Here is a 286,803-nt window from a genome sequence, read left to right on the forward strand (position 1 = left end):
TTTGATATATAGTGATCTATCTGGGATTAAAGATATATACAGGATGGGCAAAAGTAGATTTATAGTTGTGAGTACATTAAACAGTTTATTATTGTATTATTTATTAATTATTGCATTATTTATTTGTATTATAATTGTAAACCAACTTTTGCTCACTTCTGTCTGGTCCTGGTTACCAAGGGATGGTCATAAGATCCTCTCATCACAGCATTTTCCCCTGTGCCCCAACTGCATAATTGGTCTTTCTTCCCATTGAGCTCTTAGGCATTACCAAATTAGAGTTTCTTGGTGCCAGAAAGGTAAACACTTTACTAAAGGCCACAAAAAGGTTTCTCATAAACTTGGAACTGAACCTACCACCTGCTTTCTCTTGCTCTTCATGCCAGTGGGTCAAGAGGCAAAGTAAGAAATTGATGTATTAAGGGTGTGATCAGCCTAAATTATCAGAAGAAGTTATAATTTCTGCTATTGATATATTACAGATGCAGAAAGGAGTATTTCTGGAACTTCCACATTGCTTTCATATCCAGTAATAATAATTATTGACCAACAGCAGCACCCACAGTCCAGGAAAGCAACTAAGGGCTTCAACACCACCAAGCAAGCAACTCAGACCAGACAACAACCTGGCTAAAGTGGAAACTGTAGAATTAATAGCTGGGGAGGAGTAAAATTATGACAAATATGAATTACAATCCCACTACTACATTAGGGTCTGGAGTATATTTAAGTAACTATTTTACCTTAAAGTTTAATGTCTAAGTGGCAGAAAGAGGCCAAATTTAGAGGGAAACTTAGTGACAGATTGGAGAAACATGAAGTCATCTTGTTTCCAAAAAATGGAGACTCCTTATAAGTGTATGCAAGTCAGATATGATTTATTACATAAAATAGTTGAGTGGAATGCAGGGTGGTCTCCATTATGTCTCATTTATGGAATATTTCAGAATCTTGATATCACCTCCCTTGTTATGGTTATAGCTGAGTGGCTCCACAACTACACATATGAAATTTGACAGCACTTTGTCTCTAACTCACACTGCACACTTTTTATCTCCTAACTTGGAGCTTCCTTATCATGTTATAAATGGAAAGCTACAGGACCCAGACATGTAGGAAATTTAACAATCTAAGGGGAAAATATTTGTCCACTCAGAAAAGAGAGTTGGATACAAATTATTCCTTTTCTCTCCTAACAAAGAGGCTGTCTTGATATGAAGCTTATGTGGTTTATAGGAGGAGAGTCCCTTGGGATTGATCAATCAGTCACATTTAGCAGTGAACTACTAAATAACACAGCCTTGTATTAGATCTCCCTCTTTTCTTTATTCTCTCCCTTTGTCTTTTATGCTTACACCGTTGAACCTCCTCTCCCTAATAAAGAAATAACATAGAGTATAAGATTTTCTACTTCTTTCAGTTTCATGAGGAACCCAGGCTCGGACATATGGAACGTGCTTTTAGCCCATTTCCACAGACAGTACATAGAAGGTGTTCCTATTTTTCCAGAAGATGGAGAGCTTTGGAACTTTTCACAGGGCTAGACCAATGAAAAGTTTATTCTTCAAAAAATTTAGAAAAATATTCAATGGAATTATATCTGATATGATACCAAAAAGAAATCTCTAACCCACTTCTAACACTTGTCCTAGTTTTACGGTTACTTTTCTTTCCTGTGTTGAAAGAAAAATAAGACAGAGAAGCAGAGAAAGATTCAGAAGATGATAAAAGATGAGAAGAAGACCATTCTTTGTGAGTAGTACAAAGTAATTCTACAGGTGTTGATGGTGTGTCATGAGGGCCATCCTTTTCTCCCTGAGCCGTCTGGTTAAGTGAGCACTTGTACCAATTCAGACAAGTCTCAGACTAGATCATCATCATCATCATCCTCACAACAACAAGAAAACGCCATTAAGCTAATGTAGAAACAAAAGAGTTTCTGTCAGAAAGGTTTAATAAAATACAAATTTCGGTGTAGGTAAAGTTACTGCTATTATAACTGTTTTCAGTCTAGAGATTTTTTTTTACAACATAGAGATTCTAAACTTTTCTCTATGGCCTTTCCACAGAGGCAATATGAAATTACAGAGGATTCATGGATTTTAGGAGATTCGTGTCTCCATCCTGTATCCTCTACTTCCTGCGTGATTTACAAGCATGTTCCTTTATTCCTCACAGCCTTGAGTTCTTCATAAATAGAATAAGAATAATGATTCCCATACATATCCTGCACAATGATGTTGTGAAGATCAATAAGATCATGTTGTGAAAGCACTTTATTAACTATAAAAAACAAAATAAATATTAGATGCCATTAACATTTTTCTCAATTATCCAATTAGGGCATTTTCCTGGTTAAAGTGATGATGATTCCACATTTTACTTGGCTAAGCAAATTACAAATATATAATTGCTTCCTTGAGCTACGGTTAATTAGCTTGAAGTAAATCCTTTATCTTCTGCAGGTTTTCAGACTGAAAAATCTTTTCACATGACCACCATGGGGACTTTAGGATCACAAAGCCATATGGGACACATCTAACTCATTAAGAATAGATGTATGCAGTTAGTTATGGGCTACTTCTTAAAATATCAAATTCTTAAATAATAATAAACTCTTGCCCAGAGAAGAACTATAACTGATTTTGAACTAAGAAAACTGTAAAAATAAATTTTGACAAAATAATTTTTGTTTCTCTGTATTTCTGTCTTGACTAGCTTCAAAATATGAGTGAAGGTGGAGTGGAGATTGACCGAAAGAAATGGTGTGGGAACGCTGCACCCTCACCAGGGTATTTTCTTTAATCACCTAGAAAGTAATTTTTACTACCTTTCCACAAGAATTTAAAATAAAATTAATATTTTACTAAAACATATACTTAAAAAACTTTTCATATATAGCTTATGACTTCTACTCCCCAGTTATAGATATAAGGAGCTCTGAAGTCACCATTTTAAACTAACAATAAGTAAAAAGATGAAAGAAAAATAACAACTTTTCTTACATCCATGGGAAGAGAGGACACAGGGAAAACTACATCCCCCACAAAATGGAAGGATGGACAGGTGTATACAGGGAGCTATAACTTACCAGAATAGAGGCTCATGAATGGACACTGCCTGGAAACTAAGGCCAGGGTGCGAAAACCTGACCTGTAGTTGATGAATTGCTAGAGGCTTTGACAACTCTGAACTGTTTCAGTGCAGACCACTCTGAGAGTTAAAAATTCCAGGGGACACAGTCTTAGGAAGCCATCACAATGTCATCAGACTTATGTCCCAGAGCTCAACTAGGTTCTCATAGTAAATAGCAGAAAAATTCTTTAGAGTTTCCAGCAGGGGCAAGAGAAAAGAAACCATTTTGAAATATGCCAGAACACTCTATCTTTCTTAACAGCTCTCAGATGGACTTAATAAACAGAGCTTAACCTTGCAGGTTATCAAAGTCTAATTAATCTAGGGAAGGAAATACCTAAACTCAAGCCCACTCTTGCTATTGTGCCCCATCTAAGGTAGAGAAAGAAACTGAGAGACACTTGTAAAGTTCACGGCTCAGAGGCATAGGCTCACTAAAAGACTGAGAACTAATCATAAAACTATAAAACACTTCCTTTTCCTCCACATCTTACCATACATTACTCAAGGCCTATTTATAGCAGCTGACAGCACTTCTTTTACTTGGTACACAATGTGAAGCTATTTAGAAACAATTACAAGACATACCCCCCCCCAAAAAAAAAATAGATAAAGCTAGCATCAGAACCATACATGGCAAGGACTGTGGAATTGTCAGACTGTCTCTAACAACCACAACAGAGAAATGCCAAAACAGATCCAAAATGTAAACTCAGAGATGGAAATCCAAAGAAATAACCAGAAAGATATGACAGACTAAAGAAAAAAACAAACAAACAAACCACTGTAACAGAAATAAAGAATCACAATCATAGGCTTGTTAGTATAGAAGATTAGACTTGGTTGAGGAAAGTCGCTGAGGGAATACATCAATAAAATCTTTAAAAATGAAAAAGTAAAAAGAACAAAAACTGAAAAAAGAGCAGGATATGATACGTAGTATATGCATACGTAGGAATAAGGAGAAGGAAGAGAGAAAGAGAAGAAATATTTGAAAAAATAAAGACTGAGAATTCCTCCCCAAATTAGTCAAACAACAAACCACAGATCTAAGAAGCTGAGAGATTATTAAGCATAATAAATGTCAAAAAAATATCTATAGTTCAGCATGTCATTTTTAAATTACAGAAATAAAAAATTTCTGAAAGGTGCTCAAAATGGGGGACAGGGGATTTTACTTATAGAAAAAAAGGGAAGATAAAAAATACATCTGACTTTGCCTCTGAAACTATGTAAAAAAGAATACAGTAGAGTAAAATATTAATAGCACCAAAAGAACAAAACCAGCAGCTTAAACTTAGCCTACTAATAAGACAAAAATAGGAAATAAAAAGTATACAGATTAAGAAGGAAGACATAAAACTGTTTGCAGATGACAGTTTAAAACAGTGGTAGTCAACCAGGTCCCTACCACCCACTAGTGGGCATTCCAGCTTTCCTGGTGGGCGGTAGCGGAGCAACCAAAGTATAAATAAAAAGATAGGGTTAACTATAGTAAGTTGTTTTATAAAAATTTATTCTGCCAAACTTAGCGAAAATCCAACATGACATCCTTGGTAAGTAATTATTATTATATGCTTTAACTTGCTGTAACTCTGCTTTATAAATTTTATAAAGTAAAGTTACTTCCCCACTTTATAAATCACCATTACTGCGGAACTGGTGGGCGCTTAGAAAATTTTACTATACAATTTGAAATATACTTTTTTAGATACAACATCAAAAGCATGATCTATGAAAGAAGTAATTTATAAACTGGACTTTATGATAATTAACACATCTGCTCTGTGAAACACAACATCAAGGACTAGGAAAATTTTCGAAAGACACATCTGATAATGGGCTGTTATATACATACAAAGAACTCAAAACTCAATAAAGAACCTGATTAAAATGTAGGCCAAAGACCTTAAGAGGTAGCTCACCAAAGAAGATGCACAGTTGGCAAATAACTATTTAAAAAGATGCTCTGTATCATGTTGGCAGAGAAATGCAAATAAAACAACATCAAATCCAACTACACACTTGAAAAATGCCAAAAATCTAGAAATCTTACAACACTAAATGTTGGAGAGGATATGGAATAATAGAAACTTTCATTTATTGCTGGTGGGAATGTCACTCTGACTAACAGTTTGGTGGTGTCTTACAAAATGAAATATACCTTTATCAAATGATCCATCAATTATGTTCCCTACTATCTATGCAGAAGCATTGAAAAATTATTTCTACACAAAACCTGTACATGAATGTTCATATTAACTTCATTCATATTTTCCAAAACTCATAGAAAACAAAAATGCCTTCAGTAAGTAAATAGAAAAATAACCTGTGATACAGACAATAAAATATTATTCAGTGCTAAAAAGAAATGAGCAACCAAGCATAAAAAGACATGCAAGAACCTTAAATACATATTAACAAGTGAAAGAAATCAATCTGAAAAGACTATATATACTGTATGATCCAAGTATATGACATTCTGAAAAAGGAAAAAATGAAGAAACAATAACAATATCAGTGGATACCAGGTTTATGGAGATAAACAGATGAATAGGCAAAACACAGAGAACTTTTAGGGCAGAGAGAATATTTTGTGATATTATAATGGTAGTGGTATGTCACTAATCATTTTTTTCAAATCCATAGAATGTACCACACTAAAAGTCAAATTGTCTTCTGTCACCTTCTATCTGGTTTTCTTTGTGCCCCTCCTTTCTCCCTACCCCCTCCCTCTCCTTCCTCATCTCAATTTTTTTTTATATGGGAGTGAGCATTGTAAACTTGAAAATTGGAGTGTTGAGACTGAGATTGTCATAACCCAAGGAGGCTTGAATATATATGTGTGTATGTTCTTTTGCTAATCCCTTCACCTTCTTTTACTAATACCTTCACCTTCTTTCATTTGTCTCTCCACCCCCTCCCTCTGACAGCTGTCAGTCTGTTCCATGTGTCCATGCTTCTGTTTCTATTTTGTTCATCAGTTTAGCTTGTTTATTAGATTCCTCACATAAATGAGGTCATATGGTACTTGTCTTTCTCTGACTGGACTATTTGACTTAGCATAATAATCTTTATGTCCATTGATGCTGCAACAAAAGGTAAGATTTCTTTCTTTTTAATGGCCAAGTAGTATTCCTCCATGTAAATGTACCACAGCTTTTTTACCCACTAATCTACTGATAGGCATTTGGGCTGTTTACAGGTCTTGGCTATTGTAAATAATGCTTCAATGAACATAGGGGTGTATATATTCTTTTGAATTAGTGTTTTGTGTTTCTTTGAATTTATTCCCAGAGGTGGGATTACTGGGTCAAAAGGCAGTTCCATTTTAATATTTTGAGGAAACAACATACTGTTTTACACAGTGTCTACACTAGTCTGCATTCTCACCAATAGTACACAAGTATTTCCTTTACTCCATGTTCTCACTAACACATGTTGTTTGATGATTTTTTTTTATGATAGGCATTCTGACAGGTGTGAGCTGATATTACATTGCAGTTATAATTTGCATTTCTTTGATAATTAGTGATATGGAATATTTTTTCACTACCATCAATTCTCATTTTGCCATTACTAAGATTAGTGAAGACACCAGTCCTTTCTGTAACTATTGGCCAGAATAGTCTTTACAAAATAGTAATTTTATTATACTTGTTCAACTGCACCCCCCCCCCACAACATGGTTTCACACTCTCAAGCTAAAGACCAAAATACTTAAGATATTTAAGATGCTATGCATGATCTGGACACTGTTGACATCCTCCATCTAAGTTTTGACATTGTTTTTCTTTCTTTCTTTCTTTTTTAAGTGAGAGAAGCAGAAATGGTGAGACAGATTCTCCTGGCAAACCTCATCTGGGGCCAATGCTCGAATCAACTGAATTATCTTCAGAGCCTGAGGTGGACAGTCAAACCAACATAGCTATCCTCAGGGCTGACACTTGAACCAACTGAGCCACTGGCTATGAGAGGGGAAAGGAGAGAGAAGAGGAGTATAGGGGGAAAGAGAAGCAGATGGTTGTTTCTCATGTGTGCCCTGACCACGGATCAAACCAAGGATGTCCACACTCCAGATTGACACTCTAGCCACTGAGTCAACAAGCCAGGGCCTATTTTTTCTTCACTTTTTGTGTTCTTGCCACACTGACCACTTCTCTCTTGTCCGTGAGGACAATAATCTGCCTCACAAAATCTTTTTCACATGCTGTTTCTCCTTTCAAGAATGCAGATCAACCTCATTTCCACCCTTCTTTGACAAGTTAACTGGTATGCTAATTCAAAATTAAAATTTTTTTTTTATTATTATTATTATTTATTCATTTTAGAGAGGAGAGAGAGAGGGAGAGAGAGAGAGAGACAGAGAGAGAGGGAGAGAGACAGGGGGGAGGAGCTGGAAGCATCAACTCCCATATGTGCCTTGACCAGGCAAGCCCAGGGTTTTGAACCGGCGACCTCAGCGTTTCTAGGTCGACGCTTTATCCACTGCGCCACCACAGGTCAGGCCAAAATTAAAATTAACTGTAGCAGAGTTAGGGAATTTGTCTATGAATTCCCACACTAGTGAAATTTAATTTCATAAGACTATTTTCTTTGTATAAATATTTGAAACAATTCTAACCATATCATAATAACTCAAAATAAGAATGAAGGGGAATCTGTTTTCAGTAATGATAGGATAGATTATATCAGTCTATTGAACTTGTAGATAACAATCTAAACATTGGACACAACTAACACAAAACAATAGAAGGAACTGAGGCCTGACCAGGCAGTGGTGCAACAGAGCATTGGCTTGGGACACTGAGGCTTCAGGTTTGAAATTCCGAGGTTGGTAGCTTGAGTACAAGGTTGTTGGTTTTAGTGTGGTTTCATAGACATGACCACATGGTTGCTGGCTTAAGCCCAAAGGTCGCTGGCTTGAGCCCAAGGTTGCTGGCTTTATCAAGGAGTCATTGGCTCAGCTGGAGCCCCAAATCAAGGCACATATGAGAAATCAATCAATGAACAACTAAGGTACTGAAACTATGAGTAGATGCTTCCCATCTCTATCTCTTCCTGTCTGCTGCTGTCTATCCTTCTCTCTCTCACTCGCAAAAATAAAAAGTAAAAAATAAAAAGAAGGTACTGAGGAGTGACAAAACAAATGAGACAATTTTATAGGTGAGTTTATCCTTTAAAGAAAGCAAATATGCTGGGTGAACTTTGTATTAATGCAGTTTCTGCCTGAGGCAATGCTCCAGTTTGCATACCATCCAACAGTTAGAGTCAAATCAAAGCATAAACCAGCATTTGTAGAGAAAAGGACAGTGTGTTAGACTACTGGAGTGGCTGAAGAGTGAAGAGAGGAATTCTGGAGACAAAATTTTTACAGAGAGAGAATACAAAATCTGCATATTATTCTACCCAAGTCCTTGACCTCTATGCTACATATGTTAGGACAGAATCCAGAGAGCCCAAATGAAAGCCGTAACTGGAAGGCTGAAAGAACTAAGAACACAATTCACTTGCTGACAAAGACAGGGAAAAAGAGTTGAACTTTGACTCCAGTCAAGTGAACTGACTGCTACAACAAAACGTCATGTTCCCTTGGAAGATAAGGACATATAGTATCTCCAAATATATTAGAAAAATGTCCAGTATACTATGAAAATTATCAGACATATAAATAAATGAAAAAATATGATCAATACAAACAGATCTCAAGATGGTTCAAATGTTGGAAATAGTGAAAAGAAATTTTAAAGCAGATAATATATTATTAATATGTTCAACCACTTAAAAATACAGTTGTAATTAATGAAAAGATACAAATATTGGCAGAGAAATAAAAACTGAAAAGAAAGAACTAAATGGAAATCATAGACCTAACATTACAATATCTGAAATAAAATATTCACAGCATGAATTTAACAGCAGATTTTTTTTTTTTTTGTATTTTTCTGAAGCTGGAAACGGGTAGAGACAGTCAGACAGACTCCCGCATGCGCCGGACCGGGATCCACCCGGCACGCCCACCAGGGGCGACGCTCTGCCCACCAGGGGGCGATGCTCTGCCCCTCCGGGGCATCGCTCTGCCGCGACCAGAGCCACTCTAGCGCCTGGGGCAGAGGCCAAGGAGCCATCCCCAGCGCTCGGGCCATCTTTTGCTCCAATGGAGCCTTGGCTGTGGAAGGGGAGAGAGAGACAGAGAGGAAGGAGAGGGGGGGGGTGGAGAAGCAAATGGGCGCTTCTCCTATGTGCCCTGGCCGGGAATCGAACCCGGGTTTAACAGCAGATTTAAGGTAGCAGAATAGTGTATAAGTAAATTTTGAAATTAATCAATAGTAAATTTCAAGTCTGAAGAACAAGGAGAAAAAAAATAAAAAAAATTAAACAGAATCTCAGTTATCTCTAAGACAATATCAAATAGTCTAACACATATATAAGTGAAATCTCATTTAAAAAAGGTAAAGCAGGCCTGGCCGGTTGGCTCAGCGGTAGAGTATTGGCCTGGCGTGTGGACGTCCCGGGTTCAATTCCCAGCCAGGGTACATAGGATAAGCACCCATTTGCTTCTCCACCCTATCCCCACTCCTTTTTCTCTATCTCTCTCTTCCCCTCCCAGAGCCAAGGCTCCACTGAAGCAAAGTTGGCCCAGGCGCTGAGGATGGCTCCACTGCTTCTGCCTCAGGCGCTAGAATGGCTCCAATTGCAGCAGAGCAATGCCCAGATGGGCAAAGCATCGCCTCATGGTGGGTATGCTGGGTGGATCCCGGTCGGGCGCATGTGGGGGTCTGTCTGTCTGCCTCACCCGGCTTCTCACTTCGGAAAAAAAAAAAAGAGGTAAAAGCAAATTGGATAGAAAATATTTTAAAATAATGATAGCTGCAATTTTTCTAAATTTGCTAAAAAATACAATTTATAAATCCAAGATAAACTAAAAAAAGTCAATTAAACTCAATGATGGAAGATACAATGAAAGCAAATATATGTGTGTCACAGTCAAACTATTATAAATCGACCCTGGCCAGTTGGCTGAGCATCATCAACCCAGCATATGAAAGTCCCAGGTTCAATTCCCAGTTAAGGCACAGTGGAGAAGTGAATATTTGCTTCTTTAACCCTCCACCCTCACCTCTCTTGCTTCCTTTCCCACAGCCATGGCTAAAATGGTTTGAGCAAAGTTGACCCTGGGTGCTGATTAGCTCAAAAGAAATAGAAATCTAAGAGAAAACTGGTTGATCTAAATCCAACCACAGCAATATATATATTAAAACAAAATGGATAAAACACTCTATTTAAAAGTCAAACTGGATATAAATGCAAGACACAGTTACATATTACCTATAAGAGATATTTAAAAATAAAGATACAATTAGGTTAAAAATGAAAGGATAATAAAGATATGTATAAATAATACTCAAAATGATAAGCATTAACACACTGGAATGATTGCTTCAATATCAGACAAAACTGACTTCAAGAAAAGAAGTATTTCCACAGATAGATTTAATCATTATAAAAGGTCAATTTATTAAGAAAACAATTCTATCTTGATGCAGTGTACAGAATTGGAGAGATCAGCCACAAGATTGGATGTGGAATAAAATTTTTCATCCTCTTTCTTGGCTTCTGCTAATGGTTCTAGCTGAGGACAGTCCTTAGAGGTCAAGTATATGATTGATATTCATTCTATGAGTAGGGAGATGAAAAGATGAAAAGTCAGTGTTGTGGCAGTTTCTTTTTCTGTTATGTCTACATAGAAAAATTCTGTATGCCTCAAAACATGTTATATCTGCAAAACAGATTATTTGTGCATTATTTGCTTATTTGTTCTTTGCTCCATTAAACCTTTAGAAAAGTTTTTTTCCTTTAAAAAATAAAAAAAGAAAACATAATTATCCTGAATGACTAAGCATCTAATAATAGTGCTTCAAAATATATGAAGAAAAATGAACAGAACTAAGGAAATATATATAAATCCATAATTATTGCTGGAGATTTAAAACATACTCTGAGCAACTGATAGAAAACCTAGACGAAAATAAATCAATAAATTTATATAAGTTCTAAACAACATCTTCAAATACATTGGCTCAATTGACATTTATGAAACAATTCACCTAATAGTAGTGAATAAACATTATTTTCAAGTACACATAAAACATTGAACAAAAGAGAGGTCATTTACCTGATCATAAAGCAATATTCAATATAATTAAAAACTGAAATATTTTAGAGTATGATCTTTGACTACAATTATTAAAAAGTAGTAACAAATTATCAAGCAAATCTCCAAGTATTAGAAAATTTGACAACTCAATTCTAGATAACCAATACATTAAACAGTAAGTCATATGGAAAATTATAAAACATTTTGAGCTGAATTATAATGAAAATATAGCATATTTTAACTTGTGAGATATACTGAAACAGTGTCTAGAGAGCCATTTTAACTTTAAATGCTTATATCAGAAAATAATAAAGGTAACAAATCAGTAGCCTAAGATGTTATTTTATGAATAGTGTAAATATATAAATAAATAAACCAAAAGAAAGTAGAAAGATGTAATAATGGCAATAAATCATATAGGAAAAATGCAAGTGATTAAGGTAGAAGGAGTTGTTTCTTTGCAAAGGATTATATAACAAACTCTTAAACGAAAAAAATGATGGAAAAGAGAACACATAAATTACCAATATCAGAAATAAAATAGGGGATGTCATCATTAATCTTAAAATACTAAAAATTAGCAATGGAATATTATGAATAATTCTCTACTAACAAATTTAATAACATATTACATGGACAGATTTCTTTTTTTTTTTATAATTTTATTTTTTTAATGGGGCGACATCAATAAATCAGGTTACATATATTCAAAGATCAACAAGTCCAGGTTATTTTGTCTTTCAATTATGTTGCATACCCATCACCCAAAGTCAGATTGTCCTCTGTCACCTTCTTTTTTTTTTTTTTTAATAATTTTATTTTTTTAATGGGGTGACATCAATAAATCAGGATACATATATTCAAAGATAACAAGTCCAGGTTATCTTGTCGGTCAATTATGTTGCATACCCATCACCCAAAGTCAGATTGTCCTCTGTCACCTTCTATCTTGTTTTCTTTGTGCCCCTCCCCCTCCCCCTTTCCCTCTCCCATTCCCCCCTCCCCCCCCCCCCCGTAACCACCACACTCTTATCAATGTCTCTTAGTTTCACTTTTATGTCCCACCTACGTATGGAATAATGCAGTTCCTGGTTTTTTCTGATTTACTTATTTCGCTTCGTATCATGTTATCAAGATCCCACCATTTTGCTGTAAATGTTCCAATGTCATCATTTCTTATGGCTGAGTAGTATTCCATAGTGTATATGTGCCACATCTTCTTTATCCAGTCATCTATTGACGGGCTTTTTGGTTGTTTCCATGTCCTGGCCACTGTGAACAATGCTGCAATAAACATGGGGCTGCATGTGTCTTTACGTATCAATGTTTCTGAGTTTTGGGGGTATATACCCAGTAGAGGGATTGCTGGGTCATAAGGTAGTTCTATTTTCAGTTTTTTGAGGAACCACCATACTTTCTTCCATAATGCAGATTTCTTGATAAACTTAATTTACCAGAAATGGCATTATACAAAATGGAAAATCTGCAAAACCTATTGAATATTGAACTCACTACCAAAGGCCTTCACACAAAGAAACCTTAGGCCCATATAGCTTCCAAGTGTTTATTCTAATAAACATTTCTGCAAGAAATAACAACAAGCTTATACAATCTTTTTCAGGTATTAGAGAAGGAGAAACCATTTTCAAATCACTTTATAAAGCATGGAACAGTCTGATACCAAAGCCTGATAAAGATATTATAATAAGCTCATAGACCAATACTTGCATTAACATAGTAGCAAAGATTCTTGATAAAATACTGTGAAATTAAACCTGGCAATACGTAAGAAGAATCACACATTATGATTCTTGTGTGCCTCTGTCTTACCAAATACATTGTACTTATTGACAAAATATCAAATGATCATCTCCTCCCTTCCAAGATTAGGAACAAAGCAATGATATCCACCTTTATTACTTCTATTTACCACTGCACTGGGTGTTCTAGTCAGTGTAATAAGGCAAGAAAATAAACAAAAGGCAGAAAGATTGGAAAACTGTATTCATAGATAACACGATTGCTATTAAAAAAGGCACACTGGACTTCCACTCAAAATGGCGGGGTAGGTAAATGCCGTACTTGTTTCTTCCTACAACCACATCATAATTACAACTAAATTACAGAACAACCATCATTCAGAACCACCTGAAACTTGCCTAATGGAAGTCCTATAACTAAGGAATTAAAGAAGAAGCCACACTGAGATTGGGAGGAGGGGCAGAAATGCAGAACAGATTACTCACACACTTACATGCAGTGGATAAAAATTGGGAGATATATATTGCTTGCAGAGGTACCCTCTGAGGAGTAAGGGGTCCTAGCTCCAAAAGAGGCCTCCCATTCCAGGGTTCTAGTGCCAGAAAGAGAAGTCCCCATAATTTATGGCTGTAAAAACCAGCAGGGACTGAGGTTGTAAAAGACTGCTGAAGTTTCAGGCAGTTCTTCTTAAAGGGCTCACACATGGACTCACCTGGATGAATGCCATCTGAGCTCTAGTACTGGGGCATAGCTTGAAAGACACCAGGGACATACAGGGAGAAACTAAATTGTCTGGCATCAGAGTGAGACCAGGAGGTAGCTTTCTCCCAGACAGAGTGCTGGCAAAGGTCATCATTTCTTTGATGAGCCCTCGCCTCACAGAGTCAACAGGCAGGCGCCATATCTAAGACTCCATCAACCTGGCTCACACCATTTGCCCTGCCCTGGTGATTCCCTGAGGCCTCGTCCCATCCAATTTTTAGATCCACACAAGCTGTTTCCAGTGCCTTTTCCATACAAGTCGCCTGTCATGACTCATGTGTCAGACATTCCTAAAATCTCTGAAATAAGCATCATCTGGCTCAGCATGCCCTGTACCTCTTCCTAAGTGACCCCACACCTGGCACTAGCAGCATCCAGCCTTGGTTCATAGCCTGGCCTTGCCTGGGTACCTCCAAGCCCAACACAAGTAGCTGCCATCTGCAGCTCACTATGTAGCTCATGCCAGATGGCCCCAGGCCAAACACAGTGGTGGCTGACCTTGGCTGCACCTCCCAGGAAGCCCCAGAGCAGGCACATACAGTGGACAGCTTCAGACCATGTTGAACCATCACCACCCAACCACTCTACAAGTGAGACACAGAAGGGGCAGTCTCAGTAAGCATCAGAACCCTGTTGAATTAAATCCTGCTCCGTGGAGTAGGCCCCTGCAAAGTTAATTCTCCATGGTGGTAGTAGATCAGTTTTTGGTGATTGCAGCCAGTCCTTGCAGCTAACCAACCTAGAGGTAAATACATTCTACCGGAGTGCAAACAACGATCAAGGCTCAAGGATGAGAGGAGGGTATACACAAAAGGAGTGCCCACTTGGGTGATCATGGAGGCTGTGCCACTAGAACCTACAGGACACCTACATAAGCCAAGCCTGGAAGATGCTCTACCTTATACATACAAACACAGGAAGCCTGCCAAAGTGAGGAGACAAAGAAACATCTCAAATGAAATAACAAAACAAAACTCCAGAAATAAAGAATTAAACAAAAAGGGCATGAGCCATCTACTAGATTCAGAGTTCCAAACACTGATTATAAGGATTTAATGAGACCCTCAACAGCATAAAAAAGATGAGTCGGAAATGAAAAATACACTAACTGAAATGAAAGCTAATTTACAGGGCAACAACAGTAGTAGAATAGATGAAGCTGAGAATCAAATCAGTAATTTGAAATATAAGGAAGAAAAAAAATACCCAATCAGAACAGCAAAAAAAAAAAAAAATTCAAAAAAATAAAGATAGTGTAAGGAACCTCTGTGCCAACTTCAAGTATACCAACATTCACATCATGGGGGTGCTGGAAAGAGAAGACAGTGAACTAGAAATTAAAAACTTATTTGAAAAAATAATGACAGAAAACTTCCCTAACTTGGTGAAAGAAATAGACATACAAGTCTGGGAAATAGAGTCCCAAACAAGATGAACCCAAAGAGTCCCACACCAAGACACATCATCATTAACATGAATCATAAAAGCAGCAAAAAGAAAAAGCTGTTAGTTAGGCTATCAGTTGATTTCTCAATAGAAATTTTGCAGGCCAGAATGGATTGGCAAAATAGATTCAGAGTGACAAAAAACAAGGAACTACAACCAAGATTACTCTACGCAGCAAAGCTATTATTTAGAGTCAAAGGAAAGATAAAGCTTCCCAGACAAGAAAAAGCTAAAGAAGTTCATCATCACCAAACCAGTATTATATGAAATGTTAAAAGGCCTTTAAGAAGAAGAAGAAAAAAGATAAAAAGTATGAAAAATAAAATGGCAAAAAAATGTTTCTATCAACAACTGAATCTAAAATAAAAATAAATAGGCAGAACAGAAACAGACTCATAGAAAGAATATTTTGACAGTTACCAAATGGGAGGGGTGTTGGGGGATGAGTGAAAAAGGTGAAGTAATTAAAAAGTACAAATTGGTTATTACAGAATAGTCTTGGGGATGTAGTTTACAGCATAAGGAATATGGTCAATAATATTCTAATAAATATAGGTGCAAGATTTACTGGCATGATCACTTTTTAAATAAATATACATTACATAATTGAGCTGTACACCTGAAATTAATATAATACTGTATGTCAACTGTAACTGAAAAATAAAGATGATTAAAACTGGAGAAAAGGCCTGACCAGGCAATGGTGCAGTGGATAGAGTGTCAAACTGGGACATGGAGGACCCAGGTTCAAAACCCCAAGGCTGTCAGCTTGAGTGTGGGCTCATCTGGTTGAGCAAGGCTCACCTACTTGAGCCCATGGTCACTGGCATGAGCAAGGGGTTACTAGGTATGTTGTAGCCCACTCCCACCCAGTTAAGGCACATATGAGAAAGCAATCAATGAACAACTAAGGTGCTGCAAAAAAGAACTGATGCTTCTCATCTCTCTCCCTTTCTGTCTATCTCTATCTTCCTCTCTTTCTGTTTCTGTCACACACACACACACACACAAAATGGAGAAAAGTGCATGCCAAGGATTTTACAATGCAACAATTAAAGTTGATAATCTATTTAGTAAGATTGGCAGATATAAAATATAATTAATTATATTTCTATAATAGTCACAATTAATAAATACATATTTTAAAGCAATTTCAGTTATGATATTGTCAAGTCTCAAAAATAATTAGGGATAAATTTAACATGAGACATTGAAAAATGAGCAAATTTAAAGAGACCTAAATAAAAGGAAAAAGATAACCGTAATCATGGATGAAAAGATTCCATATGTTCCTCCTTTCCATGTTGGTTTATACAATTATACAGTAATGCCCATCCTTATAGCAGCAGACATTTTAAACTGACATTGATAAGGTTATTCTAAAATTTATACAAAAATGTATAGTACTTGGAATAACAAAAATAACTAAAAAAAGATGAAATTTGTAGAAATTAAACGAGCTGATATCAAACATCACTATAAAGCTACAGATGGTTACGAGAGGGAAATGGGCTGAAGGAAAGTAGAAGAGGGTAGAAGGGATATGAATGGTGATGGAAAGAAGCTTGATTTGGGATGGTGAACACGTAATATAATACATATATCGATGATGTATTATGAAATTGGACATCTGAAAGCTATACGATTTGATTAACCAATGTCACCCCAATAAATTAAATTAAAAATAAAAATTTACATATAGATATATATCTATAACTAATGATACATGTTTTTTTAAAAGATAAATTAATCAAGACCATGTGGTATTAGCATAAAGATATACAGATAGCTTAGTGGAACAGAATAGCAAGCATGGAAATAGATTTCCAGTTATACAATTATTTTCAATTACAGCATTAAAACAATTCAATAGAGAAAGAACATCTTTACAGCAAATGGTGTTGTAATTACTATTTCTGCAAAGAAGGAGAATGAACCTCAGCCTCTGCCTAAAATCACACAAAACATTGTTTCAAAATGGATAATAAAACTCAACCTAAAAGCAAGTAAAAAATGAAAAAAGCTTCTAGAAGAAAACAATATTTTTTTTTTACTTCAGAATAGCTGACTTTCATAGATAAGACACAGAAATTGGTAGCCATAGAAGAAAAAATCATGAATTAGACTATTTAAAGTAGACTTTCTGTTCATAAAAGATTAATTTAAAATTAATGGGAAATATATATATATATATATATATATATATATATATATATATATATATATATATATATATATATATCTCCATTTACTTGAATGGCTAAAATTAAAATGCCTGACAACACAAAGTATCATCAAGAATGTAAAGTAGTAAGAACATTCATACACTGCTTGAAGGTATATTTTCTCAAAGAAGCTTGCACAAAGCATTCATAGAAGACTCATTCTTATAAGTGAAAAACTGGACACAACCCAAAAGTTTATGAAGAGCATAGTTTTTTTTAAGTTTGTGGTTATTCTGTCAATAGAAGAATATTATGCAAAGATTGAAAAGAAACATCCTAGTGACACATTTCACAATCTGGAAGTATCTCACAGATATTATTCTGAGTAAAAGAAGACAGACACAAAAAAGAACATACTGCATTATTCGATATACACAGTTTTAGAGAAGGGAAACTTTGTCTTATAGTTTAAAAATTAAAGGTTGCTTCTGGTGGTTGGGGCAAAAAAGAGACAGAATTGTTTGAGAATGGGCATAAGGAAACATTCTGGAGTGATAGCAATGTTCTACATCTTGATTAGGGTGGTGATTATACAGGTATATATATGAGTGTGCACATATGTTTATATGCATACCTATAATGTCATCCATGGACCTACATAACATATACATTTTAATTTATAAAAATTGTATCAAAATAAATTTATTTTTTATACAAAGATAAAACACATTTTTCAGAGAAGATAGTAGTCATAAAATTGACTACTGACTTCTCATCAGAGAGAAGTATTTAACATGTTAAAACAAACTGAAAGAGTCTACCTTGAATTATCTAGTCAGTAAAAATATCCTTCAAAATAAAGACATTCTCAGATAAACACAATCTGAGAGAATTTGTTTGCAGCTGACCTACACTATTAAAAACTTTACAAAATGCTAAATGAAATTAGTCAAGCTAAAAAAAAATACCAGATGGAACTCTAGATCAGAGGGAAGAACTGAAAAACACCAGAACAGATAAATATCTGAGTAAATATAAAAAGACTCTTTTATGAGTATATTATTTTTATATGTAGTTTTAAATTTAAAACAAAATTAATTAGCTTAACCAGGAGGTGCTGCAGTGGATAGAGTGTTAGCGTGGGATGCTGAGGACCCAGGTTTGAAACCCTGAGGCCACCAGCTTGAGTTAGGCTTGAATGCACCAGCTTGAATGCAGGGTTGCCGGCTTGAGAGTGGGATTATAAACATATCCCATGGTCGCTAGCTTGAGCCCAAAGGTCACTGGCTTGAGCAAGGGGTCACTGGCTCAGCTGGAGTCCCCCAGTCAAGGCACATATGAGAAAGCAATTAATGAACAACTAAGGCTCCAGAACTATGAGTTGATGCTCCTCATTTCTCTCCCTTCCTGTCTGTCTGTACTTGTCTGTCCCTCTCTCTCTCTCTCTCCCTCAATATCTCACTAATAAATAAATAAAAATATTAACTATATAAAATAACAGTATATTGTGCCATATAAAGTATGAGGAAGTAAAATATATGACAACTGGAGTATAAAGAGAGTGTGTTGGGGGGTGGTGGAATTATATTAGGATTCCATAAAGTAATATCACATAATATTATTTAAAAATAAACTATGAATACCTAAAGATACTAACTGTAATCTCTAGAACAACAACTAAAATATAACAAAATTGTTTGGGTAAAAAGTAAATTCAAGGTATAAAAAGAAATGCTAAAAATGTTACTTACTGCTCACTCAAAAAAAGGCAGAAAACAGAGACTAGAGGAACAAAGAATAAATGGGATAAATGGAAAAAATATATCAATAATTACATTAAATGAAAATGAACTAAACATTTCAAATAAAAGGCAAAGATTGTCAAACTGGCTTTCAAAAAGGCCCTACTATATGCTTTTTACAACAAACACATTTTATTTTATTTTTTTTTTTTTTCATTTTTCTGAAGCTGGAAACAGGGAGAGACAGTAAGACAGACTCCCGCATGTGCCCGACCGGGATCCACCCGGCACGCCCACCATGGGGCGATGCTCTGCCCCTCCGGGGGGTCGCTCTGACGCGACCAGAGCCACTCTAGCGCCTGGGGCAGAGGCCAAGGAGCCATCCCCAGCGCCCGGGCCATCTTTGCTCCAATGGAGCCTTGGCTGCGGGAGGGGAAGAGAGAGACAGAGAGGAAAGCGCGGCGGAGGGGTGGAGAAGCAAATGGGCGCTTCTCCTGTGTGCCCTGGCCGGGAATCGAACCCGGGTCCTCCGCACGCTAGGCCGACGCTCTACCTCTGAGCCAACCAGCCAGGGCCAACAAACACATTTTAAATGTAGAGTACAGGCAGGTTGAAAATAATAGAGTAAAATACGTTATACAACACTAAACATAAGAAAGCTGATGTGGCTATATCAATATCAGGCAAAAGAGGCCTTACTTTAGAGACAGCATTACTAGAGATAAAGAGAAACATATTATAATGGGAAAAAAAAAACCCAGTAAAGAAGGCATAATAATTTCAAATTATTCACCTAATAAGAAAGAGGCAGAAGACTTATTTCCTTTGGATGCTAACATGATTGAAGGCAATGCTGGGAACTTCCATAGCTATAATATTAATGAGTAAGGACTGCATCTTAGATTGAAGCCAAGACTTAGAGAGCAAAGGCAAGAGATAGTAGGAATCTGGCCCTGGCCGGTTGGCTCAGTGGTAGAGCGTCAGCCTGGCGGGCAGAAGTCCCGGGTTCGATTCCCGGCCAGGGCACACAAGAGAAGCACCCATTTGCTTCTCCACCCCTCCCCCTCTCCTTCCTCTCTGTTTCTCTCTTCCCCTCCCCCAGCGAGGCTCCATTGGAGCAAAGATGGCCAGGGCGCTGGGGATGGCTCCTTGGCCTCTGCCCCAGGCGCTAGAGTGGCTCTGGTCGCGACAGAGCGACACCCCGGAGGGGCAGAGCATCGCCCCCTGGTGGGCATGCCGGGTGGATCCCGGTTGGACGCATGCGGGAGTCTGACTGTCTCTCCCATTTCCAGCTTCAGAAAAATACAAAAAAAAAAAAAAAAAAAAAAGAGAGAGAGAGAGAGAGAGAGATAGTAGGAATCTATGCATCTACATCCTTGCTTACACAATGAAATCATTCATCATATCTCACTGGGTTCTGCTTTACCTTCACATGTCCAGGTATAAGTGTTAGATGAACATGATAACCACTACGCTACGGAAACACCTCTATGTCCAGGTATAAGTGAATCAATGTATGTCTTTATTCGTTAAACCAATCCTAGGAAAAATTTCTAGTATTTATAATCAAAGGCACCACATTCAAAACAGTAAAAATAAATTTAGAATTGCTAAATTAAATAAAATAAATATAATCCTGCAAAGGATTATATAAATTAGAAAATTAGTTCCCAACAGCAAGATACTAAGAAATCTGAGAGTCTCTGAGTCACTACTACACAAAGCTAATCCTGGGGAAGCATTGAGCTTTTTCTGGGGCTCTCAGGGTCATGTAGATATATAGGGAAATTTTGGAATTTTGTGATCATCAAATATGACAGTTGATTTATTCCTTTTGAATATTTTAATTAAAACTAAACCAGCATTTTGAGTGAAATAGATATATTTAAAACCTTATTTATTCTTCAAAGCTCTGAGTCCTGGTCTCTAGGAGTAAACTTCTCCCACCATGGCCCGGTGGAATTATGTAATTCTCTTTCCCACACCCCGGCTTCTCTTCTATTTTTGCATCTTTTACTCTGCATTGTAATTATTTTTATCCTCATTTATCAACTCAAGCAATCCATATGCGACTGGAAGATAAGGCTCATGTTTCTCACATCTTCAGATTTACCATATCTGGTTTTCTGCCTGCTTAAGTGAGTGTATATGAAATAAATTGAATTGATTCAGATCAGATGAAATTAAGTTAAATCAAATGTATATATTTGTGCTAGTTAGATTTTTAAAAAATCTGCTGTTAGGGTTTCTTGGACCTAAATGTGTATGTATCCAGTAAAGTATTTTTTAAATGATATGCAATAAAGACCTCTTAAGTAAAGTGAGTCCATTTTAAGGACATATACATCAGTAAGTGATGAAAATGTGCAGAGGAACCTGAAATGTCTGTTTCTCGGTTTCTTGGAAACCCTGGGTATGGAGTTATCTATTGACATCTATCAGAAGCAGGAGTCCATGACCTGCACTTGAGTAATCTGCCATCAATATGCATTTACTACTTCTGATGAGAAAATGGAGACATTTTTAAAAATTAAAGCACTAACATGGTATTTAAAAGACTCATGTGCTCAGCACTCAGACTTGACAACTGATAATGTCATATTTGCTTCAAATCTTTTTTCCTAAAAGAAATAAAACACTACGTGTAAAGTTGAAGCCCTTTCGGTTCAGTCTCGGTTCTATTTCTTTTCATCCTTTCCAGAAGAAGCCACTAATTTGAATTTAAAGTGTACCCTTTTTGATGTTTTTATTCATGCATATACAGTAGTCTCCCCTTCCCTGAAGAGGATGCAGACCAGCACCCCACGCCAGTGGATACCTGAAACCTTAGAAAGTACCGAACCATATATATGCTATGTTTTTTCCTATACGTAAATATGATAAAATTTAACCTACAAGTTAGGTATCATAAGACATTAATAACAATAACTAATAATAAAATATAACAATTATAACTATATATTGAACTGTAAAAATTATGGAAATGTCTTCCTCTCTAAATTTTTTTTTAAGATTTTATTTATTCATTTTAGAGAGCAGGGAGAGAGAGAAGGTGGGAGGAGCAGGAAGCATCAACTCCTATATGTGCTTTGACTGGGCAAGCCCAGGATTTCCAACTGGCAATCTCAGCATTTCAGGTTGACACTTTATCTACTGCACCACCACAGGTCAGGCTTTAAAATATCTTATTGTGCTTTCCTCACCCTTCTTCACAAAGTTTTGCTTCACAATTTCAGATAGACGTTTCATTTTTACCTTAGATCTTAGCAACCCCAACATGCTATAAATTGAGAACTTTTACCTTTTCACTTAAAGGGAGCGCTCTGTGTCTTCTCTGGCATATCTGAATTGCCAGCATCACTACTCTTGTGTTTGGGGCCATTATTAAGAAAAATAGAGGTTACTTTAACATAAACACTGAAATATCACTGTCATGGATCTGATAACAAAGCGGGCTACTAACTGACTAACAGACTGGAAGCGAAAGCAGCCTGGACACGCTGGAAAAAGAATGAGTCACATCCGTTGGGACAGAGCGGGCCACGCAAGACTTCATCATGCTGCTATTCAGAACATGCAAGTTAAAACTTAAGAATTGTTTGTTTCTGAAAATTTCTATTTAATATTTTCGGCAGATAAGAGGAGGCAACTGTATATATATGTATCTGCATAATACATTTTTTGTGTGTATTTACATAATTCATAGATTTTTCCTGTGTTTTAACATTTTGAAGAGATTATATTTTGTCAATTTCTAATGTATTTGAACTTAGTGTTATTATCCTAATTTGTATTATCTCTTTATCATGCTTTCTTTTGCTTTCTCCATTTTCTGCCTTCTATTGGACCAATATTATTGTCTTTTCATCTGTACTATTGATATTTCCATCTGTATCAGTCTACTACTTTAAAAGTTACATACTTATATTATTTCAGTGGCTTCTGTTATATTTCAATATACCTAAAATATTAAGTTTAATTATTCTAAAACTAAACTGAATATTCCTCTTTTCTTAAAGATGTCTGCTTTAACAACATCTCCAATATTCCATGTTATTATTTTAATTTCTACACACAAAATATTATGTAAAATATTACACATAATACTTATGTTTACTTATTAATATATTTATTTAATTCTTATGCTCATATTTGCTTTCTGCATGCTATTCTTTCTGGGTTCACATTTTTTCTTATTGAACTATATTTTCTACTTACAAATTTCATGGAGAGTTCTTTCACATACACATTTTTTCTCTGAAATGTCTTTATTACCTCCACAGGTTTGAATTATGGTTTAGCTGGGACTATAATTTCATAGTGGAAATTTTATTTTTTTCCCTCAGCACTTTAGTAACAATATTCCAAAAGTCAGTTAGCCTCTTTTATTCCCTGATAAGTTCACTGACAGTCAAAACTGCTTATTTTTGTATCATAAATTTGTTCTTTTTATAGGTTTGATATTTTTCTTTTAATCTCTTTAAGTACTCTAAAAACATGAGCACACTAATTTTAAAGTTTCTTATTTTTTTCACTCCTATGCTTTCCATACCTACATTTCCCGTTTGTACGTATGTAGTCTGCCTTTCCACATTAGGAAATGGATGTAAGAGCATCTTGATTGTCAACTCCCAAGGGAGTCTTGGACACAGTCTGTGTACTAGAAGTTCTCAGGCAGTTTTATAGTTCTGTCTGTCTGCCTAGGACATTGGGTAGTCTGGTTTTAATTTTTATATCAGTTTTTCTACATGGGGTTCTTCCAAATAGTTCCGGTGGTATAAATTGGGGCTGCACATAGGTATAGCACTAAAATACCAATCTCTTATTAGTGATTTGGTTCATGTTTATTGCTTCAGGAACCATTACTTAGACAGCAGCGATTTTAGAGATTTTAGGATTCCAAATATACCCAGAGCAGCACTTATTTGGATTCTGATTTATACTAAGAGCCTAGCTATAGTCCTCACTGTATTTGGGGATCTTACTTTCCCAGAAGCAACATGGCTTCAGCTCTTTCTCATTGCTATGGATCTGTGATTACTTTTTCAATTGTGGCATCTGGATGCTTTCCTTTCTTGCTTTATAGCTTGTCTGATTGTTTTTAATTTGTTTAAAATATGTACGCTAGTATTACTATGTATTCAGAGTAAGATCAAGAGTGTGTGCTCGATTAAGTCTGCCCTTCAGACCAGAAGTTTGGCTCTTTTATTCCCTCAGTTTCTGTGTCTTTTGGATTGTCTGCCTGTTCAATAACCATGGCTTCTGTGAGCAGGTATTTTATGCTAGACCACATTATATTATATATTAGCAGCCAGTTTATGAATTTTCTGCTTTTGGGCCAGTCTGAATTAGTAAACTCACACAAAGGACAACCTAAGTCAGCTTCTGTTAGTCAAGGCAGTTGGCTGGAACTTAAAAAGATATTAGGCCTGGAAGCTACTGTTATTGATGTATTTGATATATTCTGTAATATAAGTCTGAAAGTGATGATATAAAAAATAGATTGGCTATCCCTTAAAAAATAAGAGTTAGTTTCACGTAACAGATATGCAGAATTATCTTTTGAAAGATTGAACACATCAATGAATGAATGGCCTGTTTTCATATAGGCTCTTTGTTCATTTGATTTGAGCAAATGCTTCTCTGTTCCTCAATTTCCTTAGCTTTCAAATAGTGAGAATAAAATAGACTCAACCTCCCTCACAGGTTGTTATAACAGCATCACAAGGAGATGGATTATGTGGAAATATTTCAAAACATTAAAATGTTACATAAATGTGATTTACTACTTGTTGCTATTGTCATAACATAACAGAAAATCATATTTTGATTCACAAGGCCATTTATGTAGTGTTATTATAATCTGTGATTTGTAATGAAAAAATAATGCTTATTAATCATCAAGCCATTCTTGATTATATTTTATTATTACACCATGTCAATGGTGCCAACAATATAATCAATCATTGAAGAGTCATGTTGATTTGAAATGTTGAGAAGGCAGAAGGCAGCCTGATTTGTGAAGAAAACCTGTCTTTGGTTCCAGAATGCTAATTCTGCTACCTGAGAGCTATTTAATCTTGAGCAAGTAAATTTTTTTCTTACTCTTGGATATCTAATTTTTTTTAAATGAGAGTAATTATAGCAGATTATTGTTGTCCGCCGGGCGACTAAATGGCAGCATGTATGTGAGGGAGAAAAGGTCACCTTAGTACCCCTCATCTCCCTCTCTCTCCAGCCACGCCTCTACTGCTGCCCAATACAATACTTGACAGCAAATTCCAAGGTCAGAGAGATTGAAAAGAAGTATGTAGTTGCAAGAAAATGTTTTATACTTTTAAAGAAAAACACCACATAAGCAAAACTGTTTATAAAGTACACAACTATTGCCTGTTTCATGCAATTTTATCATTATAAAGCAATCAGAAATGTGCTTCAAATATGGCTGCTGGTTAATTGAACTTGATGGCCAGTCATTATTACCTGTTTCATGCAATTAATATAAATCCCTGAATGAATTTGAAAGCTGATAACTAGCCTAGGATTTTTCAGATAAAAGTATATGTAACAAAAAAATGTAATATGTTATGGGTACACTGTTGATTATGATTCTGTTATACTCCAGAGGAAAATCTGTGTCATTTTTATTCTCTCTCTTTTAACTCTAAAAGATAATGTGTTGGAAGCAGTCCAAGTGCTCATCAGTAGAAGAATGGATAAAAAATCTTTGCTACATTTATACAGTGGAATATTACTTTGCCATAAAAAAGAAGGAAAGTTTACCTTTTACGACAACATTGGAAAGCATTATGTTAAGTGAAAGAACTATAAGTACCATATGATTTTATTTATATGTGGAATCTAATGAACAAAATAAACTAACAAAATAAAACCACACTCATAGATACAGAAAACAGATTGAGAGCTGTCAGAGGGGAGGGGTATTGGGTTCTTGGTGGAAAAAAATAAAGAAATTAAGCAAAAAACAAAAATTCATAGACACAGACAACAGTATGGCCATCAATGCAGAGATAATTTGCCCAAGAATGGGGAATACAAGAGGGAAAGAGGGGTGAAAGGAGGGAGAAGAGAGAGATAGAAAAGACTTGACTTGGGGTGGGGACCACACAGTACGATAGACAAATGATATATTATAGAATTGTACACTTGAAACCTATATAATTTATTAACCCATGTCACCCCAATAAATTCAATAAAAAATTTAAAAACAACATGTTTCACAAATATAACTAACATTATATGTCTTTAATATACTTTTGAAAATTAGGAAATAGTTAATTTCAAAACTGAAGTTCTCTCTTTGCCTTTTATGTGTAACCTTTCTCTGTTCTGCTCTGAGTTATTGCTGAGTTAACAATAACTGATTAATTAATTGATTTATAGCTCTGAATTAAAAGGTGAAATTCCTGAATAAAATATGTTGAAGTCTCTTCCTGATGGCAAGCAGTTTGATAAAATGTAATAATAAGCAGACTTCCTTTGAAATATTTAGATTTAAAACTTTTCTTTGTTTTTCTCAAGGGCAGGTTTTATCTTCAGACTATGTGACTTATATTGAATATGGGAACTGTCATATTTAAAAACATCTTTAATTGTAGACCTAGGATAGCTCTCATAAGAAAGAAGTGTTTCCTCTTCATTATCTTGGGCTAATTATCTCTGCATTGATGGCCTGACTGCTGTTATTCATCAAGTGGGGAATATAAGTAGAAGGGAACAGTTGAGGAGAATAGTCCTAGACAAGGTCTTTTTTTCCCCACTGTCTAGGAGTTATTGGTCCTAAAAGGCCAAACAATTCTCAAGAGCTTGCACTTTGATTAGTAGACACAGGACTTCTGACTCTTCACTTTACAAAGTATTTGTGTTAGTTATGTTTATTTTATATATACATGAGAGATACTCCAACTGTCTTAAGGGGAAAAATAAATAAAATTTTTGGTTCACATGATTGAAAAGTCCATAGATAGAAAAGGCTTTAGGGCCTGACCAGACAGTGGCATAGTGGATAGAGGCTGGCCTGGAATGCAGAAGACCCAGGTTCAAAACCCTGAGGTTGCGGGATCGAGTGTGGGCTCATCTGACTTGAGCACAGGCTCACCCACTTGAGCACAGGGTTGCTGGCTTGAGCTCAAAGGTTACTGGTGTGAAGTCAAAGGTCACTGGGTTGAGCCCAAGGTCACTGGCTTGAGCAAGGAGTCACTCACTCTGCTCCCAAAGTAAAAAGGGTGTAAGCAACTCTTATTCTCTCAGTAAACCCATCAAAAGATGATTTCCCCTTCTGGAAATTCCAATAGTATTCTCAGTTCAATTTCTTCATACTGATTTGGACCATATACATTTTATAAACTAATTATTGTAGCCAGATAAAAACTTCTAATTGTGTGGGATTATATCACATTCCCACTCTGGATCTAATTCTACACATAAAACAAGAATTGAGAGAAAAAAGGACTGAATGCCCTAAAAAATCAGAATGTATTCCCGTGAAAAGATGGAATAGTTACATGGTTGCTAAAAAGTAAAATAAAATGAATTGGTCATGCATTTGTAAAGCATGTGAAATTTGTATTGAGCCTCAAGTAATAAAGAAATGTTGATAAGCTAAACATGTAGTTGTAGAAGGTAGAGTAGTGGGCACTGGAGGCAAAGATACAGGCAGCCAAAGGGAAGGTTAAAGAGTATAATAGTTCGGAGAAATGGCAGTAGGTTGCTGTGGCTAAATCTCATGGCAACCACCTTCATACAACATCATTTCTGGCAAGGGCACTAGAGACACTAGGCATTCCAAAGATAAAGCATTTAATAATTATACTGCACAAATTTGTGAAATGGAAAAGTTAATGTTCAATAGTAGTTGAGAATGGTTTGATCATTACTTCAAAATGGCTTATAAGGTGCCTCCCATGTATGAGACCTTGGAAAGTATAGAGAAACTAAGCTTTCAAGAAACAATAATCACACTGTCAAGGAGCTGCTAATAGGACACTCTAAGACAGGGGTCGGGAACCTATGGCTCACGAGCTAGATATGGCTCTTTTCATGGCTGCATCTGGCTCACAGACAAATCTTTAATAAAAAAAATAATAACGTTAAAAGTATAAAACATTCTCATGTATTACAATTCATTCATTTCCTACCGCTCATGTTCATGGTTGCGGATGGCTGGAGCCAATCACAGCTGTCCTCCGGGACAACACCAAGTTTTTATTGGATAATGCATAACGTACACGGGTCATTCTATGGCTTTCATGGAATTACATTTTAAAATATGTAGTGTTCATAGTATACTATTCAGCCATAAGAAATGATGTCATAGGATCACTTACAACAAAATGGTGGGATCTTGATAACATTATACTGAGAGAAATAAGTAAATCGAAAAAAAAAACAAAAAAAAAAAAAAAAAACAAGAACTGCAGGATTCCACACATTGGTGGGACATAAAAATGAGATTAAGAGACATGGACAAGAGTGTGGTGGTTACAGGGGGCAGGAGGAGGGAAGAAGGGAGAGGGGGAGGGGGAGAGGCACAGAGAGAACTAGATAGAAGGTGACAGAGGACAATCTGGCTTTGGGTGATGGGTATGCAAAATAATTGAATGACAAGATAACCTGGACATGTCTTCTTTGAATATATGTACCCTGATTTATTGATGTCACCCCATTAAAATTAATAAAAATTTATTTATTAAAAAAATATGTGGTGTTTATGGCTCTCTCAGCCAAAAAGTTTCCCACCCTTGCTCTAAGAGATGTAAACTAATTATGTGCAGGGAAGGAAATAAAGAACTTGGTTCTTATTCCTCACACTTCTATCAATATGGGTCAAAACAGAGCCTCAAAATTATTTGTTCTTCAGGCAAGACCTCTGAACCTCTCTAAACCTAACACTCATAGCCTTACTACCTTTTTCTTCCTAGAGAACATTGGGACAAATCCCATATGATCTGTCTCTGTTTGCATCAGTTGTGACCACAAAACACTTATGACTCACTCCTCATCCCAACAAAACTAAACTTTACTTCTCATAGGTCTCTTTATATCCCCTTCTCCAACTAGATGCAATCTCTTATCCATCTTTCTTCTGGGAACCATCAAACTAATTTCATCATAGGTGACACATGAATTAAAGATCCCAGAACACCTCCATCTAGTGCATTATAATCCAAACATGGTTCTGTTCTTGCTCATTCCTGACCTCATTCCTTCCCCCTCTCCAAGCACCACACCACTTCACCAAGCAGAATTTCTGAGTTTTGTCATCACTTCTTTTCAAGTTAACCTTTTATTCTTAGTCTAGTGAAAGTTGATTTGCTCCTGAAGATAGGTTTTGACTTTTTATAATAGTGCTGGGCACAGAGCAGATGATCAGTTAATATTGTTGAATGAATCAATGAGTGAAAGAACAAAAGAAATGAGAGATTTAATAGGAAAGAAAATATTTTTCTACTGGTATTATCAGAAAAATAGGAATTTAAATAATCCTTGAGAGTAGACGTGTGAGGTAATTAGAAGGGTTTTTCCCAGACAGTAACACCTTAAACAAGGTCATATCAATGGAAGAGTATTCAGGAAACAACAGTAAGTCTTTGAATTATATTGGACTATTGAGTACGTACATAGGAGCAGAGAAAAGTAAGTTCCCGAAGATAAGGTCAGGCCAGGAAATGGACTGCCCAAATTCAGGGTAAAACAAACAAAAACAAATTTTAAATTGTAGGAGTTTCATTCTTTTGCATGTGGCTTTCCAGTTTTCCCAACACCATTTGTTGAAGAGGCTTTCTTTTCTCCATTTTGTGTTGTTGCCCCCCTTATCAAAGATTATTTGACCATATATATGTGGTTTTATTTCTGGGCTTTCTATTCTGTTCCATTGGTCTGAGTGTCTATTTTTCTGCCAATACCATACAGTTTTGATTATTGAGGCCCTATAATATAGTTTAAAGTCAGGTATTGTAATGCCCCCAGCTTCATTCTTTTTCCTTAGGATTGCTTTGGCTATTCGGGGTTTTTTATAGTTCCATATAAATCTTATGATTTTTTGTTCCATTTCTTTAAAAAATGTCATAGGAATTTTGATGGGAATTGCATTAAATTTATATATTACTTTGGGTAATATGGCCATTTTAATTATGTTCATTGCAGCACTGTTCACAGTGGCCAAGACATGGAAACAACCAAAAAACCCTTCAATAGAAGACTGGATAAAGAAGATGTGGCACATATACACTATGGAATACTACTCAGCCATAAGAAACGATGACATCAGATCATTTACAGCAAAATGGTGGGACCTTGATAACATTATACGGAGTGAAATAAGTAAATCAGAAAAAAACAAGAACTACATGATTCCATACATTGGTGGAACATAAAAACGAGACTAAGAGACATGGACAAGAGAGTGGTGGTTACCAGGGGTGGGGGAGGGAGGACGCAGGAGGGAGGGAGGGAGGGAGAGAGTTAGGGGGAGGGGGAGGGGCACAGAGAAAACTAGACAGAGGGTGACGGAGGACAATCTGACTCTGGGTGAGGGGTATGCAACATAATTTAATGACAAGATAACCTAGACATGTTTTCTTTGAATATATATACCCTGAATTATTAATGCCATCCCATTAACATTAATAAAAATTTATAAAAAAAAATTGTAGGAGTTGAAATCCAGAGTCTCTGAGAAAGATTGATTTGGTGATGGTGTACACAGTGTTTGGAGAGAGGAGAATAAAGTCATTAAGGAACACTCAAAAGTTGCTATGAGAGATGACGTCAGAGTAATGGCGGGGTAGGAAGCGATACCGATAAATCTCCCCCAAAACTCAACAAGATCTTCAACCAGAAACAGAAAAACCTATACTTGAAGCCTCCAGATGATTCACAATACACCCGAAGGTATGGTCGAGTGAAAAATTGGCTAAATATATAACCAAACCCCGAAGGAAATAAGGAGTAAGAAATGCTCCGCCTTCCTCACTAACCTAAACAGGGCGGCTTTCTCTGGTAACTGTGAATATAGAAACTGAGGCGGGCAAAGGGGGTGAATAGATTCAGGCCGCGGCACAAACGGCCGAACCAGGCTGTGGCACGGAGATCCAAGCCGAGGAAAAACTGATCCTGTGGCAACCTGGATCAGTTAGTTACAAGCTAACACTCGCGCCAAACCCAAACAAAGAAAGACAAGCGGGGCAGCCATTTTACCCGTTCTCCTGGTCTGTGCGCAGTTAGTGGGCGAGAGATTTCTTCCTAAGCCCCTGGAGTGGGTACCCGTGTTACCCCACAGAGAGGCAGAGTCAGAGGCCTTTCTGTGGGCTGAAAGCAGAATCTCTGGGCAGCCCCAGTGCCCTGGGAAAGCCGCGCACTGGAGAGAGCGAGAACTAATTCCAACGGTGGAAATTTTCCGTGCTGGTGGGGGTTTCACTCAGAGGGAAACATGGCTGGCCTCATATCCTGGTCTGCGTGCGCAGATAGGGAGTGAGAGATTTCTCCGAGTGCCTCAGCAGTGCGTGCCCATGTTATTGCACAGAGGGGCAGAGTCAGGGGCCTTTGTGTGGGCCAAAGCGGAATCTCGGGCTGCCCCAGCGCCTTGCAAAAGCCGTGCATGGGGACAGAGCGAGAGCCAATTCCAACGCTGCAACTTTTCCATGCGGTTGGGGGTTTCACTCAGAGCGTAAGACTGCTGGCCGGATATCCTGGTCTGCGCGTGCAGACAGTGAGTGAGAGTTTCCTCCAAGCGCCCCGGAAGTGGGCGCCCGCCTGTGTTACTGGACAGAGTGGCAAAGCCAGAGGTCTTTGAGTGGGTGGAAAACCCGCCTGATTATGCTAGCAGCAATGACTGACTGAGCCTTACCCAGAGCCCTGTGCTGAGTGGAAATAGAGTGGGGAGTTGCCAGCTCTTTGAGCCTCTTACTATCCAGGCAGAGGCAGCAGCAACCCCATAGCTGGATTATCAGGCTACTAATTGAGGAAGGAAAGACTAGGAGAAAGGCTCCAGGAACACGGACTCTCTCACTGTCACAGCCTATAAATGCTAATGAGCCTCGACTGCCAACGAGACTAAAGCACAATACATGACATTGCCATAGACACTTATCAACTGCAAAACTCTACCTGAGTGTGCCAAAGGGGCAGAACCCGGGGTACAGAGTCACTGACCAGAAAGAGGGAGAGAAAAGAAAAAGCAAGAAGATAACCTCTCAAAATCAAGAATAATCTGCAGACTTTATAACCTATCCCATTTTATTATATTTGTTCATTTGTTTCTCTTATCTTCATTCTTGATACTTTTTTTCCTCCTCCAATTTGGCCGATTAACTCTCTGCTGGTCTTACTCTCTCTTCTCCTTGAACTACACTACCCATAAGTGTTACATCTCCCATTATCTTTTCTCTCCTCTTCCTTTCTCTCTATGAGGGTTGCACTCCAAAACCCTTAACTCTCTCTCTCTCTCTCTCTCCTTTCTTTTTTCTTCTTTTAGTGGTTCCCTCTTTTTTTCTCTCTCTTTCTTTTCTCCCTCTATATTAGTTTCTTCCTTTCTCCTTTACATCTCCTCTCATTAAAACCTCAATAACAAACAAATTATCTTATCTGGGACTCAAACTTATGTTTATGGCATTTTGGGGGGCTTTTACTTCACCTTTTTAACTCATTAGCAGTGCTCCCATCCCTGGCTCTCCATTTTATCTAGTTCTTATTCCACTAAATACAATAGTAATTTTTTAATTTGTCCCCCCATTTTTCTGTTTTCCTCTTATTCCTCTCATCATAACTCTTAGACAACCAACACTTAAAAGCAAATCATTTTATTCTTGACCCAAATTTTTTCCTTATTTTCTTTTTGTGGGTCCATACCCCCTTTTTTTTTCTTTTTTTTTTTTTTTTTGCCCCTTTATTACTTTTCCCCAATTCAGGCCCTCCATCACAGGCATTGTTTGTTATAATTCAAAGTTCACCACAAGATTTTCTCAAGAAAGAGGGGAGAGGAGAGGAGAGGAAAAAAGGAGGGGGGGAATAATTTCCTTTTTTTAAAAATTTTATTTTATTTTATTTTTCTTTATTTCATTATTAATTTTTTTTAAAAAAAAACAACTCTTTTCGATTTATTTTTTTATTTTTTTTAACTTTTTATTCTTTATTAAATCTCATTAATACTATCAACAAAACCACCCTCAGATGCCATTAAGGAAGAGAAAATCTAATATCATGGATACAAAAGAAAGAGAGGTAACACAGTTAGATGAGGAAAAATCTATGGAGAAAAAATTTAATATATTGGAAACCTTGGAGCTAAATGACAGAGAATTCAAGATAGAAATCCTAAAAATCCTCCAAGATATACAAGAAAACACAGAAAGGCAATTTAGGAAGCTCAGAAAACAACTCAATGAACACAAAGAATATATGTCCAAGGAAATTGAAACTATAAAAACAAATCAAACAGAGATGAAAAACTCAATTCACGAGCTGAAAAACGAAGTAACAAGCTTAGCTAATAGAACAGGTCAGATAGAAGAGAGGATTAGTGAAATAGAAGACAAGCAACTTGAGGCACAACAGAGAGAAGAAGAAAGAGAATCAAAAATTAAAAAAAATGAGATAGCCCTACAAGAATTATCTGACTCCATCAAAAAGAATAACATAAGAATAATAGGTATATCAGAGGGAGAAGAGAGAGAAAATGGAATGGAGAACATACTCAAACAAATAATAGATGAGAACTTCCCAAGCCTGTGGAAAGAACTAAAGCCTCAAGTTCAAGAAGCAAACAGAACTCCGAGTTTTCTTAACCCCAACAAACCTACTCCAAGGCATATCATAATGAAATTGACACAAACCAACAGCAAAGAAAAAATTCTCAAGGCAGCCAGGGAAAAGAAGAATACAACATATAAAGGAAGGCCCATTAGATTATCATCAGATTTCTCAGCAGAAACTCTACAAGCTAGAAGAGAGTGGACCCCAATATTTAAAGTCCTGAAAGAGAGGAACTTTCAGCCACGAATACTATACCCATCAAAGCTATCCTTCAAATATGAAGGAGAAATAAAAACATTCACAGATACAGAAAAGATGAGGGAATTTATCATCAGAAAACCCCCACTCCAGGAATTACTAAAGGGGGTTCTCCAATCAGATACAAAGAACAAAAAAAAAAAACAGAGCCACAAGTAAAAGCTCCAAGAAGAACACAATAAAACCAAATTTAAACTGTGACAACAACAAAAACAAAGAGGGGGAGAAGATGGAGATTAACAGTAGCAAAGGACGATGGAGTGCAAAAGTACTCACAAAATAGTTCGCTACAATGAACAGGGTAGGGACCCTTTTCATTACTCAAAGGTAACCACCATTGAAAAAACCACCACAGAAGCACATGAGATAAAAAAGATAGCAACAGAGGAAAGATGTATGGAATACAACCAAATAAAAACAAAACATAGAAAAACAAAAGAGAAGGATTAAACAAGACACAAAACTAACAGAAAGCAAGATATAAAATGGCAATAGGGAACTCACATGTATCAATAATTACACTAAATGTAAATGGATTAAACTCACCAATAAAAAGGCACAGAGTAGCAGAATGGATTAAAAAAGAAAATCCAACTATATGCTGCCTACAGGAAACTCATCTAAGTAACAAGGATAAAAACAAATTCAAAGTGAAAGGCTGGAAAACAATACTCCAAGCAAATAACATCCAAAAAAAAAAAGCAGGTGTAGCAATACTCATATAGGATAATGCTGACTACAAGACAGGAAAAGTACTCAGAGACAAAAATGGCCATTTCATAATGGCTAAGGGGACACTGAATCAAGAAGACATAACAATTCTTAATATATATGCACCAAACCAAGGAGCACCAAAATATATAAGACAACTACTTATTGATCTTAAAACAAAAACTGACAAAAATACAATCATACTTGGAGACCTCAATACACCGCTGATGGCTCTAGATCGGTCATCCAAACAGAGAATCAACAAAGATATAGTGGCCTTAAACAAAACACTAGAGCACCTGGATATGATAGACATCTACAGGACATTTCATCCCAAAGTGACTGAGTATACATTTTTCTCCAGTGTACATGGATCATTCTCAAGAATTGACCATATGTTGGGCCACAAAAACAACATCAGAAAATTCAGAAAAATTGAAGTTGTACCAAGCATATTTTCTGATCATAAAGCCTTGAAACTAGAATTCAACTGCAAAAAAGAGGAAAAAAATCCCACAAAAATGTGGAAACTAAACAACATACTTTTAAAAAATGAATGGGTCAAAGAAGAAATAAGTGCAGAGATCAAAAGATATATACAGACTAATGAAAATGACAATACGACATATCAGAATCTATGGGATGCAGCAAAAGCAGTGATAAGAGGGAAATTCATATCACTTCAGGCATATATGAACAATCAAGAGAGAGCCCAAGTGAATCACTTAACTTCCCACCTTAAGGAACTAGAAAAAGAAGAACAAAGACAACCCAAAACCAGCCGAAGAAAGGAGATAATAAAAATCAGAGCAGAAATAAATGAATTAGAGAACAGAAAAACTATAGAAAAAATTAATAGAACAAGGAGCTGGTTCTTTGAAAAGATCAACAAAATTGACAAACCCTTGGCAAGACTTACCAAGGAAAAAAGAGAAAGAACTCATATAAACAAAATCCAAAATGAAAGAGGAGAAATCACCACGGACACCGTAGATATACAAAGAATTATTGTAGAATACTATGAAAAACTTTATGCCACTAAATTCAACAACCTAGAAGAAATGGATAAATTCCTAGAACAATACAACCTTCCTAGACTGAGTCAAGAAGAAGCAGAAAGCCTAAACAGACCTATCAGTAGAGAAGAAATAGAAAAAACCATTAAAAACCTCCCCAAAAATAAAAGTCCAGGCCCTGACGGCTATACCAGTGAATTTTATCAAACATTCAAAGAAGACTTGGTTCCTATTCTACTCAAAGTCTTCCAAAAAATGGAAGAAGAAGCAATACTTCCAAACACATTTTATGAAGCCAACATAACCCTCATACCAAAACCAGGCAAGGATGGCACAAAGAAAGAAAACTACAGACCAATATCTCTAATGAATACAGATGCTAAAATACTAAACAAAATACTAGCAAATCGAATACAACAACATATTAAAAAAATAATACATCATGATCAAGTGGGATTCATCCCAGAATCTCAAGGATGGTTCAACATACGTAAAACGGTTAACGTAATACACCATATCAACAAAACAAAGAACAAAAACCACATGATCTTATCAATAGACGCAGAAAAGGCTTTCGATAAAATACAACACAATTTTATGTTTAAGACTCTCAACAAAATGGGTATAGAAGGAAAATATCTCAACATGATAAAGGCCATATATGATAAACCATCAGCTAACATCATATTAAATGGCACTGAACTGAAGGCTTTCCCCCTTAAATCAGGAACAAGACAGGGTTGTCCACTCTCTCCACTCTTATTTAATGTGGTACTAGAGGTTCTAGCCAGAGCAATCAGACAAGACAAAGAAATAAAAGGCATCCATATCGGAAAAGAAGAAGTAAAGGTATCATTTTTTGCAGATGATATGATCCTATACATCGAAAACCCCAAAGAATCCACAAAAAGACTACTAGAAACAATAAGCCAATACAGTAAGGTCGCAGGATACAAAATTAACATACAGAAGTCAATAGCCTTTCTATCTGCCAACAATGAAACAATTGAGAACGAACTCAAAAGAATAATCCCCTTCACGATTGCAACAAAAAAAAATAAAATACTTAGGAATAAACATAACAAAGAATGTAAAGGACTTATATAATGAAAACTATAAACCATTGTTAAGGGAAATCGAAAAAGATATAATGAGATGGAAGAATATACCTTGTTCTTGGCTAGGAAGAATAAATATAATCAAGATGGCTATATTACCCAAAGCAATATACAAATTTAATGCAATTCCCATCAAACTTCCAATGATGTTTTTAAAGAAATAGAGCAAAAAATCCTCAGATTTATATGGAACTATAAAAAGCCCCAAATAGCCAAAGCAATCCTAAAGAAAAAGAATGAAGCTGGGGGCATTACAATACCTGACTTCAAACTCTATTATAGGGCCACGATAATCAAAACAGCATGGTATTGGCAGAAAAATAGACACTCAGACCAATGGAACAGAATAGAAAGTCCAGAAATAAAACCACATATATATAGTCAAATAATTTTTGATAAAGGGGCCAACAACACACAATGGAGAAAAGAAAGCCTCTTCAATAAATGGTGCTGGGAAAACTGGAAAGCCACATGCAAAAGAATGAAACTGGACTACTACAGTCTCTCCCCCTGTACAAAAATTAACTCAAAATGGATCAAAGATCTAAACATAAGACCTGAAACAATGAAGTACATAGAAGAAGACATAGGTACTCAACTCATGGACCTGGGTTTTAAAGAGCATTTTATGAATTTGACTCCAATGGCAAGAGAAGTGAAGGCAAAAATTAATGAATGGGACTACATCAGACAAAGAAGTTTTTGCTCAGCAAGAGAAACTGATAACAAAATAAACAGAAAGCCAACTAAATGGGAAATGATATTTTCAAACAACAGCTCAGATAAGGGCCTAATATCCAAAATATACAAAGAACTCATAAAACTCAACAACAAACAAACGAACAATCCAATAAAAAAATGGGAAGAGGATATGAACAGACACTTCTCCCAGGAAGAAATACAAATGGCCAACAGATATATGAAAAGATGCTCATCTTCTTTAGCTATTAGAGAAATGCAAATCAAAACGGCAATGAGATACCACCTCACACCTGTTCGATTAGCTATTATTAGCAAGAGAGGTAATAACAAATGTTGGAGAGGCTGTGGAGAAAAAGGAACCCTCATACACTGTTGGTGGGAATGTAAAGTAGTACAACCATTATGGAAGAAAGTATGGTGGTTCCTCAAAAAACTGCAAATAGAACTACCTTATGACCCAGCAATCCCTCTACTGGGTATATTTCCCAAAAACTCAGAAACATTGATACGTAAAGACACATGCAGCCCCATGTTTATTGCAGCATTGTTCACAGTGGCCAGGACATGGAAACAACCAAAAATCCGTCAATAGATGACTGGATAAAGAAGATGTGGCACATATACACTATGGAATACTACTCAGCCATAAGAAATGATGACATCGGAACATTTACAGCAAAATGGTGGGATCTTGATAACATGATACGAAGCGAAATAAGTAAATCAGAAAAAACCAGGAACTGCATTATTCCATACGTAGGTGGGACATAAAAGTGAAACTAAGAGACATTGATAAGAGTGTGGTGGTTACGGGGGGGAGGGGGGAATAGGAGAGGGAAAGGAGGAGGGGGAGGGGCACAAAGAAAACAAGATAGAAGGTGACAGAGGACAGTCTGACTTTGGGTGATGGGTATGCAACATAATTGACCGACAAGATAACCTGGACTTGTTATCTTTGAATATATGTATCCTGATTTATTGATGTCACCCCATTAAAAAAATAAAATTATTAAAAAAAAAAAAGAAGGTGACAGAGGACAATCTGACTTTGGGTGATGGGTATGCAACATAATTGAAAGACAAAATAACCTGGACTTGTTTTATTAAAGATATGTCTGCAAGCCAGATGCAGCCATCAAAAGAGCCACATCTGGCTCGTGAGCCATAGGTTACCAATCTCTGTGCTAAGGGCTCAAATTAGAGACTTGGTATGGAGTTTTCTGTCCATTGCACCTTATGGAATATCAGGTGTAAGAGACCTATAGAAATTTATAATTCAGATAACAGAAGTATTATGACAAATACAAGTACATAGGAAGGAGCACCTAACTCTGCCTGGGAAAGTTCCTTATTCCTGATAATATTAGAGCCGAACATAAAACACTGAGGGAGCTCTTAGGTGGAGGGGGAGAAGAGTGGGTATTTCAAGCAGAAGTAACAATAGCAAAGGCATATAAGGCATAAAAGTAATGACATATTTGAAAAATAGAGTAATTATTGCTTATGTAGCTTAAAGTCTTAGAATTCTTAACAAGAAGAGTAGAGAAGGTTTTTGGAAGACTTTTTGGAAGTAGGATCAACAAGAGTTGGCAAGCAATTGACTTGGGATGAGTGAGAGGACATATCTCTGAGGTTTGTTTTATACTTTGTGCAGTTCCACTAGCATCTTCTGCAGTTATGAAGAACTCATGAGTTGTACCATGAAAAACAAAGGAGAGTCTAGCTTCGTTATTATTACACTAACTCCAAGAATGTAAGAAAGGCACATAGTAATTTTTTAATAGTATTGATGGGGAAACTATAGCACAAATAATGCTTTACTCGGTCCTATAACAAAAGAATTATAGTTTGGATTAGAACTCAGATATCTTAACTCCAGAGATTTTCTATTTATACACAATCTGACTCCAAAACCAGGCTTTATTTATTTATTTATTTATTTATTTATTTATTTATTTATTTATTTATTTATTTGGCAGGATAAATATATGGGTATATTTCATAACAGGAAGGTTGCTTGGGGTTTATATGGGTAAATAAAAGCATACAACTGTTTAGAAGATAAAAAGTAACTTTTTTAAATATAAAAAAATAGTGAGCCTGGAAATTGAGATTAAAATTGGTTGAGAGAAATTGAAAACACCAGAGCTCACCTATGAACAGAGTTTGTGTGAACTTATCTTTTCACAGCTACTGTCTCCTAACAGTGACAGAAAATGGTAAGGGAGAACAGAAGTTAGCTGTTACCTCTGCAAGTGAGAAATGCATGTTACAAAGTCTAGTTCTAAACAGAGAAAAGCATTGTTTATGATTCCTTGAGTGGAAGTATTGTACCTTTTAAATGTTCTTCCTACGTCCTTAGATCTAGATATTGGTGTGTATATGTGAGGAGGAGCAAAGGTTATTAAAGCATTACTTAGTGAATCAAGGAAGAATAGAATTGTAACAACCTACAGAATTTCTAGTTCAACTCTGTTTTGAGAGCTCAGAAGTCTGAGATACAGAGGAGGAATGACTTGATTATTAAATTTATAATGATAGCAGTTCAGAGCTACTACAAAAGCCTAGGTGACTCCAGAGAAAGCAATTACGTGTTCATCCTTTCTTTCACAGTGGCTACTTTTTAGAATAAATAGTCACTTCCAATCTCTTTAGTGGTGAGCTCCAAATAAAATTTCTATTTCAATACTCAAACCCCAGACCAGGAATGTGGTTATCCAACTCCATTTATCTCATCCATCTGCAGTTCTCAGGGTCTGTTGGCCTCATTTTAGTATAACAGAATGAGGAGAGTGGGGCGCAGGGAGAAAATAAGAAGAGAAAAACACAGAGACAGAAATACCCAGATGATGTAATTCTTTGCAATTCCATAATCTTTCACGAGAAAAAAGATATGTTCTAGCCAGAACAAGACAGTTGACTATCTTCTGAGTTGTGCTATCAATAGGGCAAATTAGTTTACCAGGTTAAAGATGAAGTTAGGAAGGTTAAGGACCAGTCATTTTCCTTTTCTGGACTTCAGTTTATTCAACTGAAAAATACAGTTATCCCTCTATATCTTGAGAGAGGCTGGTTCCAGGACCCCAACAGATAGCAAAATCCACAGATGTTCAAGCCTCTCACATAAAATGGTGTAGTATTTGTATATAATCTACATAGTCTCCCCATATACTTTATTTTATTTTTTTACATCTAATTTTAATTCAGGAATGTAAATCTCTTTTTAATTAAAGTATAGTTGACATACAATATTATATTAGTTTAAGGTGTACAACATAGTGAGATTTCACATTTATATACCTTACAAAGTGATCAAAAAGTCCACTATTCATCTGTCTTCATAAAAGTTTATTGTGATATTATTGACTGTACTCCCTATGTTGTACTTTACATTTCTGTGACATATTTATGTTATAACTGGAAGTTTGTACCTCTTAATCCCCTTTACCTTTTTGCCCATACCCTCACAGCCCAACCCTCTGGCAACTATCAGATTTTCTGTACCTATAAGTCTGTTTGTTTTGTTCATTTATTTAGTTTTTAGATCCACACATAAGTGAAATGATACAGTATTTGCCTTTCTCTGACTTACTTCATTTAACATAATATCCTTTTGGTCTACCCATGTTGTCACAAATGGCAAGATTTTATTCTTTTTTTATGGCTGAGTAATATTACTGTGTGTGTGTGAAGTATATATATATATATTTCTTATTTATCCATTCATCAATTGATGAAAACCTAGATTGCTTCCATTTCTTGAATGTTGTAAAGAATGCTGCAGTGAACATAGGGATACATATATCTTTATACTGGTGCTTTGTTTTCTCAGATACCTGCCCAGAAGTGGAATTGCTGGGTCCTTCTTTGTCTCTTGTTATAGCCTTTGTTTTGTCTGATACAAGTATTGCTATCCCAGTTTCTTTTTTTTTAATTTGAATTTTCATGAAATATTTTCCCATCCCCTTACTTTCAGTATGTGTGTGTCTTTTAGTCTGGAGTCTCATGTAGGCAGCATATGTAAGAGTCTTACTTTTTTATCCATTCAGTCATCCTATGTTTTTTTAAATTTATATTTAAAGAAATTATTGATAGGTATGTACTTATTGCCATTTTAATTACTTTTATACTAGATTTATAAGTGGTAGATCTACTCTCTTTAGTATATGTTTGCCTTTATTAGTGAGATTTTCTTTCCTTCATATATTTTCCTATTTCTAGTTTTGGCCCTTTCTTTTCCACTAAAGAATTCCCTTTAACATTTCTTATAATGCTGGTTTAATGGTGATGAACTCTTTTAGCTTTTGCTTGTTTGGAAAATCTTGATCTTTCCTTCAATTCTGAATGATAACCTTGCTGGGTAGAGTATTCTTGAATGTAGGGTTTTTTTCCCCCTTTCATCTTGTTCAACATATTGTGCAACTCCTTTATGGCCTGCAAAATCTTTATTGAAAGTCAGCTAATAGTCTTATAGGCATTCCCTTGTGTGTAACTTAATCATTTTTCTCTTGCAGCTTTTAAAATTCTCTCTTTATCTTTAACTTTTAACAATTTAATTATAATGTGTCCTGATGTGTGTCTTTTTAGACTCATGTTGTTTGGAACTCTGTGCTTTCTGGACTTGGATGACTGTTCCTTTTGACAGAGTAGGAAAGTTTTCAGCCATTATTGCTTCAAATAGTGTTTTAATCTCCTTCTCTCTCTTTCTTCTCCTCCTGGAACCCCTGTGATTTGAATGTTAGTAAGCTTCATGTGTCCCAGTGGTTCCTTATGCTATCCTCATTCTTTTAAATTCTTTTTGTTGTTGTTGTCCTTCCAATTCAATGATTCCCACTATTCTGTCTTCTTGAATGCTGATTCATTGTCCTGCATCATCTGATCTGCTGCTGACTCCCTTCAGTGTATTTTTCATTTCAGTTGTTAATAGTCTTTCAGTTCTGGTAGATCCTTTATTATAATTTTTATCTCTTTGTTGAAGACCTCACTGGGTTTATCCACTTGTCTGCAGAGTTTAATGCGCACCTTTATGACTATTATTTTTAACTCTTTATCTAGCAGACAGCTCACCTCAGTTTCATTTAGTTACTTTTCTAGGGTTTTGTCCTTTTTGTTGTTATATGGAACTTATTTCTTTCTCTCCTCATTTAGTTGTCTGTTTTTAGTATTAGTTCAGCTAAATCCCTAGTTTTAAAAGGTACTCTGTGTGCCCAGTGGTGGAATCACTCTTGTCACCAGAGCCAGATGCTTCAAAAGTTCCTTGAGTGGACTAATGTGGCTTCTTGTTGTGGCTGAGTCACAATTTCTATGGACACACTGAAGGCAAAACTGGTCCTTGGCCCATTGGCTGTGAGGCTTGGCTACAACTGTTGTGGGCTCACTGGTATGTAGGGAAGTCTTTTGGTGTGGCTGGCTATGAGGTCTAGCCACACTGTTGCAGACACTTCTGTGTGCTGCTGCTGACTAAGGCTTCCCAATGGGTGTGCAAGGCAGGAGCAGCTGAGGAGGGGTAATTACCTGGGTAGGTCCTCAGGGAAACACCAGGGTGTGGTGAACAGTGTTACCAGCATTAGTGGAGAGTGTCAGAAAAGGCACCTATTGGTGTGGGATCAACTAGGTTAAAGAAAGGAAAATACATTGATGCCTGCCAACAGCTCTGATTCAGGAGAAAGTTTCAACAGATACCTGTCTCTCTAGCACACATGCTAAAATTAGTCAATGTATCATCTCTACATATGACCTATGTGCTTTTCTAAATGTTGCCTCTATGCCAGGACTCAGAAAGAGTGCAAGCTGGGTTTCCCCAAACCCTTGGCTCTCCCAGATATAAGTGCCGTTGGTTTCAAAGACAGGTGTTATTTAGGCTCCTCTTCCTGGTACAGGTCCCCCAGACTAGAGTTTGTACCCTTTGCTCTTCAGGGACAACCTCTGCAGTTGTGACATCCCTCTCACTTGTGAGTCACCACATGAGGAGTGTGAAGGGAGATAAGGTAGGACCTGACTAGACTTATTCTCTACTCTTCCTATCTATTTCAATGTAGCTTTTTCTTTTTATCTGTAGATGTAGAATATTTGTTGTGGTAGCCTTCAGGTCATTCTTAGAAATGTAGTAGTTTTGGTGTCTATAAGAAAAGTGAGCTCAGGATCCTTCTATTCTTTCATCTTGAACTAAAAGCCAGGAACCTTGCTTTTGAATGCCCATTTAGCTTGTACATGCAATATTATTCTTTGTGGTTGGTGCACTACTTCTACAACAAACACATCTCTGAATCATTGAGTCCTTCCATATACTTTAAATCATTTCTAGATTTCTTATAATATCTAATACAGTATAAATGCCATGTAAATAATTACTATACTATATTGTTTAGGACATAATTTTTAAAAGTCTGTACATGCTCAGTACAGACATAACTATCATAAGCTTAAAGACATCATCAATTTAACTTTTCTTTCCTCTGAATTTTTTCTACCACAGTTAATTGAATATGTGGATGAAGAACCTGCAGATATGGAGGGCCTACTATAAGTGGTTGTCTATGTTACAGTGCTGGCTTTAAAATATGTTCACAAATTATTTGATTCTCCATTCAAAAAGTAGAGATGAACTCACTTTATCGTGAGTTTGGACCAAGCTCAGGAATGTGTTTTTATAACAAATACAATATTGCACAAGTGATGATATGTCATTTTGGAGACTGGATCATAGAGGACATGGAAGCTTCCACTTTGCTTTGTCTCTCTGTTATCTCTGTCTCTCTGTCTCTGTCTGTCTCTCTCTGAGGTCTCTTGCTCTAGGAAAAGCCAGCTAATATATTATAAGAATACTCAAGCAGCCCATGGGGAGCTGCCTATAGGCCCAGTCAAGTCTTCAGATGACTGCAACCTTGGCCAACAGTTTGATAGCAACCCCATGAGTAAATATAAGCAAGAACTAATCCTGACCTATGGTGGCACAATGGATAGAGCAATGACCTAGAATGTTGAGGTTACCAGTTCAAAACCTCTAGCTTACCCAGTCAAGGCACATATGAAAAGCAACTACTATGAATGGATGCTTCTGACTCCCCATTCCCCTTTCTCTCTCTCTCTTTCCTCACTCTAAAACAAAACAAAAACTATCTAGCTAAGTCTCTTCCAAATTTCTGACCCACAGAAAATATGCAGTATTCAAGCTTGTTTTAAGCTGCTATGAGGTAATTTGTTACATGAAAATACAAAACAAATACTTTTTTCCTTCTTATTCTTTCAGAGTATGATTGTTTTTTGTAGTTTTTAGCCTTTGGAGTTATATGAAATTGTATTGTCTATTCCTTAATTTTAGGTTATAAAAGATTGTAGTTAGACCCCAATATGCTCTAGAAATTACCCCAGCAATCAGCAGGTAAAGGAATTTCTCTCGGAACTCATCTTTTTCTCCAGCTTTCTTTTATAAAATAATAATAATAATACCACTGCCAAGCACGTAATTTATAGATTTGAGAATTTTACATTTATTATATAATTTATCCTTACAACAATCCAAGGAAGTAGGTATTATATTATTCCCATAGATAAAGAAATTGAGATCTTGAGAACAACAATATCTGGTTGAAAGTCACATAGTAAATAAAAGAACTAGTACTCCAATTTAGGTCTTCTTACTTCAATTTATTTTTTTTTTCCTATATTAAAAGCTTTTATAATAGAAATGACCATACAAATTTATTCCCCAAACCCTGTAACTTACTTTATACTTTTTTGCTGCCTAGTCTAATATTTGAGAATTTTTGCATATCTTTCTTCTCTCTTTTACAATACTGAGGTTTGTAAATGAGTGAATGGGTTTGTTTATTTTCATTTTTATCCTTCTGAATCTTCTTAAAAGCCATCTAATTATCTTTGCCTGCAGTCAAGTGGTTAAACCTTTAACACTTTATCATATTTTAGATGAATTATCTCATTACATAAATGTAATAAATAGTGGAGTTCTAACCTCCTTTGGCTATCCAATTGAATAACTACATTGATTATTTTTATAATTTTATTATCTGCATTTTTGTCATTTTAAAGTATTTTTATAATAAGATATAAAAAAGGATTTGACAATGAGTTTTAAGTTTTACACTTCACAAAAAGTATTGTTTTTAATTTCAAAATTTATTTTTACTGTTTCCCTCCAAATTTACAATATGTAATCTTTGATTATTTATTGAAGCATTTGCAAATATTTCTAAAGGTACTTAAGGCAATTATTCTTTACAAGAGTACACATCTGAATCATTTTCAGAGATTTAGTAGTCTGAAGTACACCCTAAATATGTGCAATATTTTCAAAGATGATGTCTAATTCTGATTAAGAACAACTTATGCAAGTTGTTTCAGAATAATGGTACTAAATCATAAATTAATGACAGGTATGTGGCACAGTTTTTGACAATAGAAAATCTATAACTTGTTATGAATATCGTTATGTCTTAAGTGAAAAATAAGTAAATATCATATTTGATCATAGTTCATTTGTTTTTTCTTCCACTAAAGCAATGAACTATTGAAATTCCCCTCACTTAGAGTAGAATGAAAATAGTTCACGATCTGAGTTCAGTTTATTTGGAATCTTTCTGCTTTTTTTTCATGAGCCCATTTCAAAGAGCCAGACTTTCCATTTAAATATTATCATACTAAGTATTTTGAGTTGTCCAAGGAAAAAACTTTATAAAATATTCTCTAAAGAATTTTGAGTGTATCAATATTCTCCTTGCTACATTAGGAAATAAAATTTTTATTTTGGTCAACATTTGAATTTATTAACACAGATCATGGTTCTTTAAGCACTGATCTTGACTAACCCAAAAAGAGTTTTCCAAATGATACCGCACAATATTAAAGTCATATAAAAATTCAAATATTTAATACAAACATAGAATTCAAATAATAAAGAGAGTAAATGCATAGATAGCAACAAACTTCATAATCCCCACAGCTGTACTTGTCTCATTCTTCATCTGAGTTTTAGCATGTTCAGTTTAAATTACTTATTTAGCTCTTCAGATAAATGGATCAAGTGATACTTTCTAATGACTGTGTTACATGCTCTCTTGTGCTCTAAATGTATTTAATTCTCCTGAGGCTCCTTGGATATTCAAAAATGAAATGGCTCATTGGCAGACAGTTTGAGCCTCACTTTCTTAGAGAACTAACCAAAGCCACTAAATGGAAGTTAACCAAATATAGAAAATTTCTAACTTTTAGAATGCTTCCTCTTAACCAGAAGCTGTAATTATTATTATACATTCTTTCAACCACTTTTACTGGGGGGGGGGGCATTTATATACAAGGTCTACTCTTTTTTGTCTACTTTCTCCCTTACCACAACTACTTAACTTGACACTTTGGCAAACTGAGGTGGGTTGTTGGCAGCAAGGTCCTTCTAGACCTTTATTATCAAAGTATGTGACTTATCTTTGTTTGAAGGTCTTTTGCCTCTTCAAGCAATCTCAGTATTTCACATTTAGAAAAAAGACAGTATGTCTATATCAAGTACTATTATATTTTTCTCTTCCAAGCAATACAGGAAGATTGCATTTTCCAGCTTTCTCTATGTCTAGATTCATAGTCATAGGTAATTTTGGCCAATGAATTAATTGCAAGTGAGAGTAATAAGTGTAATGTTTAGGCTGGAGCATAAAATAACAGGAAACCACACATGTCAGATGGCAAATTTAGAAAAAATTAAGTCCCTATGCTGAACATGTAGCATAAATAAGAAATAAATGTCATTATATGAAGTTACTGAAATATTGGGGTTTTTTGTTAGTACAAGATAGCTTATCTGATTCTGATTAATACATATAATGGTTACAAAAATCTTAAGATATCAGATATCAGTGTTTAATGTTTCATATTTTAAAAATACACTCTAATAAGCACTCTTCTATACACCTGTCTCCTTGCCGAGGCATCTCCAAGGGCTAAATATGCCCTATATGTTTATTTATTGCCTTTAAGCACCTGATTAAACGGATGATTCGTAGTCCTCCTTGGCTGGAGAAGATCAGAGCCTACAATGGTAAAAGAGGAGTTAAAGAGAAATAAAAATTAATGATGCTTAAACTTTTTGTGTATTAGAATCACTTGGGGAGTTTATTTCTAGTGCAAATGTGCCCCACTCTAGAGATTCTCATTTAGTTAATCTTTCACTGGGCCAATAAATATGCATTCAGTGTAAACCCAAAATGGTTCAGATGTGGATGCATAGTGGAATACACTTTGAGAATACACTAGAATACACTAGTCTCTAATAAGGCCCTTTTCCCTCTAATAACCTGAATAATAATGTTTTTAATAATCCCTTTGAGGAGTATGAATGTTCATGTATGTCCTCATGCCTCCTGACCATCCAGAGTTCGATCGTACAAAAATTTTTATTTTAAAAATGTATAAGGCAACATTTTTAAAAAAGACAAATGTATGTTCTTCTTGTTTCCATAAATTGGTTATTAAACAAACATGATTTTAAGTTAATAAAAGTGTAACTGAAACTAATTTTTTTGAAAAAAAAATTCACTCCCAAGGGTCAGTGAGCATGAAAAAAACTCACTACTCAAAGGGTTAATAATGTGGAAAGGTTTGAAAGAATTCTCAAAGGTAGAGTTTGACTCTTTAAGTACATTATCTAAATTATCAAGAATATAATGTTAAAATGCAGACTCCTAGACAATCCCCAGTACCTACTAAATCAGCCCCTTTCCAGGATGGTTTGCCCTGGGATGTTCATTGCAAGACACCCTTCAAATGTTTCTTAGTTTGAAACCATTGCCGAAGGGATTGTTTGTCCTTCTGTGCATATAGTTAAGATTAGTTCAATTTATTTTTCATGACTTTCACATGAACATTAGTTCAAGAACATTAGTTTCCTCAACTACTTCAAATCTTCACACTAGAAGTAGGTATATTATTACTAGAGCTTTTACTATTATAAGAGGAGATAACTGAAACTCACAGTGTGAATCACAGCTGCTGAAAGATTAAATTTGTTTTCCCAGGTAAGTGGTGAATATATTTTTATTTTCCTTTAAGACAAATACAAATGATATATTTTGGGATAAAAATTATAGCATGAATATAGAGCCCAAAACACAACAACAACAACAAAAAGAATTCTACTTTTAAAACACTTAAGCAAATGTTATAATATTTTAAAAATTGAATTATATAAAATGATAATATAACAGGGCCAGATAACACATCAGATAACTGATATGGTATTTAATTAGCTGTGTGTGGGTTTACATTAACTGCCATTTTGATTTAAATGCATAATTGTTCAGATTAAATAGTTCTAATGAGGTAGCTTTCTAATAGAAACACTTCCACTTGAATTTTACACAAATAATTCTAGAATTGGCCCTGGTTTAGGTATAATATGCTTAGTATGAAGCCCAACCCTTTCACTATTTGGCTGAGTGTTATCAGAAAAAACACAACTTGGTTAATATGTTCCTGTTCTGTACTGCTTTTGTGCATTTTGCTAGAGTAAAAAAAAAAAAAAGCAATGTATATAAAATCAATTTCTAAGTCAAATTATTATACAAAGCTAAGTTTATGCAACCATGAAAGTGAATTTTACTTTGGGTATAGTACTGGCCAACACTTATTAAGCAATTATGATGTGCCAGGTACTGTGCTAAGCATTTACATGCATTATATTTTTAATGCCCCCAAACCCCAGTGAGATTATTAATATTATTCTCATTCTAGTTAGCAGAAGATTGAGGTCCAGAAAGTCCATGGTCAAACAGTTTAGAAGCAGAAGTCATGTTCATCACTACTTGAATTAAAACTCGTGATCCTAAATAGGTAGTATTCTTATGTAAATAATATCCATTTAACTTATAACTATGTCTTTTCAGTTATGAATATACATGACCCGAAATAAAATTTTATTTATTATTGTTTGCCTCACTGAAATACATGGCACTGAATATACCATTCATTTGTAGAATATTGGGTCAGAGACTAATAACTAACATAACCTCCTAGAGTTTCTCCATACAATAAAAGCATGGTATTATCTTTCTGATTCTTATCTAACTAATGGATAAAACCATGACTTTATACTACTAACACTGCACTTATATTGAGAACACTGCAATTATCTCACTGCTTATTCATGAGAAGAGTTCCTGTTTCATATTCATACCTCTGTCAATAGTCCTTTCATTTATTTTTCTTCACTAAAATATAATTTAGGAATAAGACTAATTCTGAGTAAAACCATTCTCTTCTTTCTTAGGATATAAAGTAGCTTTCATTACCAACTCTTAACAGATTTGGAAAGAAACTTCTGTCTTACAGGTAAAGATTCTGGAACATGCATCAAGGATAGATGAATCTTTTTAAGAAGGAATACAACATTATAAAACATAGGTTGTGCACAGTCATTTCCTGCTGATCATTTGGGTAGTGTGGCCTGTCATTTCTCATTAGAAGTCCCATGAAGAGTCACATTTACTCTGGAGGTCATTATTTCATCATTTTGTTTTTAAATAGTTAAATAGCTTCTTATTTCAATGGGAAAGGAACCAGCTTCTCTTTCCAAGAGACTGGAAGAGGCTGACACTCATTGGGTCATGACTCACTGGAATCCTAGGCTAATATATTGACTGCCCAGGTCTGCAATGTTCTTTAGCTCTTTTTCTTCTGTTTCTTTTCAGGAGGAGTAGATTGTGCTTCTACTTTTCTTACAGTAGAGCCACCAGATAGGAAACCTCTACAGAGTAGAGGGAGCACACTATTTTCCAGCTTTTTCTCCTCTGATGCTGTGTTGCTGTGTTAGGTCAGATCAGCCTTATTCTGAGGGTTCAGTGTTTTCAATTTAGAAAAGGGATAAATATCTCCCCTTATTTTCTTCACTTGTCCAGTTTCAATATTGCCAGGGATACTTGAATCTGCAATCTGCATTTGGACTTAAATTCTTTGGGTAAATATTCTAGATCTCAAAATACAAACTAGTGGCCTTCAGGTGGGATATGTGATCTTGTATTTTGGTTAGTTCTTTGCTTTCTTTTCTCTTATTTTTTAAGATAATTTTTTAAGTCATTCTATAATAGAGAGTACATAAAAATCTGAATTTTTGGATTCTTCTTAAAAACTGAAGTATCTTCCAACAGTGTGCCTAAGTCAATGAAAAAATCAAGATGGAGTTTAGTAGCCTGACCAGGCAGTGGCGTAGTGGATAGAGCATTGGACTGGGATGCAGAGGACCCAAATTAGAAACCCCAAGGTCACCGGCTTGAGTGTGGGCTCATTCGGCTTGAGCATGGGCTCACCAGTTTGGGCGCAGGGTGACTGGCTTGAGCGTGGGATCATAGACATAAACCCATAGTTGCTGGCTTGAGCCCAAAGGTTGCTGGCTTTAGCAAGGGGTCACTTGCTCTGCTGTAGCCCCCTGGTTAAGGCACATATGAGAAAGCAATCAGTAAACAACTAAGGTGCTGCAACAAAGAATTGATGCTTCTCATCCCTCTCCCTTCCTGTCTGTCTGTTCCTATCTGTCCCTCTCTCTGACTCTTTCTCTGTCAAAAAAATAAAAATAAAATAAAATAAAATAAAATAAATGATGGAGCTTAGTAGAGGCTGCTCCCTCTTTAAAGAAATAAATACTCTTCAATTACCTACAGACCCAATCATCTCTATCATCTCTCTGACTGGGAGGTCAAATGCCATGTGCCTCTTGTGATTGTGCTAAAATATTTAGAGTGAAGAGGTATGCACCTATATCTATGTTCATATAGACAGTGCCCCTATACACATGACGAGCATGCATATTATGCTTTATATACCTTCCTTTTTTTCTTTTCTGACCTTCTGATATTTGCAGGCACTTAAGTTAATGATCCTTTTTCAGAATCCTGAATAAGATGGGATTCATAAACAAAACTCTACACTAAACCCCTAATAATACTGAACTTTTCTGCTGTCAGTTCAAAAAAATATAACAAAATTTTTGTGTTACCATCTATTTCATTTGAAACATTTTCTCACTTTTTTTTTTTTGGTCCTTTCTTACGTATCTCCTAATGTACATATCATAGAAAGAAGCTAAAGAGACATCTCAGCTTTCCTAATACCTAAGCCAAAACTTGATTTCCTGAAATGGAATATTCTTCTGATATAAATTTGAAAGCCATAAAAAGTAGAGAAGAGAGAGAGAGAAGAGTGAAATTTTGTTAGTACAAATGAAATCACATAAAAATATAACTTTATTGATGCTAACAACTTTAGGCAGTTTAGGGAACACTAGTTTACAGTGAGTCGGAGAACACCGTGGAGCCCTGTGTGGGTCACTTTGGTTCTCCCGAGGAAAATGTGCTGTAGGTTTCTTGTTGAGTTTAGTCCTATAGCTTCCACTGAAACTCCTTTCCATGTTGTTCCCTTGGGATATACACACCCCGTAAGTGTCATAGCTCAAGTACACCTGATTGACTCATAACATGAGGTTGATTAACACACACAAAGAAAACATTTAAATTCTTCACTGAGTTTTAAAGCTTTGGGCAAGATAGATCAGCCTTTAGGTGACTTGCACATACTGACCTGCTAGGGGCCAAGAAGAGTGTGCTCTTCTGAGGCCATTAGAGGCAAAAATTCTGGATGCAGGTCCTTCTGGTCTTTTGTTTCCTAGAAATAAATAGTTTTTAAAAATCAATAAAAGGGACACCACCTGTTAGTCCATTAGATGATAAAAAGATCAATTATTCCCATAAGTTCATGATACAAAGAGGGCTGGTAGAGACTGCAGCCACCACCCACCCCATAGTAATTATAGGATATAAAAGTCGTTGTTATTAGATAAATCCGTGAAATGGTGAAGAGCAAGGGCCGAGATCTGGGGAGCAGGGGTTTCCAATCTGGTACCATTCTGTATCCATTGAGTTTCTGACTCTTGGGGAGTAGGCTTACAGAGGTGTGTCTCCCACTGGGGCTGGGTATGGATCTCTGCCCGGCTCTTGCTCCTAAGGTGACTCTCTCCTTCACAGTAGGTGACGCAGCAGCGACAGGCTGCAGAAGGCTTCCCTCTGTGCTTGGACATCATGCCTGAGGCTGCAGAGGCACTTGCAGCCCTCCCTAAACTCTGAAGTTCTGGGGGCTCTTTCAAACGACTTCTCCTCCTTTGAACATGGTCCAGACTGATGTCAGACTGAGAAGAACAGCTCTCATTCCAGCCGGAGCTGGCACTCAGACTTCGTAGGGGAAGAGCCAACCGCAACGCCTTCCAGAATTTAGAGCCGGATTGTTTGGATTTTTCCCCTTTCCAGCTCACAAAAGACACAGACTCTTTCAGCTGCAGGATGCCTGGGTGTGGATGCTCAAGGGGACGATATTCAACCACAATGAGCTTGGTAGCAATGGAGTTCTGGCACATGACACCCAATTTAAATTCCAGCATGCTGATGCTCTTTTCTGTTACATAGTCTGGGCTCAGGACAACAATCATCCTTCGGCTCCTCTGAATGAAGTCAAAAACTGCTTCCACTGTATCTACAGAAAAAATGAAAAGATAGGACAATGCCTAGTAAAAACTTATATAAGTTTCAGCTCATCATTGTCTTTCCTACAAAAGATAGGCAATGAATAGACCTTCAAAGATGAGAGATTAACCACCTCTGAAATTAGCCACTGATTTCAGCTCTATTGGTAAATTATTTCTTGGTTTAAAATATTCTTTCCTATCATTTTTATCTGGTGGTACTAGATTGATACCCTAAAATATTTAAAATATTTGGCAACAATTGTGATCTTTGTTTGCCAAATTGTGATTTGGCAAAAATTGTGTATTTTCTTCTGATTTCTAGATTAAATACCTTCAAGATTTTTATCTTATTACCCATATGATATGGTATCAAGTCTCTTCTCTACTTTTATCATTTTTCTCTGTGTAGTACTCAGTTTATATATGTGTGTCTTAAGAATAGTATTCTGAAGAGGACTGAACACAGCACTCCAGGCATAGTCTGATCAGCAATGAGCAATAGGTAATTACCATCTTCTACGATGTATATAGCTATACTTTTTGAACCTTAAAATTTTTGGATACAACATCAAACAGTTTATACATAGTATTGACCTTGTTGCCAATCCAAATTCCTTATCCTTTTTTCAATTTGTGTGTGGGTGTGTTTGGGTATGTGTGTGAAGATATGGTTTAGCAATAAATTAAAGGGGAAACAACACTGACAATGGGTAAGAATAAGTCAGTCAATCAAGACTTTTGGCAAAGCATTCAATTCTAATAGTTACTGGGGTGGATTTGGAGGGATTCCAATGGGGAAGGTTTTGACATAAATGTAGGGCTTAACTCGTCATTAGATGTAAGAGCTTAAACAATGTTACTTTCTGAAGGAAAATAATTCCAAGTGTATAAATCACAGCTATTGGCAATCTGAAAACAGGTGCTGCATTCACACCATGAGGTGCTTTGGGGGTAAGGGGTGAAATAGTGACCCAGAGTCTTGTCATCCTGTGAAGACAAGCTGAAAGTTTACTATGAAATTGGTCATTATGAATGTGTCAGGAATAAAGGAGTAAGGTTCCATAAAAGATTTGTTCTTTCTAATTAGTGAATTAAACATGGTTTGGAAGGGAAATTGGGAGGACAACGTTTAAGAACTTTTAACTGTTTTGAAGAGAACAGAGTGTTTTCTTGTTTCGATCTTAAAAGAGAAATCTAAATGCTCACTGATCTTCGAAGCCCATCTATCTGCGCATGCAAGCATGTTTTGTAAACTCCTTTGTTTTGTCTAGTCTTGCTCAGAATTTTATTAGCAGCCTTTCACAAAACTGAGAATGTGAGAGTAGGAAGTTGACTGCTTCTCCCATCTCATGGTAAATACAATATACCTTTGAAATAACATGGACAGTTTTTCATTACAAGAAACTTGCACAATCAAATTGTGTGTGTTTCACTTTAAAATAGCCACTGGAGAGACCACTGTTGAAAACAAAACAGTATCCTACGTCTTCTAAAAAAAAAAAAAAAGCCAGTAGCTTTTTAAAAAATTATTAGCCTTTTATTCTAAAAGTTGGGGATTTGCATTTGAAAGAGGACTGTGCTAAATAAACAAATGTGGAATTCCAGACTTTGAGGGATGAATGTATAAGATGTTTCTCTGGTGGAGGTAAGGCTACCTACCCCTATGGGATCTTCATAAAGTACTTTGAAGGAAGTTTTATCGTTTATGGCATATTTTAATGTCTTACATATTGTCAAAACTTCATACCTGAGGATGCAAATTATTATTATTTTAATGCTGAAGATTATTTGGAGAGGGAGTTGTAAATTAGATCTTTATTCTGTTTGGCTCAAAAGCATTAGTTGTGGCTACAGAATCTGTTACTAAATTAATTTTCAACTCACATTTCCTGGTCTAGAACTCTTCAAGGCAGAATACTTTTGCCTTTAAAATTCATAGCCTCTCTGAAATGCCCCTACAGCTAAATTAGGGCTGCAATATTTTTCTCTGGCCAGGTTATTCGTGTATAAAAAAGTAGAGAACCTCTTTCTGCTTGTCTCTGTTTCTTAAGACTTAAAGTGTAGTAAAGAAATAAACTCGGGACATCTAATTTGGATATTAGATCTGAATTCAAATATTGGTTTCTCCCATTATCTACTTTTGTCTTAATATCTTTAAGTCTGAATTTATCCATCTATAAATTACATATAATGAGAGCAAATTTTGTTGTTAAACAAATTAGACATACCCAAATGTACAAGTCTAGCAATCACAAATTAAAATATGGACTAATGTTGGTTGAATCTGAATCACTCTTTGATGGTAACTTTAGAGAATCACCTTAGTATGTGAGTTTGTGAGAGTCAAAAGTTTTGAAAATTCTGTCTTTTCAGTTTAAAATACACGTGGATAAAAAATATTACTGAAACTCTTAATCTCTTAGCTTATTGCTAAAATTACTTCATATCCCTTGGGTAGAGACAGAGAAATAAGATAGACTAGTTGTTGAATATGTCTCTTTTATCATACTGTGACTTTACCTGTGTCAAAGACTTAGGCACATCCATGAATAACTGAAGAAAGTATCTTGAGAGTTTTAACAAGCTCATTAATAGCCAGATAACCACAATGACAAAATTACTGATGAAAATGTTGTTATTGAAACTAAATAGTCATCATTATGTTCTAGGAGTTCACTTAATATGTCCAGGGTTGGAAGAAACTTCAGATTCATCACCACTTATCCAGTGTGGAAAGCCCATATACAAAATCTTAGTAAGATTCATCATATCTCTGCCTGTACACCTCTAGTAATGAGAACCTAATATCTTCAAAGACAGTAAATGTATTATTGTTCAACTCTGTTTTAGAGTTATTTACTGAGCAGAAATGTGTTTCAATATACTCCTCACTCATTGATTCTAAGTCTCCTCTCCAAGAACGGTTGTGAAAGTGAAAAATTCTTCAGTAGAAAATTTTGATTAATCAGTTCACTTATAGGAATTCAATAAAAATAGAATAAATAAAAAATTTTAAGCAAGATTTTTTTTTTCTGTCACCATGAACTTATTAACTCAAAATAAAATGAATTTCCAAATGCTTATCTTATTTATTTCAAATTTGTGATAGAAATGTATTTGATTCATTTTTGAAAATTAACATATATTAACTAAAAGCAGGGTATTAATTAATTGATCTCATTCCAAAACAACTGCTATTGGGTTGCATTAAAGCCTTTAAAAGATAAGAGCTTCCTATAAGCTACCCAAGTAGCAAGTTGAACAAAAATGAACAGACTTTGTTTTTGTTTTGAAAGAATCTCTCAAGCGCTGGTCGGATAGTTCAGTTGGTTGGAACTTCATCCTGGAGCACAGAGGTTGCTAAATTAATTCCCTAGTCTGAGCACATACAGAAGCAGCTTGATGTTCCTGTCTCTCTCTCCCTGCCTCTTTCAAAAAACAAACAAACAAATGAAAACCATACAATGAAGAAGATAAAAATAAAAAGATATCTCCTTCTCTTCATCCCCTTTTTTGCCTTTCTCTCCCTGCCTCTCTGGCTTTCTATACACACACACACAAACACACACACACACACACAAACACACACAAACACACACACACACAAACACACACAAACACACACACCTTTGTTGACTAGAGGAACCTATCTTTTTCTGAAGTAATTTTTAATTCATATGTAAAGAAAATGTTCTTGAGATGAAGTTCCTACTTTTCTCAGATTTCCCTCAGACAAAGAAACTTAGCTAGTATAACATAACATTTTTTATGTGTATCATTTTTATTCTCATTTCTTATGCCCACACATGAGAATAAAGACATAAAACACATGCACAAAATGAAATTCAAAGCTGAAAATAAATGGTTTATTTTGAAAATAAATTTACAAATCAAATAAAAAATGGAAAATACAAAAGCCTATGAATAAAATAAAAAAGACAATCTTAAAATATTAAAACCTATGGAAGAAAATGTAAAATTAACAAATGAAGTGACACTTCTGTTCCCTAATACAATGGAGTGCTTTTTAATTAGAATCCTAGGTAATCATCTAAGTTACAATACAGAAGAGAATTAAATAAATTTTATATAATTGTGTAATTAGACATTCTATATAGCATAGTTCTTTACTAACTTTTGTGCAGGTCTTTACATTGTATATCTCAAACAATTAAGGTTGTTAATTTTTAACCTAAGAGAGATGCTTTTTTTGTTTGTTTGTTTTCTTTTTTAATATATAAGAGCAATTTCTTCCTGCTCTCTAAATTATGTTGTGTTGTCTCCCTCATATATTCTGTATTAGGCATCTTCTGGGACATAAAACAAACAAAAAGCCTTGAAAACAAGTTCTTATAAAATGAGACAAATGTAAATTGAAATGCTTTAGATTTTAGCATTTGGAAAAATTCAATACCAAAGGCAAGAATATAAATAGGCAAAAAAATACCAAGAAGTTTCTGGGGGCTTCCAACAGCATTTGAGATAAATATAGAAACCAAAAGTGCAAAAAAGAAAAGCAGTGTTGGCAAGAGAACAGAGCCCTGGTGATGGGACATTGCCCATTCACCTAAAGCTTATGCAAGAATTTGATATACAAAGCTTATCTGGAGTCTAGTCTCCTCTGGTCTTGTGAGTGAAGAACTGTTAGGAGGAGTAACTGTGGTTTGTAACAAGAAAAAACATTAACAAGGCTTAAAATGTTAGATCCAAGAGTGACTTCTAGAACAGTTTTATAGTAAAAGACTCAGGCTTTCATTCAATTAAAAAATCAATAACTCCACTATAAAAGTGATTTATTATGTACTTTAATACTCCTGAAGGATTTTTAAATTTAAGATGGTTTTAGAATTGCTTGACAACATTCATACTACTTAAATAAGGGTTTCCTTAAAATATTAATCGCGTTTCATGGGCTACTCAGGCTGATTTATAGGCATTTTATTTTCTCTCCTTTATTATTCAACAATCTGAATAGAGGTTTATTTCTCAAGTTGAACACTGTGATTCACATAACTTAGTTTTTAAGTGTGTGTGCCCAAAACATAGTAATAGATGACCAGTTAATGCTATTGGCTACTGCTTAGCAGGGACAACAGAAGCTCTGTACACAAGAGATTCCACTGCACCCAGATCAACTGCAGCAGCAGTAAGTTTTCTATACTCATTTAGGGAAGGTAACAACAGCTACCACTCTGTGAGCTGTGGATTCACAAATAATATTAGTGTATAGAAAAAACTGATTCTGAAGCATTACAGTCAAAACATAACTTAAATACTGAACAAGATTTCCAGTGGCTTGTTATATTGTGCTAATGACTATTTAAAGTCATATGCATGTGTTTGTGTATGTATGTGTGTGTAAACACACAAATATAATTCATGTATGTATATATGTATATATACACATATAATTCATGTATATTTAAATGTAATATAGATACATATATATAGTTTGTGTGTGTGTATATGTATACACATACACACATATATATATAAGATAGATATTTATCAGTCTGTAAACTCTGGACTTAGTTTTCACTTTTCCAAATTTTAAGAACAATGAAAGTTTACTAAAAGCAAACTAAAACAAGTTCCATTCATGGTGACTTTTCAGCTGACTTGTTTTGAGAAAGTTTATTAATTGTATCTGTGAATAAAGTAGGAAAAATACTAAGGGTTCAGTTAATTTTCGTAGAATATTAATGCTAAGAGCAGCTTTTCAGGTCACTGAGTTTAACTTCCACATTTTATAATGGGGAAACAGAAATAAGTGAGGATAAGTCACTTTCCTAATATTCACATTAGTAAGGCTGAGATGAAAAGACAAGTGGCCAAACACCCTGGTTTGCTCTTTTCTCACAAGCCAAAAAATGCCCTAAAAGCATTTTGCTATTATTTTACTCTATTAGCACCATTAGGAGAAGCTGCCTATCAGAGTGAACTAAGTGTGGAACCACCTGCAAACTCAAGAGTAACTGATAGAGGCAAGTTACAGTAGACAAGAAAGTTGGAATGATACATATGGGTTGACCTACAGATATTCAGAAGTTTACTATAATAAACAATTATCTTTTCAAAGTTGACAAATATGATTATCAACTACCTGAGATAGGGGGCACAGTCCTTTATATCAGTTCTAAGGAACATTTTTAGCTATACTCTTTTATATTTTCTAAGTGAGTGGCAGTCTTGCTGAGACAGTGTATGATACAGAAGAATGGCGAAAGAGCTCATTATCTTCAGCTGAAGTCAATATAGACCCTGATTATCTTTTTAACAGATGAGTTATAATAAAAGAAAAAGAAAACTATACATACTTGGAAACTCATAATGACCCTGCTAACAGATGACTTATCTTTAAGGGGTCTTTTACTACATAGCCAAAGGCTGCCCTATAGTGCTAAAACGAGAGAAAGAGAAAGAGAAAGAAAAGAGAGAAAAAGAGAAAGACAAAGAGACATGTAAAAACAGGGATGGAAAACACAGAGGACAAAATTTGCATCAACTAAGTCTTTGCCTGCAAAGAATATAGTGACATCAGACACTAGTGACAGACGGGTGGCACAATCATTCTAAATCTTAGCATTGCCTGAGGAAACAGGACTACCAGTTATATAGTCATCCTGAATTCATCCCATCCATAGCATTGTTTTCTGTCCATGAAACAATAAATGCGGTACAAAGAAGGAGAAACTCTTTCTTCTTGGAGTACCCTTGGATCTGTTTGACTCTTTCATTGCCCCTTTCATACATTTTTCAAGGATGAATAAGAGAGACCCTGCTCGCCCCTTCTAGACCACCTGGCACTTTTCTTCACTGGCATGGCCACCTGCAGCTGTTTCCAGAACCTGCCCTGTGGATACTTGGATTTCTCCCCTTTCCATTTAATGACCGTGAGCACCGTCTTAGCCCTCTTCAGCTCTTTCACCTTCGTCTCCTTCACAGCTTTGTATTGTACTAAAATGACGTTGATGTTTCCCCGAGAGGCCATGTTTTCTAGGCCAGCCTTGAGCTCCAGGAGGGCTTGGGTTCCCTGGAGCACGTAGTTGGGGCTTAGGATAACCAGGAGGCGTCTGCTTTTCTGAATGAAGCTCAAGGTCTCATCTGTGACAACTGGGAAAGAAAACACCATGGGGATTAGTGTTGACCAATAAACCCCCCAAAGCGGGGAGTTTGAGGAGCAAGGGTTGGGGACTTAGGGTACCAGCATGAGAGCTGAGGTGACACTTTTGACCAAGAACACTGAACAACTTAATCCTTAGATCCTTTCACTCCGTTCTCTTGGTGCCACGCTCCTGAGGAAGAACAGAAACTATATGCACATATGCCAACCACAAAATAATTCCACACAGGACTGAAGCCAAAATGTGCTCTCATGACCTTGGTCTTCAAAAGCATTAGTTGGGACGTTAAAGGATAAAAGGGTTGTATTAACATAAATTTCTTCAAGCCCTGTAGCATATTGTGCCCCATCCAAAGCAGTTCCTGAGCCCTTTCTCCCCAAAGAAACCATTTACCAACTTTCAAGGGCCAGTTGAGCGTTCAATAATACATACAATGTAGAATCAAAGTCATAGAAATTCATTTTTCGCAAACACAGAACAGTAAGAGCAGGAATCTTCCTTTTTTTTTTTTTTTCAGTCCCTCTCTGTTGCCAGACACCTCCCCACTAAAATGTCATTCGAATAGGACCTAAAAAACATCTAACCAATCTGAATGGCATTTTGGCTGGTGTCACGTTCTCAGCTTAGCTTTCTATTTCTCTGCTCAGGAGACTCAATTAATGCTCGGATCTTTCTGCTTATACTCTTATCGTTACGAGGAAGCCACGTGTTTCGGCAGCTGCTAACTCATCTGTCTGCCTTCACTACTAGGCAAATGCTTTCTTCAGGTCAGAAAAAGAAGAAAGATCAAGGGAAATGAAAATGCACTTTAATTTTATTCTGTTGTCAAGGACTTTGATTTGTTCCTGTCACTAAATTCTTGGGAATTATCTGTCTTGAGGTTGCTTATCAAAGACTCTAAAACCCTTTACCTGGAGTTCAGGTAGGAAACAACTCCAGGGAATGAACTAGTGTTGTGGAAAGCTATCCCATGACTCACCATACTTTCCTAAACTGACACTTTATCCCTTAATCTTCATAGATACAGAGACAGTGGGGGGAAATTTGCAATTAAAATAGTATGTGCAGCCTGGAAGAGAATCCAGGAATAAGTAATTTTCTACTGCAGTGTTGTTGGAGGCTGACCATGTGTGAGTATGAAAAGACCCAGAGGTGAAGAGAACCCAGTAAGAACAGCAGGGTGAATGCAAAACAAGGATTAATTAAACCACGATTTCCTGTCAATATTATACTGGAGGAAGTATCCACTGCAGAACACAAGCAAGATGAACTTTTGGGTGATGACTGTACAGATAAGTGATTCAGCTAATTCAACATGAGATTAAACAATGAAGTCTATTCTATATTAGACTTAAATTGAGGCAATCCACAATTATTCATATAACATTTAAAAAGCATATGAAGTGATTAGTGATTAATGCAAACTGTATTTTAGGGAAAGATTAGTTAGTTGTGTTGAAGGTTAGAGACATCACAAACATTTCAACATTACAAAGATTAACAATGGGTTTAGTAACGTTATTATGTACAGTGTGTCCATAAAGTCATGGTGCACTTTTGACCGGTCACAGGAAAGCAACAAAAGACAATAGGAAAACTCTCCCAGTTTCATATCTATTCAGTGCAGTTCAATGTGGGCTCATGCACAGATTTTTTAGGGATCCTTAGGTAGCTATCCCGTATAGCCTCTACAGACTCGTCACTGACTGATGGCCTACCAGAATGGGGTTTCTCCACCAAACTGCCGGTTTCCTTCAACTGCTTATCCCACCGAGTAATGTTATTCCTATGTGGTGGCACTTCATTATAAACGTGCCGATATTCATGTTGCACTTTGGTCATGGATTCGAATTTAGTGAGCCACAGAAGACACTGAACTTTCCTCTGTACCATCCACATCTCGACTGGCATGGTCGTGGGCTGCTCCGCTGTATACATGGTGTTATGTCATCATCTGCGCATGCGCACATGCTGCTACATCATCCTACAGAAACTGGGAGGGTTTTCCTTTTATTTGGTGCAGATTTCACATTTCCATCATCTTTTATTGCTTTCCTGTGACTGGTCAAAAGAGCACCATGACTTTACAGATACACTGTATTTACAAAACAGACTCAAATGGACCATCACCTTATATGTTACTGTGTAACCCTAACAATACAGATATATTTTTATGTGAAAACATTCAGCAATTTAAGCTTCTTTCTTTTTAACCTATTAGAATACACTGGACTTGTAAAATTTTAAACTGTATCTCAAATGCATAAGTTGATAGAAAGGAAGAAACCCAACAGAAAGGAGAATTTGAGTAATGGTGATTTATGAGGAAACAAAAGTGAGGAAAAGAAAGTTAACAACTGCTAAAGGAAAATATCCTGATTATTATCAGTGAATAATATAAAGAAAAATTTCATGCACTCTCTTCTGCAACTCATTTTTAGTAAAATTGAGTAAGCCTCAATCTTGATAAAACTATTTTTTTTAATCAGTCTTTATAGAAAAAATTTGGGGCAAATTAATGTAGGTTATTCATTAAACCTTCTAAAAATCTAAATGTGAGTAAAAAGGATTTTTAAAGGTATGGAATTTTAGAGAGCTCTAATCCACTGTGTATCAAACTTTTCTGAAATTTGAGTCTTTAAAGCTTACAAGGAAAACTATTTTATATCATAAACTGCATTTGAATAGTCTACATCTAAATGTAAGTTTATTCCTGGAGCGTCTCTATTACATCAAGTAATGGGGCATTAACTGTGCAAAGATGCCAACACAGAGCTGTACCATGATTCTTACCCATGGTCCAAAGCTAATTATCCCTTTGCCTTGCATGGTAGTGTCACTGTGTATTCATCTGAAATACCTACTTCCCCCAGGCAGACTGTCTCGGTCAAAGATGCACAGCTTGTATCCAAATTCATTCTCCAAAACTCCACGCAGTGTCAGTAATACAAATTCTTCTTCTTCAGCATTCCTTGCATAGGATACGTAAATATCATATTCTTTCCCATCTAGAAAAAAAAAAGGAACACAGATCCAATAAAAATTAGAAAAGTTTCTCAATAGTATTGCATGTTTTTCTTGAGTCAAACTTTTGTGAATTAAACATTCTCATTTTTTAAAATATATGTATGAATGATCAGATTTCTGTGTGATTTCCTACTTGTGACAGGTCTCCAGGCAAAATATCTCATTTAAGAGGTAATTGAAAATTTTATCTGATATGTCTTCTACCCTCATCTCACTGAGTCCAGTTTCTATGGTGGACAATAAGTAAAGTTTGGTTTATTCAACTATGAATTAACTGAATCAGGAAGCAAATACCTAATCACAGGTACTGGCAATTAATACTATGCAGAAAATTTCTACTATTCTAGTATGTCACTCACTAGTATATCACAATTATAAACTAAGCAGGCTTTTTAGAAATGGTCTAATAATTTTAACCTGAAAATAACTATACTTAAAAATATAATTTAATATATAAATAAAAATATAACAGTCTGTATAAATCAATTTTTCCCCAAGTTGCCCAATTACAAAAATCACCTCTCATTGAAAACATAGGTTCTGTGTCTCTTCCACAAACCTACTGAAGAAGAATCCTTATGGGATGGATCTAAGAATCTGTAAATTTAAAGGTTCTATTTGTGTCACCAGGAAATTACACACTAGAACAGAGCTTCTTAAACTTCAATCAGTGTATGAACAGCACAGGGATACGGTTAAAACATAGATTCTAAATCAGAATAAGGGTTTGGTCCCATGTGCTTCTGATGCTCTTTATGCATGGGTCACTCCTGAGTACAAAGAATGTGGACCTGCACCATCCAAGTATAGCAGTCACAGCCCTATTGAGCACTTGAAATGTAGTTAATCTGAAGTGAGATGTGCTGTAAGTGTAAGACACAATACATACTGGATTTTGAAGATTTTTACTACCAAAAATAAGACTGAAATATCTCTGTAACAATATTAATTATAGGCTAAAGTGTTACTATTTTTGAACATATTAAGTTAAAAAGATATGCCCTGATCAGGCAATGTTGGCAGGTGTCCCCAAACTACTGCCCACGGGCCACAATGTGGCCCCCTGAGGCCATTTATCCAGCCCCCACTGCACTTCTGGAAGGGGCACCTGTTTCATTGGTGGTCAGTGAGAGGACCACTGTATTTGGCAGCCCTCCAATGGTCTGAGGGACAGTGAACTGGCCCCCTGTGTAAAAAGTTTGGAGACCCCTGGGAGTGTTTAGATTGGGGTGTGGAGGACCCAGGTACAAAACCCCGAGATCACCAACTTGAGCACAGGCTCATCTGGTTTGAACAAGTCTCACCTGCTTGAGCCCAAGGTTGCTGGCTTGAGCCCAAGGTTGCTGACTTGAGCAAGGGGTCACTCACTCTGCTGTAGCCCTCTGGGCAAAGCATATATGAGAAAGCAATCAATGAACAACTAAGGTGCTGCAACGAAGAATTGATGCTTCTCATCTCTTTCCCTTCTTGTCTGTCTGTCTCTATCTGTCCCTCTCTCTGTCTCTGTCATACACACAAAAAGAGATATGCTATTAAAATGTTCACTTTTCTTTTTACTTTTCCTAATGTGATGAGTAAAATATCAAATTATTTATATATTTGTGGCTTGAATTACCTTCCTACTTGGACAGTGCCAATCCAGACTAAATCCCATATTGAAAAAAGAAATAATGTGCATTAGAACGATTTTCAATAGTAAAGGCTGAAACAAGAAGTAGTCTGATTAAATCTTCCAATAAATCTACCGTAGATTTTATCGAGCCAACATGTTTTCTAAAGATGACAGTAGAAGAGATTTACATCAAAGTTTCCTTACCTAAAATAGTTTCGTCTGTTCCAAAATGAGCTCGGTAGAATAGGACCATCTCCAGCCAGTAAACGTGGTACACGACTATGAGGATCACCACCAGCAGGACTGTGACTCCAAAACCACACGCCAGCTCCACTGTGTATCTTGGAGCTACCACTGGAGTAAACAACAAGGAAACAATTGATTTCCACATGGTGATCAGAATGACCAATCATGCTTCAAATAGCCAAATAAGCCAACCAGCTGAGCCGTGCACCTGATTTATACGTATGAACAAGCAGAGATAGTATAGTAGGGGTAAGGCACTATGTTTTAATACTAGATGTGTAATATTTATCTTTTTTTGTTTTCAGTAATGGGCATAAAAGGCATTTTTAGCTATTAGATGATTTCAGTAGACTTTGATGATAAATAAATTAGAACAGAATCTTAGTATTGGGAAGGATTTAGAAGGTTTCTAATTGAATTTACTATCTGATACCTGATTCTCCTCAAAAATATTTTTGAAAAGTATTTCATCTTCTGTTTTTCATTCCTTTGGGATAGAATCTACCTGGATTACCCCTGGATGTTGGTAGAGTTTTAATGATTGAAGCAAAATCTTATTATATTTCCTTCCATTAGTCTTAATTTTACTTTCTAGTCCAATGCCATATGGAAGAAATTTAATTCCATTTCCTTTATATTTAGACATAAGTCTCAAAATTGTTATTTTCACTGGGCAGAAACAGAAGATATCCACCAAATGCTCAGTGTGTGTGGCTGACAGTTATCTCTTAGGTATATAGTTCTAGGATACATATTCCAAAAACTGCCTTGCAATAACCAGGTATGGGCAGATTTTCTTATATTGTAATTTGTGTATGAGCTTGCTTTTCTATGCTCTTTCAGTCCTCACTAAACTAGATATTTACTGTCTTCTAGGTAGAATCTATGTCTCTTTATGTATTCTACTCCTAGAACACCTAGGATCTGAATGAGCATTTCCAGATATAACTGTGTATACTTCTGGGATATTTTAAAAAAATCTAATACTACACTATGTACCAGCAACTTCATTTGGCTGCTTTATTAGCTTATGATAAGAAGCTTAAGAGTTTAAAGAAGAAAGAGAATATCTACTGGATCAGAAGCAGAAGTGGCTTAAATTATATATTAGTTGATCTGACAAGTCGACATCTGTTATTTGCTAGTAGTGTTTGAGGTTACAATGCTGGATAAGAAGGAGAAGGGCTTTGCCCACTTAGGGCTAATATCCCAACGTGGAAAAATAAATAAACAAATAAATAAATAAATAAATAAATAAGAGAGTTAGTTTTAGATAGTGATAAGTGCTATGAAGGAAATACATCAGGGTAATGTCACAGAGGTGCCTGAGGGGTGTGGTTGAGGAGGAGAAGTATATTAGGTAGGGTGGTGACATTATGAGATTAGGCATCTTTGAGCACTTGAACTTTAAAAGTGGTGTCTGCTGAGACAAGGTATAGTAGAATTTTGTAGACAGGTGAAATTATTAAAGCTCCCTGATTCCAAATTCCAGAGATCTTTCTATAACACTACTGTGAAGTTCAGTTACTTTTTTTTTTTTTTTTTTTGTATTTTACCGAAGCTGGAAACAGGGAGAGACAGTCAGACAGACTGCCGCATGTGCCCGACCGGGATCCACCCGGCACGCCCACCAGGGGGCGACGCTCTGCCCACCAGGGGGCGACGCTCTGCCCCTCTGGGGCATCGCTCCATCGCGACCAGAGCCACTCCAGTGCCTGGGGCAGAGGCCAAGGAGCCATCCCCAGCGCCCGGGCCATCTTTGCTCCAATGGAGCCTCGATGCAGGAGGGGAAGAGAGAGACAGAGAGGAAGGAGAGGGGGAGGGGTGGAGAAGCAGATGGGCGCCTCTCCTGTGTGCCCTGGCAGGGAATCGAACCCTGGATCCCCGCACGCCAGGCCGACGCTCCACCACTGAGCCAACCAGCCAGGGCTGGTTCAGTTACTTTTAAAAGTCCCTTTTAAAATAGGTACCTATCCTAAGGGGAAAGTGGTAAGCAGCCTGGAGCCTAGCCTTAAGTTCTTTATAGGGTAAATCACAGTTTTGAGTTCATTATCCTAAACTCAGGGTATGAACCCTGCTGCACATATAGCCTGGCATTCAGCAGTGCAGAATTATTATCAAGTACTTTTGTACTTGTTCCATGAGTAATGGTGCTTTAAAATAAGAAAACTCCATTGTAAAATGACAGACACTATGTCAGTGCTGTTGGTGAGGAATTACTAAACTCAGTGAAAATTGCTGTGTCCTTGGTGTTTCCAAGTACATGTTACATTAACAGCACAAGGGGGTAATTCTCATCATCATCTTCATTATTTCTGCAGTTATTTTGGCTTCATCCTGGTAGACATTTCACAACAGGGAGGAAAAAGAGAGGTCAGTGGATGTATTGTATTTACCTGAAATGGATTTTTAAAAATATCAATAGATATCTTCCTTAATGATCAAAAGATCAATTACCCTTATTAATTTCCCTCAGCCACATTCATTTTATCACTGCCCATTTTACTTCTCGTGGGAATTTTTAATTCTTTGTGTGTCATACAATTATAAGTGTCATATTTATAGATTGCATTTTGTGGGGCCATCTTGATGATATCAGGAAGTTCTTAATGCTATTTAATGAAATGAACTCAAGATTAATCCACAAGCCCAATTACTAAGTGGCTTACATTAAATGCAGAAAGTGTTCTAAAAAAGCAAGCTTTCATATAAAGCTTTGCTGGCTTGTAGGGACAGGGTGACCCTCAGCCCACATTTCCCATCTGCCCCAGCTGGAATGTCTGATGTTTTGGCATAAAGATTTTACTCTGATGCAATCCAAGACTGAAGAGTTTCCAATCAGGAAGGGGCAATGCATTTTGATTAACTGGACTCCTGAACTGTTTCTCTCTTTGATCTCCCTGATATGTGTCAGGATGTAGCCACATTTAGCCACTTGCTCTGCTGTTACTCCCTGGAATCAGAACTCTTTTCGCATTTCTACAGTAATAACTAGCTTTAAAGCCCAAATTTTCAGCTAACCACTCTTGGTGAAACCAATTCAGCACCTTAACTGGAGTCTTCTTTCCTAATTCAAGTTATGGGTCTACATGCATGTTTCTCCTTAAATAACTGCTCTTCTCATCACTGTCATTATTGTAGTTGGGGCCTTGCTATCCATGGAGTATCCCAACAAAAATGCCAGCTGCTTGGACTTCCAAGTATTCCTTCCCTATTCTTTGTTAAATTGCTGGGACTTCTCAATAATCTTTGGTGCTGTGGTGATGACCATATTCCTGAATTACAAAGATTTAAATGACAGTGATCCAGAAACCTATGACTGAACTGACCTGCAAACCCGACTTGTTTGCTATTACAGTATTTTAAAATTTGTACATTTTGGACCTTAGCTTCTTACCTTAGAGGAATAATTGATACTGTAATACTTCATAGTATCTAAAATAGTGTAGGAGTGTGATCTGTGAGAGCAAGGGCACAAAAAAGGTAAGCGCCACGATCACCCTGGTTAATCAACTGAAGATACTTTTGGGACAGAAGCACAGACAGGGGAAACCAAAGGTACATTAAGTCACACTGAGCTAAGGAAACAGAAAGAAGAGTTCAGGATTGTTGACATACTGGCTTGGGTATTAAAGAAAAGAAAATTGTGTAGAAATGGAGCTTTAGAAATCCACAAATGTTTGGAAATAGTATACACTTCTTTGCATTTTAGGGCGACATCATCACAAGGTTAGGCAAAGAATAGTTACCAGTGAAAGAAGAGGATGAAGGAAGAAACAACTGCTAGAGAGCTGGGAACTGAGTAATTCTAAGAGCACACGCAGGTCTGGGACCTGCTGGAGTTAAGACCACTCAGAATTAAGAAACTAAGCTCATCAAGTGTTAAGTAGGAACCCCAGTTGGGCTGACGACTTAAAATTGGCCCAATTCTGTCTTAGAGAAAAGGCTATTTTAGACCCACTGTAGCAATGATAATGCTTTAAAATAATACACAAGTTATTATGTAAGTAAGTTAACTAACTGCTGGGACAAAACTTAACATTCACAAAATTCAGACACTCAATAATGTAATCCATAATGTCCAAAATGAGTAAAAAAAAACAACAACTATGCAAAAAAGGAAAAAAAAAGACCCACAATCAGAAAATAAATTAGCCAATATAAACAGAACCAGAGTTGACAAAGATGATAAAATTAGCAGTTAGGGCTTTAAAATCAAAGGAAGCACTTATAGCCTCCCCACCCCAGAATCCCCCTGGTTTGCCTGTTTACCATGGCCAACAAGGAAGCAGCCTTTGATGACGAAGAAGTATATGTCTTCAGTGAAATGCACAAAATATGGACAAAGAATACTCCTTGTCTTTATGGTTTGGTGATGATTCATGCTTTAGAGAGGCCCAGTCTAACTGCACAAGGGCTTCCAGAGATAACCAGACCAGAAAGAAAAGATCTCAGTATTCATTGACTGGTTTTGGGGACACACATATTGGATGAACAAAACCACTTAGTGATATCCAGTGTGCATGCTCAGTTTGATGCTTCTCACTTCAACAGTAAGGAAGAAGAATTTGGAGGTTCTGGCTCTGTCAGTGGAAAATTGAAATTGAAATCAAGATCAACCATGACAGAGAAATAAGGGCACATTATATGCCCCAGAACCCTTGCATCATTGCAATAAAGACTCCATCTAGTTTTGTTCTTGTTTTTGACTGTAGAAAATATCCTTCTAAACCAGATTCTTCTAAAGAGTGTAACCCAGGCTTGCATCTCTCTGGATATCAGAAGAAAGGCTATGGGCTTTCTTGAAACCCAAATCTCAGTGGACAGTTACTTGGTGCTTCAAAAACACACTTTCTTCCTATGGAATTAACGCTGTTCCAAAGGGAGGAAAGTTGTGGCTGCAAAGACCGTCCTTACAGGGTGTACATACAGCAGTAGTAGAAGATGCTTCTGGCATCTGCTCCTTTGAGTCATTAGGTCAATTGCTGATAATCAGAAACTTTATGGGATGATAGGGGATACCTGCTCAAATAATACTTTCAAACCAAGCCATTCAGTTGATGCTCACACTATTGAGGTGAACTTCCTTCCTTTCAGTCCTTAGAGTGAGTTCATTCTTGCCACAGGGTCAGCTGATAAGACTGTTGCCTTGTGGGATCCAAGAAATCTAAAACTCTAAGTTGCATTCCTCTGAAACACCTAAGGATGAAATATTCCAGGTTCAGTGGTCACCTCACACTGAGACAATTTTGGCTTCCAGAAGTACTGATAGCAGATTGAATGTCTGGGATTTAAGTAAAATTGGAAAGGAACAATCCCCAGAAGATGAAGAAGATGGACCACTGGAGTTGTTCTTCATTCATACTGATCACACTGCCAAGATATCTGATTTCTCGTGGAATCTCAATGAACTGTGCGTGGCCTGTTCTGTGTCAGAAGGCAATACCATGCAAGTGTGGCAAATGGCAGAGAATACTTATAATGATGAAGACCCCAAATGAAATGTGGATCCAGAAGGACAGATGTCTTAGATGAGTCCACACTTCTTATGTTTTTAGATTCCCTCAACAATGCCATTAGCCCAAACCATAACTGTTTTCTAAATATTAATGGGTAGGCTTGATTCAGAAAAGCCACAGGCTTATTTTAAATTTTCTTCAGGACTTTTTTTTTTTTTTTTTTTTTTTTTTTTTTTTTTTAGTAAAAACGATCTAAAGTAGCTACTGAAAAGGGAATGTTGTATGTGGTTATTTTTTCTTCTTATGCTTTATCCCCACTTTTTTTTAGACTCAAGTAAAGGTCAGGAGTAATTAAAGAACAGACACAAGTGAGGTAGGTGGCTTAGCCCTGAAGTGTAAGTACAGCAAGACGTAATTTTTATTCAGGAATTAGGGGAGACACCAGTCCTGTAAATTCCTACTCAAACATCTTCACACCTAACTTTCCAGGAGGCACATAATCCTATGCCAGTGGTTCTCCTTCCAGTGGCTTTAGGCGACCCCTGTGTTTTGGTCATTCGACATCCGCCGGGGTCATGACCCACAGGCTGAGAACCACTGTCCTATGTGGACCAGTCTTCTCTCAGTTTCTTGCAGAAAGTCAAAACTACATGTACATATACACTATATATTTTTTCTTGTTAGTGTATTTCTTGAACTGCGTACATATGATTATTCCTTTCTGTAAAGTAGTTTTTAAAAAGACACTTGGGAATACCAAGTTATAAAGGTGTATGTGTTTAACCTGACAGGTAGACTGTCAAGTTGAGAAGAGTGAATGTATAAGAGTGCTTTTTTTTTTTTTTCCTTCAGGAGTTAGTCCTTGACCACTAGTTTGATACCATCTCTACTTTGGGTGACCTGCTTTACCAGTAGGCATGTTATTCTCTGTGACTAACTGTATAAGTGCTGATAATGAAATAAATTGCTTTTCTGCATAAAAAATAAAGAATGAGTATTTTAAATGTTTGTTGATTTTTTAAAAAAAGAGCACTACAAGAGCAAATAGGAAATATCATTATAGGTATTTTGATAAAGAAATGAAAATTTAAAAACCGAAAAACAGAATTTTCAATTTAAAGACACTGCAGATTAGACATAAAAAATGAAAGGATCAGTGAACACTGAAAACTATCCTAAATGAAACACAGAGGGGAAAAAGGATGAAATAAAATTAATGAGAACCTCAGCGACCTGTGGAACAACATCAAGCATGAGTACTCTATCTTAGTTTCAATTGTAGCACTAGAAGAAAGGAATGAATGAGTGAATGAATAAATTAAAGGATGAGCAAAACCTTTGAAGAAAGAATGGCTAGTTTTTTTGTTTTTTGTTTTTTATCAAGTGAGAGGCAGGAAGGTGGAAAGACAGACTCCTGTATGCACCCTCACTGGGATCCACATGGCAACCTCCATCTGGGGCTGATGTTCTGCCCATCTGGGGCCACTGCTCCATTGCTTAGCAACCAAGCTATTTTAGCACCTGAGGTGAGTCCATGGAGCCATCCTCAGTGCCTGGAGGCACCTTGCTCATTCAATCCATGGCTGTGTGTGTGTGGGGGGGGAGAGAGAGAGAGAGAGAGGCAGGCAGAGAGAGAGAGGCAGAGAGAGAGAGAGAGAGATGGAGAAGCAGGTAGTCACTTTTTCTGTGTGCCTGACTGAGAATCAAACTTGGGTCTTCCACAAGCCAGGCTGATGCTCTATTGCTGAGCCAGCCAACCTGGGCCAATTTTTTTCCTAGTTAAAGTAAATAAATAAATAAATAAATGTACCAAACCAAGTAGTTTAAAGAACCCTAAATAAGGTACATACAAATAAAAACACTTCAAAGTATATCATAATGTAATTTGGAAAATCAACTGTCACTTCACTTCCTGCTGCCATTCATACTAAACCATCTAGAGTGCCTTTCTGTGAGAGCTACTCAGCTAGCTTCGGTGCATAGACTTCTACATCACTCCTAGAGTCAACACTTTTAAGTAATTGCACTGATCTTATCTACCTGACAATAAGTTAAAATTTATGTCAGTCTCCACAATTGCCTCCTAAAACACATGCCTCTAAAGACAAAATATTCCATAGTAAGGGAATCTGGAGTCAAATATATAAATATTTGAAAAAATCCTGCCTACTGTATTCTAACCCCCTGCAGATATTCATACCAAATGGTGATAAGCTAAAGATGCTAAAGTGCACTGAACTAAAGTAATTTGATTGATTTTTGTTTAACTTAAACTTAAGTAATACTTACTTGACTATACAAACCTTTGTCAAATAATACCTATGAAAATCTTGTGGAAAAAATACTAAGAAGAACTAACATTTATTACACATTAAATGTATATGTTTAAATGCCAGTAACTGTGCCAAGTACTTTAAAACAAACTTATGAGGTAGTACTATTTTAGCAATTTCAAATAGAAAATGAAGCTGAGAGATGTGAAGTGCCTCTTTCAAGGTCACAAAATTAAGATGCATAACAGCCAAGATTTGAACATAGGCCACCTGAGTCTGGAGCCTTACTAGTGTTCTTATGGACTTTAGAAAACACTGTCCTGTAACAGGTAGTTGAGTATTTTCTCTTTACATTTCTTTCTTTCTTTCTTTCTTTCTTTCTTTCTTTCTTTCTTTCTTTCTTTCTTTCTTTCTTTCTTTCTTTCTTTCTTTCTTTCTTTCTCTTTCTTTCTTTCTTTCTTTCTTTCTTTCTTTCTTTCTTTCTTTCTTTCTTTCTTTCTTTCTTTCTTTTTTTTGTGAGAAAGAAAGACAGACAGACATGAAGGGAGAGAGATAAGCATCAACTCATAGTTGCGGCACCTTAATTGTTCATTGATTGCTTTCTCATATGTGCCTTAAGTGGGGGACTCCAGCTAAACCAGTGACCCCCTTGCTCAAGTTAGAGACCTTGGGCTCAAGCCAGTGACCTTGGGTTTCAAGCCAGAAATTTTTGGGCTCAAGCCAGCAACCATGGGATCATATCTATGATCCTGTGCTCAAGCCAGATGACTCCCCACACTCAAGCTGGTAACCTTGAGGTTTCAAATCTGGGTCCTCAGTGTTCCAGGCCAATGCTCTATCCACTGCACCACTGCCTGGTTGGGATCTTTACATGGATTTCTGAGGAACAGAGGCAATTAACTCTCTAAAACCAATCTTGAAACTTTCTTTTAATATATTTTTAAAATTATTGACTTAAATTTTTTTTAAAGATTTTAATTGATTTGAAAAAGAGAGAGAGAGAGAAGGGGGTGTGGAAGAGTAGGAAGCATCAACTCATAGTATGTGCCTTGACCAGGCAGCCCAGGGTTTCAAACCAGTGACTTCAGAATTCCAGGTCAATGTTTTATCCACTGCACCACCACAGGTCATGCTTATTGACCTTTTAGAGTGAGGACAGGAAACAGAAACATTGACTTGTTGTTCCACTTATTTATGCAGTCATTGGTTGAGTTTTGTATGTCCTCTGACCAGGGATTGAACCTGCAGCCTTAGTATACTGGGATGATGCTCTAACCCAGTGTTTTTCAACACTGATGTTGCATCAGGGTGGTTATCACTTTCATGGACTAGCATGAAATTAAGAGACAGGCATGGGTTCATGGATCAGTGGTTAAAAAACACTGCTCTAACCAACTGAGCTAGTGGCCAGAACCCAATCTTAAGACTTCTTCAGAAGTATATACACTTTCAGCCTTTGCTCTTTACTTTCTAAATTGTAATTAAAATGTTAAAGTCTTCATTGGCTTTTTAAAAGGTTAAAATCCCATTGAAAAAGGTAACAATTATGAATTAACTTATTTTTAAACTTTTAATATAAATATTATAGGCACCTTTTACACCAGGATCTGAAATAATTATGAATGACTTGGCAGTGTGTGTGATAAATCATCATTATCTATCTCCAGATTATTGAAACACATTCTTAAAGGAATGAATTGGTTGGTATTCTCAGAGAACCCAAAATAATTTTAGGTGTGGTCTGATTCAGGAACAACAGCTAACACAAGAAAGCTTCAGAATTTTCATTTATTGTAGAAAAATATAGCAATATCAATAGAAATAATTTTATATCACTTTAAGTCATAGTTTAAATAATTTTTGTTTTCACAATTGTGGCTAATTGTATATTATAACCCTGCTTTAATATGATACATAGTGTTTATAGTAATGATTTTAAAATTATATTTTTGACAAATATTTTACATATGACTTTACTTGCATTCTATTAGATGGTTGCTATTTATAATGTTTCAGTATTATAAATAATGCTAAGGATATTGATGAGTACATAATTCTCTTTCTGTTATTTTTAGGAAAAATTCCAAAATATTAAGTCATATGATATGATTTTTTTTTTTCTAAAGTGAGAAGCAGGGAGGCGGAGAGACAGACTCCTGCATGCACCTGACTAGAATCCACCTGGCATGCCCACCAGGGGGGCAATGCTCTGCTCCTCTGGGGCATTGCTTCGCTGCAATCAGAGCCATTCTAGCACCTGAGGCAGAGGTCATGGAGCCATCCTCAGCACCGGGCCAACTTTGCTCCAATGGAGCCTTAGCTGTGGGAGGGGAAGAGAGAGACAGAAAGGAGTGGGAGAAGGGTGGAGAAGCAGATGGGCACTTTTCCTGTGTGCCCTGGCCAGAAATTGAGCCCAGGACTTCCACACGCCAGGCTGATGCTCTACCACTTAGCAAACCTGTCAGGGATGGTATGATCATTTTTATGACTTGAACTCTGTCAGCAGTAATGATTTCAAAAAGATTCTTTATGTGACTCTGTTTTATCTTTGGTATTTTTTTCTTTTTTCTGTATTTTTCTTTTTTCTTTTTTTTTTTGTATTTTTCCAAAGCTGGAAAAGGGGAGAGACAGTCAGACAGACTCCCACATGCGCCCGACCGGGATCCAACCGGCACGCCCACCAGGGGCGACGCTCTGCCCACCAGGGGGCGATGCTCTGCCCCTCTGGGGCGTCGCTCTGTTGCAACCAGAGCCACTCTAGTGCCTGGGGCAGAGGCCAAGGAGCCATCCCCAGCGCCCGGGCCATCTTTGCTCCAATGGAGCCTCACTGCGGGAGGGGAAGAGAGAGACAGAGAGGAAGGAGAGGGGGAGGGGTGGAGAAGCAGATGGGCGCCTCTCCTGTGTGCCCAGGCCGGGAATCGAACCCAGGACCCCTGCACACCAGGCCGACGCTCTACCACTGAGCCAACCGGCCAGGGCCTTTTTTTTTCTATATATAGTGAAAGGTGGGAAAGCAGGGACAGACTCCCACATGTCCCCCAACTGGGATTCACCCAGCATGCCCACCAGGGGGCAATTCTCTGCCCATTTGGGGCCCTTGCTCCATTGCAACCAGAGCCATTTTTTTAACGCCTGAGGCAGAGGCCACGGAGTTATCCTCAGCACCCAGGGTCAACTTGCTCCATAGAGCTATGGCTGCAGGAGGGGAGGAGAAGAGAGAGAGTGAGAGAGAGAGAGAGAGAGAGAGAGATAGGGAGAGGGAGAAGTGGGAGAAGGAAGAGTGGCAAAGCAGATGGGTGCTTCTATGTGCCCTTGGTGGGAATCAAACCTGGGACATTCACATGTGGGGCCGATGCTCTACCACTGAGCCAACTGGCCAGGGCCATTTTTCTTTTGTAGTTTTATATATACTCTTTGTTTTTCATTTTTATGACTATATAGTTATGTAATGATGCCTCATTATCATAACCATGAAGTTTTTAGCCAAATTTAGGTACTAATTATTAAAACTATTATGAGTATATTTGCATAGGCAAAAACTTTTCCTCAAGATTTTTCTTTCAACTTAGATTCATTACTATGTGGTAGATGTTGTGCTCAAGGATGGAACACATGTTCTCAATTTCTCCTTTTTTCCTTAGTCACCACAGTGTTTCATCCACTGAGGGCATGCATCCATTACCTTTCTGTTTCACCTTGGCTGGCTGGTCAACCTCTCCTTTGGCATTTTTAGCATGACAGACATAATTCCGTTTGAGATCTTCAGCAGTAACTTTCTTAATGATCAGAATCTGAATTTTTGTTTCATGTTCCAATATAGTGGGATGTGTACTACAAATAGGAGAAAGGAAATTAGAGCATTAGTGAGATTCAAGGGCCAATATGAAAAAAAAGATCATTGTCAATTATAAATGTGACACAAATATTATGTGAATTAAGAAAGACAAAGAGGAAGATAGAAAAAAATACATGCCTACTGCAAGACAAGAAACTAACACAATTCTCTGTGGCACAAATACATATAGGCCCAGATTCCAGACATGATAAAGAGAAGAACAGAACCATACTGATAGGATTTTATCTCTCTATCAACACATATAGTGGCCTTTTCATTCATGTAGAGTAAGCATTCCATCTACTTTTTTTTTTTTTTTTTTTAAGTGAGAGGAGGGGAGATAGTGAGACAGACTCTCCTGGCTACCTCCATCTGGGGTGGATGCTCAAATCTGCTGAGCTATCCTCAGTGCCCGGAGCCAATGCTAGAACCAATCGAGCCAATGGCTGCAGGAGGGGAAGAGGTAGAGAAGGGGGAGAGGGAGAGGAGCAGATGGTTGCTTTTTTTGTGTGTTCTGACCAGGAATCGAACCCAGAATGTCCCTATGCCAGGCAGACACTCCATCCACGTGCCAGCCGGCCAGGATCTCCATCTACTTCTCAAGTAGGTATCATCAGTGTGTGATCATCAGATGCATTTGGGCCTCAGACTGCAAGTCTAGTAATCCTGCTTTGTGATACAGCCACGAACGACTTGAAAATCTTGATTTTTGTTAATGATAGGCAAGAATTAAAATTTTTATTCTCATTACTTAGTACACATCAGAGTGCATTAGATTGAGGGACAGGGTTAGTCACCCCCCTTGCCTGCATCAATGATACCTTTCATTAATCTTCAAGTCAATACTGGTGTCTTCTGGCTTTTTTCCATCAATAGTCCACCAAATCTCATTGTGAGAGCCCTTAAGGAAAGTAAAAAAGACTTCACAAGGAATGAGTAGCTCCTCTCCTGAAAAAAAAAAAAAATAAATCAAGTTAACCCTTTAGTTTGTAGCTTTTGCATGGCTATATGTACCTAAAATCCTACTTTTCACTAATTTTCTAGTGGGCTACCATAAGGTAATGTAGCATACTGCAAACCAAAGAAACCAAGAAAAGGACAGCATCTTTATATAAAATTACTAGTATGGTCATCTTGTGATACAATCTATGTATGTTTTAAAACGAGAACATTGGTTCAAAAAGGCTCTAATAACATCTTTTTTTTAGCCCTAAATCTCCAAGGACTACTCTTCTTTTGTTATATCTCTCAGAAGCAAAGGATGACTAAGAAAAGGTTCTCCAGCTCTTTGGTTCTTGGCCCAGAGAAAATGGGACAGTACCATTCTTGAGAGGATTGGTGGGACAGACCACATCTGGAAATGCTCCAGTTATCCAGGTGTGGTCAGAACATTTAAAGACTGTACAAATAGAAATTCTACATTATCTTCAGAGATGGAATATGAGGTTGGGAGATGTCTAGGCAGAAAATGATAGTAATAATAACAAAAGCATGCTCACTAAAAATTTTGTATAATTTATTGTGCTAAATATTTATACCTATTCATATTCTGAATTAATTTTAACAAAATACCATGAGGCATTTTTTAGATTCATGTTTTGCAGATGTGAAAACTAAAGCTTAAAGATGCAAAATGCCATTTCTCAATCAAATTGTTAATAAATGGCAGACCAAGACTTGACCTAGAATGACCTTCCATTCAGGCTTGCCCAGGATGGTTCTGTTTTATCCTTGCTTTTCTAGTTATTAATATCAACTGCTTTCACTCTCAAAAAGTTTCCAGGTTGAGATGACAAATTATATTGTCATCTTATTTTGAACTCAGGTTTGTCTCCCTTAGTGATCATGCTCTGTCTTCTCTTCCATGCATGGTTCTTAGGCTTTCCTCTCCAGTTTTCTCTATCAACGTATTGCAGGAAAAAGTGAGCATGGATTCAGGCAAGCTTTTGTAACCACAATGTGCTAAGTAGATGAAACATATCTAGATGATTAATAAGCATTTACCGTGATAGCAGATGAGTGTTCTTATTGCTATATAAAGCCACTAATAAGAAATTTGGCCCATTTGGGGTTGGCAGACCCTTTAGGGTATTCTTTATGTTTTTATAAGGCAGACCACTACTTGAAACTTTATCTTAATTTGGAAGGGCATTATTGCTCTCTAGCTATGTTGATCACTGCCTATACTACCTTCAGTACATTTTAAACAAATGTTTTCTTATAGCTCTCATTGGGATTGCTGTGAATTTTTTATAAAAGATATAATACAGAAAATGTTAAAATTTTCTATGGTTTTCAGCCAAACTGTGGGAGGCTATGAGTCAGAAGAATAATAAATTATACCTTATTTGGTCAGTTACAAGTGATTTTTTTCTTGAATGAAAACCAAAAGAGACCCAGACAGTCATAGCAAACATTTCATAGTATTCTACATCAGGGTGTATTAGTTCTATCAGTTGTTAACTATTGTATTCACAGTCCTGACTCCACCTCCAACCCTGACACTTTGTAGTAGAACAGAAGCTTGAAGGATGCCTTGTGCTCATGTTGCAACCTTGACAAACAAAAGCTCTGTGCAAGCTACAGTTTGCATCGAAGAGAAATCACTAATCAGAAGACACCCTCTCACAGAGGAAGTAGGAAGCTGCAGCTGCTGAGAGAGAAGCAGAGAATCCCTGAGTTCTCCAGGAGATCCATGAGGTAGCTAATACCCAGAGCTGCTTTGGTTTCTGACACCATCAGTTTCAATTCATGTTTTTTGTTTGTTTGCTTATTTGTTTTTTACAATAGCTCTCTATTCTCCTGTGTTAACTCTTGTGGCATTTTATTCCTTATAATTAAGAGAATCAAACAGAAACTCACAGGCACAGCTATAAATACCTGGTTCTTTCTCATAGACCACAAGATCATTGGGTGAATGGATCCGGGGGGGTGATGCATCTTTTGGAGAGCCTAGAAGAGAGTAAAGAACAAAGGGAGATGATGTTAAGTCATGTACTCTTTTTCCTTTGTAAGTCATTTCGAATTTCTCCTCTGTGAAGCCTTTCTCAACTTCCTGGCATAGTTTGTCACCTCTTCTTGAGAAGGCCCACAATCCAATATATAGGCAATTATATTTTATTCATATAAAACAAGCCAAGAAACAAACATAATATATCTACTATCTTGTATATATTAAAATAGAATGTTTAACCATTGTTTTTGCTTTCCAAAGCTTACATGAAATAGATTTCTCATACTACATCATAATTAATTGCTCATATGTCTTGCTCAATTGTTTCTTTTCTACATATTCTCCTCATCATACTCAGAGTGTATAGTATAAGTTGAATAAATATTAAATGAAGAGATAAGTCAATGGAAAATTCAAAATCACAATTATGAGTTCAGCATATTACGTATACCTGATGTCTAGTTATCAGCTGAAGGTTCATTCATAGGATTGATGTTCTGTATAACATTCTGTGTTTCTAAATTGACTAAAAAATATCCTGAAAGAGCTTTATATTACATTATGTTTAATAGTAGAGGCTTCGTCCCTGACTGGGTTGGTCAGTGCATAGAGCATAGCCCTGGTGTGCCAAGGTAGCAGGTTTGATTCCCAGTCAGGCCACATACAAGAAGCAATCAATGAGTGCACAACTAAATAAAAAAAGTAAGTGGAACAGCGAGTTGATGACTCTCTCTCTCTCTCTCCCTTCTTCTATCTCTCTCCCTCTCAAATCAATGGAAATATTTTTAAAAATAAAATAAATAAAGAAGAATAGAGGCTTCAAAGATTTAATGCCTAGGGTGTTCTAACCTGAACTTGGCCATATACTAACCATACAGCTCTGATTTTTTACTAAATCTTTGAAAAGCAAATTTTTCTCAACTCTAAAATGAGTAATTAAACTGAGTTAACAGGTTCATTATAATGATTAAATCAAGTAATGCATATTAAAGCATCCATTGCATTTAAGTGCATATATATATTAGGAAAAACTGCTAAAATGAATATAAGGTTAGATTATTCATTTGACTTTTTAAGTCCATTCATGTTACTTTCTAAATTTAGTCGCTCTTCCTTCTGAATTAGTCCCTAACTCAACTCTATTCAGAAAGTAAGCAGAGTAAGAGGAAAAGTGATTACAAAAATGTTTAATTTAAATTTTATTTGCACTATGTTAAAGCTCTTTTAAAGAAATACATATGCTGAATCTGGTGTCATACTGGTAGAAAAAGCCTTAAAACAAGTCAGAAACCTGGGATTTAGAATTATTTTCTTCTACTAATTCATGAAATGTCTCTAACTAAATAGGTTACTTTCCATCTATTAAAAGACTGGATTTGATTTCTTTTTGAAAAAAATTGTGCAGATACCTTATGCCAATGATTTAAAGATTTTTTTTTTAAATGATAATAAATTGCCTTGCCTGACCAGGCAGTGGCACAGTGGATAGAGCGTTGGACTGGGATGCAGAGGACCCGGGTTCGAGACCCTGAGGTCACCAGCTTGAGTGCGGGCTCATCTGGTTTGAGCAAAAGCTCACCAGCTTGGACCCAAGGTCGCTGGCTCGAGCAAGGGGTTGCTCCGTCTGCTGAAGGCCCGCAGTCAAGGCACATATGAGAAAGCAATCAATGAACAACTAAGGTCTCGCAATGAAAAACAGAAGATTGATGCTTCTCATCTCTCTGTGTTCCTGTCTATCTGTCCCTATCTATCCCTCTCTCTGACTCTCTCTCTGTCCCTGTAAAAAAAAAAAAAAAAAAAATTAAAAATAAATAAATAAATAAAAATTGCCTTTAATAAAAAAAAAAAAAAAAAAAAAAAGATGAGGTTTGACATAGGTGTCTACTGACTCTGTTTAGACATCATCCTTCTCATTTCCCGTTTCTCATCCCCTCTTCTCTCAGTGCAAACCAGTGGCCAAACACTGCCAGAAAATACCTTCATCATTAACTACAACAGCAGTCATAGAAATACATAGTTTACTTAATCCGATTAAAGCACTTTTTTGGACAATAATATTAACTACTATTTATTGAGTCTTTACTGCTTGTCTGGAACTACATTAGTATAATAGGTATATTATCTCTAATATTCTTAGCTACCCTGAATGTTAGGTAGTCTAAGTTTCAGAGTTCAGATAAGAACACTGAGACTTTGATCAAAATCATACTGCTAGTAAACGGCAATAGTAGAATTTGAACACAGATCTGTCTGGCACTCCTTTTACTGCTGAGACTGCCTTTACTTCACTCATTCACCTATGCATCCAATAGGCCAATAGTTACTGAATGGTCACTATACGGAGGGAAGTGCTGGAAGCGCTAGGAATAATGCAAGAAACAAACAAAAACCGTAAGTTTTTTCTTACAGGTTTTATACACTTGTTTGTACTAGATTAACAGATGAAACAAGTGTATTGCATTTTTGTCATGCACACTTATGACAAATCATGCTTACCTACCACCTTTACAGTCAGAGTCCTGGTGAGATGGAATACACGCCCATTTTCTGGATATGTAACAACACACGTGTAATTTCCATTATTTGATATCAGGGCTAAGTAAAAAGTCAGGTTCATGCCTTGAGTTACCACATTATGAAAGCCTTCTATTTTTTGACAGTCCTAGAAGAGTGAAAGGAAAGATGTTTACTAATTAGAAACATACATAGAAAATATACAAGCACATGCACACATCTAATTTTGCATAGAACATACAAACATCTATGCTTGGATACACCTTCTACGGAACTATTTCACTCAAGCGTTCAATGATATTTCTGCAAAGAGCAAATACATGAACTTTTATTACCTTTTATGCAACTGAACTGAGATATAAATTCAAAAGCACCAGCTTCCTGTCTTAGAATCCAGTGTTCAAACTTTGGGAATCTCATGTTAACAGTGAAGAAAGGTTAAAGTATTGAAAAACAACTAAAGCAACTTAAACAATTGTGTGCTCTGTTATTTTATTTATTTACTTACTTACTTATTTTTGTTACAGAGACAGAGAGAGAGAGACAGAGAGAGGGACAGATAGGGACAGAGAGACAGGAAGGGAGAGAGATGAGAAGCATCAATTCTTCATTGGGTCTCCTTAGTCATTCATTGATTGCTTTCTCATATGTGCCTTAACTGGGGGCCTAGAGCAGAGCAAGTGATCCCTTTCTCAAGCCGGGCTCAAGCCAGTGACCTTGGGCTTCAAAACAGTGACCTTTGGGCTTGAGCCAGCGACCATGGGGTCGCTGATGAGCCCATGCTCAAACTGATGAGTCCATGCTCAAGCCAGTTGAGCCTGTGCTCAAGCCAGATGAACCCATGCTCAAGCCAGTGACCTTGGGGTTTCGAACCTGGGTCCTCTGAATCCCAGTCCAACACTTTATCAACTGTGCCACCACCTGGTCAGGCCGTGCTCTGTTATTTATATAAAATTTTGTTTTTCATTTTTCTACATTTCTTCACTGTTTATATTAATTCATATATCTAGTCACCCTGCTTGACAAACTAGGCCCCAATTCAGATCTCTGATCTGGCATTCTTTCTCACTCTGTTGAATCATTGTATCAGTCATTTCCAAACTTTTTGGTATTTTTCTTCTACTTATTCTATGTATTGAAATTTGGTATCACAGACTTCAGAATCTAAAAATAAAATATATTTTTATGAGTCTTACTAAAACTTGAGTTTATTTCTGCCCCAACTTACATATTAATATTTAAAAATTTTGTGATTGAAATCCTTCATTCAATCTAATTAAAATTCTGTTTGAAACTCTTAGCACCACTAACTGCTCATATTGTTATATTTTTTGTTTTGGAAAATAATTGATACAATCATCTATGACCAACATACATTGAATATTTACTTTTAGAAAAATTTTGTGATTTTCTATGACAAAAAGGATTAGGTAACTAAATTCCTTTCATCAAAACCCTGTGAACCCTGGCCACCTGACTCAGTGGTAGAGCGTTGGCCTGGTGTGTGGAAGTCCTGGGTTTGATTCCCAGCCAGGGCACACAGGGGAAGCATCCATCTACTTCTCCACCCTTCCCCTTTTCCTTTCTCTCTTTATCTCTCTTCGTCTCCCACAGGCAAGGCTCTATTGGAGCAAAGTTGGCCCAGGTGCTGAGGATGGCTTGTGGCCTCCACCCCAGTAGCTGGAATGGCTCTGGTTGCAATGGAGCAATGCCCTAGATGGGCAGAACATTGCTTCCTGGTGGGCATGCTAAGTTGATCCAGGTTGGGTGCATGCAGGAGTCTGTCTCTCTGACTCCCCACTTCTCACTTCAAAAAAAATACAAAAAAAAAAAAAATTCTGTGAGTCTATTACTGGCTTGAACTTTCAATTTCCTGTATCATATATTTAAATTCAATTCTTATACACTTAAGGTTTTCTTACTTCAAATCTTGGAGCTTATGTTTTGAAATATGACAGTTACACTAAGTAGTCCATTTTGTAATTCTTTGTAACAGGAAATATGTCTTTTAAGAATAGCACTAAACATTTGATTCACGGCGATGATCACAACGGATCTATATGCTGTATGCTCATTTAAGTTATTTTCTAAAGACATTTTTCCTGTTTGATATAAGTGCTTCTAGACACTTGTCACATCAGCCAAAGATTTCTATATTCTTTGGTTATCACAAAGTATAAGGCCACAAAGTCCTGTACTCATAATGAATTTATGTCAGATTTGGTTTAAATTGAGTTTAGACTATCTATAGATCTCTATTTGAGTTTTTTGACTCTTTTTGGGTAAAGAGTTCAAAGCTATTTTCATCTGTCATTTATTAGGTTAGATGTTCTTAAACCCCTGTTAAGTAGACAGATCAGACTAAATATGAACTAGTTTTACAAGTGGAAAAAATATGAGACAGAAAGATAAAGAAATATTCCAGGTAACACAGAGCTGATCTAAAACTCAGTTTTCCAGATAGCTGAATAAAAGTCTTTAACTAGCTTCGTAACTAAGAATAAACACCTCTGCTCCACAGTTAGGTCAGGCTGGAAAAATTATACTGAAACATGCATGTACACATGCCACATTATCTCATCTGATCCCTATGCCAAACTCAGCAAGTTTGGAATGCTCTTATGCCCATTTTATAGATGAGGACACAAAGGCTTGGAAAGGCTAAGTAATTGCCAATGTCAAAGAACTACGCAGTTCAAGAGCTGAAATCTGAACCTAGATCTAGCTGTTCTGAGGTCCTTGCTTTTAATCTCAATTGACACTGTCTCCTTACCTTAAACTGTTTCTACACATATGCCATACCGGAGGCCAGCTCTGGTGTTAATACTGTGACATGGTTCTCTCTCTTATCTGAGGCTAATTCCTCCAAATCAGTAGTAAACTGAAAAATCATACTTTTCAGGTTAAGAAGTTAGCTATCAACTGAACGTGTCACTAGTACTTCCAAAGAATATACTGAAAAGAACTTTTTTTGACTTAGCAAGCATCATTAATGTAAAAAGGTATTTAAAGCACATCATTTTAGGATTTATAATAGGTGCTACAAATGTAAAAAAGTGCTTCTGACTAAAACTCAAAATATTTTCATTCATTCATTTATTCATTCATCCACCATTGAGTATTAATCAATAAACCATGTTCCAGGCACTGTTTGAGGTTTGAGAGCACAACATAGAATAAAAGAATGTGCCAGCCCTCATAAACTTTCTATTAATAGAGAAATGAGATCAGACACAACTAAATAGCAAGGAAAATGGAACATAAGTAGGTGTGTGTTAACCTCTTCCTAATTTCCCCTTTCTCTTCATTTTATTCCAAACCCATGAGGGAGAATTCAAAACTAGTCTGGATATGTGTGGCAGTGGTGTAAGTCAGCTTTCTCTTGGGGTTTTCTCTTCTTTCCATGAAGTTGGATAAGAATGTAGGCTAGGACAGGTTTCTCACCGAGGTGCTCTGTTTAGAAAACTATTTCTAATTGAGGAATATTTCACAAAAGCACTGGTAAAGTTTGGGGTTTAATCTGCTATTAAGAAAAAGTTGACAACCTGACCAGGAGGTAGTGCACTGGATAGAGCATTGGATTGGAACACAGAGGACCCAGATTCAAAACCCTGAGGTCACCATCTTGAGTGCGGGTTCACCAGCTTGAGCACGGGTTCACCAGCTTGAGCGCAGGGTCTCAGGCTTGAGCGTGGGATCAGGATCATAGACATGACCCCATGGTCATTGTCTTGAAGCCCAAGGTAGCTGGCTTGAGCCCAAGTTCGCCAGTTTGAGCAAAGGGCCACTCGCTCTGCTGTAGCCCCCCAGTCAAGTCAAATATAAGAAAGCAGTCAATGAACAACTAAGGTGTTGCAGTGAAGAATTGATATTTCTCATCTCTCTCCCTTTCTGCCTGTCTGTTCCTATCTGTCCCTGACTCTATCTCTCTGTCTCTGTCACAAAAAAAGAAAAAAAAAAGACCATGTAAGATGTTAAATAATCTAGATTTAACCTAAAGATATAAAAAAAAATCATTTCAAAACTATTAGACCTACATAGCTTGCAAGAAAATGAAAGAACTATTTTACATGCTAAATATGCATGTGTGTGCTGGGGGTAGCATCAGGGCATTGTTTAACCACTCGCTTTCCCCTGTAGTGTGATGAGCTATCTCTGTTTCTTATAAGCAGATACATCTCTAGACCTTTTGGCACATACACCTGAAAACAGAGAATATTTCAAATATAATAAACTATTCCTAAAAATAAAGTCTGTAAATTTTCTTATAACTTCAAAATCATTTCTTTGGAATCCAGACCCCCCCCCCCCCAAATAGGAACAAAGATCTAGATACCCAAAGAACAAAATAAACGTGTTTCCAAATACAAGAAATAAGTTAACAGTAAGTGGATTTCCCCTATGAAGCAAACACTTGTCTGACTGGAAGACAAATCATCCATTTAGTTGATCCATCAGTTCCTCATTCTGAATTCAAAAGGGAGAAGTTAAGCAGGAGAGCAACTTTTCAACTGCATAATGGTAGTCATGGCAACCGATCATGACATATAGGTAAAGAACTGCAGACAAAATGACTTTGAGATCCTTGAGAGGAAACACACCATGTGGTGAGGTGTGGGGTGTGCGTGGGGGGATGTCTTAGTAACTAAGGGGAGGAATTTCTGTCCCACACACCATTGAAGAACTGTGTGGGGGCACAAAGGAACGGAAAGGCCATAATTCCTAACATAGGCCATAATCTTATAGGAATGTAGTCTCATGGAATTGCAGCAAATACTATGAAAGCTATATCAGGGTCTGCAAATGTGGGAAGATCAAGCAAAAACATTTAGAAAAACTTCATGGAGAAGAAAGCTTTGAGCTGGATCTTAAAGGATAAGCAGAGTATTAACAGCTATTGATTAGGAGGGGAGCCATGGGAGAGGGGCACTCCAGAGTCAGGAAAAAGTTGTGAATAATTTCCCTGAATTCTCATAGCATTTTTCCCTCTGTTAGTATTTTACTAATTTTATATATTCTCTATTTTGAAATTTTTGAAATTACAGAGTACATTTAATATTATTTGTATGGTTTCAGGTGTATAGGACAGTGCTTAGACAAGCATATACTTTAAAAGGTGTTACCCCCAATATTTCCGGTACCCAACTGGATGCGTACATAGTTATTACAGTATTATTGACTACAATACCTATGCTGTACTTAACTAACTTGATTATAATAATCTCTTTCCATGTTTATCTCTTCCTCTAGAAACTTACTCCTATGGAAGAAAGTGGAGGTGTGTGTGGTGAATGAGTACTGTACTTGCATGGCCAGCAGCTTGCCAAATACTTGGCAAATGGTAAATGCTCAACATGTTTGTGTACTATGATAAAAAATATGAATGAGATAAGCAAAGACAGAGACATGAAGTTAAAAGTCCATGCAGTATCATAAGAAAATTACTATATAAAAGATAAGAAGTGGTATGGGTGAGTTGTAGCAAGAGTGGGGAAAGTGGAAGTAAGGATACGAAGAGTTTAACTGAGTTATAAGCTTAGAACAGTTGGGAATATCTATTGACATTTTTGCACCAAAGTTTATGTTGGTATAATATACATCATACTTGTTTACAAAGTCTCATAAGAGCTCTATACACCAGTCACTTCCAATAAACAAAACTAAAGCCATTCAATGTTTAAACAATAAGTATTTACAAAATCCCTTCTACATGGTAGGCATGGTGTTAGGAGCTGGAATACAATAACCATTAAATACAGAAATCTCCCTTATTCTTATGGAATTTTCTAGTCCAATCTAATTCATTCAATTATCTAATCAATTCCTAAGTACAAAACTTATTGGCTCAGTTTTGTGCTGTGTGCTTGATATTCAAGGGAAACAAAAAGGGAGGTCAGTATCAAGGATAGAAGAGAGAAGTGAAGTGCAATCATACTGACAAAAATGAGCTATAAATTAAGTACTATCAAAACAGAGAGTGGGTGACTCAGTCAGCTTAATTCAGCCTCAAAACTTCACAGATATTTGTACTGGGTTTAAGTTCAGAGGATAGATCTAGGGTCCTCAGAAGTCCTGAATCTATATGCAAAATTCTGTATGTATACATGCATATATAGAATTAAACATGTATAGTTTTTAAAGAATATAGGGTACATATTTCATACTAAAGATTAAAAATCATGATAGGAAAACTGTACAGAAAAAAGAGCTAAAGGACCAATCAGACTAAGTTGTCAGAGTAAAATAAAACACGCATTTTAAAAATAAAGTCTATTATATAGACCTTGGACTAACTTATATAATGTATGCTATGCCAGTAAAAAGGCTCAGGGGTAGAGTGTTGGCCCGGTATGTGGAAGTCCCAGGTTCAATTCCCAGCCAGGCACACAGGAGAAGCAACCATCTGCTTCTCCACCCTTCCCTTCTCCTATCTTTCTGTCTCTCTCTTCCCCTCCTGCAGCCAAGGCTCCTTTGGAGCAGAGTTGACCCAGGCATTGAGGATGGCTCCAGGGCCTCCGCCTCCAGTGCTAGAATAGATACGATTGCGGAAGAGCATTGCCCCAGAGGGGCCGAGCATTGCTCCCTTGTGGGCATGCCGGGTGGATCCCGGTCGGGTGCATGCAGGAGAGTCTGTCTTTCCTCCTCTCCTTAGCCCCCCCCCCCCAATTTTCACTTCAGAAAAATACAAAAAAAAAAAAAAAAAGAAATGTGCTTTTCTGATGGCACTTTGTCAGAAAAAGCAAAGATTTTCCTATTTCCTGAGAGAGATTTATAAACAGTCTCTGACCAATTCTGATCAATTTTACACTGAGAATTAGAGGTGGAGGTAATATACCAATTTTAATGATTATACTAAGTACAAGGACAATCACCTTTTGGCAGACAGTGGTTTAGAGCATTTCTGTATCTAGTATAAATGCAATATCCAAAGCACTCAATAAAATGATTCCTCTGATTATCAGGTAAAAAGGAAAAATTTTCCTTTGTTTTTATAGTATCTCTGGGGGGGGGGGAGATCAAATACCCAATTACAAAAATGAGAAAGAAATAATCTAGGACAGGGGTAGTCAACCTTTTTATACCTACCGCCCACTTTTGTATCTCTGTTAGTGGTAAAATTTTCTAACTGCCCACCGGTTCCACAGTAATGGTGATTTATAAAGTAGGGAAGTAACTTTACTTTATAAAATTTATAAAGCAGAGTTATAGCAAGTTAAAGCATATAATAATAATTACTTACCAAGTACTTTATGTCAGATTTTCGCTAAGTTTGGCAGAATAAATCTTTATAAAACAACTTACTATAGTTAAATCTATCTTTTTATTTATACTTTGGTTGCTCTGCTACCGCCCACCATGAAAGCTGGAACGCCCACTAGTGGGTGGTAGGGACCAGATTGACTACCACTGATTCTAGTACAATGAAAGTTAGGATGGCTTACCATATTTTAAAACCACGTCTCGGGCCCTGGTCAGTTGGCTCAGTGGTAGAGCGTTGGCCTGGCGTGCGGAAGTCCCGGGTTCAATTCCCGGCCAGGGCACACAGGAGAGGCGCCCATCTGCTTCTCCACCCTTGCCCCTCTCCTTCCTCTCTGTCTCACTCTTCCCCTCCTGCAGCCGAGGCTCCATTGAAGCAAAAGATGGCCCGGGCACTGGGGATGGCTCCTTGGCCTCTGCCCCAGGTGCTAGAGTGGCTCTGGTCACTACAGAGCGACGCCCCGGATGGGCAGAGCATCACCCCCTGGTGGGCGTGCCGGGTGGATCCCGGTTGGGCGCATGCGGGAGTCTGTCTGACTGCCTCCCCTTTCCAGCTTCAGAAAAATACAAAAAAAAAAAAAAAAAAAAAAAACCACGTCTCTGAATAAATATAATAATAATAGTAAAAACAACAAGATCTCACTTACCTGTGTCTTTACTGCTATTTATTCCCATAGTCCCCATGTAAATACAGAGATAACTCTGATTTACATATGTCATGTTCCAGAAGTTCTTTCATAAGATGGCTATTTGAAATTCAGTAAATCACTAACAAACCATGGTTAACTCTCTAGCCTAATTACAAAACCTGCCTCATTGGACAAACATTTACTGAACATTGATTTAATTCACAGGATTGTTGAATTTGTGCACTATGAATTCTGGACCCTGAATGAGAAAAAGCCTGTCATATACATGAGAGGAAGAAAGAAGAGAAGACATGCCAGGGAGGAAAATTCAATCCTGCCCCTTTGGCCTTGCAGTTCTGAAACACACACTCTTGATTTCCTGTTCCCTCCCATCTCAGTTTTTCTAAGCCTCTTCTGATTTCCCAGGGCCCTCTATCCACAGGTTTTCTTATGTTCCACAGTTGAGCCTACAAACCAACTTGTGTTCAAAGATTCCTCCACCATAAGCTCTAGAAGCAAAGACTGGACCACTCCTTCTGTATCATTTCTGGAGGGTAAAGGCTTGAAACCAAACAGAATCAGCCTGAAATTCCAGATTTTCCCATTACGAACTACATTGTTTTTGAGTATACAATATACCACAACGTAAAAGTAGAGAGTCATGATACAGATTGCATAGGATTGAGTCATGGCTCCTAGCACTGTGATCTTAGGGAAAATCTCTCAATCATTCTATATTTTTGATTTCTTAACTATAAAATGGAGAACACAAGATAATGTACCTCATGTTGAAAAGATTAAGTGATATTAATGCACAGGAAGAATCCTTGTGCTCAATAAATGTTAGCTCAAATGTTTAACATCTCTGCTTCTTAATCTGTAAAAGGACGCTATCTACCTTGAAGGATGGTGCTGAATATTACATATAACCTATAGAGTACCGAGCACAATGGATTTTACAAGTAAAATGCAGGAATTGTTGGTTTCCTTTTTTTTTTCCAATTTATCAGTTTTCATCTTTCTGCAACAGGAAGCAAATTGCTGAAACTAATTAATGTGTCTTTTACCTCTTACATAGTTATTTGTATTGCAAGAAGACACTATTTCTATAATGGCAAGCTACAGAATTCAGCTGATAACAACTGAAAGAGAAGGACTCTAGGAGGCAAGATACCTAAGTGGATGCAAGGAGTTACTGCAGACGGTAGAAAATAGAAAGCAATGTCAGCATTGCTTTATAGCAATAAGAGAATGCAGCAACCAAGAACGCTGATTTTGTAGCCAAATGGGAGAACATTGAGGATTGATGGTTTCAGTCAGTTGCCCAAATATAGAGAAATAAAAGCAATATACCACACTACAAGGTCAAAAAGAGTGACCTTTCACAGAATGGAAAGGATGGCTTGTTGTCTATTTCTATTTAGTCACCTGCACATTGTTGGGTATCTACTGCGGTGATGGTTTGGCCACTGTGACTTCTGTCTTCTCTCATTTTTTTGAGCTTTCTTTCATTCACCCCATGAACATTTTCACCAGATTTGGATCTTAGTCCTTCAGGGCTCCAACTATCATATAGATGTATACAATTCTCTGACTCAAACTTTGATTTTATTTCTAAGTTCCAGATTCATACACATGTAGCCACTACCTACTGGTCACTACCACCTAGATGTCTCACAGACACCTCTAACTCAATATGACATTATCTAAATCCTTCACTTGATCCCCAAACCTGCTCTGCCTCTGCTATTTCATACTTTGGTTAATAAAACTGACATTCATCCAACCAGAAAACATAGAAATCTAGGAATCACTGAAAATAAAGAGATGGATATGGCATAATTTGTCCCTCAAGAAATAGTCGATTTGATAGAATAGAGGCATGTAAATTTCTCCTTGTTCTTAAAACCAACAATAAATTCTCTTTAGCCCTTTTATGGAACTTAGAATTCTGCTTTTCAATAAGAATAGAAATTCTTCTGGCCCTGGCCGGTTGGCTCAGTGGTAGAACGTCGGCCTGGCGTGCAGAAGTCCCGGGTTCGATTCCCGGCCAGGGCACACAGGAGAAGCGCCCATCTGCTTCTCCACCCCTCCCCCTCTCCTTCCTCTCTGTCTCTCTCTTTCCCTCCCGCAGCGAGGCTCCATTGGAGCAAAGATGGCCTGGGCGCTGGGGATGGCTCCTCAGCCTCTGCCCCAGGCACTAGAGTGGCTCTGGTCACAACAGAGCAACGCCCCAGAGGGGCAGAGCATCGCCCCCTGGTGGGCATGCCAGGTGGATCCTGGTCAGGTGCATGTGGGAGTCTGTCTCTCCCAGTTTCCAGCTTCAGAAAAATACAAAAAAATAAAAATAAATTAAAAAAAAGAAATTCTTCTTATTTATAAATTTGTCAACTAACTTGTGAGATCCCTTGGAAATATGTATGGCAGAACATATCTCATTTATTATCAGGTTCCCCCTAACCCCTAACATAGAATACAGTTGACCTATAACATTTATGTGTTGAACGTATACATGCGTGAATGACTATGAAACAATAAAGAAAGTGAAAAGTGATATAAAAGCAGGCATAAATAAATAGCTGTGGGATTATATAAGGCAAAAATTATTTTTAGCTGGAGAGAACATGAAACATTTCATGAGACAGTCAATTTTGATCTGTTGTAAAGAAAAAAGAGAACATTCCAGGAAGAGGTACTACATGGAGACAAAGAAGAAGAGAAAATAATAGAATATGTAAGAAAATTAACTTTTTCAGACCATTGAGTATTTGAAGTATAGAAAAAATGAATAGAATGATAGATAAGAGAACTTGATAAATTGATGAATACATTTTAAAAAATTGGAAGATAAACTTATTGATATAAAATTGCTTACTCTTTAAATCATTTCTTAGGCTTTTCACTATGAAAAATTACAGTCATAGGTAGATTTTACAATGACCCTCTGTACCCATACCTAACCTCTAAAGTACTAATTTAGGCTATAGCTTATTTCATCTACACCCACTCACTGCAGCCCCAAGATTATTTTGAATCAAATCACAGACATCGCATAATTTCATTGGTAAATAGTTCTGTGTATCTCTAAATGATAAGATCCTTTCTACAAGCATAACTGTAGTGCTGTTATCACAATTTAAAACAGTAATAATAATTCATTGTTATCATTAATATTCTGTTCGGATTTCCCTGATTTTCTCATGACTTGTTTTATAGTTTGTTTGAACAAAACATGATCTAAGGTTTTTACATTGCAATTGATCTTAAATCTCTCTCTCTTTTTTCTCTTTTATTCTTTCCCTCCCTCCCTTTTTCTTAATCATTTTATTATAAAATAAAATATGTTTAAAAAAAACACTTAAAATATATGTACAGGTTAATGAATTATTATAAAGCAAATACTTCTGTTACCACTACTCAGGTCCAGGAATAGAATGTTGCCAGTCACCTCCCACATACCCTGTCAACGCCAGCTCTTTAACCCTTGCCAAGGTAGTAGTCACTACCTATACTTTCATAGTAGAATCACTTCCTTGTTTTTGACCATAATTTTATCACTTACATGTGCATCTTTAGACAATACAATCACATGCATTTTTGTATTTGTCCTCTATGTTTCTTTTGATCAATCTATTCCCACACCATGCCTTTGTTTTTCTTACAATTTATCTGTTGAATAACCCAAGGCATTTGGCATACAGAGTTTTCTTCCACAGTTTGGATTTTGCTGACTGCAAACTTGTGGGGCAGATCAATACACTCCTCTGTTCTCCATATTTCCTGCAAACTGTCAGCAGTCACCAAAAGTTCAACCCACTTGGCACAACTATAATTGACACTGTCCTTTCATCAGAAAGAACAGGTCTGGCTGTAACCCGTCGTGTGAGGGTAGCTGTTATTGATGCTTAATGCTTAGGTTCATTAAGTCACTGGGGGTTACACAGTGATTATGTACTTTTATAAAAATATACCGGTACTTTTCTGCACCGTTTCATAACTCAGCGTACATTTCTTACAGAAAAGGCAGAATACTTGATTTTTCTTTTATTTACCAGTTTTTTTCCTTTTTAAATTAAATTTTTTATTTAGAAATTGAATTTAATGAGGTGACACTGGTCAATAAGAGTACCTTGCCCTGGCCGGTTGGCTCAGCGGTAGAGCGTCGGCCTGGCGTGCGGGGGACCCGGGTTCGATTCCCGGCCAGGGCACATAGGAGAAGCGCCCATTTGCTTCTCCACCCCCCTCCCTTCCTCTCTGTCTCTCTCTTCCCCTCCAGCAGCCAAGGCTCCATTGGAGCAAAGATGGCCCGGGCACTGGGGATGGCTCCTTGGCCTCTGCCCCAGGCGCTAGAGTGGCTCTGGTCGAGGCAGAGCGACGCCCCGGAGGGGCAGAGCATCGCCCCCTGGTGGGCAGAGCGTCGCCCCTGGTGGGCGTGCCAGGTGGATCCCGGTCGGGCGCATGCGGGAGTCTGTCTGACTGTCTCTCCCCGTTTCCAGCTTCAGAAAAATACCAAAAAAAAAAAAAAAAAAAAAAAAGTACCTAGGTTTCAGGTAAACATCTAAATAGCATTTACACTGTTTATTGCATTGTGTGCCCATCACCTAAAGTCAAGTCATTCAGAATAAATACTTAATTTTTCTCTTTTATTTACCAGTTTTCAAGATAAGAAATAGATTTTCTATCATCATCCAAATGTATCCAATTAAATATTTTAAAATAACATTATGAATTTATGGATTTAAACTTAATTAATTGGATTTGGCCCATTACAATTAAAATCCTTATTGAAATTCAAATTGTTCTATTTTTGCCAATGGAAAACACTTAAAGTTGGTTTCTAAGTGATTTCATTAATGACTTAAACAGTTAGTGAGAAATGCTAAAATTTTCAACCCTAATTATGTAATTGTTTATTTTGTTTTTTACTACTGTTAACTTTTGTTTCATGCATTTTAAAAACCTATTATTCAGCACATATATTTACATATATTTTTATTATTTTTATGCTTTCCTGATGAATTTATCCTTTTATTATTCTAAAAAGTTATCTTCTCTGTATCTATAATATTCATCGACTAAAAATCTACTTTATATAATTTTGGTATATACATTCTACCATTTTTTTATTTATTGTTTAATGTTGATTTAAAAAATATTTTCTTTCTTCCACTTTCAGTTAATCTTTTTTATTATTATTATTAAATGAGAGTCAGGGAGGCAGAGAGACAGACTCCCACATGTGCCCTGACCGGGATTCACCTGGCAAGCCCACTCACTGCGGGGCATGGCTTGCCCATCTGGAGGCGTTGCTTCATTGTTTGGCAACCATGCCATTCCAGTGCCTGAGGTGAGGCCATGTTGTCATCCTCAGCACTTGGGGCTAACTTGCTCAAATGAGTCATGGCTACAGGAGGAGAGGAGAAAGAGAGAGAGAAGGGGGAGGAGTGGAGAAGCAGATGGTCACTTTTCCTGTGTGCCCTGACCAGAAAAAATCAAACCTAGGACTTCCACACATCAGGACAATGCTCTACCACTGAGCCAACCAGCTAGGGTCTCCATTTTCTGTTAATCCTAAGGCATTATCTATGGTGTTCATTTGCTCTTATGCTCCTCCTAGTTTAGCTTAATTTATAAAATGATTTTCTTCTAAGTTCTTACTGAGTTTTATAATTTCTGGACTTTTGTAATTCTCTTTTTTGTTGTTTTTTTGTTTTTTGTTTTTTTAGCAAGAGAGAGACAGAGAGAGAAAAAGATAGGGACAGACAGACAGGAAGGGAGAGATGAGAAGTATCAGTTCTTCATTGCGGCACCTTAGCTGTTCATTGATTGCTTTCTCATATGTGCCTTGACCGAGGGGCTACAGCCAAGCCAGTGACTCCTTGCTCAAGCGAGCAACCATGGGTTCAAGCCAGTGACCTTGGACTTCAAGCCAGCAACCTTTGGACTCAAGCCAGTGACCACGGGGTCATGTCTATGATCCTGCGTTCAAGCCGGCAACCTCAGGGTTTTGAACGTGGGTCCTTTGTGTCCCACGATGATGCTCTATCCCATGTGCCACTGCCTGGTCAGGCTGAACTATCATAATTCTAATTTATTTATGTTATTCTTTCTTATTTTGTATCATTTCTTAATATTTTGCAGCCCATTTTTGAAATAGTGGGTTAAAATATGTCCTTCTAATCTACTTTCTTCCCCCCCTTTTTCTTATAATTTTGAATGAGGGTTTTACTCTGATTCTTTTACTGCTCATTTTTATGTGAGATGATTTTCTTTCCTGAGTTTTAAAATCTAGCAATATTTTCCAACTTCTCAGAGATTCCTGTTCAAAAGTATGGTCTTGAGATTTCCTAATTGTTCTGCTGCTACTCTGTTCTGCTCTTCCTGTCCTCGTCTCTTCCTTTATACAGCGTGGGCAAAAGTAGGTTTACAATTGTTCATATGAAAAATCAGACAATAATTAATGTTTAATAATACAAGAATAAGCCCTGTGTTTTGCATACTCACAACTGTAAACCTATTTTTGTCCTATCCTGTATTATCCAGATCTTGTTTCTTATTTTTTTGTTTGTTTGTTTTTTGAGAGAGAGGTAGAGAGAGAGAGAGAGAGAGAGAGAAACATCAAACTGCTCCTGTATGTGCCCTGACTGAGGAATTGAACCAGAAACTTTAGCGTTCTGGGACAATACTCCAGAGCTACCTGGCCAAGGCTTAACTTTTATGGATTTTTTAAAGAGAGAGAGAAAGGAAGGGAGAGAGATGGAAAGAGGAAGAATAACATTTGTTGTTGACTTGGTCACGCATTTTTTGGTTGCTTTCCATGTGTGTCCTGACCAGGGACCGAACCAGCAACCATGTTTCAGGACAACACTCAGCCAACTGACCTAACTGACTAGGGCCTGATCTTGTTTACTTTGATTCCACTCCGGCCATTTCTCTTCACTGGAGGTGGTTGTTTTTCAGAGTTCTAAATTACTAGGACAATTCTCAACCCTTCAGAATTTCTTACTATAAGCATCTTGGACTCACCTTTCCCAGTTTCAGCTGCTATTATTAAAATGGTTCAACATACTTTCCAGTGTGTACCCATTAGCTTTCTATTCTCAAGTCTGCCAGATACCACATTACTTCCATTTACTCCTTTTTCCCTTTAGACACTAATTTTATAGGGTCATGTTGTGGATTGTCTCATTTGTTTTACTGAAGGCGATGCTTGCGGATGACGTGGCACTGACACTGAGTTTTGGTTAGATGTTGTCCAGGAGTTTCTGGCACTGGCTTATGTGGATATTTGAAGTGATTAAAAAATTATACTGCTGTCACATGTGCCACCTTCCAACACTATCATTTTTTATAAAACACTTCCCAAATCCCTAAGATGTGGGTAAGACCACAGATGGACTGTGCCTACAAATAAGGTCAAACATGAAAATACGTACAAGTAATAAAATACAGTACTGACTGGTCAAGGAGTGAAATTCACTGGATGAATTAGCAGCTTCTGACTTCACTGAGCAGAGAGTGGAAGTGGGAAACATTTTAAATTTTTTTTAAATGTTTAAATGTTTAAAAATTGTATTTTATAGGAAGTTAACAGAAATAAGGTAGTTTTAGTAGTCCAGTGAATGCAATTTAAGAAATGATGGGTCAAGGCAATGTGTTCTCCAGTACCTCCTTTAAAATGTTGCAAGGTGACAAAGCAGTAAAAGATTAACATAAAGCCACTACAGAAGACATTAAAAATCTCAGTTTCTACATTAACTCAACAAATAATCATTGCCATTTTAGAGAGGGTAAAATGTCCTTGAGTTTGCTTACCATATACCAAGTGATGGTTGGTTGGACACTGGGAGGAAAAAATCCATCTGTATTTGGACAAATGATCGTCTGAATACCATATTCTATGTACAGTTTATGAACGGGGACTTTGATGGGAGAATTGAAGCAGCTATCCTTTTGGACAACTTCCAGAGGAAATGCAACTTTGCTGCAATATGTGGTGTTCCTGAAAAGACAAATAGCAATGAATGGGAAGTTTCATTTTCATTTGCTTTAATGCAGTAAATACATTTAAAAAGCTAAGTGAAGTAATCCTATGCATTGAGACTTTATATGTGTGCAAGTTAATATAAAAATTAAATATGTTATGGAGGTATTTCCCATATCAAATGACATCACAGAATAAAAACAGACACAGTTTACTACTATGGATATACTATAATATTTATAGTTTTAGAAATGCTCCTAAACATATATGTGTATTTGTGTGTAGGTATATGTATGTATTTATGTATTAATACATATATGTATATTTAATTTTACCCTTAATACATACTCAATAATACTCAGTGCTGGTAAGGCAAAGGTGACAATACCATATTAACTCATAGCTGATAATAATATAAACGTTTAGAAAATATAAGGTCTACTGGAAAGTTCCGTCCATTTCTATCACAAGTTTCGACACGTAAGCACATGTTTATTTGGCGCATGTGTGCCTCTCTATTTTTATCACTTAATGTATACATACTGACGTAGCAAATTAACTAAAACAAAGTTGATTCACATTAGTCTTATGTGGGAAGCGATAGTGTACCCATGGCTACTGGTAAAGTTTATTTACGCCACTGTAATTTTTACGAATTTCAACAAGGAAGAAATGCTACAGAAGCATGTCTGTTGCATCCACCATATTCCCTGGACTTAGCACCCTCCGACTATCAATTGTTTTTGTCCTTACAAAATTTTTTGAAAGGCAAAAAATTCAAAAATGAAGAAGATATCAAACAAGCACTGGTTCAATTTTTCGCATCAAAAGATAAAACATTTTTCAAAAATGGGATATACAAATTGCCCTCACACTGGCAAGAAATCATTAATAATAATGGCAATTATATTATCTAATAAAGTTTATTGACAGTAAGAAAAATTTGTATTTTGTTTTATTCCAAAAACAGACAGAACTTTCCAGTAGACCTATAGATATGTTTCTAAAATCATTTAGAAAGGTTTAGTTTTTTTGCCTTAGTAATCTTATTTCTGGAAAATATTTTTACATGATAAAATAATGGAAAATTGATAATAAGGAGAACACATGATCAAAAAAGTCCATTCAGTACTACACCAGCAAGAAAAACATTGGAAATGATAAAAAAAAAAGTACATTAAAAATACTGTAATGAAAATAATGATAAAACCATTCAAGGATGGTATATATATCTATAAAATATAACAAGCATGAAGGAAAAAGCTATCAAACACAGAATTTGTTAGGATGGTTAGAGAACCATATTTATATTTTTAATGTTTGTTCAGTTTGTTTTGTCTGCCTGGAGAGCTCTTCTTATCCCATCACCCCACCTTTCACAAGGAGATCTTACATATAATTCTCTATGCATCCCAAACTAGGTCTCTAATTCTCTGAGCACCTCGGATATTCCCTGTGTTCCTTTGCTGTTATGTTCCTCTTAGTTTATCATAGTTTAAAGAAGAACATGGCCATGCATGTTTTCTTATATTCATTGCATCTAGTAGAGTATCTAAATTTTCAGTAGAAGTTGAATAGATATTTGTTAAAATGAATAAGATAGATGTAAACTTGTGTGTACATACAGAAAAACAATAAAGGTAACAAATAATAAAAATAACTGATTTTTGGCCCTGGCTGGTTGGCTCAGTGGTAGAGTATCTAGCCAGCGTGTGGATGTCCTGGGTTCAATTCCACCCAGGGCACACAGAAGAAGAGCCCACCTGCTCTCTACCCTTCCCCCTCCCTTTCTTTCTCTCTCTTCCCTTCCCACAACCAAGGCTCCATTTGAGCAAAGTTGGCCCGGGTGCTGAGGATGGCTCCATAGCCTCTGCCTCAGGCCTTAGAATGGCATTGGTTGCAATTGATCAACACCCCAGATGGGCAGAGCATAACCTTCTAGTGGGCATGCTGGTGGATCCTGGTCACACGAATGTGGGAGTCTGTCTCTCTGCCTCCCCACTTCTCACTTCAGAAAAATACAAAAATAACCACAACAATAAAAAACAAACCCTGATTTTTAGGGTGGTGAGTAAACGGATCCACCCTTTTAATAATTTTTTCTATTAAGGTCTCAAATGCATATTAGATCCTCAGTGACCCATGAATTAAGACTAAATACAATGGAAAGTATTCCCTCACCAAGATGGGAGGAGATACTGTTTAAAGACTGTTTATAACAATGGTAATAAAATGGAAAGGGAGAGTGGCAGGCATAATCTCTGCAAACAAATAACAAAATGTCTAACCAGGTAAAAGTATTCTTTAGGTGGAAGTTATATAAGGTAAATTTCAGCTTAATAAGGTATATTCTCTGCTTAAAAAAAAAAGGCAGTGAACAGTGATTGGGCTCTTTTTAAGCTCCAAAAGTCAAATCTGTATGTTATCTTAATAGGAGTATTAAAGCAAGAATACAAGCAGTAAAATCCTAGACGTTGAATCTTAACCTGATGGCCTCAACATCCCATCATTTTAGTGGTTCAGTTTGTCATCTCAGTTTACAAATCACTTCAGGACAATAAGAAGCTTCTGATGCCCCTACCAGACAGGTTTAGTTTTAGATTTTCTTTAGAGACATAGAAAATAGGCAGAAATGTAAACTGAAGAGACAACTGAAAATTAACAAATAACATGAAAGGTATACTTAGGCTATAACAGCCATGAGGCCCTTCTCCTGTAATGTCAGAAAAGGTTTGAAAAGTTTGGGGAAAAGCTCAGGACAAGTACTTGGTCACTGAGGAAAAGGAAAAAGAGATACTGAAGCACTAGAATGCACAGTAGAGACCCAGGTCATCCAGAAAGTTACAGAGGACCCCTTCCCAGGTGTTTTCCAATGCCTATGTGGGAATGTTAACAGATTAACAAATTGTCAAAGGTGAAAAGGAGCTCAAAGTGCACTGATGCTGACTTGCTTGTGTAGACACAGATACAGTAGTTCTCAGGCATGAACTGACTCGGCTGTGGTCACCAGCTAAGTGTTGGCAGAGCTGGGACGGTAGCCTAGATTTTCTGTCTTCTCATCCAGCGTCCTTTCTGCTATAATCTTTTTTAACCTCTCCTAGAGAAAAAGGATGAGGATATAAATAATGGACCCCTGGCTATTTCAGGCTGCTTGGAAGCCCACCCACCAAATTAGAGTGCACTTCAATAAAATTAAACAGTCATATGAAAGGCTTGGAAGGGCCTTAAGAGGTTTAGAGGGACTCCCAAGGCCACAGTGATCAAAACGTGTTTCTGTGATAGAGAAGAGGTATTTCTTCACTTATTTATCACAAAATTTAAATGTCAAGGCATAGCCCTAATTCATGATCAGAGAATAGTTAACAGCCAAGGGTGACATGGGGCATTCAGAAGAAGGTCTGGGATTATCTACTGTTATGTTGTGTTATTCTAAATTATAGTATTGTTATGTTAACCAGCCCTGTTTTTATAGGCCAACAAATAGTGTCTTTCCAAATTCATACGTTGAAGACCTAACTCGAAGTACCTCAGAATATGACTGTGTTTGGAGCAAAGCCTTGAAAAAGATAATTAAGGTAAAATGAGGTCATATGGGTCGGCCCTAATCAGCATGACTGATGTTCTTACAAGAAGAGGAGAAGACGGGAAGACACAGAGGGAGACCATGTGAACATGTGGAGAGAGCACAGCCAGCTACAAAGCAAGGGGAGGTGAATGAAGAAAACCCTACCAACACCTTGACCTTGGAATCTGAGCCTCCAGAACTGTGAGAAAACAAAATTTTTGTTGTTTAAATCACCAAGTCTGTGTGGTATTATGTTATGGCAGCCCTAGCAAACCATGAACTTATTAAATATATAGTAGGAAACAATGTTTAAAAAAATCCATTACACATATGAGAGTTTAAAGAAATAAAGCTAGAAACAAAAAGGAACCTTTGAAAAAAAAAGTAGCCAACCAACTAAGCTTTAAAACGATTATTATTTAGAAGAGCTTCAGGTTTTATGTTTTTTTTCCCCAAACCAAAAGAAAAAAACATTAATTGATTGTAAAATAAAAATAGGTATGTTGAGTAAAATAGAGTAAAGTGCAAAATCTGCACAAACTTTAAAAAAAAAAAAAAGTGAATTTGAAAGAAATTTTGTATAATGGTAGTCTTTCAATTATATTCTTAGATTCCCAGGGATACAGTGCCCATCGGCTTCTTAGGGGAATTTTGGTAGGAAAGTTTGAAAAACATTGTTCTAAGGATATTTGATGCCTCTTTCTTCTGTAAAAGGCATCTGAAGGCCTTATTCTGTGCCAGGCATGTTGAGAGCTGACAATAACAGATACGAATGGGTTCTACTCTTTGCCCTGTTTGAGGAATGAATGCTTCCAGCTCGGAGAGAGTATTGGCAGGTTCCAGTATCAGGAAAGGGGACAAACAGAGAAGGCTCTACTTTTAGACAACCTTGACACAAGTCAGGGTTTGAAAAGGAATCACCTATGACGAACGTTCTCAGGAGCACAACCATTTTCCCCTCGCATATCTTTCAGCCAAGCTTAGCTAAGGCACTGAAGTGACGTGTGAACTCTTTCTAGATGCTTCCTTCACCTCCCCAGCTCCATCGCACCCGCACCATTTGATACAGGCCCGGGGACTAAACGGAAAAGAGAATGTTCCCACCCAATCTCAGGCTACCTTAACATGCAGGTGTAGTTGCCCGTGTCATTGAGGAGGGTGGGCCGGAACCAGAGCACATCTTTCTCCTTACTAATGCGGTTCTCAGGGAGGCGGAAGTTGATGGGCTCCTCCAGGTCCCGGTCCTGCCTAGTCCAATACCAGATCAGAGTGAGGCCAGCTGAATGGGCTGTGCTGTAGTTATACTTCAAGAAGTGTTCAAAGAGCGGGCACTTGATGCGAGCGGGCTCGTCTTCAAACACTTGGATCTGCCTCATGGTGTCTAGTCCCCAGTCATCGCAGCGTTCTGCAACGATCAAAAAGAAAGAAAAGGCAGGTGAGCCACCTCACGTGAAAGGCCTCCAGGAAACACACTTTCTCCTCAGGACATCGCCTTCTCTGTCATCTCCAATCGCTTCTATTTAATAACTGTATAGAATAGATACCTGTGGTGTGAAGAAATGACTTCCCCCTCATTCCTTTATCATTTTCTGACAATTTGATTTTATAGCTTGATCCTGTTGAACCTTATAAAGCATGGGGGAATATCTCACCTGAAAAAGAAGTCAAGTGGGACCTCAATGGAACACGGACCAGCTGTTACATCACACCCCTTTCTCATCTGGAAACTCAGACATGCCATTGTATACAAGAAGGATCATTTATTCATTAACTTTAGTGTTTAATAATATCTACCATGCCCCCTTGGCTTAGTTAAGTTCTAGAAAGCACAATCCTGAGCAAGAGCATTTGTGGTTCCTTATAGTCTTGTGGGCATGATAAACAAAAACAGAATTTAAGTGAGCACAATTTTACAACTGTGCTAAGTGATAAGAAGTACATGGTATTATAAAAGAATATATATTTTTAATAACTGAATATTTGTGCTAGTGCAGTTCAGACATCAAACAGACAAAATGTTACACAAATGGGAAAACAAACAAATAAACAAACACAGAAGCTATGAGCCCTTTGACTCCTGTGGGGACAGAGGAGGTACTCCTCAGGGCTCCTGATTTTGGGGCTAGATTTGTGCTGTCCAATTGTAATATAATGTGAGAGCCATATATCTAATTTCAGATACCCAAGTTGCCACATTAAAAAAGTTTTAAAAAGCAGGTAAAATTATGTTGTATATTTTGTTAAACTTGATATAGCCAAAACACCCTAAATATCATATATGAATGAGTTGTTTTCCATTTCCATTCTTTCTTTTGCACTGAATTTTCACAATCCAATGTGTTTTACACATACAGCGCATCTCGGGTCATGTGCGTCCCCTGGATACCATGTTAGACTGCAGGACTTCAGACCTCAAGAAGCCAAAAGGTTTCAGTGACACTCACTGGGGAACAAAGGTTCTGCAGTTTCAATGACTCAGAGTCAAAGAAGTTATAATGCCTTTCATAATAGTATATATAAATAATAAAAACTAATCACTGTGCATACAGAAAAAAATGATAATAAATGACTTTTTTAAAGTATGATAAATGAATGGAGGGTTCTAGATGTCACCATATGGAGGCAAGAACAGAGAGGCCAGGGGTGATGAAGTACTAAAAGGCCCAAAGCAATCACCTCAAAAGAGTCTTCTTTTTTCCTTGCAACCCTTACCACGTACATACACATGCATACGTATGTGTGTGCATTTTTAACTATGTAATATTCTCTACATTTCAGCAGATATTAAAATTTTTCATCTGAAGTACAATTAGAAAGAACATACTTAATGTCATATTTTAAGTAATGATATTTTAAAATAAAATTGTTATACCACTTTTTAAATTATAACCAATGAAATAGTGATTGGCCATATACCAATATCTACCAAAAAAATGTAAACAAGCTTTCTTTTAAACACTGGTAATTCTATACTTTTCCTTTTTCACCCTAAACTTGTATTAATTCCACTATTTTCACACATAATATTATTTTACTTAAATATATTTTTGTTTTATAGTTTTTTAAACTTTTTCATCATCTTACTTTTCTGTGTAATTTGTGTCTTGAGAAGTTGAATTGTCTTATTATTGTAGTATACACAATTTAAATAATATATATTCTCAACTTTATAAGTAATTATTAATATAAAATGTAAAATTATATTAAAAATCATCCCAATAATAATCTTGATGGGCTATTTTTGAATGAGAGGGATTAGGCATTAGTTGAAAGTGTTATACGTAACTGTAAACATTGAGGAAATTTGTTGATACCCAAGACCAAAAGGAGTTTACTTTTTTCTACCAAGGTTATTCAGTTCTTTCAAGTCCTTTGGAGTTTTATGCCCCATTTCCATGTTTATAATCAAAAATTATTTTTAACCCTTTGAGTAGTGAATGTTTATGCTCACTGACCACCAGGAGTGAGGTTTTGGTTTGTTTTTTCCCAAAAAAATGAAATTAGTTCCAGTTACCATTTTATTAACTTAAAATCATGTTTGTTTGATAACCAATTTATGGAAACAAAAGAACATACATTGCCTTTTTTTTAATGTTGCCTTACACATTTTTAAAAAATAAATCAATCATACTCTGGATGGTCAGGAGGCTTGAGGACGTACATGAACGTTTGTACTATTCAAAGAGTTAATGACCTCACACTTGACATCTAAACCAGACATAATTTACCCTCCTCTCTCTAGCCACATATGTTGCAATTTGATACTATGAGTATTCTAATCAAGAAGGGGAGTCTATGTTTCTGCACCTTGGATCTGGTCTGTTCTTGTGACTTACGCTGACCAAGAAAATGCAGCAAAAGTGATTTTGTGTCAAATTCCAAGCCTAGGGCCTACAGTAGTCTTTGCTTTTTCTCTTGGAATCCTGCTACCACCATGAGAACAAGCCCAGTGCTATAGACTAAATGTCTGTATGTTTGTATTCTCCCAAAATTCATATGTTGAAGCCCTAATGTGATGGTTTTTGTAGGTGGGGACTTTGGAGAGTAATGAGACTATGAAGGTGGATCCCCCAGGATGAGATTACTGTCCTTTTGAGAAGAGTTAGTGTTCCTTCTCCCTCTCCTTCTCTCTCCCTCTTTTTCCACTCTTCTTCCATCCCTCTTTGCCATACGAGGACAGAAGGAGAAGGAAGCCCTTTGCAAACTTGGGGAAAGGTTCTCATCACAGACCTAATCCTTCAAAGCCTCCTGAACTATAACCGATGTTTGTTGTTTACCACCAAATCGTAGTATTCTTTTACAGCAGTCAGAACTAAGATACCCAACAAAGCTTAGAGTAAATAAGAAACCACTTGCAGTAGAGCTGAAGCACCCTAGCTGGTGGCTGGCCCACCTCCACCAGCCCGCTGTCTGGCCCACCTCCACCAGCCCGCTGTCTGGCCTTTCACAGCTGACCAAAGAGGAAAGAGCAAACCCCACCTGGATCACCCAGGCCAAGCTTCTGGTAGCGGAACTGCCCAGGCAACCCACAGACTCATGAGAAAAATACACTAGTAATGAATAAAATGAAGTTTGTCACTAAAATTTATGGTTGCTTGTAAGGCAACATTTTGAGCACAGCAGATAACAGAGAAAGCAACTAAATTAGTGGCTACTTTATTTCATAAAAGCAAAGGATTTGAAGCTTTATGACTTACAAGGATTTGTAAGTAACAAATCTCTAAATAAATACTAGGTCTGGGAATTTTTTTTTTTCTTTTTCTTAAGCTGGAAACGGGGAGAGACAGTCAGACAGACTCCCGCATGCGCCCGACCGGGATCCACCCGGCACGCCCACCAGAGGTGACGCTCTGCCCACCAGGGGGCGATGCTCTGCCCCTCCAGGGCATCGCTCTGCTGTGACCAGAGCCACTCTAGTGCCTGGGGCGGAGGCCAAGGAGCCTTCCCCAGCGCCCGGGCCATCTTTGCTCCAATGGAGCCTTGGCTGCGGGAGGGGAAGAGAGAGACAGAGAGGAAGGAGGCGGTGGGGGTGGAGAAGCAAATGGTCGCTTCTCCTATGTGCCCTGGCCGGGAATCGAACCCGGGTCCCCCGCACGCCAGGCCGACGCTCTACCGCTGAGCCAAATTTAACTGACTTTTCTAAGACTCAACAAATTGCTGTTATTTATAATTGCTATACTTTCATTTAGAAACTGCTTTTAAAAGCCAATATACAGAGAAAGAATTGTGATATCAAAATGTTATTCACATCAATACATACCTGATCATAAAATAATTTTATAAAACATCTACCCTATCACATTCTTCAAATTATTTCCAATAAAGCTGCGAAGTTGCAGAATTAGCTCATTCAATTTATAGAAAATTACAAACATAGTTTTTCAAATGACTATGTCAGGCTGCATACATGCATCCAATTTCACTTCTTTCTGAAATTCCACAAAAACTAAAACAATTTTTCAAGACATAACCCCGAGTAACAGCAAGGATGAGAGAAAAGGTAAAAACAATATCAAAATGAACACAAGATAATCAGTCCATTTAAAATGAAAAACCCTAAACCATCAGGGAAAAGCTGGAGAACAAACGAAACTGCAATGCAAGATACAGAAAAGACCCAAGAGGAACAGTCAGCAGCAAGATAAAAAATTACTAGTGCCGTTCACTAGTATTTCTGGGTTCTCTTGCTAGGCATATTGTAAGATTAAACTTGAATGCAAGTCTGAAGTAAGGATAAGCCATTTTAATGGCCAGAGTATATTTCACCATGTTCCCTTCCTTTCTACCTTGGCAAATGTGAAAGTACAGAAAGTGAGACTTTCTTAGCTTAGATCCCTTGATATGGGTGGAATATAGAGAAGAGCTTTGTTATGCTAAGTCATAGAAAATGGGGATTTGCTTTTATCAATATGAATAATCTAGTCTATCCTGGTTAATGCAATGTTACCTCAAAAATGAGGACATGGCAGAGGGTGGTGAGAAAAGAACAATCAGATCAGAGCTATGTCAAACGTGACAGCTTTTGCTCTAACCGCACTCTCCTAGCACCCAATGACGTTCCACTCAGCTTCAAGGATGAGAGCAGTGAGACCTTACCCACCAGGCAAAAGAAATCTGACTACCTTCAGAAAAACATTTAAGGCTTTTTTGTTTGTTTTTAAACCTTTTTTATTTATTGATTTTGAGAAAGAGAGAGAGGAAGAAGGAGAGAGAGCCAGACAGGAGCATCAATCCGCTCCTGTATGTGCCCTGACTGGGGACTGAACCTGCAACCTCTGCTCTTCCAGATGATAATCCAACCAGCCGAGCTATCCAGCCAGTGCTTAACCTCTTTAAGTTCTTTTTTTTTTAAAAGATTTTATTGATTCATTTTAGTGAGTAGAGAGAAAGAGAGAGAGAAGAGAGCGAGAGAAGAAGGGAGGAGCAGGAAGCATCAACTCCCACATGTGCCTTGAGCAGGCAAGCTCAGGGTTTCGAACCGGCGACCTCAGCATTCCCAGTTGATACTTTATCCACAGTGCCACCACAGGTCAGGCCAGGGCTTAACACTCTTTTTTGTTTGTTTGTTTTTTGTTTTTGTTTGTTTGTTTGTTTGTTTTTTCTGAAGCTGGAAATGGGGAGAGACAGTCAGACAGACTCCCGCATGCGCCCGACCGGGATCCACCCGGCACACCCACCAGGGGCGACGCTCTGCCCACCAGGGGGCGATGCTCTGCCCCTCCGGGGTGTCGCTCTGCCGCGACCAGAGCCACTCTAGCACCTGGGGCAGAGGCCAAGGAGCCATCCCCAGCGCCCGGGCCATCTTTGCTCCAATGGAGCCTTGGCTGCGGGAGGGGAAGAGAAAGACAGAGAGGAAGGAGGGGGGGTGGAGAAGCAAATGGGCGCTTCTCCTATGTGCCCTGGCCGGGAATCGAACCCGGGTCCCCGCACGCCAGGCTGCCGAGCCAACCGGCCAGAGCCTTAACACTCTTAATAGCAGTGGTTTGTTAACAAATTGCACAGCCACACCAACAGAAAAGCTCAATGTCAACAAGCCTCACCATCACATTTAGAATTTTATTTTTTCTTAATATTAAATTTTACTTTTCAATTACAATTTATATTCAGTATTATTTTAAATTAGTTTCAGGTGTATAGCATAGTGGTTAGACAATCATGTCCTTTACAGAATGGTCCCCCCAATATTTCTAGTGCCCACCTGGCACCATACAGAAGTTACTACAATATTATTGACTACATTCCCTAGGCTGTACTTTACATCCCCATGACTGCTTTGTAACTATCAAGGTGTAGCTCTTAACCCCTTCGCCTTCTTCAGATACTCTCCAACCCCCCTTACACCTGGCAACCACCAGTCTGTTTTCTGTATCTATGAATCTGTTTCTATGTTTTTTGTTCCTTTACTTTGTTCGGTAAATTCCATATATAAATTAAATTATATGGTATTTGTCTTTCTCTGTCTGACTTGTTTCACTCAGCAGAATACTCTCTAGGTTACTCCTTGCTGTCTCAGACGGTACGATTTCATACTTTCTATGGATGAATAATATTTCATTGTATATATGTCATACTAATTTTTAACCCATTCATCTATTGATGGGCTCTTAGGCTGCTTCTGTGTCTTGGTTATTGTAAATGATGCTGCATTGAACAAAGGGGTTCATTTATTTTTTTCAAGTTCGTGTTTTCAGACCCTTTGGATATATACCCAGAAGTAGAACTGCTGGGTCACAATGCAGTTCCATTTTTAATTTTTTTAAGGAACCTCCATACTGTTCTTTATAGTGGCTGCACTAATTCACAATCCTATCAATACTGCATGAGGGTTCCTTCTACTCCACATCCTGACTAAAACTTGTTTGTTGATTTACTATGACAGCCATTCTGATAGGTATGAGGTAATATCTTGTGGTTTTAATTAGAATTTTTCTGTTCTGACTAGGAGTGGCACAATGGATAGAGCATCAGACTAGGATGCTTGAGGACCCAAGTTCGAAAACCCAAGGTTCCTGGCTTGAGTGTGGACTCACAAGTTTGAGCACAGGGTTGCTGGCTTGGGTGTGGGATCCTCAACATGACCCCATGGTCGCTGATTTGAAGCCTAAAGTCACTAGCTTGAGCCCAAGGTCACTGGCTTGAGCCAGGGGTCACTGGTTTGTCTGGAGCCCCTTCCCCCCATAAAGGCACATATGAGAAGCCATCAATGAACAACTAAGGTACCACAACTATGTATGAGTTGATGCTCCTTATCTCTCTTCTTTCTTGTCTGTCTATCCCTGTCTGTTCCTCTCCCTCACTAAAGAGAGAGAGAGAGAGAGAAAGACAGAGAGAGAATTGTATTTGTCTGATAATTAGTGATGTTGAACATCTTTTCAGGTCTACTTCTCATCTGTATGTCCTCTTTGGAGGTGTCTGTTCAGGTCCTTTGCCCCATTTTAAATGGATTGTTCATTTTTTTGGCATTGAATTCTATGAGTTCCTTATAAATTTTAGAAATTATCCTTTTATCAGATGTATCATTGGCAAATATCTATCCCCACTCAGTAGGTTGTCTTTTCATTTTGATGGTGGTTTTCTTACAGTGCAAACCTTTTTCAGTTTGAAGTAGTCCCATTTGTTTATTTTGTGTGTGTGTGTTCTTTGTCTGAGGAGACATATCAGAAAAAAAATGTCAGAGTTTACTGCCTATATTTTCTTCTAGATATTTTATGTTTTTGAGTCTTACATTTAAGTATTTAAAATTCATTTTGAATTTATTCTTGTATATGGTGTAAAAAGGTGATCTAGTTCATTTTTTTCATTTGTATCAGCCAATTTTCCCAACACTATTTATTGAATAGACTTTTACTCCATTGTATGCTTTTGCCTCCTTTATCACATATTAATTGACCATATAAGGGTGAGTTTGTTCCTGGGCTCTCTATTCTATTCTGTTGATCTATGTGTCTATTTTTATGTCAGCACCATGCTGTTTGAGAAATATAACCTTGTAGTATAGTCTGATATCAGGTAACCTTATAACCTCCAACAAACTTATCCTTCATTCTCAATAGTGCTGTAGTTTTTCTGGGTCTTTTGTGGTTCCATATAAATTTTTGGTTTATTTGTTCTAGTTCTATGAAAAACACCATTGGTATTTTAGTAGGAATTACATTGAATTTATAGATTGCCTTCAGTAGAATGAACATTTTAACAATGTTTATTCTTCTTATCCAAGAGCATGGCATATATTTCCATTCATTTGTATCTTTTTCAGTTTCTTTTGTCATTGTCTTATAATTTTCTGAATACAAGTTTTACCTCATTGGTTAAATTTATTTCTAGGTATCTTTTATTGCAATTATAAATGGAATTATTTTCTTATTTTTTTCTAGTAGTTTATTACTGGTGTGTAAAAGTGCAACCAATTTCTGAATACTTATTTGGTATCCTGCTAAATTTCTGAGTTCATTTATCAGTTTTAGCAGGGGTTTTTTTTTGGTAAAATCTTCAGAATTCTCTATATATAGATAGTATCATGTCATCTGTAGTTTTACTTCTTATTTTTAATTTAGATTCCTTCTCTATCTTTTTCTTGTCTGAATTCTGTGGCGAGGGCTTCCAGTACTATGTTGAATAAGAGTGATGAAACTGAATATTCCTGTCTTGATTCTGATCTTAAGAGAAACACTTACAGTTTTTTTCTCATTGATGATAATGTTAGCTGTGGGTTTTTCAGTTATGGTCTTTCTTATATTGAGATATGTTCCTTCTATTCTCATTTTGTTGGGAGTTTTTATCATAAGTGAGTGCTGGTTTTTATCAAATGTTTTTTTCTGTATTTATTGATGTAATCATCAGATTTTATTCTTCTTTATGTATATGTGGTGTATTATGTTAATTGATTCATAATTATTGAATCATCCTGCATCCCAAGCATAAATCCCACTTGAAAATGGTATATAATCTTTTAAATGTGTTACTAAATTTTTTTGCTAATATTTTGTTAAGGATTTTTGCATTTATGTTCATCAGAAATACTGGCTTATAATTTTCTTTCTTTGTAGTGTCTTTATTTGGATTTGAAATCAGGATAATGTTGGCCCCATAAAATGAGCTTAGGAATCATCCCTTCTCTTGAAATTTTTGGAATAGCTCAAGAAGAATAGGTATTACTTCTTTTTTGAATGTTTGGTAAAATTCACTTGCAAAGCCATCCACTCTAAGAATTTTGTTTGTTGTGAGTCTTTTTTATTATTGCTTTGATTTCATTGGTTGTAATTAGTATGTTCAGATTTTCAGTTTCTTCTTAATTCAGTGTTGGTAGTTCACATTTACAGTCTTTAATCAGCTTTTAAATCAGTTTTTATAAATGAATAGCCATCCCGAGAACACATCTGAGAAAAATCTCAACCACAAAAAGTAACATCCAAATGAACAATTCAAAAGAAACCTTTTAAATTGAGAAAACAAAAATTATTTTTTTAAAAAAAAAAGCCTTTGAAAAGCGACCATCATTAACATCCTCTGAGAAATAAAGAAACTGCTGCATTCTCAAAACAAAATATGGATGACAGAACAAAGAAATGTTCAGAGAAAAAAGGCTCATTAAAATTAAAGATATGATTGCAGAATGTTAAATTTTAATAAGTGGCTTATTTTAAAGTTTAAGCTGAAACTTTTCTTAAAAAGTAGAGTAAAAGAAAAAAGAAATAGAAAAAAAGACAAGAAAATTAGAAAATCAGTCTAGAAGTGTCACCATCACAATAATGGGAGCCTTCCAAAGAAAAGAAATATATATATATATATAAAACCAGAACAAAAAACAAACAAAAAAAGAATAAAAAAGAAAATATCTCTTAGTTAACTAATTCAAAGGAATCTCAGAACAAAAATACATAACTTTCTAAATTAAGAAGACCTATCAATTCCCAAAATACAGTGGATGAAAACACACTTACATCACAAAAATATGTTTTAAAACTAGACAAATAAAAGATTATACAAACCACTGGAGCATAAAAAAAAGAGGGAAATAGTTATATACCAAAAGACCAGAAACCAGAATGCCTTTAGAACTCTCAAAAACTGGAAACTAGACTATAATGAAGCAATTCAGCTAAATGAAAAATATTTCAAATCTTGTATCTAAACCCAATGAAACAATCAAGTGTGAAGGTACCATTTTAAAACACATAAAGACAAAGTAATTTTATATTCCATATGCTCTTTATCAGGATGCTTTTGGAGGAGGTATACCATCAAAATGAGAAAAATATATCAAGAAAGTAAAACCATAGAGTTAAGGAGTAGAGACACAACTTGAGAGAGGGGAAAGGGTCATTGAGTAATAGTGAAGGAGACGCCAGGATAACAGCTGTGCTGTAGGGCTTGGTGACGATCAGTGCAAGTAGGAGGGAACGGAAAACTCCAAATAACAGGAAATAACTCTAACTGATAGATTGTCTGATTAGATTAGCTCTGTAGAAAATTATCCTGAAAGATAATTAAAAATTATAGAAACTGTTACCAAAAGATACAGATTAAAAGAAGCATATGAAAGCAAGACTATTAATAACTTCAAAAAATAAGAAAGGTAACATAATTACAGTTAATTAGTATGTTTTCATATATTAATTAAGTGATTATTAATTCAACCAAATATTGTAATAGTATTACAAAGAGAGGAATGGGTAGGGAAAGCAGAGGAAATAGCAGTTTAAGAGAGGCAATCCTCATTTATTATAAAGTGAAAAAGTCTTGCCTGAATGAAAAATAAAAACTTACACCAATTAGTTAATAAAATATAGATTGGAAATATTAGAACATATAAAATAGTAAAAAAATGGTTGCCTATGAGGAAGACAATGAGTAAGAATAAGGAAAGTTAAGGCAAAAGGAATACAATTATGTTGGTATTTTAATAAACTAATCTTAAAAAAATCTGTGCATAATTTGCTTTAAAAATAATTAAAATATTACTAAGTAAAAAAAGGAAAGATGGAAGAAAGGAAAAAAGGTAGGAAAGAAACATCCAGTATTTTATACAATTGGCAAAGCCATTTTCAGTGTCAAACCATTCTAATTATACCTACCTTTTATTTTTTTAATTGAGAGGAAGGGAGATAGAAAGATAGACTCCCACATGAGCTATTTTTAGCACTTCAGCTCAGAACAACTGAGCTATCCTCAGTGCCTGGGGCTAAGGCTCGAACCAATAGAGCCACTGGTTGCAGGAGGGAAAGATTGAGAGAAGGAGGAGAGGGAGGGGGAGAGAAGCAGATGGGTGCTTCTCTTGTGTGCCCTGACTGGGAATTGAACTCAGACATGCACATGCCAGGCCAATGCTCTATCCACTGAGCCAAACTGCCAGGGCCATCATACCTACTTTCTGTTAGAAAAAAAAAAAACAGTTTAATTTTTAATTCCGAATATTGGATTAATGCATATTGGCATGAAAGCTACTCACTATTGAATTATCATGTATAGTTTAAAAGAGAAGGAGAGATACAGTTGGACAGTTGATGGAGTCTAGATGCAATAAAATGCTACTGCCTTCCATATTTCATTTAAAAATATATATTGTTTATGCAGATCCTAAAGGCATCACTCTCAAGAGCTCTAAAGTATTTGTTCAAATTTAGATAATGGTAGAGGCAACACTATTAAATGAAAATTATTATCCTTCCTGCAATCCAACTATATAATATATCTTAACTCAGATCACCCCAAGTTAGGCCAGTAGACCACAGTTCTGATGTCATGACTCACTCTTAACAGGAACACTGGTAAATTGAAGAGAAAGAGGAAGCCTTTCTGGAGGTTAATGTTACCTTAATTAAAGGAGACTTTCTGACACTAATATTACAAATTGTAATTTTGTTTGACCTTGGAGGTCTTTATAGCACTGGGCAATGATTAATAGAAAGATACATTAGAAATGACATGTGCATTTATTTTTTAAAGTAGGAGAATGCTAATTATAAAACAGAAGATAGAAAAAGAGAGCTAGCATGATATCCCAACCACAAGTATGTACTCAGACTAACTTAGGAAGAAGTATGAAATTGGGTTTTGGCAATCACTAGGGCAGACTGTGGCAGAGACTGGCTAAATGTTCATTAATCCTGTTTTCTCTTCCTTGGCTTATATGAAAACTACATATCCTGAGCAATTGGGTTGGGGCCATGTAATTTAGTTCTGGCCAATAAATATGGCCAGAAATGTTGTACAATGTCTACTTCAAGCATAATCTTTGGTGCTTTCTCTTTCCCTTATATGGAGACCTTGAAGGGCAGAAGTTTTTGAAAAGGGGAGCATCAAAAGATGAAAGGAGCCTGGGTCCCTACCATTGCTCAGAGCAGAGATGCTCAGGAATTCTATCTCACTTTCAAAGAGTTGTAATTGAGTGAAAAATAAACCTTTATCGTGTTAAGCCACTGTGATCTATTGTAGAAGATATTTGTTATAGCAACTAGTAATGCCTATCTCGACTAATAAAGGAATGCAGAAGTTTTCTTTCAAAAAATAACTTAAGAAGTCAAAAACAGACACTTTTAAAAATGACATTTGTTAAAGGCCTTTGCATACTTAATTTAAAATACAGATCAATAACCAAGAGTTTTGGCTAACACCATAGACTTAACATCTTTTCAACCAAATTAAATGGAATACAGTTTAAAGATGAACAGAAATGACTACACCTGCTACGTCTTCCCTTTTCAGAATATTCATGAATACATCTACAAAGTGGATCAGACTCCTTTATAATAGGGATAGAAAGCATACATATTAGTATTCATAAACATTAGCAAATGGTATTATTTTGAGCTTCTCTTCAGGGTACTTGCCCATTAGAAATTAGTTCTATGAGTTTTTAAGTTTCTCTAGACAGCCACCTGAGGGCATTTTGTCAGAGCTTTTTAAATTATTCAATGAACAAATAAATATAAAATCTATAGCACCAGGCTGGAGTGTCATGCAATACCAAATTAATGATATGACTCTCTGCAGGCACCAGCGGAAGAAAAGACTGGGGAGAGGCTGTTATGCAAACAGATTTGTCTCTAATAATTGCAAAGGGGCAATGAATTGTTAGCACAGTGGATTACTTTTTGGTTTAAAATGCCCCTTCTTATCCAGTTTACTCTCCAGTAGAAGTTCTCTTTAAATTGGCCCCTCGATGTAGGGAATCACAAAATCATCATTTCTCTCAGCCAGAGGATTTCTTAAGGCTGAGGTTTCGGGCATAAAGGGCTAATGGAAATGTGCAAAGCCTTGCAAAGCCAAGTCACTGGAAAATCCAACCCACGCTCCTGACAGCAATTAGCATTTACATAGCAGGGTATACATTTTAACTAATTAATCTCACAACACCCTCTTGGGCTTTCATGCCCATTCCCACATTACATGCCAGAAAACAGAGACAGAGAGATTAATTGACTTACTTTTGGCTAAGTGGTGGCACAAATAAAAGCTGTCTGAACACAGATCTAGAATGCTTGTTGCACATCTATGCTCACACATTCAAATCAAGATCTTCCCCCTGTATTTGTATTTATTAAATATTCACAGAGAGCCTGCAGGGAGCAAGGCACTGTGCTGGGTGCTGAGCAGACTCCTAGATATAAACGCTCAGGAAGCTCGGGTACAGAAGCAAAAAGAAAAAGGTTTAAATACAGAAAAGCCTAATGTGCAATTAATTTCTATTACGTTATTACTTGCCCTGTGCCATATATACTTGTCACATCATCTTGGAAAAAAATACTGTCCCTCTCAGACTCATTTTCTGCAGGTATAACATGCCTATTTCCTACTGTTGTGTAAGAACTAAAGGACTAGACCTATGAAAGGGGCTCAATACGTATTAGCTATATCTGCCTGATAAATCTGAACGGGTCCTTGACCATCAAGAAGTTAACAATCTTGGGGAAAAAAAGGGCATAGACACAAAATTAACTAAGTGAAAATGTCCGATGGAATGATCCAACAGTTAGAACAGGATTCCAGAAGGATTATATTGTATTATATTAATATTATATGTTAACATAATTGTATTATATTAATATTATATGTTATCATAACAGGGTTCCCCAAACTTTTTACACAGGGGGCCAGTTCACTGTCCCTCAGACCAGTGGAGGGCCGGACTATAAAAAAAACTATGAACAAATCCCTATGCACACTGCACATATCTTATTTTAAAGTACAAAAAACAAAATGGGAACAAATACAATTTTTAAAATAAAGAACAAGTAAATTTAAATCAACAAATGACCAGTATTTCAATGGGAACTATGGGCCTGTTTTTGGCTAATGAGATGGTCACTGCCCGGTTCCATATTTGTCACTACTAGCCGTAACAAGTGATGCAAGTGTGCGGTGCCGCCACATACAGTGCTCCTCTCACTGACCACCAATAAAAGAGGTGCCCCTTCTGGAAGTGCGGCAGGGGCCAGATAAATGGCCTCAGGGGGCCGCATGCGGCCCACAGGCTATAGTTTGGGGACCACTGTGTTATGCTATGCTACATTATATTGTATATTATATTATACTATGTTATATAATACTTATTATATTATATTTAGGGTGGTAGACAGTGGTCCTTAGGCTGGTTTGAGATCACAACCAGTCCCTTTTAATGGTTCATTCTGGAACCCCATGTGAATAAGGCCACTTCAAAACCTGTTTCATCAGCGCACATTCTAGTTGTTCTAAGCTGAGAGCAGAGACTAAGCCTAACGGAGTGGCTGGTTTTACATCCATTCTTATGTTTTGATTAATTTTGTTTTTCTAGTGGCACACATGGTTCCTCGGGAAATGTTAGCCTGAAACTGTGATCCAGAGAGAAACTACGATGTGAGCAAATTGGTTAGGCTGGCCAGCAATTTTGAATGAATGGCCTGAAGACAAAGAGTAAATCAACAAGTTAAGTGTGAGCAAGTTTCTGAAGCAAAATATAGGAATGCCAGACACTAAAACATTAGCAGGAATTCTAACAAAGGAGCAGAGAGCATTAGGGTTGGGGATAACATACATAATTCAAAGAGGTTTTGACATGCCCTGGACTTATGAATTCATTTAAAAACTATGTACTGAACATTCTCTGTGTCAAGTACTTAAGTAGGTGCTCAGGGAGCATTTGCGAGCAAAACACAGGCCTCATGGAGCTCACCTTCCAACACAGAGAGATGACAATAAACAATCAACACGCTAAACATATTGGAAGGTCATAAGTCAGTGGGACAAAGCAAAACACAGAACCTGTTATAGGGTTCAGGGAAGAGGGATTGGGGGAGATGGGAGAGTTTGGAGTATGCAGTTTCAATAAAGGTAGTCAGGGTAAGTCCCTCAACTGTTATAAACCTCAGTTTTCACATGCAAAAAATAAAGCTTGTAGAAGTACAGAGCAGTAATCAAAATGAACGAGCCTAGGGAATCAAGTACCATAGAAACTGTGAAGGTCTGGGCACATGTTAGTTACAAGTAAACCGTGAACTGTCATTTTCTATGGGACCCTTGGAAAATTATTTCTTCTCCCCAGATCTATGGCAGAGACACAAGACATGTCCCATTGACCATGTCCCCACGCTCCCCTTTTTCTTTTTTTTTCTTTTTTTTTAAATTTATTTATTCATTTTAGAGAGGAGAGGGAGAGAGAGAGAGAGAAGAGACAGAGAGAGAGAAGGGGGGAGGAGCTGGAAGCATCAACTCCCATACGTGCCTTGACCAGGTGAGCCCAGGGTTTTGAACCGGCGACCTCAGCATTTCCAGGTCGATGCTTTGTCCACTGTGCCACCACAGGTCAGGCATTCCCCTTTTTCTAGAGAGTGGGAATCTTCAGTTGGGCACACATCGCCATTCAGAATGAAGACTACATTTCCCAGCCTTCCTCTCACTTGTCCGTGGTTAGCTGAGTTCTGGCCTATCCACTATGTTTGAAATCATTATGTGGTCGATTCCAGGAACCTTCCTTGAGAGACCCTGGCATGTTCCTATGTTTTCCATGCTGCTGCTACCTCTCATGTCTTCCGTCATGCTACGGCACAGGCGGATAAGACAGGTGAAGCTACACCATGGATCTAAAGAATGAAGGCCACCCCTAAAGAAGGTGGAATGTGAAAGTGAAGAAAGTATGGAGCTGCCTGAACAGCACTGAACTTTATACCTCTGGATTTTACACGAGAAATAACTTTTTTACAGCCTTGCTACTCAAAGTGTGGTCCACCACCTGTTAGCATCAGCAGCACCCCTGGGGAGCTTGTCAGGACTATAGACTTTCCAGCCCCACCCAGACCTCTTGAATCAGGATCTACAATTTTACAAAATCGCTAGGGGATTCCAATGCAAATTCACACTGTAGAAATATTAGTTTAAACCTTTAAAACTGGTTATTTTGAATTTTCTTTTTTTTTTTTTTGTTTTGTATTTTTTTTTTTTTGTATTTTTTCTGAAGCTGGAAACGGGGAGAGACAGTCAGACAGACTCCCGCATGCGCCCGACCGGGATCCACCCAGCACGCCCACCAAGGGCAACGCTCTGCCCGCCAGGGGGTGATGCTCTGCCCCTCCGGGGCATCGCTCTGCCGTGACCAGAGCCACTCTAGCGCCTGGGGCAGAGGCCAAGGAGCCATCCCCAGCGCCCGGGCCATCTTTGCTCCAATGGAGCCTTGGCTGCGGGAGGGGAAGAGAGATACAGAGAGGAAGGGTGGGGGGTGGAGAAGCAAATGGGCGCTTCTCCTATGTGCCCTGGCCGGGAATCGAACCCGAGTCCCCCGCACGCCAGGCCGACGCTCTACCGCTGAGCCAACCGGCCAGGGCGAATTTTCTTATTCATAGCTGATCATCATCCTACCTGATAACAATGTCCTTATTTCATCTGTTAAAAGTCAGTTGTTGAATTATTTCTGAGGTTTCATCCACCCCATGAATCTATCTTTTTTTATTAATATTTACATTTAAAAACATATTCTTGTTTTGTTCCTCAGTAGAGAAAATATATTTAAAAGATCTGGATATTTTTCTAGCAGTGTCCTGTTAATAAATCACCAGTTTTCAAAAATATCTACACAGTACATTTCCTAAAGTATGATTTAAATGGAGAGCCATACAAATAAAGGTTTAGAAACCTTTATTTAGGAACTTGGTAGATTTCAACTAAGCTGCCAAAAGGAGAGAAGTTAGGGGTGGGGGAGGAAAGCTGGGGTGGCTGGGAGCATCCGTCAGACAGCCTCCTGCTGCTTGTACTGTTCAACAAGACTGAGTTAATAACTTGACAGATGGCTTTCCTGGACCAGATCATCAGACATACCTTACTCCCACCAAAAAAGGAAGTTTTCTTGATTGAGTAATTTGAAGAAAATAAGAAACAGCCCTAAGTGGTTCAGAGGATTTGTCAGATAAGGAAAGAATGCCAGATCCAGAGAACGGGTTGGGGGAAGGGGTAGCCAGAAGCTACAGCTCCCGTTTTGCAGGGATTGTTAAAGTCTGTTGCAGAAACAAATTTCATTTCCAGTAGTGTACCACTCCTCCCTTCCACACTGAGAATGTATCTTTATATAATCTTAAAGACTGCTATTTTATATCATTAGAAGTGATATGCCTGACTAGTTAAAAAAATAAAAATAAAGAAATGATGTGGAGAAAGTCATTACCAGGAAAATGTGAAAACGAGGAAATAAAAAGGGTGAGGTGAAAAAGGAAAACGAATCCTAACATGAAAACAACCACAACTATAAAGTTTAAATTCAGACCATATGCCATTGGGGGGTGATACTTAAAGTTATAAAATTAAACTATCTAAAGGATGACTTAAAGTTGGGGTCCTTTAGAGTCTGATTAGGATTCTGGGACCAGAATTCTAGGATCTCTGAACATTTCATTCAACAATTGCCACATAGAGGTTCCTTTCTTAGTGTGTGAACATGAGTGCTATTTTCTACAAAGTCTCCCCTATGGCAGAGGACTCAAGAAAAACGCTGGGTTTCCTAGAGAATTTTATGATTCCCAGGTCTAGAGAGGCTTCTGAGGGTCTGCAGGATCTTCCTGGGTCCCCATCAAATCATTTCACAACTGACTGGTTATTGGAGAGCCAACAAGAAGACCGTTAATCATCACATGTTAATGTCCAAGAAAGATCCAACAGACACCCTTCTGAGCATAATAAGGAAGAACACAGAGTAACATTATCCAGTAGCCACCTAGAAAAGGCTCTGTTTCCTTACCATAGTGGCAGCAGGAATACACGGGTTAAAGAAGGGATTCTGGGTGTGCTACCTCTTTACCATGCTTCCATTATTTTCTTCTCTCATTTTTTTTAAATCACTGTAATGAGCTTCCTGGTACAGCTGAAGGGAATGATTTTCTTTGCAGGGCTGTTGTAACAATAAATAAGTTGGCTTATGTCAAGTGTGGCACAGTACACTGGGGAAACGCTAAGCAGCTATTAGCTGCTTTTTATGTTTTATTTCTTTTCCCTAAGCAATCTTTTCTAATCCATGATTAAGATGTAAAGATCCAATTACTAATTCTCATATAATAACAAAGCAGCCTTTGTTCTCTTTATTTTCATTATTACATAATATTTATTCAGGGTCCTAGGAGTGCTAAAGGGCTGTAAACAACATGTAGACAAAAACCTGGTCTCCGCCTCTGAATTTTCACTCAAGAAAAAGAGGTCAGCACTGAAGGTAAAGGTATTTTCTATATTGTCAGAGATTCCCAGGACATATGAGTCTTAGATGTGGTCGTGACCTCTGGTTCCAGTAGGATAGCTTGTAACACCCCAACTCCACAGATGAGGGGAATAACACTAAGAAAAGATAAAGGAAAGGTCTGATAGATGAGCCAACAATATCGGGATGAGCAAAAGTAGGTTAAATAACCAGCCGTCATTAGCTAAAAGGTGAATCACAAGTAAGGATACAAAATAACAGTAAGTAGACAAATAACAAAACTAAATAATATAATAATTAATAAATAAATAATAATACAAGAATACACTCCATGTTTCACGTACCCACAAGTATAAACCTACTTTTGCCCTACCCTGCACATGACAGAGATCAGGAAGGACCAAATCAAGACTCTTGTATCCCGAAATCCCTTTCCATAAGGAGTTCACTGTAGCTAGGCCTTGAAGTCTGACAATCCTAGTTCAAATCTTTGTTCTGACACTTCTTAGCCATATGAGTATGTGCAAGTAAATTAAAATATTCCTGTGTCTCAGAGAAGGCTGGTTTGAAGATGAAATGAGACCATGCTTTTAAAGTGTTTAGCAGAAAGCTGTTCAGTAGTCTTTGCTATTATTGTTATATTCCTCTGTGTCTTAATTCCAAACTAAGGGTGGCTAATTTCAAAATGAATTTGGCCCAACAAATATTGATAACATTTAATCTATGGGATCTCACCTCTAACAAAGTACTATAGTTGAGGGTGTTAGATTTCAAGCACTTTTAAAAACATTTAAAACACTCATCTCATTTTACAATAAGGAACCTACATCCATAGATCTAATTTGATGAATGTTACAGAGCTCATGATAGACAAGCATAGAGTCACTTCTTTTCAATCCAAATGTCAGGTACTTCCTGACATCATCACAGCAAAATACATATCCAAGTACACATCTGCACAAACATTCACAGTTGATACTGGAAACGTAACTACTGCAATAGTTTATTTCTTCTCAAAACAGAGGTTGAAATGGACACACACACACACAAAAAGCAAAAACAAGTAAACAAAAAACAAACCCAGGAAGAATGGAACAGATAACATAATAATGGCCATAGAAGATAACTTTGATTTATTCAGAGTGATTAAGCCATATAATTATCCTTTCCTCCCTCTGATTTTACAGGTGAAGAAGCTAATATGGGTCTTTCCTTGAGGCTGACAGTAAGATAGGTGGTGATGCTGTCCACAGGTGTATCAGCTGGAAAGAAGGATCCTATATCTCAGTGTCCTCATATGTAACAGTACATCAAGCAAAATATGAAGCTAATAAAAGTACCTGTCCCATAGAACTATTGAAAGTGGTAAAAAGCATTATAAACAAAAATACTACATGTTCAGGGACATAGCAAGAACAGTTACACTTATTACATTGATTTTTAGAAATGAGAAAATTAAGACCTAAAAAGATAGCAAGGAATTCTATCTTTGTGAGGCTTTTTGTTTTATTTTGTTTTGCATTTTACCAGAGCTGGGGACAAAAAATTCAAAATTAAGATTTGAGTCCTAAAAGGTAGAAAGCTGTCTAAAAATGAACTGACTTAATCAGCATGAAGGAAATTTAAAGCCTTCCAAGTATTCAGTGATTCTCTACACCTTCCATCTTCACATCTCACTGCCCAGCTGGAGGGCGAGGGAGGCTAGTTTAGTGAAAGTTCATCAGAGGCCTTAGACTTGCAATTAGAAGCCATGTGATTCCCCCGTGTCAAAATTTTCAGCCATCTTCTATGCACAACTACAAAGTCAAAGGGAAGAGCACCAGTGAGCCTTGCCAGCAACCTCCAAGAAATTCTCAGGAAATTGCCTGGAGTGTTGGGTGTTTGAGATCTTCATTAGCTGCCAGAGGAAGAGATGCAAGCTACAATCCTGTCTCTGCATTTAAGAGAGGCATCACCTGTGAAATGCCAATACAGTCTCATTCAATTTTAATAATGTGTCAAACATGTAGATGTTTCTTGAAGGCTAGCAGCGAGAAGCAGAAAACAAAAGATTCCCAGAGAAAATTGGCTGAAGCAAGCATCAGAAGCTGAGCACATAAGAATCGGGCATTGGGTATGTCTGGCAGTGAATGCTGCAAGAGGAGCCTCATGAATCATCCAGTTCCATGACACGTTATAAAGAGAAGACTTTGAGACCAGAAGAAATGCCTGAATCAAAGACTAGCTTAGTACCAGAGGCAGGGTGAAACCTTCCAGATTCTTAGTTATTAGCTCCGTATCACACATGACTTCTGCTTATAAAGCCAACTGCAAAACAAGAGTTTACACTACAATTACATCAGATTTTGGTTTTCTTTTCTCCTGATTTGTCAGAGGTTGAATTTTTATACCTATATTTACATTCGGCTTTTGGATTTACTATTTTCTTTAGGTTGAGAATATTTGCCTCTTATATGATTATTGTTGAAGAGAAAGTGGAAGCTATGAGCCAACTTTTCTGAACTCTGGAGCCCTAAAACATAGAAAGCAAACAGGAGAAGGAACTTTCCATATATGAAGCAAAAGCAAATTCTAAAGAAATTAAAGTAGAATCACCTATAATATCACTTATATTGTCAGTCCTCTTTCATGTGGTACACACATTCCCTCTCTATTCACACTCACCAGAGGCTATTGCCCAATGTTCTGCCACTGAAAGAAAAAAAAAGCAAAATAATGACCATAAAGTAGAAAAAAAAAAAGAGAAATAGGTTCAAGGTCAGTAAAAGGGTCTGCATTTGTACCAGGAGGGCTTTTAGGAGCTTCATGGTACAACTATAACTCTCCGCGTACTATATTGAGAGAGAGAGAGAGAGAGAGAGAGAGAGAGAGAGAGAGAGAGAGAGTCCAGTACACTCATCTTGGGCTACTTTCAGCCTTCCAATGCCAAGGTTCTCTGCCTTGTGGGGACATGATAATGAAGGTGGCTGATTATAAACATGTTTTGTGTCCATACTCTTTTAGGCAGAAAAATGTTCCAAAATAATCACTTATGAAACATTGCCTTCTTCCCCTTACCACATAGCATCAAGGAGTACAAATCCATAATTGTAACAGAATCCACAATAAGTTACATTTTACATTTATTATATTCTTTGATCACAGAAGTAGGGGTCTGAGAGAGAGTCTCAGAGAGTGACCTGGGAAGCTCACAGTCCTATCAGGCAGCACAGCACCTTCTGATTCCAGAACCAGTCCTCTCTCCCCCACCCTCTCGTGGTCTCCGGCATCATACTCTAGTCTTTGACTTCCGGTTTGGAGACATTACAATTCCTTCCCTTAGATACTCTACTCATTGATTCTTTATGTTAACAAACATATCAAACTGTGTTCTTTCCTTTTGTCTTATAGAAAACTAGGTACTGAGCCTTGAATATAGGAATTCACATTCAAACAGATATCTTTAAACTTCTTTGCCACTAAGGTACATCTTGTAGTATTTTCTGTGGCGAATAACTACACAAGGTCAGAACACCCAATTTCTTGCCTTAACTCTGCCAATGTAAGCATCACTGTTATTATTATCACTACCACCACTACTACCTAATATGGCATGCTTTCCATATGCCAAGTATTGAGTGTTTTACATTTATTATCTCTTTTAATTCTTAGAACAGTTCTTTCCAATGGTTTGATTACTGTCCCAATTTAAGAAATGGGGAGCGAGCATGAGCCACAGATAAGTTAAAGAACATCCACATGATTACACATTATTAAATAACTTGAACAAGGAGGCCATTAGAGTGATGTGTGTCTAATAATTAAGCAGCCTACCTAAGTACACCAACACCTGAGCCTGTAATGCCTCAAGGTCACAAAAATTAAAACCTAAGGAAACCAGTCACAAACAGCCAACTAGGCTTTCTCAACTAATGCAACCGCTTAAGCCACAGCCAATCAAATAATTTCCTTGCATCGCTTCCCTCTCTTTATAAAAGTGTTGCCCTTAATTACTGCCCATGGAGTGCTCCTCACCACCTCCAGTTTGGTGATTCCCGATTCCAATCAATTTTTGCTCAAATATACTCTTAAAATGTTAAATACACCTGAGTTTATCTTTAACAACAGCAAGTAAGCAAGAGAGAAGGTTTCTAACACAGATCTGATTCATTCCAAAGTCTAAAATTTAAAACTGACTGTGACTAACTTTTTTCTTGGGTTCAGTTTTCTCATATATAAGAAGATAAAACCAGAGGATCTCTAACCCCTTCCATCCCTATATATGATGGGTTATAACTTTATAAACATTTTTCAGCCTGAATTATCAAAATGTAAAACAAATAGAGTGTTTTATGGTGGGCACCCATTCACAGAAACTGGAACAAACTGAGGGAGTCTCTCTAATGAGCAGCATAAAACACTTGATTAGTGGTTCCCAGCTTTAGAAGGCACCTGTCACAGCAAAGAGGCAGTGGGACAGATCACATCTGCTGAATTAGAGAGTGTCATTATCTAGTCCTGTTTCCAATGGAGATATTGAAGCTTTCTTCATGCTCAACTTTCCCTCACAACACCTACTTTTAAAAAGCAAAGGAGTTAGAAATGTAGTCTGTCCTCCAAGGCAGGTGGGTCCCCTGGGTGTTAGCCGCCTCTGTCTTATTAAGTATAGTCAGGCATGACTCAGCCCCTACATCAATTATCTGGGAGGGAGAACATTTCACGCTGGTAGAAAATCACCTTAAGCAGAACAATAGAAGGCTTTAAAGTAGACAATTAGAGCTGGTTTGCTTATGGAAAATCAAATCACCCCTTTCTTATCCTAGACAAAAAAGCATAATCACAGCCAATACGGAAGCAAGACTGCATATGTTTAGAACACATCAGATCATTATGTCACCTCCAGTTACAATTATCAGCTGCTCAGACACCTCTTTTGTCCGAGTCACAAAGCAGGTGAATGGTGAGGTTATGTCATGACCTATACAGTCAAGAACCTTCAGTGAGAATCATAGTTTATAACAGGCTCCAAAGAAAGAAGGGCAAGAGGGTAAAGCTACAAGGAAGACATGGTCTCAAAGATCTCACTATCTAGACAGCGTGGACAGACAGGCAAACAATCACAATGCAAAGCAAAATTAAATAAATGCTAACAAGAAAAAGCATGTCATAAGAGGGCAGAAAGAGCTCTTTATTCTGGAAGGCTGTGTGTCTGTATGTTGGGGGTAAAGGGGAAAACCCAATGAAGCTTTCACAAAGGAGATGGTATCTGATTTAAGCCTGAAAAATGAACAGTGTACTGACATTTACAAGAGAAGGAGTCTCAGCTGATGGAACATTGTAAGTAAAGGCAGAGAGGGTGAGGAAGTCTTGACCAGTCCATAAGTCAGCTGGGACTGGACTTCAGGGTGTGGGATGATTTAGTAGAGTGAGAGAATGAGAGACTAAAGTAGTTTAGGGTAAGAAATTCACTGTGACCTGGTAAGAACTGGCAGGCACTGATGGTACTTGAAGAATGAATAATGCATAGCCAGGATACCTATGGAAGAAATGAAGGCTGGATTGGGAAATACGACTGTGCCCTGAGGCTATCTGATGGGTCACACATACTTACAATTCTGCTCTGTTAAGAATGTGATTTCTTTATCCATTTGTCATGTCTTCTTTTATTTAAACAAATCACAAATAAAGACAATGACAGAAACCTAGGAGGGGGAAGAAGGAAGAGCTAGTAAAGCTAATGGCTTCTGAGGGCGTCCTTTTGCTCTACAGTTGCCAGAGCACAGGGCTGGGGTTTATCAAGATGAGAAAGACGTTGTCCAGTGCCTGTTCCTTCTCTATCCTTGTGAGGCCAGGGGCCGCTGCCATCGTGGGCATTCACATGCAGGTTTCCATTAGATTCAGGCAGATGGTAAAAAAACAATGGCACCAAAAAATGGTGGGCCATTTCTTTAATCTACTTTCATACCGGCTAACGAGCAAACACAAAGGGTTCCAAAACCAGGAGAATCTTCTCTGTTTTTTCCTAGAATCAAAGGCCCCCCACCAGTATTAGTCACCTCTGGTTTCCCATTTACACACCTTCTCCCTTCTCCTCTCTGCACAAACTGGCTTCTCCTTCTGCACCCTGCCATCTTGGCTTCCTTCTTCCTTCTCCTTCTTCTCTTTTTCCTTTTAAAACTTTGGTGTGAAACCCCTCCTCCAGCAAACATTAGCATAACAATGTCCCTTCTCAAGCAGAAAGGTAATCTGAGATTTCCAATCAACTACCCTGCTCTGAGGGCAAGCACCCACGTGGCTGCCCAACACATTTTAACAATAAAAGCAAACTCAAAAAACACAAATTTTACAAACTCATTTGCCCAACAATCCCCCAGTCCCCATCATCATAACTGATAACACACAGGGCTGTAGCTGGAGGTAGCCCTTTGTTATAGTTTCTGGAACCTAATTATCTAGAACTTTATTGCTTCTCTCCTGTGGAGCCTTTCCTCAAAGTATTTTAATAACCAGAAGCCTCAATGAACAGCAATGCTGTCATATAGCACACTGTCTATACATTCATTAGGGCATTCATAACACTGTTCTATGTGGTATAGATGTTTCAAGACCTGGATTCTCTTTCTAAATACCTAAAGGCTCCTTGTTAGTAAGACAGTTGTCTGTTCATCTTCATGGCCCCACTGTATCTGAAAAAGTCAAATGGTTTTATCAACATTTGAGTGGAGAAGAGAATAGTGATAGATTCAATAATGGGCCTGGAGACAGCTTTTCAAATAACTAGAATAATTAAATGTTAGCAAAGATAAGCCACAGATAAGAGAAAATTATTTAAACATAACATCTGATAAAGGACTTACACACAGATATAAAGAACTTTCAAAAGTCAATGAAAAAATAAGCTATTGAAAAGGAGACAAAAGATTTAAGAGATGTTTTGTCAAAAAAGATAAACAGATAGTAAATAAACATCTAAAATATAACCAAAATCAATAGTCATTAGATAAATGCAAATTAAAAATCACACAAGATACTCTTACATACTTACTAGAATGGGTATATTTTTAAAAATGGAAAATACCAAGTGTTGGCAAGGATATGCAGCAGCTGGAACTCATTCATTGCTGATGAGTGCCCAAAGTGCAACCACTGGACAATAGTTTGACATTTGCTATTAAGTTAAACATACACTTACCATACAACCTAGCAATATTAGTTCTCGGTATTTACCCAAGAGAAATAAGAATTCATGTCAGACAAAAGTCTATACCTAGATGTTTATAGCAGCCTTGTTTAAAATGTCAAAACATTGAAACAACCAAAATGAACTTCAATCAGTAAATGAATCAACAAACTATGTTTTATCTATACAGTGGAAAACTACTTGGTAACAAGGAATGAACTTTTGATACACCTGATAATATGGCTGTATCTCAAATGCATTAATGTTAGTGAAAGAAGCACAGTTTCACATGATTCCATCTAAGTGACATTCCTGAAAAAACAGAATTATAGGAACAGAGAACAGATTAGTAATTGCTAAGGATTTGGAGTAGGAAAAGGCTGACTGAGCAGCGACAGCCTGGAGGGGGGGGGATAGGGCATAATGTAACTTCTTATCCTCTCAGTTGTTGTTATATGACTTGCAGCTGCCACATTTCATAAACTTGGTATACCAAAACCAAATTTTACTAAATGCAAATAGACTAAATATAAAAAAGAAAAAGAAAATTTAAATGGTCAAGGGTTGTATGGATGAAAAATCAACTCAAATAATTTCAGCCCCATAGATAGGAATGTGTCTCTTGTTATAACCACTAAGAGGGAGGAAGCATTTGGTTATAGATCCACTCCGCAATGCCTTTTCCCACTCATCTCCACAAGGTCAAGTCCTCTCTAAGACATACCTTGGACACCAGCCCTCTAGATACAGATGGCTGCTCTCAGTTTAAAACAATTTCCTCACTTGTAAACCATAATAGCAGTTTCTCTGGGCCTCCCTTGTGACATTCACTACCTTCCTTGCATAATTATTTGAGGTTATGGCTGATCCTCTGCCAGATTCTGAGCTCAAAGAGAAGGCTTGGGTCCTGACAGCACAGCACATACTCACAGTTTGATGAGTATTTATTTCCATGGGGTGGAATGAGGAAGCTCACTGTAAAAACAGATCAGTAACTGCAGAGAGATAAAACTTTTTGCTTCCTCAGATTTCCCTGATATACCCTCATGCTCTCTATGCAAAATAATCTCATAGTTGATGTAAAGAATAAATTTTTATATATTTATTATACCCATTCAGAAGTACAAAGCCTTCTGCTAGGTACTAAAAATACAGACGCATGTCTGTTCCCATAGAGTTTTCATTCCAGAGAAGGTGATAGACATTAAATAATTAGTTAACTAGGTAGTTAAATAAGTAATGACTCAATTAATAACTAATTGGAACAGGTACCATGGAAAAGAAGTAGAAGGTAACAAGAAAGTGTATCTAACAGGGATGCTATTGAGCCTGGGTCCTTGAAGGAATGGAGCAATGTTTAAGAACTGACTTTCAAGCTGAGCATTGAAAGATAAAGGTGTGAGGCTCAAAGGTGAGAAGAGTATGTGAAGATCTTAGAATAGAAAGGAAACACTGTATGTGAATGTATGAAAGGATCTCAAGAAGCTTAATTAACAGAATCAAGAAAGAGGAAGACAAAGAAGTTGAAGCAACAGGTAGAAACCCGAACCTATGGCGATATAGGTCACTGCAAGGGATTGAAATTTTATTCTAAGAATAATGGGAAATACTTCCAGAATTTTCAACAAAGGAGATACATAATTTAATTTGCCATTTCAAATAGATAATGTTAGTTGCCATGTGAAGATAGATTGGAGGGAGTAAGAGTGGAGGAGAAATGGCCAGTTATATAACTACTGCAGAAAAGTCCCAGGGTGAGATGGTGTGGTTTGGAAGGGTGATAGTTAATATGAAAAGGAGTGGACAGCCCTGGCCGGTTGGCTCAGCGGTAGAGTGTTGGCCTAGCATGTGGAGGACCCGGGTTCGATTCCCAGCCAGGGCACACAGGAGAAGCGCCCATTTGCTTCTCCACCCCTCCGCCGCGCTTTCCTCTCTGTCTCTCTCTTCCCCTCCCGCAGCCAAGGCTCCATTGGAGCAAAGATGGCCCGGGCGCTGGGGATGGCTCTGTGGCCTCTGCCTCAGGCGCTAGAGTGGCTCTGGTCGCAACATGGCGACGCCCAGGATGGGCAGAGCATTGCCCCTGGTGGGCGTGCCGGGTGGATCCCGGTCGGGCGCATGCGGGAGTCTGTCTGACTATCTCTCCCTGTTTCCAGCTTCAGAAAAATGAAAAAAAAAAAAAAAAAAAAAAAAAGGAGTGGACAGTGCCACACAAAAGAAGACTTCTGATGGACTGATGAAAAGGGCAAAGAAAAAGAAAGGCAACTTGATTCAGAGGCTCTGGCACCTCAAACTTACAACTGCAGTTAAGGAATCCATGAGGATTAGAAACAGAAGAAGTAAACAATTATACAGATGAAGAAACACAGATTCTGAAAGGTTAAGTAACTTGCACACAGTCATCCAGCAAATCAGCAACAGAACTGAACCCACAGTATCAATATTTTTTATGTTCCTTGTGTTATTTCTCATTTATACTTTTTAGAACCCAAATTCAACCTCTGTTCTTCATTTTTAAAGCAAATAAAGCAGTGGTCCCATCCATGGGTTATGGTGAATAACAGGGACCCCAAAACATTTAAACCAAAAGCAGAAGATATTGTAAGTAGCATAAAGATAGAAACAGGATCTATTTTGTTCATCAATGTGTTCAAAAGCCTGGCTCATTAAAATATCTCAATAAATCACTGCTCAGAATGAACACATTTTCTTTTGCAATTATAATATATAGAAAATAATTCAAATCTCAACTAATTTAGTCATCAAAGTCAAACTAAATGACAGAGAATCATGAGATCACAGACTAGTTTCCCAGAAATTGCTTTTGAAGAATATGTGATAAGTAAATAAAGTTCTGGAGCAAGTGCAGACCCTTTTGGGCAAAAGTTTATTGCATTTGGAAAAGATTGTTATGAGATAACATTCACCTCTGAAAGCAAAAATCTCAATCTTAATCTCATAACACAGAGAACCAGCTAGTGCTTGTCTATACACCAAGCATATGGTGTCAGTGCTCAGGCTCGTTAGACAGTGTCTGCTTGCTTACTTGCTTTGCTGGTCACAGATAAACTCTGAAGCTTATTATCTTATTACGTTTCCATAACAACCCTGGGAGGTATTTAGGGCCATCATTATCATCTTATAATGATAAGGACAGAGAGTCACATGGAGCCAAAATTTGACTTGAGTCCAGGTTTTTCTGTTTTTCATTTGTTTGTTTGTTTCTACATTATACATATATTATAAATTATTGAGGGAATTTTCTAACCTAGGACCTTTTCTGAACTCCCATATCACTGAGATTTAAATTTATTACACGAACAAAAATGAAATGCTCACATGTTCTTTGCATGAAACAGGATAAAGGGGCTGAATCCTGGGAAGACCTCTGGTTTCACCATTATCTTTTTTTTTTTTTTTTTTTTTTTTATGTGATGTGTTTTACCTTAAGGAACCATTCTAGAAAGTGACTAATGTATCATACCCAACCTGACACTCATCTGCTACCAAATCTCTGCTTCCTGATCTGTGGAATGGGAATAATAATATACTTTATTGCTATACTGAAAACTGAATAATACAAACATTTTTTAAACTCTAAAACACTATATGATGTTATTTAGCACTATAATGATTAATTGATACAAGATTTATTTGCTACCTACTCTAAGCCCAGTACTACATATGTATATCACACAAAGAAATGAAGGAATGTTGACAGATGAAGTAGTACTGTTTCCTTCAAAAATGTAAATAAAATAAACCAGAAACTATAATCAACAGACACGTTTAGTTGAACTAATAAACTAGGTGAAAATTAGGGGACATTGGTACTTTTGCGATGAGTATCCAATATTGGCAAACTTTGAAGCAGAGAAGTTAGGACTCACTAATGTTAACCTCTAAAATTTATGTGGTTCATTTTTATCTCCTCAACATTGCATATCTAACAAATATCAGCTATAGTTATAGTGTATGAAATTCAATAGTAATATATTTTTCTTCACAAACCTCCAAATTTAATAGTCTATCAAGACTGTGCATAAAACTGTAATTAAGAAGGGATTAAAGTGGGACAAATATAAGATTACAGAAAATGATTTGACTTTGGGTGATGGGCACATGACACAATCAACAGTTCAAATGCTAAAGAAATGTTTACCTGAAACATATGTACTCTTATTGATCAATGTCATCCCATTAAATTTAATTTCCTAAATAAAATTAAAAAAAGATTTGGGCATATTCCACCAAAGGTTTTCTACATATATATATATATACACACATGTTCCTATATACGCAGGGCTGTATGGTAAACCAGCTAGGGGCTGGGAGTAGGGGGTTGATTTGTACCATCTGCTTATCAATTTCCATGGGGTAAATACTCTCACCCTGGCCAATTTCAAACTACCAATGATTTAAAAACTGGCTCACCAAATTCTTGAAAATTGAACAACTAGCTACTATAAACCAGAAGATCTAGTTTCAGCTAATGACTCACACTCATAAAGATATCAGACTAATCCTGCTGTATGCACCTGTGTTTAAACAGAAATATCTATTATAAACTCACTTCCATATCAACAAATATAAATGTATATTAAATTTGATGGATCAGTAGTATTCTGCTTTATTGATACAACATTATTTAAGCATACTCTATAAATGGATATTTACATTGTTTTCAATGTTACTTATTTCAACAGTTGTAAATATAATTATGAATATATCTTTATGCATTTCTTTGATTATTTCCTTAAGATGTATGTGTGCAAGTTTCATTACAAATCCCAAGGGAGGTACTTTGGTGTTTCTAAAACAAATAGCCATGGCTCCTTCCATAACACCTACTCTAGGTACACTCTTACTCATAGGGTATGAGAATGCCAGACCTGAACATTCAGTCACTGAGTCTGGACCAATGTTAGGTAAGATTGTTCTCCTTAATCACTGCTAATCCAATGGGTAAAAATGACAACTCATTGTTGGTTTAATTCGCATGTATCTTCTTACCCATGAACTTGAGCTTCCTTTTAGAATAATCAATTTGTTTTATCTTTTCTAACTTCTCTTTCTAAAGTATACTTTATGTTGAAAGAATTTCTTTTGTGTGCAAGAGCTCCTTGTATTCTGATATTAACCCTTTGTTATATACACATATTTTCTTAATTTTTCACTTATTTTTCAACATATAATATTTTGATGCTATGCTGATTTGGTATTCAAATATATCAAACTTCCTTTATTTTTTTAAAATTTTATTGAATTTATTGGGGTGACATTAACAAACGGGATTTATTCTGGGGCTGCAAGGTTGGTACAATGTCTATAAATTAATAACTATGGTATGCCACATAAACAAAATGAAAGATAATCACATGACCATAACAATAGATAAAAAAAGAAAACATTTGATAAAATCTAGCACCCATTTATGATAAAAATTCTCAGTAAAGTGGGACTAGAGGGAACATACCTCAACACAATAAAGGCCATATATGGCAAGCCCACAGCCAACATCATACTCAACTAGCAAAAACTAAAAGTGTTTCCTTTAAGGTCAGGAACAAGACAGAGATGTCCACTTTCATCAATTTTATTCAAAAATGTACTGGAAGACCTAGCCACAATAATCAGAAAAGAAGAAGAAATAAAAGGCATCCAAGTTGCAAAGAAAAAAGTAAAAGTAAAACTGTTCACTATTTGCAGATGACATGATACTATATATAGAGAACCCTAAAGATTCCATCAAAAAACTACTAAAACTGATAAATTCAGTAAAGTAGCAAGATACAATTAAAATATATATATTTATAAATCAACTGCATTTCTATACACCAATAATGAACTATCAGCAAGGAAAACTAAGAAAACAACCCCATTACAATTACATAAAATAAAATTCTATGAATAAATATAAGGATGTAAAAGACCTGTACCTGGAAAATTATAAGACACTAAACAAAGAAACTGAAGAAGGTACAAAAAAGTGGAAGCATAGACTGTGTTTTGGATAGGAAGAATTAATCTAATTAAATGTTCATATTACCCAAAGCCATTTATAAATTTATCACTATTCCTATCAATATACCAATGAGGTTTTTCACAAAATTAGAACAAATACTTCAAATATGTATGTGGAACAACAGAAACCAAAAATAGCCACAGCAATCTTTAGAAAGAACAAAATGGGAGAAATCACAATACCTCATATCACACTATACTACAAGGCAACAGTAATCAAAACAGCATGGTACTATTATAAAAACAGACATATAGATCAAAGTAATCTAAAAGAGAGGCCAGAAATAAACCCACACCATTATGGTCAATTAATATTTGACAAAAGAGGCAAGAACATACAATAAAGATAGCCTATTCAATAGTGCTCATAAAATGGAACAGGTATGTGCAAAAAAATAAAACCTTCTTACACTATATACAAGAATAAACTCAAAATGAATTAAGACTTTAATGTTAGACTCAAAACCATAAAAATCCTAGAAGAAAACATAGGCAGTAAATTCTCAAACATTTTTCATAGCAGTATTTTTTCTGATATATATCCTTGGGAAAGGGAAACAATAGAAAAAATAAAAAAATGGGACTATATCAAACTAAAAGGTTTCTGCACAACAAAGGAAACCATCAACAAAATGGAAAGAAAATCCTCTGAATGTAGAATATATTTGCCAATGATACATTAGATAAGGTTTATAAATTTATAAAGAACTTATACAGCCTGACCAGACGGTGGCTCATGGCACTGGGACATGGAGGACCCCGGTTCGAGACCTCGAGGTCACCAACTGAAGCGCTGGCTCATCTGGTTTGAGCAAGGCTCACCAGTTTGAGCCCAAGGTTGCTGGCTTGAGCAAGGGGTCACTTGGTCTGCTGTAGCCCCCACCCCCACCCTGGTCAAGGCACATACGAGAAAGCAATCAATGAATAACTGAGGTGCTGCAATGAAGAATTGATGCTTCTTATATCTCTCTCTTCCTGTGTATCTGTCTCTATCTGTTCCTCTTTCTGTCTCTGTCACAGAAAAGGGGGGGGGGAGAACTTAGACAACTCAACACCAAAAAAACTAACAATCCAATTTTTAAAATGGGCAAAAGGAGCTGAATAGACACTTCTCCAAAAAAGGACATATAGATGGCCAATATAAATATCAAAAGATGTTCAATGTCACTAATCATCAGAATAATGCAAATAAAAACCACAATCAGATATCACTTCATACCTGTAAGAAGGACTATCAGCAATAATTTAACAAACAAGTGTTAGTGAAGATGTAGAGAAAAGGGAACCCTCCTGCACTGCCGGTGGGAATGCAGACTGGGGCGGCCACAGTGGAAAACAGTATGAAGGGTCCTCAAGAAATTAAAAATGGAACCGCCTGATTACCCAGCAATTCCACTTCTGGGAATCTAACCTAAGAAACCTGAAACACAAGTTCAAACTTCCTTAAAGGATGCCTACTTTTTATGATGTATCTAAAAAGGCCTTCTCTATCCTCCCAACATTATAATAATGTTTACATATATTTTCTTCTAATACAACTTAGGGTTTAATTTATTTTTTACATTTAAAAATTCAATTCAACCAAAAATTGTTTAGGGATAAGCCATAAAATAAAATAAAATATAATTTTATTATTTTTTAAATTATCCAAATGTTCTAGCATTTAAAAGTACCTTTTCCCAATAACTTGTGATGCTACCTTGGGCAGCTGCCAGCTCCAGAGCTGTCTTCCTTTCTTTTCTGAATTCCACTTTTACTTCAGTTTTGTTCTCTAAGGATTTCTTCTCAACACAGCAATTCATATTAAATGACACTTACTGTTTAAGTCTTAATTTCTAGCTGCTTTACAGCAAAAGTGTCGATTAAGGGACCTTGTCCAACATACTGAAAGAAACTGAAATCTTCTCCAGTCTATTTCCCACATGGAAGCCAGCAAGAACATTTAATAAACACAATGTCAGGGTCCTGGCTCAATCCTTTCAATGACATTTTGTTACAGTGAAGGAAATGTAACACCCTTAATAGGCACTGGACCCTGCCTACCTCTTCCTCCTCATCTCATGCCTCCTCCTCCCTATTGATTGCAGGTCCAACAACACTGGCAGCTGGTCATTAGAGCTCAGGGACTTCAACATTCTGTCTACTTTCCTTATATACAGGTGGCTCTTTCTCATCCTTCAATGGGATTATTGTCCAACTACTTTCCATAAATACTTTCCATAAATACAATGACCTATAGATAATCTTCACAAAATGTGTTTATTTACTTCTTTTATTTGATTGAATCATATCATATGATTCAATTATATGTCCCCAATCTTTTATTCCTCAAACTTCCATAAGACTGTAAATTCCATAAGGGAAGAGATTATTTCTGTATTGTTTACCAATAAATACAGGCAAGCTCAGTGTCTAGCATATATCCTATAAATAAATGACTGCAAAGTGGCTTACTCGTTTTTACATTTCCTGTGGTACAAGGATTAGAACATAACAGGAGCCCAGAAATTATCTGCTGAGCTGGGTTTCAGATCTCATCGTAAAGAACCAGCTTCCATAAATGTGGAAGTTACATAGATCTTTAACCTGTTTTCTCTCAATCATAACGGCACATTCTCAAACTAAAGGAAAACATGTATCATCCTTCTGTGGAAAACGGATGGCATACTTTAAAATGGATAACTAGCCTCTGAAAACACTGACTTCCCTGGACTGAAGAGGATCTTGCATTAATCCTGAACAACTATGGGATTTTCAATTCTGGAGAGTCTGTAGTAAGGAAAGTAACATACCTATCTGTGGAGTGGTGATATGCCCCAGCCTGATCTTATGTGCAGTTGCTGAATCCAGGTGACAGTTATTCTAGCTGTTTTGTTGCCACATTCATACAACACAAAAGTGACAGCTTCTGGGAAAGATAAAACATTCCAACTTCATCCGGAATAAAATGGAACTTGGAGTGAAACCACCATCAAATTTCAAAATATGTCCCCAATCACTCCCAAAGTCTGGCAGAGAAAATAAAAACAAACACCTGGTATTTTTAGACTGAAAATAATTGTCTAGGTCTATACTCTGTTAGATACCAAAATAAATAACTCTGAGTCCCAAGTAAACATCATCTACTAAGTTCTTTAACACCTAGCAGGAGGGACAGAGCCTGCTATTGCTGGGTAGAATGACAGACAGGAAGTTACAGTCAGTATCTCTAAGTTAGCCACATAGAAAGCCAAATGACTAATGCCAAAACAACCTTGCAGTATACTGAAGTTAACAGCTTCCCACTCCACTCAAACACACTGCATCTGTACCGAACCATCTTTCCTCTATCCATCTGTCATCTTGTTCAAAACTGATTTCCTTTAAAAAATTTTGAATGATCCTGAAAAAAATGTATGTAACCTGAAGAGATGCCAATGAAGTACAACGTATATGTTTCGGAAGCTTAAAGGAATTCAACTTGAAGTACTATTTGCGACCTGAAAAATCACAACCTATGTTCTATTTTGTTGTTGTTGTTTTTTTTTAATTTGTTGAATGTTTCTTTTCAAACATCTGTGTTCCGTATCATCAATTAGTGACAAACAGCTTTGTCAGACATATTTAAAAAGTGAAGAGTTTTAATTATGAAGACATCACTGGCAACATGATATAGTGCGTATAGCATGCATTTTATAGTCAAACAAGCATACAAGTTTTATCACTTCATAGTTATAATAAGACATTAGATTAATTTAACTATTTAATTTACTTTCTTGCTGGTAAAGACATTAAAATACCTACACCTCTATCTTATGGGGATGTTCAGAAATGTATACACACACATATCAAAAATATATACTATATAGATCCTAGTTCAATTAATGTTATATCCCTTACATTCCTCTCTTCTATTACACTCATACACACACAAACACACTCCACTATATAGTTATTATCAATTTACAAAGAATTAGAGTAAGAGATTTAAAGCCATGCTTAGTTTAGCATGATCTTCCTTTAGTAATTAAAAAAATTCAATACTGCCTAATGCTTCATGGCTATTATTGCAGTCATCAATTATCACTGCATTGTAGATGAGAGGAAGGACCTTTTTAATAACAGGATATTTAGAGCAATAAAGGTGAGATCATTGAAGAATTTTCTCTAACAAAGAAACCAGGAACAAAGATCTTATATTCACTTTCTTTCTGAAATGCCCCCTAGTATCTCACTAAGAACAGTGCATGCAGTGGGAGGGACTCTTCCATTTACTAATTACTCTATTCACATTTCCATGATTTCAATTATTCTCCAGACAAAGATATATCCTCTTCCTAGATCTGAATACAAGCTAGGTTTCCACTGAGCCTTGAGCAATACTTTGCTACTAGGAAAGACATTTTATACTTAACATCAATTGCGAACAACTGCAAGTGGTTTCTGCGTTAGACCTTAGGGATGCAAGGTGCTAAAGGAGGATTCAGTCCTACATTATTGTCTGTGATCTCTTCTTCCTTCCTCATCGAGACAATGCATAGCTCTATTGCCTCCACCATCTCTGCCTGACACTTCCTACAGAATGGAAGTGTCCAGGTTGACAAAGCAACATCCTTGCGGTATCCTTGCAGATATTGATGACTCTCATGACTGGAGGGGCATTAGATGCAAGGAAACCTCTATAATATTTAAGGCTTCTATTTGCTCTCATCATTTTAATACCTAAAAAGGATGGGAAACCAGAATGTCAAAAGATACTAGAAAAATAAATAAACTGTTCAAAAAAAAATAGCATCCACTGCAAAGCTCAGGAAAATGGGAGATGGGGGAGGGTATTTAAGTGTAGTACTATAAAAAATGTTATTTTATGATCTGAAACTGTAGATACCTCAGTTTGCATATATTTCGACAAGTCCCTCTGTGAAGAGTCTGTCTGTATCTCTTTCTCTTTATATATCTCTTTCACTTCTATCTGTATCCCTTTCTTCTCTTTCTCCTTTTCCTGTCCTCATCTCTCCCCTCTTTGCTCCTTCTCTTTATTTTCCTTTACCTTGAGTGAACAGTAAAAAATGATAAGAGGCATTTAGAATCAAGCTGTAGATGTCAAAAGTCTTGCATTAGGGAAATGCAATTTTCCCTAGGGAACCAGAAAGATCAAAAGTCCAAAGCAAATTATAAAAAAAAAATGAGAATAAAATTAATGCCTTCTCTCTAAAAAGCAAAAATTAGTTCATTAAGCAAATTTTAGGGTAGTCTGAACTCCCAAAGAATCTAAAGAAAAACAGAGTTAACTCAGGTTCATCAATTTAAGCTATTTGGTGCCTGACCTGTGGTGGCGCAGAGGATAAAGTGTTAACCTGGAATGCTGAGGTCACCAGTTCAAAACCTTGGACTTGTCTGGTCAAGGAACATATGGGAGTTGATGCTTCCTACTCCTCCTCCCTTCCCTCTCTCTCTCTCTCTCTCTCTCTCTCTCAAAATGAATAAATAAAATCTTTTTTTTAAAAAAGCTATTTGGTGTAATGTGTTTAAAAGCAATTGTACACGTCCATGGTGAACAATAAAAAGTATCTCCCTAGAGTTAAAATGGGTCAAACAAAGCTGTAGTAAATTATGGTTAATAATGACTGTGGTCCATGTGGGAACAAAAATTTGTATATCTGTATTTTTTTTTTCTGAAGCTGGAAATGGGGAGAGACAGTCAGACAGACTCCCGCATGCGCCCGACCGGGATCCACCAGGCACATCCACCAGGGGCGATGCTCTGTCCACCAGGGGGCGATGCTCTGCCCCTCCGGGGCGTCGCTCCGCTGCAACCAGAGCCACTCTAGCGCCTGGGGCAGAGGCCAAGGAGCCATCCCCAGTGCCCGGGCCATCCTTGCTCCAATGAAGCCTCGGCTGCGGGAGGGGAAGAGAGAGACAGAGAGGAAGGGGGGGGTGGAGAAGCAAATGGGCGCCTCTCCTATGTGCCCTGGCCGGGAATCAAACCCGGGTCCCCCGCACGCCAGGCCGACGCTCTACCGCTGAGCCAACCAGCCAGGGCCTATATATCTGTATTTTTTTAATAGCCATAGTCATCTTATATTTCAACCATAACTGTACTACAACTTTAAGTGATTAGAAATATAATAAAACCGATGATATTACATTAGTAAAAAGCTGTATTTATGTAGAAAAACCATGAGTGACTGATGGGTGTGCTCTCTTTTTGTTTTTCTCCTTTTGAGTGCCTGCACTTACAGTGTAGATACCACCGATACAAAGGGAGAAACAATAGTTAGCAAATGCTCTTCCCTGGGCTTTCTCATGGGTGTGGCAAGCCCAAAATTTAAAAGGAACACAGTGTTCTTTCTGTTATAGACATTAACAGAAAAATTCAAACATCAGTATCTTTGTGTACATATAAAAATGCACACTCTTGCTCACCTTAAGAGGCACTTCAAAAAAGACAAAAGTATCTCAGAAGGAAAAAAGGACAATGGGCTGAATGACTGGCAAAGAGCCTTGAACTATTACTTCAGGGCTGACAAACACTGTAGGAAGGTGATAGTTATTTTCCAATAATGTACAACTATACCAAGTGTTTTGATTCAGGTAGCAGAAGGAGAAACGAAATTCATAAAAGCAACAAAACACAGCCAAGACTAGGCTATTGAGGGTATGATTATTTTATCTCCTTTCTCTCATTTTCTCAGCCCTCTTCTATGTTTTTTATTGTTTCTACTGCCTCTAGAACAGAAAAAGACAAAAGAAAGCAATTCCGTAGAGCTTTTATACATATGGATGGAAAGTTCTTAAATTGTTGACTGAGGTCCCCAGATTATTGATATAATGTATCAATTTTCTCTTTGTCCATCAAAAATAATGAGTAGCAGCACCCAGTGGATTTTCAAGTAAAAGAATTATTGCAGGCCCTAGCTGTCTGGCTCAGTGGTAGAGCGTTGGCCTGGTATGTGGAAGTCCTGGGTTTGATTCCCAGCCAATGCACACAGGAGAGGTGCCCATCTGCTTCTCCACCCTTCCCCTTCTTCTTTCTCTCTCTCTCACCCTCTCTCAGCCAAGGCTCAATTGGAGCAAAGTTTGCCTGGGCGCTGAGGATGGCTCCATAGCCTCTGCCTCAGGCATTAGAATAGTTCTGGTTGCAACAGAGCAACACCCCAGATGGGCAGAGCATCGCCCCTGGTGGGCATGCAACATGGTCCCGGTCAGGCACATGAGGGATTCTATCTCTGCCTCCCTGCTTCATAAAAACACAAAAGAAAAAAGAAAAAAAAGGAATTATTGTATTGTTATGCTGAGGGTGTATATATATTTTATTTACTAAAGAAGTTATCAACTAAATAGAAAAAAAATTTAAAACAATGAAATAAATGAGTGATAACTGGCTTGATGTGAGTCACTGATAATCAAGATGGTGATCTGGTCTATAAAGCTGATCTCGATAAAGCAGAAAACTGAAGAGACAAAGATGATTTAAAGGTCAAAATAAATTCCTATAAACCAGACATTGTCACCTATAATCATATACAACCATGTATTCCCTACAAAAAACACTGGTTTCTCTTAACTAAAAGAGCCATGTAAAGGATAAATCAGGTCATTTTTTCAAACACAGGATTATCTCTGTGATAACAAAAAGCTTTTCTGGAGAGTTTATATTTGCAAAGTCACCATCAGGCCAATAAATTGCAATACACAGATCTCTTTAATCAGGCTATTGAATATTGACCCTTGGAAAGTATAAGTATAAATAAACATCAGTTTGTTTCAAGATACAAATGCAATTCAAAAAAGAAAATAAAGCTCCCAAAAGTCAGCATTTAAAAAACAAAAGGGTGAAATGTTATAATTCTGATGACCTTTAGGTCTAAGAATAAAATGAAGTATATTCTTCAAACACACTCCAAATGTTCAGACCAAATTGCCTAGAAATGAAGGGTGTTCAGGATGACCAGCCATGAGCAGAGACAGGACTGAATGTCACAAGTACATCCAAGTATAGAGTTTTTCAAAAGGCGTATTCAGGTAATACGAGGCCACTGGGCCTGGCAACAAATCAAATCCTATTAAAAGCTGAAAGAACCATTACATAGCATTAAAGATATTATACATTCTTACAAAAGTAAGACAAAATTAAAAATAAAAATGAATTAACCAACTATATCTAAAATACATTAAACATAAATATTTTCTTTCCCTGAAGGGATTCCTGTCCTCCACAATCTGTTATCAACTTACTTTCCAGCTTGGCTTCTAAATTGCCTTCTCACTATCCCCTCAGTGGCACTGCACTATTCTGTTCCCAAGTAAGAGATGTATTTTCTCCTAGGAAAGAACAATTGTTCTTTCATTGAGATGTCTTCCCCGACACCTCCCTCCAGAACTAGTAACATTGTCTGCTCTCTCATAGTATTCTGTTCTGTGTTTATTTTTCCTTCTTTTCTCAGACTTTACTGTAAGATGTTTGTAATAAGAACCTTCCCTTATTTGCCCGAGACATTAGAATACAAAACAGTCATACAGGTGATCTTTATTTAGAATGAGGTGAAATCTATAAGATAAACACTTGTCATTAGAAACCACTTAAATAGGAAGAGCATACGCTGTGTGTGTCCATGATACATAGTAACATACCATCTTTAATGAGAGAGAAAGCAGGTGGAACTGGTTGGGGCTTTGCTGTTGCTTGGTTTGGTTTATAGATAAAGACGCGGTGACACAGAGTTGATTAACTGACTTCTTTACTATCATTAAAAAACTCACAAAGTGTAATGGCAGAACTTAAATGTCTCTTGCTTCCTTGTGGAATGTACTTAGTTATTTATTCATTTTGCATAATATAATTCATTCATAATAAGCCAAAAGATTATTTCCATCCTCTGCAAATTCCTTACAAAAAAAATAGAAATTGGGGATTTTGTATCCGTTAGCAGGACAAAGTCCTAAAGGAAGACAACATAGTATAAAGAAAAGAACTCCCTTTTGGAGTCAAGGAAGAATTCAAAACCCAGCTCTATCAGGCACGCCTCCCTGAGCATTGTTCACAAAAGCCATCTCCCTGGCTCTTCATTTCCTGAACTATAAAATGGGTGTAAGATTCTCTAGCTCCCACCTCCACGGTGTTTTCTGTAAAGTTCATGATAATGTGTGTGAAATCTAGCCCTACACCTGGCACACAGTCAACAGTTCGTTCACTTTTAAATAAGAAGCTATATGCAAAGGTGTGTGAGCACACGCATTTGGAGAAGAAAAATGCATTGCTATCAGTTTTTCGTGGTCTGTGTAGCATTGTAAAAATTTATCATATTATATGTGGTGTCATTCTCACTATCTTTCCAACTTGGAATCACAAGTTCTAAATATTTATTTCTATGCTAAAGGTAGCTTTAGCAGTTTGACTTTGTAACATGCTGTCAATGAAATACCAAAAGAGAAGTGTGTGACAAGTCAAAGTTTGCTTTTGGAATTCTTACAAAGAAGAACTTCTTAGAGTTTAGTATTGGAAATATTTAATACGCTAAAAAGCAAAAATCAGAATATTGAGTTTTAGGTATATATCACAATTATTTTCCCCTTAAAATAAAAACATATTAAGGAGGTGGTGGGTGAGTTACTCCTTACCTATAAAGCACAGAAAGCTATTACTGAGTGATTCTTTAACAGTAAGCAAAACTGGTGACCCTCACAGATCTGAATCTTCTTCCTACACTGCTTTTATGCTAGTAGAGTCCAAGGGAGGTGTATTTAGTAAATATAGCATGCATTCTAGGAACTGAGGAATGAGTTGAAGGCACCATTATGCTGAGTATGAGCGTGGGACTTTGGTTAATTCACTTAACCACTGATTCTTTTTTTCTTATAAAAAAAAATAGAAAGTTAAAACAGCCTAACTACTCAATCGTCTGGGTGTGAGAGTCAAATGACCCAGACTATGTAAAACACAAAAGGAGTTCATTAGCCCTCTAACTACCACTTTATAATTATATTATCACTATTATAATTATCCAAACTCTAGTTCCTTAAAAGAAAGTAAATGCTTACTTTTGATTATTTGCTTTTATTACCAGCTGAGATAAAAATGATACTCTCGGCCCTGGCCGGTTGGCTCAGTGGTAGAGCGTCGGCCTGGCGTGCAGGGGTCCCGAGTTCGATTCCGGCCAGGGCACACAGGAGAAGCTCCCATCTGCTTCTCCACCCCTCCCCCTCTCCTTCCTCTCTGTCTCTCTCTTCCTCTCCCGCAGCCGAGGCTCCATTGGAGCAAAGATGGCCCGGGCGCTGCGGATGGCTCCTTGGCCTCTGCCCCAGGCGCTAGAGTGGCTCTGGTCGTGGCAGAGCGACGCCCCGGAGGGGCAGAGCATCGCCCCCTGGTGGGCAGAGCGTCACCCCTGGTGGGCGGGCCAGGTGGATCCCGGTCAGGCGCATGCGGGAGTCTGTCTGACTGTCTCTCCCCGTTTCCAGCTTCAGAAAAATACAAAACAAACAAAAAAAATGATACTCCCACATTCCTGAGCAAATAAAGGAATCACAATACTGCTACGAGAAAAACTATGTTTTGAAGTCAGAATTGCGTTGCTTAATGTCCAATTGAAACACACAGCATAAAACTAAAGTTTTCATGTTGTTAATGGTTCTTTTTTTATAAATTTGGAGCTTCCCTGAAGAGGAGAAACCACATGGAAGGGTTCAGAACAAAACAAAATTCTTGCTAACATCACAAACATTTACAGTACTCAGGCTATTTCCCCTTTGTTCCTCAGATCGATCCTACTGTTCCATAAAGATGGTTACCCAACACAAGGAAAGCCTCATGCAAAGACCAAGTCGGCCAGCACACACGTCATTGCAAGAGGCAGTACTTAGATGTATGAGAGGCTGGTTGATCCTCCAGCATGTGCAGTCATCCTTTTCTTCCTCCTTGGTATCCCAGAGCCAGTTTCCCCTTTTATTTTTGCCAACAACACTTCCTTTTCTCACTCTCTCTCCAACTGGGAAGCACATCACTGACACAGACAACAATACACCTTTTCATAAGGAAGCAAATGAATATGCGCCAGATGGGCTGAGGGGGATTACAACATGTTTCCTGCTCCCATGGTGACTCAATGGAGCTGGTATGAGAACTTATCTTATTCAAGAAGTCAGCTATTCCCCAGCAGAATTATGAGTCACAGTTTCCGGGTAGAAAGCTCACTTTCCGACAGAATTTGGGATGGGGGTGGGGCGCTCCTTGGATGAGTTACAATAAAGGTCATTCAGATAAGCAACACTGCCAGGACCACGGGGGAGGTGCCAGCAGCCACCAATTTCTGGGACTTCACTGTTCTCCTGGCAAGAGTAACACAGTCACCTCTCCCTTCAAGGTGAGGCAGCACATAAAACCATGCTGATTAATTCCTGGTATGAATCCAAACAAGATGTTCCATTATAATTTTGGCCACTTTGTCCAAAAATTATAGATGTGAAAGGACAATATATATATACATACACACACATATATATATACACACACACACACACATACAGTGTGTCCGTAAAGTCATGGTGCACTTTTGACTGGTCACAGGAAAGCAACAAAAGACGATAGAAATGTGAAAGCTGCACCAAATAAAAGGAAAACCCTCCCAGTTTCTGTAGCATGATGTGACAGCGTGTGTGCATGCGCAGATGATGACATAGCAGCATGTATACAGCTGAGCAGCCCACGGCCATGCCAGTCGAGATGTGGATGGTACAGAGGAAAGTTCAGTGTGTTCTGTGGCTCGCTAAATTCGAATCCGTGACCAAAGTACAACGTGAATATCGGTGTGTTTATAACAAAGCACCACCACATAGGAATAACATTACTCAAGTGGGATAAGCAGTTGAAGGAAACCAGCAGTTTGGTGGAGAAACCCCATTCTGGTAGGCCATCAGTCAGTGATGAGTCTGTAGAGGCTATACGGTATAGCTACCTAAGGAGCCCTAAAAAATCTGTGCGTGAGCCCACATCGAACTGCACTGAATAGGTCTGAAATTGGAAGGGTTTTCCTTTTATTTGGTGCAGATTTCACATTTCTGTCGTCTTTTCTTGCTTTCCTGTGACCGGTCAGAAGTGCATCATGACTTTACAGACACACTGTATATATGGAGAAAGAGGAAGAATGAGGAGGAGGAGGAGGAGGAGGAGGAGAGAGGAAGGGAGGGAGGGAGGGAGGGAGGGAGGGAGGGAGGGAAGGAGGGAGGAAGGGGAAAGTAGGATGGAGAGGGAGAAGGAAGGAGAGGAAGAAGGACGCAAGAGAGAGAGAACAGAAAGAGTTAATGCAAAATCAAGAAATAATGAGTGTTATAAAATAAACTAAAGCAGGATAGAAGGATAGACAGTGATTGATGACGCTATTTTAGTTAAGATAGTTAAGGAAAGTCTCTGTAAGTAGATAATGTTCAGGTATATAGTTAAATCAAAAAGACAAACTATAATCAAGGGTTATATTCAGAATATTTAAAAATCAGGATGTCATGGCACTAACCAGTCAAATGGGGCACTCAGTCAAGCAGGACAGATGTTAGTCTGAAGAGCCAGTACTGTATCACACCTGAATATTGGCTATAATAATAACATGTGCTTTTCCTCCATGAAGACTTCAGGGGGGGCAATAAGATTGGAAGTTATCTCTACTTTTCTCAGCTTTAAACTATACTCTGTCCTAGTTATAACCCTCCTTTGGTGCTAGTTTTGGTTTCCAATAAAATGTTTTAAGTGGCATGAAAGAAACCGAGAAAAAACACCGAGAAAAAATCATCAGGATGGCAGTAAGGGAATGGCAGCAGAGGAATGGTGGAGTGAGAGATCCCCTTTACTTCTCCTCTTGGAATTTCAAAATTTTGAACAGCTATAACCCAATGAAGGAAGCCCTGCTGGGCGCACAAGCACACCTGAAAGATCCACACATCAACACTACTAAAGGTAAGCAGGGAGTGGGGAAGGGGGAGAAAGATAAGGATGCAACCCTACAGCCAAGAACCGGCAGGGCACTGGGGAAGGGAGGAACCTGGTGTGTATGGTGTCCTCCTTCTGGGAGTAGCAGAGAGATTCAATGGGCACTTTCAGGAACAAAAAACTAGAGTGGTGGCTAAGTGTGGGGACAAGGCAGGAGATGCAATTCTAGGACATGGCTGGTTCGACTGCAGTCTGTTCCCGGCCTGCATTTTGGATAGAGAAAGAAAAACACAGAGTTCTGCAACCTCACAGCATCCTAGAAGTCACCTCCCTTCTCCCTTGATGTTGGGGTGCAGGGTGTATCAAAGGCATACCTAGAACTAACTCCACAGAACCACTGTTTCCTATGAGAACTAGTAATACTCTTTGGTCCCTGGTCTGTTGAGGGACAGTGCAGAATGCATGGAGGTTTGAGGTCACCATTGATGGGAGAGAGAACAAAAAGATGACAAGGTCCCCTCATCCCACCCAATCCTCAACATTACAGCTCCATAGAGAGAAGCCAGCATTATGGTGGTGGTCAGCCTGGGGATTTCACAGAACTAAAACTTGCAATTTAGTGCCACCTACTGGGAAATAATAGAAAAACCTCTTGGACATAAACTACTTAGAAAGAGCCACTCACAAATTCCTAGACAGAGAAAGAGTCCATCTAATACCATGAATAACCAAGAAAGAAATGAATACCATGAATAACCAAGAAGGAAATGCAGTTCAAAAAAATTTTTTTTCTAGAAAACAATCTTAAACAGATGAAAACTTGGGATAAAAATGACAGAATTCAAAATTGAAGTTCTGAAAATACTGTGAGATGCAAGAAAATACTGATAGGCAATTTAATGCACCCAGAAAACAGATTAATGAACAAAACAAACACTTTACCAAAGAGACTGAAATCTTATAAAGGAACAAATCAGAAGTTCTGTAGATGAAGAACTCAATAAATGAAATGAAGAATGAGCTAACAAGCATAGCTAATAGAACTGGCCAGATAGAGGAAAGAATAAGTGATATCGAAGATAGGCATATAGACATGATGCAGAGCAAGGGAGAGAGAGAGAGAGAGAGAGAGAGAGAGAGAGTCAAGAATAAACAGAAATGATAGAGCTCTTCAAGAATTATCTGACTCCATTAGAAAGAGCAATTAAGAATAATAAGAGTATCAGAAGAAGAAGAGAGGGAGAAGAAAGCAGAGAGCCTATTCAAACAAGTAATAAATGAGAACTTCCCAAACCTATGAAAAGGGTTAGATTTTCAAATTCAAGAATCAAACAGACACTCAGTTACTTCAACCCAGAGGTCTTTTTCAAGGCACATTGTATTCAAATGGTCAAAAATTAAGGACATACTCCATTGACAGGTCTAGATAGATCATCCAAATAGAGAATCAATAGAAAAATATCAGCTTTAAATAATACATTAGACCAAATGGTCATAATTGACATTTACAGAACTTTTCATCTCAGAAAATTAGATTATACATTCTTTTCTAGTTTACATGGAACATTCTCAAAGATAAAACAGATGTTGGGCCAGAAAATCAGCCTCAACAAATTTAAGAATATTGAAATTATACCAAGCATATTATCTGACCATAATGATCTGAAATTAGAATTCAACTGCAAAAACCTATAGAAATGTGAATATTAAACAACATACTATTAAAAATTGACTGGATCAATGAAGAAATAAAAGCAGAGATCAAAAGATATAAACAAACGAGAATGACAACACGACATATCAAAACTTCTGGGATGCAGCAAAAGCAGCAATAAGAAGGAAGTTTATATCAGTATAGCCTTACAAGAAATAAAAGAGATCCCAAGTAAACAACCTAATATTACATCTTAACAAGAAAAAGAAGAAATGCAACCCAAAGTCAGAAGAAGAAAGAAAACAATAAAAATTAGAGCAGAACTGAATGAAATAGCCTGACGAGGCAGTAGCACAGTGGATAGAGCATTGGACTGGGATACGGAGGACCCAGGTTTGAGACTCTGAGGTCGCCAGCTTGAGCATGGGCTCATCTGGTTTGAGCAAAGCTCACCAGCTTGGACCCAAGGTCGCTGGCTTGAGCAAAGGGTTACTCTGTCTGCTGTAGCCCCACAGTCAAGGCACATATGAGAAAGCAATCAGTGAACAACTGAAGAGCTACAACGAAAAACTGATAATTGATGCTTCTCAACTCTCTGCATTCCTGTCTGTCTGTTCCTATCTATCCCTCTCTCTGACTCTCTCTCTCTGTCTCTGTAAAAAAAAAACAAAAAAAAAAAAAAAAAACTGAATGAAATAGAGAACAAAAGAGCTATAGAAAAAAATTAATATAACAAAGAACTTGTTCTTTGAAAAGATTAATAAAGTTGACAAACCCCTGGCTAGATTCACTAAGATAAATACAGAAATGACTCATAAAAAATCAGAAATGAAAGAGAAGATGTTACCGCAAATATCAACGCTATACAGAAGATCATACTGGAATACTATAAAAGACTATATGCCATCAAATTCAATAACCTAGAAGATATGAATAAGTTCCTAGAACTATATACAATCTTCTGAGACTAAGTCATGAAAAAGTAAAAAAGCTAATAGACTGATAAAGAGTGAGGAAATTTAAACTATCAAAAAACTCATAGAAAATGAAAGTCCAGGACCAGATGGCTTCAATAGTGAATTCTACCAAACATTTAAAGAAGATCTGGTACCTATCCTTCTCAAAGTCTTCCAAAAGATAGGAGAAGATGCAATACTTTCTAACACATTCGATGAGGCCAATATAACCCTGATATCAAAATCAGGCAAGTACAGCACAACAAAAAGAAAGATACAGACCAATATCTCTGATAAATATTGATGCAAAATCCTAAGCAAAATACTAGCAAATCAAAAACAATACATTAAAAAAATAAAACATCACGATCAAGTGGAGTTTATTCCAGGAGCACAAGGATGGTTCAACATATGGAAATTGATAAATGTAATACACCACATCAACAACACAAAGGACAAAAATCATATTAGCCTATCAATAGATGCTGAAAAGGCAAACATCTATTTATGATTTTTAAAAAAACTTCAATAAAATGGGTATAGAAAGTACCTCAAAGCCCTGGCTGGTTGGCTCAGTGGATAGAGTGTTGGCCAGGCATATGCACATCCCAGGTTCTATTCCCGATCAGGGCACACCAGAGAAAGCAACCATCTACTTCTCTCTCCCACCACCCCCTTCACTCTCTCTTCCCCTCCAGTGGCAGCCAGTGGCTCTGTTGGTTTGAGGGTCAGCCGGGTGCTGAGGATAGCTCAGTTAGTACAAAGGGGCAGCCTCAGGTGCACTGATTCGAGCATCAGTCCCAGATGGGGGTTGCCAGGTGGATCCCAGTAGGGGTGCATGTGAGAGTCTGTCTCATTGTCTCCCCTCCTCTTATAAAAAAAGGAAGTACCTCAACATAATAAATGCCATATATGACCAACCCTCAGCCAATATCCTACTGAATGGTGACAAACTTGAAAGTTCTTCCTCTAAAATTAAGAACAATACAAGGATCCCCACTCTTTCAACTCTTGTTCAGCATAGTACAGGAGGTCCTAACCAGAACAATCAGACAAGAGAAAGAAATAAAAGGCATCAATATCAGGAAAGAAGTAAAGGTATCACTTTTTTCAGATGACATGATCCTATATCTAGAAAATCCCACTCTACTAGAAAACTATTAGAAACAATAAACACAGTAAAGTCACAGGATACAAAATCAATATTAAAAAGTCTACTGCTTTCCTATATGCCAAAAATGAAACCTCAGAAAATAAAATAAAATAAATCATTTCATTTACAATAGCAATAAAAAAGTAAAATGTCTAGGAATAAACTTAACAAAGGGTGTGAAGGACTTTTCTATTAAGAACTACAAAGCATTATATAAAAAGACTTTAAAAGACACAATAAAATGGAAAGATACTCATTGTGGATGACTGGAAGAATCAACATACTAAAAATAGCCATATTACCCAAAGCATTACACATATTTAATCCAATCACCATTAAAATCCTAATGCCTTTTTTTAAAGAAATAAAACAACAAAAAAAATCAGATTTATATGAAACCACAAAAGACGCTGAATAGCCAAAGCAATCCTGAGAAAAAAGAGCAAAGCTGGAGATATCATACTACCTCTAGAGTATTTATTGGCAGAAAAGCAGACACACAGACCAATGGAACCAAATCAAAACCCCAGAAATAAAACGACATGAATATGGGCAAATAATTTTTGACAAAGGAGCCAAAAACACACAATGGAGAACAGCAAGCCTCTTCAGTAAGTGGTGCTGGGAAAATTGGAAAGCCACATGCAAAAGAATGAAACTTGACTAACATTTGTCCCCATGCACAAAAATTAATTCAAAATGGACCAAAGACCTAAATATAAGATTTGTAACAATAAATCACAAAGAAGAAAACATAGCTACTAAGCGTAGCCATAGAGAACATTTTATGAATTTTACCACAAATTCAAGGGAAGTAAAAGCAAAAACAAATGAATGGGACTATATCAACTAAAAAGCTTCTGCACAGCAAAAACAAACAAACAAAAAACAACCAAAAACCCAACAACAAAACAAAAAGGCAGCCAACCAAATGGGAGACGATACATATTTGCAAACAACAGCTCCGACAAGGGGTTAATATCCAAAATCTATACAGAACTCATAAAACTAAATAACAAAAAACTTAATTAAAAAGTAGAGAAAGGACCTGAGCAGACAGACAAACAAATGGCCAACAAATATATGAAAAGATGTTCATCTTCACTAGCTGTTAGAGAAATACAAATCAAAACTACAATGAGATATCACCTCACACATAATAGATTGGCTATTATCAACAAGACAGGTAATAACAAGTGTTGGAGAGGGTGGGGAGAAAAAGGAACCCTCATTCACTGCTAGTGGGAATATAAACTGGTTCAGCTGCTATGGAAAAGAGTATGAAGGTTCCTCAAAAAATTGAAAGTAGAGTTACTGTAACACTCAGAAATCCCTCTACTGGGTATCTACCTGAAAAACTTTAAAGCATTTGTATGCAAAGATTTATGCACCCCTGCCCTCATCACAGGATTATTCACGATGGCCAAGACATGGAAACAGCCAAGGTGTCCCTCAATAGAGGATTAGATAAAGATGTGGTGCATACATGCTATGGAATACTACTCAGCTCTAAGAAAATATAAAATACTGCTATTTATGACAACATGGATGGACCTCCAGAACATTATACTGAGCAAAATAAGTAAATCAGAAAAAAAGACTAAGAACTATATGATTTCATTCATATGTGGGACATAAAACTAAGACTCATAGACATGGACAAAAGAGGATTGGTTACCAGAGGGAAGAGAGTGGTGGGGGAAGGGAGGAAAGGTGGCTAAATGTACAGTGACAGAAAACAGTTTGACTTTGGGTGATGGGCCCAAGATGCAATGAATAATTCACATACTATGGAGATGTACATGTAAAACCTATGCGTTCCTATGGACCAATGTCACCCCACTAACTAAAAAAGAAATGAAACTCTAACACATGTTACAACAGATAAAACTTGAGGAAATGAGCCAAAAAGAGAAATATTGCATGATTCTACTTGTATGAGTGGACTACTACTCATATAAAGCTATAGTTACCTAGATACTTCACCAGAGAAGTCCAACTCAGAGAAATAGGAAGTGGATGGTGGTGCCAGGGGCTGGCGAAAGGGGAAGAGGTTGGTGGTGTTTAATGAGTACAGAGTTATAGTTATTAAATTTGCAAAGATGAAAAACTTCCAGAGATTGGCTGGACAACAATGCAAATATACTTAACACTACTAAACTATAAAAGTGGTTAAGATAGTATATTTTATTATGTGTTTTTTATCACTATTAAAATGTTTATGATGTTTTTGAACAAAAACATAAAAATCCCCACAAAATCCTAATCCAGCAAATTTTGTGGAAGTATGTTATTAGTCCAAAATCTTGGTAAAGAAAAACTGATGACTGACCTTAAAATTTATGAATATGTATAATTATTAAATTGGCCAACATGCCATTTTTTATGATCTTATGTAAATTTATGATTGATTTTCTAAATCATATGGATGCACTTTTTAAAGAGTCCATAAAATGTGTTTTGCTTTTCTTATGAGTTCAATTTATTATATACAATTTATATTAAAAAGTACAGTGGCTTAGGGAAAAAAATTGTGTCTCATTAAGTTAATATTACTCTTTTGAAAATTATTTGTAATTTAAATGGGCAAAGTCAAGTTTTTAGTGTACAAGTCACTGGCTTAATATTTCATTTCTCCAGTGGATTCATTTTTTCCCCTGTATGTAGAGGCAGAATATAAAACTTCATCTCAAGAATGGTTATCTCTTTTGCTTGTTGGTTAATCTGACAAAATCTACATCTTCTTACTATCAGTTATTTTTTGGCCTAAAATCTAATAAAATATATAAGAGTTTAGAAAAAAAAAAAAAGAATGGTAGTAGGACTCGAATCCATGTGAAGAACAGTTGAAGGCATCTGGTAAGGAGCATGGTCATGGTTATATGACCATTGTTTTAATATTTGGGAAGGCCTCTCATATAGAAAAGGAAATAAAACAATGATATTCAAAGTATGGCCATGGTCTTCAGGGGGATCATAGATGAAAATCTTATTATTTTTTTAAATTAAGATACATCGGTTCCTTGCATTAAAATTAGAAAACCATTGGACTATGTATTTTCTATTTGAATCAAGAAATTGAACCAAAGAAATGTATGAAAACGACATCGAGACAAATTTTAGTTTTATGTGCTAAAATCTTTCTAAGAATGAGATCAGTCCAAAGATATATGGGTTGCAATTATATAATCACTAGTTATAGGTCCCTGAAAATGGTTCTGAACGGCAATTCTAGAGATGAGAGATTTGAAAAGATAAACTTTCAAGTCCCTTGTAACTCTGATTTCATATAATGCAAGTCCATGATGATTGAATTTAGTTATTCAGACTCAATAAAGGCTTTGTCTGGCTCCTCTCGTGAAGGAAGACCCAAAGAAAGAATGAACCTAATGACATCTTTCTGTCCTATATAGAAGCAGTGTGACAGAAACCTGTCATTATTTATTTGTTTTTATAAGGTCTCAGTGGACCGTTACCATCAATTCCTTATTTATCACTGGCTCAAATTTAGAAAACAGTTGTGCTACCATCACTGTCATTTCTTTCCCCACAGGACCTGAGGTAAGAAAAAGAAGCAGGACTCCAGCTGGCTTAGATGTGAGGGCAATGGAAAACTTTTATTTTTACACACCGGACCACTACCCTAAGTGCACTGTGCCCTGTGAAAACTAGAAATATCAATGATTCTTCAGACCATCAAAATTCTATGATTCTTACCCTGGCCGAGTAGCCCAGTTGGTTAGAATGTCATCCTGATATACCAAGGTTGCAGGTTTGACCTCCAGTCAGGGCACATACAAGAACCAACTAGTGAATGCATAAATAAGTGGGACAGCAAAGCAATTTTCTCTCTCTCTCTTCCCCTTCCTCTCTCTTTCTGAAATCAATGAATACATTTTTTAAAAATTTCTAAGATTCTGTCAAATTTACGATTCTGTGTTACTACAGAAGACAATGCAAATAAACATCATTATGTTCTCTTAACTCATTCTCAGAAAGACTTGAGACACTAAGATAGGCATGACTTGCATTTCAAATAGATTGTCAAAAGCCATTCACTTACCCGAGGCATCACTTTGCAGGATCCCATAGAAGTACAGACTCATTACACACCACAGAAGTCTCATCTTGTCCACCTAAATACAAAAGTAAGGGAGAGTACTCATTATTGTCAGAGCTTAGATAATATTTAGTGCATATGCATGCTGACTGTTGACTAGGAACTATTCTAACAACTTTGCAATATTTGCAAATTAAATTGTCAGATACAACCGATAAGCTTTTTTAAAATCCTTATATTACAGATAAGAAAACTGGAAACTGGGACAAGTAAGATAATGAAGACCTTTTGGGTAGAAAGTGGTAGAGTAATGATCGAACTTCAGCAACCTGGCTCTAGAACCATTTCTCAATCACTAAACTATAACTGCCCTTAGAAAACACTCTAGATTTTTTTCATTAGAGTTACATTCTGGCCAATAAGTTTGCTCTTCTTACCCTTCTTTGCATTCCCTTGGTCTGTTTCCAATTGAAAATATTTTATAATCCAGGTATTTTTCCTTTTTGGTGATGAACAGAAAATCTAGAAATCCTGAATTCAGACTTAGTCGACAGTCCACCACACTCTGAATGAGGGTAAAGGGAAGTATATGAAACTCATGCCCTGTTGTGACTACTCTCATCCTCTCACTGGAAAACACAAATGATGAGGCCGAACCCAATTTCTGGGATCTTTAGCCTTTCAATTGATAACCAGCCGAAACAGGTCAACTAGAAGAACTATGCCCTTATTTTTCGTTGTGTGATCTTTAATGCAGAAGGCTGGGAGATCTAACAACTCTGTGAAATATTTATTTCCCTACTGCCCTAGACATATCTGGCCTCTGATAAAAACCTTTCTAGGGTTATGAATACTGAAATCTTTACTTTGCTGAGAAATTCCATGCTCAAGATCCTCACTTTCTGTTCTGAACACAACAGCCTATATAAAAGTGTTTACAGAGGTCTTGGAAACTTGTTCAGATATATTTCTATATATCTGAAGTAACAGAGATGGGATTTATATCTATATTTGGCTAACTATAAGCCTAGTATTATCCCAAACAATAGCCTACAAAACAAATTTCATAACCACAGCAACCCACCAGTCTTACACATTCAAAGAGTTATTTGATAAATAGAGTAATCATCTAACAGCATTTAAAATGGGACAATTTTAAGAGTGTTACCCCAAAACAAAAGGTATAAACTGGTACTGTACAAGCAATCCAGAGAGGGTGGTCACTTTAATGGCAATGCAGGGCTCCAGCACTTATCACCTCCCTTGACCACACATCATCAAAAAATCTCTGGTTCATCTTGTGTTTTTTCCATTAGCATGACTGTACACAAATCACACTTGAGTTGATTATATTTTAAAGAACTATTTTATCTCAAAGATTAAATGTCTCTTTTTAATCACTATTATTCCCTTCTCATTTTTATATCATTACCTCAGGGAATTCTTCTTTCCATCAGTCATTCATTTATTCAATAAAACATGGATTAAAGACTTTCTGTTTATGTCTTTATGATATATCTGTAGAGGCCTCTGGTAAGTTAGATGTAGGCCCTCCTCTAAGGGCACTTCTCCCTGGGAGAAGAGATAAACCACATGAAAACCACTTCAATGTCATCAACTATGAACAACACACATGCGGAAGCACTATGGGATATGTACAGATTTATCAGACAGAAGTTACAGGAGTTCTAGCACTCTAGGCAGAGTTCAGTAGAGACTTAAAATGTGTACAAAGAGTAACTTCAATATAATCAGAGAGGAACAGATAAGTGTTATTGAAGATTAACAAAAGACAGAGATGACTTGGCTAAGGCAATCAAAGAAGCCTAAACGCAAGAGGTAGCTTTTGAACTAGCAAGAGCTGGTTTGAAAAAATTTAAAATGAGGAAGAAGGAAAGTGTGAGGAAAATAAGCTCAACAGAGAATAATGTTCAAAGATAGGGAAAGCATGGACCATAAATAGGAAACAATCTATATAAATAATTCAGTCTGGCTCAAGTGGAAGGTATTAGAGAAAAGAACTACAGAAGATTTTGTTAGAAAGCAAGGAGAGTTAGGATTACAATATAACAAGGCCTTGAGGAGCAGGTGAAGAACTTGGGATTTAATTTTAACAGCAAATGGGGAATCATTGAAGGTTTCTGATTAGAGGAACGATATTATCATCAAGTTCTTCCTTAGGGAGATCATTCTTCCAGGCACGTCTTAGATGGATTGCCATTAAACTGTCTCAAAATCATTTTGGCTCCTGAGTCTGTCATCATGGTAATTATTCTCCTCCTAGCTTTGTGTCATCTATAAACTTGCTCAGCATGCCACCTCTGTCCTCATCCAAGTCATTAATAAAATTAATTAATAATTCTGCATTAATCCTTGTCAGTGGAGAGCAACTAGATATTTCATTTCAGATTCAGGGCACAGTACCTTCAGCCCTAATACTATTCCTAAAGCAACACTTAGAAGACATTCTAATTAGTGTGATTGAGGACCTTAATTGATATTCTCAAGAGTAACTGGATGATGCCAGAGGCAGCCAGGAGTCAGGTCACCCACGTAAAGCTAATCTAAAGATAACTTATGGGCAAAGACAAATCCAGGGTCAGTCATACCTTGTGATAAATTAGAATAAAGCAGACTGAGAAGAAATGTGAGGGTGCAGGCTGGTTTGGACTGACTAAAGGTAACAAGGTTAGTGGGAGACAGTTGGCTGAGACCTATTCAAGGAGGCAGGTTCATCTAACATCATCTTGCATTCTGTCTCAGAATTGTATTACTGTGACTCATAATATACTTTGGTTCTTTTTCTGGGGACAAGGGGGTGCTGGGTATCTGCAGAGATGGAGAACTTGTCAGAAAGCACAGGAGCTGGCCCAATGTCATATGTTTCTCATGGTCTGAAATACAATCTAGTTTTAGATTACTATCATGGGGTTTAACAGACTCTGCCCTTGTTTCAAATGATTGGGGCTTTTATATAGTAAATTTCCAGTCAGCCTTTCCTGCACTATCCATTTTATTTACTACATGATCATTTTCATTCTTCCTGTCTGAGATATTGGTGCTTCTCTCATATTTAATGCCATTGTTTCCCGATATAGCAACTTGGATGCTTGTATCACCTAGTGAGAAGTTTCAAATATGTACTTAGGTCTACCTAATAAACATTAATGTTAATAATGATCGTCAACATGCACTTAAAACTTTAACATGGACCCCTGCATAGGAATCCTTCTATTTTTCTACATTCTCTAGGCTCAATCAACTTCAGGATCTCCTAACCTCTGAGTTTGCCCTGAACATTGTATTCTCTCACTGGGCCAACAGGTAACACAGCCTAAACTAGATTTGCTTCCCACAAGGATGGTAATTTTTCTAACTAACCATTTGCTCAGGTTTCCTTCTGCAGGGCAGCATTTCAATAGGGCCACAGGACTGCTTTCTCCTTCAGTTTCCTGTTTCCACATATAGCTTCATACTCAGATCACATCTAGTCTTTTAAGTCCATCAGCTTGGTCGGGGCTTGGACCTTCAACCTGGTGATTGTCAGCACTCCTTTGCAAGAGCCTGCCTCTTGTGCCTTGTTGGGTCTTGCTCCAAACTGAATAAGCTTCCTGTAACCAAGAAGCAGCTATTGTCCGCTTCAATCCTAGTCATCAGCTACCCTTTGCTCTGACCTGTCTACTGGAAACTTGGCCACTAAACCCAGGGCACTGATCCTAGATGGTCACCCCCATATAGGCCAGCCTGCAGCCACATCACATACATGAGTCCTGTTCCCATCCTTCTTTGTCACTTCTCTAACTCACTGAGAAAGTTGGAGCAGGTCTTGTACACCTATGACAAACAAATCTTTAAAGGACATAGGTCAAATTATTCATTACCCCATTTTAGAAAAAAAGGAGTTAGCATGTATTTAAAAATCAGAGTTATTTTCATCAGCAATGTTTTTTCTGGTTTCTAGTTTTCTGACCTATAAAAGGATCCTTCTGTAGAATATTTCTGAATTCAGTAGTTATCAACAAAAACTTTTCAGGAAAGTAACATAAAAGGCTCTGATTCTGGGTGAAACAAAGTAAGTAAATTTTACCCTGTTTTTCTCAATGAATGCAGCTATAAACCTGGACAGAATGTGTGGAGCAACTATTTGAGGGCTCTAAAAATTAAATAATGGCTCATTATTTTCAAGTACATATAAGCCACATTATGCACCCTAAATCACACTTTAACAAATATCAAAGAATTAAGTCTGTCTTCTAGCTACACAATTAAACTATAAATCACTAAAAGAAAAATAACAGGGTAATCTCCAAACATTTAGGAATTAAGAAATATACTTCAAAATAATCCATGGGTCTCACCAGCTTGAGCACGGGCTCATCCGGTTTGAGCAAAAGCTCACCAGCTTGGACCCAAGGTCGCTGGCTCCAGCAAGGGGTTACTCAGCCTGCTGAAGGCCCGCGGTCAAGGCACATATGAGAAAGCAATCAATGAACAACTAAGGTGTCGCAATGCGCAATGAAAAACTAATGATTGATGCTTCTCATCTCCGTTCCTGTCTATCTGTCCCTGTCTATCCCTCTCTCTGACTCTCTCTCTGTCTCTGTAAAAAAATAATAATAATAATAATAATAATAATCCATGGGTCAAAGAGAAAGACTCAGGGGAATTAGAAGATATTTTAAACTTAACAAAAATGAAAAAAAAATCAAAATAGGTGGGATACAGTTGAAGCATGCCTGCAGGATAATCTGCAGCATTCCAGGCCTACATGAGAAAAAAAAATTTCAAATTTATAACTAATCTTCCATCTTGAGAACTTGAAAAGAGAAGAACAAATTAAATCAACCAAACAAAATGAAGAAAATAATGAAGAGATTAAAATTTTTAAGACAGAAAAATCTAAAGAAATATATAATAAAACCAAGAGTTGTTACTTTGAAATGATAAAATTGCTAAACCTCTGGGTAAGTGAACCAAGAAGGAAAAAAGGCACATATCAATAACATCAGTGATGAAAGATGATACTTCACTACTAGTTACACAGGCATTAAAACGCTAATAAGGCAATGCTCAAAACCTCAGGCATATAAATTCCACAGTTTACATGAAATGGACTAACATCTTAAAAACCACAAACTACCAAAGCTCTCCCAAAATAATATAGATAAATATATTGTCTCTATTATTATTAAAAGAAATTAAATTTGCACTTAGAAACATCCAAAAAATAAATTCCCAAGCTCCAGAAAGTTTCACTGGTAAATTCAATCAAACAGTTAAAAAGTAAATAACATCAATTCTACATAATCTCTTCCAGGAAATAGAAGATGACAAAACAGTTACCAATTCACTTTATAAGACATTATTCTGATTCTAAAACCTGCCACAAACAGCACAAGAAATCCAGCTTTCCCACAACCAAGCAGTTTATTACAGAAGGCAAGGCTGAAGGCTGGTTTCAGTATTTAAAAAGTCTAAGCAAGAAAAACTACATGATCATGTCAATTGAGAAGAGCATCTGACAAAATTCCACATCCATTCATAATAAAACTCTCAGCAAACTAACAACAGAAGGAAACTTCTTCAAACTGGTAAAAAGCATTGGAAACAAATCTACAGCTAACATCACATCACATGTTAAAAGACTGAATGCTTTTCCAGTAAGATCAGAAGCAAGGCAAAGATATTCATCCTTAGTATTATGCAACATCATTCTCAAAGTCTTAATTGGTGCAATAAAGCTATTCACAGATGACAAAATTTTTAACATAAAAAAACTTAAGGAATCTATTAAAAAATAGAAAGAAATAAGTAAAATTCCAGAATATGTAATCAACACATGAAAATCAAACATATCACTATGTATTAGCAATAAAAAAATAGGAAGCACTTCTTTATAGGATTCGTTACAACAACTAAAACAAAAATAAAATGCTTAGCTAAAAGTCTAACCAAACTTGTACAAGATCTGTATGCTGATAGTTATAAAATGTTGCTAAAAGAAATCAGAGAGGAGCTAAATGTGTAAATGGCAATATGTGGTTGGCAGAATGACCCTATGCCTTAGATCTGTTATGTTACTTGACTTAGCAAAAGAAACTTTATAAATATAATTAAAGTTATAAACCTTAAAATAGGGACAACATTCTGGATTATTCAAGTGAGCCCAACCTATCACATAAGCCCTTAAATAAGCAGGTAACTTCCTCTGGTTCAAGTCAGAGAGGTGCAGCAGAGGGATAAATCAGAGGAAAGCAAAGCAAGTCAAGAACTCAAAAGGCCTTTAAAGACAAATGTAGCAACATGTCAGGGAATGAAGGTGGCCTTAGAGAGCTGAGAGAGACTTCCAGCTGGCAGTCAGCAGGAAACCTCAGGCCCACAACCACAGGAAAAAAAATCTGCCAACAATTTAGGAAGTGTAATCTTCTCCAGCATTACCAGAAAGAAACAGACACTTTTTTGACTTTAGCCTTGTCAGACCCTAAGCAAAGACCAAAAAAACTACACTGTACCTAGATTTCTGACTCAGAGAAACTGTGATATAACAAGTGGCTGTTGTTCTAAGGACATTAAATTCTGGTAATTTATTACAGTAGTAACAAACAATAATACAATGGACATAATACATTCATGAACTGAAAGGCACCACATAGACAAGACATTATTTTTTCCCATAAATTGACAGGTTTAATGAAATTCCAGTTCAAATCCTAGCAAGATCTATTTGTAGATACAGTATAGACAAGCTGATGATGTAATTTGTATGGAAGTAGAAGTACCTTAAATATTAAAAACCATTTTGAAAAAAAATAATGCTGTTGAAATCACACTATAAACAACCCATTTTAAAATATCAAAAATGTTGTCCTGGCCAATTGGCTCAATGGTAGAGCATCAGCCTGCTGTGTGGAAGTCCTGAGTTCAATTCCTGGCCAGGGCACACAGGAGAAGCATCCATCTTCTTCTCCACCCTCCCCCTCTCCTTTCTATTTCTCTCTTCCCCTCCCGCAGCCAGGGCTCCACTGGAGCAAAGTTAGTTCCATGGCCTCCGCCTCAGGTGCTAGAATGGCTTCTGTTGCAACAGAGCAATGCCCCAGATGGGCAGAGCATCACCCCCTCGTGGGTATGCTGGGTGGATCCTGGTCGGGCGCATGCAGGAGTCTGTCTCTCTGCCTCCCTGCTTCTCACTTCAGAAAAATACAAAAAAAAAATGTAAAAAATGTCAGAGACACTTTGCAAAATAGAGTGATTTCACATTCCATGGTTTCAGTTACTGACAGTCAACCACAGTCCAAAAATATTAAGTGAGAAATTCCAGAAATAAACAATTCATAATCTTAAATTGTACACCATATTCTGTGTAGCTTAAGGAAGTAACCTCTCACAGTCCCACTTCATCCTGCCCACAGTGTGAACCTGTTTTTGCCCAGAGTATCCTGCCCTTTAGTCACTTAATAGCCCCGCCTTGCTTATCAGATCCAATGCAGTGCTTGTTTTCAGGTCACTCTGATTTTACTTTAGAATAGCCTCAAGCACAAGAGTAGTGATGCTGTAAATTGTTGAAGCTGTAAAGTGCTTTCTTCAAGTGAAAATGTATGTACCTTTAAGAAAAAAACACATGTTTAGGGTTTGGTACCAATCACCATTTCAGGCATCCACCGGGGGTCTCGGAATATATCCCTCTTGGAAATGGAGAGACAAATTAACACATGAAAAGATCTTCAATCAGCCGAAAGGAAAATGCAAGTTAAATTCTCAGAATTGGACAGCACAACACACCTTTCTGAATAACTAAAGTAAGAAACACTGACAGAACCAGGTGCTAAAGAGAATACAGAGCAACCGGAACTCCCCTGCTGCTGGGACTACAGAATGGCACAGCCTCTCCAGAAAACAATTTGGCAGTTTCTTATAAAGGAAAACATATTCTTACCATACATCTAGCAATCCCACTCCTAGGTCCTTATTCAAGACATGCAGAAACTTATGTACACACAAAAACCTATACACAAGTGTTTCCAGCAACTCTATTTGCCCAAACCTGGAAACAACTCAAACATGCTTCAACAGGCAAATAGATAAACAAACTCTTTATTGGTATATCCAAAAGACAGACTACTTTTCAGCAATACAAAGCAATGAGCTGTTGATAACAACAACTTGGATAAATCTCAAAAGCATTATGCTAAGTGAAAACGCCTGTCTCAATAGGTTACCGACAGTATAATTCTACTTAAATGACATTCCCAAAAGACAAAACTAGAGTGGCAGACAAGAAGTCAGGGACTAGGCTGTGACTGTAAAGGGAGTTATTTAGGGCATAGACCAGCTCCATATCCTGATTGCTGCAATGATTAAATAAGTCTATAGATGAGTTATTTATAGAACTATACTTCAAAAAACATCCATTTCACTGGATGTTAATTAAAAATACATTTTTTTTAAGTAGCATAATTTTTTCTTTTTCAAAATCTCCACAAAATGCCTGACCAAGTGGTGGTGCAGTGGATAGAGCATCAGTCTGGGACACTGAAGACCCAGGTTTGAAACCTGGAGGTCACCAGCTTGAGTGCAGGCTCATCAAACTAGAGTGCCGGCTCATCAACTTGAGCATGAAATCATAGACATGGAACCCATGGTCACTGGCTTGAGCCCAAAAGTCACAAGCTTGAAGTCCAAGGTCACTGGCTTGAGCAAGGGGTCACTGATTTGGCTGGAGCCTCCCGATTAGGCACATATGAGAAGCAATCAATGAACAACAAAGGTGCCCCAACTATGACTTAATGCTTCTCATCTCTCTCCCTTCTTGTCTGTCTGTCCCTCTCTTTCTCTTTAAAAAAAAGCCCCAGAAATGATCTATGAACTCTTTTAGACAGTATAAATAAATGAAAGCTGTTTGAACTTAAAATTTTTCAGCATTTACTTTAAAAATAACACAGTCCTGTCATTAAGTATTGATTTTTCCAGAACAGTCTAGGAGTTGAGGCATATAGAGAAATCAATGAACTGTCCCAACTTTCAGCATATCAAGCAAATGTTACTAACCTTGACACAACAGCAGTCAGAGTTCACACCAGAAAACATTAGCTATTGCCTTCTGTAAGGCGAGGAGCCGCCATCGTGGCCATTCACATGCAGGTTCCCATTGGATTCAGGCAGATGGTAAAGAAATGGCGGAGTCAGAGGATGGTGAGCCATCCTGTTTATTGGTGTCTCACCAAGACAGGCAAACCACAAGAGAAGACAAGGGAAAAGGAGAAAACCAGCCTTTCCCATGAAGGGCAAGGGATCAGGGTGGTAGCAGGAACCAAGCGAGCAAGCTCCTCATCTGCCCCACTTTATAGTGTAGAAACCAAAAACCTTTAATCCAATATACAAATAAGGAAGTCTCTGATACAAAGTCACTTATCTGAGGCCTAATGGGATTCCTCATGAGAGTGCACCACCCCACATCATGCAATCAGTCAAGGGTGTGGGGAAAAGCCTAGTCTTAAAACTAAGCCTTAGGCTATAACCATCTGGCCTGCTTACAGCCTGTCCCCCACACCCAATGCAAACTATAAGTGAGCAAACATATATATCATATTTAAAAACTTATTTGACCAACACCTCCCCCTTTCTTTCTAAACAGCTTCAAAGTCTTTGAAACTCTGAAAGGACATATATAACACAATATACCACCTGACATCTTTAGAAGCTTGGAATAGGATGTGAACAGATTGATTTCCTTTTTTTCTTTAATATTCTGAATAGCAACATTCTCTGTGGGGTGAGGGAAGAAATATCATTAAGCTCATCTTTAAAGAGAACTAGAACCAGGTTTTCAGTGAGATGAAGGTAAAAGAGAAATGAAGTTGGAGTTCCAAGTTTAACTGTTTGATCTTGGACAGTCTGAGAGAAGAGGAGAAAATTCACAACAACCACTTATAACCTGGACACTGTGTTGATGAGTAATTTAAGACTGACATGCTAGGTTAGTTTATGGATACTTCTCAATGAGGACAAGAAGAGTATTACAGTGCACTCCTTCCCTAGTGGGTAGACAGTTTGATGATTAAGTAGTCTGTACTTAGAGATACTGAGGTAGGAGTTTTACATGAGGGTGATAGAGACTAATACCTACCTACCTCATCAGTTGTTTGGGAGGAGTGTACTTGATAATTCCTGTAGAGTGATTAGCACTGTCTAGGAACATCATAAGTATCTCTCAGTAAATGTTGGTTATCATTAACTCTTATTAAATGATAGAATATATGTGAAACATCTGAGAAACTGTGGAACAGCAGACAAATGTGAGCTACACATTACTATTCACAAAGAACAGCTGGAGTTATTTGCTCTGAGTTGACTATTGGTCATTGGGCAAAACTTGCCATGCCCTTTGTATAGTATGTCAAGTTTAATGCTCTGTTCCCCAAATATTTCAGAGATGACTGTCATGTTTCTAATTCAGGCCTCTGTAATTTACAGAAAAGCCAAGATTGTCATAATATGCTCTACAATAAAACTTTTTTAAATTTTATTTTTCTTCTTGTTTGTTTATTTTTAAAGGAAAGAGAGGAGAGAGACAGAGAGAGAGACAGAAAAGGAGAGATTAGGAACATCAACTCATAATTGCATCACATCAGTTGTTCATTCATTGCTTCTCATACATGCCTTGACCAAGGAGGGGGAGCTTCAGCCAAGCCAGTGACCCCATGCTTAAGCCTCTGATTCTGCACTCAAGCTGGTGAGCCTGTGCTCAAGCCAGATGAGCCTATGCTCAAGCCAGCAACCTCAGGGTTTCAAACTTGGGTCCTCAGCATCCCAGATGAATGCTTTATCCACTGCACCACTGCCTGGTCAGGCTAAAATTTATTTTTCAATTACAATTCATATAGAGTATTATATTAGTTTCAGGTGTACAACATAGTAATTAGACATTTAAATTCCTCACGAAGTGCTCACCCTGATAAGTTTAGTACCCAAGTACCTATCTGACACAATGAAACTTGAACATGAAGAAATCATGGTCCACAAGGCTTTCCTTCCCTAGTTCTCAAATACTTCATTTTTTTTTATTATTATTAAAAGAGAGGTGGGGAGGAAGACAGACTCCTGCATGCACGCCAACCAGGGAATCTATCCAGCAAACCCCTACTGGACAATGCTTTGCCCATCTGGGGCCATACTCCATTGCTCGGCAACTGAGCTATTTTAACACCTGAGCTGGAGGCCCCCAAGCCATCCTGGGCACCCTCAGCCAACTTGCTTGAACCAATTGAGCCATGGCTGCAGGAGGGAGGGAGAGAGACAGAGAGAGAGAAGGAGAGGGGGAGGGGTGGAAAAGCAGATGGTTGCTTCTCTTGTGTGCCCTGACTGGGAATCAAACCCAGGACTTCCACACGTGGGGCTGACGCTCTACCACTGAGCCAACTAGTAAGGGCTTTTTCAATTTTTAATGGAAGTGAAAACTTCTGCTCTGACTATCTCACACTGCTATTGTCAAGAGTCAAATGGTGTGACACATGGGAAGAGACATTGTAATTATAAAGTGCTATACAAATACAAAGTGTTATGACATTGGTTTTATTATAAAATCATCTGGGTTATTTTTGTTCTAAATTTGGAAGATTCAGTCCTGGCCAGTTTGCTCAGTGATAGAGCATCTGCCTGGTGTGTGGATGTCCTAGCTTCTATTCCTGGTCAGGGCACACAGGAGAAATATTCATATCCCCTTCATTTCTCTCTCTCTCTCTCTCTCTCTCTCTCTCTCTCTCTCTCTCTCTTTTGCTCCTGCAGCCATGGTTCAATTGGAGTGAATTGGCCCCAGGCACTGAGGATGGCTCCATGGCCTCTGCCGCAGGCACTAAGAAGAGTTCAGTTGCTGAGGAATGGAGCAACAACTCAGATAGGCAGACCACTGCCCCCTAGTGGGCTTGCCAGGTGTATCCTAGTCAGGGCACATGCTGGAGTCTCTCTCTGTCTCTCCTACTCTCACTGAAGAAAGAAAAGAACAACAACAAAAAAAGGAACAGAGGGGAGGGGTGGGGGTGGAAAAGGAAGAGAAAGTAAGGGAGGGGAGGGAAGGGAAGGGAAGGGAAGGGAAAGGAAGGGAAAGGAAGGGAAAGGAAGGGAAAGGAAGGGAAAGGAAGGGAAAGGAAGGGAAAGGAAGGAAGAATCCAAAAGAGTGGAGCTCTTAAAATCAAAAGGAAAATTGTTATAAATTATAACAATTTAATTGCTGGATTCCCTTTGGCAATATTTACCAGTAGGGGCAAGAGTGGGGCTTCTAAGGTCTGGTAATGTTCTATTGCTTGGTTTGATGATGGTTGTATGATAATGCATTTGTAAAAATTCATCAATCTGTACACTTAATATTTATATACCAATGGTTACTATGTTGTGCTGGTATAAAATATATAAAATACATTTGCTTGATAGATGCTTAAGGGTGATTTAAAATAACAGGGAAAGGTTAGGAAAAGGCACTGAATAACATTACATGCAAACTTTTAAATAAAGAAAGCAGGCTAAAATTCAACACAAAATGTTACAGGGAGTCGTCTCAGGGAACTTTAGCTGGGGTGGGAGAGGGGAGAATATTTATGATGACTATACCTAACATTTCTTCTAATTCACACAACATATATTTAACAAGCTCTGGACAGCCTAAGGAAAAGGGAGGAAAGGAAAATGCCCCTCTCCTTATGGAGCTGGAGGTCCTGCGACGAGACAGCCCAGCAGCTCCCAGCAGCACAGGTATATGAGAGTATAAAGGGGGAAGTTGTTGGTTGGGAGAATGTGGTGGACCATGAAGTTCAAGTAGGCAATTAGGTGGTATTCTAGCTCACCACAGACAAAAACAGTCATGTCACCTTCAAAACTAAGATCTAGTCACCTTTAGTTTAGGAAATGCATCACTTTTTCCAGCTTAGAAAAGCTTCTTAGCCATCTGGGGTTTTCTCCCCTTAAATTTCATATAACGACATCAACACTAATAACCTCTCTAATTCAAAAGGATGGTCTGACACAGTCCTGTCTGTGAGACTCTCAGGAGAAAGATGCCACCTACACACTGTTAGAGAGGCCACAGGCAACAAAGCTGAGGTTGAGTTGTCATGGATTTCTCCATAAAAACTATATGCTCTAGCTTCTGCATCTACAAAATCAAATTTTTTTTCAAATCAAGGAGTGTTTATTGAGTCTTTTTTTTTCTTTCATACACTTTAATAGAAGCTGCAGTATACAGACAAAAACACAACAGCTCTTATGATCAGTTTGGGAGCAAAATCAGACTTATAAAACACAATGAAAAAGGAAAAAAGGTAAAGAAAAATAACAAGAAATGATCCAAGTACAATACAATCATGGTAAAGTGCATGATGAAAACTATCATATTCCATAGTGAGCACTCTGCCAAAAAACCAAGTGGCCAAATTGATTTTGAAAAGGAACATGTTACATTAGCCTTTTAAATGCTCTGGTAATCTACCAAGTAAATATGGTGGTTGACTTGTTTTAACATTGCATTAACCATATTTTTCGGCCACGAACCCCTCTTTTATGCATTAAACTTCTTAGGGTTCCATTGGGTATACTGATAGAGTGAAAGCTGTAATTAGAGAAGGGGAAACCCGGGCTCTCATTCCCAGATCAATCCTCAATTCATACGATGCAGATGCTTTTCAAAATCTCCCAACTCTCCTTGAAACCACACTGGCTTCCAGGGAAAGGAAATGAATGCTAACTTCCCCACAGCTCCGCCTCCCCTCTGCAGCTCTTCCTGGTTCTCTTATCTTGCCTCTGGCTAGAAGTCAAGGATGCCTTTTCTGAAAACTCTGTGGGTAGGTATGTTATTTCCCTTAAAGCCCTGAGACATTTCTGTACTGCTGTTTTATTTAGGTTTTTCCCTTTTCACATCTCCTTTTGGACTAGGACTCCAAGTGTGTGTCCACAGTAGACAGCCGGATGCTTTCGTACAATAAACACTTGCAATGATAGGGCAACTGCTCAGCAATAGAAACAAACATCTCCCCTAGGGCACAGTCCACCTCTGTTTAGTTTGCTGCTGGTCACTCTTGAACTGTATGCCCTTGGATAATTTACTTAATCCCTGTGCACCCTGATATTTTTATCAATAAAATACGATATCAAATATTTACTTCATGAGCTGCTTTAAAGATCAAATTTGATAAAGAATGAAGATGCAAATATGAGGTGTTGATGCTTTCTTTTATACAAGTATGCTCATGCACCATAGATCCTTTAGCAGGGCTAACCGTCCTCCATGAATGCAGTCTCCTCCAGGGGTGAGTTTATATGGACGTGACTTCTCATCAAGATCCACTGCCTAAAAGGTGAACCTGTCTTCAGAAATGGGACTGGAATGGATCTAAGCCATGTTTGGTCTCACAACACAGTCAGTTGTCCTTTTACAAGAGTCCGTCCCCGGGTCATCTCCCCGCTTCTATCAGAAAAAATAAAATTATTAGCTTGCTAGGAATCATCTATCAGACGAGCACTTCTGCCCTCCAGTTCAGGGGCCTGGAAGCTTCAGTACCTTCAGCTACTCAAAGAGACCCTTCAGCCCCCACGGGCTCCTCATTCTCAATGACACAGCAAACAAGGAGGGGTGCAGGGGAGAGGAAAATGAGTCTGGGTCCTAGTACTGATTTTTGCATGAATTGGCTGTGTGGCTTTGCTTGTGCACTTTACTATCCTGGTGCCTCTGTTTCCATAACTAGTTTTATTAAGAAGAGTGAAAGTCAGAGTTAAATTAGAATGTTTACGTAAGTCTTAACCATGTACCAGACCAACCCTGTGCCAAATGTGAGAAAGCACAGCAGCTTCAGGGCAGCCTCTCCCTTCGGACTTTCTGTCTGTTGGAAAACACTGCCCAGTAGGTATCCTCCCATCCCCATCCTCACCCCCAGCCCCAATCTTGTCCCTGAAATGCAAAGATAATATTCCAAGTCCTCCTGGGAACACATAAGCCAAAACTAGAGAGCTTTAAAGAAAATAGCATCTCTCCGAAGCTAAAGCGTTAATGAAAATCCCCTTATGAACTAACACTGAGGAGGTCTGTGTGAGTCTGTTTCCCTGTTGAGAAAATTCTATGGCTTCTTTCACTGATTTTTGGACACTAAGATCATCCTGACAGATGGCAATGGGCGCCCACCCATCCCATAGTCTGGGATGTGACTTCAGTCCACCAAATCACTCTGGATGGAGAGACAGAGTGGGGGTTCTGGCCACAGTCCCTTACATATGCATTTGACATTTGGTGACTTTATTGCAAGTAAAGTAAAAGCAAGCAATTGCCCTTTCAACAGAATGAGAATGAGCTGGAATTTTATAGCTATTATGTACTGATCCATAAAGTACTAAAGACTCAAGTGACCCTAATTTCAACAAGTACGCCTTATTTTCACAGAGTTCCCTCATAGAGAGGTGCACAAGCAATGTTATATGAGCTTTAAAAATGCTTTGACAAGAAAATTAAGCAAGAGGGCAAAGCATACTAAAGATATATGTGTATTGACAGAGTACAAGTGGGGCATTTTGTGGCTGCACCATGTACTTTTTTCCCAATGCAAAGCTAATGAACAGTAACTGAGTACCTACCATGTGGACTCTCTATGCTAAACGCTAAAGGATAAAACAGATTTTAACATGGCCCAAGCATTCAGGAACTCACAACTTCTAGGTGGGATCTTCAGCATGCATGTTGCTAAATATAACCTTGTACTTACATTCCTGTTTTTTAGTTCAATGTTCCAATTCCTACTTCTGCCACTTAGTACCTTTAGTATACTGGGCAAGTTACTTTAATCTGTCTGTGCCTTAGTTTCTGCAACTGTAAAATGGGAGAATAACAATACCTACTTCATGTTTGTTGACAGAACTACACGAGTTAACATATATAAAACACCTAAGAATATTTGCTATTATTATTTCTTAAACTGTTGTATAGCCAGTAGTTGTGGCCACCATCAAAGCCACCTGGCCAATGCAGGTTCAGGTTTGATTCCGACGAATCATAAAGAAACTGCGGAGCCAAAAACTGGTAGTCCATTTTCCTTTATTCTAGACTCGCACTCGGCAAGTGAGTAAAAACACACAGCAGGAAAACACTTCCCTTTCCACTCAGGGTTCCCAAAGCCACTGACTCATTTGAGTTTTCCTAGAATCAAATGCTTCCACCTCACCAGTTCATCCACCTCTGTTCTCCACCTCCTTCTACACAAATTGCCTTCTCCTTCACCATTCCGCCATTTTGGCTGCGTCCTCCACATGGCCTCCCTGCCCTGTGACATCATGGGCTCTTCCTCTCTACAAGAACGTGGTCATTCTCTCCAAAATGGCCTCTAGCTCCTCCTTTTAAAACTTTTTGGTGAAAGTCCCTCCCCCAACACATATTAGCATAACCAAGCCCCTTCCCAAGGAAGAAGGGCAATTAGCTGTATCATGTGAGAGCATCACCATGTGAGAGCAGTGGCCATCTTTAACAAAGTGAGTATAAATTAACTTATCTGCCTGACAACTGTATAAAGCAGTTTAGCTGTATTTGTTCATGCGATTATTAAGTATACAAATTAGTCCAAGTAGCATGCTCTAAGGAAGGACTCATTAGCATTTTAATATGGAGGAAGGGACTGTGAGCGGGAGGGGGTGTGAGGGAGGGGGGATGGAACTCCTTAAACAAGATGGCATCACGGCAGGACTCTGAAGACAGGTAACACTCCAAAACGTATCCGTGCATAAGTAAAAAACATATTGAAGGCAAAATTAAAATAAAACAAGCTTTTTTTCCACTGAGCATAGAACAGGAAGAAAAAGTTGTTGAAAAATTCTAATTAGATGAGTATTATCTTGCAGTCATGAAATCCTTAAAGCCATGGACCAAGAACAGCAATTAGAAATAAGAATTTTATTCTGCACATCATTTCAAGGGCACACACTCCTTGAAACTGTTAATGATATCAATGCATGGTGACCACATTCTGCCCTAGGTAGCAGTACCAGCGGTTATAGGAGTCAACAGGATATTACCCAAGCAATTCGGCCATAAAAAAAAGCATGTTTGATTATGCTGACACCGCCAGTTTAAGAATGGAAGGCTTTCTCATTAGCACAAAAATACACTTAAAACTCTTAGCCATTCACAAAGTTGTTGTGGTGTTGTTGTTTTTTTCCAGAGGACTGCCAACAGTTTGGTTTTTAATATCAATCTCATTTTACTGAAAGAGCAGTGATTTCCCCAAAGTAGCACAGATAATAAATGGTGTGGTGGAACCAGTACTCAAACTCTGAGATCTTGACACCAAATCTCAGGATCTTTCTGCTACGTGCTCCCTCTCTCTGTCTTGCTATCATTATTTTAAACATTTGTATTAGAGACAGGGGGCCCAGAAACACTATTTTCAGGAAATACTATTTACAAAAAAGTAGTGATTTCTCCAAAGTGGCACAGATAATAAATCGTGAAACCAGTGTTCACTCTCAGACATCCTGACACCAAATCTCATGATATTTCTGTTTTATGCATCCTCTCTGCTCTTGTCATTACTTTAAACCAGTGGTAGTCAACCTGGTCCCTACCACCCACTAGTGAGCGTTCCAGCTTTCATGGTGGGCGGTAGCGGAGCAACCAAAGTATAAATAAAAAGATAGATTTAACTATAGTAAGTTGTTTTATAAAGATTTATTCTGCCAAACTTAGTGAAAATATGACATAAAGTACTTGGTAAGTAATTATTATTATATGCTTTAACTTGCTGTAACTCTGCTTTATAAATTTTATAAAGTAAAGTTACTTCCCTACTTTATAAATCACCATTACTGTGGAATTGGTGGGCGGTTAGAAAATTTTACTACTAACAGAGATACAAAAGTGGGCGGTAGGTATAAAAAGGTTGACTACCCCTGTTTTAAATGTTTGTGGTAGAGATGGGGGGGGGGCAGAAACACTATTTTCCACTGGAGTCTGAATGTCTGTCTTCTGATGTAAACAATCTCAGCATCCGTCATGTCCTAAAGAAAATTCCGTATTGCTTCATGCCATTGATCTGTAACTGTCACCAACAACAGAACCTGAATGCCTGCAGTGGCTCTGAGAATTTTAAATAAGAAGTCAATGAGAGATGCTGGTAAGTGGTTCTGTAATTGTCTAGGGGCGAATAAAACCTTGGTAGAATAATAATCATATCAAAATGCTGGCTACATGAATGATCCTGCAGTGAATTACAACAGGGTACTTCAACTCCAAAGCCTCGGGTGGCATATTTGCATAATTAATCTTACTCTGCAATAACCCCACAGGGTCAGCAAGATCGGCATTCTGCAGCCAAAATTACTCTCTTATTATCTCTGTCCCCTTCCATGTTTCTTTGGATTCAGGAAAATAACATAAGATGTTGATACAGACAGGGTTTACAGGATCTCCAAGTTACAAAAAAATTCTCACATAAATCCTGTTTGGTAGACAGATGATGAATTCAACACATCTGTCTAAATGAAAGGCTCTAGATTGCTTTTTTAAAATTTGATTCTTGGATTAACTTAGGCCCTCTGAAGGTCACATATTGATCCATGTTGTCCAGCATGGACTTCATAGAATAATTTTTTAAAAATTATAATGTGGTACTGGGCACTCATTTTAGAGAGACGTTGGCTTATTAATATTAGCTGAAAATGAGGTTAAATGTTATCTTTTTTCAACAGGATTTCTCAGGGTCTTTAGAATGCTAATGCACACCGTGATACTAAATTACTTAGGAATCATTTACAGCGTCCCTCCAACTTAATTGACTTTATGAATCTCTGTTTAAAATATTTCTAAGCACTAGGATTCTTGGCAGAGTTTAGAAATGCTGACTAAAGTTCTTTCAGAAAAAAAAAGGGGTTTCATCTGTAAAAAGGTACCGGCAACTGACCAAGCTCTGAGACATTCCTGTAAATGCTCTCATGGGGCATATTAGAAAAAACTCCTAGTGAGATGAGGATCATGAATTCTTAATTGGGGAAAAAAAAGTGGGAAATTCAAATCAATTTTCTAATTTACTAAGCCATCCCAGTGGCAAGCTGATGTAGAAACAATAGCATAATGGCTAGCTAAAATGAGACATAAGATATGCAGCTGAATTTAAGTATAGTAGTAATGTTATGCTCGGCCAGTATAGCTAACTGGAGTTGATGATGATTTCCCTTCTAGCGTTTTGCATACGTAAAGCCTGTTGCCAAATCAGAACATTGGACACCACTGAGAAGGAGGAAGAAGACAGGAGGAAACTATGTATCTCTCCAGTTATAAAAGGAGTCAGTACAGATGAGGAAGCCTGGCAAATGACCCTTTTCTTTCTGTGACCTTAATAAATGCTAGAAAAATTAAAAGTGCTATTATTTTAATTAGTCTGCTCTTCTCTGAAAAAGAGAAAGAGGAGAAAATGCATGGATTCATTAAGCTGACCTGAAAACCAGTCATAGTTTGAGTTTTGTTTGTTGGGTTTGTGTTTTTTTTGCATGTCAATAACCTTTCTATCTATTGATGCTTGAAAAACAGACTGAAATCTTATTCTCCAAAAGCCAAAAGAAAACTAAAAAGGGTTGTCCCATGATAAACAAGAAGGCTGTAAAATAAAAGCCTTAGGACAGTTTTCAGGGCCATGAGGACACCTGTAACGGCTGACGGATGACAAAGACCAAATCAATTCTCCCACACAGCTCATCTTAGTTGTTTCCCTAATGTCCTTCATGTAGCATTCAGGATCTGATGGAAAAAATCCCATAGCCAACCCTTTGTGCTCCATTCCTCATGTAAACTGGACTGCGACCCCTGGTGCACGTACAGATGGTACAATAAATCACGCCCGTGCCTCCCTTCCCCGTTAATTATGCCTCTGCCTGGACTGGCCTGCATGCCCCTCTTCACATGTACATACACCGCCTGTCCTCTAAGACCTGCTTTAAAACCACTTCCTTCGTGATACCTCCCTTCTTCCCTTGGCCAGATGGAATGTGTCCCCTCTTCTTACCACTTTCCCTTATGATCCAAGTAATGTAACTTTTTTACCCGGGATTTCAATTAAGTGTGTATGTCTTCTCTCTTGAGACCCACGAGGACAGGGACTGCCTTCGCTAGACGTTGTCTTGCAAAGCCAGGTATGAAGCCTGGTACACGGAAAGGGCTCGATACTGTGCACTGAGTGACTGCCGTCGTCACAATGGCGTCACAGACCATCTGGCCCATGGCAGGGTGTTCCTAGTCTAGGAATACACCACTCTTTCCATTGTTTTCCCCACTTCTGGTCTATTGATCATCTTCAGGGAGGTGTTTTCTCACTGAAATCCGTCAGTTTACATGAATACCCTGAGATAGTCATTCACTTTTGTCCAGGTAAGATCTGGTTATGCCCTTAATACATACATCTGCATTTATCCTGTGCTTGGTAGTGACACAGAACAAGAGAAAATTCCGAGTGGGCTCCAGCGTGAGTGTCCACCCAGGGGGACTCCTAGGACTAGCACTGAAATATTTCTTACTATGGTTTCACAGTACCTGACTCAACATCATTGCTGCTCATTATTTTTCGGCCAGGGGTAAATTTCCTGTGCATGCTGCTGCTAGGGAAAGGAAAACTCCCTTCTTCCTACTGTATATTCTCCAGTGGATGACTGTATTTCTAATTGCCATTTTTAATACCTTAGAATAGTGGTCGGCAAACTGTGGCTCACAAGCCACATGTGGCTCTTTGGCCCCTTGAGTGTGGCTCTTACACAAAATACCACATGGGGCGCTACCTCGATAAGGAATGTACCTACCTATATAGTTTAAGTTTAAAAAATTTGGCTCTCAAAAGAAATTTCAATCATTGTACTGTTGATATTTTTCTCTGTTGACTAATGAGTTTGCTGACCACTGCCTTAGAAGCACTGAGGAAGCAACTAAACTTAAAAAAAAGCCTGACCTGTGGTGGCGCAGTGGATAAAGTGTCAACCTGGAAACGCTGAGGTTGCTGGTTCAAAACCCTGGGCTTGCCTGGTCAAGGCACATATGGGAGTTGATGCTTCCTGCTCCTCCCCCCTTCTCTCTCTCTCTCTCTCCTTTCTATAATGAATAAATAAAATCTTTAAAAAAAAAAAAAGAACCCAAGGAGAGGACAAATATGTCTTTGGTCCTTTCTTATCATTCCCCAAACTCAGAACTCTCAAGTTTTTAAATGTGAAGCAGGAGAGAGGGATGCAACCTGGAACCAGAGAAAAACAGAGAGAAGAGTTTATCAGCTGAGCCAGGAGTATGTGTGAGCAGAGAACGCTAGGATATTTAACTCTGAGAACAATATCAATTTATTCAACAACTAGTTTCCAAATACCTACTGCATGCTAGGTACCTAACTCAACTGAAATAATCCATGCTTTGACAGATACACAGTGCTTCTTTTCATGTCTTATGCTAGTTCTATATTCACAACACTTATGCAGAAAGGAATTTCTTCATGTTTAACATGAAGAAATTAGGTGCAAAATGGTGAACCATCTTACTCAAGCTAGCACAGCAATCACATAGCGGAGCTTGCTTTTTTTTTTAGATTTTATTTATTCATTTTACAGAAAGCAGAAAGAAAGAGCAACAGAGAGAGAGAGGGAGAAGGAGGAGGAGGAGGAGGAGGAGGAGGAGGAGGGAAGGAGGAGGAGGAGGAGGAGAAGGAGGAGGAGGAGAAGGAGAGGAGGAAGCATCAACTCCCATATGTGCCTTAACCAGGCAAGCCCAGGGTTTCAAACTGGCGACCTCAGCGTTCCAGGTCAATGCTCTATCCACTGCGGCAGGCACTGACAGAGCTTGCTTTTAAGTAAGGTTTTCTCTGATTGGAGCTGATCCTCAGCCCTGATTCTTCTTAGTCACTTCCCCCAGTGCCCATGGCCGGCTATAGGCAAAACATAGGAAGTTAGCGCCCATTATGTAGCTTGCTGTGTATCACAAAATAACACAAAAGATCAATTAAGAAAGATCAAGATTCACTAAAACAAAGGTATTAGAAAATGTCAATCTACATAAGTAAAATCCCCAACTTATAAGCAACAATATTTTCCTCAGAAAGCAGTTTTTATTACTTTGAAAGAAATGGAGTGGCACATATTAGACGTTTCTGGGTACTACACAGACTTAGATTATTTGCAATTAGTGTGTCATCACGTGAATAACTGGGCCCCCACCACATTCAAAGGATTTAAAGTGGTTTTTCCCAGTCAGGTTCCCAAGAAAACACTTCTGTGTTTCAAATCCTGGCCAAACAGAACTCTACTTACCTTATTAGACAGTTTTTATTATTATTATTATTATTATCATTATCATTATTAAATTTATTGGGTTGACACTGGTTAATAAGACTATAAAAATTTCAAGTGTTCACTTCTATAATACATGACCTGTGTGTTGTATCATGTGCCCACCACCCAAAGTCAGATCAACTTCTATCACCATCCATTCGACCACTTTACCCTTTACTTCCACCCCTGCCAGCTGGTGACCACCATACTGTTGCCCGTATCTATGAGTTTTTGTTTATTTTTCATGTTTGATCACTTGTCGCTTTCACTTTTATATGCCACTTATGTGTGAAATCATATGGTTCTTAACTTTTTCTTTCTAATTTATTTTGCTTAGTAAGATATTCTCAAGGTCCATCCATGTTGTTTCAAACCACCCGGAACGCCCCTGATCTTATTATCTACACAGTTTTTAACAGGTAGGTTAAAATGCTAACGATGACAGTTGCCAGGGACTGGAGGGGACAGGGAGTTAGTGTTTAAAGAGCACAGTTTCTATTGAAACTTAGAAAGATGAAATAGTTCTAGAAATGGATGGCCATGACAGTTGAACAGTAATGTGAATGGACTTAATGCCACAGAATTGAAAACTTAAAAATGGTGAAAATGGTAAATTTCATGTAAGTTTTACCACAGTAAAAAAATTAAAAACTTAGAAATGCTAACAAACTTTCAAATTGGATTCCAACAGGAAAAAATATAATTTATTACACAAGGCCAAAGACAAACCTCAGATGAATGTCTGACTGATCATAAACTCAGAACAAACTAAAACTTGAACTCTGAACTTCATTAGTTAAACACACTAAAATATGTTCTAGTCTCTGTAAGAACAAATAGAAATTAAAAATAACAGGCTTCTTTCTCTTTAACAAAAATAGGGAAAACATTCCCTCTGCTCCTTTTTATCAGACCGTTTATTTTAGAGAACAGTAATTATTAAGTACTTTCTCATCTCTTTATATGAATCCTTTTAAAGGATTCTCTTGTCAGCCCTGTTCCAGAAGAATATCTTTCTCAAAGACCTGGAAACCACCTTTTTGAAATGTAAGCATCAAGGTAAGGAAGACATCTTCCAGTTTCTTTGGGTGGGCAGGAGCCTAAATTCAGTGGTACATCATGCACCAAGTTGCAAAATTACTTCCTGCAAGATCCAGCAATCCTACTTTTGAGTGTTTATGCAAAAAAATTAAAATCGGAATCTCAAAGACATATCTTCAATCCACATTCACTAAGCATTATTCACAAAATCCAAGATGTAGAAAAAAGCCTAAATGTCCATCCACAAATGAGTGGACAAAGGAAATTTATATATGCATACAATGTAACACTATACAGCCTTATAAATAAAAAAATACTGCAATATGTGACAACATGAATAAACTTTGAGAGCATTATACTAAGTGGAATAACCCAGTCATAGAATTACAAATACTGCATGATTCTACTTATATAGGTTATATATAATAGTCAAATTCATAGCATGAAAGAGTAAAATAGTTGTTGCCTAAGGCTGGGGAAATGGAAAATGGATGTCAAGAATCAATGAATGTAAAATTTCCATTAAGAAAGATAAATGAGTTTCACAAATCTACTGTACATCATTGTACCTATAGTAAAAAATAATGTATTATAGACTTAAAATTTGTTAAGAGTGCAGATATTATGTTAAATAGTCTTACCACAATAAAATATGATTTTAAAAATAAAGGTATGAGAAGTTTTTCCGTTGGATAAAGCCAATTAAAAAACTCATAGGCATCCCCATTAGCAAGTAAAGTCAGGATGAACTATATGTGACAAAAGATACTAACAAGTCTTCTTAGTTAAGGACAAGTTATTGTTCGTCTTGAAAACATGTATGCAATAGGCTGCATGGCTTTATAAATGGGTGACGTTTCTTTCTGTTTTTGCAGTCTCTTAGTGGATTGCCTGTGTTGTGCACCATGCTCTGGTTTAATGCTTAATCAGTAATAAAAGTGTTTTCTTTCTCTCTTATCTTTGTGGAGAGGATTTCTGGGTTAAGAGATTTTACTTTTAATTATATTTTTCCAATACCTCCTAAGCCTATAACAACTATAAATTTTACTACAATAAATTTAAGGGGGGAAAATAACTAAAACACAGACACACATGAGAGTAAAGAACAATATTTGTTATTACACGCTAGGAGCAAAACCAGAAGAAAAAGGCAAATGAACTTCTGGAAGGAAAAAGAATAAATTTTAAAATAATGAGTTCATATTAAGACTTTTGAATACAAGTAACTGGTTAATTGTATATCCAGGACAGGAATGAATCTCCCCACAAACAAGCTGATAACAAGGGCTTGTTAACTTTGAAACAGAGAATTTTGTGCTTTTTGAGACTTGTGGCATCAGAATGAACATTGTACAAACACTAGCTCACCTAAGACCAAAAAAAAAAAAAAAAAGGAAGGATAAAAGGAGAAGGAGAGAAAGGTGAAAGAGACACTAAGAAGAAGAAATGGAGTGAGAGAGAAAAAAAGAGAGAGAGAGAGAGAATATGACTGTGAATAACAATAACCAGAATTCAAAGAAACTAGTCCCTCAATGTTCCAATAAACTTCCTGCCATTTTTGTATCCAGTACTCCTGGATTTCTCTAAACCAGTGGTAGTCAATCTGGTCCCTACTGCCCACTAGTGGGCGTTCCAGCTTTCATGGTGGGCGGTAGCGGAGCAACCAAAGTATAAATAGAAAGATAGATTTAACTATAGTAAGTTGTTTTATAAAGACTTATTCTAACAAATTTAGTGAAAATCCGACATAAAGTACTTGGTAAGTAATTTTTATTATATGCTTTAACTTGCTGTAACTCTGCTTTATAAATTTTATAAAGTAAAGTTACTTCCCTACTTTATAAATCACCATTACTATGGAACCGATGGGCAGTTAGAACATTTTACTACTAACAGAGATACAAAAGTGGGCGGTAGATATAAAAACGTTGACTACCCCTGCTCTAAACAAATACTCTATGACAATGTTGTTACTTATTTGTTAGTATTTACCCCCTCCTACCTTCTATTATAGTTACTCTTGTCTATCTCTACTCTTCCTTTCATTGTGAGCATTTTAAAGTCTTGAAGGTCAAACAAGTTGTTATTTGTTTTTATATAATTCATTTTTGCATTCATCAAAATGCTACATGGAGAGCAAAGAACTAAAAAATATCTTCTAGATAACTAATTAATAAAAATAGAAATAGTCAAATAATTTCACGATCTTGATAATCTAAACAAAATAGTTGAAAATAGTTATATATTCAAGTGTTTTTAAATTTATGTTATTGATATAAGAGAGAGAGAAAGAAATATCATTTTGTTGTTCTACCTACTTATGCATTCATTGATTGATTCTTGTATGATGAGGGAGTGACCCCTCAACCTAGACATATTGGGATGAAGCTCGAACCAACTAAGCTGCCCAGCCAGAGCCTCAAGTTTGTTTTTAATAACAGGAAAAAAGTCACAAGCATTCACTGGGCTTGTTCTTACATAGCTGAAATTGTCATCTGTTTGGTTACTTATTTTATCTATTAATATTTTATTTTATTTATAATTGTATTTATAGTTATATTTATTTTACATATTTTATTATGTTTATTAAATATTTTTCACTTATTCATTTATTTACATTTTTCTGAAGTGAGAAGCAGGGAGGTAGACAGACAGACTCCCACATGTGCCCCACTGAGATCCACCCAGAATGCCCACCAGGGGGCAATGCTCTGCCCATCTGGGGTGGTGCTCTGTTGCAACAGGAGCCATTCCAGTGCCTGAGGCGGAGGCCATGGAGCCATCCTCAGTGCCTGGGCCAACTTTTGCTCCAATGGAGCCTCGGCTGTGGGAAAGCAAGAGAGAGACAGAGAAAAAGGGGAGGGGAAGGGTGGAGAAGCAGATGGATGATTTTCCTGTGTGCCTCAGCCAGAAATCGAGCCCGGGACTTCCACACACTGGGCCAACACTCTACCACTGAACCAACTGGCCAGGTATATTTTCTTTTGCATATTATATTTATATTTATATTTATTTTATATATTTATTGTCATTTTACTAATTACACTTAGCATTTTTGAGTATGATCAAGAACATCACCAGAATTATATAATACAGAAGTATTGATTATTAAAAGAAGGAGTAGAGCAAATAAGAAAGCTATAATACAAAGATGCAGAGGCTAGAAGAGACGACAGAAGTGACAGACAAGAAAAGCAGTAATGCCAGGGAAAGTGAGAGAGATAAAAATATTGGGGGAGGGGGGATCTGAAGAGAATCAGTAAGGAGTGATTTAAAAACAAGCTCTTTTGAATTATTTTGAAACGACCTGGAATACTGAGGTCACCAGTTCTAAATTCCAGGGTTGCCTGGTCAAGGCACATATGGGAGCTGATGCTTCCTGCTGCTCCCCCTTTCTCTCTCTGTTTCTATCTCTGTCTCTCTCTCTCTCTTAACTAAAATAAATAAATAAAAATTTTTAAAAAAAAAATTATGAAGCTTCTCCCTTTCCGAGTTTTCAAAAATATATAATACTCTAAGCAATACTCTTTTTTTTTAGATCAAATGTACCAAAATCGGATTCTGAACTTTACTCTGACCCTGTGATTAGGCTTCTAATTCTTAACATAAATAAACAATGATGCCAGTTCTACAATAATAACCTTATTCATCAAATATCAGTACAATATTTCCCGGTGCCTCAAATAAACGCCCTTGGAGAGTGAATTCACATGAGCTTTCGAAAGCTCAAATATCCCATATCATTGTGCCACTTGTCAGAAAAGTGAGTGGAGAAAACAGATTTGATAATGGGGTGAGCCCTTTGGTACCAGGATCTATAAAACCTGACCACAACAATGACAGAAATGAGACAGTTTGAAAGCTTCCTTGCTGACAAGAATCATGAATATACCCTGCATTCATATATTTCCATCCCACACCCCTCCTCATGAAAAGCACAGGCTTTAGTTCAAAAAAAGACACTGACGGGTTTCTGCTGTGTGCAGAGCCATCACCATGCCCTGCAGATGAAAGATGAAGACAGTCTCTGATCACAATACATGGTCCATCAGAATCTACAGACACAAAGCAATCAAGTGAGAGGCAAAGTTGAGTGTCTGTTCTTACATGGCGTTTCTCGAATAGTAATGTAAATAAGGACTATCTCGAGATGTTGGTGAAATGCAGGTTCTGCTTCAGTAAGTCTAGGAAAGGACACAAAGTCTGTCCTTCCAGTCAACCCCCAGAGGCTGCTGCTATTGCTGCTTCACACACCACAGATTGAGAGCAACCCTCTGAGTGATAGAGTGTAAATAAAGTGTTATGGAAATGTTAAGAAAGAAGTGATTTCTTCTAGTAGATAAGTCTAGAGAGGAAGACTGTGCATTTAAACAGGTAGAGATGTGTGTGTGTGTGTGTGTGTGTGTACGTGCAGGTAGATTGGTCCAGAGAGACCACAGAGAGTGAAGGAGTGAAGAAGAAATGAGAAGAAATCATAAAATGAGAATATAAGTTGAATAAAGTTCTGAAAGAAGGGAAGTATATCAGATATTCAGTGGAAACCAAGCTATCTGGTAAGACTATAAGACTAGAGTGTAGGCTCTGGCCAGCCGGCTCAGTGGTACAGTTTCAGTCCTGTGTGTGGAAGTCCTGGATTCGATTCCTGGTCAGGGCACACAGGAGAAGTGAACATCGGCTTCTCCACTCCTCCTGTTCCCTCCACCTCTTCTCTTTCCACAGCCATGGCTCAAATGGTTTGAGCAAGCTGGCCCCTGAGGATGGATCCATGGCCCAGAAGAGTTCGGTTGCTGAACAAAGAAGCAGAGCCCCAGATGGGCAGAGCATTGCCCCATAGAGGGCTTGCCAGGTGGAACTCGGTCAGGGTGCATGCGAGAGTCTGTCTCACTTGCCTCTCACTTCCCATGTAAAAAGAAAGAAAGAGAAAGAAAGAAAGAAAGAAAGAAAGAAAGAAAGAAAGAAAGAAAGAAAGAAAGAAAGAAAGAAAGAAAGAAAGAAAGAAAGAAAGAAAAACTAGAATGTGATCTGCAGGGCAGCAAACAAGGAATTATGGAAACTAGGCCTAGAATAAGCCAGGGGAGAAAAAATGAGGATCTTATATGGATGTGATCCTTTTGCAGGGAAGGACATCTGATTAACAAAAAGGGAGGCAAGGTCCAGGTGTTAAAATAAATTATGCAGAATAAAACATCCTAGAATTTAGGTCTGGCCTAAACTTATTCACATTGCACATTTTGATATTTATAACTAAGTGCCCCAAGTCATTATTGCTCTTCAATACAATTGCCTCACTGAAAATCATAGTGCATCCTAAACTGAATAACCTATCTTCAAATGAGATCATGTAGGACTGAAACAAATTATGTCTGTCCCAAGTACCTTATGTTGTCTGACAATTAGAACTTTAAAATCAAGCAGTGGCTCAGTGGAATCACAAACCATTTGTATTCATTCCAAAACCTGATAATTTCCAGAAATGTGTCATAATGCAATATCCTGGGAAATGAAACTAAATAAGGTTATAAGAATGTATAGGGCTTGTGAAGCCGTCTAGGGAGGCACAGAAAAGCATAGTACAGAGTCAGTGCATGGTTGCAGGGGACAGGGACCCCCAGGATGCTTAAGAAATTCAAGTAAGCTGCCAAATCCTAATGGACAAGTTCATTGCCACCTCTGTCAATGTTATGAATAGCTTATAAAATAAGAAAAGAGAAAAGGAATCTACAATATCTCTAGGAAAGGCATCTAATAAATCCTGTATCAATATTTGTTTCTGTGTCTATAAATCAGTAAAATCTGTAAATATAATATTATGGCTCTGTGACAGGCTATGTGTCTCATTTAGCAAGAGGCTCCAGGTTCTTTCCTTAAATAAGTCTGAAAATACAGAAAAACATAAAAATCACCCACAGATTCATAAATGAATAAATATGTGATAAAGCAAGTATTATATAAGATCTACCAGAAAGTTCTGTCCGTTTTTATCACAACAACTTTCGACACGTTAAGCACATGTTTATTTGGCGCCTGTGTGCCTCTCTATTTTTATCACTTAATGTATACATACTGACGTAGCAAATTAACTAAAACAAAGTTGATTCACGTTAGTCTTATGTGTGAAGTGATAGGGTACCCATGGCTACTGATAAAGTTCATTTACGCCACTGTAGTTTTTATGAATTTCAACAAGGAAGAAATGCTACAGAAGCATGTAGAAATTTATTGTAAGTGTTTGGTGAAGGAATAGTACTGACTATCACTTGTTTTAGTCCTTACAAAATTTTTTGAAGGGCAAAAAATTCAAAAATGAAGAAGATATCAAACAAGCACTGGTTTAATTTTTCGCATCAAAACATAAAACATTTTTCAAAAATGAGATATACAAATTGCCCTCACTCTGGAAGAAATCACTAATAATAATGGCAATTATATTATTTAATAAAGTTTATTGACAGTAAGAAAAATTTGTATTTTGTTTTATTCCAAAAACGGACAGAACTTTCCAGTAGACCTTATATAATGCTGACAGTAGAATCTAGGCAGTGGTTATACAGGTACTCACTGTAACATATTTTCAACTTTCCTATTTGTTTTAAATTTTTCATAATAAAATATTTGGAAAAGTACCTAGAATCTTATTATTTATCTCTTTCTAAAAATTATTGTATATTAGATAGGAAGAGAAAACACTATGTCCTTCTCCTCTCTCTTTTCAGTATTTACCAATCCCACTCCTAACATAATCACATATAACAACTAATTCAGATTTTTTTTTCATATATAAACTTTCCTTTATTGTTTTATTTTATAAAAATTGAATCAGGCTCTGGCTGGTTGGCTCAGTGGTAGAGTGTCAGCCCAGTGTGTGCATGTCCCAGGATCAATTCCCAGTCAGGGCACACAGGAGAAGTGACCATCTGCTTCTCCACCCCTCCCCTTCTCACTTCTCTTTCTCTTCCTCTTCTGCAGCCATGGCTCAATTGGAGCAAGTTGGCCCTGGGTGCTGAGGATGGTTCCATGGTCTCCACCTCAGGCACTAAAAAGAGCCTGGTAGCTGAACAATAGAGCAATGCCCAAGATGAGCAGAGCATCGCTCTAGTAGGCTTGCCAGGTGGATCTCGGTTAAGGCACATGCAGAAGTCTGTCTCTGCCTTCCCTCCTCTGACTGAATAAAAAAATAAAAAAATTAAATCATGTGTGAGTTTATGTTATTTCTTTATATAGTAATATATTATTCACATATTTCCAGATCAGTTCATATAATTAGACTTCATACCTTTAAATGGCTAAATACAATTCCCTTGTTCAGTTACATCAGTGTAGTCAACCATTTCTCTATTTATAATACTTGAATTTTTTTTTTAAATGTGTTCTTTTCATACTTATGATTTATGATAATTTTCATTTAGCATTAATTAAAAATCCATAGAGTTCTTAGCATCTACTCAGAAGACCACAGTAATAACCTATAATAGTTCTAATGTCTAGGAAACTTAATAGCTAATAGAGAAGAAAGGGGCAACACACACAAAATAAAAGGCATATAGTTGTACCTCAGGAGTTCGTAACCCAGTTACTAGCCAGTGTCAATTATCAAGTAAATACACAGTAGCCAACGACTATGCAAACTGATCCTCTAAATACAACCAGAATGAGTTCTGCTTCAATCAAAAAATTAAAATAAGATGAAATAATGAATGAACATCACCTATATACAGAACCTGAGATCCTCATTCAAGCCTTGTGCCAAAGCAGAAAAGAGTAGCTAATTTGGATGGAAGTAAAAGACTTTTATCAGTAGATATGTTCTTGGCAATGAAAAAGCTGAGCTCTTATTAAAAAAAAAAAAGCCCTAGTTGCCTAGTTGGCCCTGGCCGGTTGGCTCAGTGGTAGAGCATCGGCCTGGCGTGCAGGAGTCCCGGGTTCAATTCCTGGCCAGGGCACACAGGAGAAGTGCCCATCTGTTTCTCTACCCCTCCCCCTCTCCTTCCTCTCTGTCTCTCTCTTCCCCTCCCACAGCAGAGGCTCCATTGGAGCAAGGTTGGCCCGGGCACTGAGAATGGCTCTGTGGCCTCTGCCTCAGGTGCTAGAATGGCTCTGGTTGCAACAGAGCAATGCCCCAGATGGGTGGAGCATTGCCCCCTGGTGGGTATGCCGGGTGGATCCCGGTCGGGCGCATGTGGGAGTCTGTCTGACTGCCTCCCCATTTCTAACTTCAGAAAAGTATAAAAAAATAAAATAAAATAAAAATAAAAAGCCCTAGTGATCTGAGTCTGAAGCGATTTAGTGTTAGAGTATTACATATTTCCATACATCCTGGGGACATCATTATGTACAATAAAAAATAATTGATGCACAAAATCATGGCCATGAATTACTAATTAAAAGGATAATTTCTCAGGATATTCAGTATAACTCAGTTGTGTGCTACTTAATATAGTTTAGAAACACATGCCATTTAAACAGTCACAACAAGATCCTTGAATGTAGAAGAGCTCAGGAAGGCCTTGGGTCAATCACCTCACTTAACAGACAAAAAACAAAAGCACAGAGATGACATAATTGATCAAGGTCAGTTGGGTATTGGAAATAATCATATCTATAATCCAGGATAAGCAAATCTTAGGCTACTATGTTGGTGGCTACCCTATGATTATGAAATTAGTAGTTAGCTACGGAAACCCTAACTTCTCATAATACTATATGAACTATACTGCACCTATCACTGAGTATTCTCAGGGAGCTGAGGTTTTACCTTAAGAAAGACTGTGATCAGAAATGTGAGGTTGAGTAGCCGTAGCAGGGACCCAAGAATGATTTTTTTTGTTTGTTTGTTGTTGTTTTTTAATTTACAGAGATAGAGAGAGAGTCAATGAGAGGGGTAGAGACAGACAGACAGGAATGGAGAGAGATGAGAAGCATCAATCATTAGTTTTTCATTGTGACACCTTAGTTGTTCATTGATTGCTTTCTCATATGTGCCTTGACTGTGCGCTACAGCAGACCGAGTGACCCCTTGCTCAAGCCAGTGACCTTGGATCCAAGCTGGTGAACTCTGCTCAAACCAGATGAGCCCTCACTGAAGCTGGTGACCTTGAGGTCTCGAACCTGGGTCCTCTGCATCCCAGTCTGACGCTCTATCCACTGCGCCATCGCCTGGTCAGGCCCAAGAATGGTTTTTAAGGAGTAGTTTTACTTGGAGAAGGTAGACCTTCTAAAACTTACAAGAAAAAAAGGCATTGTTGGCCAGGAACAGAAGTGCACAAAAGGGACCTCATACCCAATACATTTATCAGGGAGAAAATAAAATTTATACACACATAACAACTCTCCTTGCAAGCGTGTTTTTCTGGTCACCAAATTCTATTGTGTAGAATCCATTAACTTTAAGACTCTAGCCTAATTCCTTTGTTAAAGACTCATCATTACTAAACAAGCTGAACTGGCAATATATACCCAAGTAAACTGTACGAGGAGTCAGGAGATTTAATTCAAGGGCCTGTTTAACTCTAAACAAGGGCCTTGGGGTAATTAGAGAAAATGAGCAGGTTGAACCAGATAATCTCTAAGCTTCTTCATCACTATGATTCATGGTTCTAGTCAGGTCTCAGCAAATTCTAGCAGGCAATACAATCAAGTTTCATATATTTGACACAAAGGCTTATTGCAACAAGGCCTTTCTGAATCCTTGGTTGCTTTTTACTTCTCTTCCTCTTTATCTATCTTCTTACCAATATGACCTTTAGAAAATCAGTATGGGCCTTGGAAATCAATGTTATTTTGAACACAATTTGGGAAACAGGAGCCCAGGAAGGAGAGGCAACTTGAATGGGGTCAATAGCTGACTTGTGGATACATGAGATGGCTTTCCACTCCCAGTTCAAGCCTTTCTCTGGTGAAGTCATGCTGCTTCCCATCTCTGAAACACTTCTAGAAAACTGTCCCCTAAACATAACACACCATTTATATCTCAGGAAAGTCATGTCTAAACAGGCAATAGCCCTGTGTCAACAGAAAACAGCTCCTTGGGAGCAATGAGCAGGTGGTAGGAGAAGCTATAGTGGCTGCTGTCTTCCTACGGCTTTGAAAAGATTGATGGTGTACACAGGAAATCTTGACCAGACTACGTCCAGACAGTGTTAAGCCAGATCCCTAAGGAGTCATTGCAGCTATGAAGTTTTTCTCATGTTTATTTCCTGGAGAGTGTGGGGTTGACCTGACATCAGATAGCTCTGAGTTCTCAAAGCTTCCTTGTAAAAGATAAGGCTTCATAGTTTGACATGACACGACACAACCGATTTGGATTTGAGGAAAGCATACTTAGCTATAAACATTCTATTGAGATACAGATATATTGAAGCGAGTTGGAGAATGGTAAAGTGTTTGTAAATACTGTGGGGTGGGGGGATGTCACTACATTTAATTGAAAAGTGTTATCCATTCTTAGCTGCAACACTGACCAGCATGCCCTGCTGCCAGTATGGGTATCTCTTTTTATTCTTTCCAATCAAAGCTGTTAATCAACTGCTGAACACTTTCTATCATTGTAATACTCCTTCCTTCAAGAACTGAGGAATTGTTTCAATTCTGACATTAAATCAAAGGATTATCACTTTTGAACAGCACAGCTTTCAGATTAGTAGTAAACCAATTTAAAAAAGAAAGAGAAAATGAGGGTGGTGGGAAGGAGCTTTGCATTCCTAACATCCTGACTTGCAAGCAGCTCTCCTTTGAAATGGCAAGAAGTAACTGCTCTCAAAGACATTTTCTCATATGCTGCAGCTGCAAAGGGAACGTTTTTTCAGGGGATGTTTGTCTGTTCTGTCTCAAACTTGTAAGGTGTGTCTTAATTCCTCCATGAGGTCTGCCCTGGCAAAACTGCATTCATTAGTAATTGAAAGAAAGAGAAAGAAAGAAAGAAAAGAGAAAGAAAGAAAGAAGAAAGAAGGAAGGAAGGAAGGAAGGAAGGAAGGAAGGAAGGAAGGAAGGAAGGAAGGAAGGAAGGAAGGAAGGAAGGAAGGAAGGAAGGAAGGAAAGAAGGAAGGAAGGAAGGAAGGAAGGAAGGAAGGAAGGAAGGAAGGAAGGAAGGAAGGAAGGAAGGAAGGAAGGAAGGAAGGAAGACCCAGAGCTGGCAGTTAGTGACGGTTTCTCTATATGGGTGTGTACCTCCCACGTGCTCTGGCCACAGATACGACTGGGCTGGTAAGAGGGCCCAACGGATCCATGCCAGGCCTAGCACAAGTCTCTCATTCTGATGCTGAGTGCTGCCAAGTGGGAAGAAACCACATCCTTCCTCATCCTTAGGTCCCTTCTTAAATGGAGTAGTTGTTCAGACAGGGGAAACAAGGGCGGGGGGGGGGGGAGAGGCAACATCACTAGTTGGTGTTAATTATAACAAGGAGAAACCTTTATTCCCAATTTGAACTTTCTAAGTGAATTCAAGACAGAATCCCAAGACCGAATGTCCCTCAAATGTCATTTTGATTCAAACTTCTTTCCCAATGTTCAAGTCACCCTGTAACATCTTTGCCAAGTGGATGTCTAGGCCCTCTTTAAATATCTCTAGTGATGGTGAACTCATTACCAGTTTAGTTTTCATATGGCCTGAACAGCAGTAAGAATCTCATTACGTGGAGCTGGACTCTGATCCCCTGGGATCTTGCTGCTTGTCCTGGCTGAGGTCTCTGGTGCCAAGCCAGGAGAGCATCTTTCTCTGCTACAGACACTTTTGGGCATTTAACCTCAGGGTTTCTGGATCTACAATGAAATCAGCATTTCCATGTCTCCAAGAATCTCACTTTCAAAAATGGGAGATTTGGGCTTTTGGAAAGCACTTGTGACCTACTCTCCTATCCAAACGATCTAGCAATAGCAAACTAGCAATAGCAATCGCAGAGAACCATGACAAGGACTCAAAAAATGGCAGCTGGGAAAGCTCAATTTCTATCTGCCCCCTCCTGAGCCACATCTCCACATCAATAACTGCAACAATCCCAGATGCCCCAAAGCACAGAACCTGTGGTTGTCACCTCAATTTGATGTGCCACAGGGATCCCCCAAGGAGAACAGGGCACTGCAGGGGTGCGCTGAATAAAGTTACAGCTCTGTATTCACTTGCTATTGCTGCTGAACTCTCAGGTGATGTAGCACCGGTGTACGCATGTGTTTTAAATAAGTCAAGACAAGTGAATGAGTTCCGCTGTGTTTTGACAGGTAGGAAGCCAGAGATATGTTTTTTAAACATTTAGGAGTATGAGCTTGAAAGCGCTGACAGAGAAGACTTATGGAATGACTGAGTTTAAAGATGTGTGGCTCTCTTGGGGATGTTAAGGTACCTGCTCAGGTATGCTACTGTAAAGGCTTTCCTTTTTACCCTGTCTTTGGTGTTCTGTACTTTAATGGAAAGCTGTAAAAAATTGTGCAAGGAGGTTGAGAACTCAGACAACTCTAACACCTGGGTTATGAGCAGTCTGCTCTCTGGGTGGAAAGAGACCTTAACCCTTTGAGTAGTGAGTTTTTTTCATGCTCACTGACCCCCGGGTATGAGTTTTTGTGGGTTTTTTTTTTTTCAAAAAATGAAATTAGTTCCAGTTCCAGTTTTATTAACTTAAAATCCTATTTGTTTGATAATCAATTTATGGAAACAAGAACATACATTTGCCTTTTTTACTGTTGCCTTACACACACACTTTTTAATAAATCAATCATACTCTGGATGGTCAGGAGGCATGAGGACATACATGAACATTCATACTACTCAAAGGGTTAAAGGTAATCAAGTCGAAAATCTATGCACAGATTTAGAACAGGACACAGCATAACTAGGTACGTGTCTCAAGAAGATTATCAGGCAATGGTGCGTGGAGAGAAATGGAGGGACAAGCAATAGGGACAGTGAGTGCTCTTGAATCATCAAGGGCCACATGGCCACTTGAAGGCTATCACAACCTCTGAGCTTCAGTTCTTACACTAATTCATACCAAACTCACCTGGCAGAGTCATTGTCAAATCAAATGAGATAATAGGCATGAAAGCAGTATGCAAATTGTTGGACAAACATAAGGGGATACTACTATTACCATTCAGTAAAGCCAAAGCCATTACATTACTAAGTCAAATAAGTATATTTTTAAAGGCTCTTCTTCTTAAAATTATATTGACACGGTTGCATAAACCAATTTCATTAGAGTTGTTGTTCTAATTACACATACACTTTTTCTTGCCCTTCATTCAGATAGTGGAAGTGAAATCATCAGGGAAGAGTTATCCAGATATGCCATAATGATATTATAATGGACAATATCAGCCACAGATCAAATCACCTTGGCTTGCAATCTACACTAAAACTCTGAATTCCCAGGATAATCCTGAACAACCTCTTATGATGACTCTCGAGTCACCTCCAGTGGTGAGAACAGAAGAGTGCTTCGGAAATGCACATTTTCTTACCTATATTATAACAGAATCATCATTAATTGTCCCACCTATACCTTTTCAGAGTTCCAATGCTGTGACTTTCAATGTTGGAGTTGTCTAAAACACAGATCTGGTAAGGCCTCTCCGGCTTAACATTCAACGTTTCTCTTTCCCTTACAGGATTAAGTGCAAATTCCTCAACTCCTCAACAGGGCATCTAAGATCTTCAACAATATGGCCACAGCTCACCTTTTAAAGCACTGGTCCCCAAACCACGGCCCGCGGGCCGCCTGCGGCCCCCTGAGGCCATTTATCTGGCCCCCACCGCACTTCTTTCATTGGTGGTCAGTGAGAGGAGCACATTGACCATCTCATTAGCCAAAAGCAGGCCCCTAGTTCCCATTGAAATACTGGTCAGTTTGTTGACTTAAATTTACTTGTTCTTTATTTTAAATATTGTATTTGTTCCCATTTTCTTTTTTTACTTTAAAATAAGACATGTGCAGTGTGCATAGGGATTTGTTCATAGTTTGTTTTTTTTATAGTCCGGCCCTCCAGCAGTCTGAGGGACAGTGAATTGGCCCTCTGTGTAAAAAGTTTGGGGACCCCTGTTTTAAAGGGCTGATTTTCAATGACTTCATTGGTCATATACCATCTCCCAGTCCAACTGGATTCACCCCAAGTAAGACACAGGCTTCCCTCTTTCAATTTGTTTTCATCCCATTCCCTACATTTGGAGTATTACATATAGTTGGTAACTGTGTCCGCTTTAACTGGAATTGCATTTTTGAGAATTCTCTTTCCTGTGCAGTTCCTAGCTAGGCCTGCCCACAAGGAAATCTGCATGAGAGGTGGAGGGAAAAAGTGAAGGGAAAGCCAGGGCTCTGAGAAGGTCACTCATGTCATTGCTGATCTGCAGGCTCCCCTTGTCGATGGAAGTGGCACTCACACCCACACTCCTTCAGCTCCCTTCGACTTCCCCACGTCCAAGGCCAGGCAGGTGAGAAGCCCCACAGCTGAGCGCCTCAGCTCTTTCTGCCAGCACCCGCATCCTCAGGGACAGCACAGTGAGAGACAGCGAAGGGTTCTCGTTTCTCCCCATGGGTTCCAGGTTACTTTCTTCCACTTCACACCCAGTGTCTCTTCCTGACTGTCTGCCCAGCACTGACAGAGGCAACCGTCTTCCACGGCTTTCTTCGTCAGCTCCTCTCAGGGCCCTTGGTTAGTGACCTTTATCTGATTTCCCAACTGTCCCTTTTTTGGACTTTAAGCAGCCCAAAAGCTCTCCCACAATTGTAGATCTAAACCCTATGATAAGGGGTTAGATTCCATATCATGAATCCATATTATTTCTGCTCCTCTGGTCTGACTCTTCACTCATACACCATTCCTTCCCTCAAATCTCTCTCCAACTGAAAACTGTCATCGCTTCAAGACTCATTTCAAATACCACTTCCTCATAAACCCCTTCCTGAGTGACACAGTTGTCTCTTCCTTTGAAACACCAGAACGTTTAAACATATACTTTTTACTAGCCATCTAATCCTACACTATTCTAATTATTATGCAAATTTTACTACAAACTCCTGTGCATATCTTATCTTCCATAATGATTTTATAAATTCTGATTCATCAGGGGCTGTGTTTGTGTATTGTATTTTAATATCTCAGCAGGCTCTTGCTTACAAAAAGTCTCAGAAAATGCTTATTGTCCAAAAGAATAAATGAATTACCCACGCCATGACTCTTTTTTTCATAACACAGGTAACTGAAGCCCAATGTCACTGTATAAGTATGTACGGTATAGCCTCACTGATAGGAAACTACTTCTATAGTCACTTTTCTTTTGCATTCTCTTCCCTTAGAGGGGAACCTTTCTGGTTCAAATTCACCCTGTTCATTCTTATCATACACATAGTCCTAACAAAACTCATTAGCCGGCTCCCTAGTCAACAGGAAAGCAGAAACAGCTACCGGTCATTGACCGGGGAATGGAAAGAAAACCGCCAGAGCAAGACACATGGAAGGCCGGAAGGAACACTGGACAATGAGAGAGAGAGGACAGGACATTTATGAGAATCAGACTACACAAATTTAAAAGTATACCGGTCTAGGGACATTTAGTATGTTGGGTAAATGATCTCACCCCAATAAATTCTAAAGGAATTACAATCCACTCCTAATAAGCTGTCCTGAATCACCATTTTTTAGAATTATTTCCTTCACAAATTATTGTTAAAACACACATCTACCAACAAAGTTACATATTGAAATTTTACCATTTAAAAGAATCTCACAGCAGCTCCCATTCTCAGAAAAAAAACAACAACAGAGATTTAAAAAAAAATTTGCATGTATTATTCAACAAAAATGTAGTGGATGTCACCTTTATAATTCAGACACTGTTGTGTGTGTGTGTGTGTGTGTGTGTGTGTGTGTGTGTGTGTGTGTGTGTTTATAGACCCTTCCTCAAAGGAAATCATCAAACTTGGGAGATGTGGGAGGATAAAAATGAAACCTTTGAAATACTCCATAAAGAAAAAAAGAGGCCATTGCAAATCAACACAGAATTAGTACAAAGAAGCAAACACATGCAACCAAGAAATTGGACTCAGTTCATTGTTATTAGCATCTTCTAGGGTAAAATAAACTGTCAACTAGAATAAAGCTTCTTGCCTTCTCCACACAACCTTTATCTTTTTTCTCTGCCAAACATCTCTTCACTGCAGAAAAGTTCCCTGGAGATTCCAAAGGTGTCACAACCCTGCACAACTTGCCTTGGAAGAAAAATGAGGCAAAACATTGCTAAGAAATATTTGATTTTATCATCATCGTATCCCAATACACATGTGGAGGGAATTGTGGTACTCTAATTTTTAATTTACAACTAAAATTTAAAATTCACATAAGGTTGCAATAGGGACTGAATGAGATCTTGAAAATAAAGCTCTCAACACAGCCCCTGGTACACATGAAGCACTGAATCATTATCAGTGATTATGATTAACAAGAGGTCCTAAACTTCCGGCAAGCTCTGGAAATTAGCCATATTTAGTGTTAGCCAGGGAAAAATTTGAGTCTTCTGCTGTTTCTCCCTTGTCACCCAGAATGCTCTGTGGCCATCACTGGAATGCAAAGTAACTTTCCAGCAAGCCGAGCTGACCGGGAAGGAGCATGGGCAGTTGGAAGTGATGCCTGCAGGGCTGGCTGACAGCACCTTTGCTCCCACGTGGTCCCACAGGACCAGCCCCTCAACCTGCAGGAGGGCCCTGCTGAGGGCAAGGTGCCAGAATGAATCCTGGCACAAAATTAACATCACTGATTATACAATTGGGCCTTTGGTTTTGATTGCTAAAGTTAACAGAACTAGCACAACTGAAAAATTGCTTGAGTATGTAAGTTTCAGAATATTTAGGGAGGTTGTTTTATTTTAAAAAATAATTTTAAAAAACAGCTCATTAGACTGAGCATGAATTATGCTGTAGGCACTGTGTTAAGTGTTTTATATACATATTTAATCCTAACAACAGTTCTATCCTTATATCAACAATGCAGATAAGGAAACAGGTTTAGAGATGTTGAGTAATTTTACTATATCCTGGAGGTAATAAGTAGCATTACCCTGTCCAGGTTGCCTCAATCTAAAACCCACATTTTCACCACTATATGCTCATGAAATGATAGAATTTGAAAGACTAGGTCGTACAGTCATTCACTAATTTAATGCATTTATTGAACTATTCCTCCATATGAGGCACCATAAAATGGGACAAATAGACATTAATAAAATACTCAGAGTCAATCCTTACCATCAAAAGGCACAGTGGAATACTGGTTTAAATTGCCAAATTTCAAATACTGACTCTACCACTCACCTTGGGCCTCAATCCTCTCTTCTGAAAAATGTTGATTATAACAGTACCTGTTTCTTAAAGTTACTGTGAGATTTCAATAAGGTAATATTTGTAAAGCACTGGAAAGATGCCTGGTACATAGTATCAAGCTACTGTTAGCTCATATTAAAAGGTAAGACTATAGAGACTATATATGCTTATGTCAGTCAAGACACCACGGAGAAGTTCTACTTCTTAAAGAGTTAGGCACCAATTAGACTGGTAGAGCCAGAAAGAAGAAACTGATCTTACATAAAATTAAATTTGCCTTTCACATGATCACTCTTCAGTAGAGCAGGTTTTAAAAACCGGTACCTAAAATCTCATAAGGCAATAATAGCTCTAGGTCCATTATTTTGGGGGACTGATTACATAAAACACCTAACGAGAGCTGTAAAATTTCCAGCCAAATTGAAATATGCAATAGTGAGCATATACATTTCCATACATTATTTAGTGCATTTGGAAAGAATATTATTTGAAAAAAGGCAAAATACTCTGGCTTTACCTATTTTAGTATTTTTTGAGAGATTCCAATGAAAAAGAAAGACTATGAATGACACATCAATGAAACTGAATTGTCTTTCTTGACTATTCTTAGGAGCCTATATGAGATCAGAGTAGTTTATAACCTTGTCTTATAAATAAATTCTTCTATTTTCCTTCACTCTCTGTTTAAGGCTCCAGATATGTCAAATCTGGTCACCATCCTATTTTAGTCATTTCAGTGACTTCCTGCTGCTTTTTGCATCAAATCCATGGCCTGCAAGGCCAGTCTGCTCCAGCCCTTGCTTACCTTAAGTCCCTCTTCCTGCTCTTTTTTCCTTCTTGTCTGGCCCGAGCCACTTCATTCATGACCTCAGATCTACTCTGGTTCCTTCTCAGGCATTTTCCTTAGTCTAAACGTCACCTTCCCGAGGCGCCACCCCTAACTCCCTATTTAAAACCGGGCCTCTTCCACATTCCTCCAACATTTTTGTTCTTATTTATAAGTCTCAGCCCCATATTTCTTACCTGACATCACTTGTAATTCTTCTGTATACTTGTCTGTTGTCTGTTTATTCACATTTTTATTTTGTTCTCTCACAAATTATCCCTATTGCAATGCTAAAGCAAGGAATCACTTCAACACCTCTGTTTTCCAAGACAATTTTGGACAACCTCTAAAAGTAAACACATACATACATACATACAAATTTTTATTTTAGTATTCTAAATACATACTCAAAATTCTAAATATACATGCACACATATTTGTATATATGTGTGTGTATGTATGGACATATATATAAAACACATTTTTATTTTAATATATATTTCATTACACACAAACACATACAATTTTCTTTTCTTGTCCAGTTTCATTTACATTCTTCTCCTTGGGAACATAAAATAGTAACATCTATAAACTTATTTATTCATCATTTAATCATGATTTAGGCAACTGCTGTTCCCTAGGTTCCATTCTAGGTACCAGGGATACAGCAGTGAGCAAATCATAGGTCCCTGCCCTTGCAGGTTTTACGTTCTTGCAGGGTGAACTAAACAATAAATAATTGACAGGCTAAACAAATTAGTTAATTAGTATGTGGAAGCTAATAAGGTGACAACTGCTAGGGACAAAGAAAAGGTAGAGTGGGGAAATAAGGTCAGGAGTGGCCCGGGTGGAGATGGGAAGCAGGATGAGGGCAATTTTATGCAAAGCAATCAAAATAATCTGCGTTGAAGACATTGAGCAAAGGCTTCCAGGAGAGGAAGGAGTTAGCCTTGTAGTTATCAGAGAGATTGAGACAGACAGGAAACCAGGCATCATAGGCAGCCCTGGAAGTTCCATGCATTGAATACCGGTTTATAAATAGAGTGAAATAACATGTGGTTACTTGTGCTAGTTACTGTTTGGGTTCATACGTATTAGCGTACTTATTTCGCACAACAGTGCAATGAGTTATGCATCCTGTTTATCTCATTTTTTGCAGAGAAGTTAAGTAACTCATCCAGGATTACACAGATGGAACCAGAATTTGAACCTATTAAAAACACTCTAAACCTGCTACAATATACTAGCTCTACTTTGGAAAACTTAATCCGGAGATTCCCACAGTTCAGTGCAGACCCTAGATACCTGCTTCTCTATCCGGATGATTCCAATGCAGATGGTCTGTAACCACAGTTTATGGTTGGTCTAATTCCTCCCCCACAAGAAATTTTTCCTGATGTTTTAAGATAAACGTTACATTGACTCCCTATCCCTTTCCATCCATATTGTTTGTCAAACTGAGAAAGATTTCTATAGACCAGCTGAGGCATCTCCTGGATATATTCCTCCTCTCCATCTGACTTGTATCAAATGGGTGAGTCTTTGGGGTAAACAGCAGTGCTGAATGAAGAGGGGAAATATAAATATTTATGGTGTGTCTTTTAGGTGCCAAGTAGTAAGTGCTAGGAACTTACATATTTTTTTTTTTTTTTTTGTATTTTTCTGAAGCTGGAAACGGGGAGAGACAGTCAGACAGACTCCCGCATGCGCCCGACCGGGATCCACCCGGCACGCCCACCAGGGGCGACGCTCTGCCCACCAGGGGGCGATGCTCTGCCCCTCCGGGACATTGCTTTGCCGAGACCAGAGCCACTCTAGCGCCTGAGGCAGAGGCCAAGGAGCCATCCCCAGCGCCCGGGCCATCTTTGCTCCAATGGAGCCTTGGCTGCGGGAGGGGAAGAGAGAGACAGAGAGGAAGGGGGGGTGGAGAAGCAAATGGGAGCTTCTCCTATGTGCCCTGGCCGGGAATCGAACCCAGGTCCCCCGCACGCCAGGCCGACGCTCTACCGCTGAGCCAACCAGCCAGGGCCGGAACTTACATATTTTATCTTACTTTAACCTTTCTAATAGACAGGCAAACTGATAGATGATGATGATAGATAGATAGATAATATATATAGGTATAAATATAGATGCAGGTATAGATATAGATGTTTATTTATCTAGGAGATAGCTAGAGTATGTGTATTACCATTTCACAGATGAGGAAACTATGTCTAGATTGGCTAAGAAAGCCAAATCTAGGATTCAAACCCAGATATGACTTCAAAGCCAGCCAACTTTTCATTACCCACTCTATCCATTCAGTCCCTAACCATCACCATTATCTCTCTCTGAACTTGAAAACCTGAAGTCTATTTTTCCAGAAAAGTGCCGTTTAGTGTGCATTACCCCTCTTAAGTGTCCCTCATTTCTCTAAGTCAAAAGAATTCCTATATTTATTTCAATAAGACCCAAGCTCCTTCTAAGGGCACTAAATTAAATTAGCTCAAAAAAAAAAAGATAATAGAAAATATGCACTCATAATGCTAAAATGGAAATGAAAGATAAATATTGCATCTCTTTATTTTTTGTAGCAGATTATGGTGATTAATGGTGATACAGAGTTTACTTTATAGAAAGGGTTGTCTTCTCACTTCCCAAAAAGTAACTGTCAGGGTGCCTCACCCAGACATTTGTTTTCTCTCCCCACTCCGGAACCCTGAGCCTAAGTAAGCAGAGTTTGCAGATCAAGGAAATGTGGCAGAATCACATTCTTATGAACATAAAAGGTGTCTTCATGGGCCTGACTCCTAGAGCAGTGCTCAGTTGTGATTCTCACTGAGGCTGAGAAGGCAGCCATGTCTGGGACTTACGATGTGCCTTGGGCCATGGCATGCAGATGCCTCTTCGGAAAGAAGAGTATAGCTCTCCTCTTAGTTTTTCATGGTGTCTCCTATGTCATCACTGTACAGGCGCAGATTTGTAATACACTGAACCTTAGAGAGCACCTTGCCCAAATTCATTTTAGAGGTAAGAAAAAGGGCTCTTAGATAAAGAAAGCAACTAACCCAGTACCAGGGCAGATAGACTGAATAATGGAAGAAGGAAAATAAAACAAAAATGTAACCTTGAAGTTAGAAAGCTAGGGTGCAAGTTCCAGCTCCACTAGATCCCGGGTCTGTGACCATAGCAAATATTTAGCCTCACTGACTCAGGATGTAAAATGTTGTTGGTAACATTTGCCTTGATTACCTTAGAGTTATTGTAAATATATATATATTCATGTGTGTGTGCATGTGTATATATAATCACAAGCAATGGGAGGGCCTAGACCAGGGGTCGGGAACCTTTTTGGCTGAGAGAGCCATGAACGCCACATATTTTAAAATGTAATTCCATGAGAGCCATACAACAACCCGTGTGCATTATGCATTATCAAATAAAAATTTGGTGTTGTCCCAGAGGACAGCTGTGATTGGCTCCAGCCACCCGCAACCATAAACATGAGCGGTAGGAAATGAATAAATTGTAATACATGAGAATGTTTTATATTTTAATGTTATTAATTTTTTTATTAAAGATTTGTCTGTGAGCCAGATGCAGCCATCAAAAGAGCTACATCTGGCTCGCAAGCCATAGGTCTCCAACCCCTGGCCTAGACTTTTAAATAAACAAAAACAAAAACTGCTATTATTTGAATCTAGGTCTACTACTTTCTAATCTGGTATCGATTTGGGTGTGCAGCTGAATATCGTTGCAGTTGTTAGTCATAATAAAGGTTAAATACCCATGCACCAGGCTCTTAACAAATATTATGGCATATAAAATCAACACAACCAAAAGCATTATAAAATATTTTTATTATCTCCTTTTCACAGAAGGTAAAAATAAAGCAGAGATAGACCAAGTAACTTGTCCAAAGTCAAATCAGGAAGGTTTGGTCAGATACCAAAGCCCACTGTGTTCCCCAGCTATATAATTTTAAGTCACCATAGCATCTAACCATAACTGACTCAAGAAACTGTTATCTATGAAAAGATTTCCAGGTATCAAAATTTATAAAATGACTGGTCCTCTTTCCCATTACCTTTAGCATTGATTGAGAAAGAAGGAAGCCAGTGTCAGGTAGAAACCACAGGCATCTCTTGGATATAAACCAGACATAAAAGGTCACCTGTCCTTATGTCCAGTTGTATCAGGTAATAGCTGGACTGATGTGAATTTTCCACAATTTTAGAAATCTTGAGATTGTAGCTCACTGCAGCTTCCTACTTCCCTGGAAACTTCCTACTTTCTTTCAGGTGATTTATTTATGACACTTGACACTGGCCTTGCCATTGATATATGCAAGCATGCACTTCGGTGTCACCTTTCACTGTGTTTGTTACAAAAATCCCTTTATGATGAGAATAGAAATTTCTTTCCACCGCTGAGCCAGTGATGTCCAGCCTTGTTAGCGTCTGTGACTCCTTACCATTTTTCTGATTTTGTGACCACAAAATTAAAGGAAATTCAGGTTACAATATCAGTCTGTAGAGACTAACCTTTAAGATAATTAATGACATAAGAAAACTGGAAAGCTAAGTCTGGGCCTACCTGGCATAGTAGGAAGCCATCATCCATTCACCTGGCACCTGTTATGTAGAGGGCACTGTGCTTGGCACAGAGCAGGATAAAACACACCCTCAGCAGCTTAGGTGATAAACAGGGACTTGGAGAAGAACACAAAGGAAAATATTACTGGCCCATAGTGAAAAATACTACAAAAGAGATACAAGAAGTTACAAGGTCTCCATGGATTGGGAAGAACCCAGAAAGAATCTGAGTAGCACATTTGGGAATGAAACAGGGGCCAAGGAGAGAACAAGGTGTAATATGAGAATACAGGAGGGGACATTTATGAATCTAGCTGGACATATCCTCAGATTGTATGGTGGTGTGTTTAATAACTATGGTAGAGTAGATCAAAAGGCTTTGTGTTCAGGCACACACTGGTTCTAATTCTTACTAATTGGGTAACCTTGGGCAAGTCTATAAGTCTGTCTGAGTCTCAGTTCTTTCATCAGTAAAAGGTAGATATATATATTTGAGAGTCATTTTTATGCTTAAATCAAATGACAAAAGTGCATGCACCAAGGAATGTTGATTTCCCTCGCCCTCCTCTTTTTGACAGGAAAATAGATCTCTCGGGGTAAAACAATAAGGGCATTTTCTTTTATTCCTCCTTCCCCTTATAAAGAGTTATGGTGATAAAATTTCAGAGTTGAAAAAAATCTTAAGAAAACATAATTTATTGTTCCAGAAGACCCTTAGCGATCATCTAGTCCAGCTCCCTCACATTGTAGGTCCAAAGGTAAAGAGAATTCTCAGTCTCAGGCAAGGGAAATACCAGGATCGGAATGGCAGGATGGGGTGGGGGGAGGAGGGCCATCAGTCCTCATCCCGGCCCCCAATCCTAGATCAGAGGCTGCACAATTTTAGGTCTTCCCTGTTCTAAAAAGACACATGTGGATGAGTCTCAGCATTGGTACTTGTTTTATGCTTTGTGACACAGGTCCTGCTACTAACTTTACTGAACCTCAGCTATTTCAGAAAATATACAGGATTATTGCAAAGAATGAATGAGATGATATATACTTCTCACAAAAATTAGGGGATATTTTCAAAATGAATACAAAGTGATAAAAATATCCCCTAATTTTTGTGAGCAGTGTTTATAAAACACTCAGAGTAAACCATGACAGAGTTCTGTAAAGGGTAACCATTAAATTTTTATTTTCACAACTTAACAGACGAATAAATTAAAGGAATAGATGGCAGTAAAAGAATTTTGTGTTTATTAAATGATTCCTGTGAATAAGGTGCTGACACAGGGAATGAAGTTTCTACACAGTCATCAGTGTTCCTGTTTTCCAGGTAGAAAACTGAGGTCCACCTTAATACAATAACCTGCCTTAGGTTCCTGCGAGACTCTAAAACCACACACTGACACAACCGCTAGAGCCAATCAGAACAAAGTCAGGCTAGGGGATGGTTTCCTAACAACCCATCAGTCTACATCATGCATTCTCATTTTCAAAAAAGAAAAAATAATAATAAAAGAACTTAGCAACAGTAGCTAACCTGAATTAATCCCCCAAAATACCAGATACCAAATGTTCTGTAACCTTCCTGTTCTTTGGGGTTTTTATTTCTCCCACAGAACAACTTCCAAAATGGGCAAAGAGCACAGTAGGTGGCTCTCTTTAATATTTCACAGGCAAGACGACAGTGACTCACCAGAACCTACATCTGTGTCACCAGCAAAAGCCTCAGAAAATTAAGCAACAAATGAAACATGTTGAAGATAACCTTATTTTTTTTAATTTCTGCCCCCTTCTCTGACTTCCTCTAGCTACAGTCTGCTTTTCTAACTGTGCCAGGTAAGAGGATGCTAACTGCCTACCTTTTAGCAAAAGCAAACATAGGCTCCCAAATGCCAAAAGCAAGGAGCAAAATATTTCTTACAGAATTGCATTTGCAAGCTTGTCTGCTTGCTGCAAAGCAGAGAAACCAACGGCCTGTAGGGAGTCTCAATGGATAAATGGTCCCATTGCCAGGGCAGGAAACAGATCTGTTCATTTTTTCTACATAAGCCTGCAGCCATCAGTTTTCATAGGAAAGACCGAAACTCCAGACCAGTGATCAGCACCGCCAGCAAGCGCTGGTCTTTCTGTGCATGTTGCCTCGGCATACTTCTCTCCACATTCCAACCTCTACCCTACAGAATTGGAGAAAGAAGTAAAAACATGCTAGGAATGCTACCGTCACCCATAGAATTTGTTCCTCAGTCTTCTTACCACCTTGAGAATTAGCACAAGGGTGGTAGAAGGACGAAACAACTCAAAACAGGAAGAAAAATATGACATAATTCTGAACTTCATGTCGTCAGAGTACCCTACCACCTAGGAATTGACGGTACATTGCATGGAACACAGGCGAGTGGGAAGCTGCCTTAGAGATCATGGCTTTGCCACTTCCTCTCCTGTGAGTTGCCTGCTAAACTCAACAGAGCATGTTTAAGGATTGTTCCCTTAGCATATACATATCCTCTTTGGGACAGAAAGGATACCCTGCAATCTCCAGCCAAATAAGATCAACCTAACAACTGAAGTAAATTGCTAAAGATCTCAGTGGAGAGGCGACAGGGTGTGACAAGAAAAGCCTGTAACTAGAAATCAAAATGTGTAAATGGTATTCCCAGGGCTGAAGCTTAGTAACCAAATGACCCTTGGCAACCTCTCATTTTTCTGAATCTTATTTCAGTTTCCTTCTCAACAAATAGAGACCAGCTAAGAAGAGGCATCATTTAATGAGCATCTACTCACTATGTGTATTTTACGTTATTCCACTTAATTTAATACTCACACAAATCCTAGGAGTCAGCTTCCCTCCTCCCCGATTTGAGAACTGGATAAAGCAGACACTATATGGTGAAATAAATTGCTTAGTATTACCAGGCTACATAGGAATTAAAACTGCAATTTGATAAAATAAAACCTGATCTCCTTCCACTATTAATATGCCTGCCATGCTTCCTTCTGTCAGGGCCATTGCAAGTACAAGGAAGATAGTATGCTAAACATACTTTGGAAATAGCAGATGTATGTTTGATTTTGGTAACAAGTAATCTGGATAAGAAAGAAAGGTATAATCGGGTATCTTTAAAGAACCTGAACCGAAAGGAATTAGTTTTCAATCTGCCTCTCATCCCGGCGCTCTGACCTTACTTTGAACATTTCCCTTTTCCTCACAAGTCCCTGGTCTCTGGGGCACATGTTCAGCTCTACTGGCCAGCTCCTCACAATGCGTGCACATGGAACAGGCTGACGGAAGCAAATGATCCTGTCCTCTGCAAATGCTTGGTGAGGGATGTACCTATAAAAGGGCACAGCCAAGCTCCTGCCTTCCCTCAATATGTATCACACCCCCTCCCATGCACTCATCGATGCCACATGCAAATGCGAGAGACTGTGAAGCAGACAGCCAATCTAAATGCTGTACGCTCAATTCAGGCACTTACACCATAGCCAAGAGAAAGAAATAAATCATTGTATAAAGTCAATCAGAATAAAATTGTCATGAGCAGGTAGGGATACAGATGGACACTATTTCGTTTCAAAATATAATAATAAAAGAAGACAAGCGCAGGCATGTTTGGGGGGAGTAATTAAATAAGGTAAGTTTTGTCCAGAAAGGCCTGCATTTAGCAGTATCTCTAAATAACCCAAAAGAAATGCACGAAAATTTTGTTTCCTATACTAAGAAAAAATATGAAGTTGCTTGTCTGACTTAAGACGACAGGAATAAAAAGCTTACAACAGTCTGTAGCATAAATGGAACTTTCGACTTCTTCTGTTTTCCTACCTTTCATCAAATCCAAGACTCTGTTTACCGATAAAGAATACCTCAGATCAGTTTCACTGACCTGAGGTTTAGCCTAAAAGCTAGCAGAGGTGGGCATCACTGCAAAATATTAATTTTATATTCCAAGTCAAGCACTCATGATCAAAGTAAAAAGTAGAGACCGTTAGAAAACACTCATTATAAAAGAGCTATTCAAACTCCAAAGCAGAAAACACCATCACATCTCAGATTTTTAAGTAACTCTAAGGTAGTATGAAATCACCTTTCTGAAAATCCACTGTCTCCAGGGTTACTATATAACAATATTTACAACAGTTTGCATCTATCTCGCCTGACCAGGTGCCCAGCCAAGCACTGAGCTAAACAAGTTATTTGAATTATCCCATTTCACCCTCCTAACTACCCATTAAAACCTCCATTTTGCGGTTGGAAAACAAACAAACAAACAAAAAACTTGAGTATCAGAAAGACTGGATAACTTGCCCAAGTTATTCTGCAGCTAATGTGCTGCAGAGCTGGAGTCATACCCAGATACCCCGCTCCTCCAGGGCAACTAAGCAGAGGATCTGTGGAGCAGAGCAGCGAAATGCTTTGAGAGGAGCAATGGTTCACAATTTCACAAGCAAGGCTGGGGGACTGGCACTTAAGGGAGATGGCAGAAGTTTGCTTTTTATGTTTCTGATTTTTCTCTTTTACTCAGCTTACTTGCTCCCTCCTACTCACTCAGATGGGAGCGGGACGATGGTTCCCTACAGCCAGCTGTTCCTAAATGAGGGGGCATCCTATCCCCCATAAGATCACCGTCTCCGCTTCCTCCAGGGCTGTAGAGAGAAATGAGGACCGGACCCTAGGAAGTCACCGGCGCCCGGGCGTCCCCACACCTCTGCGCGGACTCCACCGGAGCCTTACATACACCCCAGGAAGGGGCATCCTTCTAAGAAAGCAGGTCAGGGGAGGAGGGAGCGGAACTGCCAGCAGCCTTTAACCAGGCTGTCACAGCTCCAGGCTGGAAGCGACATTATACAGGCTGGGGACACACTGCCCTCTCTATCCTCACCGCTCACAGCAGCGCTCTGAGAAACCAAGGAAAGATCCCTTAGGGCTGGAAGTGGGGTTCGACAACCCGCGGCTGTCCCACAACAGCGTGACTTAAATACCTACAAAGCAAAGACGGGGCTCTGGACAATTGGGTTCGAATCCTGGACACAGCACTAACTAGCTGTGTGATCTATCCCAGACGCTGCCTTGCTCTGTGCCTCAGTTTGCCCTTCTGGGGAAAAAAATGGGGCGAGGGACGGAATTGAACAAGACGGTTTGTAAAAAATCCTTCTGCCCTGAGATTCTGTGACTCGGTGGTTCCTCCGAGCCCTCACTGACAGCGCAAGACTCACCTTGGGATACAGAGTGGGCGCAGCGAAAGCGGCGAGGATGGATGCAGAGTTGCCCAACACTGCTTCTTTGGTGCTTCTGGCTAAAGCGGAGCCCTGGGAACCCTGATTCAGGCAGTCGTTCCCCAATGAGCCTCTTACTTTCCGCCGCACTTTCTTTTTTCCCCCTTTGGGGCTCCTCCCCCGCCGTGGCGCGATTGGCCGCTGCGGAGCGACTCTGGCTCCACCCGCCGCCTGGGTTCGCCAGCTACCGGCGCTCTGAGCTTCCCGGAGCTGTGACCGCGGGGCGTCACCGAGGCCGCCCCGCAGGCGGTGAGGAGGGGCCGCGCGGGGCGGGCCTGCGGGCGGAAGCGAGGCTGAGCTCGTCCTCGTTCCCTCTGGCGCCCTGCCACCGCCTGGGCTGTCTTGAGCGCGCTAGGAAAGGCAAGGCTTCGTCCTGCAGCTTGGTACTCTGCCAGATATGCTCCCCACCCTGCACATAGACGCACACATGCACTCACTGCAAGATCGTGGTCTCACAGGCAATATAGATGCCACCCAGCCTTTCCTTCCTGGCTCTGTGCATTTAGTTATGCTGCGCCAAGGCTGTGTTTCAATTTAGGCTGCAGAACTGGCGCGCCCAGTGTACCAAGCCCAGAGTGCGACAGGAGGTAACGGACTGGATCTCGGTGGTCCGAAGCTGGTGCTCTGCTACACGTACAGTCGTGGGAACAACAACTGGTCATGATAGCAGTACTGAATCTGTATTTTCCCCTGCTGTATATTCAGTGCCTAGTATTGTACCTGGCACAAAGTGAGCATTCGGTACATATATATTGAGTGAATGAACAAAATAATTGTTATGGAAGGAATTGATTTCAAAAGAATTATTTCATTCTCATTTCTCCAGATTTCTACAAGAGCCCTTAAGTATCCCCTCCTATTCTGGATGGTAGTTTATATATAATCATCCGGAGAAGCTCTATAATGACTTTCATTAAGTCAACTCTTTTATGCAAAAACATTACACTGTTTCCTCTTAGTAGTCCATCATGATATCTTCCTGACCTGCAAGGCCCTTCATCACCTGTCCTCAATTCTGAAGTCCCCAACAAAGGCAATCTACCACGTAGACTTGTCTCTTCACACATACCTTGCTCATCAGCACCTCCTTGATTTTTCTTTAGCTCTTAGAGATAACGAATTGAGCCTTATTAATTTATTTATCCTAAAAATGGAGATCCAGAGAAAGCAATTAAGCAGAAGAACAAGACATAAAAGAAGAAAAGGGACCGGAGACCTAGCAAATGGCAGTCTCTATGCAGCAGTGCAAAAGTCAGACACTGCTGGACTTGAAGAGCTTAACTCGTCAGAGCAAATAACAGTATAATCAAAGCTGTAGAAGTGTTCACGTTATTTCATCTACTGATACCACTTTTGAAAATCCCCCCCCCCTTCCTCTCTGTCTCTCTCTTCCCCTCCTGCAGCCAAGGCTCCATTGGAGCAAAGATGGCCCGGGCGCTGGGGGTGGCTCCTTGGCCTCTGCCCCAGGAGCTAGAATGGCTCTGGTCGCAACAGAGCGACGCCCCGGAGGGGCAGAGCATCGCCCCCTGGTGGGCAGAGCGTCGCCCCCTGGTGGGCAGAGCGTCGCCCCTGGTGGGCATGCCGGGTGGATCCCGGTCGGGCGCATGCGGGAGTCTGTCTGACTGTCTCTCCCCGTTTCCAGCTTCAGAAAAATACAAAAAAAAAAAAAAAAAAGAAAAAGAAAATTAATCCCAAGAAATTAGTATTTGTCTCTGGATACCTGGGACATAGTACAACTTGTTACTGAACCCCCAAGAAAATATCGAAAAGAATTTTAAGTTACCAGCCTGACCTGTGGTGGCACAGTGGATAAAGCATTGACCTGGAACGCTGAGGTTGTGGGTTTGAAATCCTGGGCTTGCCTGGTCAAGGCACATATGGGAGTTGATGCTTCCTGCTCCTCCCCCCTTTCTCTCTCTCGTTTTCTCTGTCCTTTCTCTCTCTAAAAGATGAATAAACTTAAAAAAAAGAATTTTAAGTTAACTGTATAAAACAAAGAGAAAACTGTTCTTTTTATTATTCATTCATTAAACATGTACAAGGCCTCTTTTTTTTTTTCTTATATAAAGTACTTTCAAGGCACTTATATAATATGTGCTTACAACTTAGTGGGCATTTTGCATATATTTGCTCATTTAATTATCTCCATAATCTATATGTACTATTATTATCTCCAATTTATAGATGAGATATAGAAAAATTGCATCTTGCCCAAGGCCACATGTCAAAAAGTGCAGAGTGCAAAATGAGAGCTGAGGCTGTAGGGCTTCTTTCTCTTCACCACATCCCTATACAGTCTCATGTGCTTCCTAGAAGTCACTTTGTACAAGACACATGCTGATGATGCAGAACTGAACAGGGGCTACTCCTAGCTTCATGAAGACCATAGGCATAAGGACAAATAATCATAGTATTATATATTAAAATTTGAAACAACATAAATGGTTGGGAATAAAAATGATTAGATAATCAGTGCTGTATAAAGTATTTGTTGTCATCATTAACATGTTATAAAAATATGTGTACAATAGAAAAGGCTTAAATATAATTAAGAAGACTGTATAAAATTATGAAAACATATGAACAGTAATTGAAATGAATGTGTAGCCAGACTAGGTGGTGGCACAGTAAATAGAGTGTTGACCTGGGATGCTGAGGACCCAGGTTCAAAACCTCAATGTCACTTGAGTATGGGCTCACCAGCTTCCATGCAAGGTTGGGGGCATAGAAATGACTCATGGTCACTGGGTTGAGCCCAAAGGTCTCTGGCTTGAAGCCCAAAGTTGCTGGCTCAAGTCCAAGGTCACTGGCTTGAGCAAGGGGTCACTGGCTTGGCTGGAGCTGCCTGATTGAGGCACATATGAGAAAGCAATAATGAACAACTAAGGTGCCACAACTATAAGTTGATGCTTCTCATCTCTCTCCGTTCCTGTCTGTTTGTCTTTATCTGTCTCTCTCTTAAAAAAAGAAATGAATGTATAAAATGTTAATGTATTTGAATTATGGGAGTACAAACACGCGTTTTTCTTTTTAAATTTGCTTAATGTCAAAATGTTACTGTAACAAATAAGCAAAATATTTTAAAACTTGCCTAATAGTGTTGGATATGTAGAAAATGTTCAGTAAAATATTTTAAAATTGCTTGAAGTATCTAAAAAAGCATTATTACTCTCTTCTTTCTTCTGCTACTATTCTCCACATCTTTTTTCAGGTTATCTTATTTTTCTATTTTATTGAATTTATTGGGGTGACACTGGTTAACAAAATTATACCGGTGTCAAGTTGACAATTTTACAGCATATCATCTGTACACTGTATTGTGTGTTCACAACCCTAAGTCAGTCTGTCCATCACCATTTATCTCCCCTATACTCTCCTCTACTTCCTCCCATCCACCCTCATCCAGGCAACCACTACACTGTTGTCCATGTCCATGAGTTGTTTTCTCCCTTTTTGCTCAGTACCTCACCCCCACTCCCCCAACCCTGACAGCTGTCAGCCTACTCTCTCTCTATGAGTCTGTTTCTATTTTGCTTGTTAGCTCATTAGATTCCACATACGAGTGAAATCATGTTATGTGTCTTTCTCTGAATGATTTATTCTACTTAACATAATGCCTTACACATCCATTCATGATATGGCAAAAGGTAAGATTTTCTGCCTTTTTATAGCTGAGTAGTATTCCATTTTATAAGTGTACCACAGCTTTTTTTCCACTTTGCCATAGTGATAAGGGAGTCTCAGAATTTTGATAGTCCCTTGAATCGAGTCCAGCCAGGTTTTTGTCCTTCACACTCCATCATTAAGGCATCTAATAACCTCCGCTTTGTCAAATTTAATGGTCAATTTTTGGTCTTTGTCTTGACTTATTAGCGGCATTAGACATAGTTGATCAATTTCCCCTACAAACTTCTTCTCTACTTGTTTGCCATCAGTTTATCTCCAGCCCCTATTTTGTTGAATCCTTTACTTCTTCATGATCTCTGAGAGTTAGAGTGTCCCAGTGCTCAGTCCTTGACGTGTTTATATTCCCTTCCTAGAGAATCTCATTCAGACATATAACTTTCACAAACATTCACATGAAGATAACCTGCAAATTTAAAGCTACAGCCCAAACCCAAGACTGTTGCCTCCTTTATATCTCTTCTTAGATGTTTCAAATGCATTTCAAAATTTACATTTCAAAACAAACTATTTCTACCACCTCACCAAACCACCTCCTCCCTCAGTTTTCCCAAGTTTTTAAGAAACATCATCTTCTTCGCAGTTTCTCAGGTTAAAAAAAAAAAAAATCAGATTCAAGATCAAGTCCTCTCTTGCTCAATATGCAACACATCAGCAAATCTTCTGTTTCCTCTACATTCAAAACACATCTCAAATCTGACCACTATTTCTCTCCTCCACCATATTTATCACTATTCAGTCACTATCTTCTCTCCTCTCACTGGCTTCCTTGCTTTTAACCCCTTGCCCCCAGAGTCTTTCCTCACACTTCAGAGTAATCCTTATAAATAAAAAACATAATAAATACATTACTTGGAGTCAGACTGCTTAGGTTCAAGTTCAAATTCTATAACATAGTAATATATACATTTAATTATTTAACTACTTTGTGCCTTGGTCTTATCATCTGTAAAATAATAATAATAATAAGTAAAATGAAATGAGTAAATAAAAGTAAAATACTTGGAACAGAGACTCTCACTTTCTTACTGACACTTGACCTGACAACCATATTAAATACTGCTCCTTATATTTTCTATCTTAAGTATATTAGACTTTAATTCATTTGTTTATTAACTATCTCTTTCACTAGAATGTAAGCTCCATAAGGGTAATATAATGTTTCCAGAGCAAATAGATAGTACTTTTCACATAGTACTCATTTAATAAATATTTGTTAAGTTATGAATTTAATTCAAAACTCTCATGGTTAAACCAAGACCCAAAGACACTAAGTGACTAATTTCTTGCCCCTCTGCTTTGATTGACATTTCTGCAAGGCCAGAATAATTGGAAGAGAAGTAAAACAATGAATAGCTTGTTTTGGCTGGGAGCAGGGGAAAGAAAGCACAGTACAGAAACATTTTACTTTAGGTTTTTGGAAGGAAGGTGAAAAGCAGGACTGAGCCAAAAGCAAAAATGTTAAAAAAAGAAAAGTAATTAAGTTACTTTCCATAACCTTTTAAGTTTCCACTTTTTCACACTTAGTAGCCGTTTGTCTTTCTTCCATTCTCACCCAAGTGCCATGGACTTCTCCCTCTGGGTGCCCCATGTTTCTAAGTCATTTCTCCGTCTTTCTCTGTATTGCCTCTGTCCCCGATGAGAGCCCCTCTCCCCTCAGTTTGTCTGGCTAGATGTAGGAAAACAAGCAGATTGAACAGTTTTGTTAAAGTGGAAATTCTTAAGCGCTGAGTTTATCTTATCAGAGGTACATGCTCATGTGCCTAAACACATACCTCTAACTACTGAACTCTAAATAGTTTGAAGTAGAAAATTTAGCTGTGCAGTGGAAAGCTTTCTTCATTCATATCCCTAGCAGGCTGTGCTACATGCAGCCTTGGAAGAAGAGAGGCCGAAGGCGAACTCCTGGATCCCATCCAGAACTCTGTTTGCATGGGGGTAGAGGTGACCCCATGAGAGGGTTTCTCCTACATAGAGGTGCCAACAATAAACACAGCTGGACATTAATTAAAGCTGTGAAAACAGATTTTATTCGGTAACTACTGACAGTGGGTGAAAGAGCTGAGCTCTATTCCAATTTGTGCAGAGGACACTTGAGCATTTTAAAGGGAGAATGAGGAAGGAGCAGTGGTAGGGATTCAGTAATAAAATAAAAGTTGTAAAGGGCTGATCAATGGAGATATGATTAGGCTGCTGTGTCTGTTGTTTGGCAGTTATTAAAGGTAAGAGTCTGTCCTCCCACAGAGAGAGGAACAGAGGCCCTCTCCTTCCTGACAATTACATCTCAAAATAATTGCTCTCAGGTCCTTGAGAAATACACTTCTGAATTGTAAGAGATACATACAATTGTAAGCATTTTTTAGTAAATGCTCAAAGCAGTGGGGGAGGCGTCAGAGAGGCCTACCATCAGATGTTGGTGAGAATAAACAGCAAAATTCCCTGGCATCCTTGAGCTTTCCTGAGGCAAGCATTTTGATGAGGGATTGGGGTCATCACAGGCAGTCTTTTTGTTTGTTTTTTTTCTGAAGCTGGAAATGGGAGAGACAGTCAGACTCCCGCATACGCCCGACTGGGATCCACCCAGCACGCCCACTAGGGGCAATGCTCTGCCCACCAGGGGGCGATGCTCTGCCCCTCCGGGGCGTCGCCCCGCCGCGACCAGAGCCACTCTAGCGCCTGGGGCAGAGGCCAAGGAGCCATCCCCAGCGCCCGGGCCATCTTTGCTCCAATGGAGCCTGGGCTGCGGGAGGGGAAGAGAGAGACAGAGAGGAAGGAGAGGGGGAGGGGTGGAGAAGCAAATGGGCGCTTTTCCTGTGTGCCCTGGCCGGGAATCGAACCCGGGACCCCTTGCATGCCAGGCCGACGCTCTACCACTGAGCCAACCGGCCAGGGCCTCACAGGCAGTCTTATGCTACTAGAAGCCATGTTAAAGTTTGGTCAAGAGCAAGGCTTTGGGTGGAGTTGTTATTTGCTGAGAGTTCTACCATTCTCAGAGGTCAGCATTTCTTCCACAAGACAACCATAGTAAGAAAATCAGCACCCCATTTTCCCAGCTGGCTCTCCTTTAAAACTGGCTTCTCTTCCCTTGGAATGCTGGTCTTCGTGGTGATGGTCCTCCGGCACCACCAGAGAAGCCTATTGACATGAGTGATGGGGTAGCAGGCAAAGACCTGTTTTCCAAAAGACAGACTGAGTTGTCTTGGCCTTTGGCTTATGGAGACTATGACCTTATTTCCTTTCCTTGCCTTTCTCCTTCCAAACAGAAGCTTTGTATCAAAGGTCAGGATTTTAATAAAGTTTTGGAGGATGGTTATTATGCAATGTTGACACTTCACTACAGCAGGAAATTTAAAGACAAGCACTAGGCAGGCAAAAAGGGGAAACTTACCTTTGTCGTTCTAACTTGGCCTTGCAAGTAGTGAAAAACACATTTACCAGTTTCTAACCTCCAAATCTAATCTAAGTTGAAGTTATTCTCTTCATGTTGATACCATCACCTGTATTATCTCATAAGCCAAACCAGTGCAATAAATCAATGCAGACTCAGTCTAAACTGTTCACCATCTGGTGAAGAGCAACAAGTCAGTGCCAGTTAAAATTATGCTAATATTTGCTTATTCATACAGCAATAGGAGAGGTCCGTGCCATTAAGCTTTCTTTTTCTAGCAGGCAACAGGAAGGTCAAATGATCTCCTAGCAGGCAGGCACTTGTTACATTATTCATCTCCATGGAAGGATTTTCAAATAGTATTCTGGGATTTAGAGACTTTGTAAAGGTTCTTTTTCTGCCACCAGTATTAAAAAAATTGTTTTAATCTTTTATTCATTCGTTTATTTAAACAAGTATTAAAATTCAATCTATATGGGCACTGTGAGATATGCCATGATACGGCAGACATTGCTATTCCATTATTGAAGAGGACACAATGTCTATGTAGATTGTAAAATACAAAGTTAAAATAATATCAACTCTTTAATGAACAACTATTATGTGTCCTGTCCTTCAAACACACATTGTTTCTAAAACCTTACAACAGCCTTAAAACATAGACATAGAAATAGAGCCCATGCCTGACCAGGCAGTGGCGGAGTGGATAGAGTGTCGGACTGAGATGCAGAGGACCCAGGTTCAAGACCCTGAGGTCGCCAGTTCGAGCACGGGCTCATCTGGTTTGAGCAAAGCTCACCAGCTTGAACCCAAGGTCACTGGCTCGAGTAAGGGGTTACTCGGTCTGCTGAAGGCCCGTGGTCAAGGCACATATGAGAAAGCAATCAATGAACAACTAAGGTGTCGCAACGAAAAGCTGATGATTGATGCTTCTCATCTCTCTCCGTTCCCATCTGTCTGTCCCTATCTATCCCTCTCTCTGACTCTCTCTATGTAAAAAATAAATAAATAAATAAATAAATAAAACCCAAAGGGCTGACTTGGCTAAGGTCACACAGTTAGTCAGTGTTGAACCCAACAGTAAACCCCAGGTTTAACAGATTTGAAAGGCCACACTTTCTTATGTTACACTGAGGCCATTAAAAAGTTCAAATAAATCATCTTGAAGGGAAGAAAAAAATATTGCTTCTCTTTGTAGGAGATCAAGGAAAGAAACAGAAAGGGTGTCACTAGGCAGAATAAGATTGACAGTGACAGAGGAAAGGAATGAGACACTAAAGAATAAAGAAAAAGCATTCATTCATTCAACCATCCAAGAATTATTCGATATGTAAATAAAATACTGCAACCTGATGTAGTAAGAACTTTTGGAAAGAGAATCTGGGGCGCCGTGTCAGCCCAGAGGAAGATGTTTGTGCTGAGAGTTGAGGAATGGGAGTGAGGGAAACCCTCTGACTCTAAAGGAGAACATTCAGGACATAGTGGGAGAAAAGCCTAAAACTCCAATCCAGTCCTGGAAAAAAAAGGGAGAAAATACTGTTGAAATTACACATTAGAGAGCAAGAACTAGAACTTATCAGCCTTATTATCCCAGAGTGGTGCTTGAGATAAAAAATGTTTGAACACATGAATGAGTTACTGACACCTGCTGAGGGTCAGGTGCGTTCTAAGCCCAGTGCTCTTTACAGACATTACCTTATGAGGTAAGTATTTATTTTTCCTTTTTAAGAGATATGAAAAATTCTGATGCTCAGGGACATAAGTTGGCATGCCTAACATCACATAGATCTGAAGATATAAAGCCAGATTTTATAGTTTGACTCTAGAATTTTTTTTCCCACTCTCTGCCCTACTATAAATGCCAGCTAGGGTGGTGATGTTTTGTTAGTATTTTTATTATTATTTCAAATATAAACATTTTAGGAAAGCATAATATGAATACATAAAATTTCACTATTCATATTTGTAGAACATGATGAGTTTTAACGAAGTAAACACAGCTACATAACTAGACACCAGAAAGTGATACTACTACAGGCAACAGTCTCACTTAACATGGTAGTCAGTATCTGCACTCTTTTCAGAGCAAAATACTCATGTGCACACTATTCATGGGAACTCATGAGCTATTTCCTGCCAGGACTATAAGTTAGTCAGTAAATGATAGCTTTTCTTTGGGTAATATGTATATCTTCTCAAGTCAGAGGTAAGCTTTTTAAGCATAATTTGGAATTATTAACCTGAGGCAAATCTGGCTGCCTCTGAATCCCAAGCAACAGAAAGAAAAGCAGCAGTGGGACTTCTGCATCTAATTAAAAAGGAAAAGATTATATTTTTCTATAATTATCAGACTGGTTTGTTGTATTTCTACAAGTGTAATCTGTAATAGTCTGAGAGTTAGTCCAGATATAGAAAAAACCTGGAAAAGATAAGGAAAAGTGGAGATTTTAGAGAGTAAACGGGCAGAATGGTGCACTAAACTGATTAAAAATGGCCTGGGGAATAACGAGAATTAAGGATATGGAGGGGAAAATGAAAAGTTCTGTGGTCCATTCTAGATTTGGCTGCTCATTCTCTGTGTGATCTGGACACAGTCACCTCTAGTTTTGTTATTGAACTAGAAGGGTCCATTGCCTTCATGCACCAAAGCCCAGTAAGGCTCAAACAGGAACTTTCAGCAAAGAAAGTAATGGTTTATTAGTTGAGGAAGTGGCCCATTCCTAGAGTCACAGGTGAGCTAATGCTTTTTTTTTTTAATTTTTTTTATTTTTTTTTAAATTTTATTTATTCATTTTAGAGAGGAGAGAGAGAGTCAGAGAGAGAGAGGAGAGAGAGAGACAGGGGGGAGGAGCAGGAAGCATCAACTCCCATATGTGCCTTGACCAGGCAAGCCCAGGGTTTTGAACCGGCAACCTCAGCATTTCCAGGTCGACGCTTTATCCACTGCGCCACCACAGGTCAGGCTGAGCTAATGCTTTAAGACCTGGTTTTCTGATGGCTTTCAGGGGATGGGTTACACCAGGGATAGTCAACCTTTATACCTACTGCCCATTTTTGTATCTCTGTTAGTAGTAAAATTTTCTAACTGTCCACCATTCCACAGTAATGGTGATTTATAAAGTAGGAAAGTAACTTTACTTTATAAAATATAAAAAGCAGAGTTACAGCAAGTTAAAGCATATAATAATAATTACTTACCAAGTACCTTATGTCTATTTTTGCTAAGTTTGGCAGAATAAATCTTTATAAAACAACTTACTATAGTTAAATCTATCTTTTTATTTATACTTTGATTGCTCCGCTACTACCCACCATGAAAGCTGGAATGCCCACTAGTGGGCAGTAGGGACCAGGTTGACTGCCACTGGGTTACACAAGAAAGTAAGGTAGCTAGGGTTGTGGGTAGGGGGCATGGCCTTACTGATTGGGCCAATGGTAGGGTAGGGGGGAGTAGATCATTGCATATGGTTCTGTCAGCCATCACATGGCTTCATCTGGTTTGACCACTTTCCTGGGTCTGCAGCTGAAACTTGGATGTTATCTTTTGTTTGATTGAAACTCTGTCTATGTGGCCAATAAAAGTTTTGTTCTTAAGATTATTTGATACCAAGCAAAAATCTTCTTGTCCTGAGAGCTTAATGATAAAAGGAGTAAATGTGCAAGGGAAAAGGAGGCAGGGAGACAGGATGCTGAATAAAGCCGGTTTGAACGCAAAGGAAAGAAAGGAGAAAAGGGTGTGTTAAAGAAATAGTTTCTGTGAAGTTAGATTTGTTTTTCCTTTTTTATTGAATTTACTGGGGTGAGATTGGTTAACAAAACTATATAGGCTTCAGGTGTACGATTCTATTATATAATGTAGCCTCTGTATATTGTATAGTGTGCTCACCACCCCAAGTTAGGTCTCCTTCCATCACCGTTTATCTCCCACCCCCTTTCCCTCTGGTATATCACTATACCATTTGTTGTCTGACTCTATGGGTTTGCTTTTTCCTTAATCTCTTTACTTTTTTGTTCAGCCCTGCAATCCTCCTCCCCTCTGAAAGCTGTCAGTCTGTTCTCTACTGATTCCTTACTTTTAAAATGATGAAGTTACTGTAATCAACAGTGGTCATAGCTCTTACTAAGCATCTAAATTACCTGTGGCTTTTTAGTTTGTTTTTATCATTTTTTGTATGGTTTATTCTGTATTTAATAAAGATGTCCAGTCCTAATGTTAACCTGTGGGTTGTAGGATTTGTGTAAAATTAATCACCTCACAACAGAAATGATCCTAAAAAATAGACTTACTAAATTGCTCAATTATCTTCCAGGGCTATATTTCTAAGATCATGTATTGGTTTAAACATATATTAGTAAAAGTTCACAAATGGTCATTTAACCTGGCTCCAAAAGAAATTGCACATAAAAAGGGAATGATCCCACAATTTCTATCACAAGAGATAATTAAATTTAAAATATATTTAGTAAAATTTGCATATTTTTAGAGGTTGACTATCACATAAAGTCAACAGGAAGGAAAAACAATTTTGAGACTATTTGACTATATTTGTGAATGCTAATTAACCTCAAATGAACTATAGTATTGTTTGCTTGTTTAGGGTCTTCTTTGTTATTTTGAAAGCTTATCACATGAAAACAAAGATGAAAACAATTCAAAGATTTAAGCAATTAGTAAATGTAAAGGCTGGTATTGTGTTGCACAGGAAATGCTCAGTAAACTTAAAAAAATTAATTTCTAGTATAAAAGCTATGACCACCATACATACTCACATTTATGCTTTGGAATAAAAGATGACTTTCAGCTAGGTCATTAGGAAAGGTTATACGGAGATGGTTTTTGAGATTGGTCTTGAAGGACAGATAAGAGTCATCAAGAAAGAGGGCAGTAAGAAGCACATAGGGAGTGGAAACATCAGGAACCGAGGCATAGCAGCATGAACTTGCATAGCAAGAAGACAAGAAATGTACTATAATATCTATCTCTGGGAGTAGATAGAGATAAGGTGGGAAAGACTAGTTAGAGACTAGTCTTGATAAGCCTGGCTGAGACTGGAAAAATATCCTCGTTCATGCTGCCTGTCACTACTCAGCCAAACAAGTAGAGACAAGGATTGATTCTTTGAGTGCAATATGGTGGGCGATCTAAGAAGATGGGGGTTTTGCACTCAAAAAACCATCTTAACACCATGTCTCAGCCAACTTTTCTATAAAGGGAAGAAAGAGATAGGTAAGGGGTTTGGACTTCAGGGAAAAGTTAATCAGATAAAGTTGCAGACCAGGAATTCGTCTAGCGTTTCTTCATATGCTGACCAGAAGTTCTTTATTTGTATTCCTGTCAGTAGGCCTTCCTACTTAGAGAATCAAGGCTTAGATACCATTGTATTTGTGGATCTCCCGGGCCTGGGGCACAAAGGTGGATTGGTAGCGGCCTCATGAAGTCGTGTAGGCCTATACATGCATCCAGCTCCTGGAATAAAGCTTTACTTAATTAATCATTAATTTTATTGAATACCTGAAAGCTACAATTACAAAAGCTAAATTGCTAACTCTTGTGTTCCCCCTATCCTAGCTGTGTTAAGCATCATTTTCTGAAACCATGGAAAGCCCTGAAAGTTGATGACTAATAGAATGAGCTGCTCAAGGTCACACAGGTAATAAGAGTTAAAGGAGTCAGACTGGAATTCAGATTGATTTGAAGTCTGAAGATTTTTTTTATTGTCCCCAACTACTGAAACAAGGTTGGCAAGGTCATAGGAAAATACTCATGCCAAATACACCATGCTTAGGGACCCGCAGACTTCTCTATAACAGCCTAAGCATTTTAAAGTGGAATTCGTTAGCTGTGGAAGACAGAAATGACATTTGTAATGACTTCTCCCATGATGGCTTCAGGGCCTTCTCCAAGGTAGAGGGCACCAGTTACTTATCAATGCAGAGCAGCAGCATGTGGTAAGTTGGCATTAGGAAGCACAGAAGGGCATTGCATTAGAAACTGCAAAGGGAATTTGAAATTGATTGAATGCAATTACCCAACTTGGAATTCGGCCAAGGTCTCAAGATATAATATCACCATTTATCTTGGGTCCTTGTAAAGACCCCTTTAGGTCAGAGACCTTAATTTTATTGTTCCCATAAAATTCATGGGACAACATTTCTCAACCTTCCCCTCAACCAGGATTCTTTATTTTATTCTCTTGGCCATAGTGCTTCCAATATGGCTTTGATTGCTGCTGCTGACACCAAGACACTTTCATTGCCCCCAAAGGCCATTTTATTTATTGGCGTTATGTTTCCAAAATATGCCTTTTCTTTCACCAGTATGTTCAGCTGGCCACATAATAGAATAGGCTGACATTTTGGTCACCACTCAGGAGAATGGTAGATTGTGTAAATTTCACAGCTCTGCATGTTATTTGCAAAGTATCTTGAAAAAAATGGTACAGGTTGACCTTGTTTTGGAAATATATATATATACACACACACACACAATCATAGAAAACATATCAAGAAGTAGAATCTAGTATCACATTTCAAAAGTCAGAATGCTTTAATTAACTAACTAATATACACACACATAACTTTTTACAATGAAACTAAAGCATAACTAAAATATATAGAGATAATATTGCAGAATATTTGAAAAGTAATAAGACAAATTTCCAAATTCCAATAGTTAAATAGGCAAATATGTGGTCAAACTATTAATAAATGAGGAAATATTGTTATGCCAAAAACATATGGAACAGTATTCAAATTCACTAGTAATAAAAAAAATAAGGAACATTTTTACATTTATTATTTTAAAAATTAAAACTAATTTTATTAATGAAATTTTGAGAGATTATTGGTTCACTACTACATTTACATGAGGCTAAAGTTAATAGACACAACTCTTTGAGGAAGCAATTTCGAAACTAAAATCAAGATCTTAAAAATGTTATGTTCATCAAGCCAAAAATTTTAATACTGGAAATTTATCTATACAAAGAATATACAACACAATATACCAATGATGTATTATAGAACTGCACGCATGAATCCTATATAATTTTATTAACCAATGTCACCCCAAAAAATTCAATAAAAGAGAAACAGTTCAAACAAAGAGGAAACTGTATTCACATAGCTATTTATTGCAAACTACAATAATAAACTGAAGTTAATATTCAGAATATATAAAGAACACCCACTCAACAACAAAAAATAAAAACCCTGACAGTTTTTCTAATTGTAAAAATAAAATAAGAGATCTCATCTCCTTTGTAATAATCAAATATTCTGTGAGGATAAATAAAATCATATAAAACCACCATATAGGAGCAATTAAGATTTAAATGAAGGGTTCATCATTAAGTAGGCTACTGGATAGAGACAGAGAGGGAGAGAGATAAAGTGATAAAGAGATAGGGACAGAGATGAGAAAGAGCAAATTTTAAGTTTCTCAAAAGTGTTGCTCTGTGAATACATGAAAGTGGAACCACAGAAAACAAGGGAAGAAGGTTCACGCCCATCATGCCTCACCACACTTGGCCAGCCTTTCTTATTATTTGCCCAAGACCCTGCTTGGGTTGGATTGCCAACTTTCTGACTGGTGGTGAATTCTTGAATAAGTTATGTGATTTCGCTATGCCTCTGTGTTGACATATGAGAAGTGAAGATTTTAAAAAAACTTTTGTCTCACGAGGTATGTTACTGTGAAGATTAAGTGGGATTATGCATTTAAATTGCCTACCATAGTGTCTGCTACATTATGTGTGAATAGAAAATGAAAGTTCTTGCCCTCACCTCTGACTTCAAATGCATTCTAAATTGGCTCCCATCCCAAAGAACTTAAAGGGAGCTAGAGCGGATACTAATTCTTATTCTGTCCAAAGTCGAACACAATTCCTCACATGTGATAGATACTTGATATACATTTATTGATTAACACAGCATTCAATAAACACTTTTTTCTCAATCAACACTGCAGCAGGAGATATATGGTTTTAAAATGCGGTCTTGATTTATTGCGAGAAATCCAAGGTACCAAGTAGAGAATGCCTGAGGAATCGGTTCTATGTTACTATTTAAGAAGAGAGGAAAAATCCTTCTTGGAGTCGTAGTAATAATTACCATTCTTTATGTTTATGCACTTCAATATACCTTATAAAGCATTATCAGTTATAATTTGAGCCTCAAAAACAATTATATAAGAAAAGTAAGAATCGAAATTATTCCCGTTTTAACATGAGACTCGAATTGGGAAATGTATAGTAAATGTCAGCTAAGGGACCTAAATCTAGGTCTGCCATACATGTTCTCCTTAAGACGTTGTTGTGGTAATGGCTCACCTGCCACAAATTCTCACACAGCCTTGCAGTCCTGGCTTTTTTATTTGCCTTGCTCCATGAAACACAGAGCTTGTCCATTTCTTTATTACTGAGCTTCAGAGTATTTAGCTCTGAGTCTCAGGACTGCATTGGGTTGCATGACATAGTTGACTTCCCCTCAAGAAAGACACAAAAAGACAATTTTATTAAAAATACTGTAACCATAATTATTATTTTATATGGGCTACTCCAGTAATGCTTTCACATTCCATTTATAGTAAATAGACATCTCTTTCTGAAGTTCTTTACCTTTGAAGACCCACGATTCAGAGCTGAGATTTTGAAAAGAACCTCAGTGTAAAAGGAGTGGGCTGAAATTTGCCTAGTGTGCAAACTAATTAAATGAAGTTGACACCTCAAGAGGGAGACTGCCAGCATATTTCCAAGGCATCGCTGACAGCAGCTGTCTGACAGGAGAACAAATGCCATATGATTTGGTTTCATCAAGCCATCCCTGCTGATATAACAAGACGGTACCTTGTCACCGAAGAGTCCCTACGGTATTAGGCAACATGAAGTCACATGGTTGTTTTTCTCATCCCATGAAAATATCTTACACTAAGGTATAGACAGAAAAAATGGTTCTCTGGAATTGACTGAGAATACAATGCAAGGATAAAGAAACCGCACACTGGAATCCATATGCCTTTAATATTATCCCTGTATCCCTTCTCGCTCCTGCAGCTAATCAATCAGTTTACCGTGTATCTACTATGTACAAAGTACAGTGCAAGGAATTATGGAGGAAGGTGTTCTGAATCAGACCTATTCTCTGCCCTCAAGAAATTTTTGGAATCTTAGAGAAGGTAAGAGTACACAAGTATGTGTCACAGAGAAAATATGGAATGAGAGCTATAGACAGTTATAGAGTGCAAACAATTTCAAAGAAGTTTAAAAAATTGCCTCAATTGGTTCCATCAGGGCAAACTGTCTCCCCTGTGTATATCCATTGATTTTAAACAATTCTGTTAAACCTAATATCTTACGCTCTCACTTGCATCCTGTGTTGATTCCTTCTAAATTAATCAATATCAGAAAAAGGTAGTTGTGTTGATTAAGTGGTTCTAATATTATCTTTTATTTTCCATTGATGGAAGTGTTGGCATTCATATAGTTAAAATTCTAAAAGAGAGCAAAATGAGATTTGTCCAGTTGTCTGAACTTTAACTCATGATTCCTGACATGGTACTGTATCTTATAAGGCAGTGGTCCCCAACGGTTTTTGGGCCACAGACTGGTTTAATGTTAGAAAATATTTTCATGGACTGGCCTTTAGGGTGGGACGGATAAATGTATCACATGACCAAGACAAGAGTCAAGAGTGAGTCTTAGACGATGTAATAACAGAGGGAATCTGGTCATTTTTAAAAAATAAAATATCGTTCAGACTTAAATATAAATAAAACGGAAATAATGTAAGTTATTTATTCTTTCTCTGTGGACCAGTACCAAATAGCCCACAGACTGGTACTGGTCCAAGGCCCGGGGGTTGGAGACCACTGTTATAAGGGACACAAAGGAGAGACAATATCTGACAGCAAAACATGCATCCATTATGAGAAAAAACAAATGTTCTGAAGAGATTATCTGGATAAAATGACTATTATAAACTCTTCATTTATGTATGTCAGGACAAATGGAGCAGCATAAAAGTATCTTTTTCTGAAAGAATGAAGCTGGGGGCATTTCAATACCTGACTTCAAACTCTATTATAGGGCCACGACAATCAAAACAGCATGGTATTGGCAGAAAAATAGACAATCAGACCAATGGAACAGAATAGAAAGTCCAGAAATAAAACCACATATATATAGTCAAATAATTTTTGATAAAGGGGCCAACAACACACAATGGAGAAAAGAAAGCCTCTTCAATAAATGGTGCTGGGAAAACTGGAAAGCCACATGCAAAAGAATGAAACTGGACTACAGTCTCTCCCCCTGTACAAAAATTAACTCAAAATGGATCAAAGATCTAAACATAAGACCTGAAACAATTAAGTACATAGAAGAAGACATAGGTACTCAACTCAGGGACCTGGGTTTTAAAGAGCATTTTATGAATTTGACTCCAATGGCAAGAGAAGTGAAGGCTAAAATTAATGAATGGGACTACATCAGACTAAGAAGTTTTTGCTCAGCAAGAGAAACTGATAACAAAATAAACAGAAAGCCAACTAAATGGGAAATGATTTTTTCAAACAACAGCTCAGATAAGGGCCTAATATCCAAAATATACAAAGAACTCATAAAACTCAACAACAAACAAACAAACAACCCAATAAAAAAATGGGAAGAGGATATGAATAGACACTTCTCCCAGGAAGAAATACAAATGGCCAACAGATATATGAAAAGATGCTCATCTTCTTTAGCTATTAGAGAAATGCAAATCAAAATGGCAATGAGATACCACCTCACACCTGTTCGATTAGGTGTTATTTGCAAGACAGGTAATAACAAATGTTGGAGAGGCTGTGGAGAAAAAGGAACCCTCATACACTGTTGGTGGGAATGTAAAGTAGTACAACCATTATGGAAGAAAGTATGGTGGTTCCTCAAAAAACTGAAAATAGAACTACCTTATGACCCAGCAATCCCTCTACTGGGTATATATCCCAAAAACTCAGAAACATTGATACGTAAAGACACATGCAGCCCCATGTTTATTGCAGCATTGTTCACAGTGGCCAGGACATGGAAACAACCAAAAAGCCCATCAATAGATGACTGGATAAAGAAGATGTGGCACATATACACTATGGAATACTACTCAGCCATAAGAAATGATGACATCGGAACATTTACAGCAAAATGGTGGGATCTTGATAACATGATACGAAGCGAAATAAGTAAATCAGAAAAAACCAGGAACTGTATTATTCCATACGTAGGTGGGACATAATAGTGAAACTAAGAGACATTGATAAGAGTGTGGTGGTTACGGGGGGGAGGGGGGAATGGGAGAGGGAGAGGGGGTGGGGAGGGGCACAAAGAAAACAAGATAGGTGACAGAGGACAATCTGACTTTGGGTGGTGGGTATGCAACATAATTGAACGACAAGATAACCTGAACTTGTTATCTTTGAATATATGTATCCTGATTTATTGATGTCACCCCATTAAAAAAATAAAATTATTATAAAAAAAAAAAAGTATCTTTTTCTGAATTTCTTTGCAGCATGACAGAGAAAATTAATTTGAGACTAGAGAAAAGGAAAGGAGAGTTATAAATTTGGAATCTGACAAATAAGGCAGACTTACACAATGCGCCAAGTCTGAAATAAAAAACAAACTTATTAAAACATTTCTAGCCTTTGTAAAAGCAAAAAATTCTCTTCTCTTAAAATTTTTTGGCCAGCCAGGGATTTTTATATATTTTATCTCTTTTATTGTTACTGTTTTTATTGTGATTTCCGTATCCTATACTGTGATCAGACCATCGCCACTATCATCATCATAAAAAAATAATTTAAAAATGGGTGTAAATTTTTTTCTGAATTATATACAAGTTGTATACAAGATAGCACATAAACACTAAATTCTGCTTTTAAACCCTGGGGGGAAATTTTAAGGAACCTACCAAAATTAAACAATAGCTTTTATATACATTGATTTACATATATATGATATGCATATAGAGCAGGTATAAATTTATGGTGCTGATTTTTTATATGCACATATATACAAGTGCACACACACACATCCCACACACAACTGACAGTACTTTTACTATAGATATGCATGCGTACACACAAACACACATGTATTGCACTTTATATAGCTTTTAGTCCATCTGTTTAAAAAGTTCCATATATACCTTTCAGTTAGAATTAAATGTGAGCATGTGTTTTCCATTTAGAATCCAGTGAATCTATCTTCTTGTTTTTGCCCTGCACATAATATATAGTGCCAAAAACACAGTAGGCCCTTAGTAAATATTGTTTTAAATAAATTGGATTGAATGACGAACACTACAAATAATCATCTGATATGATATACAACAAGGGCTAACCAATACTTGGTTCAAATCTATATATAATCAAGTCCTGGAGTTTGGAAGGATTTTCATGTAGTAAAAAGGGCTTATCAGGACATGAAAGTCACAGAAGTTCGGTATGAATTTCAGCTCTACTGCTAAAATATCTGTATGACTGAGAGTGATTTATTTAACATCTCATAAGAGTTCGTATTGAGTATAAAACATCAAACTAAATAAATGTAAAGGTAACTTCTACATGGTAGGTACTAGGTATACATTGCTTTTTTCCTTCTTTCCTGTTTGACCAAATTCTGGCTATTTAATATTTAAAATGATAGCTTTGTTTTATGTGGGTTTTAAATGTGTACTCCCTTTCCTACTTAATAGAATATTAAATGATTAAAAATTAATACCACATACTATCCATTATTTTATACAGCAAACATGTATTTTTCTATGAAAAATAATGAGATATACATTTTTATGCAAGTATGGTTTTTTTTATTAAAAATTTTTTAGCCTGGAATGACGTCAGAGTAATGGTGGGGTAGGAAGCGATACCGATAAATCTCCCCCAAAACTCAACAAGATCTTCAACCAGAAACAGAAAAACCTATCTTTGGAGCCTCCAGATGTTTTGCAATACACCCGAAGGTATGGTCGAGCGAAAAATTGGCTAAATATATAACCAAACCCTGAAGGAAATAGGGAGTAGGAAATGTTTCACCTTCCTCACTAACCTAAACAGGGCGGTTTTCTCTGGGAACTGTGAATATAGAAACTGAGGCGGGCAAAGGGGGTGAATAGATCCAGGCTGCGGCACAAATGGCCAAACCAGGCTGTGGCACGGAGATCCAAGCCGAGGAAAAACTGTTCCTGTGGCAACCCGGGCAATACAAGCTAACACTCGCGCCAAACCCAGACAAAGAAAGACAAGCGGGGCAGCCATTTTACCCGATCTCCTGGTCGGCGCGCGCAGATAGTGGACGAGAGATTTCTTCCAAAGCCCGGGGAGTGGGTGCTTGTGTTACCCCACAGAGAGGCAGAGTCAGAGGCCTCTGTGTGGGCCGAAAGCGGAATCTCTGGGCAGCCCCAGCGCCCTGGGAAAGCCGCGCACGGGAGGGAGTGAGAACTAATTCCAACGGTGGAACTTTTCCGTGCTGGTGGGGGTTCACTCAGCAGCCTGGAAACGCGGCCAGACTGATATCCTTGTCTGCGCGCGCAGATAGCGAGAGATTCCTCCAAGTGCCTTGGCAGTGCGCGCCCGTGTTTTCGCACAGAGGGGCAGAGTCAGGGGCCTTAGTGTGGGCCAAAGCGGAATCTCGGGCCGCCCCAGCGCCTTGCAAAAGCCGGGCACAGGGACTGAGTGAGAGCCAATTCCAATGCTGGAACTTTTCCATGTCATTGGGGGTTTCACTCAGAGCGTGAGACTGCCGGCCGGATATCCTGGTTTGTGCATGCAGATAGTGAGTGAGAGATTCCTCCAAGCGCCCTGGGAGTGGATGCCAGCCTGTGTTACCGGACAGAGTAGCATAGCCAGAGGTCTTTGAGTGGGCGGAAACCCTGCCTGATTATGCTAGCAGCTCTGACTGACTGAGCCTTACCCAGAACCCTGTGCTGAGTAGAAATAGAGTGGGGAGTTGTCAGCTCTTTGAGCCTCTTACTATCCAGGCAGAGGCAGCAGCAACCCCAAAGCTGGATTATCAGGCTACTAATTGAGGAAAGAAAGACTAGGAGAGAGGCTCCAGGAACACGGACTCTCTCACTGTCACAGCCTATAAATGCTAATGAGCCTCGACTGCCAACAAGACTAAAGCACAATACATGATATCGCCATAGAGACTTATCAACTGCAAACCTCTACCTGAGCGTGCCAAAGGGGCAGAACCCGAGGTACATAGTCACCGACCAGGAAGAGGGAGAGAAAAGAAAAAGCAAGAAGATAACCTCTCAAAATCAAGAATAATCTGCTGACTTTATAACCTATCCCATTTTATTATATTTGTTCGTTTGTTTCTCTTATCTTCATTCTTGATATTTTTTTTTCCTCCTCCAATTCGGCCGATTAACTCTCTGCCGGTCTTACTCTCTCCTCGCCTTGAACTACACTACCCATAAGTGTTACATCTCCCGTTATCTTTTCTTTCCTCTTCCTTTCTCTCTATGAGGGTTGCACTCCAAAACCATTAACTCTCTCTCTCTCTCCCTTTTTTTCTTTTTTCTTCTTTTAGTGGTTCCCTCTTTTTTTCTCTCTCTCTCTTTCCTTTCTCACTCTATATTAGTTTCTTCCTTTCTCCTTTACATCTCCTCTCATTCAAACATCAATAACAAACAAATTATCTTATCTGGGACTCAAACTTATGTTTGTGGCATTTTGGGGGGTTTTTACTTCACCTTTTTAACTCACTAGCAGTGCTACCATCACTGGCTCTCCATTTTATCTAGTTCTTGTTCCACTAAATACAATAGTAATTTTTTAATTTGTCCCCCCATTTTTCTGTTTTCCTCTTATTCCTCTCATCATAACTCTTAGTCAACCAACACCTAAAAGCAAATCATTTTATTCTTGACCCAAATTTTTTCCTTATTTGCTTTTTGTGGGTCCATACCCCCTTCTTTTTTCTTTTCCTTTTTTTTCTTTTTCTTGCTTCTTTATTACTTTTCCCCAATTCAGGTCCTCCATTACAGGCATTGTTTGTTATAATTCACAGATCACCACAAGATTTTCTCAAGAAAGAGGGGAGAGGAGAGGAGAGGAAAAAAGGAGGGGGGGGAATAATTTTCTTTTTAAAAAATTTTTATTTTATTTTATTTTTCTTTATTTCATTATTATTTTTTTAAAAAAACCAACTCTTTTTGATTTTTTATTTTTTTAACTTTTTATTCTTTATTAAATCTCATTAATACTATCAACAAAACCACCCTCAGATGCCATTAAGGAAGAGAAAATCAAATATCATGGATACAAAAGAAAGAGAGGTAACACAGCTAGATAAGGAAAAATCTATGGAGAAAAAATTTAATATATTGGAAACCTTGGAGCTAAATGACAGAGAATTCAAGATAGAAATTCTAAAAATCCTCTGAGATATACAAGAAAACACAGAAAGCCAATTTAGGGAGCTCAGAAAACAACTCAGTGAACACAAAGAATATAAGTACAAGGAAATTGAAACTATAAAAACAAATCAAACAGAGATGAAAAACTCAATTCACGAGCTGAAAAATGAAGTAACAAGCTTAGCTAATAGAACAGGTCAGATAGAAGAGAGGATTAGTGAAATAGACAAGCAACTTGAGGCACAACAGAGAGAAGAAGAAAGAGATTCAAAAATTAAAAAAAGTGAGATAGCCCTACAAGAATTATCTGACTCCATCAAAAAGAATAACATAAGAATAATAGGTATATCAGAGGGAGAAGAGAGAGAAAATGGAATGGAGAACATACTCAAACAAATAATAGATGAGAACTTCCCAAGCCTGTGGAAAGAACTAAAGCCTCAAGTTCAAGAAGCAAACAGAACTCCGAGTTTTCTTAACCCCAACAAACCTACTCCAAGGCATATCATAATTAAATTGGCACAAACCAACAGCAAAGAAAAAATTCTCAAGGCAGCCAGGGAAAAGAAGAATACAACATATAAAGGAAGGCCCATTAGATTATCATCAGATTTCTTAGCAGAAACTCTACAAGCTAGAAGAGAGTGGACCCCAATATTTAAAGTCCTGAAAGAGAGGAACTTTCAGCCATGAATACTATACCCATCAAAGCTATCCTTCAAATATAAAGGAGAAATAAAAACATTCACAGATACAGAAAAGATGAGGGAATTTTATCATCAGAAAACCCCCACTCCAGGAATTACTAAAGGGGGTTCTCCAATCAGATACAAAGAACAACAACAACAAAAAACAGAGCCACAAGTAAAAGCTCCAAGAAGAACACAATAAAACCAAATTTAAACTGTGACAACAACAAAAAGAAAGGGGGGGAGAAGATGGAGATTAACAGTAGCAAAGGACAATGGAGTGCAAAAGTACTCACAAAATAGTTTGCTACAATGAACAGGGTAGGAACCCTTTTCATTACTTAAAGGTAACCACCATTGAAAAAACCACCACAGAAGCACATGAGATAAAAAAGATAGCAACAGAGGAAAGATGTATGGAATACAACCAAATAAAAACAAAAGATAGAAAAATGAAAGAGAAGGATCAAACAAGACACAAAACTAACAGAAAGCAAGATATAAAATGGCAATAGGGAACTCACAAGTGTCAATAATTACACTAAATGTAAACGGATTAAACTCACCAATAAAAAGGCACAGAGTAGCAGAATGGATTAAAAAAGAAAATCCAACTGTATGCTGCCTACAGGAAACTCATGTAAGTAACAAGGATAAAAACAAATTCAAAGTGAAAGGCTGGAAAACAATACTCCAAGCAAATAACATCCAAAAAAAAGCAGGCGTAGCAATACTCATATCGGATAATGCTGACTACAAGACAGCAAAAGTACTCAGAGACAAAAATGGCCATTTTATAATGGCTAAGGGGACACTGAATCAAGAAGACATAACAATTCTTAATATATATGCACCAAACCAAGGAGCACCAAAATATATAAGGCAGCTACATATTGACCTTAAAACAAAAACTGACAAAAATACAATCATACTTGGAGACCTCAATACACCACTGACGGCTCTAGATCGGTCATCCAAACAGAGAATCAACAAAGACATAGTGGCCTTAAACAAAACACTAGAGCACCTGGATATGATAGATATCTACAGGACATTTCATCTCAAAGTGACTGAGTATACATTTTTTCTCCAGTGTACATGGATCATTCTCAAGAATTGACCATATGTTGGGCCACAAAAACAACATTAGCAAATTCAGAAAAATTGAAGTTGTACCAAGGATATTTTCTGATCATAAAGCCTTGAAACTAGAATTCAACTGCAAAAAAGAGGAAAAAAATCCCACAAAAATGTGGAAACTAAACAACATACTTTTAAAAAATGAATGGGTCAAAGAAGAAATAAGTGCAGAGATCAAAAGATATATACAGACTAATGAAAATGACAATACGACATATCAGAATCTATGGGATGCAGCAAAAGCAGTGATAAGAGGGAAGTTCATATCACTTCAGGCCTATATGAACAAACAAGAGAGAGCCCAAGTGAACCACTTAACTTCACACCTTAAGGAACTAGAAAAAGAAGAACAAAGACAACCCAAAACCAGCCGAAGAAAGGAGATAATAAAAATCAGAGCAGAAATAAATGAATTAGAGAAGAGAAAAACTATAGAAAAAATTAATAGAACAAGGAGCTGGTTCTTTGAAAAGATCAACAAAATTGACAAATCCTTGGCAAGACTTACCAAGGAAAAAAGAGAAAGAACTCATATAAACAAAATCCAAAATGAAAGAGGAGAAATCATGACGGACACCGTAGATATACAAAGAATTATTGTAGAATACTATGAAAAACTTTATGCCACTAAATTCAACAACCTAGAAGAAATAGATAAATTCCTAGAACAATACAACCTTCCTAGACTGAGTCAAGAAGAAGGAGAAAGCCTAAACAGACCTATTAGTAGAGAAGAAATAGAAAAAACCATTAAAAACCTCCCCAAAAATAAAAGTCCAGGCCCTGACAGCTATACCAACGAATTTTATCAAACATTCAAAGAAGACTTGGTTCCTATTCTACTGAAAGTCTTCCAAAAAATTGAAGAAGAAGCAATACTTCAAAACAAATTTTATGAGACCAACATAACCCTCATACCAAAACCAGGCAAGGATGGCACAAAAAAGAACACTGCAGACCAATATCTCTAATGAATACAGATGCTAAAATACTAAACAAAATAATAGCAAATCGAATACAACAACATATTAAAAAAATAATACATCATGATCTAGTGGGATTCATTCCAGAATCTCAAGGATGGTTCAACATACGTAAAACGGTTAACGTAATACACCATATCAACAAAACAAAGAACAAAAACCACATGATCTTATCAATAGATGCAGAAAAGGCTTTTGATAAAATACAACACAATTTTATGTTTAAGACTCTCAACAAAGTGGGTATAGAAGGAAAATATCTCAACATGATAAAGGCCATCTATGATAAACCATCAGCTAACATCATATTAAATGGCTCAAAGCTGAAGGCTTTCCCCCTTAAATCAGGAATAAGACAGGGTTGTCCACTCTCTCCACTCTTATTTAATGTGGTACTAGAGGTTCTAGCCAGAGCAATCAGACAAGACAAAGAAATAAAAAACATCCATATCGGAAAAGAAGAAGTAAAGGTATCACTTTTTGCAGATGATATGATCCTATACATCGAAAACCCCAAAGAATCCACAAAAAGACTACTAGAAACAATAAGCCAATACAGTAAGGTCACAGGATACAAAATTAACATACAGAAGTCAATAGCCTTTCTATATGCCAACAACAAAACAATTGAGAACGAACTCAAAAGAATAATCCCCTTCACAATTGCAACAAAAAAAAATAAAATACTTAGGAATAAACATAACAAAGAATGTAAAGGACTTATATAATGAAAACTATAAACCATTGTTAAGGGAAATCGAAAAAGATATAATGAGATGGAAGAATATACCTTGTTCTTGGTTAGGAAGAATAAATATAATCAGGATGGCTATATTACCCAAAGCAATATACAAATTTAATGCAATTACCATCAAACTTCTAATGACATTTTTTAAAGAAATAGAGCAAAAAATCATCAGATTTATATGGAACTATAAAAAAACCCGAATAGCAAAGCAATCCTAAAGAAAAAGAGTGAAGCTGGGGGCATTTCAATACCTGACTTCAAACTCTATTATAGGGCCACGACAATCAAAACAGCATGGCATTGGCAGAAAAATAGACACTCAGACCAATGGAACAGAATAGAAAGTCCAGAAATAAAACCACATATATATAGTCAAATAATTTTTGATAAAGGGGCCAACAACACACAATGGAGAAAAGAAAGCCTCTTCAATAAATGGTGCTGGGAAAACTGGAAAGCCACATGCAAAAGAATGAAACTGGACTACAATATCTCCCCCTGTACAAAAATTAACTCAAAATGGATCAAAGATCTAAACATAAGACCTGAAACAATTAATTACATAGAAGAAGACATAGGTACTCAACTCATGGACCTGGGTTTTAAAGAGCATTTTATGAATTTGACTCCACAGGCAAGAGAAGTGAAGGCAAAAATTAATGAATGGGACTACATCAGACTAAGAAGTTTTTGCTCAGCAAGAGAAACTGATAAAAAAATAAACAGAAAGCCAACTAAATGGGAAATGATATTTTCAAACAACAGCTCAGATAAGGGCCTAATATCTAAAATATACAAAGAACTCATAAAACTCAACAACAAACAAACAAACAATCCAATAAAAAAATGGGAAGAGGATATGAACAGACACTTCTCCCAGGAAGAAATACAAATGGCCAACAGATATATGAAAAGATGCTCATCTTCTTTAGTTATTAGAGAAATGCAAATCAAAACGGCAATGAGATACCACCTCACACCTGTTCGATTAGGTGTTATTAGCAAGACAGGTAATAGCAAATGTTGGAGAGGCTGTGGAGAAAAAGGAACCTTCATACACTGTTGGGTGGGAATGTAAAGTAGTACAACCATTATGGAAGAAAGTATGGTGGTTCCTCAAAAAACTGAAAATAGAACTACCTTATGACCCAGCAATCCCTCTACTGGGTATATACCCCCAAAACTCAGAAACATTGATACGTAAAGACACATGCAGCCCCATGTGTATTGCAGCATTGTTCACAGTGGCCAGGACATGGAAACAACCAAAGAGCCCGTCAATAGATGACTGGATAAAGAAGATGTGGCACATATACACTATGGAATACTACTCAGCCATAAGAAATGATGACATCGGATCATTTACAGCAAAATGGTGGGATCTTGATAACATGATACAAAGCGAAATAAGTAAATCAGAAAAAAACAGGAACTGCATTATTCCATACATAGGTCGGACATAAAAGTGAAACTAAGAGACATTTATAAGAGTGTGGTGGTTACGGGGGGGGGGAGGGGAAGGGAGAGGGAAAGGGGGAGGGGCACAAAGAAAACTAGATAGAAGGTGATAGAGGACAATCTGACTCTGGGTGATGGGTATGCAACATAATTGAACGACAAGATAACCTGGACTTGTTATCTTTGAATATATGTATCCTGATTTATTGATGTTGCCCCATTAAAAAAATAAAATCATTAAAAAAAAAATTTTTTTTTAGCCTGACCAGGCCGTGGCACAGTGAATAGAGTGTCAAACTGGGATGCAGACAACCCAGGTTTGAAACCCTGAGGTTGCTGGCTTGAGCATGGACTTACCAGCTTCAGCACGGGGTCACTGGCTTGAGCATGGGAACATGAACATGACCACATGATCTCTGGTTTGAGCCCAAAGGTCACTGGCTTGAGGCCAACATTGCTGGCTTGAGCTTGGGGTCACTTGTTCAGCTGTAGGCCCCCAGTCAAGGTACATATGAGAAAGCACTCAATGAACAACTAAAGTGCCACAATTATGAGCTGATGCTTCTCATCTCTCTCCCTTCCCATCTGGCTGTCTGTGTCTATCTGTCTTTCTCTCTATCTTTCTCTAGCTAAAATATATATTAAATAATTTTTTTTCGTGACAGAGATAGAAAGAGACAGAGAGAGGGACGGATAGGGACAGACAGATAAGAAGGGAGAGAGATAAGAAGCATCAATTCTCCATTGAGTCTCCTTAGTTGTTCATTGATTGTTTTCTCATATGTGCCTTGACTGGAGGCCTATAGAAGAACAAGTGACTCCTTCATATGACCTTGGGGTTATGACTATAATTTCGCACTCAAGCCAGCGATCCTGCACTGAAGCTGGTGAGCCTGCACTCAAGCCGAATGAGCCCATGCTCAAGCCAGCCATCTTGGGGGTTCTGAACTTGGGTCCTCAGTGTCCTAGGTTGATGCTCTATTCACTGCACCACTGCCTGGTCAGGCTATGTCAGTATGTTAATATCGGCAGAGACCTCTTGGTCTCTTAATAAAAGAATGATACAGTTGGCATGGCAGTTAGGAGAATAAAGTCTAGCTTTCAGGCTCATTGGACCATGGAAAAAAATTTTTTCATTCTCTGAACCATAATTTCTCTACCTTTATAATGAAGTTGAGAAGATAGATAGTGATGGAGTATATGGACTTTTCATCTGCCACCTCCCAGGACCAAATTGGATTACAACTTAATTTAAGAACAATCATATTGAAAAACCAATTTTGGACTAAACTAAAAGGTGTTTATAACCGAGGATCACCAAAGAAGCCACACCGAGACTGCTAGGAAGGGCAGAGATGCTGAAAGGGCTGTCCCGCTCCCAGGAGAGAGTGGTGGCCTGGAGGGACTCTCATAGTGGGATGGGTTGCCTTGAGAGGTGTGGGTCCCCAGCCCCAGGCCCGGAGACCCAGCCTAGAGCCCCAGAGCCTATAAGAGATGCCCAAACAGCATTTAGCTGTGAAAAGAGCTGGGTTTCTCTCTGTAAGAAAGAGACAGAGCTCTTAGACACAGACTTCATTTAAAAGGGCCCGCACAGAAAACTTTGTTCATAGCCACTTATACAGGGCTCTGGAGAGGGAGAACTGAGAGGACTGGAGTTGTGGGACAAGAGTGTAAAGTTGGAGGCCCAGGGAGAGACATTGTGGGGGAAGACCACCAGAACCCCTGTGCTGAATCATTCTCCAATACTGCAGTCACCATCTTTCTTGGGTGGAGCAATCTCCTCTGAATGGCATCAGCCTGGAGAAAAGCAGCTGTTCTGCCCTTGGGAGTCTCTTATACCCCAGTCATGACAACGGGTCGTTCTGATAGTCCAGGTAGCAGGGGGCGTACCAGTGACTCAGTTTTCTGGTGTTGAGACTGGAGCTCCCCCCCACACACACACACACACTCTCCCGAGTTCAAGATTGGTGCTTCCACCTCACAATAGACTTAGCTGAAATGGTGGACAGGAAGACCACACCTCTGGGTCTTAGAGGCCACACCCACCAGACTCCTGGGGCCACAACCTACTGAGGGTTGTGAAAAACGTCTAGACAGATTGATACCTGGGACCCAGGGGCTAAGCCACACCCACCACCCTTCCTAATTACTGAATTGTCATAGGCACTAGACTCTAGCAGAGGTTTGTCCAGCTGCTGAGCCCAATAAACAGCCAGCAAACAGGCTGAAGGAGGCCAGACTCAGGGAAACTTGGTCATTTGAGTGGACATTCCCCCAGGGCCAGAGTGGGTAAAAGCCAGCCTAGGAGTGTAGCTTGGTATTTCCATGTACACCCAGTCCCAGCAGAGGCAGCTACAAACTCTGAATTGCTTGTAGCTCCAAGAGGTTGCTTAGGGCCAGTCACAGGCAGTGTCTCCTACTGGTATGTACTGGGTTCATGCTTGGGAGGCTCAGGGATGGCATATCCAGGGGCCAAGTGCAGAAAGCATTGGTTCAGAACCTACCAACTTTTGCTAGAGTGGTATCCTAAGGAAAAGCTCCCCACACCTGGCCCAGCTGAGGTGAGATCCACTCTCTGTGATTAGCACTGGCACAGTGGCTCATGTGCATTGGATAGGGTGGAGCTTCACAGTCAGCTGGCCTGGGAGCTGGATATTCTGTCCTGCTAGGCTATATTTCACAGGTGGAAGGGAGAGAAGCCTGAAGCATAAACATTTAAAGTGTGGGTCCCCGTGAGTCCACTCTTGGATCTGGTCGAGGAGATTAGCCACCTTTGGGAGGGGCACAGTCAGCCCCAGGAAAGGACTCTCTCAGTCTTCCTCCCTGAGACCGGGGTCTCAACAGCTGAAAGAACTTCTGCAGAAGGGTCTTTCAGCCACACTTGGTCTGAAACTGCTGCTCTCTTTGTTGGGGAGAAATAAAATTTGAGTATCCAGCAGTGGCTGAGGGATCAAGCTCTGGATTAGGGGCCACATTCCCTGTACTGAAGCTCCTGACTAAGAGACTCCTGAAATAGGGAGTCTGACAAATGTTGTATTCACAACCTCAGGGGCCCTAACCTACCAAGCATGCAACCTGTAGAGGAATTGATTAGATAAAGCCAATCTGAGCCCACACTACAGTCTTACTACAGATGCTTCTATGAAAAGACCAGGCTGCTGCAAGAAGAGGAGGAGCAGCTGAAAAGTGGAAACAAATCTTACAGAGCTTGTGGCTTTATGCAGTTGTTATCATCTCTAAGCAGGAGGAAACTGATCCTTATACAAAAGTTGGCCCTTTCCAAACTACCCAGACACAGAAAACACAGACACAAACAGCAAAAAGTGCTGTAGCTGCAGACTGGTAGCCCACAGTGGGTTACAAAAAACAGCTGACACCAACCCAAGAAGAACTAAAGCCAACACTACTCATAGTGGGTGGCAGACAGCACCAATCCTAGACTCACCTACCTACACAAGCAGCACACCCAAAGGTGGAGTCTGGCAGGCATCAGACACTGTGGAGAAAAAATATGCCCAATGGGACAGACATTGCACAGTGAGTAATACACATAATCAAAGTGACTCTTACAGCCAGGCAGCCTGAAGGGATAATCATACCCATAAAAGGACCAACTGCATCTAAAACTCACATACAACAAGATGGAAAACAATACCCTCAAGAATCATTCCTAGAACAAGGAAAACAAGAGGCCTGGAAGACAGTAGCACTGAGTCCATATTCTTCATAAAGACACCACAAAAATTTCAAAGTCAGACAGCAATGCCTAATACACAGACAAAATAGGCAAAGAAATATGACTCAAATGAATCAACAAGAGAAATCCCCAGAAAAAGAACTGAATGAGATGGAAGTAATGAAAATACCAGATGCAGAGTTTAAAGCAATGATTTTTAGGATGCTCAAGGATCTTAGAGAACAATGGATGGACATAATGAGCACCTAAATAAAGAGATAGCAAGCATCAAAAAGGACATTGAAATAATAAAAAAGAACCAATCAGAAATGACAAATACAATATAAGAAATGAAGATTGCACTAGAAGGAATTAATAGTAGGCTGGATGAAGCAGAGGATTGAATCAGGGATTTAGAAGACAAGATAAACAAAAGCACAGAAGCAGAGCAACAAAAAGAAAAGAGCTCAAAAAGTGTGAAGAAACTCTAAGAGAGCTCTGTGACAACATGAGGAGAAACAACAGCCACATCATAAAGTTCCTGAAAGAGAAGAGAATAAAAAAGGGATAGAGAACCTGTTTGAAGAAATCATAGCTGAAAACTTCCCTAAATTGATGAAGGAAAAAGTCACACAAGTTCAAGAAACAGAGATTTCCATTAAAGAGGAGCCCAAGGAGGCCTAGAGGAAGACACATCATAATTAAAGTGTCAAAGTTAAGAGACAAAGAAAGAACACTAAAAGCTGCAAGAGAAAAGCAATTAATTACCTACAGGGAGCCCCCATAAGGATGACATCTGACTTCTCAGCAGAAACACTTGAGGCCAGAAGGGATTGGCAAGAAATATTCAAAGTGATGCAAAGCAAAAAACCACAACCAAGACTTCTTTATCCAGCAAGGCTATTGTTTAAAATTGAAGGAGAAATAAAAAAGCTTCCCAGGCAAAACAAAACAAAACAAAAAAACAACTCAAGGAATTCATTACAACCAAACCACTACTGCAATAAATATTTAGGGGCCTGCTATAAAAGGATCAAAGGAGGAGAGGACAAGATGGCAATAGAGTAGGCAGACGTACCAACTTCCACCTCCCAGAACCAAAGTGGATTACAACTTAATTTTAAGAACCATCATCTGGAAAAACCAACTTTGGACTAAACTAAGAGGACTCTTCAACCAAGGAACACTGAAGAAGCCACACTGTGACTGGTAGGAAAAGCAGAAATGCGGAGGGGGCTTCCCAGCTCCTCAGAGTGAACAGCAGCCTGGAGAGACTCGTGTGGGGCAGGAAGTGAGTTTAGCAGAGAGGGGAGGGTCCTGAGCCCCAGAAACAAAGCCCAAGCCTGCAGCCCCAGAGCCTAGAAGAGGCGTATGGACAGTATTTAGTTAGAAACAAGTTAGAATACTGTTTGTGAGAAAGAGACTGATTTCTCAGACAAAGGATTCTTCTTAAAGGAATTGCACAGAAAACATCTCTCACATCCATTCACTCACAGGGGATGGGGGGAGAGGAGAGGACCAGAGAAGCGAGAAGAGAGATTAATCTAGGAGGCAAAGGAAGACAGACTTTAAGGGACAGCCACTCTAACCCCTGGGCTGAGTCACTCCCCAAATCAAAAAGTGAATATTTCCCTGGAAACAGCAATACCAGCAAAGGGAAGCAGGACACCAGCCAAACAAGCTTTCCCGTGGTACTTAGAGCAGAGTTGCTTAGAAGGAGGGAGCTTTCGTGACTACAGTAGTGAGTGTTAGGATCTGAGCTACAGCGCCCCCACCCACATGGCTGAGGGCACATCCGAGGGTGGGCAGTGACAGGACATGGAAGCATGGTTCCGTTGGCAAGGGCGGAAGCTGGCTGGCCACAATTGAGGCCCAGGTGTGAGCTCAGTCTTGCTCGCTGGGGTGGAGAGAACGTGTGAAAGTGGTCAAGCCCAGTTGTGGGCCACCTGTAATCCAGCCTGTGGGGAAAGGGCAGGAGCCCCGGCAGGGGTGGAGACCCACCCTTGAGCAAGGGTACAGGAGCACAGCCTCCCTGTCCCGCTTGCAGCCTTACTCGACAGCTGGCTCCTCCTGCAGGGGTAGAGTGAAAGCCCAGAACTGGCAGAGTCCCGTGACTGAGTGTGGGCATGCAGCCCTGCCCAGCCCATGGAGACAAGAGTTGCAGCTGTCCAGCAAGCAAGCTCCTCCTGCAGGGGCAGGGTGAAAGCCTGAAAGCAGGCAGAGACTCGCAACTGAGCAAAGGTGCTCCCCCCTGACCTAAGGACCAAAGCTTGTGACCCAGGCACAGCGCATAACCCCACATTGGGGTGGGGTGAAGGCCGAGGCCACAGAGGCTTGTACACCAGAGCATGTGGTCACAGCCCCTCCTGTGGAGAGGCTGAAACCACAGCAACAGCCCCAGTGGGCTGGCACTGGCAACGCCCACACCCGAACACCCTAGGCAGCAGCAGCAGAGGGGGTGGTGGGACTGCAGACAGACCACACCTAGGGAACACAAGAGGCCACACCCAGTGGACCCCAGTAGCCAAAACCTTCTTTTACACAGACAAAATGAGAAGGTAGAGAAATGCAACACAAATGAACCAAGAGAAATCCCCAGAAAAGGACCTGAATGAGTCAGATATAACCAAATTACCAGATGCAGAGCTTAAAATAATTATTGTTAGGATGCTCAAAGATCTTAGAAACAATAGATGGTCATTACGAACACCTAAGTAAAGAGATAGGAAATATAAAAAAGGACATTGAAATAATAAAAAAGAATCAGTCAGAAATGACAAATACAATATCAGAAATCAAGAACACAATGGAAGGAATTAAAAGCAGAATGGATGAAGCTAAGAATTTAATCAGCAAGTTAGAAGACAAGATAAATGAAGGCACAAAAGCAGAGCAGAAAAAAGAAAAGAGACTCAAAAAGTCTGAGGAAACTCTCAGAGAGCACTGTGACAACATGAAGAGAAATAACATCTGTATCATAGGGGTTCCTGATGAAGAAGAGAAAGAACAAGGGAGAGATTTTGTTCAAACATATCATAGCTGAAAACTTCCCTAAATTAAGGCAGGAAAACATCTCACAAGTTCAAGAAGCACAGAGAACTCCATTAAAGAGAAACCCAAAGAAATCTACACAAAGACACATCATAATTAAAATACCAAAGCTAAGTGATAAAGAGAAAATATTAAAAGCTGTTAGAGAAAAAATGACTATCACCTACAAAGGAGCCCCCATAGGATGACTTCCAACTTCTTAACTGAAACACTTGAGGCCAGAAGGAAATGGCAAGAAATATTCAAAGTAATGCAGAACAAGAGCCTACAACCAAGACTACTTTATCCAGCAAGGCAATCATTTAAAATTGAAGGAGAGCCTGACCTGTGGTGGCGCAGTGGATAAAACGTCGACCTGGAAATGCTGAGGTCGCTGGTTCGAAACCCTGGGCTTGCCTGGTCAAGGCACATATGGGAGTTGATGCTTCCTGCTCCTCCCTCCTTCTCTCTCTCTCTCTCTCTCTCTCTCTCTCTCCTCTCTATAATGAATAAATAAAATCTAAAAAATAAAAATAAATAAATAAATAAAATTGAAGGAGAAATAAAAAGCTTTCCAGACAAAAAACAACTCAAGGAATTCACTACTACCAAAACAATGCTTCAAAAAACGCTAAGAGGCCTGTTGTAAACAGATCAAAGGGGAAAAAGAATATAGCAAAAGAGAAATATAGTTTTAAAGAATAAAATGGCAGTAAACAACTACATATCAACAATAACCTTAAATGTAAATGGATTAAATGAGCCAATCAAAAGACATAAGGTAGCTGTGTGGATAGGAAAACAGGACCCATACATATGCTGTCTACAAGAGACACACCTTAAAACAAAAAATTTATATAGAGTGAAGATGAAAGGATGGAAAAAAATATTTCATGCAAATGGAAATGAAAAAAAAGCTGGGGTAGCAATACTTATATCAGACAAAATGGACTTTAAAACAAAGACTATAGTTAGAGATAAAGAAGGTCACTACATAATGATAAAGGGAGCAATCCAACAGGAAGATATAACCGTTATAAATATCTATACAGCTAATATAGGAGCACCTAAATATATAGAGCAGAATTTGATGGATTTAAAGGGCGAGATCAACAGCAATATTATAATAGTAGGGGATTTCAATACTCCACTAACAGCACTAGATAGATCCTCAAGAAAGAAAATTAACAAAGAAAGAGCAGACTTAAAGAACACACGATCAACTCAATTTAATAGATATCTTCAGAACCTTTCACCCTAAAGCAGCAGGATATACATTCCTTTCAATTCCCCTGGTACATTCTCAAGGATAGACCACATGTTAGGGCACAAAAGTGGTCTCAACAAATTTAAGAAGATTGAAATCATATCGAGCACTTTCTCTGATCACAATGGCATGAAACTAGAAATCAACCACAACAGAAAAACTGAAAAATACTCAAACACTTGGGAACTAAATAGCATGTTATTTAATAATGAATGGGTTAACAATGAGATCAAAGAAGAAATAAAAATATTCCTAGAAACAAATGATATTGAGCATGCATAAACTCAAAATTTATGGGACACCGCAAAAGCAGTCCTGAGAGGGAATTTCATAGCATTACAGGCATACCTTAAGAAGTTAGAAAAAGCTCAAATAAACAACTTGATTCTTCTGCATCTAAAAGAACTAGAAAAAGAACAGCAAGTAAAGCCCAGAGGTAGTAGAAGGAAGGAAATAAGAAAGATCAGAGCAGAGATAAATGGCTTTGAGGCTAAAGAAACAATACAGAGGATCAATGAAACCAGGAGCTGGTTCTTTGAAAAGGTAAACAAGATCAATGAACCTTTAACCAGACTCACCAAGAGAAAAAGAGAGAGGACTCAAATAAATAAAATTAGAAATGAGAGTGAAGAAATAACAAATGACAAACAGAAATACAAAATATTGTAAGAAAATACTGTAAAGAAGTGTATGCCAAAAAACTAGAAACCTAGATGAAATGGACAAATTCCTTGAAACATATAATCTTCCAAAAATTAATCTGGAAGAATCAGAAAACCTAAACAGACGGATTACAACAAATGAGATCAAAACAGTTATCAAAAAGTCTCAAAAAAAAAAAAAAAAAAGTCTTGGACCTGATGGCTTCACAAGTGAATTCCACCAAATATTCAAAGAAGAACTAACTCCTATCCTTCTCAAGCTATTTAAAAAAATTCAAGAGGAAGAAAGACTTTCAAGCTTCGTTTATCAGGTGAGCATAACTCTGATTCCAAAACCAGGCAAAGACAACACAAATAAAGAAAATTATACGCCAATATCCCTAATGAATTTAGATGCTAAAATTCTCAACAAAATATTAGCAAACCAGATCCAGCAATATATGAAAAAAATCATACACCATGATCAAGTGAGATTTATTCTTGGGAGGCAAGGCTGGTACAATATTCGCAAATCAATCAATGTGATTCATCACATAAACAAAAGGAAGGAGAAAAACCACATGATAATTTCAATAGATGCAGAAAAAGCATTTGATAAAATCCAGCATCCATTCATAATCAAAACTCTCAGCAAAATGGGAATACAGGGAACATACCTCAATATGATAAAGGCCATCTATGACAAACCCACAGCCAACATTATACTCAATGGGCAAAAATTAAAAGCAATCCCCTTAAGATCAGCAATAAGGCAGGGGTGCCCCCTTTCATCACTCTTATTCAACATAGTTCTGGAAGTCCTAGCTACAGCAATCAGACAAAAAAAAAAAAAAAAGAAATAAAAGGCATCGAAATTGGAAAAGAAGAAGTAAAACTATCATTATTTGCAGATGATATGATATTGTATATAAAAAACCCTAGTCTCAGTCAAAAAACTATTAGACCTGATAAATGAATTCAGAAGGTGGCAGGATATAAAATTAATACTCAGAAATCAGAGGCATTTTTATACACTAACAATGAACTGTCAGAGAAATTAAGGAATCAATCCCCTTCACTATTGCAACCAAAAAAATCAAGTACCTAGGAAAAATTTTAACCAGGGGGATTAAAGACTTGTACTCTGAAAATTATAAAATATTGATAAAAGAAATCAGGGAAGATATAAACAATTGGAAGCATATACCATGCTCATGGTTAGGAAGAATAAATATCATTAAAATGTCTATATTACCCAAAGCAATTTATAAATTCAATGCAATACCAATTAAAATACCAATAACATATTTCAAAGATATAGAACACATATTTCAAAAATTTATATGGAACCAAAAGAGAACACGAATAGCCTCAGCAATCTTAAAAAGAAAGAATAAAGTGGGAGGTATCACACTTCCAGATATCAAGTTGTACTACAAGGCCATTGTACTAAAAACAGCTTAGTACTGGAATAAGAACAGGCATATAAATCACTGGAACAGAACAGAGAACCCAGAAATAAACCCACAGCTCTATAGACAACTAATATTTGACAAAGCATGTAAGAGCATACAATGGAGTAATGACAGCCTCTTCAACAAATGGTGTTGGGAAAATTGGACAGCTACCTGCAAAAAAATGAAACTAGACCACCAGCTTACACTATTCACAAAAATAAACTCAAAATAGATAAAAGACTTAAACTTAAGCCATAAAACCATATGCATCTTAGAAGAAAACATAGGCAGAAAGCTCTCCGACATCTCTCGCAGCAATATATTTGCTGATATATCTCCACGGGAAAGAGAAATAAAAGACAGTATAAATAAATGAGACTATATCAAACTAAAAAGCTTATGCACAGGTAAAGACAATAAGAACAGAATAAAAAGACAAACTACACAATGGGAGAACATATTTGACAATACGTCTGATAAGGGGTTAAAAACCAAAATTTATAAAGAACTTGTAAAGCTCTATAACAGGAAGACAAACAATCCAATCCAAAAATGGAAAAATGAAATGAATAGACACTTCTTCAAATAGTACATACAGATGGTCAATAGACATAAGAAAAATTGCTCAACATCACTAATCATTAGAGAAATGCAAATTAAAACCACAATGAGATATCACCTCACACCAGTCAGAATGGCGCTCATCAACAAAACAACACACGATAGGTGCTGGCGCGGATGTGGAGAAAGGGGAACCCTCCTGCACTGCTGGTGGGAATGCAGACTGGTGCAGCCACTGTGGAAAACAGTATAGAGATTCTTCAAAAAATTAAAAATCAAACTGCCTTTTGACCCAGCTATCCCAATTTTAAGAATATAACCCAAGAACATCATAGCACTCTTTCAAAAGAAGAAATGCACCCCCATGTTTATGGCAGCATTGTTCACAGTGGTGAAGATCTGGAAACAGCCCAAGTGTCTGTCAGTGGATGAATGGATTAAAAAGCTTTGGTACATAAGAAATGATGACATCGGATCATTTACAACAACATGGATAGACCTTGATAACATTATACTGAGTGAAATAAGTAAGTCATAAAAACTAAGAACTATATGATCCCATACATAGGTGGGACATAAAAATGAGACTCAGAGACATGGACAAGAGTGTGGTGGTTATGGGGGGGGGGGAAGAGGGAGTGGGTTAGGGGAGGGGAGGGGCACAAAGAAAACCAGTTAGAAGGTGACAGAAGACAATTAGACTTTTGTGATGGGAATGCAGCATAATCAGATGTTAAAATAACCTGGAGATGTTTTCTCTGAACATATGTACCCTGATTTATCAATGTCACCCTATTAAAATTGATTTTAAAAAAAGAGCAAAGGAAAAGAATCGAGAAAAAGAGAGTTGCATATTTAAAGAGTAAAATGGCAATAAACAATTACATATTAATAATAGCATTAAATGTAAATGAATTAAATGCTTCAATCAAAAGACATAGGGTAGCTGCATAAATCAGAAAACAGGACCCATACATATGCTATCTATAGGAGACCCACCTCAGAACAAAAGATACATATAGACTAAAAGTGAAGGAATGGAAAAAAGTATTTCACACAAATGGAAATGAAAAAAGAGCTGGGATAGCAATACTTATATCTGACAAAATAGACTTTAAAACAAAGCCTATAATAAGGGATAAAGAAAATCACTACATAATGATAAAGAAAGCAATCCAACAGGAGGATATAACCATTGTAAATATCTATGCGCCTAATATAGGAGCACCCAAATAAATAAAGCAGATTTTGATGGACATAAATGGCGAGATCAAAAGCAATACTATAATAGTAGGGGATTTTAATACCCCACTAACATCAATGGATAGATTCTGCAGACAGAAAATTAACAAAGAAACAGCAGTCTTAAATGACACGCTAGATCAACCTAATTTAATAGATATCTTCCAAACCTTTCACCCCAAAGCAGCAGAATATACATTTTATACAAGTGATCATGGTACATTCTCTAGGATAGACTACATGTTAGGATACAAAATGAGTCTTAATAAATTTAAAAAGATTTAAATTATATCAAGCATCTTCTCTGATCACAATGGCATGAAACTAGAAATCAACTACAATAGAAAAACTGGAAAACATTCAACCACGTGGAGGCTAAAGAGCATCTTATTAAATAATAAATAGGTTAACAATGAGATCAAGGAAGAAATAAAAAATTCCTTGAAACAAATGAAAATGAACATACAACAACTCAAAATTTATGGGACACAGCAAAGCAGTCTTGAGAGGGAAATTCATAGCATTACAAGCATACCTTAAGAAACAAGAAAAAGCTCAACTTGGCCTGCATCTAATAGAGCTAGAAAAAGTACAACAAATAAAGCTCAGAGAAAGTAGAAGAAAGGAAATAATAAAGACCGGAGTGGAAATAAATTACATAGGGGCTAATCCTAAGTATATCCTAAGAATACCAAATCACTGATTCAAAAGAAGATATGCACCCCCATGTTTATTGCAGCTTTGTTTACAATAATAAAGATCTGGAAACAGCCCAAGTGTCCATCAGTGGACGAGTGGATTAAAAAGCAGTGGTACATATACACAATGGAATAGTATGTGGCTGTGAAAAAGGAGGAAATCTTACCTTTTGTGACAGCATGGATGGACCTGGAGATAGCTATGCTACGTGAAATAAGCCAGGCGGAGAAAGAAAAATATCATATGATATCACATATATATGGAATCTAATGAACAAAATGAACTGAGAAACGGAATAGAGGCAGAGTCGAGGTCACAGGGACCAGAGGGACAGCAGTCAGAGGGAAGAGGGATTAGTGGATGGGATCAAAGAAGGTAAAGGGGTTAGTGAAACTATATACATAACACAGAGATACAGATAACAGAATAGCAAATCCCAGAGGGAAGGGGGAAGGGAGTTAGAGGGAGGGGGGCAATGGGGTATAAAAAGGGACACAGGGGTGGGGGTGAGGGAGTTATATTCAGTGGGACACTTGAATCCATGTGTACAGAAAAATTAAAAATTAATAAAAATTAAAACAAAATGAAGGAGTTATAGTGCAGCTAAGAGTTCTGTGATTCTGCATCAGAAAAAGATTATTGTTTTCTCAAATTTATGGATAACAGTAGAGATAGGAGGGAAGAAAAGCAATGCAGTTAGTTAACCTAGCCAGAGAATGAATTCATTCTTTTCCTTCTCTCATAAGTGTTCAAAATTGAAGGGTACTCTTTTGCAGACAATTGTCCCATAGCTAAAAATCTTAGGTCTTTGTTTTTGCCTACTTTGTAATTTGAATTTGTATTGGATATATGTGACACAGTTCATCTTCGTGTCACAGTCTCCGTTTGTGCAGTCATCTACTTTCACCATGTGTTGGGAGTTTCCCATTCCTCAGCGGCCTTGGTGCTGTGGACAAATATGACACGGTCTCTGTTGGCAAGCTGTTCACAGTCTGGTGAATGACAGAAACAGGCACTAGATAACTAAGGAAAAATGAAATGTTCTCTAATTAAGGCATGACAAGGTGGGGAGTATTGAGGAAAGCATGATTAATTTTGACAGAAGGAAGCCATGCTTAGTAACTTAAAATAAATGAATTGTTCATTTCCATATAGCTTTCTCAGGAAGGCCATTTTCTTAAAATACAACAACACTTGAGAATGAAGCAAATTTTGGTCCTGCAGCACTTCCCACAGTAGGGTTTATGCCAAAGTGCTGGGTCCCACTTGCCTTAATGAGAGAAGAGTCAGATATAGGGAGGGGATTCTGACTCATACTGCCTTATGTCTTAATCTTGCTTCCAATTCATTCATTCATTCAACAAATAGTTATGGAGCAACCCCTCCGTGCCAGTTACTGTTCTGGGTGCTGGGGAAATAGGAATTTTTGATCTGATAAAGATTCACTTCTGTTCTTTAGAAAAATAACTATTTCTAGGACTGGGGTAAGAAATAGACAAAATGAACTCAGAACATCTTATAGTATCAGAAAGTAAGAATGTGATAAAAAAATTATGGGAATATGTTCAATGAGTACAGAAGCCACTAAGAGAGCTCCCAATGTCTAAAGCTGAAACAATTTGAGGAACAAAATAAAGTAGCACTGAGTTATGACCCAAAACATAAAATAAAATATTCTTAAGCTTATACTTATAAAAATGATTAAGTAAATTAATAAATGTATGAGAAGAAACAAATATCCCATGCAGAAGGATTCAAATCAGTTACATAGATACTCTGCCCTCAGAAATTGAAGCATACATAACTCATCATTCCTTAAGTGTGGGTTGTGTGGAGTGACTTCCTGTCAAAGATTACAACATGAAAGTGGGGAAAGTAATGGTATAGTGTAGAAACATTTGAAATACAACATCAGCCACGTGATCAAGGTCAATAACATCAGTCTAATTTATGTTGCTAATAGGCACTCGAGATGATGTGATGAAAATCACTTTACCTCTGTGATTTTTCTTCTCCAATTCTCATTACCTCAGTCTAATCATGAGAATAACATCAGAAAATTTCCAGTAGACGGGCATTGTACAATATTTCAGGTGACTACTTTTCAAAACTGTCAAAGTCATCAAAAAAAAAACCAAGAGAAATCTGGGAAATTGTACTGGCTAAACAGAGCCTAAGGAGATATGACAATTAATATAATATAGTATTCTGGATGGGATCCTGGATTAGAAAAAGACATTACTGAAAATCAAAGGAAATCTGAATAAACTATGGACTTTAGTTAATAATAATGTTTCAACATCAGTTCGTTAATTGTGACTAATGGAGCATACTAAAGTAAGATGTTAATAATAAGGAAAACTGGTGCCAGGTATATGGGAACTCTCTGTACTACCTTCTTAATTTTTTTTTTACAACATAAAGCTGTTTTAAAAATTAAAATCTATTTTAAAAAATGTCACCACTTAATGAAGATTAATAATTATATAAAATAAATCATACTACATAGAGCATGTCAGATAAATTAATTCTATGGAAAAGAATAAAGCAGAAAAAGAGAGTGTTGGGGAGAGCATAATTTTATGTGGAGACATCAGAGGTCTATTTGAGAGGGTGATGTTTGATCAAAGACTTTAAAATTGAGGCAGTAAACCACATAGATAACTGAAGAAAGAAATTCCAAGAAGATGAGATAGCAAGAGCAAAGGCTCTGAGGTGGGATTGGTGATACTTAAGAAATATAGTAAGTCCCTGAGTTACAAATATCTGACTTACCTACAACTTATACTTACAAACAGTGTCATAAGGGCTATTGGTAATCAACTGCGGTTCTACATCTGTGAAAGCGATATCATCCAGTTACTTTACTCACATGGCATAAAACTAACCAGCAAAGATCTTATGGAACTAGAGCAGCAGATGATAAGATTTAGGGTAAAAAACAAACAAACAAGAACCTAGAAACTTTAGAATTGAAAAAAGTTTTCTACAAAAGAGTTAGCTGATGCTTTTCATCTCACTAAAGCAGGAATGGCAAAGTCAGAGGAGCAAGATCCTGATACAGAGAGGTTCACCAAAGTTTACCCTACAGTTACCAAAGGTCTGAGATGCTACGGGGCCACTTATGATTAGAAAGAGAAAAGCTCTGTACAAACCTCCCTTGATGCCTCCTTCAAGAAACTGATTCCAGCATCAGAATCAAACCCTGACTCTGTGCGCCAGTCCCAGCCTCTCCAACAAGTCCATCATCTTCTGCATCATTCAAGGTTGTTTAAAGTCATATTTGAAAATGTTTTTATACTCACAGAAAGGTAAAAATAAATACTATGTTAAGACAAAAATCTAAGTTGCATTTAATAGGTAAGTGTACCTATTCCAATTTACATATAAATTCAACTTAAGAACAAATCTACAGAACCTATTTCGTTCATAACTCAAGGACTGCCTGTAGCAAGGAAACCAGTGTAGCTGTAATATAGTACAAACAAAAGTAAGAGGTATAGTTGTTGACCTGATCATGCAGGGTCCTTTAGCCATCGTAATGTATTTATATTTTACTCAATGTGTGATAGGAAGCTGCTAGTGGATTTTGAATAGAAAATTAGCATGATCTGATCAATTTATTTATTTATTTGTTTGTTTACTTGATTTTAGTGAGAGAGAGAAAGAGAGAGAGAGAGAGAGAGAGACAGGAATAGTGATCTGTTCCTATATGTGCCCTGATTGGGGATTGAACCAGCATTTTTTTTTTTTTTAATTCTGAAGCTGGAAACGGGGAGAGACAGTCAGACAGACTCCCTCATGCGCCCGACCGGGATCCAACCGGAACGCCCACCAGGGGTGACGCTCTGCCCACCAGGGGGCGATGCTCTGCCATGACCAGAGCCACTCTAGCGCTTGGGGCAGAGGCCAAGGAGCCATCCCCAGCGCCCGGGCCATCTTTGCTCCAATGGAGCCTTGGCTGCGGGAGGGGAAGAGAGAGACAGAGGAAGGAGGGGGAGGGGTGGAGAAGCAAATGGGCGCTTCTCCTCTGTGCCCTGGCCGGGAATCGAACCCAGGTCCCCCGCACGCCAGGCCGACGCTCTACCGGCCAAGGCCGAACCAGCATTTTTTAATGGGATCTCTCTGAGTGTTGTGCAGATTATAGATTGCAGAAAGAAACGTAGAAAGAGGCAAGACTATTGCAATAAGTGACAGATGATGGTGGCTTGGGCTAGATATATAGAGGTTGAACTGATGAAAAGTGGTTAATTCTGGATTCATTCTGAATGTAGAGCTAACAGATTGCTGAGTGTTCAAATAAAGGGAATGAGGGAAAGATTTCAGAGAATAACAAGGATGCAGTGGCCATTGAATAAATCTGGAAAGATTGCCAAGGAGTAGGATTGTGATAAATAATGAAAATTTTATCACTAAGTTTCTTTTTTTCTACCTCTTACATATATTTCAGATTTGCCTTTGCTGTTTTCACTATTATTCCTTTTATCAAATGTCTACCGTTATTTCTCCTGGGCTTTTGCCATAGTCTTCTAAATGGACTTCCTGCCTCATTCTGGTTTTTCTACTACCAGTTCCCCTCCTGAAAATGAATATGATTTTTAAAAATGTAAATGAATCAAATCGTTCACTGCATAAAGCCCTTCCAAGCCTTTCCATTCATTCATGTTAGCTAAAATCCAAATCCTGTCTATAACTTCATCCTCATCTCCATAGTCACTGAACTCCAGTAACATTGGGCTTTTCTCAGTCCCTCATGATAAGTTCTTTCTTTCCCTTCCCCACTCTCCACTTCTTTCCCACCCTCCCACCCTGACACTCTCTCTTCCAGGGCATTTGTACAAGCTGTTCTTTCTGCCTGGGATACATTCCACATGATTGGCACCTTCATGGTCTTTGCACCTGGATCTCAGAAAGCCTTCCTTTTTGCTCTCTATTTAAACTGAACTCCCTCTCTATTTATTATTCTGTCTCTGCAACATGTTTGTTATCACAATTTGTCATTTCAATGCTTTGCTAGTCTGTCTCTCCATCTGATCTATAAACTGTGAAATCAGGGATCAAATCTGTCCAGCTCAATAATTTATTCCAAATGCCTAATACAGAGCCATAAACCATATGAAGAGCTCAATAAATACTTGATGAATTAATATGTTTCTGATTTTTTAATACATCCCTTGGGCAGCTCTTTGGCCACAGTTTTACACCCTTATCTTGGATGGCAAACAGTGGAGTCCATAGAGTTCACAGAGAAACACCAATTGGTGCTTAACCTGCAAATGCTGCTCAGTAATTAGCCTTGGTGGTAGAATCTCACCAAGTGGGCCTCTGATCTGCTCGAGTGGAGTAAAAATAGGCACTGCTTAGCAACCAGCATCTTGTACTGTGCTCTCTCCTCTGAGAAAGGCAGAGCAACACTAGGGCTAAAACAGTGTGGGGGATATAGGAACCGGAAGTGCATTAAACAATTAAGGGTAAGTGCCTTTGAGAAAAGGCTTCAAACAGTTACTCCACAAAGAACCTGAACATGACATGCTAATGATGAAAGGACTCCTTTTTACAGGAAACCTGTAAAAATTTCCTAAATTAGGGATTATATTCAGGTCAGATTACAAAAGGTTTTGTACACAAAACAAAATAGACATATTACATAAAAGTTTCCCCTATATCCCTCCTGTTAAACTTGATACATTGCTCTTATTATTACACTCAGTAACCATGGAAATAAACCAAATTAAAAACTGGGTTTTGTTTGTTAGTTTGGGATTTGGTTTTGATTTTGATTTTTAATTTTAACCTACCAGGTGCTATTTCCCCAAAAGTAACTGTTGACATCCAATTTATAAGAAACTGAAATAGACATAAAATAAATAAAATGCATCTACATGTTCAGTACCAGATACTCTCACTTACATGATCACATTTGGTTCTCCCAACACTCCTTTGAGGAAGGCTGCATGCATATTTTACAGGCAAACAAACAAACAAAAGCCTAAAGCTCAGGAAAGCAACATGTATAGTCCTCAAATCACATAAATGTAATTAAGAAGTCTTAGTAATGTTAGTATTTTAATCCTGATTGTCTGATTCTTAAATATCGAGAAGTTTTTCATTTATCACAGCTGAGTTACTACAAAATTATTAGCTAACAATTTACTGTTTTTCTGCTCCAAATGCATCCTTCAATACATGTTCTGTGATAAAGAATGGGATTTTAAAAATCATTTCTCCTTAAAATAAGATAACTACAACAGCATGTATTTCTTTGCTCAGAAAAATATCTTTAAAATAATAAAGAGATTTGGAGAAAAGTAAGCACCAAGCTTTCTCAGTAGAGGGTGCTGGAAAGACATTGGAGAAGGAAGAGGCTTCCTCTGCACACAAGGGTTCTGTCATGTTTGAGAGAAGCGTTTAAGAACATCTGATGGAGCCTGCCCCTGATATGAACCCCGAATGCAGTCTTTAGGATCTTGCAGCTTCTGCCTGATGATAACTTTCCTGTAGTCATCTGTCCAGATGCTGGGTGAGCCCTAACCAACCATGGCCCAGAGTCACATACACAGCAGTGATTTCATCTGTAAGCATTCCAGCACTGCCCCCGCCTCCACCACCACCACCACCACCAGACCTGCCTCACTGTGAAGCCCTTCTTCCCTATAGGTGTCAAGACTCCTACTGGTCTTTTACAGCACAGGTGGTTGGTTGACCCCTTGCAGTTCACTTGTATTCAGAAGATTCCCTATTGTTTGCATTGTAACTCCAAACCATTTCAGCCATCTCTGTCACCCTGTGGCTGAAGCTCATCTCTCCGTTGAGGTCTGAACCTTTTCTAGGTTTGTGCTTTCTTGGGCACTCCACCAGCCTCAAGGTCCTTGTAGAGCATCCTTTTATCTTACAGTTACTCTTTTATCATGGTTAACAATTATTTATACCCATCTTCCCCTCTTTAATATAAGTGGTTTCTATCTCTTGACTAGGCTCAGACTGGAATTAAATTTGTGATACATTTCAACAAAGTAAGAGAGGGGGCAAAGCTCTCAATCACTAAACAAATAACATTTATATTATATTTTGGAACAGATAACTTTCATTAATTCCATCTCAGGGTCATCCCAATTGACTTAATGGAGCAAGGAGGGAAGATTGTTAAAGACAGGTCTAGCAACCAATCCTAAGGAAGGACTGAGAAATAATTTGAGTTATTGAAAATGCATATTCAATTTTGGTTTCAAATATCTGTCCTTTCTAAGCGTGTGTGTGTGTGTGTGTGTACGTGTGCGTGCGTGTGTGTGTGTGTGTGTTTTATTTTTCTTAAGTGAGAAGCAGAGGCAGAGAGACAGACTCCTGCATGTGCCTGACTGGGATCCACCCCACAAGCCCACGAGGGGGCGATGGTCTGCCCATGTGGGGGCCACTGCTCCTTTGCAACTAGAGTCATTTTTTAGTGCCTGAGGCAAAGCCATGGAGCCACCCTCAGTGCCCGGGTCAAGTTGCTCCAATGGAGCCTTGGCTGCAGGAGGGGAAAAGAGGTAGAGAGAAGGGAGATGGGAGCAGGTAGAGAAGCAGATGGACGCTTCTCCTGTGTGCCCTGACCAGGAATCAAACCCAGGATTTCCACACGCCAGGCTGACACTCTACCACTGAGCCAACTGGCCAGGGCTCCCCCTGTTTTTAATACTGTGAAATCATCTCAAAATTAAAAGAGAAGGGGAAGAAATATCATACACCTGAGAGTGACATTGACTTATAAACCTTAGGGAAAATTTTTTGGACAGTTCTAGCCTTTAGGAGTTTGTAGAGTACCCATCTCAACTTGGAAGGAAGACTCATGAAGGGACACAGGAACCCAACTGTCTCTAATTTGGTTCAATGTTTCTGCTCCTGGATAAAGACAAATGGGGGAAGATTCATTAAACTTTCAAGTAACAGATGCTGGAAGGAATAACAATTGCATCGGTATAAAATAAAGAACCACAAAGATCTGTATAGGGTGATCCTAAACACTGTAATTTAACAAAACTAAATGAAAGCCGAGTCTTCAGAAGATTTATATTTTAAGACAAGATCCTAAAATTTTACAACTCTCTCCAAAAGAGAGAAAGTTTACTATTTTCTCAGTCAGAAATTGTGGGCACTGCCTGTCTCAGCTGATTTCTCCTGGTGAAAGTGAAATCTTTGATGAATTTTTAGAAAGATTTATAAATATAAAGAATTCACTCTCTCAACCTTGTTTTTTCTTAACAGTACCCAAGGATCAGACATAGACTGTGCCTCCACAAAACCGTAAATCTGGTCAATTCAGGTTGAAAAGCAAAGTAAGTCAAATGAGTGAGAAATAAATAAAGGAGATGTGAGCTACAAAACAACTCCTTGCATGATTCAGATTTTCAGTTTCCCATGCCCACATAAGTTTCTCATGCAGTATACATAACCACAGGCACTTTGAGGTGGATTTATGAAAGCTATAAGCAGACATTATCAGCCCATAACCAAAAATGAGCTATCACATATACATGCCTTGGGTAAAGCCACCTCACCATTCTAAGTAGATAGTAAGACTTTGTATCCTAAACTCTACTACAGAAATCACCAAGTTTCAGGCTGTGGACTGAGTTTGGCCGCAGATATCTTTTGACTGTTCCATGAAAATTGTTTAGACATTTAAAATTATTTTTGAACCTTTTAAAAATCAAGAAACTTTGCATTTAAAAAAAGGCATTTTCTATATCTTTACTCCTGAATAACTAAGGCCCAGAAAACATTTTCCCAAGTTTTCTGGATTACATAAATCTTCCATGTTCTAACATGGTCCTGAGATAAATTTTCCTGCCAGTACTCCTGGGTAGAGGCAAATCCAGATATATTTGATTTAGCATAGTAAAGAAATATGAATTTGGGGGCTTATGAACAAAAAAAAATTATCTTTTTACAAACAGTTGGAAGTAGAAGAAAGCATTCTAAGTTGAGAGACAAGGCAATAACAGCTCAGAGTGTGTCCAGGGAAGGTGAGTGGGTGAAAGAATAATTATGTGGGGCAGGATAACCTGATGGTGAAAGTAGGAACACAGCGGGAAATGTGAAAAAGTAGGAATGTTACGACCACATCATAGACATTCTTGAATGCCAAACTAAGGAGTTTCTATTAAGCTTTTTCCCCCTTCCTTATGCTTTTTTGAAGAAATGTCAAAAAGTTTTCAACACATACAACAATCTAAACAAAAATTAAAAGAAAAAAAATTATGCAATAATAATTCCATTCAATATGAATGACTTCTCCCCTCCCCCCACTTCCCCCTTAAGTTCTCCTCCATTATTTATCATGGTCAGTAAATCTTCTCTAATATATATCTGTAAGAGGGATGCAACGTGAAAAGTAATTTGCTTTCATAATCATCTCTTGGTCAATAGTGTTTTAGTGCTTGTTTTTAGCAAATGTTTTTATAAACATTATGATACAAATCCCATGACAAACCAGATGTAGGTGAAATCATGTTTGTTACCAGATGGAGCTAAATCTCATGTTTTCTGCCTTCAAGTCCATGTTCCTCAATCTCCACTTACAATATTCCCCAATCTCCACTGTTGTTTATTTGGTCTTAGTGCTCTTAATCCTATGGGCACAAAAAGTTTATATCTACAGTACAGAGCTAATGAGGACAGGCTGACCTAAAACTAGATGTATTAACCAAGATATAGCAGGCATTGAGCAGGTTAGTGAATGACCAGCCTGCAAACATAAGCCTTGTATTCTAGGAGGTGGAAATGGAACATGAGTGATAGATGCTCAGAGTCCCAGTAGGCAGACAAGAGAGGCAACTCTGTGGTGGGTGTCAGGTCACTGAGAACTATAATCTATGTAGAAAGAGTTTGCAAAGAGAAAAGAAAGGTCTATATTCACAGCCCCCTGTACATGTTTGGAAGACAAAGATTCAAGAATTGTAATGAAGATTCCAGGATAAAACTTGAGTCAGAGTATTATAAATGGCAATACTTCTTAAACTTTCAAGTACATTTAAATCACTTGGGAATTTTTTTTAAATACAGACTTTGATTAATTAGGTCTGGGATAGGATGTGAGATTATGTATCTCTAAAAAGCTTTGGTGTATTGCAGATGCTGATGGTACTCTGCTGAGTAGTAAAGCTCTAATTCAAATACAACAGTCAGGACAAATTAACTGCCTAGAGCTGCCTTTGATGAGGATCCATTCTCACCTGAATTAGCCAGTAGGAATCACTCAACTTCTGCTACACAGAATGGGAGGCTGAAAAAACTAAACACAAGGCTAAGCTTGACCCACCTCATCAAGTTCAATGATAGTTGTGATGGAGAAGACTCCTGATTCAGTAAGCAAGAACTCTTCCAAGACCTATAAGCCATGAAGTAATAAATTTGAAAAAGGCTTTCAAATCCTTGCAGAAAATTGAAGTCAATCATCTTAGACTCTGCCCTAGGTCAGTGGGATATAATAAGTACCAGAATTTTATTGTTTTAAAACTGGCAGTAAATTTGGGAACATGGCTTAGCTTATGCTGTTCAACCAAGAGAGCCCAAAATAGGACTCACTGGCAGAGAATGTCATCTGCTGTGTTTGAGATGAAAACAAAAGCCAGATGGGCCCTGAAGACAAAAGAAGAGGTGGGGCAGATGGAGAATGCCCACCAGGGACTATATAAAATGCAGGATGAGAAACTTGCTTGTATTTTATCCTTTGAACCAAAAGGATGTCTAGAATTTATTCACCTTAAAATGAGGAGAGCAGTTGTCTAATGTCAAAGATAAAGCCAGATACCAGTTAAAGTGGTAAGGACAATTTTATTCAGCAGTATACTATTGCAATAGGGAAAAGGAATCCAGCATGAACTAAATTCAACTGTGATTTGTATAAAGGTGATTGAGCAGTTAAAGGGAGAAGAACGGAATAAGAAAGGGAGTGAGCAAGGGCTCAGTAGAGTTAGGGAAGGGAAAAACTACAAAAGTAGTAAGAGGGGGAAGGCTGGTCCCTGTGAAATTCATCAGTTTGTTAACTGGCACTTTATCCAATTTAGGCTCCTGGTTTCCCACAAAGGCTGAAAGACAAGCATCCTATTCAGCTGCTGGCTGAGACAAACACTAAATTCTTTTGGAAGTCTTGAGTTTTCTCAAGCAAGTTCTTATAACAGCTTAGGGTCATCCTAGGGATGCAACTTAAGCTGTTAGAAACTATGGTAGAGTTTTTTTTCAAGTCTTTATAGGCTAAAGGTAAGGCTTAGGCATAAAGAAGACTCAGCAGAGAAAAATCTTTGTCAATAAGTAGTGTGACATTGAGGTGCTGATATGTTTCTAGATGGCTTTACTTTTGGAAAATTCTAGAGGCTGAAAAATATGCCCACAGACTCAGCCCTTTGATATCATTTTTTAAATTATTAGCTATATTAATAAAAACAAAGCAAATCTATAAAAGATTAATGTGTGAAAAAGTTAAAGAGTTTATCTACCCCCCTCCCCCATCCTCACTGTCCCCACCTCTGGTCCACACCCTAAATGTGGACAAAGTCATTTAAAAAAAAGGTGTCCTTCCTGTGAGATCGGTTAGCAATGGGGGAAGGAACCAGGCCAGGCAACCTTGGCTGGAACTGCCTGCACCCATGTGCGCCAAAGGAAACTTCCCAGAAGCCCTTTGAAAAAGAACGACTGTCTTTTAGCCCATGAAATTTCGCCACATCTTATCAACTCGACTACCCTAATGGCCCTATAAATTACCCCCACGCGGGAAAATCCACGCGACTTCTCTGGCCCCCGTCTCGCGGGCCAGAGAACATTGTCTGGGAAGCGCTCTACTAAATAAAGCTTTTGCTGTTCCACACTTCATGGCTATGCCCTTCTTTTTTCCTCAGCAGTGAAAATACCTTACACTTCCCAAGACCATGTTTAGTGAGGGAAAGAGTCGAATACATTTTAGGCAAGCAAAAAGGAGTTGCTGAAACAATGTGGGGAACTGGATTTCACAAAAATTGGGATACTCCCCTCCCAAGTGGAGTTTGCAATTCCTTTCAGCTCTCCCACACTCACATCCAAACCCCTTCTTCAGCAGCATCTACAGCCTCAGGTATAGTGGGAGAGAGGCCCTGGTATTTCCACTCTGCACACCCTACATCTCATTTCCACCCCTATATTTTTCCTGCAGAAAATCTACACTAGCAGCAAAGAACTGTTTGGTCTCATCACTCCCCCTCCCTTTCAACACACATAAATACACATTTCTCTGTTGAGTCAGTTTGTCAAACCTTTTGTTATTTACCCTTTAGCATCACAAATAAGCCTGGTCTTGCCAACATTAATCACACTGCCATATTATTTATATAGCAGCAATTGCTTCCTGCATCTGTGATTATAACCTAGAGGAAAGAACTAGAGCACTGGCTGGTCTTTCAAAGTGTTTCCTTTTTGCTCAAGTCATTAATGCTTTAACATTTGGTGCAGGTTTTCTGCCATGCTTTTATCCGCAAAACTAATGTTACATTAAATGATAAATGATGCTATAAAATATGGAACCCCAGCTAAGGGATTAATGTAAGATGCCCTTTAAAAAGGATTTAGGTAGTGTATATAGAATGTATTTGTTATGAGATTCCTTGAACATTTTAGTAATGCAACAGCTTTAAACCCTTGCATTCTGAGGTTGTCTGTTTAAACAATGTCAGATGAACTCCCACTTCATAAACACCAAAGATAAATCTCATTAAATGAAGCCCTTTTTGTCTTGCCCAGATAGCAGCCCATGGAAGGCAAATGATTAATAAGCATCTTCTCTGAACTCATTTTCGTTCATTCTGTCCACTGCCTTCCTCTTCCTGATCTCTTCCATTCTCTTTCCCTCCACAAGAGCTGACCAGCTTTTTCACAACAAATGGGTGAAGCCCTGCTCTGCCATCCTACCATATACAGCTGTTTGGGTGGAGGACAAAATCTTCACTGCTAAGAACTCTGCAATTCAGTCTTCTTTCTAAAAAGGAGGTGTTTTATGCTATCATTCAGTTATTCCAGGCCACTTAGGGGTCAGTTAATAAAAAGCTCAAACATTTTCTCACTTTTATCATAGGTAGATATGTCAAATTTTACTTTTTACATTTATGAGAAGCTCTTAAACTAAAAGTTTCTCTCAATCAGTCTCCCAAGTACCAGCTCTTAGTTAGAATCATTGCGTCATAAGACATATGTGCTAATATTTGCTATGAAGATAACTACATTTCTATTAACCAGAATACTGACACTAAATTATTCCTTAATGTCTCCTTCAGCAAATGGATCTTTTTTCCCTTATACCTTTAATTGTATGTCACTCTTCTATCATCTTTCACTAACACTCAAAAACACAATAATGTACGATGTAGATATAAAACGCACCATGCTAACTAGAAGAAGCTGTAATTATTCTACAGTGCTATCAATTTGACTTCGTAAGAGTTATGTTCTTAAAAAAGTAAAACAGAGTATACTTTCTTTTCAGGCTAAGTCAATTAGAAGTCTGTGCCGATTGACTATTACATGAAACTTTCAAGAGCATATCTGAGCCCAGTTACTCAGTTTCTTATTTGTAATACAGATAACATAGACTGGTGGAAAGAAGAGTGAGAAATTATAGTGTTAATTCAAACCAAAAAGGTTTTGGAGGATTTCCCTGTGTCTCTCATTTCATTGTTAAAGACCTAATTGAAGAACTAAAAGTCTTCTCAAATTTGTGAAGTTTTCTTACTTCTCTGGTTCCCGTTTTTACCGTTTAGATTAAACTGATTTACAAGCTGATGGATGCTATGTTTTTGTATATATTCAGAGAAAAAGGAAAATTATTTGGATTCTTAAAATCAAAATTCAAAGGTAAATCATACTGATAATTCAAAGATCATTTTCAGTCAATAGCTAATCAGTAAAATCAGTTTCTTGTATTAAAGATCCCAACATGAAAACCCATTTAATAAGTAAGAATATAATAGTGATGAGTCTGAGCTTGGACCTATGTAAATAACCAGTTGTAATTTCCCATCACTCATTATCATGTTTTTGTTTATTACTATCTAAAATGCAAAAGTTTTCTACTCTTGTTAAAGTTGTATGTACAATTACTTTTGCTAGTTTTCCCTTTACTAGTTTTAAAATATTTTATAACTATTTCTATTTCCCCCTCCATTTCCATTCCTTAGTTTAAAAGACTTTTAAGATTTCCTTAATTATATAAATGATTTCTCAGCATTAAGTTATAGCACTTTATACTATCATAATGTCGACATTCTGGCCAAACATTATCTTTCAGAAGTTTGCTATGCAATTGTCTGTGCTAGTTTTGGTTAGAGTGCTTGATCTAGGGGCCAGATGTACTAACCGTTACATCCATATATAAAGCTATGCTCAAGTCCTTTGAAATAGATAAGCCATAGAAATTAACAGAGAGGTAAAGCGATCATAGATGAAAAACTTAGATAGTATATATAGTTCTAAATTATAATAAAGAATCTTATGACATTATTTATTCTATCAATAGCCATTCTTTTCCCACCATTACTTATCTCTCATCCAGAATATTGTAATAACTTATTTTCTGGTCTAATTTCTCCTTTGCATTTTTCCAAACAAAAGATTATTATGGTGATTCCCTACTTTAAAAAAATCTGTATCAAAAATTTTCAAGTTGTTATCTATGAACATTCTGATTCTGAACCCCTAGGAAAACCAATGAGAAAGATAAATTTCTAGTGTCCTCCCCAATCTAGTAAGTCAGAACCTCTGTAATCTTTTAAAAATACCCCTTTGTAATTCTTAAACCATCATCTATTGATATAAAAATCACAGTCTAAACTATTTGGCTTGTTCCAAGAGGTACTCTAGAATGTGAACTAATTTCTCACTAACTTTCTAAGTCTCTGGATTAGTCAGGCTCTTCTGGTTCAAAAACCAGAGACTCCTGTCAGGTTACTCAGGATGGTTTATAGAAAGGATGCAAAGGCTGAGGTAACTCTGGGGACAAACCATTCTGTGATTAGGGGACAAACATCTTGGTTTATCAACATGGAGCTTTTTCCCCTTTAGATTTCAATTTGCCATGGCCTAGATTCTATCTTACACTTTTTACATATCATTCAACTTTATGTTCCATTGAAACTGTGCATTTCTAGGGTGTGTGGGGTAGCTGACCTCTAATCCAATGAGCATTCAGAGACAAGTTCACATGGTAATGATTATGGTTACCTAAGAGAAAGTCCTGAGTAATGGCAGGATACATGGGTGGCCTCGAAGAAGAGGCTGTGTATGGGCAAGCATTGCAATCAGTGAGCCAATTGTACCCTCTCTCCTCCACCACACACAGCCAGTATACAGTACTTGTCTTTCCTATAATGCACTCTAGACTTTCCCACCTCTCTGCCTTTGTGTGTGTATTCCTTTCAATCTGAAATGACCTACTTTCCCCATCTACACTCTCTAAAGTCTTATTATTCCTTCAAGATCCTTTCTCAATTTAATTTTATGAAAGTTTCCCAAACTCTCCAAACAGAATTAAACTCTCCATGACCTATTCTTTCAATGCCCCTTTAAGATGCCTTTTTTTCCCCTTTGCCTATAATTAATCTTATTTAGATAACTGAACCACTGGAGGTCAGGAACCTCGTTGAATTCATTTATGGTTCTCTACAGAGTTAAGCACCGTGCCTATAAACATTAAGCAGCCAGTGTTTTTGAATTGTAATTAATAATGTAGTTAATCCAAGTTATAAAGTTCAAGTCATTATGTTGGGCTTTGGTTGTGACTTAAGGTGGTATTACATTCACTGTTGTTGTATATATTACATAATGTTAAAGTAGTTAAAGAATTGTTATGCAAAAAGAAAAAGTAATAAAACAATACCCCAGATATATATTCCTTCAAAAAATATGGAGATTCCAAAAGATATTATGTGTCTTATAATTTATCTGATAAATTAACAAGATTATAAATATCAAGCCTTATTACTTTAGCTGTTCTGGGTCTTGTTTACCCAATGTATAAAAAAATGGAGTTGATCAGGACAGTCAGATGGTCTCTCAAATACTGTATTCCCCATGTATAAGACACACCGTTGTCAAAAAATTTGGGATCTAAAAACTGGGTGCGTCTTATACAGTGGTTGTGGCATTTCAAATGCTATAGATGGAACTGAGGACGAGGCAATATATGAAGATAGTGATTCACCATCAGACACAGATAAGGACAAGTTAATGGATGGGAATTTTAACAAGGATGAAGAGTTGTATGAATTTTATGATGAATAAAACTTGAGTTCAATAACTTTATGTAATACTTTTTTTTTTCCAAATTTCAGGCCCTGCCTGAACAGGTGGTGGTGCAGTGGATAGAGCATTGGACTGGGATGTGGAGGACCCAGATTCGAGACCCCGAGGTCACCAGCTTGAGCATAGGCTCATTTGGTTTGGGCAAGGCTCACCAGCTTGAGCCCAAGGTCGCTAGCTTGAGCAAGGGGTCACTCAGTCTGCTGTAGCCCCCTAGTCAAGGCACATATGAGAAATCAATCAATGAACAACTAAGGAGCCACAACAAAGAATTGATGTTTCTCATCTCTCTCCCTTCCTGTCTGTCTGTTCCTATCTGTCCCTCTCTCTGACTCTATCTCTGCCAAAAAAAAAAATTCAGGCCCCCAAATTAAGGTGCGTCTTATACACAGAAATACGGCACCTCCCAGCTCTGACATTCTGTAACCTTAGGGGCTTTATATATCACTTACATCCCCTTTAATTTTTCTTCTCTTTTTATTTCCCCATCCATTAAAACATGTATTGCCCATTTCTCTTCTTCATTTCCTAAGATATAATTTTGGTCTCCAAATTCATTGCCTGTGCATTAGACTTCTTGCTTTCCACCTTCTTTGGCTTTTTTGTGGGACTTGCACACCAACCCTATTTAACCTTCCATTTCAAGCCACTTTGAAAGAAGTGCTCCGCGCCTCAGATCTGTTTTAGCTTAATTTCCTTCAATCTAACTTAATTAAGATGTTTAGAATATGTTGAGTAAATACACAATCTAATTGTCACTACAAAATGCACGGGACTTCCAGAAAGTTTGTTGGAGCATGTGCACTGGAGATTCTCCCGTTCTGCTCCTGCTTCTCCTCCGGGAATCTGGCTGGTGAGTCAGGGCTGTGCTGGCACAAGGCTGTAAGAGCCTGGGAAAATAAAGTTCTTGAGAAGAGCAGATTCTTCCTCTCTGTGGAAAATACCTGGTTGTAAAAACAGAGGCTGGATAACTGAATTTACAGCAGTAATTATCTCAGAATGGTAGGTAATTAACTATTTTCCTTAAGTTTTCAGAGATTTTAACGCCTCCTACTTTTCTGTGACTCTAACTGATTTAGTATGAGTGTGCTTGAAACTTCTGTTTGAATTCCAGAGAATAATTGAAAATTTCTTTTTTTTTTCCTTACCAGGATTTTTTTTAATGCATTCCCCACTTGGTCCCATAGTCTATGATGGGAATTACTTCTGTGTAACTAGGTTTCTCTTCTTTTGGCTTGTTTGTTTAATTTAAATGACCATGGGCGAATGTGTTCATTTTTAGACCTTAGTATTAACATAATTTTGTAACAAACTGTGACAGTTAAGATAGGAAGCTTTTGGGCATCAGAAGGGTTTGAATCTAGTCTGGTCTCTGCCTCATAGTGGTGTACAAATGCTAGGGTGGTAAGAGTGGTCCTTCCCAAGTAATGAGACAGTGAATTGTTGGTAGACTATTTATAAACAATGATAAAACTGTTTACAGCAATAAAACTGATTAAAAGTCAATCTGATTTTTTTTTTTGTCATCATGTGAAGGCATTTCTAAGAAATATCAGTAATAAAATACTCCTCTTTGAAAGGAATTCCTTTTTTGGTCCAAATTCTAAACAAATGGTTTTCAAAGTATATTTCATCCAAGACTGCTGAGGGTAGTAGAGACCCTTTTGAAGGGGGAGGCTGTGATTCAAAACTAACTTTTAAAATAATAATGAAATATTATTTGCCTTTTTCTCTCAGTTTCTATTGAGTATACAGTAAAGTTTCCAAGAAGCTGTAATATGGTAGCACAACACATTAGACAATAAAACAAATAGGAGTGTTTTACTTCAGCTAAAATGTGAAGCAGTGTACTTTCATGCAAATTTTAATGCATTTTTCATTAAAATATTTAATGTTAACATGTAATATGGTTATTGTTATTACTATTTTAAAATGAGTCATAAGCTTGTACTCCCACAGATCTTGTTTGAATATAGGAGCAATATTTTATTTTTATATAATAATTTGGTATATAGAAACCATATTGAGTTTTAATGACACAGTTTTAAATATATAAACAATGATCAAACATAAAATCAATCTTCTAAAATAAAAGAGTAGAACAAAACAAATAAGCAGAGATAATGGGTATTACCAGAGCTCACATAAATATTTTTTTAAAAAAACTAAAGAAAACTTTATATAAAAAGAACACCCTAACCAGAGGCTTGAGAGAGATTAAAGAAAATATTTCATAAAACACAGTGCTATGGGAAAAAGTACAAATGAGTACAAGAAAGAGTTCTTAGAAGATAAAATAATTGTTCAGATAAATAATTCAAGAGAACTGTTGAAAGATCAGTTCAAGGAAATCACCCACTTTTATGCAAACCTAATAAAGCTCTCGATTTTGATAGAAAAGAATTTCATTAGCGTTATATCTCTATATCTTACAATTTGTTTTTTTAATTCTAATTTACCTAGCCAAAATAGTCAAAACAACTTTCCAGTATTATTATAGACTAAATGGTTCTGGTTTGTTTTGATCTACTATGTATCAGACCTGTGATCAAACATTATTCTCTGAGTGTTTGTGAGGACATTTCAGGGTGAAATTAACATTTGAATCCTTTAGGCTGAGTAGGGCAGAGTGTCCACCCTAATGAAAGTAGGCCTCATCAATCAATTGAAAACCTGTATAGAACAAAAAGGCTGAGTAAGAGGGAATTCTACCTGTCTGCTTGACCAGGGACATCAGTTCTTTGTTTCTTTTCCTGCCTTTGTCTCAAAATGACACATCTGTTTTTTTCTGGATCTCCAAACTACCAGCTTTAGAACTGAAATACACCACCAGTTCTCCTGGTCTCCAGCTTGTGAAACTGCAGATCTTAAAACTTGTCAGCCTCCATAATTGTGTGACTCAACTTTTTAGTGTGTGTGTGTGTGCACGTGCTTTTGGTGTGTAAAACAGAAACCTCTTTGGTACTGTTCTTCTGTAGAACCCCAACTAATACATTGACCAAATTACAAATAGTGCAAAACAGTTATATCATGTCTCTATAATTTGATGAAAATAAGCTGCTCCATTAACATTAGGTAAAGTAGGGCGATGTATCAGTATAGTACAGAAAGAATGAGAAGAAATCAAGAGAACTGAGTCCTAGGTCAGTTCCTGCCAGAACTCTCTGAGAAATTGTCGATTATTTTACCTATCTAGAGTCAGTTTTTAATATATATAAAATGTGAGATTTGAGGAGATGAACTCTAAGATCATTTCCTGCTTTGCAAGTCTATGACTTTTTAAAATAATTACTTCATCTATTGTTTTATTAGATTTATTATCAAAGAACTAGACTAGAATCCCTTATTCAATTATATATCATAATTTATATCATCTACTTCTCTAGTTTTTACCTTTTTTTTCTGTGACAGAGACAGAGAGAGACAGGGAGAGGGACAGATAGGGACAGACAGACAGGAAGGGAGAGAGATGAAAAGCATCAATTCTTTGTTGCGGCCCCTTAGTTGTTCATTGATTGCTTTCTCACATGTGCCATGACTGGGGAGCTACAGCTCTCTCGCATGCACCATGACTGATGAGCCAGTGTCCTTGGGCTCAAGCTGGTGAGCCTTGTTCAAACCAGATGAGCCCACGCTCAAGCCAGCGACCTCAGGTTTTCAAACTTGGGTCCTCTGCATCCCAGTCCTATGCTCTATCCACTGTGCCATCGCCTGGTCAGGCTCTATTTTATTTTACCTTTTGAATCTCTTTTCCTTCTTCAAATTCCAACCCACTGCCCTTTCTTAAGTCAGGCTTTCCCCTCTAAGGAGAATTAGCCTCAGTTTATTTTGGCTTTTCATTGAATAATTTTTCCACATATTTTTATTTAAGTACATAGTATATTGTATTATAAATTATCTATACATCACTTCCCTCATATTTTGGTTTAAGTACATAGAGTATTGTATTTATTATAAGTAATCTGTTCATACATCTCTTTCACTATTAAACTAGGAATTTCTGGAGAATAAAGACTGAGACTCTTGAACACAAATTTTTATGAGAGCACCCAAGACATAGTGGTCAGTAAAGATTGATGTTGAACAAAAATTTAGTTTAACAAATGTTGACTTACCATGTAGCAGACACAATATTACATGTTATATGGACTCCAAGATAATTAAGATTCAGTCCATGATACTTAACAGTGTAACTGAAAGTAAAGAAGATTAAAAATCAAATTTATATACCATAAACTAAACGACCTCAGCACTGTTGACATTTTAAGCCAAATAATTCCTTATTTTAGGAGGCTATCCTGTGTATTATTGGATGTTTAGCATCATTCCTGTTCTCAACCCACCACCAAACCCCTTTGCCAGTTGTAACAACCAAAAATGTCTCCAGATATTGCTAAATGTACATTGGTGGATAAAATCATCACTGGCTGAAAACCACTAAGTTAAAGGAAGACAAGTGCCATAAAGTAATTATCAACAAGGTGCTTTAGAGCAGGGGTCCCCAAACTTTTTACACAGGGGGCCAGTTCACTGTCCCTCAGACCGTTGAAAGGCCGGACTATAAAAAAAACTATGAATAAATCCCTATGCACACTGCACATATCTTATTTTAAAGTAAAAAACAAAACGGGAACAAATACAATATTTAAAATAAAGAATAAGTAAATTTAAATCAACAAACTGACCAGTATTTCAGTGGCAACTATAGGCCTGCTTTTGGCTAATGAGATGGTCAATGTCCAGTTCCATATTTGTCACTGCTAGCCGTAACAAGTGATATGACGTGCTTCCGGAGCTGTGACGCATGCGTTCCACATAACCGGAAGTAGTACTGTACGTGAGCAATGCATCCGCATCCTGTGCTCCTCTCACTGACCACCAGTGAAAGAGGTGCCCCTTCTGGAAGTGCAGTGAGGGCCGGATAAATGGCCTCAGGGGGCCGCATGCTGCCCGTGGGCCGTAGTTTGGGGACCCCTGCTTTAGAGATTCAAAATAAAGAAAAACATTCCTAGTTGGGAAAGTCAGGAAATTTTCATGGAGATGTTTAAGATGAAGTATTATGGCTGACCTGTGGTGGCTCAGAGGATCAAGTGTCAACCTGGAACTCTGAGGTCACCAGTTTGAAAACCTGGGCTTGTCGGATCAAGGCACATGTAGTGTTGATGCTTCCTGCTTCTCTCCCTTGCTCTCTCTCTCTCTCTTCTCTAAAATGAATAAATAAAGTCTTAAAAAAACTATTATTAGCATGATATCTAGGCATGTTTAAAATTTTGGCCAACATGTTCATTCCTTGAGCTCTAAAGGATTTGAGCTCCTTGTTGATTTGTATGTTTTGATCATGAGTATGAACAAAAGTGTATTTATAAAGCTAGAAGAAAACTATGCTGTAAATATTTTCTAATATATAAATATCAATGTGAGAATACTATGCTTTAGCTAATTCTTTGTATATTTTCAAATAACTCTTTATATGTGCAATTTTTTGCTCTCATCTTAAAAATTCAATTTAATAGCATTGTTTATTTTTTTTTGGTGAATTATTCCTGTGTCATCAAATAATGAGCCTCTTAATTCTTAATAAGACTTTTTTGTCTTGATGTCTATTTTGCCTGTTATAAATATAGATGAACTAAGCTTTCCTTTGGTTAGATATTATTTGGTTCTTTTTTCTCCCCATACACTTTCATTATTAATTGTTTTATTATTTACTATATTAGATTTTTCTCTTATAAATATCATAATGTCTTGTTGCTGTTGTTTTAATCCATTCTGAATGTTTCTTGTTTGTTTTTTGTTTTTTTTGTTTTTAAGTGAGGAGGGGAGCTAGAGACAAACTCCCGCATGTGCTCTGAGGAGGATTACCTAGCAACCCCCATCTGGGGCTGATGCTCTGATCAACCAACCTATCCTCAGTGCCCAGGGTGACACTCAGACCAATCGAGACACTGGTTGTCACAGGGGAAGAGAGGGAGAAGGTGAGGGAGAAGTAGACAGTCGCTCCTCATGTGTGTCCTGACCTTGGATTGAACCTGGGATGTCTGCACCCTGGGCTGACACTCTATCCACTGCACCAACCAGCCAGGGCCATGAAAGTTTTTTTAGTAGGCAATATTATATCATTTACATTTAACTGGAAAGTTTACATTCTTTATATTTATTATAAGTACCAACAAATTTAGATTTATTTCACCATATTAATTTGTATATAGAAACATTATAGTGTTAAGAGAATAGACTCAGTCAGATTCACTGAGTTTTACTACTTACTTACTAGCTATGTGAGGTTTTTTGTTTGTTTGTTTGTTTTTGTATTTTTCTGAAGCTGGAAATGGGGAGGCAGTCAGACAGACTCCCGCATGTGCCCGACCGGGATCCACCCAGCACGCCCACCAGGGGGCAATGCTCTGCCCATCCGGGGCGTCGCTCTGTCGTGACTAGAGCCACTCTAGCGCCTGGGGCAGAGGCCAAGGAGCCATCCCCAGTGCCCAGGCCATCTTTGCTCCAATGGAGCCTTGGCTGCGGGAGGGGAAGAGAGAGACAGAGAGGAAGGAGAGGGGGAGGGGTGGAGAAGCAGATGGGCGCTTCTTCTGTGTGCCCTGGCCGGGAATCGAACCCGGGACCTCCGCACGCCAGGCCGACGCTCTACCACCGAGCCAACCAGCCAGGGCCGCTATGTGAGTTTTGAGCAAACTATTTAACTCATTTACATACTAATTTTATAATCTTTAAAATGGCACACTTGTGATACTAATTGTCATCATTGTAAGAATTAAATGAGAAAACACATCTAATATATTTATAATGCTAGTTACTTTCACTATAAGAACACAATAACTATTTGTATATATAATTTTACATTTTTCATACCATGCTTTCTTCTTTGCTCTTTTTATATTTCCTCTTTCTCCATTAGTTTAATCATAGAGTAATATAATTTATTTTCTTTGTCACTACAAATTTTGCTTTTACATTTTTATTTAAATCTTTTTTGTGGCTACATTTTATTTCCAGATTTGAATTTCAGTTTAATCAATAGTTATACCTTCCACACAAACAATACAAAGATTATAAGAATACTTTCTATTTCCTTACATATTTTCCATTCTTTTACTTCTTATTACTTCTCATACCTCAGTTTTTCCAGGACTTAAAATTCTTCTTCCTGAAGAAGGAACCTGCCCTGGGAACACTTTCTCAGTCTTTATCTGAAATTTTCTTTATATGGCCCTCATTCTTTTTTTTTTTTTTTAATTTTTTGCATTTTTCTGAAGCTGGAAACAGGGAGAGACAGTCAGACAGACTCCCGCATGCGCCCGACCGGGATCCACCCGGCACGCCCACCATGGGGCAACGCTCTGCCCACCAGGGGGCGATGCTCTGCCCATCCTGGGCGTCGCCATGTTGCGACCAGAGCCACTCTAGCGCCTGAGGCAGAGGCCACAGAGCCATCCCCAGCGCCCGGGCCATCTTTGCTCCAATGGAGCCTCGGCTGCGGGAGGGGAATAGAGAGACAGAGAGGAAAGCGCGGCGGAGGGGTGGAGAAGCAAATGGGCGCTTCTCCTGTGTGCCCTGGCCGGGAATTGAACCTGGGTCCTCCGCACGCTAGGCCGATGCTCTACCGCTGAGCCAACCGGCCAGGGCGCCCTCATTCTTGATAGATTAGCTGGGCAGAGAATTATGTTAACAATTATTTTCTTTCCACACTGTGAAAATATTCATAATTATGATCTCCATTTCTTTTGAGCTATCAATAGTCTATCTAATTACCATTCTTTTGTATTATACATAATCATGATTTCTATTTAGTTGTATATTACATAATCACTAATTTGATGTTCTGAAATTTTACCAAAATATGTCTATGTATGGAATTCATTATTCTTTATAGACCTTATGTTTCTTGAAGATTAAGAATTTTAATTCTTAAAATCTTCATGTTTCCTGAATATAGATGCCCCTATTTTCTTTTCTTTTTTTTTTTTTTCTGGAACGCCTATCAAACATATGTGGAGAATTCTTATTCCATTTTCCCTATCTCTAAATCTGTCTTCTATGTTTTTAGGTCATTTATATCTGGGCTGAATTACAGATGATTTTCTCTAGTTTATCTTTTAATTCTCTAATTCTTTCTTCACTCCTTAACTAAGTTCCTGTAACATTTTTGTTATGATATCTTTTCAATAAGACTTTCTCTGTGAGATTTTCATGTGAACCACTTGGATTGTAGCCTGTCTCTTTAGAGTGATTTTATATTTGTCTTTGTTAGGCACACATTGATTTGGAACTTAAATTTATCTTAATTATCAAGATGAAGTTTTCATTGACAATTGAGACTGTAATATTTAAAGACGTGAGTCTAGGTTTATATTTTTTTGTTTGTTTGTTTATGTGTGTTTGTTTTCAATCCAGAGTCTAGGCAAAGATAAGATTCCTTGTGGTCTAGCTGCTTCCTAAGTTAGTATATATGTTTTATTCCAGTTTTACCCTTTGACTGAGGTTTCAGTTCACTTAACATTCATCAGACTCTTTTCCAACTTCTTCCTAAAATGAGGTTATTGAAGTCCAAATGCTTAACATACTGTCTGATACTCAGTACTTTTCTCTATTGTGTCTTTGGTTTTCAAAGATTCAGCCCATGAATTTACCACTTTTTATTTATACCATTTAAGGATTCTCATTCCATCTTATTGATTTAGCCGCATAATTTATATATTGTTGTACTAACTATAACATGTCTAGTTATTCACAGCAGAAAAAATATTACACTATGTTGAACTATGTATCAATAACAATTTTTTTATCTATTGAAAGCTCACCATAAATTAAGATATCATAGGAGAAGACAACACTTTTTAAAAAACTTTTAATTCGAACTTCTAAGGATTTCTCCATGTACAAGTGGTAGAATCAGAGGGTTTCTTGGTTTGTCAAAAACCATTTAGCAAAACCTGGAACAGATAACCTAGAAACTTCCTCTGGTTTCACTTCTAAGATCTTCTTATTTCATTTATCAAAAATTAATATCCAGGACATAATAATACAAAAAGATCATATGGTTCCAGAGGTGTTACTAATAAAAAAGTTATGAGTAAAAAATAAGAATGGTAGAATTATATTAAAATGAGAATTATGGACAAATTCTTTGAAAATCTGAAATAAAGGAAACTAAATTATGCTCAGCTATTACAATTCAGAGGTTCTCAACAATCACTTTTGGTATTCATCATACTGCTTTCATTTATATCACCCAAATGTGAAATTTCAAATACATTGTGCATAAATTTGATGAGAAATATCTTAAAGCAAAATATATCTCAGTAGTCATTGCTAAAGAAATGAAGCATTTTCAAGGAAATTGACTTGATGATTTTTCATAAAAATGTCAGCTATTATATGCAATTTCAGAGTCTAGTCTAAAATTATATTAGTATTTTAAAAATTGAATAAAAAATACAACTTTTATATTTTTAAAAGTCATTGACTTCCTTCCTGTCTTTCCTTCTCAGGATTGTGTGAAATTTAAGGCTTGTAATTACACATTAATTATTTTTGTCATAGTTTTTTTGTATATATTCCAGTTATAAGTGATATCTGAATACAAAATTTTTAGAAACAAATAGGTATGTTGTGAGGAGGCAGAAATAAAAGTAACTGCATGAAAGGTCAAATGTACTTGACCTTTCTTATTTACTGAAGAGCAAAAAGCTTATAGAAATAAAAAATTATAGTTACACTGGTTTAAGTCTTGAATCCATAAATTTCAGATGTATTTTGTTTCATGCTATTTTTCTAAGCGATAAAGATCATAAAGAGACTCAGACTCTTACTATAGGCTCATCATATTCGTAATTACTTTAAAAAAACTGATCTGTAAGCAGATAGAACAATTTCTACTTTAGATCCCTAATTCTAGACAAAGGAACATTTGCTTAGAAGATATGGCGTTTCAGCAGACAATTTTTGTTTCCCCCTCAACAAAGGGAGTGACAACAACGTAGAATAAATCACAGATCAAAACCAAATCTCTGAATGCTTTTTAATTTTCTTTTTGACTTTGACAACATGGGTACATTAATGTTAAAATGCTTCTTAATAACCATACATACTAAACAAAATTATTTATTAAGATAACCATGTTAGGATATTTTGAATACGGAAACCCCTTAATTTCCATAGAAATATGGAGTTTATTTTAAAAATTCCCACGAAGAGGTCTGGTCATGTATTTCTAAATAAATTGATGTTCAGCGAAACATAATGACTTCCCCAAAAACAAACTAATTACTTTCAAATAGGAATAAAACTCATATTTTACTACAAGTGTAGGATAAATGATTGAATAACCTCTTTTTTGTCACAAACCTCTCTCCTTCTCTATAATCTAAAGTATAATTTCCTCTGGACCGTAGGACAAAAAATGTAATATAACATTTTACAAAGAAGCAGTGTGAATTCTGTTTCTCCTGTGGTTATGTGAGCCCCCAATAACCCAACCCTTCTGCTGATAACAACTGCAAAATACAAAAAAGAGCTACCATTTGATTACCAGAAAGAGTAAACAAATGTAAATAGACTATGAAAAAAATCAAAGCAAGAGAAGTAACAATATGAGGGTGAGTTTCAGGTTTATTTTCCCCCTTTGGCAACATTTGACCCGTGAACCACAGCTGCAGAGTGACACAGTGTGAGCAGCTCAAGCTCCAACAACTAAACGTTTTTTCCAGCCACAGGGAACAATGAAAGAACATGGTTCTCAGCCTAAATGCATGTAAGAGACTGACTCAATGAAGTGATGTTTTAAGAAAATAAACCTAAACTTGAGCTACTCTTCTCAGAAAGTGAGATAGAAATTATAATTTAAATATAACTAGATTGGTCCAAAGACACTCATATCTATACAAATTATAATCAAACTACTAAAAATCAAAGATAAAAAGAATATCTTGGAAACAGAGAAAAATGACATTTTACACATGAGAGGGCAATTTAAATAACTGCAGAGTTCTTGGTACCATGCACAAATTAATTCAAAATGGATTGAAGACAAAAATATAGGGAATAAAACTATAGAAAAAAAATGTGTAAATCTTTATATCTTTGGATTAGGCAATGGTCTTTTAGAGATGAAAACTAAAGCACAAATAACCAAAATAAAAAGAATAAATTGGACTTCGTCAAAATTTAAAAAATACTGTGCTTTAAAGAACTCTATAAGGAACCAGAAAGACAACTTACAATAGAAGATTATGCTAGAAAATAATACGTTTAATAAGAAGCTAATATCTAGAATATATAAAGGACTTGTATAACTCAACAGTAAAGAGACAACTAAATTTTTAAAATAGGCAAGGGATTTGAATGGACATTTTTCCTAAGAAAATATACAAATGCCCAATAAGCACAAGAAAAAGTGCTAAAAGTTCCTAGTCATAAGAAAATGCTCTTTCAAATCACAATGTGATACCACTTCACACTCACTAGGGCAGCTAGAGTCAAGAGTCAGATAATAGCACATGTTAACAAGTATGTGGAGAAGTCAGACCCTCATACACTGCTGGAGGCTGAAGGACATGTAAAATGGTACAGCTACTTTGGAAAACAGGCTGGTGGTTCCTCAAAATGTTAAATATAAAGTTAGCATTTGACCTAGAAATTTTAATTATATATATATATATATATTTAACAAAAATTAAAACATGTCTACAAAGAACTCATACACAAATGTCCATTACAGCATTAAAACATGTCTACAAAGAACTCATACACAAATGTCCATTACAGCATTATTCATAATAACAAAATATGGAAATAATTCAAATGTCCATCAACTGATGAATGAATAAATACAATAAGGCATATCCCTGCAATAAAATATTATGTGTCCATAAAAAGGAGAGACATGAAAATGTATGCTACAATAATGATGAACCTAAAAAACACTATGTGCAGTGAAATAAATGAACAAAGACTACATATGATGTGATTCCATTTATATTATACTTCCAGAATAGAGAAACTTATGGAGCCAGAAAATAAACTGTGGTTTCCTAGAGATAAAGTGGATGGAGGGTTAAGGAATGATAGCTAAAGAGTGCAGTTTCTTTTCAAAGCAATACAAAACTCTGAAATTGTGATGACAGTTACATAACTCTGGAATTTATTAAAAACTAATCAATTGTATACTTTAAATGGTAACTATATTTTATCATTTTAGCTATTATGAAAAACAGGATAATATGCACATAAATATTTACATATGTTTTATTTGTAATTAATTAAATCTACAAACAAATGTCCATCAATAACTTAATCAGTAAACAAATTACAGCAACTGGAATGTTATTCAACGATATAATGAAATAAGTAGAACATGAAACAACAAGAATTAATTTGAATGAAAGAAACCAGACTTAAAAATGATCACACTGTATGATTCCATTTATACTAACCTGTAGCATCAGAAATCTGTCAGTGATTGCTTAGAGTCTGGTTGGAGGAAGAGATGGTTTGAAAAGAGGTTTGAGGAAAATTTGGAGTTGGAGGAATTCCTTGGCATTTAGGTTGTGGTAATGGTTTTACAGGTGTATACATATATCAAATTCATTAAACTATAAATTTTTAATAATGTATTGTTTATATCATAATTATTGTACTACAATAATTTTTGAAATAAAACAAAAATAAGAGTTTCGTGAGATAAATTATTCATTAAATAACAAGTTCTTTCCAATTTAGCTCATTGAAATTTCCATACTTCATAACTATTACATCTGGTGATATTGTAGTCTTAGTGAAAGACACAAATTTCTCATAATATTTCAGATAAGGTAGAAAAAATGTGAACTATACAGTTAGATGAATTCATTAAATATTTAGAAGGTAAAGAATATATGATTTGCCAAATTTTACAAGAACATGATGTATTAGAAACTGAAACACACAGTTATCAAGAAAGGTAAAGTTACTCCCACCAACTAACAAATACTTTCTCCTTGTACCCTTACCGCTACCCCAGGCAAAATGGAAATCTATTCAGATTAGTCAGATTTTAAGACAATAACGGTCATACAAGACAGGGACCACTGGATAGGTTAAGAGTAAAAACAACCATTTACCTCTGTCTCTATAATTTGTTCTAAGTATTTAGAAAGGTGAGTTTACTCAAGCTGCCACTTCCATGCAGACCCAGTGTGTTGAACTCTCTTCTACCTCTTATTTTCAAGCATCTTAGAGAAGTAAATTCCCTTGGTTATCTTCTTAACTTTTTCTTATTTTTTTCTATTTTCCTCTCTCTCTTTCCCTCTCCCTCCTCCTTGCTTCTTCTTCTCCCTCTTTCCCCCTCTCCCCACCTTCCTCTTTTTCTAAGACACAGTTCCATATCTATATGGTAGAAGATAAATTGACTCATTAGGACATTTGAACTACTTCATCTCTCCCGACTTTTCTCCTTTTTATACTAATTAGGGAGCTTAAATTTTATCTTGAAATATGTGAAAAGCCAAAGTATATATTTTAAGAAACAGAATTACTTGATCAATTTTACAGCTTTGAGGTTACATTAGAAAAGGATTAGAGATAAAAAGGAGATAAGAATAGTAAAAACAAAAAATACAGCAACCTCTACAACCAAAATGCATAATATAGCAAACCAGTCCTGAATCAGTGCCAACAGGACGGGGTGGTTTGGGAGCATTATTATGGAGATAAAATTTGTCATTGTTAATAATTAATTACCTTTGTGTGTCTCTGAGTGAAAAGCAAGAAGAGAATAAAAATAATGGTATAAGAGGACATCTATGTTTCTACTTTAAAGGATAGGATACAAAGAATACAGAATAAATGATAACTTGATAATATATTATGGATACATGAACTGTGGATATGGAGGTAAAAATGGAACTGCTAAGTAGAGATATCCACGGAGCAGTTGAATAATTGGTCTGTAGTTCAGAGAGGTTTACGTTGAAGCTAGAAATATTTAATACAGAAGGGATAATATAAGAGAAACGATGTAGAGTAAATGAAAGAGAATCTGAGAGGTAGTAAGAAAGTCAGAGAAGAGGGATGTTACAGAAGTTCACAGAGGATAAATACCGGGAAGATGCAGGGTCAACATTTTCAAATTCCGATTTGATATTACAACATTTCAGATGAAGCAAGTAAAGTATTTAATCTAGAGAAGGTAAAATCACAAGATAGAAACAGAAATAAGTGCAGAGTTGGTTTTCTGATATCTGGAGACTAATTACATATAAAAGACCAGTTTTTTGTTTTGATTTGTTTTTGTGGATTCAAAAGCCAGAAGTAGAACAAATATTTAGAATGTCCAGAAAAAAATTTTTCAGCTCAACCTAAGGAAGAAAATTCTGCATTTTAGTCAGAATTTTGCACAAATAGAATGAACTGCCCCAGTGGGAGTTGTTAGTACTAGCTTAATGGGTTACATGTCAAGAAGATCAGGGTCCATGTATAGAGATACCATTTATCTATCACCATCATCTAGAAGTACTTAATATGTAATGAGTTGAATAACATGTAATTGCCAATATATAGCCATTTTAAGAAATAAAAATGACAATTTTGTATCGTTCAATCTAGTATTTAATGAATGAAAAAACTAACGAATAAATAATGAATGGAGGCCTGGCCAGTTGGCTCAATAAAGCCTTAGGCCAGAGTATAAACGTCCCTGTCAGAGCATACATGACAAGCAACCATCTGCTTCTCTTCCCTTCTCTTTCCCTCTTCTCTCCCTCATCTCCTCCTGCAGCCAGGAGGTGCTAAAAACAGCTTGGTTGAGCATCAGCCCCAGATGGGGGGCTGCCTGGTAGATACTGGTGGGGGTGCATGCAGGAGTCTGTCTATCTCCGTATCACTTAAAAAAATAAAAGAATGAATATTGGGATAGGAAGTCTTAATTTTCAATTAATAAAAATATAGTTACTTAAAAAAAATCATTTCTGAAAGCACTAAATGAAACAACACAAATTCACTGCAGAGTATGCCAGCAGGAAAAATGTTTCCTTCTACCTGCAAGTGAAAATTTTTGAAGGGGTCCCAAGGCAATATATTATTTAAGTATTATGTATATATTTATTTACTTGAGTAAATTTACTCAGTGTTATTGCATGAAAATCCATTGTAAGTTTTATAAATTAAAAAGCAAAATTATTATTATTATTATTATTTCTAAAATGTGTTACTTTGTAAATATACCTCTGAGTCAGGAAAGCAATAGCAAAAACCATGTTTTTTTAATTTAAAAGGGAAGTATATTATTTGCCAATTCAGCTTATTATGATTTAATTTCCATTAGCTTTTATCATTTATTTATAAGAATCTTAAAGCTACTCAAAGGGAAAGAAATTGCTAGTTGTTGATTTTTTTTTTAATGATTCCAAGTTAGTACAAGTATAATTTTCTCAGCATGTTGCCTGGGAGTCATAAATGTCACCACAAGTGCAATTTTTGTTCTTATTTTAATTTCTATTGACTAAGCCTTTCCTTTTTCAGCCACTTAGTGTCACTCTATTACAACCCAAATTATAGTTTAAATTATAAAGACAAATCACTCCTTTCCTCGGCCACAGTGGAGTTCGGACTCATAGAGCATAAATTATTCCCTAAGGCATGAAAAAGTCAGTCTTTCATTTTCTTTCACATTCTTCATTCAAGAGAATTTCTGGCAAAATTATGCAGTAGGGAAAGAAATATTTTGCTTCTTTGACATTTCAGTATAATTATAGTCTAAGTCATTTTCATCATTCTGTTAGGAATCTAATTAATTATTAGTATGTCTAACATCTGCATAAAACTAAGTAAACACATGACTGTTAATAATATGCTGAAGTACGTGTAACCATTTTATGAATATACATATTAACAACTTCAAGCATTTCACTTGACTTTTTCTCCAATCATAGTCATCTCTAGATGAGAGGTTGATCATCTAGATGTCATTTTGTTAAAAAAATCTTCAAAGCAGTTTTATTCCTCGAAGGGAAAGACTTGCCCAGTCTCTTTATTCCGATACATATTTAAGGCCTTCATGATCTGTTTCTACATTCTTGCTTCTAGCCATATTGGCATTCGGGTTGTCATTTCCCATCTTACATGTGTTATTCTACATGATCTTGACTCTAACTTCGTTCACTCTGTTATTTCCACCTGAGATGCCCTTGCATTTGAATTTACCTCTCTGCATCTTTAAAGATTCATTTCTAATATTGCTTCCTCCAAGAAACCTGTTATGAAATAAACACATCATTTTAAACACAAAACATCTAAAGTCAGAAAGGTTTTATTATTCTCTCGTTAATATTTCCTAAGTTTGGAGAAATGTTTTCTGTAACCTATGTTCCCCCAAAACATATTTCCTCTCATGTCTCATTGTTTATAACTGGGTCACTGGCCCACATAGGAAGGAGATTACTGGACAGTTTAAGAATAAAACTATCATATCATAGATCACATATGATACCTAAATTAATTATTAACAAGGTGAATAAATAGATACCACAAATTGTTGAACCACTTATGAGGATAAAAGAATACTCACTTTAATAAAAACCAGTGTTAAAAGAGGGGGAAATAGATTTTGGGTAGACAATCATTATTTTCAGCTCTCTTTTTTAGCAAGAGAGAGAGAGAAAGAGAGAGAAAGAGAGGGACAGACAGAAAGGGAGAAAGATGAGAAGCATGAATGTTTTATTGCAGCACTTCAGTTGTTCATTGATTGCTTTCTCATATGTGCCTTGACGGGGGGCTACTGCAGAGCGAGTGACCCCTTGCTCAAGTCAGTGACCTTAAGCTTCAAGAGAGCAACCTTTAGGCTCAAGTTAGCAACCCTGAGGTCGTGTCTATGATCCCATGCTCAAGCCAATGACCACACGCTCAAGCTGGTGAACTCATGCTCAAGTCAGTGACCTTGGGGTTTTGAACCTGGGTCCTCAGCGCCCCAGGTTTGTGCTGTATCCACTGTGCCACCACCTGGTCAGGCTCAGTTCTTTCTAATGCAAAACTAATTGCTATCTCTTTAAATTTCAATTACATTTTCTTCCCACAGTGACCATCACTGGTATACTTCAATAATAGAATGATGACCCTAGCCCATGGCTATAAGGCAGTAAGTAGAAGTTAATGGGATAAAAACATTTGTATATGCATATGGCTGGCAATCACAGTCATTATTTTAAATTTCAACTGTTACTTCCTAGCTACATGAACTTTGGAAAGTTACATAAGTTTCATAGCTTTTTTTTACAATCTGTAAAATAGGATGATTTCACATGAAACTAGAATGTGGTGAGGTTTAAGTGACAGAGACTTAGTAATTAGTAGCTAGAGTTAGTTAGCACACTCTCCCTGAATCAGCAAATCATGGCTATTTTGGTCAGGACAGAATATGAAAATAAAACAAGCTTTCTGGAGCATGCATTTTTCCACAACAAACAAAGCCAATTTCTTTTCTATTTTTTCTTTTTTTAGCAAAAGAGAGAGTCAGACAGGGACAGAGAGATAGGAAGAAAGAGTGATGAAAAGCATCAGCTCATAGTCATTTATTGATTGCTTTCTCATATGTGTATTGACCTGGGGGGCTCCAGCAGAGCCAGTGACCCCTTGCTCAAGCCAGAGACCTTGAGCTCAAGTCAGCAACCATGTGTTCATGTCTTATGATCCCCCGCTCAAGCCAGCCACCCCGTGCTCAAGTTGGTAACCACAAGATTTTGAACCTGGGTCCTTAGAGTCCCAGGCTGATGCTCTGTTCACTTTGCCACCACCTGATCAGGCAACAAAGCCAGTTTCCATACTGATATATGGGGCTTATCAAGAAACTTCTACCTTTTATTAACTGTCATGGCAACAAAGTCAGCAAAATTGATAAATTCTGAATTCTCCTATTACCTATTCTGGATTTAAAACAACAAGAATCTAAAAGTTTTTTTCAACTATTTGTTTTAAAAAAAAACATTAAATTTAATCTTTATGTGAAAAGGGAAAAACCAGGCATCCCAAAATAAAAGTAGAGCAGGAAGTAGTGTGAGATATGAAAAGAAAATTAGAACATTTATTCCCTCCTGTGTCCCCAAAGGTTTGAGTAATGTTTTATAAAGCCACAATTGGAAGTTAGAATCCTAAACTTAATATTTGACAAGAAAATAATTCCACTGAAATTTGTAGAAGGAACTAAGTGTAGATTTTAATATCTGTCACATATTTAACAGAGCTATAAACTCCATTCTTAGGAATGGCAAAGTTTATCCAGTGGTTTCAAAACACAACCAAAATTTGCAATTTTTAGCATTTCAATAATGCTGGTTAATAAAACAACTCCTACTCTCACTCACATCTAACCTAAGCATGCTTTGTCAATTATTACCATAAGCACTGGCACTTATAGCAAATGTTTAACTCCAAGTTATGTCAAAGCACTCTTCAGAGTGATATAATTTGTGTTAAATCTGCAAAGGAGTACATTTAATGGTCCATTTCAGACATGGCCTCTTAGCTGCTGGTACAATCTAGTAATGAATGTAGAACAAACCAATGTCAAGTTTTTCCATTCAAAATGCCATAGGAACACCATCTCCCCAACCTGATCTAGGGTCATCTAACTATTGTACCTTTGCAGCAACCATGATCCCTTCTTTCCTCAGCATTTCTTTTTTTCTGGTTGACACCATCCTATATTTTTGTAACAATATCTTGGTCAGTAAATTACAGCAAAATAACCTAAAATTTGTACTTCTTTTCCTCCCTTTTCACATTGTCTGGAAAATGCCTTCACTATTAGAAGAATGTCCGGCCCCCAACTCCTACAAGACACTTGCTCTCTAATCAGCCAGATGTTTGTAATGCTCTTTAGCCAGTCTCATAGCCAGCTCATTCACTCATTATTAATTAATCAATTAGTTCAGCTAGTCAACAAATATTTGTTGAGTGCTTAGTATGTGAAAGGCATTGTTCTAGGCCCTGGCATTTTAGGGTGAACAGCACAGGAAAAATCTCCTTTCCTTATAAAGTTTTGATTTCAGAGGAGGGAGAAAAACAATACATAAAGATCATAAATGCAATGTGACAAATAGGTATTTCCAAAAATGCTTGGGAAAGCATAAATTACAGAAAGAAGATAGAAAATGTTGGCTGGGGAAGAGGTTGCTGTAACATCAGATATGGTTGTCAGGGAAAGCCTCCTTGAGAATGTGGCATTTAAGCAAAGAGTTTGAGGCGAGGGAGAAAGTAAACCTTGTGGGTAAATGAAGGCGGTGCCGTGCAGACAGAGGGAAGGGCAAGTGTAAAAGCTCAGAAGTGGGAGAACACCTGAGAATTTCTAGGGAAAGTAAAGAGGCCAGCGTACCTGAAACAGTGTGTCAAGAGGAGACCAGTAGAATATGTGGCCAGAAAGGAAAGAGAGAACAGACCCTTTGAGGTTTTGTAAACCATTGTGAGGACTTCCTTTTTTTCACTTTGAGGGAAATAATAAAACCATTTGAGTTTTGTGCAGAGGAATGACAGGATCTAACTTATAGAGAAGAATATCACTGTGGTTGCTAAGTTAAGGGTAGATTTTGAGCAGGCAAGTGTAAAAACGGAAGGACTTGCTAGGAACATATAGAAATAATTCAAGTGACAGATGATGGTGATTGGTGAGTAATTCAGGTGAAAAGTTCTTGGTGAAGGTAATAAAAAGCAGTAGGGGTTTGTATACATCTTGAAAGTAGAAACTACAGGATTTGCTGGTTGATTGCAGATGGTATAGAGAGACCACAAAAATGTTTATATGACATTTTTGGCCTGAAAACCAAAAGAGAAGATTTATTGATATAGGAAAGATTTGTGGGAATATACAGGTAGAGGGAAGATGAAAAAATCAGAAGCTAGATTTTGGGCAAGTTTATTTGCAGAAGTCTAGTAGGCATCCCAATGGTGATATGGAGTTGGCAGTTGGTTAAACATGTTCAGGAAAGAGATCTGGAGAGTATGTATGTTTTTATGAAGTTGTCAGTGTATGGATGACAATCTATGAGACTGAATAAGTTACCCAAAAGTGTAAATGTGTAAAGTATAGAAAAGAAAGTAGTTGAAACTCAGCCTTAGGGCACCTTTAACACATTAAGTCTGGGGAGAGAGGTAAAAATGGTAAAGAAGCAGTCAATATGGTGGAGAGAAATCGGGAAATGAATTGTTCTGAAAGCCAGCTGAAGAAAGTATATTTAAAGGAGGAAGAAGTGAGTACATATTTCAAATGCTGGCAGTTAGGCCAAGAAAGATGAAGACTGAGAACTGACCACTGGCTTAGCAATGTAATCAATGTTTCTTCTCACTGGGGAGAAGAAGCAGTAAGTGATGAAACCAGACAACCAGAGAAGCTTCCTTAAAGTCCTCCTTATGTAACCTGGCCCCCATGCTTTTCAAGAACTAAACTGATTTTAGAACTCTTTATTTTGTTTTATTATACTACAATAATCAATTCCTTATGTCTGTGCTTTGTCTGATTTCATGTTGATATTTTTAAGTTGGTTTTTTACAAAAATTATGTGAGAGAGAGATAAGTCAATGTTATTACTGTTTTGTAGAACATACAGTTTTTAGAGAAGATGAATTCAGCCAAGGCCTCTGTCTACTGGAACATTACCTGCTGCTTTAATTTCATAAAAAGAGTGGTTTGTGCTTCTTTTCTTGTGCTTTAGACCTTCTTTTATGCATTGCTCACTTTTTTTCATACCTTCTATTTATTCTTATTTAATCCCTTAAATTTTGCTTCCTTGGTTATTTATTTATTTATTTATTTATTTATTTATTTATTTATTTATTTTTCATCGGCTGCCTTTCGTGACCTTTAAGGAAAAATATCAACATGACTTTAGAACTTCAGGGAATTTAGACTTTTGCCAAACTCTAAATCCAGAGAATAGTTTTTGTATCCCCTCATCTTCATTGTTTTCTACAGGATATACCTCCTCCTAGCATAGGAAAATGGCTGGGTAAATGAACATCACTGTATGATCAAACATACATCTAAAATCTTCTTGTTACAAAGATGAGGATTACAGGTTTATCATTTAAGTACTCAATACATTTTGTGATTAGAATCTTATATATCATCACAGTATGTGTCTTCTTTCTTCTTCTTCTTCTTAATTTTTTCTAAGAGTTTTGCTTCCTTCCATCCTTATACTCAAACATTAGGAGTACATATACTATTAGTGACAAGATCCTAGTGTTATAAATTTCCATCATCCATGTTCAGGTTGATATTCCAGTGTCAATAACTTGCCACCATAAGTTCATGCACATAAGCATGCACTGGGGAAAGTTACTGGACTAATAACAAATTTTAAATGTTAAAACATAAATTACAAAAGTCACAAAGCAGTAGATTGTATCACTGTGAAATTTCTGGTTGCTGTATTGTACATTAATTAGACAAGATGTTGCCAGTGGGGAAACCTGGGTAGAGAATATATGATACCTCTGTATTATTTCTTAAAACTGCATGTAAATCGAGTAGTCATCCAGACTCCAATGTGAACATGGACTATCTCCACATCGCTCTGAGCTCTGACCAAGGACGAGCCGAGAGGAGCACGCCGACGGGGCCCCCTTAAGCTGTACCCAGGCACGCCAAAAGGATGTGAGTAATAAACTGCCTGTGTGATTCTTGCAACAAAAACAAACAAACAAACAAACAAAAAAACAAAACAAAAACCTGCATGTAAATCTAAAATTATCTCAAAATAAAATGCTTAAATTTTTTTCAGGTAAAAGGACATTCATGGACAGACTTCTTTTTCTGAGACTGTAGACCTGTTATGATGATGGGAAAGGAAAGCACTAGGGGAACTACCATTTTGGGCAGAAACTGCTATTCTGGTTTTGGGAATAAAATGAGAAAGTCACAGAAGTAAATAACTAGATAGCAATCAGGGAAGAGAAAGGTGCTAATAAGTACAATTTGTAAAAATTTTAACACCAAATATAGTAGTGTTGTTTGCAGTATCATTGTGACTATACATTCCACCTTCAATCAGATGCCATACTCCCAAGTCAGCCATCTTCTGTGGGATTATTTTTTTTTCATAAGAATTATTTAATTTATGTATCTTGTTGGTCATAGTACCAGCTTTTAATGCTAAGCATGCTGCCCTTGTTTCCATTCTATACTTTTCTAGTCATCTGACCTTCCTTTCTTGTCCTAGGAATTCTTAAGATCATTGACCCCACTGACAAAGTCAAGCTTCTGACTGACTAATAAATAAGTTCACCAGTGAAAAGCTTATTTTTCATTCTATTAAATTATAGGCTTAAGAGACACTCAATATGGAGAGTGTCTTGGGTACAAATAATATTGTACGTTGGTTTACTTACCTCTTATTGGCATTGGCACCAAGCCCTTCCTCTGCTTTGAAATTCATGGCTGTGTCTGTGGCTGCATACTAAACAGACCAAGGCCACCACAGCCTGCTTAGCCATCCAGACACAGCTCAACTAATCCATATACCTTAGTGGTCAGTTAGAATTGTAGTGCAGATAACTAACATGGCTGGTTTGTTTCTAGTGCAATCTATGTATGTGGTCATAAGTAAACTCATATATTATCATTTGAATTGGATTCAGTGAACTCTATGGGGCTTGAACTACAATATGCTTGTTCTGAATTCTAGATGACTAGCTTCAAAACGGATCCTTAGAAAAGTGTGCATAAAATGAGTAGATGACATATAAAAAAATTTTTTAAATCAAATTTACAAAAAACTAACAATGCAAAGGAAATTTTTTTTCTACTCTTACTTCCTCCAACTCTCCCTTTTACAAAAATAATTACTGTTAATAGTTTCAAGCAGAGACATGTTACGCATACACAATTTTGTATATGTGTGTGTTTTATATGGAGAGAAAACATTATAGCTCTACTTGTTTATTTATTGCATAAAATTATAGCATGATTATAGGACACAATGTTCAACAGTTTATTTCTTTTTATTAATAACTCATGGAAGCCTTTCCTTAACAGCTTCTGTGGTCTTCCCTCACCTTTGTAAACAGCTGCCTAGTATTCTGTTCAGTGGATATAATCATTCTGTATTTAACCAGTCCTTTTATGATGGATATTGGCTGTTTCCAATATTTTGTTATTACCAACAATGCTTCAGTAAACATCATTGCTTCTATTTATTTGTGCCACATGTAGTAATATTTGTAAGACATGTTCCTGAAAGCAGAATTCATGGCCAAAGGATGTATTCAGTTTTTAGGTTAATAAATATCATCCAATTGCCTTCCAGTGAGGCTATACAATTTCCCCAACCATGAATGAGAAGGTTTGTCTCCCCCATATCGATCTACTGTCACTATATTATCAACTTTTTAAACATGCCCATATAATTATTATTGCAAGTTATATTTATCTAATTATGAATGTGGTTAGGCATTTTAACATTTTTCCACCTAACCACTCAGTTGTTCATCATTCCCTAAATAATATCTATTTCACTGGTTTGAAATGGCAGCACAAATAAATCTGTATGTTTATTTTAATTAATTTCTGAACTATCTATTCTGGTACATTTATCTTATTGTTTATGTGCATCGATATGAATTTTTATAAATTTCTCTACTCTTATGATAGCTTAATGTACAGTAGTTTATGCCTCTTCATTGTCCTTTTGCAAGAATTTCTTCATATATTTTGGTAAACCTTTTTGTTAGCAATTGTGTTGGGGTTGTTTATTAAAATAAACATTGAAATATAACCTGTTTAAAAGTACGGTGTGATCATTAGGGAGCAGGGAAAGCATTATGCTGAAGCTTGGGTTGGATCTGGGACCGAACATGATA

General features: G+C 37.7%; 1 protein-coding gene and 1 pseudogene across 3 annotated transcripts; one reads left to right on the forward strand and one right to left on the reverse strand.

Annotated features, from left to right (window-relative positions):
- Positions 1-52,535: 52,535 nt before the first annotated feature.
- Positions 52,536-206,685, reverse strand: IL1RAP (interleukin 1 receptor accessory protein). 3 transcript variants are annotated; one of them, XM_066347328.1, is made up of 11 exons: positions 206,536-206,685; positions 155,288-155,360; positions 102,855-103,140; positions 98,002-98,188; positions 82,283-82,448; positions 79,714-79,785; positions 77,655-77,781; positions 76,681-76,829; positions 65,225-65,374; positions 63,246-63,389; positions 52,536-53,265 (listed from the first exon to the last, which is right to left on the reverse strand). In XM_066347328.1, the coding sequence occupies exons 2-11, from the start codon at positions 155,349-155,351 to the stop codon at positions 52,547-52,549; spliced, it is 2,064 nt and encodes a 687-aa protein (XP_066203425.1). In that variant the 5' UTR covers positions 155,352-155,360; positions 206,536-206,685; the 3' UTR covers positions 52,536-52,546. The 3 variants fall into 3 exon arrangements, with proteins under 3 accessions (XP_066203425.1, XP_066203424.1, XP_066203426.1); XM_066347327.1 differs by lacking the exon at positions 206,536-206,685 and adding an exon at positions 155,722-155,733; XM_066347329.1 differs by lacking the exons at positions 52,536-53,265; positions 206,536-206,685 and adding exons at positions 57,128-60,370; positions 201,335-201,388.
- On the forward strand, positions 69,540-70,781 carry LOC136379830 (histone-binding protein RBBP4 pseudogene; annotated as a pseudogene).
- Positions 206,686-286,803: the final 80,118 nt, after the last annotated feature.

This window comes from Saccopteryx leptura, chromosome 8 (assembly GCF_036850995.1).
Source record: "Saccopteryx leptura isolate mSacLep1 chromosome 8, mSacLep1_pri_phased_curated, whole genome shotgun sequence".
In the NCBI taxonomy this organism is placed as follows: domain Eukaryota; kingdom Metazoa; phylum Chordata; class Mammalia; order Chiroptera; family Emballonuridae; genus Saccopteryx; species Saccopteryx leptura.

Coding starts and splice junctions, on each gene's coding strand:
- IL1RAP (XM_066347327.1), bottom strand. Junction 76,830..77,654: donor GACTTGAAGATTAATGAAAG/GTATCATTGATG, acceptor TCCTATTTGTAG/TACACATCCCACTATATTGG. Junction 53,266..63,245: donor AGACAGTCTGCCTGGGGGAA/GTAGGTATTTCA, acceptor TTTTTTCTGTAG/ATACAGTGGAAGCAGTTTTT.